Here is a 288,358-nt window from a genome sequence, read left to right as displayed (position 1 = left end):
TAACTGGTAGCAACTATTCATGAAATATTTCAATTTTCCGTCAGACCTCTAATTAAGGTTTCCTTAATTACCCTGTTTACTTTCAAGGCCTTTGCCTGCCGCCCCCCTTTCCTCCTGCCCCGTCCTCCCAAACGGTAGAGCTCTCTCTGTCACTTTGATACCCCTTTACCAATTTCTCACTCGTCTTTTGGCTATAAGAATCCGACAGATACCCATTATGCATAGTTTATAGGGAGTCTTGTTTTCCCTCCACTCAAAAATTGAACAAAAACATTTCGAGACTTATTCATACAACAAATATGTCCTCTTTTCATGCTGTCATGTGCAGAAATCCTCACATTGATATCTGAACTGTTTATGAAACATGACGAGTTTTATGACCACACAATTTGTTATGCACAGGGTGTGCTGCGTGTGACCCATTTGCCACATTTACAATCCAAAACCTCAATAACTAAGAGAGATACCAATCTGTTCTCAACTGTAAATACAGTTTCAATATCTTGACTGCATTTCATATACAGGTATTTGTGACATAAAATGAACTATATGCAAAATGTGCGCACTACATATTTTCCTCTGTAGACTCAAAAGTTATGTGCAGTCATTTACTCAGATTTGTGCAGCATAGTAACTATGACAAATAACAAAAAGTAATTCAGTTATTTATTGAGCAAAAATATCAATCTGTAAGGCGGGAAATAATCAATTTTTTTCACTTAATAATTTTCTTAAAATCAAATGATAAGTATTTCATAGCAGATAGTGCATCCGCTCTGGCACTTTGCGGAGCAGACCATATCTGTTGCTTTCACTGTCAGGTGGAGTGCAGTGACAAGATTCAACTATATTTGAATTCACACTTCGCAAGTTGTAGCAGAGTACAAGCAGCACCACGGCTGTCGCTCACCTGGGAAACCTCTATATCTATGATTGTGGTTGTGTTTCATTGCCTGAAGCAGTTGTACACTCTTGGTTGCTTCTGTCGCTTATGTAGGATGCAGCATTACAATAATCTAGAGACTACTACTCTCAAAGGTTGTAGAGGGGGAACTGCTAAGTTGAACATACTCCTCATACAGACAGATTACTATTAAAAGTTTCATTATAAGGTTGTATCATTCATTCTATTCAGATTTTTCATAAATAAAAACTGCCTTTTCTTGTGGAACTGTATTTTGGAACTGTATTTTATTTCTTCCAGATGCATTTTGCCCCCCCCCCTTTTTTTTCAGTGGGATCTAGAATAATACAATTTTGGTTTAATATGTGTTAGTTATAGATTACAAAACATTTAACAACTCATTTTATATCTAAATAAGTTATTACTTACAATTCTTTGTGTTTTTGGTTGGCATCTGCAAAGAACTGCAAGTAATTACTTATTTATGTAAAAAACAAGCCGTGATCAATTTTCTAATCTACAAATAATACATACCAAAACAAAACTGTTAGTCTAGATCCTACTGAAGATATCTTTAAGTAAAAAAAAGACGAAAAATGACTGCGAAAAATAAAATACAGTGCAGCAAGGAAAGGTGGTTTTTATTTACAAAACAAATATTTCTTTGCTTGCTGCAGAGGCTGGCCATGCAAACAAACAATTTACATTCCTCTACTCATTTCCACTGTTCGCAGGTTTGTTAACTGGTTTGCATATCACTTGAGTAACTTCCAGTTCCGATGGAGTTGGGAAGACTGGGATTCTTGTCTTCAGCTTGATCCAGAACATCCACGACCCAAATTTATTCGTGAAGTTCTGCTGAAGTGTCTCAGGTCAGTAATTACACCTATGTACTACGTTATGAGGCTACATGCTAAGTTACTATTTTTAATGACTCTTCTCTGTCTTCCTCCTTCTTCTGCCTTTTACAGATTAGACCTACCAACCTGTTCTGGGGTCAGTTCCAACTGGCCATCCTATGTTCATTTTTCCTTTGTGTTTGTATTGTAAGGGCAGGTTTGGAACCCTTGTTTCTTCGATTCATTCCAGATACTCCTTCCAGTTTTGTTTGTGTTTGTCCATTTTGTCATTTATTGCAAACATATTGAGTTCTTCTATGGTGTTTTTATTAGCAGTCGCATCCTGCTTGTAAGCTTTCCATTTCAGCTACCTCAACATGGTTAGACTCTTTTTTTCCTAACAACCCTGAGATCACTGCCAGCCAGTAGAACAGGTATATCTATAACCCATCAGCATATCATTTTTGTGTTTCTTCATGTATTTTTCAATATTCTGCTTAATCAAAAGTAATATATCTCTCTAGGTAATTTAATGCTGAACTTGTTCCAAAATCTGATCTACAATTACAATTTTGCATCACACTGTTTTTCCCATGGATTTCCATTGTCTTAGTTTTATTTGTAGCTATCCTCAAATTATAATTCTTTCCAAGTAAGTTTAAAAGTTGAATTGATTTTTGTAGTTTGAAATTAACCATTAATATGGTGTGACATCAGCATGTAATAATATGTAAATATATTTATTCTTGTTTGTTTGAATCCTTCTGGCTCTCTGCCTGTCCATGTTTGAGTGGCATCATCTGTACAAATATTAAAAAGAGTGGGTGATAAAGTTCACCCATGTCTCACACCTTAGTTTATTAGAAGCTTTTCTCCTTTGTATTTGGGGATGTCAAGTGTAATACAAGTTCCATTACACAGACGGTTAATGCAGTTTATTAAGTAATTTGGGTATCAAGTTTTTTTCCATATTTCCCAAAGGCTCTGTATTCACCCTCTCAAATGCTTTTTCAAAATCTATGAAAGCCAGATAGATTGGTAAATTAAGTTCTGTTCATTCTATATTATGTGATGCACAGTAAATATTTATTGCTTCATGACCTTCCTCTTATGGAGCCACTTTCTTCTTGTAGGAGTAACACTTATGTAATAATCTTTAATCTGTTATTTAATCCAACTGAATGTATTTTATAGACAGATGTTATTCATGCTTCTTCTAACATTTGGAAGTGAATACTCATCATTATTTGTTTGTATTTTGTTTGAATGTTCTATGTTCTTGAAATATTTTGTGTAAGTAGCCCAGTTTTATAATTTACAGATACAATGAAGCCACCAGTTCTACATCGCATAAAAAATTATAGTAGGCTGGCAGTTAACATACTTGTACCCCATGTGGTGTACAGTGTTTTTCTGTGGTTTTCCATAAGAGCTTTCTGTCCCCTCTCTTGCATATCTTATAAACTGTCTTGTTTATAGCTTTGTACATTTGTGTTATTTGTTTTCAGTGAAACTGATTACATCAAGAGGATATTGGACTGGTTTTGCTGTATAATAGATCATAAATATGTTGTAAAATCTTTTAAAAATTGTGTAGTTATTTCATTAACATTTGAACTAAACTGATGACGGATATTGTACATTGATAAGTATATGTTGCAAACATTGCTACTTTGTGAGGCACTTGTTTTTACAGTGGAGAAAAGTAAAGACTGCTTAAGCCACTCGTCAAGCAAAGTTGATCAGAATGTTCTAGAACAAGCTGATGGAATTGTCAGCACTTTTGGAAATTTGCAGCTTATAATTCTTCATTATTTTGACTGATACTGTTACAGGAATTGAATAAATGGTAGATTTTCCTGCATATAATTCTTTGTGATGTTCCTGCCAAGTGGGGAAAATGTGTGACAGCTCATTTCAACTCCTCTACGAACAGTTGAGGCAGTGAGCAATGAGTATGCAGATAGAACCATATTGACGAACTTCCAACATGCTGGAATAATTGTAGGTCAGCAACCTCTGTTAATCAGGACAAGAAGCAACGAGCCAAAGTTGCAAATTTCAATTTTTTCTTTATTTACTAGATTACCGGTTTTTTTGGGAGGAAGGCCCATTGCACTTCATAATATGTATACATTTTTTACATGGTTTTTGCATTTTCAGAAATACCATTCTGACTAGCTGTTATGATGATTTGAAAATGGGTCCTGACCTGAAATAGTCATTGAGTAAATAAAACAAGTTAAATTTGTAACTGTGGCTGGCTTTTCATTGAACAGAAAAACAGATGCCATGTTCATCTATAAATAAGCAAAGTCAGTAAGGTAAAAACAGAAGAGAGGGGTGTCACAAAAACATACACTGTGCAACACCCTCTCTGAAACCATGTAATTGTTTCCCATTGGGACACAGGAGTATGAAATTTGGCTTTGAGGTGCCTCCAACCTTCCTATGTAAAGCTGCAAAATTGTGGCCCCCTGCGGTGTTAGCCTCAGGCTCGGTGATGCTTCAGCAGTGAGGTGTCGACACAAGGGGGGGGGGGGGGGGGGCAGACCTTGGAATTTAATGTGAGCTGTAAGGTGGGTTAGTGGTGTTGCATTGGCACCAAATTTCACTACAATTCTGCCCAACACCATGGTAGATGTGTCACATGATGGGAAGCTCATCTCACACCCCATCTAACCCACATTCTACTCCTTTGTTCGACACATGAGTGATGGAGGTCAAGACTGTGGTGCCCAACATTGACATTGTGCAGGATTCTTATGAGTGGCTGAGGAAAACATTTCATACACACCACTGCTCAGAATTGAGATGAAAAGGTCTCAGGATGCAACATAAAAGGGTGCCAGTGAAACCACTCCTTCCCTAGGGACATTCATTTTCACACATTTCACACAAAAAAACAACAATTTGCAGTACAATATACAAGAGGAAGACATTATTGGCAAATTTTGCCACTTTTGACACATCCTGTATGATTCAACCTTTTTGTAATGAGATCATGGGGTGAAACCTCATTGAATGTGATCTCACCCCTTTGAAGTATTGCGTGACTGCAAGGTTTGCTTTGGTATACAGGATAACTAGGGACTGTTCAAAACCATTTGATGAAATATGAATGTGATTTGAAGCAGAAAAGGTTGTTTATGCTTGTCCATGCCTCCATTTTTAACTCTGTCTTGTGGAATTTGTACAGGGTGATGTGACATTGACACACACGTGAATGAATGAGTGAGGGATCCCTCTAAGGCCACTTAAGTGCTTTTGTTCAGCACCTTAAAAATGTCCCTGTACTGGGATACTCAGTCACCGATCCCAACCAGCAGGTGGAACAAGCAACCTGCTCCAAATTGGCACCTGCTGGTTGCATACAGAATAAGAGGGGTGTCGAAAGGGTTGCCCGTCTGTCTGGCAGGTAGAGACTGGTAGAGAGATGTCTCTGTACAGATATGTTTTTAAAGAGCCCAGCAAAGGTGCACCGGTGGTATTGTCAAATTGGGACGCTTAGAGGGATCTTTTGCTGTTATTTGTTGTCACACAACACTCCAAAGGGGTTAGGTCACATTCAATGGGGTTGCAGTCCCACAGTGTCCTTAGAAAAGGGTGAAATAATCCGTGTGGTGTGAGCAGTGGTAAAATTTGCTTAGAATGTCATCCTCTTGTACATTGCACAGTAAACTGCAGCTACTGATTGCAAAATGTGTGGAAATGAACGTCACTGAAGATGGGATAGTTTCATGGTGCCCTTTATACCACTTCCCAAAACGTTTTTGTATCAATCCTGAGCGGTGGTGAGTTCGAGATATTTGTCGACCATCCATAAGGAATCCATATGATTTCAGTGCTAGGCATCGCAGTTATGACTTCCACCACAGAGACACCAAAAAGAGGGGTGAAATGTCGATGAGGTGTGACATCATGTGTCATATCCATTGTAGCTTGGGGCAGAATTGTAGTGAAATCTGATGACTGTGACATCATTCATCATCACTACAGCTCACACAAACTTCAGAGCTCTGGGGCACCATGCTTTTGCACCATTACATAGGAAGTTTGGTTGCACCTCTGAGCTAAATTTCAAACTTCTTCATCAGAATGGGAGACAGTTTTGGGGTTCCCAAAAAGTGGTCCTCTAATTGTGTTGTGCAGTGTATATCAGAGGTGTGCCTAATGTGTTCTTTCATGAGGAAAAATGTTCAACCAACAACTTACTCTGCAAGGAAGAACTATATTACATTAGGAGGAAAACAAAATACTTGAATCTAGAGTGAAGTCACTCCTCCTCTCAACTTTACATCACTGTAAACATTAGTTACTTGTGCACATTTTTTAGAGGAAAATAAAATGCAAATGTTTGTGCCAGCTGAGTTCAATCAAAGCGTTTCTCTTTTATTCCTTAAAATTAAAGCTGACTACAACACTTCAGATGTTAGTACAAGAACACTTATCACGTTCCAGGAAATTAGTGTGCCTTCGGTATGTAAGGATCAGATCCAAGAGCAGCAAAACTTAATTAAAGTCATTCTTCTCAAGGGAATTTTCATTGCACTGTGTTGTGTTTTATATATGAATGTCACCCAGTCTCTACCCAGTACCCATTTGCTGAGCATACTATACACATGGATTCAAATGACCTGATTGCCTGCTACAACACAAAGGCTATGTGGACCCTCCCACTTGTACTAGTTTCCCTGAATGCTGGAGATGAGTACTTGCTCTCCAATTGAACCCACTTGGACTTGCCTCTGTTGACACAAATCACACCTGTCCTTTCAGTTATTAATTTTATTTATTATTTGGTATATTATTAATTTATTGACTTCATTATTGTTCCTCCCCTCCCACTCTCTCCCCCCTCCCCCTCCAACATCATCTCCCCTCTTCCCCCTCCCCCTCTCCCTCCCCCTCTCCCTCCCCCTCTCCCTCCCCCTCTCCCTCCCCCTCTCCCTCCCCCTCTCCCTCCCCCTTCCCCTCTCCCTCCCCCTCTCCCTCCCCCTTCCCCTCTCCCTCCCCCTCTCCCTCCCTTCCTCCCCCTCTCCCTCCCTCCCCCTCTCCCTCCCTTCCTCCCCCTCTCCCTCCCTCCCCCTCCCCCTCCCTTCCTCCCCCTCTCCCTCCCCCCTCCCCCTCCCTTCCTCCCCCTCTCCCTCCCCCCTCCCCCTCTCCGTACCCCTCTCCCTCCCCCCTCCCCCTCTCCGTACCCCTCTCCCTCCCTCCCCCTCTCCCCCCCTTTCCCTCCCCCTCTCCCTCTCCCTCCCCCTCTCCCTCCCCCTCTCCCTCCCCCTCTCCCTCCCCCTCTCCCTCCCCCTCTCCCTCCCCCTCTCCCTCCCCCTCTCCCTCCCCCTCTCCCTCCCCCTCCCCCTCCTCCTCTCCCTCTCCCTCCTCCTCTCCCTCCCCCTCCCCCTCTCCCTCTTCTCTCTGCTTTTCCTCATCTCATTTACGTCTTCCCTCCTAGTGCTTAATTGCACTGTTCATTTCACTTCTCATTTCTCTTTCCTCTTTCTCATCATCATCATCATCATCATCATCGTCGCCACATTAGGGTCCTTCCCCCAAGATGAGTAGGGTGCTTCTGAACAATTTACTACCATCCGTTTCTGTCTTGGCAGATTTCCCTCCTCACCACAGCATCACATGGCTCTTATTTCCTTTCAAAGTCTTCTTTATCTGGTCTAGCCACCTATTCTTCGACATCCAAGCACATTCCCTCAAGAACTGACAAGCATTTCTCAGTTCTCTCAGATTACGCCCGTTTCACATGACCGAACCACTTCAGTCTTACTGCACTCACACCTTTATCCGTGGCCACTTCAACTTTCAGTTCTCTCCATGTATGCTCATTTGTAGTCTTTTCTCTCCTTCACAAGTGTGTAGTGGACTTACATGTGTTTTACTACAATGCAGCTCTCCAGACTGTAGGACATTATGGGCAGAAGGAAAATTTTTAACCTGGACTATCTAGCTCTTAACAGAGGGACCTTGCAGATAAGGATTTGATGATTACTGCATAGAGATTAGTTCTCTAAAGCAGTGACACAATTCTCAAAAAACCCAAAAAGTAGCATTTGGTGATTGGAAGGTTTCTGGGTGCTGCTGAGGGCGAAACATTTCAGTAGCTGAATGCATACTGTAAAAGTTTTGTAATTCTGAAGTTACTGGTTGTAATCTTGCTAGCTGCAACTTTTTCTTTCTTTTTTAAATCCATATTTATTGACATGATCTCATTTTGTTCTGTCCCCTTTTTATCTGGACTTTCTGTTCTGTGTATGCCTGCTCAAATTTGGCTATTTTTAGTTCATCTTGTTTCAAAATACTTTGTGTTTTTTATGTTGTCATTTTTTCTTCTTCTCCTCCTCCTCCTCCTCCTTCTTCTTCTTCTTCTTCTTTTCTGCCATTTCTTAGTTGCTTTAAATTCATGGAGGTATTTGTTTACAATATATAAATACACACACATTCAATACACAGTGAAAAGTGCAACTGAAGTGTTGTAATAAATAGGGATTAAAAACCACATAAAATCAGCCTTCTGGAGTTGGGGGACACAGTAAATACATCTCCAGGACCACGCACATTTTGCTAACAACATTGGAAATCACCACCAAGAGTGTCTTTCCGCCGTCCACCTAACCTTCGTAACCTCTTACTTCATCCCCATGAAATTCCCAAACCACCTTCCCTACCCTCTGACTCCTACCCTTGTAACTGCCCCCGGTGTAAAACCTGTCCCTTGCACGCTCCCACCACCACCTACTCCAGTCCTGCAACCCAGAAGGTGTACACGATCAAAGGCAGAGCCACGTGTGAAAGCACCTACGTGATATACCAACTGACCTGCCTACACTGTGAAGCTTTCTCTGTGGGAATGACCAGCAACAAACTGTCCATTTGCATGAATGGGCACAGGCAGACAGTGTTTGTTGGTAATGAGGATCACCCTGTGGCTAAACATGCCTTGGTGTACGGCCAGCACATCTTGGCACAGTGTTACACCGTCCGGGTTATCTGGATACTTCCCACTAACACCAACCTGTCAGAACTCCGGAGATGGGAACTTGCCCTTCAGTATATCCTCTCTTCTTGTTATCCGCCAGGCCTCAACCTCCGCTAATTTCAAGTTGCCGCCACTCATACTTCACCTGTCTTTCAACAACATCTTTGCCTGTGTACTTCCGCCTCGACTGACATCTCTGCCGAAACTCTTTGCCTATACAAATGTCTGCTTGTGTCTGTGTATGTGCGGATTGATATGTGTGTGTGTGTGTGTGTGTGTGTGTGTGTGTGTGTGTGTGTGTGTGTGTGTGAGTGAGTGAGAGTGAGTGTGCGAGTGTATACCTATCCTTTTTTTCCCCCAAGGTAAGTCTTTCCACTCCCGGGATTGGAATGACTCCTTACCCTCTCCCTTAAAACCCACATCCTTTCATCTTTCCCTCTCCTTTCCTCTTTCCTGACGAAGCAACCACTGGGTGCGAAAGCTCAAATTTTGTGTGTATGTTTGTGTGTCTATCGACCTGCCAGCACTTTTGTTTGGTAAGTCTCATCATCTTTGTTTTTAGATATATTTTTCCCACGTGGAATGTTTTCCTTTATTTTATTCATATCATTAATTTGAACCCAACAATTACGTTTGTTATTGTCACTGTTGCATTTCGAAATCTTTTCTGTTGTCTTATTTTCTCTTTCTGTTTTTGCCAGTAGTTTCACTTTGTATTACCTTCTCATTTTTTACCGTAATCCACTATACAATTTTATCCCGCCTATATATACTCAATAATACGTTACCCACTTCCAAACCATAACCAAAAAAAAAATCGTCTTTCAACACTACCGCTACTATAAAATCAACCGTTTCTAGTCCACAAACAGTTCCTTTCACCTATGAAACAACCATTTCGGCTAGTTTTAATAACTTTCGCTTTATTTCCATTTCCGTTTTTCCCACGTCACTGATAATTTGAAGCCGCTTCTCACAGGTTTTAACGTCATTATTTCTTCCTCAGACAATTGTTAGCCTCATTTTCTTAATCTGCCACCACAAAACCACTCCTTTTAATACATTTACAAGTAGTTTTTTCGAAATTTTCCTGAATTTCTCCATCCTTTAACATGTTTTGGCAGCAACACAACCACCTAACCTTTATGCACATCGTTGTCTACCAACCCAAGTTCACCACAGGATCAACATAGCCCAGCTTTAACCAACACATTTCGCCTTTTTTCACACCAGATCACCAGTTGCTTTCTAGTTCACCTTTATCTCTTCCCATATATTTCTATTTTCATTTTCATTTCAGCCTCGTGTTACACTTTCCACCTTCTAATACCATGTCACCCCCACAACGACCCCATTAAGTTTTATTTACATTCCCTCCGCAAACATGCCTTCGCCCTAGCCAGATTACGCTCTCATATTTTATTTTCTCAGGCTTGTCTGACATTTGGTAATATCCCCAAAGGCCTCACACTTAAAGTTCCCATCTCCGGCTGCCACCCTTTTTTCCATCAGTCCCTATACCAGTTCCAAACTGAACAATCCATTGCCCTCACCCACCTAATCCTTCACCTACACATCAACTCAGCCAATGAACACACCCGTCAACACCTATCCTTAATAAAAGTCCTCAATCTTTCCTCTCCCACATCCACACCGGCTGTTTGCCAATGTAATCCCATTCCTGATGTCCAGGCGGAGCTTCAAGGAATCCTCAGAACCTTAGGGCCCCTACAAATCCTTTCACCTGACTCCATCAACCTCCGGACCCCACCGACACCCCATACCCCTACCTTCTACCTTTTTCCTAAAATTCACAAACCCAATCATCCCGGCCGCCCCATTGTAGCTGGTTACCAAGCCCCCACAGAACGTATCTCTACCTACGTAGATCAACACCTTCAACCCATAACTTGCAGTCTCCCATCCTTCATCAAAGACACCAACCACTTTCTCGAACACCTGGAATCCGTACCCAATCTGTTACCCCGGAAACCATCCTTGTAACCATTGACACCACTACCTTATACACAAATATCCCGCACGTCCAGGGCCTTGCTGCAATGGAGCACTTCCTTTCACGCCGATCACCTGCCACCCTACCTAAAAGCTCTTTCCTCATCACCTTAACCAGCTTCATCCTGACCCACAACTTCTTCACTTTTGAAGGCCAGACATACCAACAATTAAAGGGAACAGCCATGGGTACCAGGATGGCCAACCTATTTATGGGTCGCTTAGAGGAACCCTTCTTGGTTACCCAAGCCTGCCAACCCAAAGTTTGGTACAGATTTATTGATGACATCTTCATGATCTCAACTCACAGTGAAGAACAACTCCAGAATTTCCTCTCCAACCTCAACTCCTTTGGTTCCATCAGATTCACCTGGTCCTACTCCAAATCCCATGCCACTTTCCTTGACGTTGACCTCCATCTGTCCAATGGCCAGCTTCACACGTCCGTCGACATCAAACCCACCAACAAGCAACGGTACCTCCATTATGACAGCTGCCACCCATTCCACATCAAACGGTCCCTTCCCTACAGCCTAGGTCTTCGTGGCAAACAAATCTGCTCAAGTCCGGAATCCTTGAACCATTACACCAACAACCTGAAAATAGCTTTCGCATCCCGCAACTACCCTCCCGACCTGGTACAGAAGCAAATATCCAGAGCCACTTCCTCATCCCCTCAAACCCAGAACGTCCCACAGAAGAACCACAAAAGTGCCCCACTTGTGACAGGATACTGTCCGGCACTGGATCAGACTCTGAATGTGGCTCTCCAGCAGGGATACGACTTCCTCAAATCCTACCCTGAAATGAGATCCATCCTTCATGAAATCCTCCCCACTCCACCAAGAGTGTCTTTCCGCCGTCCACCTAACCTTCGTAACCTTTTGGTTCATCCCTATGAAATCCCCAAACCACCTTCCCTACCCTCTGGCTCCTACCCTTGCAACCGCCCCCGGTGTAAAACCTGTCCTATGCACCCTCCCACCACCACCTACTCCAGTCCTGTAACCCGGAAGGTGTACACAATCAAAGGCAGAGCCACGTGTGAAAGCACCTACATGATATACCAACGGACCTGCCTAAACTGTGAAGCTATCTATGTGGGAATGACCAGCAACAAACTGTCCATTTGCATGAATGGACACAGGCAGACAGTGTTTGTTGGTAATGAGGATCACCCTGTGGCTAAACATGCCTTGGTGCATGGCCAGCACATCTTGGCACAGTGTTACACCGTCCGGGTTATCTGGATACTTCCCACTAACACCAACCTGTCAGAACTCCGGAGATGGGAACTTGCCCTTCAGTATATCCTCTCTTCTCGATATCCGCCAGGCCTCAACCTCCGCTAATTTCAAGTTACCGCCACTCATACCTCACCTGTCTTTCAACAACTTCTTTGCATCTGTACTTCCACCTCGACTGACATCTCTGCCCAAACTCTTTGCCCTTACAAATGTCTTCTTGTGTCTGTGTATGTGCAGATGGATATATGTGTGTGTGTGCGACTGTATACCTATCCTTCTTTCCCCCTAAGGTAAGTCTTTCCGCTCCCGGGGTTGGAATGACTCCTTACCCTCTTCCTTAAAACCCACATCCTTTCATCTTTCCCTCTCCTTTCCTCTTTCCTGGCGAAGCAACCGCCGGTTGCGTAAGCTCGAATTTTGTGTGTATGTTTGTGTTTGTTTGTTCCAGAGTTTGATTTCGTCATTTGATATAGACATACACAATATAGATGTGCCATTGATGGTGGGCTGTATGCCTGAATACCATTCTGGTAATAAAATGTTTTTATGTGCATCTTATGGTGTGCAGCAAGATTTCTTTTAAAGAATAAATGTACTGTGTGTAGAATTATTTGTTGCTGTAAAGCCATCTTCACATTATGTTTGTCAACAGTGTGTTATGTTGGGCTAAACTTAGACTAGTGGAAGGGAATTTGGCAGCCATTGACAAAAGCTATCGTAGTACATTTTCCAGATAATACATGAACCTGTTTCAAACCATCAGAAATGTGGCATCTCTTATGGAAAATGTATGAATTACATTGGATTTGATGGGAAACTGTGGCATAAAAATACAATAACTTTGACTGATTTGGAGATGGTATCAATGTGCGTAAGGTGTATAGATCCCTCTCCTCTACCTTTTCTAACAACTTTTCATCAGACGTTTGACATGCCCATCTGCACATGTCACACTGACTCTTACATGTGGCTGTGATTTTATTTAACACAATATCTGCTTGTTTTTGGTTTTTCCTATGTTGATTTTAGCAAATAAATATTGCATAATTTCTAATTTCTCCTCCTCCACGAATGTTAAAGCTGATTCAGTAATATGTTCCCCCACAGTCTCAATTTATGGCTCTAAATAACTGTGACATTTTATCTCCAATTATGCTATGCAATATATGTTTTCTCATTTATATCTAAGAAATGTTTCTGTAACCATTTGAATATTTCCTTCAGCTGTCATGGAAGAGTACTCAAAAATTGTTCTTGTGCCGTAGTTTAAGAGATATCCGCACATGGATAAGGCACTGGCCATTTTTCTGTATTCTCGACATTAACATCTAGTTCTAAGACACTATATGTTAAAGCTCCAAGAGCAAGTCTTTTTTTAAGTACCAATATAATTTTGGAAGCAATTCACACCAGTTCCCTTACATATTTAGCCTAGGTTTTGACTTTCAGGTTGTCATATCACCAGAGAATTGTGGATATGATGCCACCCCAGTTTGAACCTCTCATACCTGCCAAACCAGAGCCGAGATTTAAGTACACAATGGATGGAGCAGGTAACTTGTTTCAGCTATACATGCAGAAAAGATTTTAAGTGAATGTTTTCATCTATCATTGATATTGTTAATGCACATGAGTTCCTTTTACATGTTTATTTGTATATTTTTGTTACTGTAAGGAGCAGCTACAGAACTCTGTGACATTTTATGTTCCTTTTCTGAGAAAAAAGGTTGACTATGTAACAATGCATTAAATAGTGTTACACCTGTGATAAAACTTTTTGTGTGCCTTGTAAGGAGTCAAACTTATTTCTGGTCGGCAGTTTATTCAACTTCTATATAAGTTATGATGTACTTCCACTTGTCACTGGTAATAGTTGCCCAGTATCATCACTAGGACTGTAATTTGTGAATCATGTTTGGGATTAATGGGGATCAATCCCTCATCTGGATATCCATATTTATGTTTGCTATGATTTTTCTGAGTCACTTTAGATGAATTTTGTGAGCGTTCCTTTGATTACGCTACAACAATTTTAATTACATCCCAATCCAGTCTGAGCTTCTACATCATCTCTAATAACCTTGTTGTCAGTGGGGTGTTAAACCTTCTCATTTCATTCCTGCTACATGTGTGAATTTGCTCTTTATCATCCCATCACTGTCTCTGACACATTTATCACTCTGTGAGTTACTGGCAGATGTACTGAAGGTATTGACATGTGCAAATTTTGACTGTTTGTGAAGAGCTGCTCCATGCTCTGTTTCACTGATTTTTTCTGTGATTTATGGGAGATGCTGCTTAGTTTTATACTGCACATCACTGCGTAGAAGCACACATTTAAAAAGGTACTTGTTTGTGCGCAAATATATATATATATATATATATATATATATATATATATATATATATATATATATATATATATATATATATATATAACAGAAAGAAACTTCCACATGGGAAAAATATATTAAAAACAAAGATTCCAAGACTTACCAAGCGGGAAAGCGCCGGCAGACAGGCACATGAACAAAACACACAAACACACACACAGAATTACGAGCTTTCGCAACTGGCAGTTGCTTCGTCAGGAAAGAGGGAAGGAGAGGGAAAAATGAAAGGATGTGGGTTTTAAGGGGGAGGGTAAGGAGTCATTCCAATCCCGGGAGCGGAAAGACTTCCCTTAGGGGAAAAAAAGGACAGGTGTACACTCGCACACACACACACACACACACACACACATATCCATCCGCACATACACAGACACAAGCAGACATATTTAAAGGCAAAGAGTAAGGGCAGAGATGTCAGTCAAGGCGGAAGTACAGAGGCAAAGAAGTTGTTGAGAGACAGGTGAGGTACGAGCGGCGGAAACTTGAAATTAGCGGAGGTTGAGGCCTGGCGGATATCGAGAAGAGAGGATATACTGAAGGGCGAGTTCCCATCTCCAGAGTTCGGATGGGTTGGTGTTGGTGGGAAGTATCCAGATAACTCCGACGGTGTAACACTGTGCCAAGATGTGCTGGCCGTCACCAAGGCATGTTTAGCCACAGGGTGATCCTCATTACCAACAAACACTGTCTGCCTGTGTCCATTCATGCGAATGGACAGTTTGTTGCTGGTCATTCCCACATAGAAAGCGTCACAGTGTAGGTAGGTCAGTTGGTAAATCACGTGGGTGCTTTCACACGTGGCTCTCCCTTTGATTGTGTATCAGGAATGGGATTACCTTGGCAAACTTTGTATGTAGAGTCGTCTGAAAGCTGACCAACACTTTTTCGACTTTTTTCACACCTTTATCTCTCCCTATATAAATTTCTATTTACTTTCACTTTAACCTCATATTACCCTTTCCACCTTCTAATACCATGTCAACCTCACAACATCCCTACAACGACCCCATTAAATTTTATTTACATTCCCTAGCCAGATTACGCTCCCATATTTTATTTACTCAGGCTTGTCTGACATTTGGCATTACCCTCAAAGGCCTCACACTTAAAGTTCCCATCTCTGGCTGCAATCCTTCTTTCCATCAGTCCCTATACCAGTTCCAAACTGAACAATCCATTGCCATCACCCACCTAATCCTTCACCTACCCATCAACTCAGCCAATGAACACACCCGTCAACTCTTATCCTTAGTAAAAGTCCTCAATCTATCCTCTCCCACATCCACACCGGCTGTTCAGAGCATCCCCCTACAGGACAACCGCAAATTAGAACAGCATGCCACCCTCCATCTCGAAAAACTATCCAATCTCCTGGTTTCCCACCTCCGGAAAGGCAACTCACTCACCCTTCACAACCTCTCCAGCAAACCCCAACCTCCTCTCATTGCACACAAACCCAGTCTCTCCCATCTACTCAATCTCCCGCTTCCAGCTCCACTTCCTCCAAAACCTCAAAATTCCAATCAACACAATCTGGAACCACAACACCCTAATTCAGTAGTTAACCTTTCCTCCAAACCCCTCTCCCAATCCGAAACCTCTGTCCTATCCAAAGGCCTCACCTTCAGCCCCACTCCCAGGTTCAACCAAACTGCCCTTGTCAAAGATTTACTGTCCTACACTCGTAGTCTCTGCTGGAAATATCACTTTGCCACGAAGAAAAATAATCCTGATCCCACTCCTAATGATCCAACTCCCCAAGACACTATCCAAATTGAACCCTGCCTGGAACAGTTCCGTCCTCCATCACAGCGGGACCCACCTCCTCAAAATCACCCTCTCCAAACCTTCCAGAAATTTCTCACTTCCAGCCTTGCCTCTCAATCTTTCTTGAAAAACCTTAATCCTACTCCCAACATCACCACAGCTGAAGCCCAGGCTATCCGTGATCTGAAAGCTGACCGATCCATCATCATTCTTCTGGCTGACAAGGGTTCCACGAACGTGGTACTTGATCGTCGGGAGTATGTGGCTGAGGGACTGCGTCAGCTTTCAGACGACTCTACATACAAAGTTTGCCAAGGTAATCCCATTCCTGATACACAATCAAAGGGAGAGCCACGTGTGAAAGCACCCACGTGATTTACCAACTGACCTACCTACACTGTGACGCTTTCTATGTGGGAATGACCAGCAACAAACTGTCCATTCGCATGAATGGACACAGGCAGACAGTGTTTGTTGGTAATGAGGATCACCCTGTGGCTAAACATGCCTTGGTGACGGCCAGCACATCTTGGCACAGTGTTACACCGTCGGAGTTATCTGGATACTTCCCACCAACACCAACCCATCCGAACTCTGGAGATGGGAACTCGCCCTTCAGTATATCCTCTCTTCTCGATATCCGCCAGGCCTCAACCTCCGCTAATTTCAAGTTTCCGCCGCTCGTACCTCACCTGTCTCTCAACAACTTCTTTGCCTCTGTACTTCCGCCTTGACTGACATCTCTGCCCTTACTCTTTGCCTTTAAATATGTCTGCTTGTGTCTGTGTATGCGCGGATGGATATGTGTGTGTGTGTGTGTGTGTGTGTGTGTGTGTGTGTGTGTGTGTGTGTGTGTGTGTGCGAGTGTACACCTGTCCTTTTTTTCCCCTAAGGGAAGTCTTTCCGCTCCCGGGATTGGAATGACTCCTTACCCTCCCCCTTAAAACCCACATCCTTTCATTTTTCCCTCTCCTTCCCTCTTTCCTGACGAAGCAACTGCCAGTTGCGAAAGCTCGTAATTCTGTGTGTGTGTTTGTGTGTTTTGTTCATGTGCCTGTCTGCCAGCGCCTTCCCGCTTGGTAAGTCTTGGAATCTTTGTTTTTAATATATTTTTCCCATGTGGAAGTTTCTTTCTATTTTATTTACATCATTATATATATATATATAGAAACTTCCACATTATATTGAAAACAAAGATTCCAAGACTTACCAAGCGGGAAAGCGCCGGCAGACAGGCACATGAACAAAACACACAAACACACAGAATTACTAGCTTTCGCAACCGATGTTTGCTTCTTCAGGAAGGAGAGGGAAAGACGAAAGGATGTGGGTTTTAAGAGAGAGGGTAAGGAGTCATTCCAATCCCGGGAGCGGAAAGACTTCCCTTAGGGGGAAAAAAAGGACAGGTGTACACTCGCTCACAAACACACACACAAAATTACTAGCTTTCGCAACCGATGTTTGCTTCTTCAGGAAGGAGAGGGAAAGATGAAAGGATGTGGGTTTTAAGGGAGAGGGTAAGGAGTCATTCCTATCCCGGGAGCGGAAAGACTTCCCTTAGGGGGAAAAAAAGGACAGGTGTACACTCGCACACACCTACATGCACACATATCCATCCGCACACATATATATATACCTGCAAGAATGATTTGTGTTGATTAAAGACACTAAATAGTACAGTAACAGTGCATTCAAAGATGTGGCTAGCAGATTGCATATCATCATTTGCTATGTGTATTTTATGCAGTGCAAACAATGTTTGTCATTGTAGAACATTTATAAAGTGTGTTTTTTTCGTAAATTAAGTCACTGCAATGCTTGGAAGATTATTGAAAGATTGAGTTTGAATTAATTTTATTTCTAACTAAAATCCGTTGTATTTCTCAGAATGGCCTTCTGTTAGCTTGATGCTCATCTTAGCAGAAGCGTTCGACAGTTATTATGCAAAACGAAAGAATATCTTGAGTGTGTGAACTGTCTGATCTTTAGAACATCTTGATTGAAGTTGTATTGAAGCTGTTTTCCAATAATATTAAGTCAGATCTGTGTTGTCCATCCTTATTACGTGTAACAAACATATTTCTGGAACAGATATCTTTGAAAGAAAGAAAAAAGGTTGGAGTTTAATTACTGTCAAAGATGAGGCAAGCTCATTAGAGACTGAACATTGTCAGATAGGACAAAAATAAGGAAGAGACTGTTCTTTTCGAAGAAACCATATGACATTTGCCTTAACTGCTTTAGGGAAACTGCAGGAAATCTAGACGTGGATTGATATTTGTGCTGACTTTTCAGAAATGTTGAATCTGCAGTATAATGAGACAACCTCTGGTTGCATTGTTTGTACAGCATCTAATGGTTAGGATGACTCCCTGTGAAAAATAGGAAATCCAGGTTCAAGTCCTAATGGGGCACAAATTAACTAGATATAGAGCCTTCCTACTCCTGAATGCAAGTCGAGTATCGTGCCACACATTTGTGAACTTTAGGCTAACATTAAGTGACGCACAGTAGAAATACACAAAGGAGATGCAATGTTAACTTCATTTTCCACACAAACACACTGGAAGTTTCTGGATTGTAAATGTTCAATTTTTCCTATATAATTTGTTTTGTGGGTGGTCTTTTGAAAACTCTCATTAGATGTAAGTCTTTGCTGACAGTGTGTGGTGTCATATTATCATATGCTTTTCCTCTGCTTTTGTTTTTTCTTCGGTGTGTGTGGGAGGCGGCGGGGGATAGGGCACAAGAGATATATCTGTCCCCCCATAGAGATTGTAGGTACACATGTCCTACTTGTTGGCAAAAGTATATCTATTTGGTATACACCTTCCACATCCCAGAAAAGTTCTCCATTCCCTTTCCAGGAGAAGACACTCAGTGCAAGTTCTCAGAACCACGTTTTCTCCATTCTTAACCTTTTTGTTGGCATGGAGAACTGATCACTTTGTCATAATCAAAAGTGACTGGCTCTTTTACTAAGTCCTACCCAAATTGACTACTCTTTATCTCCAACTAATGTTCCTTCTGTGACGAAATTAATCTGAATGGGCGGATTTTGGATACATTTTCCAGAAGAGCCAGTGCTCATCAACAGTATTAATATTCCCAACTGTTGCAGAAAAATCGCAAATCAAAAATTTCTAGGTCAAAATTTTATCCATTTCTCACATCCCCCCCCCCCCCTTTCCTTACACTGAATATTTCTTCACATTGTTGGTGAATGCAGTGTTAGAATGGGAAACGTTCGAGGCTGCCTCGTGATATCAGACAAAAACTCTTTTGCACCTACTGAAAATTTCATTTGAGAAAGTCATATCATGTGCTAACAATCTGGTTACTTACCTGCCACCTGCTAGCCATTTAAAAAAAATCTCTTTTAGCAGTTGCAATGTGTAATTAGTACAATTTCTTCCTCTATTTTTCAGTTTAGGTGTAATAGCTTGGTGGGTGTAACTGTAGCTTGCTTCCTATGGACTGTTAAACAAAAAGCATTTACAAAATTTTGTAAGCATGATTTGTGTCAGTTCAATATCTTAGTTAAAATATTGATATTGTTAATACCCCACTGTAAACCGATAATTGCAGGCTACATACGTTGTTAAGAGTACAAACATATATGCATTCATATTCATGTCGGCTGGAGAAAAAGAAAATGCACACACAGAAACAAAAAAGACCCTAGTACGTTTTTCTGTTTTTATTACTAATTTAATATCCCACATGTTTACAGGAGTTAGTGGTGTTTCATGGTAGTATAAAGATTTTTTTATTTATGACTTAACATTGTTTGTTTACTGTGTTAGCTTTACTAAAACTATTTTTTGTTATAAGGTGTATAAATACCACTTTACAGAGAAATCTTCACACATAAAATGTCAGATTATTTCTCTTCTGCATCAAGTGTTAGAATGTTTAGTATGTGATTAATTGCATCAGTTCATCTCCTGTGGAATGTCTTCATAAAGTTTAGCCTTTCCATGGACTTGATCTTCAGTTTGGTAATCTGGTATTGTTGGATGCACTGTAGTTAGATCGTCATTTGTTTCTGGTTCTTCATGTGCTATTTCCACTCCGTGTTGATATGTCATTTGTGGTGCAATGAATATGGTTTCAGCTGGTTTTCTTTTGCCCATATTTGTGTCAACATGTGAAGCACTGTTGAAATCAACTGTCACATTATGAGGTGACTCATCTTTCTGTATTATAAGAGGGATCAAATGATGTCTGCTCAGCTGTGTTTTTTCCATAGTTGCTGCATTAGACTGCATGTTAACTTTTGTGAGTATCGTAACATTATTTCCACTTTCCTTTTTGACCTTACTGAGAATTGTGATAGTGCTTTCAATTCCTTTTGGATTATCATTGTTGTCAGATTTTTGTATCACTGTTACATTGTTAGAGTTATTTGTTGAAGTATCAGATTCACTTTGTGATGAAGGTACAACTGTAGTTGGTGAGTCGGTATCATCTAGTGGTGCTGTCTCATCAGATTGTTGGATAATTTTTTGTAATTGGCTGTTCAGTTGTATTGTGCTTGATGTTACCGGCATAACCACTTGCTGTGAAGAATCTGAATTGTTAGAATGATGTTGTGACAAAGATTCTGGAGAAAGTATACTAGGTTCTTGTAACATATGTGGTTGAAACATTACCATTTGTTCCATAAAATCATTTCCAGCAGTTGTTGTCTCTGTTGCCATGTGCATTGTGGTAGATAGAGCATCTGTAATATAACTTTCTTCAGCTGATGTATAAGTTACCCTTTGAGTTGTACTGGCAGCCGATGCCTTGCTGGCAGTTGCTGCTGCTGCTGAAATGTAAGGTATAACAGTGTCAATGTGGCTTTCTGATGGTGGAAGCTGAGCGTTAATTGAATCAGGATATATACTGATCACTTTTGGTTTTTCTGTTGTACTCGTAATGCTTGCAGAAGGTTCAGTTGTCGTAGGTGTAGGATGTGTTAGAAATACTGATTTGTTAGGATGAAAAAGTGGATCAGGCTCTGAGAACTGGTGCAGCTGTGGTGAAGGTCTGAATGGTGGAATCTCTGGGGTGATGTTTGTCTTTTCCTTAGATCTTGGCATTACAGTTGCAGTTTGGAGTGCCAGATTTGAACTTTGCTGGTTGTTTTCGTGATGACTCTTACTCAACTGAAATATATGTTTGTACAAAATTTCTGGTTCTATTGGTTGGCTGAGGTTTTCTCCTCGCCCAAAATTTGTGTTCAGAGGATTAATAGATGTGTCATAATAGTGGTGATGGTGATGTAGATGATGAACAATTTGTGGATTTCCAAATCGATGCTCAGAGTTCACTAGTTGAAACATAGGATGTCTTGCATTTGTTTGCTCATATTGCTTGTATGGTAGTGATGGTGTGTTGTAGTGGTGATCCTCTTCATGTGTGGTAGTTGGATGAATTGGTCTGTTGACATCGTAGTTCCACCTGAACAGGATTCCATCATCACGGTTGTGTAGAGCATATTTGTGTGGCTCGGGCTGTTGTCTGTCTGGCCATCTAATTGGCCTGTCATCCCAGCTGTGATGTTGATTGTTGCCGTCATACGAGTTTGTTGCCACTGATCGGTACAGGACAACACGTCCAGGAGAAGCATAATGGCGACTGCCATTACACCTCGTATTGAGGAGGTGAGATGTTACCAGTGTTACCTGCATAGACATCATACCAAATTAATTCAGTCAGTGTTAAATGGATGAATAATATTTTCTTGGTATCAAGCCACATCATTTAGAATAAACAGTCGAGCTGTCTTCACCTTCGTCATCAGGAGTTGAAATCAGTGACTGCTGGGGCTGGCACAGTGTTCCTCTTATATAGATGTTATGGCAGCCTCTGGAACCTTCCACAGAGGGCCAGAGTGGCATTTGTGCGAAAGGTTAGTTGGGCATCTCCTAGCACTTCTGTCCCTCCGCTGGACCGAGTGATGTCACATGGCATGAGCATCTGGCACCACATTTAAAACTGCCACTCCCGTGTCTCTACAAGAATTAAGGAAACGTCTTTGCTTTCACTCAATGTCCAATGTCCACCCCCATCCACTACTAAGTATGTATCCCTGGTCTCTTTTGAAATTGTTGCTGTTTATTTTAATTTGGGAGCCTCTTTGATAGCTGAATCGCAGTATGATAGTATACGAGCCAAAACTCCTGTTTTATCATGTTGTATTTTGTGCCCATTTTCTAGGGGACTTTCAGCCACAGCTGCCTTCTCAAGTTTCATTTGTTTGACATGTTGTGAGTGCACAACACTCGACAAAAATGCAAGTTGTTTGACCTATGTAAATGCTACACATTCACAGGGGACACCACACACACCAGGAACTTGATTACCTATGTTGTCATTAATGGGGAGTTAGTGCAATCAGTTCACCCACCTACAAATTGGCAAAAAGATCTGACAGGTTTATTAGCACCCAAACTGGGGCACTGTGGACATCATGTTGTTAACTTGCAGTCATTTATTGAGATCTTCAGGAAAATCAAGATAGGTCAAAATAACATATCATTAATCTGGACACTGTATCACTTTTTACGAGTGTGCTGGATCTGTAGGCCCAACAGTTTCCACCTGAGATTGTCAGCCTGTTCTACCATGCCTTAACGACAACATACTTTCTGCACTGCAGGGAATATTATGAGATGACGTATGGCACAACCATGGGATACCATTGCTCCCAATGATATATTGACACCGCCTTCTAGATTTGGCCTCATGGTACAGAATTCCTCACCCTCATGAACAGTGTCCATCCAAACAAATTTATTGTATGTTGGAGAGGGATAGCAAGTTTCTGTTCTTGGATGTTTTAGTTGAATGGAAGGCGGGAGGTCATTCAGTTTACAGGAAATCTACGTACACTGACTAGTACTTAAATGACAACAGTTTTGACGATCCTGTACACAAGAAAGTGGTACTAAATATGTTAGTACGCAGTGCAAAATTATTTCTGACAATGACCATCTAGAATCTGAATTTCGGCATTTGAAGCACGTGTTCAGAGAAAATGGTTAAACTAAGGGAGAAATTGCTAAAGTTTCAAGTGCCACTGACGAAAGAAATCAGTGGAAGGGGCCAAACCAGCTGCATTCATTTCATGCTGTGGAGCAACTGTTAGCAAGGTAGGGCACATACTGAAGATACGTGAACAGAGACCAGTGTTGCGGCTTGATTCCAAGATAAAGAGAGATGCCATGCCCCCTTAAAGACTTCCTAGGTCTTCGAGTTCCTGGCATGTGTGGTGTCTCCGGATAATGTGGTAGCATTTACATAGGTCAAACTATCGATGCTGTTGTCAGGCATTGTGCATTGCATCCACGACATATCCCGCAAGCGGAACATGAGGTGCCGGCCGTGACAGAACATTGTCTAGAAAACGGGCATAAAATACAATTTGGGGGAGGAAAAAAAGAGTTTTGACTCAGTCTCCATCATACTGGGATTTTTTATCAAAATTATAATAAACAGCAACAGTTTTAGCAAAGACCAGAGGTACACATTTAGTAGGGCAGGGGTATTTGCTTTGGATATTGAGTGAAAGCAAAGCCATAGGAGTGGCTGTCTCAAATGTGTGCCGGCGACTCACACCACGTGATGTCACTCAGTTCTGCAATTGTACTTAACTGCTAAGAGCTGCCCAAATTGTCTTCCGCACATGTGCTGTTCCAGCCCTCTGTGGAAGGTTCCAGATGCTGCCATTACATTTATATAAGCAGACACCATGACTGCCTCAGCAGTCATTGATTTCAACTGCTGATGATGGTGGAGCTAGCTATTGAAATCTCAAGTGTTTTATTCAAAATGACACGGCTCATAAACCGAGAAGATTTAAAGCATGCCACAGCAAAGGACTCTGAGGACAGTGTTAAATGGAAATCTTCATTTCTCCTTGTAATGTTATTCATCTTATTTTATATGTGTTGTTGTAAATACATGTCATACTGTATCTTCACATCACTTGAAAAAAAAATGATAATGGTAAGGTGTACTATTCAATTTAAAATATTTCAGCAAAATTATTGACTAAAAAATGCAACAGATTACATGCTGTTATTTCCTTTTAGTGTTTCATTATTTATTACCTATTGTCTTTGTCAGCTACAGAACATCTTGGAGAAATCGAGGCTGATGTTTCTTTATTGAGAATAAAAGATGAAAATACTGGGTTTTATATTGTGATAGAGCTTTTCATTTAAATTAGGAAATGTTAATGTATGTTGTGTTATGGGCTGGTAGCAGGTGATGGATTTTCGGAACTATAAATCCAAAGGTTTGGAGATTATTCATGTCTTGTATAAGATTTTTCCCCGTCTCTAGTTGCCACTATCACCTGTGACATTGTTTCGTGTATGAGAAACTTCCAAGTTCCACCATGATTACAGTTCCTTGTTAAATAATAGAGCACTCAGTAACAGGTTGGAGAAAGGCAAGGACATACCAGCTCCATTATGCAAGCAGAAACATTGTAGTGTTTTGAACCAGCCTTTGGCTTGATGACCATTTTATTTAATTTGAGGCAAGAAAGTTTTTATGTATATTCTTTCAATCATTCACCGCTCATGAACCATAAACGTTGTTGTTGTTGTTGTTGTTGTTGTTGTTGTGGTCTTCAGTCCTGAGACTGGTTTGATGCATCTCTCCATGCTACTCTATCCTGTGCAAGCTTCTTCATCTCCCAGTACCTACTGCAGCCTACATCCTTCTGAATTTGCTTAATGTATTCACCTCTTGGTCTCCCTCCACGCTGGCCCCCAATACTAAAATGGTAATCCCTTGATGCCTCAGAACATGTCCTACCAACCGATCCCTTCTTCTAGTCAAGTTGTGCCACAAATTTCTCTTCTCCCCAATTCTACTCAGTACCTCCTCATTAGTTATGTGATCTACCCATCTAATCTTTAGCATTCTTCTGTAGCACCACATTTTGAAAGCTTCTATTCTCTTCTTGTCTAAGCTATTTATCGTCCGCATTTCACTTCCATACATGGCTACGCTCCATACAAATACTTTCAGAAACGACTTCCTGACATTTAAATCTGTACTCGATGTTAACAAATTTTTCTTCTTCAGAAATGCTTTCCTCACCATTGCCAGTCTACATTTTATATCCTCTCTACTTCGACCATCATCAGTTATTTCGCTCCCCAAATAGCAATACTCCTTTACTACTTTAAGTGTATCATTTCCTTATCTAATTCCCTCAGCATCACCCAACTTAATTCGACTACATTACATTATCCTCGTTTTGCTTTTGTTCATCTTATATCCTCCTTTCAAGACACTGTCCATTCCGTTCAACTGCTCTTCCAAGTCCTTTGCTGTCTCTGACAGAATTACAATGTCATCGACAAATCTCAAAGTTTTTATTTCTTCTCCATGGACTTTAATACCTACTCCGAACTTTTCTTTTGTTTCCTTTATTGCGTGCTCAATATACAGATTGAATAACATCAGAGATAGGCTACAACCTTGTCTCACTCCCTTCCCAACCACTGTTTCCCTTTCATACCCCTCAACTCTTATAACTGCCATCTGGTTTCTGTACAAATTGTAAATAGCCTTTCACTCCCTGTATTTTACCCCTGCCACCTTCAGAATTTGAAAGAGAGTATTCCAATCAACATTCTCAAAAGCTTTCTAAGTCTACAAATGCTAGAAACGTAGGTTTGCCTTTCCTTAATCTTTCTTCTAAGATAAGTTGTAGGGTCAGTATTGCCTCACGTGTTCCAACATTTCTACGGATTCCAAACTGATCTTCCCCAAGGTCAGCTTCTATCAGTTTTTCCATTAGTCTGTAAAGAATTCTTGTTAGTATTTTGCAGCTGTGACTTATTAACCTGATAGTTTGGTAATTTTCGCATCTGTCAACACCTGCTTTCTTTGGGATTGGTATTATTATATTCTTCTTGAAGTCTGGGGGTATTTTGCGTGTCTCAAACATCTTGCTCACCAGATGGTAGAGTTTTGTCAGGACTGGCTCTCCCAAGGCTGTCAGTAGTTCTAATAGGATGTTGTCTACTCCGGGGGCCTTGTTTCAATTACCGAGAGTTATTTATTTGTATATTTAACATAGCAAGATTGGGGCCATCAGCCCTTCTCTTACATCTAACTAGGCATTGTACACATCTTACAACAGTCCTATTATAGTAATGTAGTGTAACTGGACATATAAAGAAATCTACTCGCAAAGTGGCAGCTGGAGAACACACATGTAAAGATATTGGAATTTGCAAGCTTTTGGAGTCAGTGGCTCCTCGTCCTAGTAAAATGTTTGAAGGGGAATGAAGAAGGGCAAAGAAAAAGGACTGACGAGGTTTAGAAAATGGGGAGAGTTTGGAAAAGTTGCCCAGAACTAGACGGGATGAGAAGGTAGGTCTTCCCTGACCTGGGCTTCTGAGTGACTTTTCCGAGCTCTCCCCATTTCCTAAACCTCGCCAGTCCTTTTCCTTCGCCCCCTTCAACCCTTCTGCCAGAAGGAGGAGCCACTGGCTCTGAAAGCCTGCAAATTCCTGTATCCTTATATGTGTGTTCTGCTGCTGCCACTTGGTGGGTAGATTATTTTATTTTATATATCCAATTAAATTTTCAAAAATGGATTATTTTTATTTACATTATGGTAAGCATGCTATACTACATTTAGAAATTAAAAATTACAGAAGTACAGATGAAAAAAAACACACATGCTCTGTTTATATTCCTACATGATAAGTACAACAATAATTATAAATTACAGTAAGGGAGATTTTAAATTATGACTGCTATGAGAATAGGGCGTCAGATAAAGGAGTGGAGGATGGAGGGAAAGAGGAACGTGGTAAGACACAGTTAATGAATATAGGGGAAGAGAAGGTGACGTGGCTCATAGAGAAGGGCACTTAACTGGGAGAAGATAGTAGCATTGGCTTCACTATTTGACAGAGGACAAGTTGGCCATACATGTTAATTTTTGGGAAAATTGTTATGAGGGTGACAAAAGGAAATGCTCCCTGCCGCCGTTGGATAAGCAGCTGCAGCAGCAAGTCGTATAACCCTAGCTTACTTATTTGTTAGATAGTTTAATTTCTTTGCGTGTTTTTGGGTACTTGCATTGTTTAATTCATATATTTCGCGCGTATTATAGTATTTGACAGTTGTAGCATCGCGCTTTAGTGTTTACTTCGTAGATTCTTATTTAAATTGCGTGTGAGTTTCGTATAGGAGGTGCAATTTCGAGTTTTAGTTACTGTAATCGTAAATTCAGCAGATTTTAGCGCAGTCGTTAGGCATTTGTACAGGTTAGTTGATACATTCTTTGCGTGTTTCGGTAACTATTGTTAAACATCGATTAGAATGGACAGGGACTGCGATTGCTGTGTTCAGATGAGGGCTGACTTGGCATCCCTTCGCTCACAGCTGCAATCGGCGCTGACTTCGGTCGCGCAGCTTGAGGCTGTTGCCAGTGGGCACCACTGTGGGGAGCCGGACTCGGGTATCACGGGGATGTCAACCTCGTCCCGTCTGTCCCCAGATCGGTCTGCCGCTGTGGTTGCCCCGGTTGCTGCCCGCAGTGGGGCTGAGCCCTCGCCTGTGGTTGATTGGGAGGTCATTCCAAGGTGTGGCAGGCAGCGAAAGGCGTCCCCGGAGGCTGATCAGAAAGCCTCCCCGGTGCGTCTGACAAACCGGTTTCAGGCACTGTCTCTGGCTGAGCCAGATGCAGCTGCCTGCCCTGTTTCAGAGGATCATTCTCAGCCTTCAAGGTCCGGGCAATCGCAGAGGGTGGGCTTACTGGTAGTTGGGAGCTCCAATGTTAGGCGCGTAATGGGGATACGGCGGCTAAGGAGGGGAAGAAATCCAGTGTGCACTCCGTGTACATTCCGGGAGGAGTCATTCCTGATGTGGAAAGGGTCCTTCCGGATGCCATGAAGAGCACAGGGTGCAGCCAGCTGCAGGTGGTGGCACATGTCGGCACTAATGACGTGTGTCGCTTTGGATCTGAGGAAATTCTCTCTGGATTCCAGTGGCTATCTGATTTGGTGAAGGCTGCCGGTCTTGCTTACGAGATGAAGGCAGAGCTCACCATATGCAGCATCGTTGACAGAACCGACTGCGGACCTTTGGTGCAGAGCCGGGTGGAGGGTCTGAATCAGAGGCTCAGACGGTTTTGCGACCGTATTGGCTGCAGATTCCTTGACTTGCGCAATAGGGTGGTGGGGTTTCGGGTTCCGCTGAATAGGTCAGGAGTTCACTACACTCAGCTGGCGGCTACACGGGTAGCGGAGGCTGTGTGGCGTGGACTGGGCGGTTTTTTAGGTTAGAAGGCCTCGGGAAAGTGCGGGATGGGCTGCAATGTCAAAGGGTGCTTGGCAATTACAGGACGTGCTTGGATCAAGGAACAGTCGGAATTATAGTTGTAAATTGTTGTAGTTGCGCTGGAAAAGTCCCTGAGATTCAAGCGCTAATAGAAAGCACAGAAGCTGATATCGTTATAGGTACAGAAAGCTGGCTAAAGCCTGAAATAAGTTCTGCAGAAATTTTTACGAAGTCTCAGACGGTGTTCAGGAAAGATAGATTAGGCAGAATTGGTGGTGGAGTGTTTGTGTCTGTCAGTAGTGGTTTATCTTGTAGTGAAGTCGAAGTAGATACTCCGTGCGAATTGGTGTGGGTGGAGGTTATACTTAACAGCCGAATTAAGTTAATAATTGGCTCCTTCTACCGACCCCCAGACTCCGATGATACAGTTGCGGAACAGTTCAGAGAAAGTTTGAGTCTGGTAACAAATAAATACCCGACTCATACGGTTATAGTTGGTGGGGACTTCAACCTACCCTCGGTATGTTGGCAAAAATACTTGTTCAAAACCGGTGGTAGGCAGAAAACGTCTTCCGAGATTGTCCTAAATGCATTCTCCGAAAATTATTTCGAGCAGTTAGTCCACGAACCCACGCGAATTGTAAATGGTTGCGAAAACACACTTGACCTCTTGGCCACAAACAATCCAGAGCTGATAGAGAGCATCATGACTGATACAGGGATTAGTGATCACAAGGTCATTGTAGCTAGGCTCAATACCATTTCTTCCAAACACATCAGAAACAAACGCAAAATAATTTTATTTAAAAAAGCGGATAAAGTGCCACTAGAATCCTTCCTAAAAGACAATTTCCATTCCTTCCGAACTGACTATGCAAATGTAGACGAGATGTGGCTCAAATTCAAAGATATAGTAGCAACAGCAATTGAGAGATTCATACCTCATAAATTGGTAAGAGATGGAACGGATCCCCCGTGGTACACAAAAAAGTTCCGAACGCTGTTGCAGAGGCAACGGAAAAAGCATGCGAAGTTCAGAAGAACGCAAAATCCCGAAGATGGGCTAAAATTTACAGACACGCGAAATTTGGCACATACTTCGATGCGAGATGCCTTTAATAGGTTCCACAACGAAACATTGTCTCGAAATTTGGTAGAAAATCCGAAGAAATTCTGGTCGTATGTAAAGTACACAAGCGGTAAGACGCAGTCAATACCTTCGCTACGCAGTGCCGATGGTACTGTTATCGACGACTGTGCCGCTAAAGCTGAGTTATTGAATGCAGTTTTCCGAAATTCCTTCACCAGGGAAGACGAATGGAATATTCCAGAATTTGAAACACGAACATCTGCTAGCATGAGTTTCTTAGAAGTAGATACCTTAGGGGTTGCGAAGCAACTCAAATCGCTTGATACGGGCAAGTCTTCAGGTCCAGATTGTATACCGATTAGGTTCCTTTCAGATTACGCTGATACTATAGCTCCCTACTTAGCACTCATATACAACCGCTCGCTCACCGATAGAACTGTACCTACAGATTGGAAAATTGCGTAGGTCGCACCAGTGTTCAAGAAGGGTAGTAGGAGTAATCCATTTAACTACAGACCTATATCATTGACATCGGTTTGCGGTAGGGTTTTGGAGCATATACTGTATTCAAACATTATGAACCACCTCGAAGGGAACGATCTATTGACACGTAATCAGCATGGCTTCAGAAAACATCGCTCTTGTGCAACGCAGCTAGCTCTTTATTCGCACGAAGTAATGGCCGCTATCGACAGGGGATCTCAAGTTGATTCCGTATTTCTAGATTTCCGGAAAGCTTTTGACACCGTTCCTCACAAGCGACTTCTAATCAAGCTGCAGAGCTATGGGGTATCGTCTCAGTTGTGCGACTGGATTCGTGATTTCCTGTCAGGAAGGTCGCAGTTCGTAGTAATAGACGACAAATCATCGAGTAAAACTGAAGTGATATCAGGTGTTCCCCAGGGAAGTGTCATGGGACCTCTACTGTTCCTGATCTATATAAATGACCTGGGTCACAATCTGAGCAGTTCTCTTAGACTGTTCGCAGATGATGCTGTAATTTACCGTCTAGTAAGGTCATCCGAAGACCAGTATCAGCTGCAAAGCGATTTAGAAAAGATTGCTGTATGGTGTGTCAGGTGGCAGTTGACGCTAAATAACGAAAAGTGTGAGATGATCCACATGAGTTCCAAAAGAAATCCGTTGGAATTCGATTACTCAATAAATAGTACAATTCTCAAGGCTGTCAATTCAACTAAGTACCTGGGTGTTAAAATTACAAACAACTTCAGTTGGAAGGACCACATAGATAATATTGTCGGGAAGGCGAGCCAAAGGTTGCGTTTCATTGGCAGGACACTTAGAAGATGCAACAAGTCCACTAAAGAGACAGCTTACACTACACTCGTTCGTCCTCTGTTAGAATATTGCTGCGCGGTGTGGGATCCTTACCAGGTGGGATTGACGGAGGACATCGAAAGGGTGCAAAAAAGGGCAGCTCGTTTTGTATTATCGCGTTATAGGGAAGAGAGTGTGGCAGATATGATACACGAGTTGGGATGGAAGTCATTACAGCATAGACGTTTTTCGTCGCGGCGAGACCTTTTTACGAAATTTCAGTCACCAACTTTCTCTTCCGAATGCGAAAATATTTTGTTGAGCCCAACCTACATAGGTAGGAATGATCATCAAAATAAAATAAGAGAAATCAGAGCTCGAACAGAAAGGTTTAGGTGTTCGTTTTTCCCGCTCGCTGTTCGGGAGTGGAATAGTAGAGAGATAATATGATTGTGGTTCGATGAACCCTCTGCCAAGCACTTAAATGTGAATTGCAGAGTAATCATGTAGATGTAGATGTACTTCTTCTTGAAAGTAGTGGGCCATTGAATTGTGTGCAATGTGTAGTGCAACATGTTCCAGAGGCATACGGCAGTGACAGTGAAGGATTCTGCAAATGTTATGTTTTACGATGAGCACAGCTAGGATACTAGGTAAGTGGGACCTTCTGTTTCAGTTATGATGAGATGAAAGGTGTTAGACCTTGATGTGAGGTACTTGGTTGATTGTGCAATGAGGAGCCAGTGAAGTACACTTAGCATATGGTAGTCACATAACTCATCTGGCGACAGTGACCCTAACTAGGTTTATGAGATACTGACATGCTCATATGTATGAATGTTGCTGAGTAAAGCACACAAGCGTTGAAGGTGTTTTCACTACTCATGCCATGTTGCGTTACATCATGCTAGTGGAGGTTTGGTAAAATGAGTGCTTGCAAGGATTTACATTTAATATATTTTGGAAATATATTCCAAACCCTTTTAAGGGCATAAAAACAAGCAGAAAACTTCCAGCACATGGCAACAGTATTCACTGCCCAGATGAGACATTCATCCAATTTTCATTGCAGTTACATTTGTTGATCAGTCTTTCTATTGTTCTTTATTTGTATCTCAGAACTGTGCCCAGTATAAAACCGATTTATAACTGTTAATGATGTTGTTGTTGTGGTCTTCAGTCCTGAGAATGGTTTGATGCAGCTCTCCATGCTACTCTATCCTGTGCAAGCTTCTTCATCTCCCAGTACCTACTGTGACCTACATCCTTCTGAATCTGCTTAATGTATTCGTCTCTTGGTGTCCCTCTACGGTTTTTACCCGCCACGCTGCCCACCAATACTAAATTGGTGATCCCTTGATGCTTCAGAACATGTCCTACTAAACGATCCCTTCTTCTAGTCAAGTTGTACCACAAATTCCTCTTCTCCCCAATTCTATTCAATACCTCCTCATTAGTTATGTGATCTACCCACCTAATCTTGAGCATTCTTCTGTAGCACCACATTTCGAAAGCTTCTATTCTCTTCTTATCCAAACTATCTATCGTTCGTGTTTCACTTCCATACATGGCTACACCCCATACAAATACTTTCAGAAATGACTTCCTGACACTTAATCCTATACTCGATGTAAACTGATTTCTTTTCTTCAGAAACGCTTTCCTTGCCGTTGCCAGTCTACATTTTATATCCTCTCTACTTCAACCATCATCAGTTATTTTGCTCCCCAAATAGCAATACTTCTTTACTACTTATGGTGCCTCATTTCCTAATCTAATTCCCTAAGCATCATCTGACTTAATTCGACTACATTACATATCCTCGTTTTGCTTTTGTTGATGTTCATCTTATATGCTCCTTTCAAGACGCTATCCATTCCATTCAACTGCTCTTCCAAGTCCTTTGCTGTCTCTGGCAGAATTACAATGTCATCGGCGAACCTCAAAGTTTTTATTTCTTCTCCATGGATTTTAATACCTACTCTGAACTTTTATTTTGTTTCCTTTACTGCTTGCTCATTATACAAATTGAATAACATATGGGAGAGTCTACAACCCTGTCTTACTCCCTTCCCAACAACTGCTTCCCTTTCATGTCCCTCGACTCTTATAACTGCCATCTGATTTCTGTACAAATTGTAAGTAGCCTTTTGCTCCCTGTATTTTATCCCTGCCACCTTTAGAATTTGAAAGAGAGTATTCCAGTCAACATTGTCAAAAGCTTTCTCTAAGTCTACGAATGCTAGAAATGTAGATTTGCCTTTCCTTAATCTTTCTACTAAGATAAGTCGTAAGGTCACTATTGCCTCACGTGTTCCAGTAATTCTACGGAATCCAAACTGATCTACGCCGAGGTCGGCTTCTACTAGTTTTTCCATTCGTCTGTAAAGAATTCGCATTAATATTTTGCAGCTGTGGCTTATTAAACTGATTGTTCGATAATTTTCATATCTGTCAACACTTGCTTTCTTTGGGATTGGTATTATTATATTCTTCTTGAAGTCTGAGGGTATTTCGCCTGTTTCATACATCTTGCTCACCAGATGGTAAAGTTTTGTCAGGACTGGCTCTCCCAAGGCCGTCAGTAGTTCCAATGGAATGTTGTCTACTCCAGGGGCCTTGTTTCGACTCAGGTCTTTCAGTGCTCTGTCAAACTCTTCACGCAGTATCGTATTTCCCATTTCATCTTCATCTACATCCTCTTCCATTTCCATAATATTGTCCTCAAGTACATCGCCCTTGTAATAGACCCTCTATATACTCCTTCCACCTTTCTGCTTTCCCTTCTTTGCTTAGAACTGGGTTTCCATCTGAGCTCTTAATATTCATACAAGTGGTTTTCTTATCTCCGAAGGTCTCTTTAATTTTCCTGTAGGCAGTATCTATCTTACCCCTAGTGAGATAAGCCTCTACATCCTTACATTTGTCCTCTTGCCATCCCTGCTTAGCCATTTTGCACTTCATGTCGATCTCATGTTTGAGACGTTTGTATTCCTTTTTGCCTGTTTCATTTACTGCATTTTTACATTTTCTCCGTTCATTAATTAAATTCAATATTTCTTCTGTTACCCAAGGATTTCTACTAGCCCTCGTCTTTTTACCTGCTTGATCCTCTGCTGCCTTCACTACTTCATCCCTCAGAGCTACCCATTCTTGTTCACTGTATTTCTTTCTCCCATTCCTGTCAATTGTTCCCTTATGCTCTCCCTGAAACTCTGTACAACCTCTGGTTCTTTCAGTTTATCCAGGTCCCATCTCATTAAATTCCCACCTTTTTGCAGTTTCTTCTGTTTTAATCTACGGGTCATAACCAATAGATTGTGGTCAGAGTCCACATCTGCCCCTGGAAATGTCTTACAATTTAAAACCTGGATCCTAAATCTCTGTCTTACCATTATATAATCTATCTGATACCTTTTTGTATCTCCAGCGTTCTTCCATGTATACAACCTTCTTTCATGATTCATTAACCAAGTGTTAGCTATAATTAAGTTGTGCGCTGTGCAAAATTCTACCAGGTGGCTTCCTCTTTCATGTCTTAGCCCCAATCCATATTCACCTACTACGTTTTCTCCTCTCCTTTTTCCTAATACCGAATTCTAGTCACCCATGACTATTAAATTTTTGTCACCATTCACTATCTGAATTTTTTTTTATTTCATCATACTTTTCTTCAATTTCTTCGTCATCTGCAGAGCTAGTTGGCATATAAACTTGTACTATTGTAGTAGGTGTGGGCTTCGTATCTATCATGGCCACAATAATGCGCTCACTATGCTGTTTGTTGTAGCTTACCCGCATTCCTATTTTCCTATTCATTATTAAACCTACTCCTGAATTACCCCTATTTGATTTTGTGTTTATAACCCTGTAGTCACCTTACCATAAGTCTTGTTCCTCCTGCCACAGAACTTCACTAATTCTCACTATATTTAACTTTAACGTATCCGTTTCCCTTTTTAAATTTTCTAACCTACCTGCCCGATTAAGGCAACTGACATTCCACGCTCCGATCCGTAGAATGCCAGTTTTGTTTCTCCTGATAACGACATCCTCTTGAGTAGTCCCCGCCCGGTTAATGATAATGATAGGTATACTAAATTTATAACGCTGTGTTCATAAATAATTGATATGAAAATTCATTTTTATGGCATTATGTGCCTTTGGATTATTAGGCTGGTAAATCATATTTTATGTAGTTCTTTTTAAGTAAATGTAACCAAAATTAATCATTAATGCATTCAAATAACTATATAAAGTATTACATCATTTAGAAAGAAAAAAGCCATTTGCATGTAAGCAGGAGACAAGTGAATGTCATTTTTTGCTGCAGTTTTTGTTGCAACACTGTAATGACAAAAGCAAATCTTATTTTCAGTTATTCGCTTTGGAATAAAATGAAAGAAATTCTTTTTGACACATTTTCTTCTTGTAATGACCTCCATTCTGCTGCATGTCAGCTGCTCTTGCATCTTTCCACACACTGCATGCACTAATTCCATCGTGGTGGGAACAATGCTTGTTCCACTGTGCGACCATGCATTCTGTTCAGCTTTACATGTTGCTGTGTGCTTGCACACCTGAGGCCTTTCTCTTTAGTTACCTGCAGACCATGTGGAGGACTGCAGAACAATGTTTTGTGATGTACATTAAGATATTTTGAGTTTCTGTGAGCAACAACTGAAAATATTGCACCTTCATATTAAATAAGTTTACGTCTGCCAGTAAGTTACCTGGAATTCTGTCCCACAGAAATTTTCCCTCAATTCTTTGCCTAGGTATTCCATGAAGTAGTCCACAGATAATTATAATATTATTATTATTATTATTATTATTATTATTATTATTATTATTATTATTATTATTATTTTACAAAGAGCTACTTGACACTAATGTTGGAGCAACTTTTCATCGAGAAGCTGATGAATTTACTGCTAAAGTTTAAGTTGAATATGTGTCTCCTTAAGGCATGCTGTTTCAATTTAGTGTGTAATATTGCTTCTCATTGCTCCCAGTCCATGATACATGTACATGGTATTACTCTTGTTTGAGAATACAAGTTTGGATTTAAGACTCTACAGTGACTGAAAAGTCATTATGTCCCATCCAGCCTGACTATGTTTATACACTTTATATTTTTTCTTGTGAGAGTATCACTCTTCTATGGCACAGGGAAGTATGTCCTGTCCGTTTTCTTGATTTTTATTCTGCTTCAAAGCAATTATGGACACTTTGTCAGTAACTTCACACATGCTGTAACAGTTCTGTGATGAAGAGGCAAAGTGGTACATTGTAACACATGAAGACTTAAGGAAAGCAGTATCAATAATGGCATGAGGCGAATGTTGAGAGCGGGAGAATTTGGTGGTACTACAAAGTAAACCACAAAAGACTGAAAGAAGAAATTAACTTCATCCGTCTTTAAGAGTAGGCATACAGAATAATTTAAGAACTATTAAGAAAACATTCTTATGATTGAAAAATTTTTTGGAATAGTAATTCATAACAGTTAAGACAAAGACTATGATAACAATGTGTTTGTAAACCATGGAAATGTGATTATTGTCTCATATTCACAATTATGTGCTCTGGCAGGAAATAACTGAAAATGTATAGATCTTCCTGACACAGGAAAGGTGTAGTATAGTGCATGCAGCAGCAGAATCTACATCTACATCCATACTCCGCAAGCCACCTGACGTGGAAGAGACTGTGAAATAAAGAAATAAAAGATGGTGTTTTATTTATGTAGTCCATTAGGTACCTGTTTTATGTTGTGGAAAAAGATAATTACTATCCACAACAAGAAAGTATTTTCATAACCAAGGTGGTATCCAGAAGTTTGTGAAATATATTAATTAAAATTATGTCTTACTTAAGATCTTATTTTGCACCATCATCCTCAGAATAGCCACCTTGGAAGTGAATATATGCGTCCCAACATTTTACCTCTTTTGAAATGCATTCTGGACATCTTTTATTGATATGATGTTTTGAACATTTCACAATTCCACTTTAATTTCTTCCATTGTATCAAATCTTTGCCTCTTCAACTTATTTTGATATTGGATAAGAAGAAGTAGTCATCTGGTTTTTGTAAAAAAAATTCTGAATAATGTAGCTTGTATGTGGTCATGCGTTGTCATGTTGGAGTACATCATCATTCGTGTGCCACTCTGTGGAAATATTATCCTCTTTTCCTGTCTCAACATCGAGATAGAACTCTTTAGATATCATTTCATAAACCCTTTGTGAATAACCCAATGCTTGTGTGTGTGTGTGCGTGTGTGTCAACAAGGGTGTAATTTTACTCTTGACTTACTGGCTTATTGAGCTCTTTTTGACTAAGGTGAAGGATGACTATTGCAGCAACTTTTGAAAGAAAGTTTGAATTATCTTGATTTAGTTCAAGTTCCCTGTTCCCTGCAGACTTCCATGTGATGTTGCTTCTTATCATCTTGAAACAGTTATGGCAGAAATTTCACTGCAGTGCTTCTCATGGTCAATTAGTCTGACAGAATATGTTCGTATGTACCTTAACTTATTCCCAAAGTGTTGCAGAGGTCTTTGAAGGTCCGTCTATGGTTCTGGAGACTCTGATGCTTCCCTTTCTGAACATTTTCTAGTCTTCTAGTTGAAGGTCAGCTGGAATGGTAATCATAGTAAGCCAAATTTTGTCCATTTATGGAAGTTTGCTCACCGACAACTAACCAAAACTCTCATCTTACAGCCATTTGCCATACTGATTCAAGAATGATGTATGGGAAGACACCTAGCACTATTTCAGTGCATTTGTAAGCATTTGTGCACAAAATTCAAACTTCGGGTACTTTTGGATACCATTTCATATTCATACGAATACCTCCATAAGTGTCCTAATCTACTGTGTCTTCTCGTAAAATCTTTCTTTACGTTAGGTCCATCATAGAGGCATCTGAACCCTTTTCCTATCTTACCGACATACTGATAAAACCACCGGTCTTTTTACTATGGCAGTGTTTCTTGCTGTGCTCATTTAAATTCCCTGAGAATATCTGCAGCTATCTTTTGTAGGCTAAATGAACCAATACAAACCTAACCATGTCTCTAACCCTTCAAGAGCACTATATAGTAGGTTGTGTGTGACCCCTGTAAAGATTTTCATAAATCACAGATATTAATTTCTGTTCTGTTATTTTTTTGCTCTGTTACCTCTAGATATTCACTTCATGTCTGAAAATGTAATGTTCAACACTAATACTGAAATCAAATATTACACAATTTATTCTTTTAATTTTTTCATAACAGTTGTATTTCATTAGGGTGAAATGCTATTAACCAATATCCACAGTGATGACCTTGGTATAAACGACATAGACAGCAAACATTACTATCCACTTTGCATGACTGACTTATAAATTTTTTTGTATGTACTGAGAACATTCTCATATTATGCTTCATTGGACCACATCTCTCATTTCCATGGTTTTTCATGAACGTATTCAGTGAAGAATAACATGCTGGATTGTACCTGTTAAAAGTTCTCTTATTCAATCATGTGTGAGGAGATCTGAGTTATTACTTAAGTACTGCTTAGAAATGGAAAAAGGAAGGGATAATTTGTCAGACTCTGCCAACAATTTTCGTAGTGTCATATATGAAAAGATCAAAGGAGTATTGCACAAGTGTTGAGAGATCAAAATAGGAGCTGCTTCTATATCGTGTTTTGAAATTGTTGAATAAACAAACAAATATAAGTGACAGAGAAATTTGTAACAATAACGGAAATTTCTGGATGGATCAGTATGTAAACTAAAGCAAAGATACCACTCACCTTTAGCTGACTGTTGTGTGGCACATAGATACATGTTACAGAACACAGTACTAAGATTGATGTAGGGCACAAAGGCAGTCATGTGCATTCGGGTGTTTGTGTGGTTGTGTGTGTGAATCTGTGTACTTTATGCTAAAAGAACAGTCAGAGACTAAAAGCTAGTTAATACTGTGTACTGTTATGTTTGTCTATGGGCCATACACTACATCTACGCTGTTTCAAAATATATACAAATAGTATGTTAAAAGATAGCTTATATGTGTATTGTATCATGTACTTCATAAATACATAGTAACTTTGTACTTTTTGTATTATGTGTGTTGTTTATGAACAGGTTTGGCACAAAGACCCATTATAAAACAATGGAAAATTTTGTTGACAATTTTGAAAACAGTATTGAACTGAAAGCAAAGGGACGGGAGGATAAAAAAAAGTCACTATATCTTGAAACAGGAAGAAATTTAAGTTATTCATAATCTTGACTAAAGTTTGCAAGGGGAGGATGGGGTAGAGACAAGAGTCCACTAGTTGTGTTATTGTTCTGTTTAGTTTTAAGACTCTTGAAAGGGCAGTGGAATGGATTGCAGGATTGCGTTGAATCCATGAGAAAATTCAAACACTAATATTTTGAGACTTGTGATGTGATCTTTGGTAGACAGTGGAGAGCTATTAAAGACCTGGGAAAAATGTACATTGATACAACAACTTTGCTTGGATTGGGTTTATTTTGTCTCTGCAGTAAATTTTAAGTGATGTTAATATCAAAGAAAACTACTAGGTCAGAAAGAAGCTCACACTTGAAAGATAAAGACACTAGTATGTGTGGGTGAGAGGGAGGAATTACTAAATGTGCATCCTGTTGTACATTGCCAGAACAAAATTTGCAAAAATCATTCATTTCACTTCAAACTTTAATTATCTTTGGCATATTCTCACGTGTTTTAAACATGTAACTGGAACCAGAATGAGTATGCTACACATTTTATAGTCAACTTTTCTCAAGCCTCTCTGTTTCATAAACTAAATTTCCTCAAGAAGATTGAATGTGTGTTACATTGCTAGGTGTTTAATTAAATATATAATTAAGTGTTGAAGGACTAAAGAAACATTTTGTTTGTGGCACCACATGCTGCATAGAATGCATTGGTTAAGTTATTGCACACTGAGAATTAATTTCACTTGTTTTTATGATGAACTGGCCCTGCCTAGATCATATTTGAGAGACCACATAAAGATTCCTTGGACACTGCACTGAAGATACGTTTTAGAACAGCTGTCAAGTACCAGATTAATGTTACCAATTTAGTGGCTGGTATCTATTGAATAACTTATCTTGCCATACAACTATGTTATCCCCAAAATTTCATCTGCTGGCAAATTAGTTGTATACATTTTTAAAAAATCAAGATCAGTCTGAAAGTTACATAACCCATTGCTATTTGTCCCACTAACGTATTCTCAGACACAGTTTTTATGTAAGTACTTACAAATAAAAAATGCAGAAAACCTGGAACTTGTGAACTCATGATGTTTCTCTGAGGAAACTCTGTGGCCAACTGCCACACTGTGAAACTTTCACTCATCTTGATGTGATGCGCTCTGTTGCTCACTTTTCCTGTGATGTTTATCACTTAAGTGAAGTGCCAGGCTCATTTTTCTTGCTGTAAGAGCACTGACCTGAAATATTCCAAATTTGTTGACAGTAAGGAGCTTCTCCGCAGGCGCATATTTCCTTCTGTACCTCATACCATTCAGCCAGTGGTTTGGGATGCTGGGAGACAATGCATGTTTTGATGAACTACTGAGATTTATGCTGTCTAAATCTTTGTGAAAATTTCATTTTTTTAATCAGTACTTGAGTTATATGAATGCTGATTAATAATAATAATAATAATAATAATAATAAACAGGATGATAAAGTCAACTTTTTCTAGTTTTTCACAGACACATAAATAAAGCAATGGGTCGAAATGTATCGCAGAAATATTAATAAATATACAATCTCTTTAGGTATTTCCTTTTATTATGTGAAAAATATTTTGAACATGTGTACACTAATTTTGGTTGAATTGTACAGCATTGGGAAACTATTTGGAATGGAAAAGTTGCAGAGTGATATTGTAACTATGCTTTTAACACCATGAAATTTGCTTGCTACTGCAGGATGCAAGGACATGAACACTGTAGTTTCCTTTCCACTTATAGGTGTCTGTCATTTACTACTTTCGTGATTAAATTAGCTGAATGATAAGAAGAAAGAAAGGAGGTTAGTGGCAATGAGGTTATTAGAGATATATTGAATGATAAGAATTTCACAATATGTGCTTTGATCACACTCACTTTTGTGTTGTTGACAAACTCCATCCAAAGGTGGTTCTCCAGCTGAACTTTATGAATAATGCTCATATACTCCATGCTTTGCATATTTTACTATGAAGCTATAGAGAAGCAAATACAATCTGGTTATTTTGAACAGATTGAGTGATATACTTCAGAAGACTGACCAGGCTAGAAGTTGTTGAAAACTTGATATCAGTGATTTGAGTTTGCATTATTTCACAGGGTCGCTGCCTGAGACCACGACTGCTCATCAGCTGGTAGTCTCTATTCGACAGAAATGTACCCCTGAGGAGGTTCTGAATGTGCTAAAGGATCTGCCAAATCCATGCCCAGAAGAAGATAGCGAATCGAGATTTAATCCTCTGAAGATTGATGTCTTTGTGCAGACATTACTTAATCTGGGCTCGAAGAGTTTCTCACATTCGTTTGCTGCCCTATCAAAGTTTCATAATGTGTTTAAGGTAAATAATTGTTTACTGGTTCTTTTTTCTCTTTCAGAAGTATTCATGTCATATCAAAGAGGAGAAAATACACCGTGATTTATGAATGGACACATTTGCCAATGTATTTACAACTTTTTATTTGATACTATATAGTTGAAAGTATTTTCAGAAAAAAATGTTATGGAACCCAAACTTACAGATGAATTGATAAGAAATTGTTTAAAATTTGTTTGGTAAACTGCTAGAAAATTTTTTCTGCAACATGTGAATCAGCCTCATTACTCAAGCACTGCTTAATATATTCTGTTCAAAATAGCTATCAAGATTATATCAAACAATTCCTGTGTAGTAAATAATAATCTATTTTGAAATTTCAGCACAATTATCAAAAAGTAAAAGAAACTTCAGTAGCTTTCCATCCTGTTGCATCTAAATTGGCCTAGAGTGGTGTAAAATTTTATGTTTTAATCTTCTACAAGTTCTTTTTCTCTATGTATTTATTCCTCTGTTCCTGACAGTGACAAAATTCATGGCATTTTAAACTTGAAATTCTATTCTTTGTGCTGATGTTGTTGTATGTTGTAATTACCACACAACAAGTTTTCTGTGCTTACCTTTTATCTTACAAAGGTAAGACAAGCTCTCTCATAAAAGGAAGTATAATTCAGAGAACCATTTGAAATTGGAGGGAGTGAAATATTGGAGCTTAGGTAAGTTTAAGAATACTGACACTTTGAGCAGTTACTCTTGTAGAAAACATGTGATGTGTAAAAGAAGCAGTAGAGAAGTTATTGATATTGAGCAAGGCAAAAAGGAGCATCCATGGATATTGATAATAATAAACAAATAATGATAATGAAAAATATTGAAAGGAAACGTCAACATTAGAGGCACTCAAATGAAATTAACCAAAGTGTATAAAAACCAAAAAGAATTGATGTAGGATAGATGTATGTGAACATCGAAACAGGGTAATACAGCTGCTGCACATGTATTAACAAAGAGTCTTTAGGGAGCACACTGGTAAGAGTCAGAAAAATGCAATTGAGTAATGGAGACAGAAAATTAGGTGATGGGTGAGAACAATGCTTAGAGAAGCCTCGAATAAATTAGGTGAATTAAAAATGAAGACACAGTGCAAGAAGATATTAGGGAAGAGACAGTGCAAGCAGATAATAGGGAAGATCTAGCGCTGTTCTCTGAATTTCAAAATGATTTTCAGAATCTTGAAAGAATCAAATGTTCAGGTATTTGTGAACAAATAGTGAACTCTTGCAGGCATCGGACCTAAAAGCAGGGCAAAAGCTAGAAAAGCTCGTGAATAAAATTTAGGATTCTAGTGAAATTCTATTAGAATTTGAAAATAATGTAATAATTACACTTCTGAAGATGCACAAGTTGACATATATTAATATTATTGCCCACTCAGTCTAATACAGGATGGTGCAGGGAAATGGAAAATTTTGAACATTATTGTTCTCTACACTGTAGTGCCGGCAGATGTTTGGAACCAGTGTGTAGTAGTTGTCAACACATTGCCATTTAGTAACCATACAGCAGTTGAGTGATGGTTTCTGTGAGAGTGTTTTACGTGCAGAATGATGGTGTGACTGCTGTGCAAAGGGTATTTCAACAGCATTACCAGTTAGGATGTCACAGATGTGCCCATGTGCTCATGCAATTGCAACATGGGTATGTATTTTGAAGAGACTGGTTCAGCCTTGAAAAAGGAGCCACCTGGTGTGATTTGAATGATACATACCCCAGAGAACATTGCAGCTGTTCGAGTTTCCATCAAGAGGAGCCCTCACTACTCCATTCAACAATAAGCATCTGCACTAGAGACTAGATGCCATAGCATATGAAGAATACTTCACAAATTAAAGTTGCACCTGTGTAAGTTACAAATTGTACAGCAAATTAAATCCACAGGACCCTGTGTCGTATAGGGAGTTAAGCGAATGGGTGTTGGCTAAACTCAAAGAGGATGCTAATTTTCATAATCTACTGTCGTCAGATGAAGCATCCTTCCATCTTAACAGTTATGTTAACTTTAGTATTCCCACCGGCGGACATCACAATGGAGGCAGAAGAGCTGGCATTGGTAATGCAGCAGGAGACTGCAGAAACCTACCGGCTAGGACACACATGACACATAGCTTGGACAGATCTGTGGGCAAAGTATTTTATGTGCTAAACTGTGCGCGTGGAACACATTGGTTTTATGATATTCCCACAGGAAGAAATCACACGCACTAAGATCAGAGGATCTTGCAGGCCAAGTAATGTGACCATTATGTGAAATCATGCACTTACTACACAATTCGTGAACATCTTCCATGGACTGTTGAGCAATTCATGGCACAGCTCCATACATCTGAACACATGTGCTTTCAGTGTTAAGATCAAGCTGTCTCAATGTAACCAATGTTTCAAGCATATCAACATAGTGTACGGACATTACTGTTGTAGTGCCATCCTCGCATTCAAAAAAATAGCAGTACGCCATATGGGCCATTGCTTACCTGGATTTCAGCCACGGCCACCCTCACATAGTGAATCGTGCTGAGTGTTTAGCCATTAGCTGTCCATGTCAGTTGCGCTCTAGAGTTCTCCAGTGCTCATTTCGTCACAGATTCGGACACTCTGCTTCCTGTAGATCAATTCACATGGCTAGTTCATTTCCCTTGCATGGGGTTCTGTTCCCTGGCTATTATCAAATCACTGTTGGCCTGTGAAGTATCGTTGTTGTTGTTGTTGTTGTGGTCTTCAGTCCTGAGACTGGTTTGATGCAGCTCTCCATGCTACTCTATCCTGTGCAGGCTTCTTCATCTCCCAGTACCTACTGCAACCTACATCCGTCTGAATCTGCTTAGTGTAGTCATCTCTTGGTCTCCCTCTACGATTTTTACCATCCACGCTGCCATCCAACACTAAATTGGTGATCCCTTGATGCCTCAGAACATGTCCTACCAACCGATCCCTTCTTCTGGTCAAGTTGTGCCACAAACTTCTCTTCTCCCCAATCCGATTCAGTACTTCCTCATTAGTTACGTGATCTACCCATCTAATCTTCAGCATTCTTCTGTAGCACCACATTTCGAAAGCTTCTATTCTCTTCTTGTCCAAACTATTTATCGTCCATGATTCACTTCCATACATGGCTACACTCTATACAGATACTTTCAGAAATGACTTCCTGACACTTAAATCTATACTCGATGTTAACAAACTTCTCTTCTTCAGAAACGCTTTCCTTGCCATTGCCAGTCTACATTTTGTATCCTCTCTACTTCGACCATCATCAGTTATTTTGCTTCCCAAATAGCAAAACTCCTTTACTACTTTAAGTGTCTCACTTCCAAATCTCATTCCCTCAGCATCACCCGACTTAATTAGACTACATTCCATTATCCTCGTTTTGCTTTTGTTGATGGTCATCTTATATCCTCCTTTCAAGACACTATCCATTCCGTTCAACTGCTCTTCGACTGAGCGAGGTGGCACAGTGGTTAGCACACTGGACTTGCATTCGGGAGGACGACGGTTCAATCCCGTCTCCGGCCATCCTGATTTAGGTTTTCCGTGATTTCCCTAAATCATTTCGGGCAAATGCCGGGATGGTTCCTTTGAAAGGGCACGGCCGATTTCCTTCCCTATCCTTCCCCAACCCAAGCTTGCGCTCCGTCTCTAATGACCTGGTTGTCGACGGGACGTTAAACACTAACCACCTCCACCACCAACTGCTCTTCCAAGTCCTTTGCTGTCTCTGACAGAATTACGATGTCATCGGCAAACCTCAAAGTTTTTATTTCTTCTCCATGGACTTTTAATACCTACTCCGAATTTTTCTTTTGTTTCCTTCACTGCTTGCTCAATATACAGATTGAATAACATCGGGGAGAGACTGCAAACCTGTCTCACTCCCTTCCCAACCACTGCTTCCCTTTCATGTCCCTCGACTCTTATAACTGCCATCTGGTTTATGTACAAATTGTAAATAGCCTTTCGCTCCCTGTATTTTACCCCTGCCAACCTTTAGAATGTGAAAGAGAGTATTCCAGTCAACAATGTCAAAAGCTTTCTCCAAGTCTACAAATGCTAGAAACGTAGGTTGGCCTTTCCTTAATCTTTCTTCTAAGATAAGTCGTAAGGTTAGTTTTGCCTCACGTGTTCCAACATTTCTACAGAATCCAAACTGATCTTCCCCGTGGTCGGCTTCTACTAGTTTTTCCATTCGTCTGTAAAGAACTCGCACTAGTATTTTGCAGCTGTGACTTATTAAACTGATAGTTGGGGTGCAAATTTCTCGACCTCCGCTATCGGGTGGAGAAATGTAGGGTCCCCCTGAATAGGTCAGGCGTGCACTACACGCCGGAAGCGGCTACGAGGGTAGCGGAGTACGTGTGGAGTGCACATGGGGTTTTTTTAGGTTAGAGAATTCCCTCCCTAGGCCCGACAAGACGCCTCCTGAGACGCGGCAAGGCAGGAGTAGGCAAAATGCAACAAGGAATAACAATATTAATGTGCTAATAGTAAACTGCAGAAGCGTCTATAGAAAGGTCCCAGAACTGCTCTCATTAATAAACGGTCACAACGCCCATATAGTACTAGGAACAGAAAGTTGGCTGAAACCAGACGTAAACAGTAATGAAATCCTAAACTCTGATTGGAATGTATACCGCAGAGATAGGCTGGACAGTGAAGGGGGAGGCGTGTTTATAGCGATAAGAAGTGCAATAGTATCGAAGGAAATTGACGGAGATTCGAATTGTGAAATGATTTGGGTGAAGGTCACGGTTAAAGCAGGCTCAGACATGGTAATTGGATGTCTCTATAGGCCCCCGGGCTCAGCAGCTGTTGTGGCTCAGCACCTGAAGAATAATTTGGAAAATATTTCGAGTAGATTTCCCCACCATGTTATAGTTCTGGGTGGAGATTTTAATTTGCCGGATATAGACTGGGAGACTCAAACGTTCATAACGGGTGGCAGGGACAAAGAATCCAGTGAAATATTTTTAAGTGCTTTATCTGAAAACTACCTTGAGCAGTTAAACAGAAAACCGACTCGTGGCGATAATATATTAGACCTTCTGGTGACAAACAGACCCGAACTATTTGAATCAGTTAATGCAGAACAGGGAATCAGCGATCATAAAGCGGTTACTGCGTCGATGATTTCAGCCGTAAATAGAAATATTAAAAAAGGTAGGAAGATTTTTCTGTTTAGCAAAAGTGACAAAAAGCAGATTACAGAGTACCTGACGGCTCAACACAAAAGTTTTGTCTCAAGTGCAGATAGTGTTGAGGATCATTGGACAAAGTTCAAAACCATGGTACAATATGCGTTAGATGAGTATGTGCCAAGCAAGATCGTAAGAGATGGAAAAGAGCCACCGTGGTACAACAACCGAGTTAGAAAACTGCTGCGGAAGCAAAAGGAACTTCACAGCAAACATAAACATAGCCAAAGCCTTGCAGACAAACAAAAATTACGCGAAGCGTAATGTAGTGTGAGGAGGGCTATGCGAGAGGCTTTCAATGAATTCGAAAGTAACGTTCTATGTACTGACTTGGCAGAAAATCCTAAGAAATTTTGGTCCTATGTCAAAGCGGTAGGTGGATCAAAACAGAATGTCCAGACACACTGTGACCAAAATGGTACTGAAACAGAGGATGACAGACTAAAGGCCGAAATACTAAATGTCTTCTTCCAAAGCTGTTTCACAGAGGAAGACTGCACTGTGCTTCCTTCTCTAGATTGTCGCACAGATGACAAAATGGTAGATATCGAAATAGACGACAGACGGATTGAGAAACATTTAAAATCGCTCAAAAGAGGAAAGGCCGCTGGACCTGATGGGATACCAGTTCGATTTTACACAGAGTATGCGAAGGAACTTGCCCCCCTTCTTGCAGCGGTGTACCGTAGGTCTCTAGAAGAGCGAAGCGTTCCAAAGGATTGGAAAAGGGCACAGGTCATCCCCGTTCTCAAGAAGGGACGTCGAACAGATGTGCAGAACTATAGACCTATATCTCTAACGTCGATCAGTTGTAGAATTTTGGAACACGTATTATGTTCGAGTATAATGTCTTTTCTGGAGACTAGAAATCTACTCTGTAGGAATCAGCATGGGTTTCGAAAAAGACGATCGTGTGAAACCCAGCTCGCGCTATTCGTCCACGAGACTCAGAGGGCCTTAGACACGGGTTCACAGGTAGATGCCGTGTTTCTTGACTTCTGCAAGGCGTTTGACACAGTTCCCCATAGTCGTTTAATGAACAAAGTAAGAGGATACGGACTATCAGATCAATTGTGTGATTGGATTGAGGAGTTCCTAGATAACAGAACGCAGCACGTCATTCTCAATGGAGAGAAGTCTTCCGAAGTAAGAGTGATTTCAGGTGTGCCGCAGGGGAGTGTCATAGGACCGTTGCTATTCACAATATACATAAATGACCTGATGGATGACATCGGAAGTTCACTGAGGCTTTTTGCAGATGATGCTGTGGTGTATCGAGAGGTTGCAACAATGGAAAATTGTACTGAAATGCAGGAGGATCTGCAGCGAATTGACGCATGGTGCACGGAATGGCAATTGAATCTCAATGTAGCGAAGTGTAATGTGATGCGAATACATAGAAAGATAGGTCCCTTATCATTTAGCTACAAAATAGCAGGTCAGCAACTGGAAGCAGTTAATTCCATAAATTATCTGGGAGTACGCATTAGGAGTGATTTAAAATGGAATGATCATATAAAGTTGATCGTCGGTAAAGCAGATGCCAGACTGAGATTCATTGGAAGAATCCTAAGGAAATGCAATCCGACAACAAAGGAAGTAGGTTACAGTACGCTTGTTCGCCCAATGCTTGAATACTGCTCAGCAGTGTGGGATCCGCACCAGGTAGGGTTGATAGAAGAGATAGAGAAGATCCAACGGAGAGCAGCGCGCTTCGTTACAGGATCATTTAGTAATTGCGAAAGCGTTACGGAGATGATAGATAAACTCCAGTGGAAGACTCTGCAGGAGAGACGCTCAGTAGCTCGGTACGTGCTTTTGTTGAAGTTTCGAGAACATACCTTCACCGAAGAGTCAAGCAGTATATTGCTCCCTCCTACGTATATCTCGCGAAGAGACCATGAGGATAAAATCAGAGAGATTAGAGCCCACACAGAAGCATACCGACAATCCTTCTTTCCACGTACAATACGAGACTGGAATAGAAGGGAGAACCGATAGAGGTACTCAGGGTACCCTCCGCCACACACCGTCAGGTGGCTTGCGGAGTACGGATGTAGATGTAGATGTAGTTCGGTAATTTTCACATCTGTCAACACCTGCTTTCTTTGGGATTGGAATTATTATATTCTTCTTGAAGTCTGAGGGTATTTCGCCTGTTTCATACATCTTGCTCACCAGATGGTAGAGTTTTGTCAGGTCTGGCTCTCCCAAGGCCGTCAGTAGTTCCTATGGAATGTTGACTACTCCGGGGGCCTTCTTTCGACTCAGGTCTTTCAGTGCTCTGTCAAACTCTTCACGCAGTATCGTATCTCCCATTTCGTCTTCATCTACATCCTCTTCCATTTCCATAATATTGTCCTCAAGTTCATCGCCCTTGTATAGACCCTCTATATACTCCTTCCACCTTTCTGCTTTCCCTTCTTTGGTTAGAACTTGGTTTCCGTCTGAGCTCTTAATATTCATACAAGTGGTCCTCTTTTCTGCAAAGGTCTCTTTAATTTTCCTGTAGGCAGTATCTATCTTACCCCTAGTGAGATAAGCCTCTACATCCTTACATTTGTCCTCTAGCCATCCCTGCTTAGCCATTTTGCACTTCCTGTCGATGTCATTTTTAAGACATTTGTATTCCTTTTTGCCTGCTTCATTTACTGCATTTTTATATTTTATCCTTTCATCAATTAAATTCAATATTTCTTCTGTTATCCAAGGATTTCTACTAGCCCTCGTCATTTTACCTACTTGATCCTCTGCTGCCTTCACTACTTCATCCCTCAAAGCTACCCATTCTTCTTCTACTGTATTTCTTTCACCCATTCCTGTTAATTGCTCCTTTATGCTCTCCCTGAAACTCTGTACAACCTCTGGTTCTTTTAGTTTATCCGGGTCCCATCTCCTTAAATTCCCACCTTTTTGCAGTTTCTTCAGTTTTAATCTGCAATGTCATAACCAACAGATTGTGGTCAGAGTCCACATCTGCCCCTGGAAATGTCTTACAATTTAAAACCTGGTTCCTAAATCTCTGTCTTACCATTATATAACCTATCTGAAACCTGTCAGTATCTCCAGGCTTCTTCCATGTATACAGCCTTCTTTTATGATTCTTGAACCAAGTGTTACCTATGACTAAGTTGTGCTCTGTGCATAATTCTACCAGGCGGCTTCCTCTTTCATTTCTTCATTTCCATATTCACCTACTACGTTTCCTTCTCTCCCTTTTCCTACTACCGATTTCCAGTCACCCATGACTATTAAATTTTCGTCACCCTTCACTGTCTGAATAATTTCTTTTATTTGATCATACATTTCTTCAATTTCTTCATCATCTGCAGAGCTAGTTTGCATATAAACTTGTACTACTGTAGTAGGTGTGGGCTTCGTATCTATCTTGGCCACAATAATGCGTTCACTATGTTGTTTGTAGTAGCTTACCCGCACTCTTATTTTCCTATTCATTATTAAACCTACTCGTGCATTACCCCTATTTGATTTTGTGTTTATAACCCTGTAGTCACCTGACCAGAAGTCTTGTTCCTCCTGCCACCGAACTTCACTAATTCCCACTATATCTACCTTTAACCTATCCATTTCCCTTTTTAAATTTTCTAACCTACCTGGCCGATAAAGGGATCTGACATTCCACTCTCTGATCTGTAGAACGCCAGTTTTCTTTCTCCTGATAACGACATCCTCTCGAGTAGTCCCCGCCCGGAGAACCGAATGTGGGACTATTTTACCTCCGGAATAGTTTACCCAAGAGGACGCTATCATCATTTAATCATACAGTAAAGCTGCATGCCCTCGAGAAAAATTACGGCTGTAGTTTCCCTTTGCTTTCAGCCATTCGCAGTACCAGCACAGCAAGGCTGTTTTGGTTATTGTTAAAAGGCCAGATCAGTCAATCATCCAGACTGTTGCCCCTGCAACTACTGAAAAGGGTGCTGCCCCTCTTCAGGAACCACACGTTTGCCTGGCCTCTCAACAGATACCCCTCCGTTGTGGTTGCACCTACGGTACGCCCATCTGTATCGCTGAGGCACGCAAGCCTCCCCACCAACGGCAAGGTCCATGGTTCATGGGGGGATGGGGGGAAGTATCCTTACTGACTGTGTAGTGAAGAGGCAGTGTCACCCCTGTACAGATACTAAATTAATAAATCATATTTCTGCTACAGAACACAGGAAAATCCTGGTGAGTTTAATAAGCGTCCGTTACATATTGCCAAGGCGACTGTGTGGTCTGCCATATCATGTCATGATGTCATTGGCCCTTACATTTTTGAATGTGAGGATGGCAATACAATTACAGTAACATCCAGTCGCTGTTTGGTATGCTTGAAACATTCATTACACTGCTTCAGCTTAACATAAAAAACACTTGTGTTCAAATGAATGAAGCTGTGCCACGTCTTCCTCAACAGTTAATGGAAGATGTTCACTAATTGTGTGGAAAGAGCATAATTTTACATAGTGCTGACATTCCATGGCCTGCGAGATCCTCTGATCTTAGTGCGTGTGATGTCTTCCATGGGGACATTGTAAAGTACACACACCCTGCAACTGTCCGTGAACTGAAACAGAAGATTCAAGACAGAATCACTGTCATTCCCTGAGAGACGCCACACTGAGCATTCTGGAGTTTCCATAATGGGCTGTTATAAATTGAATGTCAAAAGGGAGCGTATCTTTCCAATGTCATCTTTAAGAACAAAGACAGTTTGTAATGAAAACATAAATGGCATACTTTATACATGCACTTTCATCATGCCAATTACATTACTTTAAAATTTCCACTTTCTCTGTGCCACCCTGTACCACAAGTACAAAAAATACTTAAATTCTCTTCAAAAATGGAGTAGAAAATTGAAAGTGGGTCAGGAGAGGACAGGTTTAATTTTAGAGGTAGGGGCAGTTGATGGAAAATTTTAGCCCTCCAGCTACTAGTAGATGACAGATTTAAGAAAAATAGGGAAACATAGTTTGCGAATAAATTTGGAGAACGGTTTTTATAATGGGGATTGAAGTAAAATGTTTTCCATTCTTAGGCAGTGCGCTATAAACTACAGGGATAGAATGGTAATCCATTTTCTTTTTATGTGAATCAAACTGAAATAGTCGATATTGACGGAAGTGTGAAAAAGGTCAGAATCGGGGAAGGTATAATGGAGGACTTCTCATTGTTTTGCTGATATTTAATTTTTACATTTTACAGTGAGAAAACTAATGGCTTATCGTGCAGTGCAGGAGTTGTCTGTCGTGGGCAAAAAATTGCTTGATGGTGATTGTAAACAGTGGTTGCCGAAAGTTATCAAGAATTAGCTGGCTGCTTAATGAAATAGGAAGTGTAGTAGTTGTCAGCTACAGTATGCATGTAAGCAAAAACAAAACTATGATGATGGTGTGCAGCAAGTGGACATACTCGATAGCTAAATTTTAAACTAGGAATGCAATCTCTTGAAGTGATGAATTTTGCTTTCTCAGAAATATAATATAAAGAAGGAAATGCAAGAAAAAGTAAGTAGCAATGATTTCACAAGGCAGAATGGTTGCTATAAAAATAAACAGCTGCCAACACATAAGAATATAAATTACTTAGTTTACTCGTACTGTGTGTGAAGGGGCTTTGGGAGAAGAAACACTTCTTAGCCCCAAGATTGCAATAAAACACGGTATTTAATAAGGGTAGCTTCCATGTATTTTAGTATTCATTATTTGAGCCCATGGTAGATCTCTGGGGTGTCCTGTGAGTTATTCAAAGTTCCATCCATACTGGATTGCCTTTGTGTAGGTTAATGAATGAAGACAGATAGTTGGCTACATGACAGTATTCCTGGGCATTGTTATATATTAGTTTTTAAATTATATTCATGTAATGAAATGAATGAGCTTTTGTTGGGCTGTAATACAGGATCACATTTTGTTTGTTTGTTTGTTCAGAATTATTTGGCTTCAGATGTCCATGTGCTCAATCTAAGAAGCAAACTGTAACTGCTTTTGGTTGCTTTCTGTTGGCATGCCCCAAAGTAATTATGGCCCTGATATGGGTAATCACATTGCCTAATTTTTCCGTGCTCTAAGCATGGTGTCTTGTTCTATGATAATATAATTTTAAGATTAGTTGCCCTAGCTCCAGACTTTGGGTTGAACACCACTTATTTTAATATGTTCCTAAAAGTATTTTGTCTTTCAATCTAAGTTCTTTTTATAATGTTCAATTTAAAAAAGTTTTAATTTTTTTGGTATTTATGTTGGCACTTACTTAACTATGCTGTCATGAAAGTACTTGCAGTTTTGTAATGATATAATGTGTTTATTGTAAATATGATGTATGGGATGTCTTAACTATGTTTTGTTTGGAAGAAATCATCAAGAAGTTTTTAGGCATTTCAGAACTTTTTATATTTGGAATCATACTCGATTTTAAATTACATATTTGACTTTTAATGGTAGAAACTATCCACTGCAGTGACACCTCTCATACTTGGTGGCAGTTCATCTCATACATTGGCTGTTGACAGTCAGTTCTGGTAACGCCCTAGTAGGCATGACATGTGGTCATATGGAAGCAATGTTGTGGTGATTTGTGTACATAATAATTTTAACTTTTATTTTTGACATGCGAATACATCATTCATGTCATATATTGTGCATCTGGAGATTTAATGCAAAGATTTTGTGTATATCTGGCACAAGATGTTTATAATAACCTGCATGAAGATATGTTGTCATTGATTCATCTATGGGTTAATTTGGCATTAGTTGTATAACAGGTTGTAATTCCTTTTGTAATGTTATTACGGATCTGATAATGGTAACATAGTTATACCAAAACCAGTCATCCAAAATACAGTGTTTTATTGTGATCTTGGCTAAGAAGTTTTGCTTCTCCTATGAAAAAAAACTATAAATCTTGATACCATAAAAATACTCCTAAAAGCTATGTTTGAAGCACAGATGTGTATATGTGTGAAACATGGGGAGGGCAGTAACGAAATGACTAGGTACATTTGAAATGTGGTGTTACAGGAGCCTGTTAAAAAAAAGAATGAAGTGTTTGGAAGTCAGTCAAGTAAAAAAGTTGAATGATTGAATTGAGATCAGGTTAAAAAGGTTTTGACACGCGAAGAGAATGGGAAAAACAATAGAAACCAAGTCCAAGGGCAAGAGGGAGAGACAGAGTAAGATGAATTGAATTGATCAAGACCAGTTTAACACTTTGGAGATCAGCCACTTAGAAGAATGTTGAGCATAAGAAACTGGCCATTTATGCTAATGTTTAAAGTGATATTAGCACTATGTAATTGATCAATGGAGTGAATATGCTCATCGTAAAGCCAGTTCCCCTTAGAATCACCACTGTTCACATCAGACAGTGCAACAATTTACAAAATCTTCATGAATTTTTTAGAAGATTGTAACCTGCATATGTAATTGGATGTATTATCATGAAGGCCTGTACCCTGTGCTATGTATATCCCTTCAATTTTGTTTTAGTTATCAGATTCATCACTTACGTAATGTAATGCTGGCTAAATCATACAAACACCAAATGACAATTTAAAAATGTAAGTATAGTAAATAATATAATAAATCAAAGGGAGAGAGTGGTTGGGCACAAATTGCATGATGAGTCGTTTGTTGCTGAATACTGTTGTTGAAATGGTGGGAGGAAAAAAATGACTGGGTCAGACCTAGGTATGAGTACATAGGCAAATCGTCGATGATATAGGATTCAGCAGCTATCACGAAATGAAGAGAATAGTTGGCAAGTGAATGGAATGGAAAACTGCATCAAACCAAGCTGAGGGTTGATGACCAAACCAACAACAACAACGATGTAAAGAGTAACATACAGTCATACAAACTTTTCTGTGTTTATCATCATAACAGTGATTCATTTAATTTATGTCCATTCTATGTTTTTCCAGTGCTAGCTCATTGTTTCATACATACGTACCATTAGTCTACGACGACCCTGAATGTATGAAGATCCCTTTTTAGGAGGCTCCTTGAGGAAACTGTTATTTTAACATATTCTGGCTAATCAAAATTGCAGACTGTTTTATTGATATAAAGTATCTACCTAAAAAAGTTAACATTATACCTATTCTAAACTTTTGCTGTTTATTGATTTATGCATTTTCATAAAGCAAGGAGGAATAACGTAAACAAGAAAGGTTTATGCTGATTTTTATCTTCACTTGGTTTCTGCTTACTATTGAAGTCAGTCATCTGTGGTATCACTATTTTTAATCATCGTCATCACGACTACCACGCTTCCAGATGTGTCAACCAGCTGCTGTTCTCTGATTGACTCCATAGATCCAGCACCTGACATACTGTCTTTTGTTTGTATCATGCATGTGCCACTTTCTCATACATAGACGTTTACCATCTCTTGCAGAAATGGTTATTATTGTTCAGTGTTTGTCCAGTTTTAAAGTAAGTTCAATTCAAATCACAAATGGCTTCAGGCAGACTGCAATTTAAATGTGGTAGAAGTTCATAAAAAGGCATGGTACGTGGTGTACATTCCCATGGTTGGCAGCACAGCAAAATTTGCTGACCTCTCCCCCCCCCCCCCCCCCCCCCCCCACCCACACACACACACACACACACACACACACACATTCATCCTACAAGGGGGGTATCAAATATAAACAGTTTGTTCGTTCTTGAACATCGACAGTTGGCAGGACTGGCCCCGCACTTCTGCTATCCTTAGGTGGGACCATTAGAAGTGAGAAGAGCATGCTGTTAGATATTCGCCGCTGTTTCACCAGTAACACTCATAATGTCTAAGCAACAGGTGCATGCTTATGAAGGAGTTACAGTGGTGGAAATTTGCCAAAGATTGACTGCACAGTTCGGTGATGAAACATTATTGAGGACATATGTGTTTGCCTGGCATAAAATGTTCAAGGAAGGACAAGAACACGGGAAAAATCAGCAACACGCTCACTGTTCTCAGACCAGCTTTGCAGACAAAAACATTCATGCAGTTAAAGACATTATTGACGACGATCGATGGGCGAGAATATCAGAAATTGCACAAAAAGTCGGAATCAGTTGTGGGAGCTGTCAAGCAGTCATCACATATGACCTACAGTTCCGTAAAGTGTGTTCCAGATGGGTCCTTAAACTTTTGACCGAAAATCTGAAGTTGAGACGTTTGGAGGTCTGGCAGAGGCTTACAGCGAGGTTTGCGGTTGAAGGTGATGCGTTTTTGAGTCGGATCGTCACCTGCAATGAAACATGGGTTCACCACTACATTCCAGAATCCAAACAAGCCAGTAAGGGGAGGCAGCACCAGTGAAAGCCAGGACTCGACTGTCAGCTGGCAAGGTTCTTACAACCAATCCCCCCCGATCAGTGAGGCATTTTGCTGATTGATTTTTTTGCACGAGTGACACACAATCAATACTGCTTACTACTGTGAACTGTTGAACAACCCAAGAGTTGCATATCACCACAAAAGATGAGACCAGTCGATTCGACAGGTCATCTTTGTCCTGGACTACATTTGATCATCCTTCTTACAGCCTGGAATTATCATCCTGCAATGTCCATTTATTCAGACCACTTAAAGAACCTCGAGGAGGGCAACGATTTGAAGATGACAAGAGTGTGAAAGACTTTGTGTGCAACTGGCTGGTGACATGACCCAGTTCTTTTTATGATGAGAGCATCAAAAAGATGCCCAAACGCTAGGACAAATGCTTTTCTAAAGCTGGAGACTATTTGGAAAAATAAATTATTATTGCCTTGAGTTTTTCAATAAATGAATTTAAATAAAAAATAAAATCCCGTTTATATTTGACCCGCCCTTGTACTTCTCAGACAAGCTGCTGTCACTGATTGTGTTCCAACCCTTATGAATTCCTCAAAATATTAATCTATTATACAACGTAAAAATATGAAACTCAGTAGCAATACTTTAATCTTTGAATATAAGACGACTGTATATTTTCCAGATAATTCATTTAGGAGAAAACTTCATCTCATAGTCAGGTAAATGTGGTATATTGTTTGGTGCTGCTCAATTTTTTAGTAGTATGATTTGTAGTCTTGTGGATCCTGAGAATGAAGTGTGTGTTGAGAAACAACTAATGTCTGTACAGAATTTAGACTGTTTATAAGATGATATGATTGTAATGGTGCAGTGTATATAAAAAGGACTTTAATGAACTTTGATTATTTTCTTATTTGTTTCTTGAAATATCATTTTTATGTCTCAGGACTATGAAGAACCATAACATTAATGATTTTTTACCTAGTACAAAACCTCGACTCCAGGGCCATGGCTGAAAGAAAAATAGGAGATAAAAATTCTTTATCTTTGGACATGAATAGTTCTTCTCTAATCATCAGAAAATCAAATCTCACCACCAGAATATACCTCATGCATCTCAAAGGGACAGCAGCTGGCTTCCATACCTACATGGTATTAAGGCTAGTCAGCTATTACCAGTACAATTGTGTGGCACAGAAATGGAGCCATCATATAAATTGATTACGCAGTTTTTTATGGTGTTGCTCCACCACCAATACAGTAATGAAAAACTAAAGGAATAGTTATTGTGAGGGCAAGTAATAGATGTTTGCTGTCTGAAATGTGCATAAGAATCATGTTATCAATGTGATAGACTGTCAGTTTCTGAGGTTGTATTTGGTGACAACTGTTTTCTTAACTGTATTTTCCCATACATCCACATGGTATGTTGTACATATGGAAAAATCTCAGGCAACAGTAGTTATTTGATACAGATAACACATGGCAACTGGCGATGAAAATACTGATCTGACAGTACCTAGTGGAATGTTTCATAACTATAAAACAACGTATTGTTGTATGTCACATCATGTTTGTGTACTCCCAAGTACACTGTGTACGTATTTCTCTCAATTCATTATAGAAATGGATTTTCCAGAATGGAAAAGCTAAACAGTATGATCAAAGGCAGCCATTCCCCTGTAGCTGATTGATACATAGTGAATAAACATGTAATAACATAAATTTGTTTCCAGTTCAATTCCTCCCTCCCTCCCTCTCCCCCTCCCTCAGTGTGTACATGTCAAATTAGAAAAGGCTAGTAGATTACCTAAGTTTGTGCCTTTCCTTGTTTTTGCTTGTTGTTTCTCATAGTTAAGTAGTTTAAATCACTTGTATCATTTTATACAACATATCATTTTTGTTTCAGGTTTTGGCAGACTCTGAAGCAGCACAGATATGTATTCTGCGAAATATGTTTGATTTGTGGCAGAATCACCAACAAATGATGGTGGTTTTAATAGACAAGATGTTGAAGACACAAATAATTGAGTGTTCAGCTGTTGCTAACTGGATATTTTCAAAAGAAATGACAGGAGAATTCACAAAGTAAGACGATAACACTTTTTGGAGTGGTTATAATGTGTACTGTTGTTGTTGTTGTTGTTGTTGTTTTCATTTTAAAGACTAGTTCGACACAGCTCTCCCTCCGTGTCAATTTGTCCTGTGCAAGACTTTTGATCTCTGAGTAACTATTCAGTGTACATACGTTTGAACCTGCTTACTGTAGTGAATCATTTGTCTCCCTCTACAATCACCCCCACTCCCCCCGATACACACACACACACACACACACACACACACACACACACACACACACACACACACACACTCACACTCACTCTTCCCTCCCCTCCATTATCACATTGACAATTGTTCGATATCCCAGCAAGTGTCAACAACCTATGAGTGCAATAGTGGTTTTATAGGCAGCTATCGACATGGGCAGTGCACAATCTTATATACTGGCTTGACTTGTTATCAAAGTGATTGGTTGTGTATAAATGCTTTAAAGCCTGCATATTTAATACAGAGTTAATCCTTCATGCTATTAACGAAATAGCCATGTCATGACATAATATTATGTTGCTGCTTTTGCTTTTGCTTTGGCCTTTGCCTTTGCCTCACATCTGCCTAGATTCGGAATGACTATATGATCGGAAGTGGTACAGTTAATTTAAAGTGCAGCCAGATGCCCATCCCCTCCTGGGGAGATAATATGTGTACCCCAACAGTCTGTGTGTAGTGTTTTATTCATGGGGAAGTGTGTGAACATTTTCAAAATGTTTGTGAATCATATAACTTATGTAGGACTTGGGTGCCAGCCCAATATTCACCTAGTCAGATGTGGGAAACAGTGTAAAAGTCACTTCTAGGTGGCATACAGGTTCTCATTATTAATCCACTGCATGCATTCAATCTGGAGCTGGCGCACCTACCCAAATTTCAGAAATGTAGTTCTAACATGCACGGCAGGTAGAGAAATCAGCACATAAAACATACAAATAATTTTAAAAAAGGACTGGCTAAGTCCTGTAGGATTAATGATGTTGACAAATCCTGTGTGTTTAATTTTAAATCAAATAAATATTTATTAAGTAAAGTTTGTGTAGTCGCACAAAATCAAACAACAAAAATGCAGCCAAATAATCTAAGCATAGTGAAAAGTTAAAGTATTTCTGTAATTCATGTGGCTGCACAGCCTCTCGACAAAAGCACACTCACCAACACTGATGAGAGATGAAAGACACTGACAAAACACCACACGCACTCTACCATTTGCCATTAAATATTTTCTGTGACAATCCAGACTATTGAATCCATATTAGACTCTTAAATAATGATTATAATTCCAGTTTAAAGCTAATTGCACACACGTAGAAGTTACTAGGTTAAGGTTAAAATTACCATAGTCATTTCGTGGCTTCTTACAAAAGTAATCTCACAGTTTTAAACAAGTTACCGAAGTTCACTGAGCATACCTACATCTGATTTTTCAGTGTGGCAAAGCTTACGCAAAATTTATATACATTTTAATGACGAGATTATGTAAAGGATAGTTGCTACTCGCCATATAGTAGAGACAGTGAGTCGCAGATAGGCACAACAAAAAGACTCAAAACAGTAAGCTTTTGGCCAAAAAGGTCTTCATTGGAATTAGAACACACACACACACACACACACACACACACACACACACACACACACACAAATGCAACTCATATGCACATGACAGCAGTCTCTGACTGCCGAGGCCAGTGAAATACTAAATTGTGGGTACTCCTACACTAGGAGTAAGACGTAAGGGTATGGGAAACTGATACTGTGTTTTGTATTACTTGTATCTGTAGAGGATTTATAATCTGTTGTATTTAAAACAGTTTCAACTTTCGTAATATTTATCCTAAAATCATACTTACAATTTCAATCAACTTGTCTTAGCGCCATGGTGGTGTTATTGTTGTTGGTTTTCTTTTTACACGGTTTTTCTGTATCATCTGTGAAAGGTCTGTGAAGTAAAATCTCCTTGCCAAAAAGTTCTCTTGTCTGAGTTGCGAGGCAAAAATCAAAAGAATGAGAGAACACAAGCTCCGAGAGAAGTATTGTAATATACTCAACACTGGTACAAAAAATCCTCGATGAAATCCTTATTTATGTCCTTGACAATGCCAGGATAAGTTGAATGTTTAACAATTCACAATACAGAAATGAGCACAAGTCTTGAGGCCAGTTCTGATGTACTGCTCTTGTAGAGAAAGTTGTGACTGCACTATGATGATCCTTGACTGCTGCTAATTGGAGCTGCTTGACAGTACGGTGTTGATGGTGCCTGAGCTCAGGAGGTGCGGCACTCGTGTGCCCAGCGGTCAGGTGGCACCTGACGCTGTCACACAGCAGCAGAACCTCTAGTGCCAACCTCTGAACCCTCTGCAATTGCCCCCTGTGTGTTATCCACTGGCTACGGTACCACAGTCTATAACATAGTTTCTTTGAAAATGTAGTTTTCATCTTTCATTTCATCCACTTCTGCCATTGTTTCATTACCACTCTTCAGTTGCCCTGTATGCTTGCCCCCTTCAGAATTTTGAATAATGTATTTCGTTATTAATAAATGAAATAAATTTTTTCTGAGTCTGCAATCGTGAATATTTTCTGAATAAAACTGTCAAGATTGCTTAATGTAAGCGTTATTTATAACATTGTTTCAGCTATTACCAACATCAGATCGAAATTCAGAACTTACATGACAAGAATTTGTTAATAATATCATTGAACATTCTTTCACAATCTACATGAAGTGTATTCACTGTTGTGAATATGGACAAGCATCAGCTGTGTAATGAAATGAAAACAATTGGAATTTGTGCCGGAGTGCAACTTGAACCCAGATTTCCCACTTATCGTGAGCAGTTGCTTTACCATTACGCGAACCGAGCATGTTTCATGACCAATCGTCAACCGTGTTTCTACAACCTGCACTCGTACACCCATTATGTATATTCCTGTACTTGGGAGACATTTTAATGGAAAGTCACTACTTGCCTGGTGTCCGAAAGGAACAAGCACTGCTGTGGGTACAGCCATTATGAAATATGTGAATTCTATTTGAAGTTGGAGTTGTGAATGTGGACAATCATTAGCTCTATAATGGAATGACGACAGTGAAAATTTGTGCCAGACTGGTATTTGAACCCAGAATTCTCACTTATCACAATTAGGCTATCCGAGCATGTTTCACGGGCAGACTCAAACTTCCGTATGATGTCAGCTGTGTGTCATCAAGCACCTGACTACTTCCAGACAACACAGACACTGCAATATCATATTTACCTCCAATGCTGAGCAAGTGACTGGATGTTAAAGTGCAGGTTGTAGATGTAAGGCAACCCCTTGGGATAAGTGGGAAATCCAGGTTCAAGTCTTGGTGCGGCACAAATTTTCATTGTGGTCGTTCCATTATACAGTTGATGTTTGTCCGTGTTTGCAGCTGTGAGTATATTTTGTGTATTTCACTATGGCTGTAGCTGCTGCAGTGCCTGTTCCTTCGGACATGCATGTATCATAATTCTAAAGAACACAGGCACTGCAATATTGTACTTGTTTTAAAAGTTATGAATTTTGATTTGATAGTGGCAGTTGCCAAAATGATGTTCACTCTAGATTTTTTCACAAAATAGTGCACTTTTGTCAGCATTGTCAAAACCTTTTCCTAAATCAACAAAAGCTATAAACAGAACTTTACCTTTCATCAGCCTATCTTTTAAGGTATGTCATATGATCAGTATTGGCTCTCATATTCCTGCATTTCTGTGAAACTGAAGCAGATTCTCCGCAAGATCAGCTCCTACCAGTTTTTCCATTTTTCTGTAAATAATTCATCTCAGTATTTTACAACCAGTACTTATTAAACTGGTGATTTGGTAATAGTCAGCACCTGCCTTTTTTCCAAGCTCTTAATTATTATATTCTTCTTGAAGTCTGAGAGTATTTCACCTGACTCATATGTCTTGCATACCAAGTGCAATTATTTACAGTGTAGGAAAAGATAGATTTGCTGCTTACCGTAAAGAAAACAAGATGCAGAGAGGTACAATTAAAAGCTTTCAGCCACAGCCTTCATCAGCAAAAGAGAAGTGGAGAAACACACACCATTAATGCACACGAGCAAGCACACCTCATGCACACATGCTTGCCAACCCTAGCAGATCGGACCAGAATGGAACTGTCACATGGGATGGCAGCAGTAGCCTGGAGGGGGACAGGGAAGTGGAACTGATGGTAGTGTACAGATGGGAGGGACAGAGGGATGCTGTGTGGTGGAGAGCTGGGAAAGGGGGGGGGGAAGCAGGAAAGGGTGGGCGGGTGCACTGGCAGAGGCTGGGAGACAAAAATGAGGAAGAGATGATAGGACGGAGGGGGTATGAATTGTTGTGGGGACAGTACGTTACCATAGGATGACATTGGGATAACTCAATCTACTGTAACATACTGTCCCCACACCCTCCACCCAACAGTTTACACTCCGTGTGTCCTGTCTTGTCCTTCCCATTTTTGTCTCCCAGCTTCTTTGTTTGCCGCCCTCAGACAACGCAACCGCCCATCTTTCACTGCTCATCTCCTTTTTACTCCTTTTTTCTCCACTTCCCTGCCTCACAACCTTCTGATGTTACACCTGCACACTCCCCATCTATACACTACTATCCCTTCCTCTTCTCCTTCCTCGCCCGCTCCAGATTGCTGTTGCTATCCCATGTGGTAGTTGCATTCTGTCCTGAGCTGCCAGAGTTGACTGTCATGTGTGCGTGAGTTGTGCTTGCTTGTGTGTATGATGAAGGTTGTGGCTGAAAACTTTGTGTAAGTGTCTTTTAATTGTGGCTCTTTGCAACTAAACTTGTCTTCTTTACAGCAATTAGCAATCTGTCTTTTTGTACATGGAGTTCCATTGTTTGATTCTGATGTGCAATCATTTGTTATCGCAGGCTTCCCTGAGGATCTCAGTAATAATGCAGGAATGTCGTTTGCTCCAAGGGCCTTGTGTCCTCTTAGGTTATTCAGTGCTCTCTCAAACTCTCCTTGCCGTATCATATCTCCCCCTCATCTTTACTTAATTCTTCGTCCACTTCTGTAATATTATCTCAGTGTTTGTTTCCCTCGTATAGATCTTCTATGTATATCTTCAAACTTCCCTTTTTTTGTAGTATTGCCTTGCCATCTGAACTTTTAATATTCATACAGTTTTGTTTGTTTGAAACATGTAAAATAAATATAGCTATACTTAGTGACAAAAATTAATAAAGTAAATAAAATGAGAGAATTTTTGATGACCAACTGCTGTCAGAATCATTGACTGTATCATCAGACAATATTAACTCTGTAAAGTTGCTGCTGTGACCTTTTCACTGTTATCAGATCTTTTAACTGTCTGTGCTTGTACTGAAGTCATGCACTAATCTTACCAAAATTGTATCCCAAAATGATCAGACAGTTCACAGTAATCCTGTTATTCCACAATTAAGAAAATTTGGCTGTCTGCACTCACATGGCTGACTGGCATCATAATGGAGCAACTTTTCAGAATCAAATCACATGATACTGGATTCTTTTGATTCGGAAATCAGTTACTTACTCAGAAAAGAAAAATTATTGAGAGTATGTGCATTCATTTTTGTATACTGATTTTATCTCCTGCAAGAAATAAGGAAAAAAGGTGGGGGGGAGGGGAGGGGGGAGTTGGCAACCACTCTTCTACATATTAAATGGGAGTGGCACATAAGCACACAAAGATTACATAATCGCTAGTTTTCAAGCATTTACTGATGAGTAATGCGCGCGCGCGCGCGCGCACACACACACACACACACACACACACACACACACACACACACACACACACACACACACACACACAAAATCGCTAAGGACTTAGGCAAATTAGTGAAACAGGATGACCTGAGGATTCTATCAATACATATGTAATCAAAAGTCTCAAAACCAGCTAATTGCTGCAGTGACAACGTACATAGCTACAAAACATGAGAATGGACTACCTCTTACCTTGGCCTAATAGGTTAAGTAGACAGTTGTAGAAAAGGCATGGAGATGTTTACTGAGCTGTCAACTTTGCATACTTTTTCAGCGCAATTCTGCATTGGTATAAACACGCTCTTCTTGTGCCACAAACAGGATTAGTGATAGTGCTGGTCTAAACTGGAAGTACTGGAACAGCAGGATAGGGGAAAGGGCAGAAAGCTGTGTAGTGGTAAAGTGAAAGAGAACTTATGTGAACTTCCAAGGAGAGAGAACATGGTCATCAGTCAAAACACACAGAAGTAGAAGAGCAGGGAAAAAATTAAGACAAAAATAACAAAAATGTAACAATAGTTTATATTGATCAGCTGCAATGTGTCATTTGTGCAGGAAACATAAATTGTTCTTTCATTTTTTCCCCTGATGTACTTGCTTGAACCATCACTGTAAATTTGGAACCATTACAGGTTTTCATAAATGGAGTGTTAAGTTTGTCAGGGATTCCCTTTCTTCTCTTTTAATTTGACTGCTGTGTCATGTAATTTTCATTGAGGTTAGTTCTATTAGTTTGACAAGCAGAATGCCATGTCGATTATTGAACACACATGCACAGATCATGTAATAGCTTGGTTGTTACCAACATTCCACCCATTAGTTTTCAGTATCCTGAGAGTGCTGCATTTGATATGAATAAACTCAAGACAAACGTCTCGCCACTGGCACTCTGGTTTACTTTCAGGAACCTTGAATTGCACTATGGTCTTCCTGTAAGAACAGCACTCACTGTGCATTAGATCTTTAGTTTATCTTAGATTGAATCAAGTATATCTCTTCTTTAACCATTAATATGGTAAAAATGACCACATATTTAAATAGTTGATGTGGTCTTCAGCCCAAAGACTGGTTTGATGCATCTCTCCTTTTAGTCCTTTCTGTATAAGCCCCTTCATCTCTGCATAACTACCACAACCTATATCTGTTTGAACGTGCTTGCCATATTCAAGTCTTGATTTCTCTCTACAGTTTTTACCCCCACACTTATTTCCATTACCACATTGCTGCCTCCCATTCTTTAGTCAAGTTGCAATATAAATTTCTTTTCTTTCGTGTTATTTCTGTGCCACCTAATTTGTTATTTGATCTACTCCTCTAATATTCAGCATTCTTCTTTATCATTTTCTTATTGTCTGGATTGCGTGTTGTCCATATTTCACTTCCATACGAGGCTACTCACCATATAAATACCTTCAAAAAAGACTTCCTTGCACTTACATTTGTATTACACTAGTGACCCACCCCAAGTCCACACAGGTAGCACTATGTATCTATGGGCGGAGGACTTGTCTGGCTTAACAGTAACTTTGTTTATGAACCAGTGTGTAGAGTTATGATTAGAATTCAGATAACGCCAGGTAACTGAATATCACAACTTTCATATAACTTACCACAATCTGCCGAACAATGCGTCAGTTGTTAAAGGTTTCACGCGACTGTGGCCACTCATTTTTCAGTGGGACAACTGCTGAATCCCTTTGTGCCCCATAATGTCTGTAACAGCTGCCCATTAACTAGCAGTCACCATTGGACCCTCCTCCTGCAGCTAGCATGGTAGCTCTCAGCTTTCATCATTGCCACAAGATGCCACTCCAAATGCCAGTAAATGTGGAAAAGATAACACTTGTGCCTCCTGAAAGCTCACCAAATCCAGTGCCATTCCGGCATGATTATCAAAGTCCCTAAAGTACCAGTTTACCCGATTATAAGATGACCCTGAATATGAGATGACATTTCTTTCTTTAAGAGGATCCTTGAGAAAAAAATTATTTTTTAACATATTCTGACTAATGCAAATTACAAATGCCGAAATGGTTAACATACATCTATACTAAACTTATAACACTGATTGATTGTTTACGTTTTGATAATGCAGGGAGAAATAAAATAAACACAAAGAAACAGTTTACATTAATTTTTATCTTTATTACGTTTTTTGTTTACTTAGACTGTCATCTCTGGTATCACTATTTTTCATCCTCCTCCTCCTCCTAACGGAACAACAGTGAAACTTATATCTTCATTGTCACAAATATTTGGCTGTTTCTCTTGGATAATTTGCAATTTCTGAGGTTGTGATTCATGTGGGACTTGGAAAGCAGCTGTTCACCCTGTTGGCTGTGTAGAACCAGCAGCTGACACACCCGCTACTGTTCCTGTCATACCTCATAAGTGACAACATTGATGCATGAAACACATAAGTACACCACTGGCCCTAATTTAGACTTTTAGCATATCCTGCAGAAATCTACGGTATAATTGAGTATTTGTCCAATGTTAAAGTCAGTTCAATTCCGAATGTGAGCAGTATACATTCCCATAGTTGGCAACACAACATAATTTCTGTTCACTCACTGCCAATCTTGTTTCGCTGTGCCCCATACAATGTTGTGTAGTGGTGTTCTTTGGCAACAGAGAAATGTGGGCAGCAATATCTTCAGGGTGCACATCATATGTAACAACAGCAACTAATATGTAAATAAAAGATTGCAATTACGATTCAGTCCAATTCTTGAATCTGCAGTGTAGTAATGTCTGTTGGTACTATATCCAAAACAGGTCTTTCTCTTGTAATTTATTGTTAAGATAACAACTGAAGTCAGTTTAATGTGATTTATTTTGTTTTTTAGACATTTAATTCTATATTAATTTTCTTTCTCATTTCATCTGAATGTCATCAGCTTACTCCAAAGCTGATTAAAAGCTGGTGTTGTTTTTCTGCAGTATTCTAATACAGCGAAGGAATTTCTCATTTGCAACCCAAGTGTCAAATCATTACAGTGTCTCATAAACAAATAAAATATTGACTTGGGTGCAGAATGAAGTAATGGTTTTTGAAGCAGAAGATTTTCCCCAGTGAATGTTATCTTTCCCTAAAAAGCAGCATTAATGAATGTATGCAGTATCCAGATGTATGAAAACTTTTATTACAATCCTGTTCAAATACGAGGGTCATTCCGAAAGAAATGCACACTATTTTTGTAAAAACACAGTTTTCAATCTGCATTTGTGAAAGTTTTACAGTGTGTAGATACATCCTTCCCGCTTGTTTTCGAACTTAGTGCAAGCTGTTCCCACAAGTGGCGCCGTCACAGCATGTCTTCAAGGTGGATGCTACACTTGACGTTAGTCAGAAGCAATGTGCTGTCATAGAATTCCTGTGCTGTAAAACCGAGATAGTGGGAAACATCCGCAAGAGGTTGAAAAAGGTTTATGGAGATGCTGCTATCGATTGCAGTACAGTTAGTCGGTGGGCAAGCAGGTTACGTGATGAAAGCAGGCACGGCAATATTGAGGATTGTCCTCGCAGCGGCAGGCCTCGTGCTGCACACACTCCAGGCAATGTGCAGGGAGTTAACGAATTGGTGACTGCTGACAGACGCATCACAGTGAACAAATTGTTACGCTATGTTGGGATAGGGGAAGTAAGTGTGTGCAGAATACTGAAAGTGTTGGCGTTAAAAAAAGTTTGTGCCCGGTGGGTTCCCAGCATGTTGACAGTGGCTCACAAAGAAACAAGAAAAACGGTATGCAACAAACTTTTGGAACAGTTTGAGAATGGTAGAGATGAATTTCTTGGAAGAATTGTGACAGGTGATGAAACAGGGCTCCATCATTTTCCACCAGAGATGAAGAGACAATCAATGGAGTGGCATCATGAAAATTCACCCAAGAAAAAAAATTCAAAACCACACCTTCTGCTGGAAAAGTTATGGCTACGGTGTTTTTCGATTCTGAAGGACTCTTGCTTGTGGACGTCATGCCAAGTGGAACCACCATAAATTCTTATGCATATGCGACGACACTGAAGAAACTTCAAGCTCAACTGAGTCGTGTTAGACCACATCGGCAAAAGCAGGATGTTTTGCTGTTGCCCAACAATGTACGGCAACATGTCAGTCAAAAAACCATGAAAGCGATCACAAAACTTGGATGGACAACACTGAAGCACCGGCCTTACAGTCCGGACCTGGCTCCATGTGACTATCATCTCTTTGGGAAACTGAAAGACTCTCTCTATGGAACAAGGTTTGAAGATGATGACTCCCTTGTGGACGCTGGCTCCAGCAGGTTGGTCGAAAATTTTACTGTGCGGGTATACAGGTGCTGGTTCCAAGATGGCGTAAGGCAGTTGAGAGGGATGGAAATTGTGTGGAGAAATGAAGATATTGTTCCTAAAGGATGTATCTACACACTGTAAAACTTTCAAACATGTAGAATAAAATATGGATTTTTAAAAAAATAGTGTGCATTTCTTTTGGAGTGACCCTCGTACAAAAAATAGTTCAAATACAACAAAAGTTTCTTGGGTGATAGAACTTATTATTTCCTCCAGTGATTCGCAAAATTGTCAATTTTTAAGCAGAGCATTAGATTGTTGTTGTCACGTGTCCCTTACACTAGCAACACAAGTCAGATGTCACGTGACTGGTCAAATGACGTTGATACTGTATCGTGCGCTTCAGCATATTTGGAAATCTCAAGCTTGTTTGAATGCAAGCATTGTTTGGTATGCCCTCTCCTTGTTAAAAAAAAATTGTATGAAAACTCAGTAGCCAAACCTTAATCTGTAAATGTAAGACACGGCGTAATATTAATCTACTAAACAATTTAAAAATGTTTACCTCAGCAGAACTTGCATAATCTGCAAATATAAGATGACCCCTTATTTTTCAAATGCCGAATCTGGGAAAGAAACCTTGTCGTATAATCAGGTAAATATGGTACTTCCCAAGATTAGTGTTTATGTACAAGCTGAAAAACTAGCGGGGGACTTTCATTTATTATATGTATTGATTCTGGTAATAATAATTTCATGTGGCTCAGTGTCCTAGGGTAAATGCTTCAATTGGTTGTTGCTTTGGACATTCGCTTGTCCCTAATAGCTATCTAATGGGAAAGGAGACCTACAGGTTAACATGGAATCCAAACGACGTTTCTGACAAATGTCCATGTCATAGAGAGGTGAATGGTAGGTTAAAAGGCAGAAAGACAGACTGAAAAGCCCATAGTCCAATTGGGATTTGATACCACTACCTGCCTGTTTCCATACATGCACTTTACTGACAGACCACCAGTTCCACCACTGGTTTTTGTCAGCCTTCGTTGCTCTATAGTTGCGACACCTGTACCTCTAGGTGGCAATGACATTGTTTTCACATATAAATCCATCACCACCACCTTGCTTATTTTACTACATTCCTTTATGCTTGTTTTGTTTTTATTAATGTTCATCTTATTATCTCATTTCAGGAAACCATCCATTCTGTTCAACTGTCCTTCCAAGTCCTTAATCATCCACGGTAGAATTACATTGTCATTGGTAAATCGCAAAGTTTTTATTTTTTCTCTTCAGGCGTAAATTCCCTTTTCAAATTTCTCTTTGGTCTCCTTCACAGCTTGCTCAATGCACAGACTGAATAACATCAGCAACAGACTACAACTCTTTCATACCCCTTTCTTACACTTTGGCTTCCTTTCACGCCCTTTTAACTTTTATGGCTGCAGTATGATTGGTATACAAGTTGTGAATAATTTTTCATTCCCTATATTTTATTGATGCCATCTTCGAAATTTCAAAGAGTTTTAGATCCAGTCCATGTTGTCAAAAGCTTTTTCTAAATCTGTAAATGTAACTTTTCCTTTCTTCAGGCTATCTTCTAGGATAAGTTGGAGGGTCAATATTGCATGATGTGTTTCTACATTTCTTTGGAACCTAAACTGATCTTCGGTAGTGTTGGCCTATATCATTTTTTCCAGTTGTCTGTAAATAATATGTGTCAGTATTTTGCAACCATGACTTACTAAAATGATGGTTCGGTAGTATTCAGTCCTGTCAGCACCTGCCTTCTTTGGATGTGGAATTATTACATTCTTCCTGATGTCTGAGGCTATATATTTTGCTAACAGAGTGGTTGGCTCTCCCAAGGATTTTAGTAATTGTGAGGAAATGTCATGTACTCCAGTGGCCTTGTCTTTGATCATGGGATGATATGATGTACATTCATTGAAATATTACATGACTTTATAATGTTCAAAGTGTCTAATTATACTTGTTTGTTTGTATGAAGCTTTTTGTTGATTACGCACAGCTGAAGATGGCAGCTATTTGCCAAAACCAGTAATGTGCATTTGTTTTTATATCTCTAAGCAATCATTAGCATAATAAATTATTATACAATCCTTGTTTCCTCTTAAGTCTTTCAGTGCTCTGGCAAATTCTTCATGCATTACCATATCTGTAAACGTGAAATGTAGGAAGGAAAGGAAAAGTATGGGTGGGAAACTGTGATGGCTAGCCACACTGGCATTGTGTTAATGCAATGGTGAAAATTGAGAATTTGTACCAGATTCAGACTCAAACCCAGATTTACTGCTTCTCATGAGCAGTTGCCTTAACTGCTTCGGCCACCCGGACACTTATCGTATGCTGCAATGCAGCTATGCTCGTCCATAAAACTATGTGCTCACGAATTCTAATTCACGTAGGTGTTCAGACAATATTTGTGCATTTGCACTGAAACAGAAATTGAGGAGCCATTATCCTCTTTACATATGGGTCGTGTGTGTTCTGTCCGACATCAATCAGAGGCACACTTTATCGTATCTTACCATCTCATCTTCAGTGTCTTCCTCTTCTGTTTCAATAATATTGTATTTAAGTTGTTTTCCATTATATATCCTCTGTATATACTCCTTCCACCTTTCAGTTTTCCCTTCTTTTTTTGGTCCTGTCTTGCCACCTGAGCTCTTGATATTCATACGATTTCTTCCATTTCCTTCAATGTTCTCTTTAGTTGTTTTATAAACAGTATCTCTCTCTCTCGTCCTCTACCTATTTCTGCCTATCCATTTGGTACTTTCTGTCAGACACATTCTTTAGATGTCTTTAGTCCCTTGTGCCTGCTTCATTTGCTACATTTTTATACACTGCACAAAAAGCGCAACAATTCCATTTCCTTTTTTTAAAAAAATTTTTTGTCACTTTTGTGACACTAAGCTACTATTTTTGTGATAAAATAATGTGGTACAGTCCCACCTCAGTATCACAAAAAATTATAAATAAATTAAGCCAGAGATGAGGAAGTAACACAATTGGATTCACTCTTCCTGCAAATTTTGAGGGCCCTCCTTAAGGTAATCCATCGTGATATGTGGTGGTTCAAATGACGTTGCTCATAACGAAGATTTGTATCCTGGTAATGCCTTAAAATCAAACCTAAACCACCTGAAGCATTCCAACGTAATTGTAGTTGATATTCCACACAGACACAACTTATTGCAATCCTCATGTATAAACAAGGCAGTATTTGCAACAAATAGATGTTATGCAGATATCTGCAGCAGTTTTACAAATACTCATAGGATCGAAACTCACAAATTTGGCAGAGACCTTTACACCACTCATTGTCTTCACCTTAACTGGCATGGAAAAAGTCATTTAGCTACTGTAATTTGTGACGTAGTTGCAAAGGCAAGGAACAATGTGAACACAAAAGAATCAGATTTGATTGAAGAATGTACCAGTACACAAAATAATTTCAAGAATGGATATAGGCAGACTACATTGGACAACTGGATGATAAAAAAAAAAAAAGAAAAAAGTGCGTCTTCCCAATCTCCAAGCGTGTGGAAACAGACTAATTTGGAGAGATGGGTAGTAAAAAATATATTGCCCAGACCTTCAACCGAAACTTCTTCTTTAGAGAAAGGAGTGTAACTGCTTCTGCTAAACAAAAACTTGCAATTTATCACCAGAACATTAGAGGCCTAAGTAGTAAGATCAGTGTGCATATAATCAATATGAGCCACAAGGTATAGATTATTCCCATGTTTTATGTTTTAGTGAGCACCATATTAATTCTGGTATAGAAAAACTTTTAATAAACAATTATTATTTATCAACATCATTTTGTAGGTAATGTAAAGAAAAAGGAGGTGTTGCCATTTATATTAAAAACTATATCACGTGTAGAGTAATTAATGTGCAGAATTATTGTTTAGAACAACATTTGGAAGTGTGTGCCACAGAATTGTCCTTGAATAATTCCCATATATCAATACTCAAAATATACAGAGCACCTTCAGGGAACTTTAGTCTCTTTTTGAATAAGCTAGATGCTCTCCTAGTATACATATTAAAACACAAAACAGATGTGATAGTGCTTGGGGACTTCAGTGTTAACTTTCTAACAAATTCTAGAGACAGATTGGGTCTAAAAAATCTGATGTCCACATACAATCTGGTTTCTGTGGTTAATTTCCCTACTAGAATAACTTCTTGTACAAGCACACTGATCGATAATATATTTATAGACCAGACCAAACTAGGTGATACGACTACCAGGCAAGTCATGAATGGTCTATCTGATAGACAAAGCCTCACTATAAACAGCACAAATATTTATGTGATCTATAGTTGCCCCTGTTAGAAAACAGTTAGGATAGTTAATGAAGAAACTATCCTGATTTTTAAATTGTATCTCCAAGCCACAGACTGGGCACCTTTGTATAATTTAGAAAATACGAATTCCAACTACAAACAATGAAAAATCTAGGATGGAATGTAACAATACCAGAGAAGGAGAGTTGCCCCTCACCATATAGCGTAGATGCTGAGTCGCGATAGGCACAACAAAAAGATTCACACAATTGTGCCTTTCGGCCATTAAGGCCTTTAGTGTGGTTTCAGTTCCCCGAGACTGCAGACGTGTTTGCAAGTTGCATTTGCATGAGTGTGTGTGTGTGTGTGTGTGTGTGTGTGTGTGTGTGTGTGTGTGTGTGTGTGTGTGCGTGTGCGTGTGTGTGTGTGTGTGTGTGTGTCTACTGCTGACAAAGGCCGTAATGAAGTGGCACTGAGATTTGAAAGCACCTTCCCAGAAAGTATATACAAGATCCAAATGACAGAACATACCAAAAAGCCCTGAGTAACCACTGGTATTAAGATTTCATGCAAAAGGAGACAAGAAGTGTACATTGCCACAAAAATTCAGACAACTATACCCAGCTAAATCACTATAAAAAATACTGCAAAGTACTAAGCAAAATTATTCAGAAGTCAAAAAGTTTGTAACTGTGCACCAAAATTAATAAATCTAGTAACAAAATCAAAGCCCTATGGGGAGTGATAAAGAGTGAGACAGGTACAAAATCAAAATATTGTGCCAAAAATTTTCAGTGAGCATTTTCTAGGTGTTGTTGAGAAAGCAGAACACAATGGCTGCTTAGAAGAAGCATTAAAAATACTGAAAGGTCATTTCCCAAACTCCATACAGCAGTTAGGTATAGCCCCTATAACAGTACAGGAAGTAAGAAAACCCATTATTTCTTTAAAAGCAAAAAATTCAACTGGTGTTGACGACATCTGTAGCAAATTGCTAAAAGCCTGCTGCAATGAGTTCAGTGAAGTCCTAGCTCATATATTCAATGCCTCTCTCAAACAAGGTATCTTCCCAGAAAGGATGAAATATGCTATTGTAAAGCCCCTCTACAAACGAGGCAATGACTCATTTGTTACAAACTATCGACCTATCTCTCTTTTGACTACATTTTCTAAAATTCTCCAAAAGCTAATGTATGCCAGAGTAGTTAGTCACCTAGAAAAACATGCAATAGGCTAATTAGTAAAAACCAGTTTTGATTCAGAGAAGGTATCCCCACAACCGAAGCAATATTTTCGTTTACAAATAACGTTTTGGAATGCCTCAACCAAAAACCATTGTCCGTGGACATATTTTGCGATCCGTCTAAAGCTTTTGACTGTGTTATTCATAGAATACTCATAGAGAAAGTATACCACTATGGACTCCGAGGACAAATGGGCAACTGGCTCAAATCCTACCTACAGGGCAGACAACAGAAAACAGTGGTAGATGGTAACAATAGTCACATAGGAGTAGCAGTCTGACTGGGAAACAGTAAAATGTGGAGTTCCACAAGATTCTGTCCTTGGTCGCCAGCTATTCCTCATGTATATCAATGACCTACTATTGTCTTCAAACAGAGCAAGCAATTTTACAGTGTTTGCCAATGACACAAGTATAGTGATAGACAGTAAGATACCCTCTGATCTAGAATTAAATGCCAACCATTTACTTGAGAATGTTCTGAACTGGTTCACAGTAAATTCTCCATCAATAAACCACAGGAAAACTAATTATATTAATTTCCATTCTGGTCACAAAAGTGCACAGGAAATAAACTTTTTACATGAGAGCCAGCAGATACAGAGAGCAAATTGTTTGAAATTCTTGGGCATATATATAGATAGCAGGCTCAACTGGGAACAGCACATCAACCAAACCCTGAAAAGGCTCAGCTCAGCAACATTTACCATTCAGATAATCACAAACATCCAAGATGTAAATGTCTCAAAGTTAGCTTACTTTGGCTACTTTCATTCACTTATGTGTTATTGAATAATCTTCTGTGGCAATTTACCACTATTGAAAAAGGTTTTTACAAGTCAGAAAAAAAAGGTTTTTACTAGTCAGAAAAAGGTTGTCCAATTTTGTGTGGGGTGTCTCCAAGAATCTCATGTCGTGATCTTTTTAAACAAATAAGGATCTTAACTGCTGCTTCACAATGTATCTTTTCATTCATGACATTCATACTTCACATTCCTTCTCAATATGAAACAAGTGAAATGTACCATCACCAACACAAGGAGGAAATGTGACATACACTGTGACCTGAAAAATCTGTCCCTGTTGCAAAAAGGTGTGAAATACACAAGCACAAAAATGTTCAATTCACTTCCAAGTTATATAAAGTGTCTAAGAGATAAAAAGTACTGTTTACAAATAATCTAAAGGAGTTCTTGCTTGAAAAAAGTTTCTATTCTCTAGAAGAATTCTGTAGCAGAGATAGCTAATTTTATTTCCAAAATACTGTTGTACATTCCTGCCTCAATATATCTTACTGTGTTAATCAGATTAATTGGTGACCTGTAAAAAATTGTTTGGAAAAAATCAGAATGTTGTATCTGGAACTCTGCTTGTGAGTGTAATTTCATTCTACTGATTGTGTTTCCAACTTTTATTATTAATCTTTGTTTGTTGTCCTTATGGAAACTAATGTAATAATGAAGAAATGTTTTTAACTCGGTCTACATCCATGCATTAATACGCAGAACTGGATCTACGGAATACGTATAGCAATAAATAAATAAAAAAAATCTCTGTTCTGGTTTTCTACGCTTCACGATATACTTCATTCCTCTCTTTGCATCATCAAAAACTTGCGTTATTTCCTCTTACACCAATCACGGCAACCCACCATTCGGGCATGCTCCTGGTAAATGCTGCTATGTCCTCTTGAGGAATCATCTCCCGTTCTCTCAAAAGGACCTTCATATATTTATAGGGTACTGAATACTGCTGATAGCCCTTCTTCCCACCTGATCCCACATGTGTTCAGCAGAATTCAAGTCAGGGCTGCCCATAACCAATAAATTATGCTCAGGGCCAACAGTTGTCTGAGGAATTGTCTTATGGTTAAAAATATAGTTTTGAAATCTTTGTCTTACCACTATGTAATCAATCTGAAACCTCTCACTGTCCATAGGTCTGTTCCACGTATACAAGCCTTCCTTCACTATAAGTGCTACAAAAAGTTAAATTATGCTCTCTGTAAAATTCTATTAGGCAGCCTCCTCTTTGATTCCATTCCCCCAGTTGACAGTCTACTATGTTTTCTTCAATTGCTTCTCCTACTGTTGAATTCATTATCCATGACACTTAAATTTACATCTCCTTTAACTATCTGAATAATTTTCTTTATCTCATTGTACATTCTTTCAACCTCTGTATCATCTGCAGAGCTAGTTGACTTACAAACTTGTACAATTGTTGAGATGTGGTCAGCTTCATGTCTGTCTTGGCTATGATAATGCGTTCACTATTCACTTTGTAGCACCTTACCCAACTTCATACTTTCTTATTCATTAGCAGGCCTTCTCCTGCATAGTCCTATTTCTTATCTTTGTGTTGATAGCCCTGTAGTGGCATGACCAAAAACCCTCTTCTTCCTGCCACTGCACTTCATTAATCCTCAGTATATCTAAATTCAACCCGATTAAGAGGTCTAAGATTCCACACTCGGACCTGTACAATGCTACTCTCTTTTTTTCTTGATGATGTCATCCTTCTGAGTAGTTCCTGTCTAGAGATCCAAAGGAGGGACTATTTTTACCACATTATTTTACCCAAGGGAATGTTATCATTGCTAAGCAATACGGTAGAACTGCATGCCATCAGGGTGGGGGTGGGGGAATCATGGCTGTAGTTCCCACATGTTTTCAGTCCTTTGCAGTTTCAGCACAGCAAGGCCACGTTGGCTTACGTTACAAGGCCAGATAAGTCAATCAGCCACACTGTTTCCGCAGCAACTACTGAAAATGCTGCCATTCCTCTTCGGGAACCATGGATTAGTCGGTTTCTCCACAGATACCCATCCATCGTGGAGTGCACATGGTACATTTATATGTATTATTGAAGTACCCAAGCCACTCCACCTTGTCAGGTCCATGGATCGTGGGGGGAGGGGATATTTAAATTATTCACTGATTAACTGACAATATTTGGTACCAGTGTTATGAATAGAACCAGCTGTTTGAATAGAACCAGCTGTTTGAAGCCTTCTCTGAAAATTGCCACAGTTTAACAAATATTGAGTGACTGAGTAATTTAGTAGCCTGAAACTCATCAATGATAATCACATGGTCATGAGCCAGGGAAAATGTTTCTGCAGCAGCTGTTCAAAGAGGCAATGGGAACTGGATGTATAATAAGCATGGCCGAGGACTTATAACATTTGTAATAATAATAAAGCACTTGGCCCAATGGCCAAGTGTAGGACATTCAATTGGACACCACATTGTGAACTTGCATGTCCCTAATCCACCCCTCTTATGCAACTGGGTGAAAGGGGGCCTACAGCTTAACATGTGCTCCGAACCATGCATTGTTCCTGACTGTTCATCACGCCATGGAGAGGTGAATGTAGATTAAAGACAGACTGAAACTTTGTGAGGTCTGGCCGGGATCAATCCCATAACCTCTCAGTTTGCAGGAATACGCTTTATTACCAAGGCTGACTACCACAACTGTACATCAAATAAATTCTTGTATAGTCTATCCACAAATATATCTTAAGTAGAAAGTATGAAGCCTTAGACTAGTGTGTGCCAAATGGCGTTATATTTGGTGGTACATTTGTATTGATTACCTTTCACATACTTAGGTTCACAATCAAAATTAACTTTGAAAACATTTTCCTGTGTAGGATGCATTTCCTAGTTACTTTATCGAATAGTTGACTACAACTCCATGGTCGTTATCAGGAATCATTTAGATATTGAATCGCACTCCGTAAAATAAAAACTCTATGTCTACAATGTAGAAAAAAATAGATTGCTACTTACCATAAAGATGACACATTAAGTTGCAGACAGGCAAAATTAAAATGCACTTACACATAAGCCTTCAGACGCAGTCTTTCATCAGACAAGAAAAGAGAAGCATACACCATTCATTCACACCAGCAAGCGCACCTTACACACACAACTACAAACTCCTGCAGCTCAGACCAGACTACTAACCTCTATGTCTACATCGCTACTCTACAAGTGACATCCAAGTGCTTTGCAGAGTTTCACAGAACCACTGTCACTCTATTTCTCAGCCATTCCACTCTTGAACACCAAAATCTTTCCATATAAGCTCAGATTTCTCTTGTTTTATTATGATGGTAGTTCTCACTATGTATGTGTGATTAACAAAATATTTTCTCATTCAGAGGAGAAAGCTCGTGATTGATGTTTCAAGAAAAAATCTCCACCTCCAACTTGTGTATTGTATCCTTGACTCATTCTCATCAATTTCTCAATAATACTATACAAGCTGCCCTTCTCTGAAATTTTTGAGCGTCATTGTCAATCCTATCTAGTAAAGATCCCATACAATGCAGTATTATAGCAGAGGACAGACAAGCATAATGTAGGCAGTCTTTTGAGTAGATTTGTTGCATCTTTTTTTAAGTGTTCTGCCAACACAATGCAGCCTTTGGTTTGCCTTAAACACAACATATTCTATGTGATTGTTCCAATTTAAGTTGTTCGTAATTGGTGTTTATTTGACTCAACAGTCTTTAAATTTGTGAGAGTTGCCGTGTAAATGACAGTAAGTGATCCTATTGATCCTATCATCTGTGAACACTCTACAATGTCTTTTCAGATTGTCTCCTAAATCGTTTGTATGATTAGAAACAGCAGGTGGTCTATAACACTTCCTTGGAGAATACAAGCTACCACTTCTGTTTTACTCAATGACTTCTCTTTAGCTGCTATGAACTGTATCCTTTGAGACAGCAAATTGTGAATCCAGTCGTATAACTGATATGATAATCCAAAGGCAAGGAATTCGATTAGAAGCTAGTTGTGAAGAACAGCATTGAAAGCCTCCTGGAAAACTAGAAATATAGATATCAAGACAGGATTGGTAATGAATACGACAAAAATCAGCACATTCAGTGACTGATATGACTTGTCAGTGATGTAATACCATCAAATGATATTATATCATGGACATTGTGTATTAGATACCAGATATTCTACTATTGTGATATTTGTCCTAATAAATTAACTTAGGCAAAAGCCTATTACATCACAGGTTAAAAATAAAATGTGGTTGACTCGTACCCTACTTAAAATGTTTTAACACTATCAATACCCTAGCAGAATGCAGTGACAATAACTCTTGCAACAAACAACTTTATTGATGGTATGAGCGATATAGAAATGAATGCCGAGTTACTCATTTGCCATATTGATATAAAAACAGAAGTCCATAAAATTAAATTAAATACTGCACTAAATTAGTACCATGGCTCACCTAGCTCTGTAATAATCACTATGGAAAGATTGCTGATTATCTTGAAGATTTTTTTCCATTTTACATCTTTATGCTTTCCACTATCCAGGATGTATTTATGGGAAATTCTCCACTTGACAATTCGCAAGATGAACAAGCATGTGACTCGTTTAGCTCGTGATCTAGAAGAAGCACGGGAAAACTTTCCGCGCTCGGAGAGTGATACTGACGAGTCAGATGATGGAGATGGTGGAGAAGGAGGTGGGAACAGCAGCTCTCGGAAACGAGATGAAGATGCTTCCACAGCGCTTGTTGATAGTATGGAAGAGAAGCTGGAAACGGCACAGGGAGTTCAAAAGACCCTCTTCCTTATTATTTTCCAGGTATGGACACTTAGCAATTTCATGAAATGCGTGAATTCTGCCTTAATTTTGAATGTATAGGATAACATGTGACTGAGGCATACAGTCCCCATTGTAGCATTTCTTCCATTTTTAAACAGCTTAACAGTTTCTGTGTAGTTATAAGTTTTATTAATTGTAGTTGATGAATGTTTAGAAACTGAACAATTGCTCCTCAGAAAAAAATATGAAGCATGGTATATTAAGATTACACGCTAATTCTGGTTTTCCTGATGTAAGGTACATTTGTAGAAATAAAAAAATAAATCAATGAAAAATGTTGTAAGGCCGTTTGGAATAGTATTATTTTATCAATTGAATGTCTCTAGACAAATTTATCTCCTAAACAATGACTATGAATGTGATAGAGGGAAACATTCCACGTGGGAAAAAAAAAAAAATCTAAAAACAAAGATGATGTAACTTACCAAACGAAAGTATTGGTATGTTGATAGAGACACTGACAAACAAACACAAACACAAACACACACACACACACACACACACACACACACACACACACACACAATTCAAGCTTTCGCAACCCACGATTGCTTCATCAGGAAGAAGGAAGGAGAGGGAAAGACGAAAGGATGTGGGTTTTAAGGGAGAGGGTAAGGAGTCATTCCAATCCCGGGAGCGGAAAGACTTACCTTAGGGGGGAAAAAGGGACAGGTACACACTCGCGCGCGTGCACACACACACACACACACACACACACACACACACACACACACACACACACACGTCCATCCATCCTCACATATACAGATACAAGCAGACATATGTAAAGGCAAAGAGTTTGGGCCGAGATGTCAGTCAAGGTAGACGTACAGAGGCAAATATGTTGTTGAATGACAGGTGAGGTATGAGCGGCGGCAACTTGAAATTAGCGGAGGTTAAGGCCTGGTGGGTAATGGGAAGAGAGGATATATTGAAGGGCAAGTTCCCATCTCCGGAGTTCTGATAGGTTGGTGTTAGTGGGAAGTATCCAGATAACCCGGATGGTGTAACACTGTGCCAAGATGTGCTGGCCATGCACCAAGGCATGTTTAGCCACAGGGTGATCCTCATTACTAACAAACACTGTCTGCCTGTGTCCGTTCATGAAAATGGACAGTTTGTTGCTGGTCATTCCCACAGAGAAAGCTTCACAGTGTAGGCAGGTCAGTTGGTAAATCACGTGGGTGCTTTCACACGTGGCTCTGCCTTTGATTGTGTACACCTTCCGGGTTGCAGGACTGGAGTAGGTGGTGGTGGGAGGGTGCATGGGACAGGTTTTACACAGGGGGTGGTTACAAGGGTAGCAGCCAGAGGGTAGGGAAGATGGTTTGGGGATTTCATAGGGATGAACCAGGAGGTTACGAAGGTTAGGTGAATGGCGGAAAGACACTCTTGGTGGAGTGGGGAGGATTTCATGAAGGATGGATCTCATTTCAGGGCAGAATGTGAGGAAGTCGTATCCCTGCTGGAGAGCCACGTTGAGAGTCTGATCCAGTCCCGGAAAGTATCCTGTCACAAGTGGGGCACATTTAGGGTTCTTCTGTGGGAGGTTCTGGGTTTGAGGAAGTAGCTCTGATTATTTGCTACTGTACCAGGTCGGGAGGGTAGTTGCGGGATGCGAAAACTGTTTTCAGGTTGTTGGTGTAATCGTTAAGGAATTCAGGACTGGAGCAGATTCGTTTGCCATGAAGACCTAGGCTGTAGGGAAGGGGCCGTTTGATATGGAATGGGTGGCAGTTGTCATAGTGGAGGTACTGTTGGTTGTTGGTGGGTTTTATGTGGACGGATGTGTGAAGCTGGCCATGGAACAGATCCTTACGCTCTCATATTTTATTTACTCACGCTTGTCTGACATTTGGCATTACCCCCAAAGGCCTCACACTGAAAGTTTCCATCTCTGGCTATAACCCTTCTTTCCATCAGTCGCTATACCAGTTCCAAACTGAACAATCCATAGCCCTCACCCACTTAATCCTTCACCTACACATCAATTCAGCCAATGAACACATCCATCAACTCCTAACGTTAATAGTTGTCCTCAATCTTTCCACATCCACACCGACTGTTCAGAGCATCCTCCTACAGGCCAACTGCAAATTAGAACAGCATGCCACCCTCCACCTGAAAAAACTATTCAATCTCCTAGTTTCCCACCTCCGGAAAGGCAACTTACTCACTCTCCACATCCTTTCCAGCAAACCTCAACCTCCTCTCATTGCACACAGACCCAGTCTCTCCCATCTGCACAATCTCCCACTTCCAGCTCCACTCCCCCCAAAACCTCAAAATTCTAATCAACACAGTCTGGAACCACAACACCCTAATTCAGTAGTTAACCTTTCCTCCAAACCTCTCTCCCAATCCGAAACCTCTGTCCTGTCCAAAGCCCTCACCTTCAGCCCTACTCCCAGATTCAACCAAACAGTCCTCGTCAAAGATTTACTGTCCTACACTCGTAGTCTCTGCTGGAAATATCACTTTGCCACGAAGAAAAATAATCCTAATCCTACTCCTAATGATCCAACTCCCCAAGACACTATCCAAATTGAACCCTGCCTGGAACAGTTCCGTCCTCAGTCACAGCGGGACCCACCTCCTCTTCCTCAAAATCACCCTTTCCAAACCTTCCAGGAATTTCTCACTTCCAGCTTTGCCCCTCAATCCTTCTTGAAACACCTTAATCCTACTCCCAACATCACCACAGCTGAAGCCCAAGCTATCCGTGACCTGAAGGCTGACCGATGCATCGTCATTCTTCCAGCGGACAAGGGTTCCACGACCGTGGTACTTGATTGTTGGAGTATGTGTTATTCATTTTTTGTTGTATGAGGCCGTAATACCATATGACATTGAGAACTGACTGAATGTGCTCTATGGAGACAGTTGTTCCATTAAAGGTAGTGCATTCAAATGAGTGACATGTTCCTAAAACTGAAGACACATTGTGAGCAGATTCAGTGGTAAATCAGTATGTGCATAAACTTTAAGATCAGTGAATCCATTCCTTTAGGGTTTTTAAAGTGGTTATATACAGGCAATAAATATTGCAAAAAAACCTTTTTTGTGCCAGCTGCTGTATAGTTTTATTTATTCTCTGCCCATTTGGGTACATCTTCACAGGAGATGATAATGTACATCAATTGGTCAAAAATACATTTCTGTCAAATATTGCAGCATCAAGTATAATTATAACTAATTATCGTGATAATTGTTCCAGTGAATTTCCACTGTAGTTGATTTACACAATCAAAGTGTGGTACCATTGCACACACTCAGTCTTAACATAAAATATCTAATGCAAGATCAGTCAGAAAACATCTCTTTGCTTGTTGATGAAACTGCCACTGATTCACATATACTATGATAATCTAATTGGATAGGTATAAAATCTACTCACAAGTGGCGGCAGAACACACACATAAATGAAAATTATAATTAGGCAAGCTTTCAGAGCCAGTGGCTCCTTGTGCCCGAAGGGTTGAAGAGGAAGGAAGCGTGGTGAAGGAAAAGAACTGGAAAGGTCTGGTAAAAGGGGTAGATTTCAGAAAAGTCACCCAGAACTGCAGGTGAGGGGGAGACTTACAGACAGCAAGACGTTGCGGTAAGCCTCCCCTGACCCACAGTTCTGGGTGACTTTCCCGAAATCTACTCCTTTTCCTAGACCTCATCAGTCCTTTTTCTTCACCCGTCTTCCTTTTCCTTCTGCCAGAAGAAGGAGCCACTGGCTCCAAAAGCTTGCCTAATTATAACCTCCATTTATGTGTATTTTCTGCCACTGCATGATGATTTGATTTTTTATCTATCAAATTAAATCAAAAATTGATTGTTTTTGTTGTTATATACAGTATGATCCATAATGTAGGAATATTTGAAAAGAATAGGTACTAAGGTGGCTATTCAAGTATCGCAGTTATTCAAAAATTTCTCAGTAGTACTTGGAATATAATATGTGTGATGATGACTTTTTTCCCATTCTCATTTTGCAACTGATGAATCACAGGTGCACTAGCAACTCAGACACTAAAAGACAATTAATGGAGTGGATGCATCCTTTGCTCCAGAGAAGAAAAGAATGAGTGGGATAGCCATGCTGATGATAAGTTGGGATGTCAAGAGCCTTAAGTGATACTCTTGTAGGAGAAGGACTGTGACTCGTATGTGTTATAGTGACATCTTGGCAAGAAACATGTCTCCAGTTGCTTTTCCATGTAAATTCACACAATGATGTGGCTCAACATACTAAGAATACATTACATAAATTTAAATTTGAGGTATTGAAACATCCCCTGTACAGCCCATGTTTGGTGTCATCAGATTTTTAATTGCTGGACATTTTATGGAAAAGTTAGGGTTGAAAAGCTTTCACATGCTGACAGGTCCAAGAAGGCACAGCAAAGGTGATTGTGACCTTGACCGTACGCCTTTCCCTGCAATCTCCATCCCTTGGACTTCATCTAAAAGGTTAGGGCAGTGGAACAAAGCATGTTTCAAAGCAGTGTTACTGTCACAACATTGTTGTTGTGGTCTTCAGTCCTGAGACTGGTTTCATGCACCTCTCCATTCTACTCTATCCTGTGCAAGCTTCTTCATCTCTTGATCTCCCTCTATGATTTTTACCCCCTCTCCTCCCCCCCTTCCCTCCCCCCCCCCCTCACACACACACTGCCCTCCAATACTAAATTGGTGATCCCTTGATGCCTCAGAACATTTCCTACCAACCGATCCCTTCTTCTAGTCAAGTCGTGCCACAAATTTCTCTTCTCCCCAATCCTATTCAATACCTCCTCATTAGTTATGTGATCTACCCATCTAATCTTCAGCATTCTTCTGTAGCACCACATTTCAAAAGCTTCTATTCTCTTCTTGTCTAAACTATTTATTGTCCTTGTTTCACTTCCATACATGGCTACACTCCATACAAATACTTTGAAACAACTTCCTGACACTTAAATCTACACTCGATGTTAACAAATTTCTCTTCTTCAGAAATGCTTTCCTTGCCATTGCCAATCTACATTTTATATCCTCTCTACTTCGACCATCATCAGTTATTTTGCTCCCCAAATAGCAAAACTCCTTTACTACTTTAAGTGTCTCATTTCCTAATCTAATTCCCTCAGCATCACCCGATTTAATTCTACTACATTCCATTATCCTCGTTTTGCTTTTGTTGATGGTCAGAACATTAGGCAACAACGAATTCTGAAAATGTATTTGTAGGAAAGTTATAATAGAATACAAATTATTTAATTACTTTGGTCCCACATAAAAGTGAGAGATTGAATAATTCCTCAGTGTTATTTTACCATTGGTATTTCTTTGGCACAGTTTTTCCACAGTGATCCATCACTTTGTTTTCTCACACCATCATACGTAATCCCATGTTTTCTGCAGTCTGCATACTATACTGACATGTAATACTATGCAGTCATAGTTATTTATTTCTTGTCAATGCTTAATTTCTTTAGATGTTTCTTCAGTGAGTGTTTTTTTCTGCTTCTCATAATTGAATATTCTTCAATCTCTAATACATACATTATAGCAATTTGAATTATAATAGATTGCTATTCACCAAATAGAGGAAGCATTGAGCAGCATACAAATTCATTTCAAACAAGATGTGGATGATATTTCTGTTTTCAGGCAAAGTCCTTTGTTAGATGAAAAAAACACACACACACACACACACACACACACACACACACACACACACACACACACACACACGGCCACAGTTGCCTCCAGGCACAGAGATACTTGGGTGTGTGAATCTATTTAGTCTAACTTAGTTTTAATGTTCTGTAATTGCTGTGATTCTTTTTCCTTTCTGCATTAGTGCATTTCTTTGAAATTAATATTTGTCTTTTCCTTCTTTATTTCAGAGGTTTATAATGATTTTGTCAGAACATTTGGTGCGTTGTGATACTGATGGCAAAGACTTCAATACATTCTGGTACAAATGGACAATTGGACGATTGCAGCAAGTGTTCTTGTTGGTAAGCTAACACGTTAAATACATAAATTGAATTTATTTATTTCCTTTGAGGAATTTTTCTTCATTCTCTTTCTCTTGTGTCCTATCCATCATCTGCCTCCTTGAAATGGCATGTAGTAATATATTTCGTTGTAATGCAAGAGATAAGTTGACACAGAATTCCTCAATAGACCTAAGTATTTAACTTCCGCAACAGATATTTTACAGATAATGTTATCAACAGCAAATATGATAGAAGAAAACAAATACCCGGTCTGATCATTACAAGATTTTGTCCCAATAAAGTAGAGAAATATGAGGCTGTGAACTCCATTAAATCTGTCAGCCTTTAAAAAGGAGTAATTGAAATACAGCTCACAGATATACAAATTTAAAACATGATGAAATCTCTGTCTTTCAGGTCAGGCTAGGTGAAAATATGGAACTCTGAAGTCCACAGACTCTAAGTAAGATTTCAGCCTTTAAAATGGAATAAGTGAAACATTGCTGACAGATACACAAATTTAAAACATGAAATAAATTAATGTCTTTCAAACCAAGCTAGGTGTCATAGTGGTAGGACACTGGAATCGTATCTGGGAAGATGATGGTTCAGATCATTGTTCATCCATGCTGATGGATAGTTTCATGTTTTCCCTAAATTGCAAATTGCAGGATACTTCCTTTAAGAAGACATGGCCAATTATTGTACTCACTAAAGATTAAACCCTAATCTTCATTTTTTTTCCTTTGTTTCATCCCATGACAAATTACTTCCGTGGTGTGGAGCCCAGTACAACTGGCTACTGATACTTCTGATGGAGGAATCATGTTAGCTAGAGATCCAGCAATGTTTTTAAATGTATCTAATTGTCAGTGCTGCTGCAGCTGTTCATGTTAAAATGGCTGATAAGTCAGTGTTTTTCTTGTCTCATACATTATTTGTATTTTTGTTCTTGGTGGTTGAAAATATCTGTGGTAAATACTCTTAGAGTCATGGTAAGCATGCACAATATTTGAACAATCAACTAAATACCCAGAATGAATCCTTGACTCTAAAATGGAGTGTACATTGTTTCCTAAAAGATTAAAATTGCCTGCTGGATCAGAAATCAAAATAGAAGTCTTGTCTTTTGCAAGCAGTGTTTCGATTGACCATTTTCCAACCAGTACGTGAATATTGATTGTAAGTCTGCAATCTGTACCAAATATGATTGGTAGAGGAAAGCATGAAGATCCAATGAAGAGCTGCACCTTTTGTTACAGATTCATTTAGTAAGTGGGAAATCATCAAGGAGACACTTATCCATCTTCTGTGACAGACGCTGCAAAGTAGGCATCGTGCATCACAGTGTGGTTTATTGTTATAATTCCATAAGCCTACATTCCTAGAAGAGTCAAGAAATATGTTGCTTCTTCCCACATATATCTCACAAAAAAGACCATGGAGGTAAACTGAGAGAGATTCGAGGTCACACAAAAGCTTACCAACAGTCATTCTTCCTACGGATCATTCATAACTACAACAGGAGAAGGGGACGTGTCAATAGAACAAGAAGTACCCGCCACTATCAAAACGTGGTGTACAGAGTATAGATGTAGACGTAGATTTAGATGAATATGACTAAAATGTCCAGACATAATAATGTCCTCACTGCTCAAGTTTGCCATTTTTTCCCAAACTTCACAGAAGCTGTGGTGCGAACCTTGCTGTACTAGCACTCCTGGACCAAAAGACATTCCAGACAAATAAATTAACCACAATCTAGGGGTAATTTTCACAATGAATATCTCTGTTAGCAGTGGAGTGTGCGCCATTTTGAAATTTCCTGACAGATGAAAACTTGAAGGGTCATAATAGAAAGTTGATATGAAAGCTTGATTGCCACAAGCTATATATGGTATCAAGCTAATGTTTGCCCTTTCACTCTATCCAAGGTTTTTGTGTTTTGCATGTTTGATCCCCATTGTTACAGAATTGTAAAGATAAAATTTTACTGAAACCACCCACTGTGGGAGGCAACCCCCACAATGTTGCCTCAGTTTTTGAGGTGGTGTGTTGTGCTGCAAAAGTGGCATGAGGTTGTTTGGTGTAATCTTGTTGGATAGTTTTTGTAAAAGTGTCATGAAGAATGTTTATGGAAAACAAGAGCTGGTTGTCGTATGGTACTGATGTAGTGTCTAAATAAAAAGTGCTACTTTTCCTATACAAAAATTAGACTCCAGATAACAAGCAGCTCATTTATTGCTGGAAATAGTAAAAGTGATATTCCTTTTTTGTCTATTTATAACACTTAAAGGTGACACATTTATCTGATGATGTTGCTCTTTCCTGTTAGTGATTAACGATGGAAATAAGTACACTTCATATACAAAAGGAAAATAGTCAGTTTTTGAAAATATCGTGTAATCAGATAAGTAAAAAATTACTCACCAGGTGGTGGCAGGAGAACACAGATATGAAGGCATTGAAATCTGCAAGCTATTGAAGCCAGTGGCTCCTCCTTCTGGCAGAAGGGTCGAAGAAGAAGGAAGGGGGGTGCAGGAAAAAGACTGGTGAGGTTTAGGAAATGGGGAGAGTTCGGAAAAGTTACCCAAAAACCAATGTCAGGGGAGACTTACCAGACAGGATGAGGAGGAAAGACTTCTCATACCATCCAATAAGTCTTCCCTGACCTGATGTTCTGGATGACGTATCCAAACTCTCCCAATTTCGTAAACCTCACGAGTTCTTTTCCTTTACCCCTCTTCTTTTCCCTTCAACACTTCTGCGACAAGAAGGGAGCCACTGGCTCTGAAAGCTTCAAGGTTTCAATAACTTTGTGTGTGTGTTCTCCTGCTGCTGCTTGCTGGATAGATTTTTTTGTCTATCCAATTACACTTCATATAGAATTATGTATAAGGATGAGAAAAACATTTTATTTTATGGGCCAATTTTGATAGTAGTTTTTGCCAATTTTGGTGTTATTTTCTGAGGGCTTATTTTTCAAGCTCTGCATGTTCTTTATTTTTGCCTTATGTCATTGGTTTTTAATGTTATATTGAAAAGTTCTCTTCTGAGGCATATACTGTTGATCTGTCAACATGTCAATAAAGTGCGAGAACAGTTGGAAGTCTTCTGTTTGTGCATGAGAAACAAATTGACTTCAGCACAGCAGAAGATATTTGATAATCATATATTCTGCTAACATGAAAAGTCGCTTTTCTGCTAAGACTGTCATTCCAGGCATACGTAATACACATTTTGCGGTGTCAGTATTAATTAGTTAGTTCATGTTTCATTTTGCATGATAGATTGTAATGATGTGGAATGAGTCATTTTACTTTCAGATCACAAATAAATTTGTAAATATGGCTACATGCTCAACGTTTATAGTTTTCTCTCTCTGCCCCCCTCCCTCCCTCCCTCCCCCTCCCCCCCTTCTCCCTCCCCTTTTTAAAAAAAATTTAGTGTGAGTTTGTTTTCTAATTTTACTTTGCTGTCTGTCAGACATTTTATGCCACTGGGTAAATTATCAAAAATTTAGTTGCAACATTGTGCACACCCTTTTTGGGGTAAAGACAACTTTAATCTGGAGTAATGAACATCATTTTTCCTTGTGGCATTCCAATTAATAGAGCATTGTTCCTTTTGAACTGCTGTGGATTATTTACTACAAACTTCGTGAGAAAATAATATACTGTGAAGCAGTAGTCAGAATGCCCAACTCCTTAAACATATGCCTACAAGATGATTGTGAGTGAGCACAATATATTATACTTACAACACATTTTTGAGCAATGAAGATTTTGTTTCTCTAATATGAGTTACTGCAGAACATTATTACATATGAGATTCTTGAATGCAAATGTGCAAATTATGTCTCTCTCACCAATATTTGCAATGACTCTAAGTGAAAATGTAGCTGAACGAAGTAGTTTGGGAGTTCCAAAATGTGCTTTTTTCCAGTGTAATTCTCGTCATTATGGGCACCTAAGAATTTTAAAGTTTCTCCCATATGTATTATTTGCTCACCCTCATCATTGGTGTTTTACCCCTTACTGTGCAGAACTGAATATGTTGTCTTTTTAAAACAGTATTAGACCATACTTTTAAGAACATTATTTACTATTTCTTCTGTTTCCATATGTATTTTTGGATTGATTACAATTCTAGGGTCATCTGCAAAAATAACTAATTATGCTTGTGTATGATAGACAGATGATAGAAGATGATTTGCATGTGTCAGGAACAATGGTGGAGCTAACATTGAACCTTGGGGGACCCCATACATTATTGCTCCCCCGTCAGAATTATATCCGTGGGCTATATTGGTTGGACCACTAAATACAATTTTCTACCTTGTTTTGGTGAGATATAGCATCATCCATTGGTAGGCTGCACCATTAGTCCCACGAAACTTCAATTTATGTAGGAGAATAGTGTTACTCACACAGTCAGATATCTTCCACTGAACACAAAAAATACCAACTGTCCTATTTTATTAATTAATGCTTGTAAAATCTAGTGAGTGATCATGCAAATGGCATTCTCAGTAGAACAACACTTCCAAAATCCAAACTGTGATTTGTTGGGGATATTATTGTTCCTAAGTTGAGGTACTATTCTAGTATATATCACCTTCTCAAAAATTTTGGTAAATGATGTGAGCAGTGAAACAGATCAGTAATTATTAACGTCTCTTTTATGTCTTTTTCTTAAAGAGGGATTTGACAACAGCATATTACAGTCCTCTCAAAAAAAAAAATCTGGAGTTAGTGATGCCTTGTATATTTCAGATCAGGCTTGTTATATGGGAGAAAATCTTTAGTGTTTGTGGAAAACTCCATCAAAACCAGATGATAATCATGTTCATAATTATCATCCTAGGGATGAAACAATAACCTAAGACTAGAAACTCGGGCTAACATTGGTCTATGACAATAAGAGCTTTAAGGCTAGTTTGAAAGTGAATCTCAGGATTTTTCAGTGTTTCGTTCAACTCGACCTGAAGTGTTGGTCTCTCTCTCTCTCTCTCTCTCTCTCTCTCTCTCTCTCTCTCTCTCTCTCTCTCTCTCTCTCTTTCTCCCTCTCCCTCTCTGGTATGTAATCCACATCAAACATGCCAATGAGTATTAAGATATTTAATGGATTTTAAAATATAATTATTGACAAACAAGCTCTGTTCTGCCTATGGTGTAGCAGGTTGCACCAGTAACTCCATTCTTGAACTGCCCATCCCTACAGTATTTTGGAAGATCCTCACTTTTTCATTGCTCACTATATTATAACTACTTATGAAAAAAGACTAGTGCTGTAACCTGTGTAGGTAAAATATTACCTGATTGTTATATTGAGAACATGCAGGAAGTCTGGAGATCAATGTCACTCTGTATCTTGACAGAAAACTGCAGAAGTCCCACATACATCTTTTGGAAAAAGCTAAATGAAGATTAGCCAGTTGTGAAAAGATGGTAGTTTCATTTCTGCTCAATTACCTCTAAGTGAGAAATGGATAGGCATCATTTTAATGCTATCCCAATTGGCAATTATGTGCAGCATTCCTTCTTCAGCAGATGAAAAGCAGTGTTTGGATGTTACAAATACGAAATTGTAGTTACGCTCCTGTACCTCTCTGCGGTAGATATTATAATATCTTGCCTGCTGAATTGGAGTAATTAAAAAAGGGGGTGGGGAGAACAGTGATGTTACAAAAGTAAATGTTGTTAATACCCTAAATGTTTAAACACAGCCATACAAGCTTTAAGGGAGCTGCTGGCATATAAAGACTTGTCCTCAGCACAGTTGTGGATGACACCATTATAATTAAAATTTTATCCTCTCTCTTCCATAAATATGTTAGAAGTGAACTTATTGCATCAACAAATAGAAATATGTGACTTGATATTCTTTCTGCCCTTAAGTCAGAAAATTTTGCCTATAGTCGTTTTCCAAATGGGTTTTCGCTGTCTGCTATCATTCTGTTCCCTGTTACGCATGTTCCACATTCCTCACTATAGTGGCAGTATGTGAAAATTACAACCCTATTTAATTTTTTTAAATTCTTTATTATACTTATCATCATTTTGATCGTTAACTGTAGCCATTAAATTATGTCTAACTTCAGCGCTCTACAACAAGAATTTATTGACTGTGTTTCTGGCTTTATTGTTATGATTCAGTGTTATGAGTTGTTGGAGAGGAGCCAGTGACAAATGTCTGCTTTAAATGCTCTGTATGGTCTGAGTACTATCCTGGCACACAATTTAAATCACCAGAAGCATGCCACAACTGTTATTTGCAGCTGCCACCACTTCTGACTACCCATTTTCCACCTCTCTCTATTCAGGCTGTCTTGGAGACTTGTGGCCACTGTTGCCTCATCGATACCTTCTGCTTTCTAGATGGGCATCCTCTCTTCCTTCGTCCTTGTGGAAGCCATTTCCAAATTCATTTTGGCCAATTCATCCATTCTTTCCACATGACGAAGGCACAGTAGTTGTTTCGTTTCTATTGCACCAGTTATCACCTTGCTGGCTTCCATAATTTCTCTTATTGTGTTATTCTTCCCTATGGTCCATCATTGAAATGCCACAACTTCTTCTTCAAAGCTCATTTCATGTGCCAACAGCTTCTCACTCTGTCTTATTCTGATCCCATTTCTGTGCACCATATATGTCAATACTCTCAACACTGGATTTGCTTCATTCTTTTTGTTATCATCTTTGCTGGCATATAAGACGCACCAATGCGAAAGACTCACTCCACTTTTTAAGATTTTCTTAAGGGAAAAAATTTCTCACTTAACACCTCCACTGCAATATGAACAATATGTACACACAAATCAAATATCTAGGCAATATAATTAGGAAAAAGTGCTAACTTTTTAAATTTTCGTCTGCAAATCCACATAATTGATTCTCAGAGCTGAAAGAAGAAATACTTGAAGCTGACATGTCAGAATCTGAGTCCTCAGACTATAAATTATCCTCCATACCATCCAGTGCATTCCACGCTTCTTAAAGAATTTGATCAATTGTTTCATTTTTTATAGAATCCATTGAAGACTTGACCTACTCACAACCTTCCTGACAGTGTACTTTCAGAATTTGTAGTGTGCATCCATTTGTTCCACTACTCCTTAAATGGCCCTTGATACATACATTTAATGGTTGAAGTAAACTTGTTAACCCTCCTAACTGAGTCTTCAGTTCATTGAGTCTATTTTTAATGTCTTCCATTCTGTGAGAACAAAAATGATCCAACTCTATCAGGGCTGGTGTCTTCACTATGCCTCCAGGTCACCTTAGCCAAATTTTATGTATCCACAACCAACATTCCTTCTCGTTCCATCCTTCCTTTATTGTGTACATTGACAAATACTCCATTTGGCAGTTACTCCTTAGGAAGCGCTTTTCTTTTAAAAATTAGAAGTGACAGCAATTTTGCCCCAGCAGTACAGCAGGATAACATGACTATGTAATGAATCTTTACATGCCCTAAAGTTTTAAAAATAACACTTATGTGCCCTCGGAATCCACAATTCTGTTAGAAGGCACATCAAAGATTAGCTGACTTTCATCCTTATTTCCCATTTTTTTAGGTTCAAACTTTTCTCTTTTCATTGGATTAATGACAAATCAATGAAATCGGAGACTTTGTTCTTCATTCTCGACTGGCATTTTTTGTCATATTTTTGTAGTTGTCCGCATGCAAAGTCAATACCCATTTATAAATCTCGAACCCCTGAATGTTGATCAAGTAAAGTTGGTGATCCCTTTGTGAGTGAATATTGCTTTCGCTTGATAAATGATCATTTTTGTAGAAACCGAAATTCCTGCTTGTCTGCTCTTTAAATTCCAAGTATTCAGTATTGGAGGTCGCCCAAAATGCCTATCTACAGCCCTGTTTTCATACTCTTTGTATCATATGCCATCACTTGCAGCTTAATTGCAGTTGTATAGCCGTGCTGTTTTTGAGCCATAGTTTGCAAATAAACTTCAATATAGCTACAGCACAAGTGGATCTCCACACAAAACACAATAATAACTGATGCTTGGGCAAACAATATAAAAACTGTTAACAATGGCAATTGTTCATCCATTGACCTTGGTACAGCTGGAATACTCATAATTCGCAAGGAAGCTAACAGTGAATTGCTGCAAGCAAAACATAGAAATTTTGAAGAAATGGAGCATTAAGTACCCATCTTAACTTGCGACTGGTGTTTAAGATGCATCCAGTTTCGAGACCTACTTTTGAAGGAAAAAAAAAGGGCATCTTATATGCTGGCAAATACTATATATTGCTGTTCCAAAGAACAGAGTCAAGTTATCTTATTGCTTTTCTTCCTTGGTCCATTTCGTTATGTATGTGAACTGTGTTTCTGCTGTTGAATGACAATTATACTTTCAAGTATCTGAAAGGGGCACAGTCTTTGATTTTTTTTAACTCCAGTGTCTAGACCTTTTACATTCCTTTCTGGAGTTTCCACTGATTGATTTTTTTCTTCTATTAAATATTCAGTTTTCTGCATGTTTATTGTCTTCATATTCTTTCTCAAATTTTGCAGCATGTACCTCGCATGGTTCTTACCTGCAGCTACAATAACCTGATCGCCAACAAAGAGAAGAGTGCACAAAGATCTTCTGTGGCTATTCCCATTCCACAGCACCTATTCATCTTACTATTTAGGGCTTCTTTGAAGTAGATTTTAAATAAGATCTGTACCATATAAATTCCTCACCACAGCCCTTTTATTCCAACTAGTACAGACTATATAGAAACAGTTTTAATGTGTCATAACGATTAACACAGCTTATATTCTGCCATGAGTAAAATAATTTTGTTCTCTGATTTGTGTAGTCATGTTTTTCAGTGTTGTTGTTATTATTCATACTCATTAATATTATCCTTTTTCTTGTTTATTCACAGCATAATGAACAAGTTCAGAAGTACAGCTCTACTTTAGAAACATTGCTTTTCACACAAGATCTGGATCCCCACATTCTGGAAGTGTTTCACCAGTTCACGTCATTACGGTCATGATTTGTCATTCGAGGCATGATTTTCCCATTGTTATCCATTATCATTTTGTATATTGTATTACAAAATAATATTATTTGCTGCAATTGTAAGGAAGTGGACTTTCCCACAGATTTAACGTTTGTAATCTTGAGATTCAGGCTCTGTAAATAAAATTTTATAGACTTGTATGAACTGTTCATTTTAATGACCTTCAATTTGTTCCACACATTATTTCACAATAATCCATGCAGGGAAGTTGATTAAGTTTTGTTGAAAGGAAATCCAGAATTTCATTTCAGGACTATACAGTTGGTATCTTAATGAATGGAATGCACTCCTAAAGGTGAGTTTACATCTGTGCAACTTCCAGTGTGCACTAGGCCGATGCAGCTGTTGCAAAAAGAGGCAAGGAGGTGTATGTACCAGTGCAAAGTCATGCATGCCTCTGACTTGGACACATGGGTCATTGTATGCAGGTCCAGGGGTCTCTCTGTTTCATACAGAAAGACACATGCAACAGTTGTGTGACCATTTTGATTCAGTCTGTCTGGGGCTTTGATTTACTGTGTTTCACTGTTAGAAGATTAAGTTTTCCACATGCATTCAAATTTGTCTTTGTGTTAGTGCTTTGAGTGATCTAATGATAAACACTTGGAATTTGTACATCATTATCGTCCATTTCCCTTTATATGGCTGGTTATTCTATTGATTATAAACGCAGAGTGACACTAAATAAGTGACTGCAATTTCTCGCAAATAATAAAAAGCTGGAAACAACAAAAGGCTAACCTCGATAAATAAAAAGCTTACATTCATGCTTCTGATGAACATATTGAAGAATAGGAGTGGTTCTGGGGCCCTTGATGTGCCAAAGTTGTCCTGGTTTCTGTACAAGCTGCTTTTGATTCATAAATTGTTTGTGTCAATGACAGCAAATAAAATAATACTAATACAATCAGCAAAAATGTGCAGTCATAAATTCTTTATCACTTTGCATATAAATTGGAAATCCAGCATCTAATGTTTGGTAATCGTCATTAGCCATCAGGCAATCATTATATCTTGCAGATCCACGTACTGCAGAAGCTGCTCCCCCCCCCTATACATCACAAATTTCAACTCCTAATGCATCCAGCTTAGCCGGCGAATTGAATTCATCGAAGCAACAATAAAATGTCCAGACATTTCAAACTATTTTTTAATGCTTCGGGCTATGAGTTCTCAAAGTGAAGAAAACATATGCATTCTTAACACAAATGGAAAGACTTGCCACATATGTTGATTTGATGATTATTATGTCTTTTTTTCTTTAATATGGAACTTGCATGTTTTGTGAGAGAAATAAAATACACATACTTCCATATTCTACATACCTTCACAGTAAATGTTAAGAAACTAGAAAGTGTTTTGTTACTAATAGTAATATTATTAATACACATTAAGGGCTGACCATGACTTGACTAAAATAGGTAGGACAGGCAAATCATTTGCCATATGATATAATGAACCCATCACCTTTCTTTGTAAATGAACGTTATAAATCTGCAGCAGCAGCTCACCTTTATGACAGCATTCCAGACATCAGTAAAGATCTCACAATTTGTCATAGACAACCTTCAAGCATAAAACTCAGTATACTAAAGTCATTTGAAATGCACAAATAGATTTTCCAACCTGCTGACATCATAAAAGAACAGACAGATAGTGAAAACAATAAATTACTGTGTGTATTCAGTAATGGCTAAGTCTTAACACAACAGTCTCACACAAAGCAGTTAACACAGTTTCCTTTTCCACAGCTCAAAAATATATGCACTCTATCATCTCATTCCAGCTACCACCCCCCACCCTTCTCTCTCTCTCTCTCTCTCCTCTCCCTCTCCCTCTCCCTCTCCCTCTCCCTCTCCCTCTCCCTCTCCCTCTCCCTCTCCCTCTCCCTCTCCCTCTCCCTCTCCCTCTCCCTCTCCCTCTCCCTCTCCCTCTCCCTCTCTCTCTCTCTCTCTCTCTCTCTCTCTCTCTCTCTCTCTCTCTCTCTCTCTCTCTCTCTCTCTCTCTCTCTCTCCCCCTCTCTCTCCACTCACCTTTCCTCCCCACCCCCTACCACCACCCTCCCACACAACCCCAAGACATAGTCACGGACACTTTGTAAGCAGTTTCATGTATGCATAATTGAAATACACGAAGTAACAACAATCACAAGAAATGTACATGTACATTACATACTTAGGTGTAGAACTAGTACACTGCAATGATTATTAAGTCATTCTGTAAGTAAATAAGTACATCAGATTTTATATTGAATGCGTAAGCATGTAAAAATAAAATTGTTAACTGTCAGTCCTCCAAGTAATTTTGTAATTTATTATTTTATTTTGTCAATTATGTTAAGAAATAATAGTAAATCTAACATTCCATCACATCACTGTAACATAAGTCAATATGCACCGCTTGATTCAAGTAGTACTGTGATAAACATGTTAAATAGTTCTGAATGTCAGTGCAGATGTGGAAGTTTTTCACCTATGCAAGAGACAAAAGTCTGAGGTGAAACATAAGTAATACGTTACTAGACTTTATTTCTCTCATTTTTGTAGCTTTATCTCATTAATCCCCCCTGAGGTATAGTTATATCTTGTTAAGGTGCAAAACTGAAACAGATGTAATGCTCCATACAGTCCTTGATAATGGAGTTGTAGCTCCATAATGTATTAGACAGCAATTAAAAAAAATTGAGACTGATTCTGGAATTTTATTAATTAAAAATCCCTACTCACAGTAAGCCTTATAAGTAATGCTAGGTGGTCATCATCCTGCAAGAGAGCACTTTTACGCTGTAGCTTAGCTGTTGCACATTGCCAGCACACTTGACTGGCTCTTATAAACTTATAAACAGACCCACTGCCTACTGGCCAGGCACACAGGCAGCTGCAGTATCAGCTCGATCACAGGAGAAGTGTTTGTGCTTTCCTCTAGGTGTGAATGAAATTACCCATATGCATACGTTCAGGAAGAGGCATGCTCTTACACGTGTACCTCTACTTGCCAGCATAGGCGCATAGCAACTAGGTACAAGATGCGCAGGTGTTAACGTACCTCAAAGAAGCTACAACCGCACTGCCAGTGCAAAATCTTCCCTTGAGGTAAGTGATCTGACTTTCTTAAAGATATGAGGAAGCCTCTGTTGGTAAGTAATTGGAAGGAGAAAACATTTAAAGCAAAGAATGTAACTGTGTTACTAAAGAGATAATTTTTTTTATACCTACTGTAATAATAAGACCACAGTCCTTACATATGCCACTGAACCTAAACCTACTTGCCTCACTCAGCACAGTATAACTATACATTTTTGACAGGTGAGTGTATTTGTGTGTGTTTCCAGACAAAACTGAATTATCATAATTAACAACCATGAACTATGCACCTTGCCGTTGGTGGGGAGACTTGCATGCCTCAGCGATACAGATAGCTGTACCGTAGGTGCAATGGAGGGGTATCTGTTGTGAGGCCAGACAAATGTGTGGTTCCTGAAGAGGGGTAGCAGTCTTTTCAGTAGTTGCAGGGGAAACAGTCGGGATGGTTGACTGATTAGCCTTGTAACATTAACCAAAATGGCCGTGCTGTGCTGGTACTGTGAACGGCTGAAAGCAATGGAAAAACTACAGCCATAATTTTTCCTGGGGGCATGCAGCTTTACTGTATGGTTAAATAATGATGGTGTTCTCTTGAGTCAAATATTACAGAAGTAAAATAGTCCCCCATTCGGATCTCCGGGTGGGAACTACTCAGGAAGGCATCGTTTTCAGGAAAGAGAAAAGTGGCACTCTACGTATTGCAGCACGGAATGTCAGATCCCTTAATCAGGCAGGTAGGTTAGAAAATTTAGAAAGGGGAATGGTAAAGTTAGTTATAGTAGGAATTCGTCAAGTTCAGTGACAGGAGGAACAAGACTTCTGGTCAGGTGAATACAGGTCTATAAATAGAAAATCTAATAGGGGTAATGCAGGAGTAGGATTAACAATGAATAAAAAACAGGAGTGCGGTTTAGCTACTATGAACAGCATAGTGAACACATTATTGTAGTCAATATAGACTCAAATCCCATGCCTACCATAGCAGTACAAGTTTATATACCAACTAGCTCCACAAATGATGAAGAGATTGATGAAATCTATCATGAGATAATGGAATTATTCAGATAGTGAAGGTAGATGAAATTTAATAGTCGTGGGTGACCAGAATTTGATAGTAGGAAAAGGCAGAGAGGGAAACATAAAAGGTGAATATGGAATGGGGGTACAGAATGAAAGAGGAAGCCACCTGGTAGAATTTTGCACGACGCATAACTTAATCATAGCTAACACTTGGTTCAAGAATCATGAAAGGAGGTTGTATACATGGAAGAGACCTGAAGACACTAGAAGGTTTCAGATAGATTATATAATGGTAAGACAGAGTTTTAGGAACCAGTTTTTAAATTGTAAGACATTTCCAGGGGCAGTTGTGGATTCTGACCTCAATCTATTGGTTTTGAACTGTAGATTAAAACTGAAGAAACTGCTAAAAGGTGGTAATTTAAGGAGATGGGACCTGGATAAACTGAGAGAACCAGAGGTTGTAGAGAGTTTCAGGGAGAGCATTAGCGAATGATTGACAAGAACGGGGGAAACAAATGCAGTAGAAGAAGAATGGGTAGCTTTGAGAGATCAAATGGTGACTGTGGCAGATGATCAAGTAGGTAAAAAGAATAGGGCTAACAGAAATCCTTTTCAGCTATTATAGTAGTTGCCGAGGGGACTGGCGACCGTAATTTTCCCCAAATCTCAAATATCTAATTACTGCTAGTTGATTGTTAACGTAACAGTCGCACATTTACTTTCTTTATTAACATTACCCCTTTTCAAAATTAATTTCCACAAGTTTCATTTGCATTTTTCCTTTCATTTAAATGTAACCCTTTCCTCTCTCTTTACTGACGGATTAACTTCGGTGACGATTCCTTTTCCCAAATTTTTATTAGGTACACGCGGTTTAATTTTTTCACTGTCATTAAGGTCGATAAGTGAGGGGGAGGTTACATGCTTTCATATGGCATCATGTTCTGGGGTAACTCATCATTGAGTAAAAGAGTGTTCATTGCACAAAAGCATGTAATCAGAATAATTGCTGGAGCTCATCCAAGGTCATCCTGCAGACACTTTTAAAATCTTCACCATAGCCTCACAATATATATATTCACTTATGAAATTTGTTATTAACAATCCAAATTAATTCAAAAGTAATAGCAGTGTACATGCCTACAACACTAGGAGAAAGGATGATCTTCACTACTCAAGGTTAAATCTAACTTTGGCTCAGAAGGGGATAAATCATGCTGCCACAAAAGTCTTTGGTCACTTACCTAATAGCATCAAAAGCCTAACAGATAGCCATATAGAATTTAAAAGAAAATTGAAAGAATTTCTTAATGGCAACTCCTTCTACTCATTTGACAAATTTTTTGATATAGTAAGTGGGTAATTTCCCAACCTCCACAAAAATAAAAATAAAAAATTATTGAGTGTCATGTAATATTTTGTCTAATGTAATATCTTGTATAGACACATTTTATTAACCTGACACATCCCACATCGTTACGAAGTGTCGTATTCGTGATCTATGGAACAAGTACTAATCTAATGTAAACTGGAATACTCTCTTCCTAATTCTGAAGGTGGCAGGGGTACAATATAGGGAGCGAAAGGCTATTTACAATTTGTACAGAAACCAGATGGCAGTTCAAATAGTCGAGGGGGATGAAAGGGAAGCAGTGGTTGGGAAGGGAGTGAGACAGGGTCTAGCCTATCCCCGATGTATGTATATTGAGCAAGCAGTAAAGGAAATCAAATAAAAGTGTGCAATATGAATTAAAGTCCAAGAAGAAAAAAATTAAAACTTCAGATGAACAGAGTGGACAGTACCTTGAAATAAGGCATCAATGAATGGAAAATGCGGAAGTCGAATTAAATCGGGTGATGCTGTGGGAATTGCATTAGGAAATGAGACTCTTAAAGTAGTAAATGAGGTTTGCTATTTGGGGAGCAAAATAACTGATGATGGTCGAAATAGAGAGGATATAAAATGTAGACTGGCAATGGCTAGGAAAGTGTTTCTGAGGAAGAGAAATTTTTTAACATTGAGTATAGATTTAAGTGTCAAGAAGTTGTTTCTGAAAGTATTTTTATGGAGTGTAGCCATGTATGGAAGTGAAACATGAACATTAAATAGTTTAGACAAGAAGAGAATATAAGCTCTCGAAATGTGGTGCTATAGAAGAATGCTGAACATTAGATGGGTAGATCAAATAACTAATGAGGAGATACTGAATAGAATTGGGGAGAAGAAAAATTTGTGACACAACTTGCCTAGAAGAAGAGATCGATTGGTAGGATATGTTCTGAGACATCAAGGGGTCACCAATTTGGTACTAGAGTGCAGCATGGAGGGTAAAAATGTAGAGGGAGACCAAGAGATGTACACTCTAAGCTGTTTCAAAAGGCTGTAGGTTGCAGTAGGTACTGGAAGATAAAGCAGCTTGCACAGGATAAAGTAGCATGGAGAGCTGCATCAAACCAGTCCCTGGACTCAAGACAGCCACAACAACAACAACCATTAAGTTGATTGGAATTCGAATGTAAGAACTAGTAGGCCTTTGTGTGCCCTCTGCAAGATCTGCTATTATCTACTGAATGTAATATCCTTACTGGTCACTTCTGCTGAAGAAATTCTTCATTATTTTACCTACATTTCTCCAGAAGGTAATTCCTCAAGACAATGAGAAGGAAAGTATACAAAGTATGTCAACCTATTTTAGCTTGCTATCGTGCAGGATCGCAGTATTAGTAAGTTAGTTTTAATTATTTGAAATTGTGTGTTACTTAAACTACTTCCTGAGAACAAATGGTATGTGTATCCAATTACTTTCAGTGCAGTGACTAGTTTGATCGATTAAAACCCCTGGATAGCATGCTCGTGACATTAACAAACATAACAGTTTCTGAATAGCCCTTTAATGACATTGGAGAAATTCATAGAACCCTATATCTCATCTCACCATTCTTGACTTTATCTTTATTCCTCCAGTCCACTTTCTCAATGCGACTATTTGCCATCTGATATGAAAGTAAAACTATACCCATTCAAGAGAAATGTTGTTAATTTTAGTATAACATGTAGAATCTAATGGTCTGCACAATTGGAGGCTTAACTGAGATCATTAATGTATGCCAGGATAATTTTTATAAATTAAGGGGGGAATGTAACAACTTGCTGAGTCATCAGAAGGCATAGAAACAAGTTAAAGAAATTTTCCGTATCGGAGATACTGAATGCTCTCTCTCTCTCTCTCTCTTCTCCCGCCCCCCCCCCCACCCCCCCCCCCCCCCCCCACCCCCCCTCCCGACCCCCAGATGGTACTACTACTGTTGAGAGTAGCACATTAAATCTTGTGACTGCTTTGCCTTCACTCCTCCCCAGCAAAATATGAAATAATTTAGTGATATTTTGAAGTAATTTAGTCCACAAACTGTATTTTAAAACTCACCAATTTATTCACAAGAATGCTGCAGAGTCATGAGGCCACGTTTATTTGCATCCACTCTGTTCAACAGCCACCAGGAGAAAATAAGATACAGTTGCCTCTTCCAATTGTCATTAATTTTGTGACACATGAAAATGAGCTGGCAGAAGAGATGAAAATTACTGGAGTGAGTGACAATCAAAGATAAAGAAATACTTTACAGAAGTAAGAGGAGAGAGAGAGGGAAAAAAATCTAAAACCACAAAGCTAAACAGAAAGAGTTATTCCGCAGCCAGCAGAGCTGTGTTACAAGATCCATTCAATGAATAACTGGAAAATTGTATAAAAGATGCAAAACTTTAAAGTTTGTGCTTCTTTGTTATTTTTTATTGGTGTCCTAGAACTAGGATCAAATGGGACTGGCCCACCTGCCTTGCGAACAGCATGCTGGGAATCAAGATGTTGGTACCCTTGCACGTTTGCACCAACATGGAGCAGTGGAATGTCATTATATTTCTGTTAGCTAAAGGTTTGAGACCAATTAAATTCACTGTTGGGTGGCAGTGCAATATAGTGAAAGCTAGAATGAGATTTTCACTCTACAGCGGAGTGTGCGCTGATATGAAACTTCCTGGCAGATTTAAAACTGTGTGCCGGACCAAGACTCGAACTCGGGACCTTTGCCTTCTGCGGGCAAGTGCTCTACCAACTGAGCTACCCAAGCACGACTCACGCCCCGTCCTCACAGCTTTACTTCCACCAGTATCACGTCTCCTATCTTCCAAACTTTACAGAAGCTCTCCTGCGAACCAAGCAGAACTAGCATTCCTGAAAGAAAAGATATTGCGGAGACATGGCTTAGCCATAGCATGGGGGATGTTTCCAGAATGAGATTTTCACTGTGGAGCAGAGTGTGTGCTGATATGAAACTTCCTGGCATATTAAAACTGTGTGCCGGACCGAGACTCGAACTCGGGACCTTTGCGTTTCGTGGGCAAGTGCTCTACTGGGGCTCTACACGGGGCATGAGATGTGCTTGGGTAGCTCAGTTGGTAGAGCACTTGCCTGCGAAAGGCAAAGGTCCCGAGTTCGAGTCTCAGTCCGGCACACAGTTTTAATGTGCCAGGAAGTATCATAGTGAAAGTTGTCTGAGTCAGACACAAGTGTACAGGTAAGTTCAAAAGGTGTGTAACAAGTGTTGCAGATTCGTCACACCGAGGACGCTCTGTCTGTGCAGTCGCAGAGAACAAACTTGCGAGAATTGTACGTTGATTTGGGGAGACAGCTGTGTGAAGGTGAGTGATATTGAAGCAGTGATGAACATTAGCATTGAATCAGTGCACCATATTCTTCATGATGTACTAATGTTCCAGAAACTGTGTGTGAGATAAGTTCCAAAGCATTAAATCAGAAATGAATGAAAGGAGGATGGATGTATGCAGGGAGACCTGAAGTTCATATGCTAGCCAGCCCCCCCCACCCCACCCACCCCCTCCTCCAAGAAGCCCCAGATCTGGCACCTTCAGATTATCACATTTGTAACTCAGTGAAAGAAGTTCTTAGTAGCTCAAGGTTTGCTGATAATGAGTAAGTCCAGGCAGCAGTGCATAACTGGTTACACACATGCTGGAAGTGGTATTGTAATCCATTCTCATAATAGATTCTTTTTAAAAAAATCTGTTTTTGGAATGACCCTTGTATATTATCTGTCCACACCTCAGCCATTACCTACCCTTCCCCAATCATCCCCTCTCATTCCCCCCATCCTTTCTCCCTTCATCCACTTCAGTTGACACAACCCCTCACCAAATTTGAACTGCAGAGCCAAGTTTTTAGTCTTGTTTATGTGCCTTTTGACAACTCTGCACTTCCAGTATTCATATTGTTCACATACCACCAGTACTTTCCATTACTAGGATAATTTTTCATACGCAGCTCTGCCCAGACTTCATTTGTTAGATACATTGATGCTTTCTCTGAGGAAAGTCCTTAAAGTCCTTGAGATATGACTGACAAATCCTGCTCAGAAATATGGGTCTGTATTATATCACAGGCCATTTCCTACATAAAGAGAAAGAGGCAGTGGCAGGGGAGAAATAGATCTTTAATTAGGGATTATTTTATAGTCACCATTTTTATATTGGGTGTCATTGTGGCATACTGAAATCCATCATGAAGTACACCTTGAGTTACTGACTTACTACAGACATTGGTCACTATATCAAGACAGTACAAGATGTCACTACTCTACTAGAAACCACTGTCATAGGCAAAAGATTTAACAATTTTAGCGACTCAAAGATTATAGTCCTGGGGCATGTATTTGAAACTAATTTAGGAGGGGCTGTATATTTTAAGCAAATGGTTGTCATAGTTTATACAGTGCCTGCTGAAGTAAATCTACCACACTCCCTGTTTCTGTTCAAGAAGTAATCTTTTAATGTTGTTGTTGTCTTCAGTCTGAAGACTGGTCCATTATCATATTAATGATTGAATGATTCCTTGGAGCCTCAGGATGCGTTGTATTAATTCATTTTGTCAAGTTTCTTTCTTCCCCAGTTTGATTTACTACTATCTCACTAGTTATTAGATCTACCCATCTAATCTTTAGCATTCTTCTGTTGCACCATATTTCAAAAATTTCCACCTCTTCAGATCTGAACTGTTTATTGCCCACGTTTCACCTTGAGGTGGATGCTCGAGTGAGATACACCTTATAATCAGGAGTTCATTTATTCAGCTCTTCACACAAGTAAGGCTTACAGAGAACTGGGTGCCGGAACTATACAAAGATAATGTTTTACTAGGTTGAAAGACGAAGCTCAGATCGATACTGGTGTTGATCTCATCGGCGCCACATAGCCCCTCCCCCCCCCCGCCCCCCTCCGCAGTACAGAGTACTCCTGAGAAGGCGAGGGGGGGGGGGAGGGGCACTATGGCGTCGGCAGGGGGTGGTCCGCGGGTGCCGAACCACGGTCAGCTCGACAGCGTCATCGGAGAGCTGTGTCGGTAGATGCCGTGAAGGAAGGTCCGGCCACCGAACCTGGAAGTCGTTGAAGCGCGCCGGGCGTCGTTACTGGGCGTGCTGGTCATGTGGCGACAGGTGGGCCAGCGGTTTGCGGGAGGAACGGAGCGACGACGATGGTGTCTCCGGAGGGCGTGGCGAACACACGAAGCATGTCCAGGTCGACGTCGGGCGGGAGGGGTACATAAGGGGTACACATTTCACCAGGTGGCAGGGAATGGTGGAGGTTGTGTTATGAACACCGGATGAAGGGAAACATACGACAAACAGTGTGTTTCATCGCGTAGTATTATAGAGATGTCGTGGAGTATGTCTGGGGGGACAGGCACAAACACCTCGAGCGAGGGCACGTTCGAGACGGGGGGTCGTGAGAAACCTCGACAGGGCGAGGCAGGCGACAGGGGAGAGCTCGAAGGGACCGGAGAAGGGACCAGCGGTGAGGATGTGGTCGTAGGTAAGCTCGACGTGGGGAACACGTGATCAATCGACAGAGTGCGTGAGACCGGAGTAAAGGGCGAGGTCGGTGAAGAGCTTGACGATTGGAGCTCGAAGTCACTTGACTGAGTGAGTAAGTCCGACGTGGAGGGAGTGGTCGGAGCGTCGTGAACCACGACAGTGAGTGGCGTGGTCGTGACCTGAAGGGGGGTAGAAGCGGGCTCGACATGAGCAGGCTTAAGTCTGTTGAGAGAGACTGTAACAGATGAATCTTTTATCTGGATGTCATAGGTGTTGGCTGAGCGCCGGGGAACTCGGTACGGGCCGGTACGTGGAGGTTGGATGGGAGCACGGATAGTGTCATCTCAGAGGATGACGTACTCGCAATTGTTCAAAGATTTCGAGACGTGAACCTTAGGGCGGGAATGGCTGGTGGGTGGAGGGATGTGGAGGTTCATGAAGTGGCGTCTGACGCACTCCACGAAGGAAGGTAAGTCAGACTGAGGGAGAGAAGCGGAAGGGCTCACAAGTTCTCCACGGAGAACAATGTTCTGGCCGTATATGAACTCGGCTATTGTGCCTTTGAGGTCTTCCTTATAGACCACAAGAATGCCAAGTAGCACAAGGGGAAGGGCCTCCGTCCAAAGAGAGTTGTGGCATTGAAGAGCCGCCTTGAAAGTGCGGTCCCAGCACCCAACTAGCCCGTTACATTGCAGGTGATATGCTGTGGTATGGATGCACTGGATGCCGCAAATGTTACAAATCTCATTGAACAGGGCCGACTCAAATTGTCTGCGCTGGTCAATCGTGATGATAGCTGGACATCCGAAACGTGATACCCATGACTCGTCAAAACCTCGAGCAACAGTTTCTGCCACGATATTGCGGAGGGAGACAGCCTCGACCTAGCGAGTTGTTCGGTCGATAGACAAGAGCACATAACGTTAGCTGTTAGAGGGGAGGAGAGGTCCGACAATGTCGATGTGAATATGCTGGAAATGCCCAGGAGGGATCGAAAAGGCGCTGAGGGGGGGTGAAGTGTACTTGTGTACTTTGCAGCGTTGGATAGCTGGAGCTGAGTTTCATGGAGCCAGAGGGAGAGCTCGAAGTTTTCCTTGCATAGGTGAGCGACGTTTTCAAGCTCGACAAGGCACTTGGTTGTTGTTTCTTGTAACGTCGCAGAGCCGAGCATGTACAGATGAGGTGAGCCCAGACCGACATGTCACGGGGGGGGTTCGCTCGACAGAGCACAGACAGGGGAAGTGAGTTTTGGACGAGTGATGAAACACGGTGTTTCACACTTGGTGTGGTGAACGTTTGTGGTGTCACGAGAAGTCGATGCCTAGTATAGGTTCCTCAATATTGCACACTAAAAAAGTCCACTCGAGTTTGCAGTTTGCGGAGAGTGAGACGACGTGTGAGGCTGAACCCGAGCATTGTAGTTTAGTGGAATTCACGGCTGGCAGTGAAGTACGACGAGGGCGGATGTTCAATGATACTAAGGACGTAGGCAGCAGTGAAACAACGGCGCCCGTGTCCACTAGGAAAAAGTATCCCGACGAAATGTCTTTAATATAAAGTCGTCCGTAATTATCCGGTCGTTCCCGGACAGAATGGAGCACTGGGAGGTGCCTGCCATGTTGTACACAGGAGGCGGCACACGGACCTACCTAAGATTTGCGTTTGGAAAGCAGCAGAGTGGTCTGCAGTTCCGTGCCACCTCACCAAACCATGTGTGGAAGTAACAGTATGGGTAGTGCAGCTGCATTTCCTGCGGAAAGTTCGTTGCCAGAGGCGGTGGCCAAGGTTCGGAGGCCGCAGCCATTTCAGTTGCAGGAGGAGGCATGATCGAAGGCGGAGCCCGTGACATCCCAGCTGTTTGTTTGCTGCCCCCCGGAGCGAGTGGAATGGTCAGTACAGTTCGGCCCCAGCCGCAGGGCGAAGAGCCTGAACCTGAGACTTGTCAGGTAGGCAGTGACTGGCGAAATAGAGCAGTGATGCCTCATGTCATTTCTCAGCAATTCTCATTCGTTGCTGGACAGGTTCGAGAGACCTCTGAGCCAATGCAAAGCGGATGTGGGGAGATAGTTTATCTGTCCAGATGGCGAGGAGAGCTGTGTCAGAGAGTAAATCGTCGCTGACCAGGGCCCGTAGCCGTCTCCAAAGTTGTGAAGGGTTGTCGTTGCCTAGTTTCTCGACGTGGAGCGCTTGCCGTATTGCTGTCTCAGTTGAGCGTACAAGCCGACGTAGAACTTGTAAGTTGGAAATGCATATCCTTCTATTTCCATCTATTGTACTATAATTTTTTTTCCTTATTTTGTTACATGAAGATATAACATTTCTGTGTCTTTCTATATTGTAGTTGTTTTACTATTTGTATATATATTTATGTCGATGTATAATTGGTTTGTTTTGGGAATATTATTTGTATTTTTACGCTGGGTTTTGCCTAGGGAAAACTATGCTATCAAACGAATACATCGATAGGTCGTGTGGAGAACCAAAGTGTTTAGGATCTTTGGTAGTGTGAACTCTGCCACGTGGAGCGCGGGCAGAGAGAGTCTGGCGGGAGTAGGGCAGTGGAGCAGGTGTGTTGAGTGACGCTCCCGCGAGTTGCCGCGCTTTCGGGGTTTGGCTGCATGTAATTGCGCTCGACTTGCTATTATAGTTTCTGACACGGTGTGGCGGACGGGAAGCCTTAGCTGGCGCACATCAAGAGGCCGTTTCCCCTGGGGACAGTGTCGAGAAGAAGGCGTGCCAACATCCAGCTTCTGCAGCAGCGACGGCCTACAATGAGTGACTGTCGCCACCTCCTCCATCGACGACTTCAAACCTTCAGTCAACCAAGAAGGAAGACTGGTAGCACGTAAAGTTTTAGAACTGTATGGCAGACCTCAGCTTTTCAGACTGTTAAATTTTTCTCACTAAATTACAGCAATGTAGCATGAACCTTTGTTGCTCATTGCCCCAATTGCATTACCAAGCAGGGTCCCTTCCTTTTCCGGAATGAATGCGAGTGTCATTGAAATTCAAACGCCAGCATTAAAGTAATATCATTCGATTTCACTGCTTTAATTTCAAAGTTCAGGTAAGGTATTCATAGCTGGCTTCAATATTTAGATTACACAAGCACAAATTAAGAGTGCGAGTTTTTTTACCGTATTTCAGCTTACCTGTGACTGCAGCTCAGCTTGGTACATACTAAATCTTTCTATTGTTAATTGTTCAGAATCATTTAATTCAACTTCAAAGTTAAATCTCTTATTTCTAAACTGCGTAGATTCAAGTAGCTTTTGAAATGATTGTTGAGGTAGCCCAAGACTGACCGTATTTTACTGAATTTCGACGTGCTTCAGAAACAAAGCTCACTATTAATTTCAGTCACTAAATTAACTTTCAATTTTTACGGTTTTATTAATTCTTTTGCTAAACTAAGTCAGAGTGTAGCGAAATTTATTACTTCTGACAAACTTTCAAATTTCACACTACACGTGTCAACCTCCAGTTGCCACACTTCTAGTGCTAATTATATGTGTAATGACCTTTCTTTTTCAGTTACTATAGTAATTGTCCATAGGATTGGCGACCGTAATTTCCCCCAAATCTCAAATATCTAATTACTGCTAGTTGATTGTTAATGTAACGGTCGCATATTTACTTTCTTTATTAACTTTACCCCTTTTCAAAATTAATTTCCACCAGTTTCATTTGCATTTTTGCTTTCATTTAGATGTAACCCTTTCCTCCCTCTTTACCAACAGATTAACTTCGGTGACGATTGCTCTTCCCAAATTTGTATTAGGTACACACGGTTTAATTTTTCACTGTCATTAAAGTGATGAGGAGGTTACACGTGGCAACCTGGTGACAGGACAATCTTCAGATTTGAGGTTGTTCTGGACACGAATTTTGCATTGTGCATTCTCGTAACAAAGTACTGGTTATGAACAGATAATTACGTCAGCGAGAATAAGCAGTGGGAGGAATCCTAATTGGATTTGAGATTTGGCATTTATATTGAAAATTATTAAAATGAGTGAAGGCAACAATTACCAAAATTTGGTGGACTTGGATACTGAACAATCGGTCGAACAGTGGGAAACGCGCACCGCGGAACCCATTGTTCAGGGGCAGGCGTCTAGCATGAAAGACGTGACCGCCGAAACGCAACAAAGAGCAGAAATGGAATTCCAAACTTTAGAAAATGTTTCGGAATCGAAAGCGAAAATCAAATCTGTACCCCTTGATGACGAATACGGGGGAACATATATAGAGGAACCAGCTAGGGAAGTAAAACCGGTAGTTTTCGTAATTTAACGGATTTATTGAACGTTTTGATTAATGAAATCAAGAGTCAATCGGCAGAAATTAAAGCTCAGGCTGCCAAGCAAGAAGCTCAGTCTGAAAAAATTGGACGGAAGCTAGACAATCAGAACAAAGCTATTAATGTTGTTAACAACAATGTTGGAGTTGTTAACACAAAAGTTGATAAAATCAAAGAAGATATTGTTGTGATTAATACTGAAGTCTGTAATCTTAAACAGGAAATGATAGGCGTTCAGGTGGAAATTGCGAGCATAAATACTCGTTTTTATTCCGAAATTAGCAGAATCGAGAAAAGTGTACGAGAAGCAGTTGCTCCGATCATCGAGAATAAGGTGACGGAACAAATTCAATTAGTGAAAAAAGAGGAGCAACAGAAGGTGGAAACTTTAAAGGCTTTAGTGTCCGAAGTAGATACTAAAGTGAGGAACCAGGCTAATACCTGCGAAGATAAAAAGAGGGAAGTGGAAACGCTTGCGACAACCACTTGCCAAGTAATTACGAGAGTGTTGGAATTAGAAAAGAAACTTGACTTAAAACAGAGCTATGTGTCAATTTGTGCACATAGTTCGGAATTGTTGATGAAAGAGGAGCGGTTCGACCCCTTGAAAAAAGGCGGCATACACGCAACGGATTTCATTAAAAATTGTGACAGAGTTTTACCCAGATCATGGACTAATGAGAGAAAAGTTAATGCGGTTATTGACGTGTTGGCTGGTGATGCCAAGCGTTGGGGCTTAAACCTCAACATCACGCACCTGACTTTCGACGAGTCTAAAAATTTGTTTCTGGCTGAATACTGGTCAGAGCAAAAACAACAAAGTGTTTGGTGTGAATTTGTCGTATCGAGGCCTTTCGATGCGAATTCGCGTGGCTCGATGAAGGAGTTTTGTGAGGGCTGGGTCCGCAAGTTGGAATATTTGCGTGATCGCCGCACGGAATCCGAAATAGTCTGGGAACTCTACAAGAAGCTTCCAGATGATACAAAACGCTACGTAGGAAGCAATTACAGGACAATCAATGATTTCCTGGAAAAAGTTGAGGACGAGAACAATTGGCGCAATAATCGTGATAGTGGTAGAGGCCGTGGTAACAACAATGGGTACCATAGCAATCAAAACAATGATAACTGTGGGAATAATGCATACCGCAATCTTGGCAGCAATAACAATAGTGGTTCGGGCCGTAATGACAATCGGTACAATGCAAAGAATAACAGGAATGACGTAAACCAGTATCATACGAGCGTGATACGGGCTTCGCAGAATAGTAAAAACGCCAGAGAGTGTGATAAACCGCCTCAGCAGCATCTGGGGAGCGGATCTGCTGGGACGAGACAGGGGAGACCACTAGCCGCGCCGGTGAGGGGCCGACCGGGCGTGGAGGAATTTTGGCGGCCCAATAACAGGAGAAAACCCAGGTGTCGTCGTTACGAAAATTCCGTATGGAATATTCAGCGGTGGGAGAGTGTGCCAGTGTTAGGAGAAAGCAGTGCGCCCACAAGTAGTAGATCAGCTGTAGACGAAGCTACGAACTAAGAGATTATAGGGGCCTGTATGGGAGAAGTGTTTATGGGGAGCGCGGGCAGGGTTTGCCGCGTCTCGTCCCGCAGGAAGATAGTGTTTGTGAAGCGATAGAAAGTTCTGGCCCTAACCGGCAAACTTTACCAGAAATAGTTAATGTTAATGGGGAGCACAAGCAAGATTCGCCGTGTTTCGTCCCGCAAGAGTTGGATGTTGAAGTAGTAACGGAAAGATCTGGCCCTGACCGGCAGACTTTACCGAAAGTTATAGTGTTAGAAGTGGCTCACCCATCCGACGAAAAACTCCAGTTTAAACATTTCGAAAGCATTGAGGAGAAAGTTAAGAAAATTTTAGTGATAGACGGACACGATTGGTAGAAAAGCACGTAGATTACAGCGTGCATAAGGTTAGAGCTGATGTTATACGGTCAGACGGTAGATGTGTGGGTTGCGCAGATCCAGAGGAAGTAATTTCAGATACTACAGGGCACATTCCTGCAGGTAGATTGGCAGATGAGATCAATCTGGCCAAGGAGGGACCAACGAAGGTGACAATTAGTGAATTGATAGCAATGCAACACTCACTAGTTGACGAGTTACAGGAAAAGGTTTCGGTATTGGAGGCGAAACTACGGACTAAGCCTCAGGACAAATGTGTTGAAACTAAAACTGTATGTGAACAGAGGCTGAAAAAGCCGCCAGATAAGCCGGATTTAGGATCAAAGCAGGATGTTTTTTTCTGGAATGACCTGGATATAGACGAGGATTTACTGTGGGAAAATAAAGAAACAGTCGAGGACAAATGTAGACAGATAGTAGTGTCTGTTAATATGCCCGACCTACAACTAAACGTGTTGATTGACACCGGTGCAGAATTGAGTGCTGTGTCTGGGAAAATATCTGAATTACCGAAAGACAGACCTGGCATAGTAGTTATGCCAGTAACAGGAGTGAAAATTATCGGTGCTACTGGGAAGGCCAGTAAACGAGTCACAACACAGATTTTTGTCAACTTCGAGATATGTGGGACACAATTTACTTTTAAGATGTGGAATGAAGGCACGGAAAGTAATGGGGTCGAGGTGATCCATATTTCAGCTTATTGTCCGGCTGGGAATCCCGCTGAGAGATATATGCGCGAGCTAGTCCGACTTTGCCGTACCTGTTGCCATCACAACCATAGGGCATGGGGCAAATATGTAGCAGTATTTGAGAGAATTATGAACACCTTGAGACATGGATCTACGGGATTTTCTCCAGAGGAAATCCTGTTGGATAACAGAAGTAAAAGTTTAGTGGAAGAGATAATCAAATTCCCTCCACGGATTGACACTAGTATTGGTGTGAAAGAAGATAGTTTGCGGGAAGTAATGAAGCTGAAAGCCGATGCTCGCATACGTCGTCATGACGCTAAAGCGCGTTTTGCTAAGTTTGCAATCGGAGACTTAGTACTTGTAAAAGCTCATGAGAAATCGAGCGAGATAGACAATGAAATATCTAAATTTAAGTTTGTTTATAATGGACCGTATAAAGTCATTGGTATACTTCAAACAAATGCTTATTCCTTAGAGTATCCAAGCTGTGGAAAATTATTAGGTATACGGAACATTGTAGACTTAAAATTGTACCAACCTAGGATTGATTAATATCACAGAATGGGTAATTTGTACAGTATGTAAATATAGAGTGTAATATTTAACGATTTGCTAGATTGCCATGCTTTTGCCTGACCAAGAGGACATTAAAGAAGTAATTAATAAGGAATTAATTTTGATTAACAATTGAAAAATCCAAGCTGCTATTTTAAGTTTTCAGCTGATTCACAGTAGATTAAGGAATGTAAATATGATTTTGTAACTAGCTGTAAGATTTCATGAATGTGTGTTTCACTAGTCATTGCCGATGTACTTAGACGCTGTTTTAAGTTTCAGGCTAGTACATGCGTGTGATGATGGACAGTGTCGAGTTATCCACTGTGATAGTGTTAATGGACTCCTTGAGATTAGTCGGGAGTGAGGTTTTCCGAAAGAATTCAGTGAAACGGACGTTCTGGAAATGCCGTTACACGGGCGAGTGAGATCAAACGTGCCGCACAGGCGGGCGCAACAACACTGGCGAGGCGGAGCCGCTGTCGGCTCTTGTGCCGCTGTCGGCATTCTTTGTACTTGCGGGTACGGAAGGCGGAGTTGTTTTTCTTCCCAGACAGCGGATGTGAAAGAATTCTGCTGTCAATATTTATGTTTATTTCGATTTGCTGAATATTATTTTCTTGTTTAACGTTAAGCGGTCTCTCATGGCGAGAATATTAATTATGAAAATGTTACATAAAAATGTGTATTCTATGTAATTAATTATTAATTTGCGTATTTTGATCTACCTGTTTTTATGACCATGTACTCTGATTAATTTTGTAAATACTATTCCATTTCTTGATAGTGTTACGAATTTTAATGATTTTGGAATAGCTAAACCATTTTCTATGTTTTCTATGAATTTTAATATGTTGTCAATCTGTTTTATTTTGTGCAAGATGACAGAGTGGAATAAGATTAGGAGTGTCTCCACTCAATTATTATGGTCTAAAAATTGGTTATGGTTAATTAGCCTAATGCTAAATTTTCTTGATATTTTCAGCATATGCATTTCCGTTGCTTCTTTACCTTTTTGGGACATTTTCTGAGTCTGTTTAGGTTACATGAACATCCTCAGACAATGTGGGGCACGTGTAACGCCGGAAATGCATATCCTCCTATTTCCATCTATTGTACTATAATGTTTTTCCTTATATTGTTACCTCCAGATGTGACATTTCTGTGTCTTTCTATATTGTAAGAGAGAGAGAGAGAGAGAGAGAGAGAGAGAGAGAGAGAGAGAGAGAGAGTCTGGCTGGAGGAGGGCAGTGCAGCAGGTGTGTTGTGTGACGCTCCCGCGAGTTGCCGCGCTTTCGGGGTTTGGCTGCATGTAATTGCGCTCGACTTGCTATTATAGTTTCTGACACGGTGTGGCGGACGGGAAGCCTTAGCTGGCGCACATCAAGAGGCCGTTTCCCCTGGGGACAGTGTCGAGAAGAAGGCGTGCCAACATCCAGCTTCTGCAGCAGCGACGGCCTACAATGAGTGACTGTCGCCACCTCCTCCATCGACGACTTCAAACCTTCAGTCAACCAAGAAGGAAGACTGGTAGCACGTAAAGTTTTAGAACTGTATGGCAGACCTCAGCTTTTCAGACTGTTAAATTTTTCTCACTAAATTACAGCAATGTAGCATGAACCTTTGTTGCTCATTGTCCCAATTGCATTACCAAGCAGGGTCCCTTCCTTTTCCGGAATGAATCTGAGTGTCATTGAAATTCAAACGCCAGCATTAAAGTAATATCATTCGATTTCACTGCTTTAATTTCAAAGTTCAGGTAAGGTATTCATAGCTGGCTTCAATATTTAGATTACACAAGCACAAATTAAGAGTGCGAGTTTTTTTACCGTATTTCAGCTTACCTGTGACTGCAGCTCAGCTTGGTACATACTAAATCTTTCTATTGTTAATTGTTCAGAATCATTTAATTCAACTTCAAAGTTAAATCTCTTATTTCTAAATTGCGTAGATTCAAGTAGCTTTTGAAATGATTGTTGAGGTAGCCCAAGACTGACCGTATTTTACTGAATTTCGACGTGCTTCAGAAACAAAGCTCACTATTAATTTCAGTCACTAAATTAACTTTCAATTTTTACGGTTTTATTAATTCTTTTGCTAAACTAAGTCAGAGTGTAGCGAAATTTATTACTTCTGACAAACTTTCAAATTTCACACTACACGTGTCAACCTCCAGTTGCCACACTTCTAGTGCTAATTATATGTGTAATGACCTTTCTTTTTCAGTTACTATAGTAATTGTCCATAGGATTGGCGACCGTAATTTCCCCCAAATCTCAAATATCTAATTACTGCTAGTTGATTGTTAATGTAACGGTCGCATATTTACTTTCTTTATTAACTTTAACCAGTTTCAAAATTAATTTCCACCAGTTTCATTTGCATTTTTCCTTTCATTTAGATGTAACCCTTTCCTCCCACTTTACTGACAGATTAACTTCGATGATGATTGCTTTTCCCAAATTTCCATTAGGTACACGTGGATTAATTTTTCACTGTCATTAAGGTCGATAAGTGAGTGGGAGGCTACAAACTGTCTTTTTGGCTAGATGAGTCCGGGGCGTCGACCAAGTCAGCAATCAAGTCATCCTGGTCGTGCAGGTGGGTGAGAGGCACAGAAATATGGTCGATTCATCGAGTTTGAAATGATCGAACACTTCATCCACAATTTTGAACGAGGTTGTTGCCCTGTCAGGATTGAACGGCGGCAGTGTCGGTAAGCATTTTAGTATGTTCGGACGATCAGGGTGAGTTGAATTCGTCAGGGCACTGCCTGAAACGAGCTGTAGTTGATGCAGTATTCCAGGAGAGCGTGTCTCCAGGGCATGTGGCGACAACGGCTGGTTAGGTGGCAGCGTGAAGGTGACACGTTGTGGTTGAGCACGATCCGTCATGATGCGGAAGGCCGATGCGGGTGAACAACATAGTGTGTCAATTGCAGTTGTGGAACTTCGACTGGAGCCGGTGCAGTTTGAAAACACGTGCCAGTCTGCGGAAAAGTCGACGTGCGATCGGAGTCGGAGCCACATGTGTTGCAGGGAGGCTGCGGAGGTGCAGGCTGTCCAAAAGCACAGTGAGGAAAATGATGTCGAACGTTGGGCATAATGTGTGAATGTCCACCGTTCATAGTCACTTCACTCAAAACGGAAATGGTGAATGTAGTGCCACAAAACACTGAGGAGTTCCAGCCACGTGGCAGGAATCCGCGTGGTAGTGCACGGATTGCGGCATAGCAAACTGTTGTCCTTGCAGTGGTAGGTTATCCAATGGAGCATTTGCTGAAAGCAGCATTGATCTCGCACTGCACGGAGATCCACAAGAGGAAACGGCACTGTCGATGAGGGAGGGCACTTGTGGTGGGAACAAAGGCATCTGATAGCCGGAGTCGTGCACACTCCTAACCTCACTTATTGTTACAGGCACGAAAACAACCAGCGAAATCGATGTAATCGATGAGTGAGAGTCATTGTGTTGCAGTCCTGGCAGGTGTAGATCGCCCTCAAAACGATGCATGTCGATCATAAAATCCGGCGTTAGGCGTTGGGTCGAAGCCATTGTTTGAATGTTGTGTCGATGTAATACACGTGAAAATAACCAATGAGGAGGCTGTGGACACAGTAAAACGGCAAAAATGGAAGACGTTACAACTCGGGGTCACCAGTAAGGTGGATGCTCAGCTGAGATACACCAATCAACACCTTACAATCAGGAGTTCATTTGTTCACCTCTTCAGATGAGTAAGGCTTACAGAGAACTGGATGGTGGAACTACACAAAGATAATGTTTTGCTAGGTTCAAAGATGATGCTCAGATCGATACTGGTGTCGATCTCATCGGTGCCACAACCTCTATGCAAGGCTGCACTTCACATAAATACTTTTAGTAAAGACTCCATACCATTTAAATTTACGTATGATGTTAGCAGAGTTCAGAAACACTTTTGTTGCTATTGCCTGTCCGCATTTTACATCCTCTCTACTTCAGCCATCATCATTTATTTTGCTACCTAATGTAAAAACTCTTTAACTGTATTTTGTGTTTCGTATCTGATATAATTCAGCTACATTCCATAGCCCTTGTTTTACTTTTGTTGATGTTCATCTATAGCCTATTTTCAAGATGCTCTCCATTCTGTTCCACCACATAGGTTGATACAGCTTTGTGAGAGACAGGATACTTCTGAAAGGCTGACTACAATCAACTCTTGTCAGTAAACTGTAGCAAATTATGGGTACAGAACCAACAGGTATTTGCAGGAAAGCAGCTTCAGAAGTGGAGAAGCAGAGACAGGAAACAGACCTCAGAAATCCCTTGTTTGAATTCAAGCCACAACAACCATTTCAACGTGTTGAAATATGACCTGAAATTTTTTATACAGGAACAATACATTGAAAGAAACACAATGTCAGAATTTTAGTTGCTAAGAGATATTGCAAGTATTAAAAAATAATTTTAGCTGCTAAGAGACACTACAAAAAAAAAAAAAAAAAAAAAAGTGGGTGATAGTTGGCAAATTTGCAGCTCGCCAAGGAGCTGGAGAAATGTGTACCTCTCCCGTAGCTTTAGCAGACAGCACATGTGCAACACGGCAGGTGCGTGTCTTTGGTTCACAGCACCTCATTGAACACATAAGAGGGTGCGAAGCAGCCATAATTTATAAAGCAGATTTCAGTTTCCATTGAACATTTATCTGAAACAATTGTTCGCAGTCACTAGTTGCTTGAATTTGCAACTCATTTGATATCCATCATAATTAGCAGCTGCCTTCGCAGTATCACCAAGTGTTAACAATAGAGATAACACTGAATAATTTTCTTTGTGATTTCTTTGTATATGGTTGCGAACAGCACCTGTCTTGTACAGGTTCCAAAGTTTCACTGCTAATGTGGAATTTAGTTAATGTTTTCAACCTTGCAAAGATGAAATATGAAGAATATGGTGTGCAATCAAAACCATCTACTTCTTCTGAAGACCTACATATGTTGTATTTATTACTCAACTTCTTGGACATTCGTTCAAACGATGTTGACATTTTGTCAGAAATTGTGTGGCAAATATTAGAGGAAATAGGAAATAAATCAGTCGATTCCATGAATTGTGGTTCGAAAAATGATTGTTGTGCTAATTATAGTCCAGAACAAAAATAGAGTATCTTCCAAGCCCATAGAAAAAAATGTACAGTACCAGCTTTCAGTGAGAAAGATAAGGCTATAAATTTTCAGTTGAACAAAGAAGGCAGAAAGTGCTTGTACACAAGCTGCATGCTGTGCCACAGGGTGGTCTACTTTGCTCTAGGCCAGAATTTGGCGGTGGCCGTTCATCCAGGAACTGTTGATTTTTAGTTGTATCAGCATAAGAAGCTGTGCAATGATTGCAGCAGAGCTGGTGTATGACAAGGCTGCTTTCACAGGTGACCCAGCCTCTGATGGGGTAGAATTAGCCTGTGGCAGAGCTGGAGGTGATGTATCCATTGCAGCAGACAAGAAACTCAAACCCACCAAGATAGAAATGGAAGCTACATGCGAGACTGTTTGGGCAACACTTAGTATCAGAGGTGGGAATAAAATGATAATTGGATCCTTCTATCACCCACCAAACTCATCTCCCAACGTAGCCGAAAACTTTAAAGAAACCCCCAGTTCACTGCCATATTGTAATCATTGATGGAGACTTTAGTCATCCAACAATTAATTGGGAAAAATACAGTTTTGTTAGTGGTGGGCACGATAAGACATCCTGTGAAACTGTACTACATGCCTTCTCTGAAAACTACCAAGAGCAGATAGTAAGGAACCACACTCGCGATGGGAATATATTGGATCTTGTGGCAACAAATGGACGTGACCTCTTTGAGGATGTCAGCATTGAAACTGGTATCAGTGACCAGGATGTGGTTGTAGCAACACTGATTACCAAAGTACAAAGGACAACTAAAGCAAGCTGAAAGATGTATATATGTTCAGCATATGTGATAAAAAATCAGTAGTGTCGTGTGTCAATGAGGAACTTTAAAGTTTCAGTACAGGGCAGGAGAACGTAGAGGAACACTAGCTCAGGTTTAAAGGAATACTTGACCACACACTGGATAGACAAGTGCCCAAAAGAACAGTCCGTAATGGGAGGGAACCTCCTTGGTGTAAAATCACCGTAAAGAAACATCTAGAGAAACAGCAAGTGCTTCATGTTGTTGTTGTTGTGGTCTTCAGTCCTGAGACTGGTTTGATGCAGCTCTCCATGCTACCCTATCCTGAGCAAGCTTCTTCATCTCCCAGGACCAACTGCAACCTACATTTTCTGAATCTGCTTAGTGTATTCATCTCTTGGTCTCCCTCTACGATTTTTACCCTCCACGCTGCCCTCCAATACTAAATTGGTGATCCCTTGATGCTTCAGAACATGTCCTACCAACTGATCCCTCCTTCTGGTCAAGTTGTGCCACAAACTTCTCTTCTCCCCAATCCTATTCAATACTTCCTCATTAGTTATGTGATCTACCCATCTAATCTTCACAATTCTTCTGTAGCACCACATTTTGAAAGCTTCTATTCTCTTATTGCCCAAACTATTTATCGTCCATGTTTCACTTCCATACATGGCTACACTCCATACAAATACTTTCAGAAAAGACTTCCTGACACTTAAATCTATACTCGATGTTAACAAATTTCTCTTCTTCAGAAACGCTTTCCTTCCCATTGCCAGTCTACATTTTATATCCTCTCTACTTTGACCATCATCAGTTATTTTGCTCCTCATATAGCAAAACTCCTTTACTACTTCAAGTGTCTCATTTCCTAATCTAATTCCCTCATCATCACCCGACTTAATTTGACTACATTCCATTATCCTTGTTTTGCTTTTGTTGATGTTCATCTTATATCCTCCTTTCAAGACACTGTCCATTCCATTCAACTGCTCTTCCAAGTCCTTTGCTGTCTCTGACAGAATTACAATGTCATCGGCGAATCTCAAAGTTTTTATTTCTTCTCCATGGATTTTAATACCTACTCTGAATTTTTGTTTTGTTTCCTTTACTGCTTGCTCAATATGCAGATTGAACAACATAGGGGAGAAGCTACAACCCTGTCTTACTCCCTTCCCAACCACTGCTTCCCTTTCATGTCCCTCGACTCTTATAACTGCCATCTGGTTTCTGTACAAATTGTAAATAGCCTTTCGCTCCCTGTATTTTACCCCTGCCACCTTTAGAATTTGAAAGAGAGTATTCTAGTCAACATTTTCATAAGCTTTCTCTAAGTCTACAAATGCTAGAAATGTAGATTTGCCTTTCCTTAATCTTTCTTCTAAGATAAGTCCTAAGGTCAGTATTGCCTCACGAGTTTCAACATTTATACGGAATCAAAACTGATCTTCCCAGAGGTCGGCTTCTACTAGTTTTTCCATTCATCTGTAAAGAATTCGTGGTTAGTATTTTGCAGCTGTGGCTTATTAAACTGATAGTTCGGTAATTTTCACACCTGTCAACACCTGCTTTCTTTGGGATTGGAATTATTATATTCTTCTTGAAGTCTGAGGGTATTTCACCTGTCTCATACATCTTACTCACCAGATGTTAGAGTTTTGTCAAGACTGGCTCTCCCAAGGCCATCAGTAGTTCCAATGGAATGTCATCTACTCCGGGGGTCTTGTTTCGACTCAGGTCTTTCAGTGCTCTGTCAAACTCTTCACACAGTGCTTCATAATAGGTGTAAAACCAAGTGTAGGGCTTGAGATAGAGAGATGCTGAATAAAAAGCCTTTGTCTCTCAAGATAACAATGCTTGATGCCTTTGGTGACTGCTGTAGCAGAATATTGTCAAATGTTCTTTCGCAGAATCCAAAGAAATTCTGGTTGTATGTAAAAGCTGTTAGTGGCACAGAAGTTAAGTGTCCAGTCCCTAGCGAATGAGACAGGAACTGAAATTGAGGGTAGCAAAGCAATAGCTAAAATCCTTAACTCCATTTTCAAATGTTTATTTACAAAGGAAAATCCAGTAGAACTGCCCCAGTTTGATGCTTGAACCACTGAAAAATGAATGAAATAAGTATCAGTGTCAGTCATGTTGATAAACAGCTGAAATCATTAAAATTGGACAAAGCTGCAGGTCGTGATGGAATCCCTGTCAGATTCTAAGCTGAATTTGTGGTTGAGTTAGCCCCTCTTCTAACTATAATCTATCATGGACCCCTCAAGCAAAGAACTGTGCCCAGTTCTTGGGAAAAGGCATAGGTCACATCCATTTACAAAAAGGGTAATAGAGGTGATACACAAAACTACCTTGCAGTATCCTTGACATTGATTTGTTGTAGAATCTTTGAACATATTCTGAGCTCAAAGATAATGAGGCATCTTGAACAGAATGACTACCTCAGTGCCAACTAGCATGGATTTTGAATACATAAATCATATGAAACCCAATTCCCAATTTTCTCACATGACATATTGAAAGCTTTGGAACAAGGCAACTGGATAGATGCAGTGTTTCTTGGTTTCCAAAAGTATTTGATTCAGTACCACACCTTCACTTATTGCAAAAAGTATGGTCATATGGGCTGTCAAGTGAAATTTCTGACTGGAATGAGGACTTTTTGATAGGAAGGACACAGGACATTATCTTGGATGGAGAGTCATTGCCAGATGTAGAAGTAACTTCACATGTGCCTCAGGGAAGTGTTTTGAGATGCTTGCTGTTCATGTTGTATATTAATGACCTTGCAGACAAAATTAATAATAAAATCAGGCTTTTTGCAGATGATGCAGTTATCTGTAATGAAGTACTATAAGAGAGAATCTGCATAAATATTTAGTCAGATAGTGATAACATTTCAACGTGGTGCTGAGATTGGTAACTTGCTCTAAATGCTCAGAAATGTAAAATTTTGCACTTCACAGAATGGAAAAATATAGAATCCTATGACTGTAATATAATGAGTCACTGCTGGAATTGCCCGGATCATACAAATACCTGGGTGTAACACTTTGTAGGGATATGAAATGGAATGATCACAAAGGTTCAGTTGTGGGTAAAGCAGGTGGTAGACTTTGATTTATTGGTAGAATACTGTGGAAGGGCAATCAGTCTGCAAAAGAGATTGCTTGCAAATCACTTGTTGATGTTCCACATCCATGAGGATCTCCTCAGCACGGATCTGTGGAACGAAAACTAATCTAATCTAATCTGAGTGTTCCACAGGGATATGATCCTTGCAGCAAGAGGTTGGGATTGGAAGTGGCATAGGGATGGACTAGGATGTTGAGGAGGTTAGATGGGTGTCAGAACACCATTTTAGGAGGGGTGGGAAGGATCTTGTCCGTCATTTCAGGGGATGATGTTAAGTAATCAAAGCCCTGGCAAAGGAAGTGGTTCAGTTGTCCCAGTTCAGGGTGATATTATATGACAAAGGAGGCACTCCTTTGTGGCTCACTCTCAAGGATGGTGTGATGATTAGGGGTGTTAGGGGAAATGACATGAGAGATTTGTTTGTGGACTAGGTTTGGGGGATACTGCATGTCTGTGATGGCCTTGGTGAATCTCCATTGTTAAAAACAAGTAATTACTGTGAAGTGCCTGAATGCATTATTTTTTTCTTTTGTCAGGTCTACCAAACATAAGGGAAATGTTCATTTTCATCATCGAATAGACACTTTGCATTTCTGTGGCAACTACAGGCAGTAAACAACAAGTATTTAATTTTTAGCCAAATATACGTTATTCAAGAATTGTAATAAGAACTGTGAAACAGGAATTGTTATACAATATCTAATGCTAGTAAACTAAAGTCTTGATGGATGGAAGTGGTCTTTAACATAATATCAAGCACTGCCATAATTTTCTTTCCACTACTAGTCACTTCTGTGATAATCACACCTGTAACAGTTTAGCTGATGATATGAACTGCAAGTTACTAAAAAAAATAATGATTTTAGACATTTTTGGTATGGTTCAAGTGCTTAAAATTCACAGTTTGAACTTGTCAGTATGGAGCACTACATCCTCTTGTCACAGCTGCACCTGGTTATTTGCCGACTAACGTGCTTGGTAGGAAGGGCTGTACAAACTGCTGTTATAAGCAGTACTTTGTGTGGCAAAAATGAGTAACATTTTTTAAAACATATTTGCTGTTTTCCTTAGCAGCTTAAGTTTTTGCAGCACGTTTTGGTGTATTCTTCCCATGTGAAAAATTTTAGGATAGGTTTTGACATGTTGGATTGGACCATTCTGTTGACAGATCAATAAAGATCTTCATGCAGACAGCCACAGCAATTCCTTCATCTACCATAACTTGCCTAGTGGAACGTTGACAAGATTCTTTGTCCGTCGCACACTGAACAAATGTCAAAGAGGAACTAGCCACAGGTTCACATCTGCCTTATGCAACACGGGAGATGCTGAATGGACTGAGAACTTGAGTGTCAATGAAAAATCAGCCTCAGGAATACGTTAAACACAGGTGAGTATGGTAAAAATCTATTAAAAAATTGGAGAACAAAGTTGTATCCATAAACAAGACATAAGAATTGACAAGATAACCCTGTTATGGTGAGCATCATAAAAGACCATCAATAAAAGTCAGAATAAACACAGCAAAGTACTTAAATAAATCCAAGGATAAAATACCAGTACAAATGTTGCTATAAAGTGGACAGGTGACTGTGGCTGATGAAATTTGCCATTGTGGTGAGACTTGGAGGACCAACAACATCTGCTAGTCTGCAAGAACATGCCAGACACATGTACTACGAGTGATCTTGCTGTAGAGAACAAAACAACACTCAGACCTGCAAAATACTGGGCTCTCCAAAGATACAAAGAGAATATCTTGCTTTTTTTTTGGGGGGGGGGGGGGGGGGTTACAGCTATAATCAATGTGTGATGTACGCCTGCTTTATTTCCTCATTGATGGTCCTTGGTGGATGTACTGTGTTGATATATTGGCTGAAAAACGGGGGGGGAGAATGAAGTCAAACACTGACAACTTTAAATGATGTAGCCAACAGGTGCACATTTGCACTTTACAGTTCTTTACTTTCACTGTTCACACACCCCTATAATACACCGTTATATGGCCAGTGCACTATTGCTTAACTTTCGATAAGCCTCATTAATAGTTTGCAGGCAAACATTCACATACTGCTACAATAGTTTACTGTTGAACATCTATGAGCAATAAAAGCCTAACCACACATTTCACAGTCTTTCAAATAAATTGGACAGACACTGTCATAGTTTTAACACACGGCCTAATTGTGTTACACTTATTTCACAGTTAAGTTGATGCATTATTGTTGATCTAACCATTACACATTTCTCATCTGAAATTCGACTGTGGACTGACTGTGTTGGGACCAAACATTGGGTCCTTATATATTATCACAATAATAGGCACTGAAACTATACATTGTTTGATATTTTATTTACAGAAATTTCAAATAAAACTTAACTCATTAAATTAACTGAATATGTTGAAAAATTGCGTCTTTTTAACAGTTTCTTCTACTACAAGAGTTAGGCCAAATTTTTTGTTTAAATGATGAAATTAACATGTATAGTTGCACCAACAATACTTTAGACAAAACAGTTAATTACTTTGGAATTAATTAAGGGCTGGCTTTACTAACAGTTTTGTGAATAGAGGCAAATAGATCCATTAAGAATACTATTACTTGTTCCTCTAAATGTTTACAATTATTACAGAATTTATATTTGTTTATATATCAAGAATAGAATTTAAGTTACGAAGCAATAACTGATTTCACCCTATGATGAAAGTATTAACTAGGAATACTCAAAATAAATTAGAAAATCAATTACATACATAAAACTAAGCACAAAATTAGATATGGTGCTATATTCTTTAAAACTGAGGGCCGACCTTTCTCTTTCATCAAGATGTAGATTATACTGATGTATGTTAATAGTAATTAGTTAAAAGTGAAAAAATAAATTTAAGGAAACAGATGGCAAAACAAGAGGGGAAGTAAAAATATCCCAGGTTGCTTCATCACAAATGCAATACACAGCTGTAGTGTTATATTTTACTAGAGATGACCCTTTTGGGTCTAGGAACAGACCATCATTGGGTTCATAAACCATTTCAGCCATGAATTTGCCTAATTGGAATAACAGTTATCAGATGTACATCGATGTTAACTGTTATACATAACATTATGTCCATTTAACCTCATAGACATTTTTGTGCAAAAGAAATTTTTTTCACAAAAAGTCTGTGAGGTTATATGGACATAATGTAACATATATACAGCAAATATCAATGATGGAACAATGTACATGACATACCTGACAATAGTATGATCCTAGACTGAAACAGATCGTGTCTAATAAAATATACAATTAAAGCTATGTATTGCATAACACAGTTCTTAAATTAATAAAATATTCTGGGCTATTATGCCATGGTCGAAGGAATTTCACTTTAAAACATGATGTTTTCTCTCCATCTGTAGAGGACATTTTCAAGGGGGATCGTAGCTTGTTGAATGTCCAATTCACATCATGGCTCACTAATCAGAATCGGCCATTCATCAAAGCTACGATCCCCCTTGAAAATGTCCTCTAAAACCTGACATTTCATCCCATTTTCAAAGTGAAATCCCTTAGACTGAGACATAATAGCCCAGAATATTATATTAATTGTGACTATTCCAGCTGTGAAAGTTTACATTTTAAAGTTCTTAAAATTATTTTTCTGTTTGTTCACTTTTTATCTTTCTTCTGTATTTTGTAAATTCTTGTTGTGCGTATTTATCCCTGTATTTTTATTGTTATTACTTTATTGAATTTCATGTCTAACTGATTTTTTGTATGTAATTAATCTCTGGGCATATGCTATTAGTCCTATACCAGTATTGTAATAATTTTGTGGCCTGAACATATAAAGTAAATAAAAAAATAAACTGCACTCAGAAGTTGTTTGCTGTGTCTGACGGGATTATAGTGTGATCAGCAAATCACAAACTAGTTTTTTCTTCTCCCTTTCTAAATTTCTCCTTTGTTTACTTCACAGCTTGCTCAATGTACAGATTGAACAACATCAAGGAGAGGTTGCCCTTCGAATCTTTAACTGCAGTATGTTTTGTGTACAAACTGTAGATAATTTTCTGCTCCTTGTATTTTACCCGCGTTACCTTCAGAATTTCGAAAAGTGTATTCCATTGAACATTCTCAAGAGCTTTCTCTAAATCTACTTATGTGATGTAGGTTTGTCTCTCTTCAGTGTATCTTCTAAGGAAAGCTTTGGAGTCAATTTGGTGTCGTGAGTTCCTACATTTTTCTAGAACCTACGCAGATTGTCACTGAGGTTGGCTTCTGCCAGTTTTTTTAATTATTCTGCAAATAACTTGTGTCAGTATTTTGAAACTGAATATACTGGTCAGTAGTTTCAATGTGTCATCTTTTCTTACACAGCTGTTATCTGGGAATAACATATCACCATTTTTATTTGTTTTTTGATTAGCAAGGCTCCAGATTGTTTTTATTTGTTGTTGTAGCTAAGTCTTCATTTGTTCATAAAAAGAAAATTGCTAAGTTGTAAGTAGATTACAAAGCACAAACATGCACTTCTGAAAATTTCCTTATGAATATAAGAATTTGAAATCAGTGATAGGCTGGATATCTGAATACTATTGTTTATGCTTACTGAGTACAGGTGGACTCTACGCACAATTGAGTCCTCTTTAAACTTTTGAATGATAATGTCATGCTGTCCTATTGAAGTAGACCAGGAGATGCAACAAGCCTATAAACACTGATCATTGATCTGTAAATGATTTCTGAGCAAAGTTCTCTACAGCAGTGACACAAAGTAAATGCAACAAGTAAGATTTTCTGTTTACATTGGCAACAAGAGTAGAAGAAAGTCTCATATACAGTGCCACTGACTTGTGCAAAATAATAAAAAATTATGTCAGTCACAATACCGTCCAATATCCCTGACATCAATCTGTTGTAGAAACTTATAACATATTCTGAGCTCAAACATAATAAGGTAACTTGAACAGCATGACCTAATCCATGCCAACCAGTACAGTTTCCAATAACATTGATCATGTGAAACTGAACTCGCACTTTTCTTGCATGACATACTGAAAGCTTTGGATCAAAGCAATCAGGTAGATGCAGTATTTCTTGATTTACAAAAATCATTTGACTCAGTATCAAAAGTTTGATCATATGGAGTATCAAGTAAAATTTGTGACTGGACTGAGGACTGTTTGATAGGGAGGATGCAGCATGTTATCTTGGATGGAGAGTCATCATCAGATGTAACTTCGGGTGTGCCCCAGGGAAGTGTGTGCGCTGGGACCCTTGCTGTTCATGTTGTATATTAACAGTAACCTCAGATCTTTTGCAGATGATACAGTTATCTGTAATGAAGAAATGTATGAAAGAAACTGCATAAATATTCGTACAGATCCTGATAAGATTTCAAAGTGGTGCAAAGATTGGCAACTTGCTTTAAATGTTCTGAAATGTAAAATTTTGCACTTCTGATAATTCAGTCTAAACAGCAGCAGCACAAACATGGAAATTTTGTTACAGTTTTGTTACAATTACATCACTGAGTTTCTTTTTGCCCATTTGCAATAAGGTTAAAGAAAATGCGAAGTATAGAAGACCTCCATCAAGTTCTGAACTGGAAGTTAGCACAGTCTCCACATTATGTCACAAGGGTGGTACCATTAAACCAACAAGACAATGCTGTCCGGATAACTCTGTTATTGCTATTCACATCTTTACCTGCATCTACATGACTACTTAGCAACTCACACAAATGTTTGGCAGAGGGTACATAGAACTACTTTCAGACTATTTCTTGAGTCTCGAATAGCACATTTGAAAAATTGACTTGTAAATCTTTCTGTACAAGCTCCAGTAATTGTTATTTTATAATGGTGTTCATTTCTCTTTCTGTAAGTGGGAGCCATCAAAATATTTTTGCGTTCAGAGGAGAAAGTTGGTGATTGAAATTTCAGGAAAAGAACTCGCCACAGTGGAAAACGTGTTTGTTTTGATGATTGCCACCTGAGCTTCCATGTCATATCTGTGACTCTCTCTCCCTAATTTCTCAATAATACAAAACAAGCTGCCCTTCTTTGAACTCTTCTGATGTCCTGCGTCAATCCTATCTGGTAAGGATCCCATACCACAAAGAAATACTCCAGAAGAGGACAGACAAGCATAATGCAGGCATTCTCTTTAGTAGATCTGTTGAATGTTCTAAGTGTTGTGCCAGTTAAGTGAAGTCTTTGGTTTGCCATTCCTGCTCCATTATCTACCTGATCATTCCAATCTAAGTTATTCAATATTGTAATCCCTAGGTATTTAGTTGCATCATCAATCTTTAAATCTGTATGGTTTATCATGTAACCAAAATTTGATGGATATTTTTAGTACGCATTGACAGTTTCTATTTTTAGTATGCATTGACAACTTCACACTTTTAATTGTTAAGGGAAATTGTCACTTTCTGCACTATACAGATATCTTATCTATTGGGTTGGTGCATAAGTTTGTAGCATTTTCCCCTAAGTTTAATAAACACAACAGACATACATAGCAGAGGCTTTAGTCATCATTAATATATTCTCCTTCATCATTTACAACTGTCTGCCAACACCAGGGTAAGTTTCCAATCCTGTAAAAACCACATGGTTTTGAAGAAAAGTTTTTTTTTTTTTTTTTTTTTTTTTTTTTTTTTTTTTTTTTTTTTTTTTTTTCCCCCAGGGTGTGTTTTCATCCAGAAGCAAAGTTCCATGAAGGTTGTTCAATAGGGAACGGAAAAGGTGAAAATCTGAGGGTGCAAGATCATGTGACTAAGAAGGATGCGGAATGACTTCCCAACCCAACTCTTATAGTGTATTTTGTCAGCCTACCAGAATGAGGGTGGGCAGTATCACAGAGTAGTATCACTTCCTGCAGTCTTTCTGGTCGTTGTTATTGGATTGCAGCAGCAAGACATCTCAGTTGTTGACAATAAATGTCAGCAGTGATGGTTAAGCCTCACGGAAGCAATTCGTAGTATGCCATAAGGTCTTTAATCCACAAGATGCATTATCTTTGGTGGATACATGCAGGTCTTTATATGGGGAGTTGCTGCTTTGTTTGGGCTCAACTGTTCCCTTCTTTTTCTTATCTTAGCATAAGTTATCAATTTTCCATTATAAAGAGAAATCCAGGAGTACTGCTCCAGTTTAATTCTCAGATCAGTGCAGCACAGGCGCCGACGCCACGGAGCCTCAGGGGTCCCAAGCCCCTCAAAAATTCGTTATATTATGCTTTGTAAAATCTTTGTTTAACAATAGTTACCTTTTAAAATACATTCAGCAATGAGTTAAAACAAATACTTATTATGATAGTAAGCAGGTTAGCTGAAAACGATTGGTGTGAATGATGATAGTGTTACGGTGCTGCAGGCACACTTAAAATTTGTACCGGTGTGCGTACCTTCAAGTAAAGTCTGGTGCCGGTGGGCTGGTGCTGCGGCCACAGTAACATCAAAAGGAATAGAGCAGAAGTGCCTGGAACACTCCGCCTCACGACGCCTTGATGCTTTGAGGCATTGCGATGCTGTGGCTATATAAAGTCCACCCTGCTGTGACAGTCATTCAGTGTGGATAGTTTTGTCCAGTGCATGCTGCAGACATGTTTAGTGTTCCAACTTTAGTGTCTAGTGGACTATTTTATAGGTCTATATTTTATTTGTTTATTTTAGTCTCTTAGTGTATTGTGGATTAAGTTTGCAATGGATCAATTTGTTACCAAAAAGGCGGAATTGGAAGTTGATAATACTGCAAGACACCTCTAACAATTATTGTGTCATCAGTTGCTTTGTTGTCTTCAGGCGAGAACTGTTCACAGCTGAAACCTGGACAATCTGGTAAGGGAAGGCAGATGCTAAAAATATATTACAATTTTCTTCAAAAAAAGAAGATGCATTTACTTCCTTAGGGTTTTCTAACTGGAAAAAGGCTAAGGAAAAATTCTGTCTTCATGAAAATACGTTTACACATAAAGAAGATGTTCTGAAACTAAATTCTATCACTAACTGAAGTGCGGCCTACCATTTGAATGAACAGTTAGATGGTGATATGGAGAGAGGCCGTTTAGCTCTTGAGACAATTTTTACTACCAAGCAATTTCTATGCTGACAAGGACTACAATTAGAGGGCACGAAGATGTAAACTCAATTTTTTTTCAATTGTTGTAACTCTGAAAGAATGACATGCCTGAGTTTAAAGATTGGTTATGGCATTCAGGGTATAAGTGGACATCCCACGATATTCAAAACAAGATCATTGGTCTACTAGGAAAGTCTGTGTTGAGAAAGGTATTGGCTTCAGTCAAGAAGACTGAACATTTTTCTATTATGGTTGACGCAACAAGTGATTCTTCAATTCACAAACAGGTTTCATTTTGTATTTGTACTGTTGTTGATTCCTTAATCATCAACGAAGACTTTGTTGGCTTATACTAGAACCCCAACACTTAATCATAAACTCTGTTTAGTATTTTAAAAGATGTTTTTGCTTATCTTGATTTGTCAATGGATAACTTAAGAAGGCAGTGCTATGATGGTGCCTTGAATATGAAAGGTAAGTTCAAAGGACTAAAAAAAGTTAATTTTGGATATACAACCAAAAGTACGTGATGTGTACTGCACTGCTCACAGTTTAGACTTGGCAGTTGTGAACAGTCTCTGCCATCTTATGTCTGTGAGGGATATTATGGCTTTAGCCAAGGATTTAATAAACACCATAAGGGAATTCAACAAAAGGATGGGACTTTTAGAAGCATACACTGTGAGAGCGCCAACGGCCAAGCTGGTCTACGACCCATTTGTCCGACTCAATGGACTATGCGAGCTTCTAGTATATTGAGAATAGTGAAAAACTTTGAAGAACTTCTAGAGGTTTTTTTTTGAAAAATTTTCTACAGAGGCAGGTTACAAATGTGCAGGCTATCTTGAGTCAATATTACAATTCAAGACTTATTTCTTTTTACGTCTTTATTGCTATGCACTGAACCCAGTAGAGGATGTCAATGAAAAAATTCAATGCCCTCATCTAAGTTTTGCTGCTCTGGAAAAAATATATGAGGGCTTGATTTGTACATTGAATGGAAGGTGTTTAAGTTCTGAACACTTTTGGGAACTGTGTTTAAAAGAAAAACCTTCACCAGTTGAAGATCCTTCGCTGCCTTGGAATCAAAGTATACCAAAGAAGTATGAAAACCATGAAGCCAGCTCACCGCACATTTTCAAAACCCCAAAGGAATACTACAAAGCTATTTACACTGAAGTTTGTGAAACAGTGCAGTCTTGCATTACTGAGCAGTTTGCTTCAACTGCACTCACTCAGGTCACTTCTGTTGAACAAGGGTGCTTGCTTTTATTAAAAAGAGGTGAAACAAATTTGGAAAAAAATCAACTGAGTTTTTCAAAAACGACCTAGACATTGAGAGATTGTGCTTACACTTGAATATGTTAGCGATATTGCTAATAAAAAGCAACTGGTCTTAAAAAACATGTGTGATGTAAGAAAGTACATTACACAAGAGCCTACAGTTTGAGAAATGTTATGTGAAGTAGTGAAGTGCATTAAGCTTCTCCAAGTAGTTCCAATCATGACAGCAACAGCAGAACGGTCATTTACCACCCTTAGATGTCTGAGGTCATATGCCCACCGAGATGTTTTGGATGAATTGGGTATTGCAGCAGTCATCAATGCCTTCGTGATCAGTAATCCAGTCAGACCAAAGGGCTCGGGTTCGATTCCCGGCTGGGTCGGAGATTTTCTCCGCTCAGGGACTGGGTGTTGTGTTGTCCTAATCATCACCATTTCATCCCCATCGACTTGCAAGTGCCGAAGTGCCGTCAAACTGAAAGACTTGCACCAGGCGAATGGTCTAACCGACGGGAGGCCCTCGTCACACGACATTTCATTCAGTCAGACAGTTGACATTTGCACCTTTCTAAAGAAACTCTAGCCCTAATAATGGCATTTAAAGTAATATTAAAAATCTTAATAAAATAGAGAATTAAATACATACGTAATGTTAAATATTCAGTTTCAAAATATTAGTACTAGTTTAGTGCTGTATTACTATATTACTGTATTAGTTATTTTCAAATACTTAAATATTTTTAGGGTGTAAGATCCAATTAAAACCCACTATATACATACTTTTTGACTGAAAGTATTAAGTGTACCGCATTAACTTTATTAACTGTATGAAAGCATTAACTTTGAGATATTGTTTTTATTTCATGAACCCTGAGCCTCATTTGAAGTAAGCTTAAATTAGCTATTTCACTTATTAATCAAAGTGCCATTACTGTGTGACAAAAATATTTTATGTTTTATTCTTTTGATGATAGTTTACGATTTATTTAAATATAATTTCCATCTATTCAGGGCTATATATTCACTGCTCTGTAATAGTCTAGAAGCATGATTATTACTGTAATGATGTAATGACCTGGCACACAATATGAATAACAATTTCAAATTGTTAGTAGATGAGTTGGTTATCTGTAATGAAGTACTAACTGAAAAATACTGCACAAATGCACAGCCGTCTACATCCACATCTCCCTTTACACTCTTCAAACCACCATGAAATGTATAGAATGGGGTATGTCCCATTGTACGAGTTATTAAGGTTTCCTCCTTTTCCATTCATGTATGGAGCATGGAAAGAATGGTTGTTTGAATGCATCCGTGTGTGCTTTAATTATTGTAATCTTATCCTCACAATCTCTATGTGAGCAATACATATCAGATCTTGATAACATCTTGCTTTAAATGTTCAAAACTGTGAAATTTAGATCTTAATTTTAAAAAAATAAGACCTTGGTACCCTCTGACTGCAATATCAATTAGTCACAAATGGGGTCAGTCAACTGATATGAATACCCAAATGTAGCAGTTAAGAGTGATCACATAGGCACACATTGGTTCATTAATAAATTACTGTCTTGGTCATAGGTAAAGCAGTAGCAGAATGCAGTTCATTGATTGAATGCTAGGGAAATGCAAAGGAAACTGCATACAAAACTCGTGATCCATCCTGGAATATTGCTCAAGAGTGTGGTACCTGTACCAAACAGGCCTAACAGAGAATATTGAACAGTCACTAAGAAGGACAGAACAAATGGTCACAAGTTTGTTCAAACCATGGACGAGTGTCACAAAATTGCTGAAAGAACTGAAGTGGCAGATTCCTGAAGACAGACACAAACTGTCCTGTGAAAAACTAATTGGAAAGTTTCTAAAACCCACTTTGTCATGAATCTAGGGATATATTACAACATGTTGTGTACCACTGTCATATAGATTATGAAGACAAGATTAGAATAATTACAGCGTGCACAGAAGCATTTAAGGAATCATTCTTGCCAGACTCCATACGGGAATGGAACTTACTCTCTCCCGTGCACTTCACAGTGGTTTGCAGCAGATGCAGATGAAATATGGTCACAGGCTTGTTGACTTACTGGAAAGTGTCACAAAAATGCTGAAAAACTTAAAGTGACAGGCTCTTGGATACAGACACCAACTATCCCACAAAAGACTACTTATGAAGTTTCAAGAATTGACCTCCTTACATGTCATTCTCTTAACAACTGTCAAGAAAAGATAAGACTAATAGCAGCACACACAGAGGATTTGAAAAGTATATCTTCCTGTGCTCCACATGCAAATGGACTTGAAGAAACGCTAATATTTGTTACGATGGAAAATGGCCTCTGCCATGCAATGCACAGTGGTTTGCAGGGAATGGATGTAGATCTAGATCCCCTTCAGGTTCTACAATGCATGTCCTAATTACACTACTGGCTATTAAAATTGCTACACCAAGAAGAAATGCAGATGGTAAACGGGTATTCACTGGACAAACATATTATACTAGAACTGACATGTGATTACATTTTCATGCAGTTTGAGTGCATAGATCCCGATAAATCAGTACACAGAACAACCACTTCTGGCCATAATAACGTCCTTAAGACACCTGGGCATTGAGTCAAACAGAGCTTGGATGGTGTGTACATGTACAGCTGCCCATGCAGCTTCAACATGATACCACAGTTCATCAAGAGCAGCGACTTGTGTATTGTGACGAGCCAGTTGCTCGGCCACCATTGACCAGACATTTTCAGTTGGTGAGAGATCTGGAGAATGTGCTGGCCAGGGCAGCAGCCAAACATTTTCTGTATCCAGAAAGACCCGTACAGGACCCGCAACATGCGGTCGTGCATTATCCTGCTGAAATGTAGGGTTTCACAGGGATCAAATGAAGGGTAGAGCCACGGGTCATAACACATCTGAAATGTAATGTCCACTGTTCAAAGTGTCGTCAGTTCGAACAAGAGGTGACCAAGACGTGTAACCAATAGCAGCCCATACCATCACGCCAGGAGATATGACAGTATGGCGATGAGGAATACATGCTTCCAATGTGTGTTCACTGTGATGTCGCCAAACACGGATGCGACCATCGTGATGCTGTAAACAGAACCTGGATTCATCCAAAAAAATGATGTTTTGCCATTTGTACAACCAGGTTTGTCGTTGAGTACACCATCGCAGGCGCTCCTGTCTGTGATGCAGCATCAAAGGTAACCACAGCCATGGTCTCTGAGCTGATAGTCCATGCTGCTGCAAACGTTGTCAATCTGTTTGTGTAGATGGTTGTTGTCTTGCAAACATTCCCATCTGTTGACTCAGGGATCGAGATGTGGCTGCATGATCCGTTACAGCCATGCAGATAAGATGCCTGTTATCTTGACTGCTGGTGATACGAGGCCATTGGGATCCAGCGCGGCGTTCTATATTACTCTCCTGAACCCACTGATTCCATATTCTGCTAACAGTCATTGGATCTCGACCAATGCAAGCAGCAATGTCGCGATACGATAAACTGCAATCGAGATAGGCTACAATCTGATCTTTATTTAAGTCAGAAATGTGATGGTACGCATTTCTCCTCCTTACACAAGGCATCACAACAACGTTTCACCAGGCAACACTGGTTAACTGCTGTTGTAGTATGAGAAATCGGTTGGAAACTTTCCTCATGTCAGCATATTGTAGGTGTTGCCACCAGTGTTAACCTTGTGTGAATGTTCTGAAAAGCTAATCCTTTGCATATCACAGCGTCTTCTTCCTGTCGGTCAAATTTCACATCTGTAGCACACCATCTTCATGGTGTAGCAATTTTAATGGCCAGTAGTGTAGATACAAATAATAATGTGAACTCCCTTCTCTGTTCACAGAGGCTGGGAATGGGGACACTGGGTGCTAGGGCACATAGGAATTAAGTAACCAAGATTGGTGAATAGTATGGCTCTATATGCCACTGTTGTGCATGATATCACACTTCTGCTTTAGCAAAGTCACACATTAGTAGGAAGAAGAGTGATGGGAGATGACAGACAATAAGTTGCATCTGCTGAAATTATCAGGTCAGCCGTTATATCCCACTCAGCTGAGATAAAGTCCTCCTCACATATCTATAAAAGTAGCACACAGTCCAATGATACAGATTTCCTGCGTCATTAATATGATCCATGAAAGTGCAGTCCCTGAAATCAACATATTTCAGTACAGTACCAGTGCAGCAATTTCTAAATGATTGTAGTGTGTATTAATAAGATAAAAAGATAGTCTCTTTTACCAGCTGATTTGCACTTTACTTCAGTATTTGAGAAGGGGTTAATGCACACATTTTAAGATTTTGTGAAAATTTGGATCCGCTCCATAAATTGTTGGAGGGGGGGGGGGGGGGAGATTTTAATGTGTGGTAAGGATGCTAGGTTCATCCCATTTTTTAAGTGAGCAGTCAGCCACTTTTCCCCAGGTTTTATTTTAACCTTTGTTTTGGTGAATCTGTTCATGGAACACAATGAATGACTCAATAATACACTGAAAATTAAAAAATATTTATTGTGTTTTGATGTAGTCACATAGTTTTATGCCACATATTCATTATTACAATATAGTTTTTGTCTTTTGACTGTGAAACAAGAAATTTCAAAAATAGTATTCAATGCTAGAGGCACTGATTTCACATCTGAATCCATATAAACTGTGAGTGTTTTTCCAGTTAACCCATTATGAACACAGATAGACACTCAAGATTACTTTATTATGAATGGTGGATTACCAAATATAGTTACATGCTCCAGTTTATTATTTATCATCATTTTTCATGACATATTACAAAATAATATATGTGCTTTGATTGTCAAATAAGATTTTACACAAATTTAATTTTGTACCCATGAGATTCAGGCACTGTAAATAAAGCTTCAGAGACTTCTATGACTTGTGCTTTTTAATGATTTCAAGCAGTTCCTCAACATCTTCACGAGACCCCATGAAAATGGGGCTACGTTCGTGAATCTTCGTAGGGATGATGTCCAGAATTGATTTCTCGCCATTGGATGCAAGGCCACCAGCAGTGATCATCACATGAGCCATGGGGTTGCACTCATACAAAAGCCGCAACTAGAATGTAAGAACAACTGGCATTAACATTGATTCTGTACAAAATTATTGTCTTTGTAAGCTTACTGCACATAAAATGTGGTGTCAAGACATATTTTGTTTATGAAGCAACCTTCACATTTAAAATTGTTATTTTAAACAACTGAGTATGGATTTCTGATGTAAGATGTATGACTTTCTGAAGGCACGAGAAAATGATTATGAGCAAACAACTGAAAATACTAATGAATGAGTATAAAAAAAATATAATGGTATTATTAAAAGTCAACAATATCATTTATTTCACTCATTTAAAGGAAATCACAGCAGGACTATTTTACTTTTTTATGAGTGAAACTAAAGCAGCTTGTCTCATAAACACAAAGTGTAACACTAAGTATTTGCCAGCTAAATTTATCTGCAACTAGTTTTAAGAAAGGTTAATTTCAGTCATTTGTAGTGCTAACTGACATGGCACATCATGCAGGCAGGGATAAATACTTCCTGAATAAGAGCATCTGCAGAATAAAAATGGAGGGGGAATTGGGGGGGGGGGGGGGAGTGTAAAATATTGTGAGAATGCACAGGTAACCAGGTAGAAGTAGCCATCAAAAAGAGCTAGGGATGATGGGAGAGAAGGGAGAGGTCCAGACAGCATTTTTTGTGAAATAATCCCTGAACTCCTTTGCTGTAATGTGCTGAACAAATTACTCTCCAGTGGAGGAAATTACAGTGGCCCTTTGTTTCTGTTTGTGCACAGCCATTCACCAGAACAGACAGTTGGTTAATGGTGATGTCCACCCAAAAGTCAATGTAGAGCACTCAGAAAATTATTATGTAACTGCTTCCATAGTTAGTAGTCCACATGCAGACAGATGTTTGCTTGTATTAATTACGAAAGAGAATGTTGTTCTACACCACTGAAGGACAATGTAAACCTGGTATCATGGAAATACAAGGATATTGTAGTAAGGTCCCAAAAGCACTGTCTCTTACTGATGATAATAATAACCACAAATCTTTGGTGTGAAAAGCTGAGGATTTATTAATTGCTCATACATTGTAGCCATTAGTAGCGGGATAAAAACTGATTCATTGTGTGAAATACTTTGCATGAAGATAATGTGAAATGTCGGCCAAAGATTGTAATCAGTTATTTCCATTGGCCACTTGCATAAAATATCAAAGTGACTACCTGCTACAAAAAGAGTTTCATGTAAATTCTCCAATCATGAAATAGTAATAGTGACCAGCAATGAATATAGAGATTTTCACATTCAGCAAGAGCAGTTACAACAGAGATTCTTGTAGCACAGTACTAATTTTTTTTCCCCATGAATTATACTACCATTTACATACACAACCCAGTCATTATGGAATGCCTCAACCATAAATTAAATCTAGAGAAAAGTAAACAGTTAACAAAATTGATATTTTAGTATTTATCAAAAGTATTAGACAAGCTTGATTCTAAAACCCTTCTTTTTAAAACAGAACACATTGACATCTGAAGCATCTTACAATTAAAGCAAGACACTCCTTAGCATTAAAAAACAATTAGTCTTACTTAGGTACAATGATCAAAATTGCAAAACAGGAACTGAAGTACAATTAAATAAGTGCCCAAGCCTACATTGTGACCGTGTGTTCACTGCATAATTACTTATAAATGAATGATCACCATTAAACTCACTGACTCTGTGAGCAGACCCAAAAGAACTGTCTGTCTGGAATGGTTTTCAGTACCCAGGTTTTCAGCATGCTCTACACAATAATTCAAGGGACCATATTGTTTGCTAACATCACACAAACCGCTTGGATCCTCTCACCCAGTAGTAATTTCCCTGAACTTTGGAGATGAGAAATTGCTCTCCAGCAAATCTGCACAGTCCACCAGCCTCATGGACTTAGCTTCCATTAACTACTCCCCTTCAACTCATTAGCTCCAGTTATGGCATAACGTCTGCACTTGTTTGACTTCCTTATACCATTTTTGTACAAGCTCTATGAACCACGCGTAAGCTTCTATGAGCCCTTTTTGTATTATTGAATTCATTATTGTATTACATATTGTCCTTGTGTATTTTAAGGACCACGGCAATATGCTGCATGCATCTTATTTTTAATAGTCACAAATAATATGATAGTTATAACCTTCTGAAGAAGGGCACTAAGTACCTGAAACTTGTTACAGAAATACAATTTCTTTTGTGCAGCTGGTTGCTGATTCTTTCAATAAATACAAGCACAGTTGCTGAAGATGAATAAAATACTAAATTTATGAGATTATTTAATGAATAGTGTTAAATCTAATAGTTACCTTTCCACTTGGTGCATCCTTTGTCGCTGGGTACATAAAAATACCACCATACTTCAGTGTTCGGTGAATATCTGCTACCATAGATCCTACATAACGTGCACCATACGGTTTTCCATGCTGAAAAACAAGATAATTATTTTTTAAATGAAGACATCTTGCTTTCAGCTCTTAGTGTTTTATTTTACAATTGTTATTTTGGCATTAAGCTATTTTCAAGCACCTACAAAACGTAATACAATGTAATGACAACAATGTAAAGTACAAGCAATTTAGCAGTTTGTTGACATTCATATACTTACAAGATTTTGACATACAGATAACAATGTAAGATATATGTGAAAGAGCAACTAGTCAGTGACATTAGTCAATATTCCATTTTATGTACTGCAATGATTTGTATATATCATGAGAGGTTGACACTAAGAGTGTGCACTTACAGTACGTTGGGGTAAATGTCTAAAGAAATAAAAAAAAAAAAATATTTCTGAGGTCCGTTTTTCATTGAGTATGTATTGTGCTTGTTCTTGGAAGGTGCTATAAATTTCATTTTCTTGTAGAGTGTCCATTAATCTGCCTTTCTCTACCGTATGTGGTACCTTTAAAGTTTCCTCAATGCTCCTAATGTTATGATTGTAGTTTCATAGATTTACAGTTCTTGCTTACATGTGTGTGCTCTCTAAATTGGATGAAGTGGCATCTACCTGTTTTTCCAACACAGAAATTTTCACAGTCACCACATCTGATTTTGTAAATCCTTGATTGCGTAAACAGTTTTGTTTTTTGGGTGTTGTGTCTGACTGTTGTCCCTACTTTATTGTTTGTGCAGAATCTGACTCATACATTAGTTTTACAAAAATTATTGGTTATTCTGTCTGATATGGCACCATAGCAAGGAAAAGCAACATATTTAATTGTTTCTGGTTCTGATTCTCTTATTAGTGTTATTACTTTATCTACATCACTCCTTTTCCTGTTTAATTTTGTAGTATATACTTTGTTTACCATATCAGCATTGTAGCCCTTATTTGTTGCTGTATGTTTTGGTATACATAACTCTTCAGTAATTTCATTCTGTTGTAATGGGAAATTAATGATTCTGTTGGTCATGCAGTGAAAAACTGCTTTCCTCTGAATTTCTGTGTGGCAGAAGTGTCGTAGATTATGCTGTCAATGCAGACTGGTTCCCAAAGTTTTCTGAATTTGTGGGTACCATTGTAATTCTTTATCATCAAATCTAAAAAAAAATTAATAGATTGTTGTTTTCCTAGTTCCATGGTAAAGATAATTATGTGTTCATTAACTCTGCTTCTCTAATAATATGGTGTTTTACAAACAATAAAGTTAAGCCTAAGATTAAATGAACTCAGCAATACAATATTCACTAGTGAGTACAATTTTTTAGCTAATGTCCAACACAGTGAGTGGTATGAAATACTTTTCTTTATAGAAATCCGTGATGTTTGAAGCAAGGGTTGTTGTAAGGCATAAACTATTTAAGAAGCTTTCTTGCCTTAAACAATATAATTCACATGGACAGACGGAAAAAAACCTACTCACCAAGCGGTGGCAGGGGGGAGGGGGGGGAGGGGAATAAAAAAAAATAAAAATAAACACACACACACACACATACACAAAGATTTAACTTTCACAAGCTTTCGGAGACAATGACTCCTTCTCCTGGCAGAAGAGTTGAAGGGGAAGGAAGAGGGGTGAAGGAAAAGGACTGGAGAAGTCTAGGGAAAGGGGTGCAGTCCAGAGAAGCCAGCCAGAACCCCAGGGTCAGGGGAGACTTACCAGTCAGGATGAGAAGGAGAGACTGATTGGTGGGGACTGCACAGGATGAGATTTGAAAACGTGAGGGCTTAAAGGTGGGAGACAGGGTAATGTGCAAGACAGAGATTACTACTAAAATATTGTGCATGAGTTAATAAGAGCGAAAAGCTAAGCGGATTGTATGCAACAGAGGTGGGAGGGGGAATGGTGAAAAATAGGCAAGTCAGAAAATGAAAGATGTAGAAAACTGAAATGGAGTGCAGAAGGGAGTAGTTACTGTATAAAATGCTGAGACGGAAGGAATTAACGTAAATTAAGGCCAGGTGTGTGGTGAGAACCAAGGACATGTTGTAGTGCTAGTTCCCACCTGCCGAGTTCTGAGAAACTCGAGCCTGGGGGAAGAATCCAGATGGCACGTGTGGTAGAACAGGCACCAAGGTCATGACTGTGATGTTATACACCATGCTCTGGCTGTATACACCCTCTGCCTATGCCCATTCATCCTGACTGATAACTGGGTGGTAGTCATGCTAGTGTATAAGGTTTAACAGTTCAAAGTACTTACGGGCATTCAGCCAGGTTGAATTTTCGACAATTGCCGATATTTCGGCGGATGCACACTCCGCCATTTTCAAGGCTTAACTGCAACGACCAGACGAAGTGCAGAAAACACGAGAGCTCGGTTCTGCGAGTCTAACAGAAAAGATAACACACACCTAAACAAAAGCCACCAAAGATGAACGAAGTCAGAGCTATCGATAGTAAGAAACTATGGACTGGTAGTTGAGGAAACGTTAACTCTGTCCCTATGTTTTTTAACAAGTGAAAGAGCACGATTCCAGGCCGAGTTTAAACAAAAGCCTCCATCCCTATTCACAAGGTTGCTAGCCAATTTAATTTCAACAGACTCCTTAAACACACTATCCCAATAGCCGGACGTGCATGCTAATATCTTGGTATTATTATACCACATGGTGTGACCAGTGTCCAAACAATGTTCGGCAATAGCAGATTTGCTAGGCTGCTGTAGTCGCGTGTGCCGTTTATGTTCAATACACCGGTCCTCCTCGGACCTGATGGTCTGACCAATGTATGCCATGCCACAGCTACAAGGAATGCGATAAACACCTGCCTTACGTAAACCAAGATCATCCTTAACAGACCCCAAAAGCGCTTTAATCTTAGATGGAGGTTGGAAAACACATTTCACATTGTATTTCCGTAAAATACGACCTATCTTGTTTGAAGTGCTTCCTATGTAGGGCAAAAAGGCAATAGATTTAGGAGTCAACTGAGAATTATCATCAGTCACCTGGCGCACAGTTGGTTGATATCGCAACGCCCGTTCAATCTGTCTTTCACTACACCCATTGTGGCGGAAGGTAGCCTCAAGATGGGCCAGCTCAGCAGGCAAAATCTCAACGTCGGAGATGACATGTGCCCTGTGTACCAGGGTACGAAGTACCCCTTCACGTTGGGCCTGATGATGACAACTGTCCGCCTGTAGATACAAGTCAGTGTGAGTACGCTTCCTATAAACTGAATGTCCCAACGATCCATCCATCTTCCTTCCTAACCAAAACGTCAAGAAAGGGAAGGCAACCATCCTCTTCCACCTCCATGGTAAAACGAATGTTGGGTTGGATCGAGTTTAGATGTTCCAAAAAGGCATTCAAATTCTCCCTGCCATGCGGCCAAACAACAAAAGTATCGTCAACATATCTGAAAAAACAGGCAGGCTTCAATGGCGCCGACTCCAATGCACGCTCCTCGAAGTCTTCCATGAACAGATTTGCAATCACAGGAGATAACGGGCTACCCATCGCAACTCCATCTGTCTGCTCGTAATACTGGTCATTGAATAAGAAATACGTGGACGTCAACACATGTTGAAACAAATTAGTAAGTTCCAATCCAAACTTCACTTCAATTAACCGCAACGAATCAGACAAAGGAACACGAGTAAAGAGCGAGACCACATCAAAACTTACTAACATATCAGAGTCATTCAACTGCATTCCCTCCAAACGCCGTAAGAAGTCAGCTGAGTTCTTAATGTGATGTTCACAACGTCCAACTTGTGGGCTTAACATTGAAGCAAGGTGCTTAGCCACACGATATTGCTGACTATGGGGCGGAGAGGGACCCCCTCCTTATGTAGTTTCGGAAGGCCATATAACCTGGGGGGAACAGCACTATAGGTGTTAAGACTCTTGATAGCGTCCTGTGGCAAACCACTTTTCTTCAGGAGGTTGTTGGTCTTCCTCTCAACGCTTTTCGTGGGGTCAGCATCGATCCTGCGATACGCTGAGTCAGATAATAAACAATTCATCTTTCGTACATAGCCATGTTTGTTCAAAACAACGGTGGCATTGCCCTTGTCCGCAGGTAAAATGACAATGTCCGGATCAGCTCTGAGAGAGCGTAAAGCAGCCCTCTCCACTGATGTCACATTGCTCTTGGGTGGACGAGCCCTAGTCAAAACACGACATGTCTCCCTCCTGACATCCTCTGCATCAACAGGAGGTAGTTTGTAAACTGCCTGTTCAATCGAACTGATAAAATCCACTACCGGCAAACTCTTCGGTGTTGGTGCAAAATTTAAACCCTTCCCTAGCACGGATAATGCTGCGTCGTCAAGGGATTTCTCTGTGAGATTTATCACAGAACGTCGGGAGATAGGATCAGCCTCCGAGCCACGGAAATGTTCAAACTTAGCCAGATGCCGAGCAGTGACAGAACGATATTCACAATCAGCCTGAGTCCATGAGGCACCGTCCAACCAATCCCATGTAAATTCAGACAGTTTACTAGCCATCAATAAATGGAAACGAAACAATTCTTTGGAAACAGAGTCCAACCGTCGACGAGTAAAACGAATCCTTTCACGGACAAGCGCCAAGCCAGGTGTGTGTTATCTTTTCTGTTAGACTCGCAGAACCGAGCTCTCGTGTTTTCTGCACTTTGTCTGGTCGTTGCAGTTAAGCCTTGAAAATGGCGGAGTGTACATCCGCCGAAATATCGGCAGTTGTCGAAAATTCAACCTGGCTGAATGCCCGTAAGTACTTTGAACATAGTTTACGCCAGGAGAAGCTCAGGTTTAACAGTGTTTACATAACAGCTGGTGTATGACATATGTCACTTCGCAGGTGGCTCTCCCTTTGATAGTGCATGTTTTGCCAGTTACAGTGCTGGAGTAGGTGGTGGTAGGAGGTAGTTCAAGTCTTGCACCAAGGTCTGTCACAGGGGTAGGAGCCATAGGGTAGGGAGATGGGGGCAGAAGGAGCATAGGGCCTGCCATGGAGATTGGGAGGGCGACAAAAGCTATTCTAGGTGTGGTGGGCAAAATCTCAGACAGAATGGATCTCATTTCAGGGAAGACTACTCTTTTCTTCCCTCCATTTCAGTCTTCTACATCTTTCACTTTCTGACTTGTCTGTTTTTGCCATCCCCCTACCATCTCTATTACATACAATCCACTTAGCTTTCCACTCTTATTAACCTGTGCATGATGTTTTAGTAGTAATCTCTATCTTGCATATTACCCTGTCTCCCACCTTTAAGCTCTCATGTTTTCAAATCTCATCCGGTGCAGTCCCCGACAATCAGTCTGTCCTTCTCATCCCATCAGGTAAGTCTCCCCTGACCGGGGGCTCTGGATGACTTTTATGAACTGTACCCCTTTTTCAAAACCTCTCCAGTCCTTTTCCTTCACACCTCTTCCTTCCCCTTCAACTTTTATGCCAGAAGAAGGAGACACCGGCTCCAAAACCCTGTGAAAGTTAAATCCTTTTGTGTGTGTGTTCCACTGCTGCTGCTTGGTGAGAATATTTCTTTCTTTTTTTTTTTAATCTTTCCATTTACATTATATTATCAATAACTGCTTATTTTCATTTTTAGCTTAAACAGGATATTCTTATAAGTGTCTTAAGCATATCATATACAAGTTGTTAGCTGCTTGGACACTATACAACTTCAATGAAACTTAACAAATATAATGCTCTAATATTAATAGCTGACTCATTGAATGCTCGTGTGCAGAACTTAAGCAAGAAAGTAACTTTCACGTGATGTGTCACTGCTCAATAACATAGATAGCTCAATGAAACTTGGACCATCCATGGAAAGAATTGCTACAGTAGAATACAGAAGGTAACTGAAAGATATATGCAATGAGACAAACAGAAATGACACTTTTATTCAAAGATAATAAATACACTGAAGTCACCATGGTTCATGGTGGTTCCCTGGACATTACAAGAGGTAGGACATAGTTCTCAATAGGGTGTTTGATAACCACAAATGGCAATACATGATCTGCAGAGTACTCCCATTTCCACCACATCTTGGTAAGAAGTTCTTGAGGTAGGATGTTCCATTGCTCCACCAGCATGGTTGACATTTGCTGGGTGGTCATTAGTGCATATGTCTCCACAATGCATGTCATACATGCTCAAAGGGATATAAATTTGGAGCAGGGAGACCAGTCCATTCACTGAATGTCCTCTTGTTCCGAGGGCTCCTCAACCTCTGCTGTTTGATGTGGTCATATGCAACATTATGCCTTCCCACACCATGACACCTGGAGCGTCAAAATGATCCTGTTTAACAATGTTCCTACGAGCATTATCTATTCCCAGCTCTTATCCTATCAAGTTGGGCCCAAATGCATCCCTAAAAAAATGCACATAGGAAAGGAGTACAGTGTCACAGTTATGTTGACCAGCGAGTGTATCCTGTCAAAGATTTGTAGATCGGTATACACATGCAGCATTGTGCTTCCCCATGCTGTAACCACTAAAATGATCATGTTTGACAATAGTGGACATACTCTCATATGGCAAGAGGTGGGAACATGTAATGAACCCAGGAACATTGTTGAACAGGATCATTTTGGTGCTCCAGGTGTTACGGTGTGCGGAGGCATAATGTTGCACGAACATTCTGACCTCCAAATGTTTGAGCATGGCTCACTGGGCAACATTGTTGTCATTCTGCACTCATTCCCCCTGTGCACTTTTTCAGGGGCACATTCAACCTTGACATGGATGACAATGTGTGATCACATCGAACAGCACAGGTGGAAGAGCTCTAGAAGTGAAAGAATATTTGGTGAATGGACTGGCCTGCCATTCCTCTGACTTACATCCCATTGAGCACATGTAGGATACATTCTGGAGGTGTACTGAAGCGTGTTGACATGCAGCAATGGCCAACCAGCAGTTGTTAACTGCACTGGTGGAGGGGCAGAACACCGTAGCACAGCAACTCCTCATAAACCTTGTGGCGAGTATGGAAGCATGGTACTGATCATGCATTGATGTCCATGTTGATCACACACCCCATTAATAACCATGTCTCACTTTCTTGTTGAATGGCTTGAAACTTAACACTGCAAAAACCGATATAGTACATTTCAAAACCAAACATTTGAAATGTGTGTATTTTAAAATAAATCATCACAATCATCTTACGGAACAAGTTAACACAGTCAAATTCCTAGGACTAAATGTGGACAACAACTTAAACTGGAGTACACACATTGAGTTCCTATCAAATAAACATAGCAGCTTTGCATTTGCAATGCAAATACTAGCAAACTCTACTGACATGAGTACACAAAAAATAGCATATCATAGTTATTTTGAATCTGTCATTAGGTATGGTATCATTTTCTGGGGAAATTCACGTAGTGTATCTTGAACACTGAAACTGCAAAAGAAAATTATAAGGTACATGTGTAGTGCACAACAAACAGAATCTTGTCGCCCACTATTTCGGAACCTGCAAATCCTGACAGTTCCCTCCATATACATTTATGAAATTATAATCTTTGTACACAGCAGACAAAAATTATTTGAGGAAAATCATTTTAACCACACATACAACACAAGAAATAAAAATAATTTTATGTTACCCACACACTATTTGAAATTATATGCACGAACTTCACAGTACATGGGGATGGCAATATATAACAAGCTAATGAGCAAAAATATATTTAATATGAAGCCAGAGAGTCTAAAAATAAGGCTACAGCTGATTCTGTGGGAGAAATGCTACTATTCAGTAGAAGAATTCATAGAGGATGACATGATAATTTGAGCAAGGGGTAATTAATTCTTAGTCTTTTATTGTATGTGTAACAAAATTGTATTATTATTATGGTACCATTTGTTAAAATCAGTTGTTATTAATTGTTAGTTTTTATTGTACGAGTATTTTTATACTGTATTATTGTTATGGTACCATTTGTTAAATTAGGTGTTGTATGTATATGGTAAAACTTTACCAAAATTTTGACGTGTCCTGTACCTGAATCAAATGATTTAGATTATGTACGTTATGAGACTAATAAATCACAATTCACAATTCTGTAATGTTCAGAGAGCCATATTGAATCACAATGACTTCAGTGTAATTACTCTTTTTGAACAAAAGAATCATTTCTGTTCATGTTACTATACATTTATTTCAGTTACTTCCTGTACTATGCTATAGCAGATCTTTCTTTGTGTGGTTCAAGTTTCATCAAGTTATGTTGCTTGGCAGTGACACATCAGGAAAAAACTTATTTTTGTCCTTAAGTTTTGCACATCAGTATACTTTTGTATATTGTAATACGAGATGCATGAGAGAAGTAATGAGACTTATTTTTTACCTACCAAAGTTTTTATTTATTTATTTATTTTTTCAATTAACAATATTGCCCCTTTCACACTAGTTCCCTTCAGCAGCTATAGACTTGCAGAAGCACTGTTCCCAGTCTTGTTAGCGGCACTGAAATGCTTCAACTGGTAGGGCCTTCAACAACACGGTCACATTCTTTTGAATGTTTCTCAGAGTCCCAAAATGACATCCTTGTAAGACATTTTTCAATTTTGGGAAGAGAAAAAGGTTACAAGGACTCAGATCAGATGAGCAGGGTGGCTGTGAAACAAGAGGAATGCCTTATGAGGTAAGAAATTCCATGATGGAAGTAGCCGTGTGACATGGGGTGTTGTCATGACGCAGCATCCGCTTGTTTGTAATGTCCAGTCTCATTCAATTCACCCTTTGGCTGAGCCTTTCAAGGGAATCTTTGTAAAACAGTTTGTCCTGGAGGAACAGTCTCACAAAAGCATGGACTCATTCAATGTTTTTGTCAGTTTTTCTAGTTGGTCTCCCTGAGCAAGGTTCACGTTCGGTGTGTTCTTGGCCTTCCAAAAAGGTTTTGTGCCAGGAAAAAACATATTCTATTGATAAGGAATGTTCCCCATAGGCCTCTTTCAACTTCTCAAAGGTCACATTCGCAGATTCCCCAATTTTAACACAAAACTTGATGGGTAACACGCTCTAAATTCCACTGTTCAATTTCCATAATGCACAATGAAAACACAACTTCATTGGTGGCACTCTCAGGAATCGTGACTTCTGTGCAAAGCTGACACACAGACTAAACATATGGAAAGGATGAACGCACTGGTCTGCACAAGTAGTATGACACAGTGTTGCCCAGATTGCTCTGTGTTGTCAGTCTCGTTACTTTCCTCACACTACTCATATACTTTACATACACCAAGGACCTTATCGATCATACACCTGGTCTGTGAGCCACTTCCGTTTCTTTCTGTTGAGTGCACTGTTTGTCCATTTGGTATTGATGTTCATCCTGGTTGTGTCCTCCTGAATGTTCTCTTGCCACCTAATTCTGAGTCTCTCTCTCTTCCCCTTGTTCCAGATATTGTTCTCCAGAATGTTATTATAGGTAGTCTCTCTGTCAGTCATGTTAAATGGTCTGTACCATTCATGTTTCTCTTCATTTGCACTTTGGTAATGTTACGATATTTTTCTCACAATTCTTAACTTTTTTTGATCCTGTAGTCCATGTTATTTTCATCACATACAGGTCCAAAAATTTTTATTTTAAATATCAACAATTTAGGAAAAGACAGATTGCTTATTACTTAAAAAAAAAACACATCAAGTTGCAGACAGGCAACACTTGATGTGCCTTCTTTTCTTCATAAACTTGCAATGCTGTTTTCTCAGTGATTTTGTAATAATTTTGAATCAGTCTGATTAATGCTGCATTGGCTGCATAGGCAAGTCTAGCAACATTCACCCCCTGCAGTTGGATCCATTGTGAATTAGTTTCAGTAAATTCTCTATTGATCTCTGAGATGAGGTTAAATGAAATATATGAAATAGCATCCCTTGTCCCAGTCCATTGTTCACTTTAACATTTTCAGTTCTCCTACAGGCACCCTTATAGAATTCCCACACCTTCCCAGTTATCTGTCTTAGACTAATTAAATGAACTAATTTTGACCTATTTCTGCAGAAACCACATTGCTCGATCCTGGTTAGTTCTTCAGTTATGTGGATAGCCTGTTTAATGGGCAAAACTGATAGGATTTTATAAGAGACAACCAGTTAGCTTTATCAGCTGAATTTGACCTTGACGTTGAACATATGGATGTTCAAACTGTGTTCCCATATGGTGATCTCGATGAAGAAGTTTACATTTGTCAAGCTGAAGGCTACGTGAAGAAGGGAAGAAGATGAAAGTTTGCAAGCTGAAGAAGGCAATTTATGGTCTGAAACAGGTGTCATGCATTTGGAATATGAAATTAGATGTGACATTACATAAAATGAACCTAAAGAAGTCAGAATTTGATTCTTGCATTTACTTAAGAATTGAGAAACAAAATACACGCATTATAGCTGTTTATGTAGACAACTTGATCATTTTCTCTAGTAGAAATAATAAGTGGAAGAAAGAATTGAAGAAGGGATTAATGAATCAGTTTAAGACGAGAGATCTTGGTGAACTTAGTTGGTGTCTTGGCATGAGAATAAAACGAAACAGGAAACAAGGGACAGTTAGTATTGATCAAAGCAAATATGCAGCAAACATACTCAAGAAATTTGGTATGGAACATTGTAATCTAGTTCCATATCCATTTGAACCTTGTTCAAAGCTGCAAAAATGTGAAAATAGATTGACAGATGAGGAAAACCTTGTGTTACATCGCATTCCTTATCAGCAAGCCGTAAGATCACTATTGTATTTAGCTCAAAGTACAAGACTGGACATTGCATATGCTGTGGAGGTTCTAAGCAGATTCAGTTCTAATTATCGGAAAATCCACTGGGAAGTAGTCAAACGAATTATGCGATACATTAAAGGCACAGTCAATGTAGAACTAATTTACTGAAAAAGTGGAACAACTGAAATTGAAGGTTTATGTGACGGTGATTACACATCAGACCTCCATCAGCAGCTATCAATGACCAGCTATATCTTCAAGTTAGCTGGGACAGCAGTTTCCTGGACTTCAAAACGACAACAAACCCTCGTTCTATCAACTACAGAAGCTAAGTATATGGCTCTATCAGCAGCAGCGCAAGAAGCGGTATACCTCCAAGGATTGCTTTGTGAATTGTGTGTTATGCATAGTAAAAACCAGTAAGTGTATGCTGTGATAATAGAGGTGCCATTGCACTGAGTCAGACTGGTGTGCATCACGCTCGAACAAAACACATTGATGTGAGGCACCACTATATTTGTGATTTAATTAAAACAGGAAAATTCAGTGTGAAACCTGTAAGTACCGATAAGCAGCAAGCAGATTTTTTGACAAAGGCACTGCCTAAAGGTAAACATCAGTGGTGCTGTCAAGCTGTGGGACTTTCAGAGTTCACGAATTGACATCTCGAGAACTTGTGGGGGTGTTGGGAACCATCAAATTTTACTCTTTGATGTGTTATATGTATGGTAGTTTATGTTTTCTCTTTGATCTTCATTATGTAACATCGCTGAATAAATAGTCTCTAAAAATGTGTGTTCCTGGCAATATGGTGTATTGTGTATTTGATTAAAAGGTCAACTTCATAATCTCACAGAGGACTAATTACAGTCAATCTCTCATAAGGACAAACAGGAAATTAGAGCTGGATATAAAGTGTTACACATTCCAGGAAATATCCTTATAATGTTATTATTTATTGTAGTGCTATTATTTATTAATGTAAAAATCTTTGTAACTGTATTATAAATTTTTGACGTGTCTCCTGTATACCAACCAAATGGATTGCAAATGAATGTTATGAGATGAATAAAACACAATACACAATTCACTGTGTGTAAACTCTTTCTACATCTGCCTTCATGAGACTTTCAGATATTTGCAGAAAGTACTAACAAGGAACTATCAGACAGTAACTATCTGCAAAACTTTGCCTCTAGTGTAAACAATTCTGTGAGTATCATCTGAGAGTACCAAACTGTCAGAGGGGAAAAAGCTTTCATGTGTCTCCAAGCCCTTACTCTAATTTTTTTCATGGAGCAAATAAATGTCCAACAAAAAGTATTATTTCAGATGTTTTTGTCATTCATGCAGGAGCTTTGTGAATATTTAGCCTTCATTATAAATCTGGAAATGTAGTAATTACAATAATATATGTAAAAACTGTTTGTTTAAGGGCCATTGCCTGGCCAGCTCAAGTTACCCATTGTCTGTGACTTTCTTGTCAAGCAGTGGATGTCACTCACAATCAGTACTGAAAATATATGCTCATGTGACAAAACAGACAATGTTTCATTACATAGCTTGTATAATTATCCCTTTCCTCATGTGGCATGATAATATACCAACAATGTCAGATTAAGGTCTTTTTCTCATAGTCTTCTTGTCTTAATATGATATGTAAAATATGTTTTCCTTAATTAAAAACACTATTCAGCTGCAAGTTTTGTTTAGACGGAAAGGCAGGATGGAATTTCAATATGGCACTCAAATCACTTGAACAGTGGGTACTTCCAGTCTTTATCACATGATTTCTGCACTAGTCTTGTCTGTTGAAAGATAGTGAGTTCCATGCACCAAGCTTTTACCTTTGGTGATGCATCACTACCATAAAAGGTGCCATCAGAGTCTTAATGCTTGTGGGAATTTGACTCAAATGGTTAAAGTTGAGAGCAATACGAACAAACTGAATTGTGAGATAAACAAGTACAAAGTGAGCTGTTGAATCTAAGAAAGAATTAATAATGACAACAGCAAAACTTCTGCATATCATATAAAGAATAAGAATGGGCATTACTATTTGGGACACTTACCTTTGGATCCTTTTTCTTATTGACATATTCAAGAATGGCAGGATCCCAGCTATGAGCATAGCCTTCATTTATACTGTAGATTTTACCTCTTTTAGGAATTGTCATATTACGATCAGTCAAAATGAACTCTCCTATAGCCTGAAAAGTAAATAAAAATTATATTTCAATGCCCAAATACATTTTAAAATGGTAATGTTATTTATGAAATGTGGATTCATTTGTAGCTTTTATCACAAAAACTTTTGAGAAATACGGTAGCTGTTTATTCAACATGCAACCTATCTGAACTATTAGTAGCAATGATGAATATTATGCTTCAGATTCATAGAGAAATTAGTTATACAATTTGTAAATGCACATAGGAGAAGGAAATACAGCTAATTTCCTGATTCATTGAATGAAACTTGCACAGAATTGTATCATAGTGATAATGCGTTGATCATAAATAAGGATAAAACAGCATTGATGAATTTCAGTAATATTAAAAGTAAAACTAGAAGAACAGTAAAAGCTGAGCTAGGGAGCTATGTTATTGCACAAGCTCCACATACAAAATTCCTAGGTATATGGATGGATGAGCACTTGAGATGGGAAAAGCATCTAGAAGCTTTGAGTAAAAAACTAAGTAAATGCTGCTATGTGCTTAGAATGCTTCGGGACTGTTGCAACACTGAATCATTGCTGTGTGCCTATTATGCTTATATGAACAGTTTGCTTAGATATGGTGTGATCTTCTGGGGAAATACAGGTATGGCAAAACAAGCTTTCAAACTTCAAAAAAGGGCTATTAGAATAATGAAAGGGGTTCCCCATAGAATGTCATGCAGGGAAATATTTAAAGAATTTAAAATAATGACTCTTCCTAGCTTATACATATATGAATGTGTCTGCTTTCTGAAAACTCACCAGGAATTTTCAACAGTAAATAATCAGATTCATAAACACGAAACAAGAAATAGAGATGATTTTCACAGAGAGGTCCACAAAGGAGCACTATACCAAAAAAGTGTCAACTACCAGCCTAAAATACTTTTTAATGCATTGCCTGCTGCAATAAAGAAAATTAAAGAATGTCATAAATTCAAAGTAGATCTTAAACAATTTTTAATAAGAAACAGTTTTTACAACATTGAAGAATATCTAAATATGGGAAAGTAACATTATTTATATAAAGTGAAGTAAAATACTTGTATTTATTATGCAAATTTTTGTAACACATTAAATAACAGAAATTATATTGTAATTGTCTAATAGGGGAAAGTAAGATTATTTATATAAAGTGATGTAAAATATTTGGATTTATTATGCAAGTTTTTGCAACACATAAAATATCAGAAACTATATTGTAATTGACTACATCCATACAATGTATATTGTTAACGGATGAATAAAGAGATTGATTGATTGATACACAATGTTCATACAAATTGCAGTACCTATAAAGAATTATCCCAATGATTTTGAACTGAGTACAAATTAAGTGACTCATGTTGCAGAGCTGATCTGCATGTACTTAGTTATTCCCAGGAGCCCACTCTCTTTTAAGACTTATCTTTCTAGTGTCACACAAATCTGATACTGATGTACAATCACACAGAATCAAAACATCAAAGCAACTGAAAAGAAGCCTCATTGACATCATGTTACCAAGTTCAGCAGCCTTGGAATCTGGTTTTTCATAGACAGACAGTTTTGTTGTTCACTGCATCCTGCTATGACGTAAAACAAGTGGATTGAAGAGGCTTGTAGAAAGTCACTACAAGAAATGACCACCTCCTGTGTGCATGGCTGTAACAGACCGTAAGATTCATCCACAGTATAGACTCAATGGTGGATGAACAGTTGCAGATTTCCCTGTGTTGGTGCATGTATGTCATTTTGATGGCTTCCATTTCCAACAAAGAAGGAAGAGTAGGGTATAGTGCACTCACAAAGCCAGAAGACACAAAGCGAAACAGATAAGGCAGGGATCCTGAAGGATAGTGACCATATTTTTCTAGTATAAGCTTCTTAATATTCACCTGGTTCAAATCAGGGAGAACATGGAAAACCTACATCAAAATGTCTGTTTGGTGCTATCAATATGTATACACCTGGAGGCCAGTGTGACAGCCACTGAGCCACCTTGTTCTCATCACTGTCTACAAACCACAAACACCTCTCAGAATACAGTTGACACACAAAATGTAGTGTTTTTAGATGTGTTACATTTCCAACTTTGTCCTAGGATGACGAATCAATGTATGTTGGACACAACTGTGAAACACTAAATGTAGTGGTAATGGGTGAAAGTAGGTGGAATGTGCGATCTTACCTTCCTTACCTTCGAAGTATATATCAATAGGCAATTTAAAAAGCAACCACTTCATACAGAAGGTGTACATACATACATTAATACTTGTTCCATAGATTACGGATACAACATTTCGTAATGACGTGGAACGTGAGGATTTGTCAGTCAGAAATTCTTTTAATTTTCGTTTAAATGTTGGTTGGCTATCTATCAGACTTTTAATGGTATTTGGCAAATGACCAAAGATTTTTGTGGTAGCAAACCATTTGTGCACTGTCTTGCTCATACCACAATACTTAAGCTTTTCTATAAGAATTAGAACTCAAAGTTCTGTTATCTTTCCATGCAACGGTACATGCTGTATATCAGCATGCCAGTATTTAGAGACATATAACAAAATAGTGCCAGCCTTAACAGAAGAACAGTGGACACCCCTGGCCTGCACATCTGCATGACATTTCACTAGTTGAATATATCTTCAATGCAACAGAACACTAATTTACTTGTCATAGCCCTTCAGCAACCATAGCTCACTCTTTGTGGAGTCACATACAACTCATGTGGACTTTCTTCATTAACATACTAATGCCTCCTCCAATTCAATGTGAAAGTATGTAACATTGAGAGGCTCTGACTCCAGAATGTGGGTATTTTTGCACCTTAGCAAGAAATCAGAGTTAGTAATCATGTACAATTCTGTAATCTTAATCATTTATGTATTGTCAAGCACCAGATTTTTAAAATAATGTTCACTTCAGTCTTATGTAGTCATTTTTGTGTTACACTGTTCAGAAATACTAATGGAGATTCTCTTTAATCCTAGCACAATAGATGGAAAGCCCCAGAAATTACAGAAACATAATTGCTTATCTTACGAAATCACATAAAGTGACCCTGTTACAGTCCACTGTAGTTTCTCTGCTACGTATGTAACCTTTCTAGGATTACGCTGAATCTCTGTGTGAGCAGGAGTGGTAGTCATGATGGAGGTCTCACTGATGAAGCTGCCAACTGTGAAGATTTGCTGGGAAATATACAAAATGAAATTCATGGCCCACTGCCATGTCACTTCTAACTAATGTGTGGTACTGAACTTTGTGGCACAGTTTGTCAGAGTCATTGAATGGCACGTGAGTAAAATGTCCATCATAATCACAGAAAAACCAAGAAAAGAGGCTGTCAGACATTGTGGGAGGTGTTTGTACACAACTCCATGAAACTACTAGCAGCCATCCATCTAGGACAATTATTGTACAAGCGGCTCCTCATAAGCCACACATTTCTGTAGTCTACACTGCTTGGTCCAGAACAATGCCCCTGGACAGTGGATGACTGGAAACAAGTGAGTTGGAGTGGCAAATCATGCTATACTCTGAGGAAATCTGATGGAAGAGAGTGGTTTTTGTGAATGCATGGAGAATGTTACATGCCATCATGTGTATTGCTAACAGTGGCGAAGGATGAAGCAGTTGGTGTTACAGTATAGGAGTGTCCTTCATGAATTGTGTGTGGCTCCCTTATAGTGTTTAAGGCAATAATAAATGCAGAAGGATATTAAAAAAAGTTTACAGAATTGTGTACTGTGTAGAGCAGAGGTACAGTTCAGAAATAATGATTATAACAGTCAGACAATGCTTGGTGCCAATTGGGAGACAATAGTTTGTGGACAATAACATGTCTAAAGTCAGCATTACAGCAATTTCTTGTGTGGTAATGACACTACTGCATTCAAATTGTACAACAATGGAAATAACCAGCATTGTTATGAGAAAAATGTACAGAAGAGAAAAGGTATAAGAAAAGAAATTACAGAGAATGAGTGAATGTGGGAGAGGAAAGGGAAGACTAAAAAAGGTGCAATTGTAGAGACAACAGTCATCAGTAGTGGCAAAAAAGGTTTAAAACAGTGACAAATGGCAGGTACAGTGAAGTCACCATTGAAGTCATCAGCGTTGTTTGCGAAATGTTTATCGATTATTATATAGTCAAATTAGCAGCTAGATACAGTTTTTTTACAGTCCATTCATGTGAATATGCATATAGTTAGAAATTATCTCCATGTAGAAAACTTTGCAGTATTTGCAACAAGGCCGTTGTGTGATGTGGGCCTTCCTGACATCGGGTAGGAAATGCCTGTGACCAGACTACTATAGAAGAAAGTGGGTGTATGTTTATGGGAAAGCAAGTTTTTGAACAGTTCCATTTAGTGTCTTGGTCTGTTAATATTACAGAGAGAAAACACAGTTGAGATGGGATACCTGCCTGGTTCTATAAAGGTTATGCAAAAGCTCATTGGAGAAGTGAAGTATTTGAAAAAAAAAGTGAAGGCCATTTCTGTTTTCAAGAGAGGTTGCCAACCAGATATTCAAAACTATAGGCCTATATTGATGATGTCAGTACACTGTAAAATTCTGGAATGTGTTTTCACTTCTGTATTATATGATCTTATTGGAGACAGGAAATCTCCTCTAAGAGGATCAGCATGGATGCTATAAATAATGAGCATGTAAAATGTAGACTGCTCTGTTTCTTCACAAGTCCCAGAAGGCAAGTGATACTGATGCATAGGTTGATGCCATGCTCCTTATCTTCTGGAAGGTGTCCAGTGCTGTTTTCTACTGTTGCATAATGAATAAAATACACAAGTATGGACTATCAGACCAACTTTGTGACAGGATTGTAGAGTTACTTGCAAACAGAACACAGCAAGACACTCTCATTGGAGGGAAATGTAAAAGTAACTTCAGCTGTACACCACAGAAGTTTTCTAGGACCATTACTGTTCACAATATGTATAAGTGACCTAGTAGATGTCATCAGAAGCTCCATGAGGCTATTTGCAGATGATGCTGTAGTATATAGAGTAGATGCAACTGTAAATTGTTGCAAAATTCAGCAAGACTTCTAAAGGATCGACCCTTGGTGCAGTGATTGGCAGTTGACCCTCAACATAAACCAGTTGTGATGTATAGTGGATGAATGGGCAGAAACACTTGATATTGTGTGAGTAATAATCATTAATATGGAACCCTTACCAGATAAGACTAATAGACGAGATAGAGAATATCCAAGTAAAAGTAACTATTTCATCACAACTTCATTTTGTAACTGTGGAAGCATCGTAGAGATGCTCAGCTACTGTAGTGACAGACTTTATAAGCGAGGAATTATATAGCACAATATGGTTTACTGTTAAAATTCCAAAAGCATATGTTGCTAGAAGAATCAACAAATATATTGCTTCTTCTTGAATACATTCAAAAAAGGCCAAGAAGGCAAGATTAAAGAGATCTGCGTTTTCAACCTACTGCAAGTGGGAAATGACTTTGGTACATAAAGTACCCTTCACCACATACTATACAATCAATTATGGAGTTGAGATGTAGATGGAAGTGTAGATAAGCAGCCAACCTCATTTCACATAGTCCCCTGACATATGCTAGGTTTTTCCTTTAAGACTGAGACATTCACCTCAGTATCTGACAGGTGTGAGTATTGCCAAACTACCAGTTTAATAAGTCATGATTGCATTATACTGACACAAATTATTTGCAGGAGAATGGAAAAATTGACAGAAATCAATGTCGGGCAAGATCAGTTTGGGTTCCGGGGAATGTTGGAACATGCAATGCAATCCTGACCTTAAGACTTATCTTAGCACGTAAGGAAATGCAAAACTACGTTTATAGTATTCATAGATTTGGAGAAAGCTTTTGACAATGTTGAATGGAATAAATTCTTTAAATTTATGGAGGTACCAGGGGTAGGCTGTGCACATTGATATTCAATCTGTACATTGTTTAAGATGTGAAGGAAAACAAAGAGGAAATTTGAAAAGGGAATTAAAGTTCAGGGAGAAGAAATAAAACTTTGAAATTTGCAGATGACATTGTAATTCTGTCAGAAACAGCAAAGGATTTGGAAGTGCAGTACAATGGAATGGACAGTGTCTTGAAAGGAGGATATAAAATGAACATAGACAAAAGCAAAACAAGGTTGATGGAATGTTGTTAAATTACATCAGGTGATACTGAGGGAAATGAGACGCAAAGTAGTAGGTGATTTTTGCTATTTGAGAAGCAAAATTACTGCTGAACATCAAAGTAGAGAGGATATAAAATGTAGACTGGTAGTGGACAGGAAAGCATTTCCAAAGAAGAGAAATGTGTTAACATCAAATATAGATTTAAGTGTTAGGAAGTCCTTTCTAAAGGTATTTGTATGGAGTGTAGCTTTGTAAAGAACTGAAACATGGACAATAAGTAGTTCAGACAAGAAAAGAGTAGATGGCTTTGAAATGTGGTGCTACAAAAGAATGCTCAAGATTTGGTAGGTTTATTGCGTACCTAATGAGGAGTTACTGACTAGAATTGAGGAGAAAAAATGTGGCATAACTTTACTAACAGAAGAGATTGTTTGATGGAACACATTCTGAGACATCAGGGGGGGGGGGGTTAAAAATTGCAGGGGAAGACCAAGACACAATTACAGTAAACAGGTTCAAATGAATGTGGATTTTGGTTGTTATTCAGAGATGAAGAAGGTTGCATAAGATAGAGTAGTGTGGAGAGCTGCATCAAACCAGTCTTGGGACTGAAGACCACAACAACAACATCTTGAACCTTTTTTCAGGTGAAATCTGTTTATGAGCATGAGAGGAATGAAGAGATTTGTGTGACCATTTATGGAAAACTGTTTAAAGTCTGTGCTCTTTGAGTCGTTCCTGATGAAATAGTGGCTTGTAATCTATAAACTATTGTCCAAGTATAATATTATGGCTGCAAATGAATTTTACCTTCCAATTGGGTTAATTTTTTTCCAGTCATGGTTGTTATAAGCTAAAGCACTTGTTCATACTGCTTTACCTTACTGAAAGTAATTACAGTCCCAAATTTCTTTATAAGTATTTGGAGTTGTTCTGTTTGCCTGGTAAGGGAGAGCAGCTTAGGTATTGGCATATTCTGTTTCTATAATGTATAAAATAAACAATAATCCATTTCATCATCATCATCTTTACATTTACGATGGAACTTCAGTACTTTTCTTGTGCTTGTCTGCAGTCCAACATCTCTGCCATATAGTGAGCAGCAGTCTATCCCTTTTACAATAGTGATATTATTCCATCCTTTTCAATTGTTTTAAGAATTCCATCTAGTCATTTATTGAACTCTTCATCTCTCATGTGCTTTATGCCTCCACCCGTACCTCCCTCCCTGTGTCTTATGGTTAAAATCTGGCATTAAAATTCAGTTATTGAATGTTCTGCATTTCATGTTTGTTGCACACAAGAACTAACTTATTTTATGCTTACAGTAGCATTACTGACTTTTGAGTCCTATAACAATAATATGGAACTTCATGGATTGAAAATGACAAAGTAAGGGAAAGGCAACCACTTATGTATAGAGGACTGGCACATAGTGCATAGAGACATGTAATAGGAAACAGTTAACAATGTTTTTAAAATACAGCTCATTTTGTAGTAAGAGTACACAAATTCACACACAACCATACTGACACCCAAATGTACACACTCACACACTGTTTTCTATTCCTGTGCTCTACACATCAGTCGTCTATAGGTGAGTAGTTTACTTTTCTTTATTCTACGACTTTTGATTTGGTTAAGTTTTGGAACAAGTTATGTGCAAAGGCATGCAGAAAAGTAATACTTCTGAATATTTTATGTGAAAACTCATACATTTTTAAATACAACAAGTTTATTAACATTACGTGTCTTTATTCTTCATATCTACATATTTATTTCTCACTGTAGTCATCTAGTGACTAACACATTTGTCCCAATGTGAGACTAGTTTGTTGATACCATCACTGTAGAATATTTGACTTCTTCATCAGAGTCACAACCTCACCTCCTCTTGCACTACTTCATCACTAATAAAGTGAAGCCCTGGAAGGTGTACTTTAAATTTTGGGAACACATGAAAATCTGATGCGGCCAAGTCAGAACTGTATGGAGGGCAAACGGTGGTAGTGAACCTGTCGGACTTTTGTAGTTGTCGTAGTACTCATGTGTGGTCTGGCATTGTCACAATGAAGGAGAAGGTACATTATGTGTGGATGAAGTCTTAAAATTTGAAACCCCATTACAGCATGCTGTTCCTTATGCACCAACACAGTAAAAATCACACACCACTATATTACATGCAGAATGAAGAGCTCTGTAAAAGCAGAGGGCTGCTAATATGTAGATATGAAGAATAAAGATATAGAATGTTAATAATGTTTGTTTTATTTAAAAAGCTTTAAGAGTTTTCACATTAAAAATTTGAAGGCATTACTTTTCAGCAATCCCTCTAACTTCAGTATTTTGGCTGAGCTGGACTACTACAAGCATATATGAAGACAAACTTGCATAATTTTGAAATTAATAATGTGAATTAAATACATAAATAAACCACATGAATGGATAATCCAATAACAGTATATTAATGAAACACAACTGAATGCCCTTAAGGTTCTATCCATGAAGAGATTCATCTGAAAATATGATCTGACACATCAACCTTTCTTCAGTCACAAAGTAATGCCTCTTATTTTTATTTTTGAAGAATTTCAATGCAACTACAGAGATTGAAAACCACAATATTGAAGTTTATTTATCACTTTTCAATATAATCTCTGTCCATATCCACAATTTTGGCCCATCTTTTAACATGGGAATGTATTCAGTCTGAAGTCTGTTAATGCCAGGTCAAGGCTGCATGGCAGTTGACACAAGGCTTCTCATCAAATTTTCACAATACCTTCAGTGGTGTGGTGACTGGTGTCATGCAAAAGAAGAACATCTACCATTGCTTTGGTGGGGCAAACCCATTGGATATGGCTGTAAGCTGTTTTATGGCTCTAATGCACTGGACAGAATTTATTGTGCATCCTTGGTTCAAAAAATCAACCATAATCACATCATCGGCATCCCAGCATATTGTAGCCATAACTTATCCTGCCAGTCACACAGTTCTGAACTTTTTCTCCTTCAGTGAGTTGCTGTGATGCCATTCCACTGACTGCCTCTTTGATTCTGATTCAAAAAAATGAATTCATGTTTTGTCACTGGACACTGTTTTCTTCCAGAAGCTCCTCTTCCTCCAAACAGAAGTGCTGCAAGAGTTGGGAGGCAACTGTTTTTCTTGTCTCTTTATTCTGGTCAGTTAACAGTATTGGTACTCAAGTTGCACAAACCTTTGATATCCCAGTTGTTGAATAATCATTATCACACTGCCTTTACTGAGGGAGGTAATGCAACACAAATCATCTGCAGTCACCCAGCAGTTACCACAAATGATGTCATCAACTCGCTGAATATTGTGTGGCTCACTGCATTCTCTGGCCTGCTGCTCCATGTTTTGTCAGCCAGTGGTGTTTGCCCTTCAGTTTCATTACAGTAATGAACACATTGTCTAACAGAGTTGCATCACCATACACATTTTTCAGTCTTTGATCAATGTGAGTGAGCATTTCACCTTCTGCATTCGAGAACTCTATCACAGAATGCTGTCTTATATGAACATCGATGTCTGCCATATTGCAAGTGACTGCAGAAATGGCATCCACTGATGCAAAAAGTTGCTCCTACAGTGGACAAGAGAATAAGCTTTTCAGGATAGTGCAAAATTCAAAATTTTCACTTAAACTTCATATAAAGAGAAAAAAATAGGTAGGATTACTTTTTGGCTGACCCTTATAATATATCAAATATATGTGCTATAGTGTGTATTGCATTCCTGTTAGAAGGCCTTTCCTGAAACTCTAGCATTAGCAACAACAATCATGAAAATTTATGTAGTAGATCATGCTTACAGGATCGAGCATGAAGCCGTTAACACTACCGGCAAGAGCTAACACAACCATGGTGGCACTTCCATACAGAGCATATCCTGCTGTGACAAGCTGCTTGCCTGGCTGTAGGGCATCTGCCACACTAGGTGGGCCACTAGTTACTTTCCTGAAAGTTAAAAATTATAAAGTTTAATATAAATGTCATGTAAGAAACAAAGTACTAAGTTTCAAAATTAAGTTGGGAATGAATGGAAACAGCACCAGTTTCACCTCTCTTTCCATAGAACAAGATACTAAATGAAAGAGCAACTCTCATTCATTTATTTATGTATCCTGTTATTTACATCCCATAATGAAGGAGAACCTTGAGGCACACAGAACAAGACAAGGTATACATTAAACAAAAGATAAGCAGCAATTAGGAACCAAACATATATAATATATAAACAATGAAATGTTAGTTCTTAAACAAGTTGAATTTAACATGTGCTTCCTAAGTCACACATACTAGATACTGTTTATAAGGTTCTGGGGCCTAATGTTGGATGTTGTTTGTTCATCATCTTCCTCCTTTACAGAGAGTAAATGGCCAACAATATCCATAAGTTTAATAAACTCTGAAAAGTTCATAAGATTATGAGCAGTTGCCTTACAGAAATATTGTGTCATTTCTACACATGTGACGGTGCCCCAGAGAACATTATAAATGGTTGCAGTGAATGCCCTAGAAAACAAACAGTTCAGTTTGTACACAACTGCAAGATCAATATTTGAATGACCACAATGTTTTATCTGGGCAACGGCCTTGCCGCAGTGGATACACTGGTTCCCGTGAGATCACCGAAGTTAAGTGTTGTCAGGTGTGGTCGACACTTGGACGGGTGACCATCCAGGCCGCCATGCGCTGTTACCATTTTTAGGTGTGCACTCAGTCTTGTGATGCCAACTGAGGAGCTACTTGACCAAATAGTAGCTGCTCTGGTCAAAGAAAACCATCATAACGACCGGGAGAGAGGTGTGCTGACCACACGGCCCTCCTAACTGCAACCTCCACTGAGGATGACACAGCGGTCGGATGGTCCTGGTAGGCCACTTGTGGCCTGAAGATGGAGTACACACACACTGTTTTATCTGTATATGTTTCAATGGTATATCTGTATATAACATTGTGGTCATTCCCTATTTACCATGAACATTGCTACTTGTCATGAAACTAAAAGGAGTTATCCCCTCTAATCTACTTAATTGTTTAACTTGTAGGACTTGCTAATATGCTACCAGTATGTTTTTAAGTTTCTTTTGAAACTGTGGCAAATCCTAATCTTTTGCTATATGTTTTTGAGCACTTATGAAGACCTTTGCACCACTCAAGGAATTGCTTTAATATACTCCCTCTCTCTTTCATTTGTACACCACCATAACAGTTCATGTTTAAATGATTATAATGTAGAAATTATTCTACTTCTCAAATGTAGTTAACATTAATTTTTAATCTGCAGTAGGATCATAAAAGCTAATAATATAGGTTGACAACTGTGTTTGCTTACTGGTTTAGTTATAGTTCCATTGAAATGGCCCACTCTATACAATGTATTCTCTAAACTGACTATGACTACCTAAGTAAAGTGGAAGGAGAGGAAGGAGACAGTCACTTAATAGTAAAAGTGTTGAATCATCAACAGGCAAACAAAAAAGAATAAAAACTTTGCTAGCTTTTGGACAAATCTTTTAATGTGATAGTGTGCACTATAGCCCATTGAAGGATTTGTCTGAAAGCTGGCAAAGTTTCCATTCTTTTATGTGTGCCTGTTGATGATTCAGTGTTTCTACTATTAAGCGAATAGTCTCCATTACTCTTAAATTATTTGCATTCTGCCAGAACTTTCCTTGCCACATTTAATTGATGTGTCATTGCTATTTGTATCAATAAGTTCACTGTTGCTGCCCTGTGTCTTATTCCATGACCTCCCCCAGTTTCATTTTTTTACACTAGAGAATCATCTCCCTTCTTTAAGCACACTGTACCAAAATTCCACAATTAAATTTTTTTCTTTGCAAATTTATGTGAGAATGTCTTATCTCCCCCCCCCCTCCCCCCCAGTTGTCTTTATTACAAATCTCACACATCTATAAATTATATAATCTGATGTTTTAAGACTGAGATTGACAATATCATTTTTCAAATAATTACAAGTACTGATCTTTCTGTCAGAGATGAATTTAGTTACTAGATCTTGTAGTAAACATTTCTGTACGTACCTGTAGATAGCAAAGATTGAACCAATTGAAACAAGACAGTCAATATTGGAGGAACCGTCTAGAGGGTCAAAGCACACCACATATTTTCCTTGTTTGTCAGTTTCCACCTACAAATTCACCACATTCATACAAATAATGCATCAACAAAATTACTTATTACCTAAGTATATAAATAACAATAAACAAAATATCAAACAATGGAAAATCTAGGATGGAATAATGACAATATTGTGAAACAGGTAGGTGTTACTCACCATATTGTGAACATGCTGAGTCACAGACAGGCACAACAAAAAGACTACCAACCAAGTAAGCTTTAACTGGAATTCTGATCAAGGACCTTTCTGTCAAAAGCTTACTTGATGGGCAGAGTTTTTATTGTGCTTATTTTCCACTCAGCATCTTCGCTAAATGGAGAATAGCAACAATTGTTCTCATAATTTGTTAATGATTGAAGTAGCCTATACAAACTTAGGAAAGAACTCTTACACTGCTAAAAGTTTCAACTGTTGACAAACTTTGAATGTGTTAAGAACTCTTGTCTATGTGCTTTGTATGTACTACAGGGAACTACTGTCAGGAAATCAAATACACACATACACAACTATGTAATCAAATCAATAACAACAGTTGCTGATGTGCTGTGTCCAAGGTTGGGAACATATTGAATGAAACAAAAAAACTTCTACATCCCTCCAATCCTCTTGTTGATGAAAAATTTAGTTGGTACATCTTGTGCAAAAATAATTATATAATGTCTACAAAATTCTGTTTTCTATAAGTTATTTCTTCACATAAAACAAGTCTGTCTGTGCTTTGCCTTGCTTGACCCATCATTACCTAATTATTCTCGCAAATTCATGAATAATTTATTGTGTGATCCTCTTGAGTAGTCTGTTTCTGCTAGTATTAGATTCCTTGTCAAACACAGACACACTCACAAAAACATTAATTACATGGAGGGAATGGACTAAATTAATACCATGCATTTTCAAAACTAGAAGTCACTTTTCTGAGGTGTTTTAAATAATTCCAATGGGGAACTATGAACTGCTTAATTACTCAATGAAGAAAGTGATAGCACAATTTAACATTTTCTGATGGCTGCTGCAGTGCTTGACCAACATTATTTGTTTGCTAACATTTACTGGAAATGAAGCATTCAGGGACTTTAAGTGCTTCAGTTTATCAATTCAGAACTGGGGAGTCAAGCCCTAAGGAAAAAGTTTGCAGATGACACATTATAATTCTCCATGTCACCTGGCAACATTGGCTGTTAACTAGCAGAAATCATATTATAGTTTCAGTGTTTCCCACATAGCTTGCTATTAGCAACAAAGGTAGAATTCAAGGTCCCATTAGATTAGATTAGATTAGATTAATACTTGTTCCACGGATCATGAATACGACACTTCGTAATGATGTGGAACGTATCAGGTTAATGAAAGATGTCTGTACACGATATTACATTACACAAAATATTGTATGACACTAATGTTTAAGTTAGTTTTTTTTTTCCCTCCCTTAATTTACATCTCAAAATTCAGCCAATGAGTAGAAGGAGTTGTCATCTAGAAATTCTTTTCATTTATTTTTAAATGTCGGTTGACTATCTTTCAGGCTTTTGATGCTGTTTGGTAGGTGACCAAAGACTTTTGTGGCAGCAAAATTTACCCCTTTCTGTGCCTAAGTCAGATTTAAACCTGCATAGTGAAGATCATCCTTTCTCCTGGTGTTATAGCCATGCACACTGGTATTACTTTTGAACTGGCTTGGATTATTAACAACAAATTTCATAAGTGAATATATATACTGTGAGGTTACTGTGAGGATCCCTAGATCCTTAAATAGATGTCTGCAGGATGACCGTGGGTGGGCTCCAGCAATTATTCTGATTACACGTTTTTGAGCAATGAATACTTTTCTACTCAATGATAAATTACCCCAGAATATGATGCCATATGAAAGCAGTGAATGAAAGTAGGCATAGTAAACTAATTTACTGAGATTCTTATCACCAAAATTTGCAATAACCCTAATAGCATACGTAGCTGAACTCAGACATTTCAGCAGACCATCAATGTGTTGCTTCCAGTTTAACCTCTCATCAATGGACACACCTAAAAATTTTGAAAATTCTACCTCAGATACAGACTTCTGTTCAAAGTCTATATTTATTACTGGAGTTGTGCCATTTACTATACAGAACTGTATATACTGTGTTTTATCAAAATTTAAAGGCAGTCCGTTTGCTGAGAACCACTTAATAATTTTGTGAAAAACATCATTTACAATTACATCACTTAGTTCTTGGTTTTTGGATGTTATTACTATACTTGTATCATCAGCAGAAAGAACTAACTTTGCATCTTCATCAATATGGAATGGTAAGTCATTAATGTATATCAAGAACAGTAAAAGACCTAAGACCAAACCCTGTGGGACCCCGTACTTGATAGCCCCCCAGTTTGAGGAATCAATGTTTTAACATTACATGAACCACTTATTTCAACTTTCTGCATTCTTCCAGTTAAGTATGAATTAAACCATTTGTGCACTGCCGCCCTCAAACCATAATGATTTAGCTTATGTAAAAGAATTCCATGATTTACGCAATCAAAGGCCTTTGAGAGATCACAAAAAATACCAATGGGTGATGTCCGGTTATTCAGGGCATTTAATATTTGATCAGTGAAAGCATATATAGCATTTTCTGTTGAAAAGCCTTTCTGAAAACCAAACTGACATTTTGTTAGTACTTTATTTTTACAAATATGGGAGGCTACTCTTGAATACATTACTTTCTCAAAAATTTTTGATAGAGCTGTCAGAAGAGAGATTGGGCGATAGTTGTTGACATCCGACGTATCCCCCTTTTTATGCAATGGTTTTACAATGGCATATTTCAGTATATCGGGGTAAAACATCCTGCTCCAAAGAGCTATTACATACATGACTGAGAATCCTATTTATCTGTGGGGAACAAGCTTTAAGTATCTTGCTGGAAATGCCATCAATGCCGTAAGAGCTTTTACTTTTCAGTGAGTTTATTATTTTACTGATTTCAGAGGGAGAGGTTGGTGGAAATACAGTTGTTTCAAACTGCACAGGTATGGCCTCTTCTATTAGAAGCCTTGCCTCTTCTAGTGAAGATCTAGATCCTATTTTCTCCACAACATTTAAAAAATGATTATTGAAAATATTTCCAATTTCTGATCGTTTGTTAGTACACTTGTCATTCAGTTTTATGGCACTAAAGTCTTCCTGTGCTCTTGGTTGCCCTGTTTCCCTTTCAATAATATTCCAAATTGCTTTAATTTTATTATCAGAGTTAGTGATCTCAGACATGATACACATGCTTCTGCACTTTTTAATAATTTTTCTTAGTACTGCACAATAGTTTTTATAATATTGAACAATTTTGGGATCAGTACTCCCTCTTGCTGTTAGATACAGTTCTCTTTTACAGTTGCAAGATATTCTTATTCCTTTAGTTAGCCAAAGTTTTTTATATGTTTTCTTGGAATTATGTTTAACTATTTTCTTGGGAAAACAATTTTTAAATACCCTTAAAAATTTATCATGAAATAAGTTATATTTCAAGTTTGCATCGGGTTTCATATACACTTCATCCCAGTCTAGCTGCTTTAGGCTTTCCCTAAAGTTTGCAGTATTTATTTTGTTAGTTGAAGGCACTGCTTTGAAAATCTGATTTGATATACTGTATGGAGCTATGTCATGTACTGTAACTAACTGTGCACCATGATCTGAAAGACCATTCTCAACAGGATAAGCTTTATGTCCTTAAACTTATCTTCGTCTATAAAAAAGTTATCTATCAATGTCCTGCTGTTCTTTGTTATCCGAGTAGGAAAATCAATGACAGAGCTCAAATTGAAATACTACAAGGTCATTCTTCCTATTACACTCTTTCAGGGAATCAACACTGAAATCCCCACAAATGATAATTTGCTTCCCCCTGTCTGACAGATAGCACAACAAAGCATCCAAGTTTTCTAGAAATAGCTGGAAATTCCCTGATGGGGACCTATACACTGTTACAATTATGAAAGTGACATCATTTAGTTTTAGTTCAGTGGCACATGCTTCCATATGTTGCTCTACACAAAATTTTTTAGTTTCTAAATTTTTTGCGCTGTGGAAGCTTTTGACATATATGGCAACTCCTCCTCTCATCATATTATCTCTACTTACATGTGCAGCTAATTTGTACCCATTGATGCTAACCTTTTGCCTATCAGTGACAATGTGATGCTCAGACAGGCATAGTACATCTATTACATTCGCAGTTTCTATATCTTCCAAACAAAGCAGAAGCTCATCAATTTTATTCTTCAATCCCCCAATATTTTGATGAAATATACTAACATTATTTTTCATTTTATTTTTGTGAGTATTTTGAACTTTTTTAACATCTTTAGTACTTTCCTGGCTGAGTTTCCCACTGGACACTGATCTTACACTAAAAAAAGAGTTGGATCAATTGCTCTGTTTAAGAAGGATGGAGGAGATAACTGTCCATGACCTTTATTATATGAGGTGTCCTGGAATTCAACTGAAATGAATTAGGAAACGCAAATTAGCTGGGATGGGAATTTACAAACCTCCTGACTGGAATCATACCATGATGTCTTTACCACAGTTCTGTTTAGTACACTTTCTTAATGTTAGATCACAAAATGTCTGAGAGATAAAAATTTCTGACAACTGTCATTTCGTCCTCTGTTTGTGGAAGTAACTTTGATTTAATTGTGTTGTTAGCTTAGCTTTTTACAATTTTTAGAACCACCAGATTGTTGTTTTCCAGTTTACACAACTTTTTTCTACTTCAAATAACATCTCTAGATGGTGTATATTCATTTTGTTTATGCTCATATCAGTATTTCTATCACAAAATGTGGAATTCACCAATTATATTGTGCTCCATGTATCTACTAGCAAGTTATAGATCAGGAAGCAGACAATGGAAGGGGGCAGATCAACTCTTATTTTAGTTACAAGTTCACACAGGATTACTATTCAGCTTTATAAAACTGACATGTTAGAAATACTTACCTCAATTACATTTTCATTTTCCTCACTTACAAGCAGACATGTTGTGAATGAGGATCTTAACATATTAATAAACAGCTCATTGGATAACACATCAAGTTTCTTCACATCTTCACCCTGGACATTTGTTGTTCCAGCTATACCATACCTACAAACAGAAATAAGGAATTAAAAGCTATAAGAAAGGAGACAGAATTTAACATTTGATACTGAGCACGAGAAGAGTATCAGTTTAGCTGAAATGATCCATTCATTACAAGCTCAGATTCTGAATACATAGTGAAGAAAACAGATAGTTGATACCTCCATCCACAAATGTAATAAAGAAAATTGCTTCCCAGAAAATGGTGAGGCCCTAAGCACTGATCCGTGTGTCTGGAAGCACTAATAGGAAAACTTTTGGTAAACATTTAGAGCACAGCTGTCATTGTATCTTTCTTAACCCTCTAGGAGTGTGAGGGATAATGTTTATCATTCAGCTACAAGGTCATAAATTTATCATCACTGACTTTGGTAGGACTCCATCCAGTGAATTAGCTACACCAGTTTTCACATTTCACTAGCGAGAGCCTTCATATTTCATTTTCCATTTAGAACTATGGGCACAAAAAGAGCCTTCATTAAAAAAAAGATGAGACATAGCTTTCTCTGTGTTGTTTGAAGGAATAATACTGACCTTTACAATACAGTGGAGATGCTGAGTCACAGATAGGCACAGCAAAAAGACTCTCACAATTAAAAGTTTTTGGCCATTAAGGCGTCCATCAACAACAGACACACACACACACACACACACACACACACACACACGCGCGTGCACACCCAAATCAACTCTCACACACACACGCCTGCAGTCTCAGGCAACTGAAACTGAAAAGTGATTTCCATTGCCTGAGACTGCAGTCGTGTGTGTGAGGTGTGTTTGTGGTTTGCGTGTGTGTGTGTGTGTGTGTGTGTGTGTGTGAGGCATAATGTGACTGCTTAGAAGCAAGAGAAGAAGTCTACTTCAGGATTTTGTTTTGTACCTTCTGTCCTCTCGTGACGCTTCTATCTACATCTTCATCTACATGGATACTCTGCAAATCACATTTAAGTGCCTGGCAGAGGGTTCATCGAACCACCTTCACAATTCTCTATTATTCCAATCTCATATAGCACGCGGAAAGCATGAACACCTATATCTTTCCCTACGAGCTCTGATTTCCCTTATTTTATCGTGGTGATAGTTCCTCCCTATGTAGATCAGTGTCAACAATATATTTTCGCATTCGGAGGTGAAAGTTGGTTACTGGAATTTCGTGAGAAGATTCCGTCGCAACTAAACACACCTTTCTTTTAATGATGTCCAGCCCAAATCCTGTATCATTTCTGTGACTCTCTCTTCCATATTTTGTGATAATAAAAAACACACTGCCTGTCTTTGAACTTTTTTGATGTACTCCACCTATCCTACCTGGTAAGGATCCCACACCACACAGAAGTATTCTAAAAGAGGACGGAAAAGCGTAGTAGGTCTGTTACATTTTCTAAGTGTCCTGCCAATAAAACACAGTCTTTGGTTAGCCTTCCCCACAATATTTTCTATGTGTTCCTTCAAATTTAAGTTGTTCATAAATATAATACCTAGATATTTGGTTGAATTTATGGCTTTTAGATTAGACTGATTTATAATGTAACCAAAGTTTAACGAGTTCCTTTTAGCACTCATGTGGATGATGTCACACTTTTTGTTATTTAGGGTCAACTGTCACTTTTTGCACCATTCAGATATCTTTTCTAAATCATTTTGCAGTTTGTTTTGATCTTCTGATGGAAACATTATTAGTTGATAAACAACAGCATCATCTGCAAACAACCAAAGATGGCTGCTCAGATTGTCTCCCAAATCATTTATATAGATAAGGAACAGCAAAGGGCCTATAACACTACCTTGGGGAATGCCAGAAATCACTTCTGTTTTACTCGATGACACATGTACCTCTTCACTATTTTCTGATTGATTTCCTATTATAATGAATAAAATACCGGAACTGAGCAAAAAGTCCTGACTTTGTTTTTCTAATTTTACTTGTACGGCCCTTTTCTGTGATAGCCTAACTATATAATTCTAAAGTAAGTACTTATTCAGCTACAGTAGCATGCATCTTACTTTACTGGTCATCATCCAGCATTAGAAAGCATCCTTCATCAATGACACCTGAAAGAATCTTCCAAGTGAGGCAACATTTCTTCCATGCCAACTAGCTCTGCAGATGATGAAGAAATTGATGAAATGTATGATGAGATAAAAGAAATTATTCAGGTAATGAAGGGAGACGAAAATTTAACAGTCATGGGTGACTGGAATTCGAGAGTAGGAAAAGGGAGGGAAGGAAACATAGTGAGTGAATATGGATTGGGGGAGAGAAACGAAAGAGGAAACCGTCTGGTAGAATTTTGCACAGAGCATACCTTAATCATAGCTAACACTTGGTTCAGGAATCATAAAAGAAGGTTGTATACATGGAAGAATCCTGGAGATACTAAAAGGTATCAGACAGATTACATAATGGTAAGACAGAGATTTAGGAACCAGGTGGACTCTGTCCACAATCTATTGGTTATGAACTGTAGATTAAAACTGAAGAAACTGCCAAAAGGTGGGAATTTAAGGAGATAGGACCTGGATAAACTGACTAAACCAGAGGTTGTACAGAGTTTCAGTGAGAGCATAAGCGAACAATTGACAGGAAAAGGGGAAATAAATACAGTAGAAGAAGAATGGGTAGCTCTGAGGGATGTAGTAGTGAAGGCAGCAGAGGATAAAGTAGGTACAAAGATGAGGGCTGCTAGAAATCCTTGGGTAACAGAAGAAATATTGAATTTAATTGATGAAAGGAGAAAATATAAAAATGCAGTAAATGAAGCAGGCAAAAAGGAATACAAACGTCTCAAAAATGAGATCGACAGGAAGTGCAAAATGGCTAAACAGGGATGGCTAGAGGACAAATGTAAGGATGTAGAAGCTTATCTCACTAGGGGTAAGATAGATACTGCCTACAGGAAAATTAAAGAGACCTTTGGAGTGAAGAGAACCAAGTGTATGAATATCAAGACCTCAGATGGCAGCCCAGTTCTAAGCAAAGAAGGGAAGGCACAAAGGTGGAAGGAGTATATAGAAGGTTTATACAAGGGCGATGTACTTTAGGGCAATATTATGGAAATGGAAGAGGATGTAGATGAAGACGAAATGGGAGATACGATACTGCGTGAAGAGTTTGACAGAGCACTGAAAGACCTGAGTCGAAACAAGGCCCCCGGAGTAGACAACATTCCATTAGAACTACTGACGGCCTTGGGACAGCCAGTCCTGACAAAACTCTACCAGCTGGTGAGCAAGATGTATGAGACAAGCAAAATTGCCTCAGACTTCAAGAAGAATATAATAATTCCAATCCCAAAGAAAGCAGGTGTTGACAGATGTGAAAATTACCGAACTATCAGTTTAATAAGTCACAGTTGCAAAATACTTAAGCGAATTCTTGACAGACGAATGGGAAAACTGGTAGAAGCCGACCTCGGCAAGGATCAGTTAGGATTTCGAAGAAATGTCGGAACACGTGAGGCAATACTGACCCTACGTCTTATCTTAGAAAATAGATTAAGGAAAGACAAACCTACATTTCTAGCATTTGTAGACTTAGAGAAAGCTTTTGAAAATGTTTACTGGAATACGCTCTTTCAAATCCTGAAGGTTCAAAAATGGCTCTGAGGACTATGCTACTTAACATCTGCGGTCATCAGTCCCCTAGAACGTAGAACTACTTGTACCTAACTAACCTAAGGACAGCACACAAATCCACGCCCAAGGCAGGATTCGAACCTGCGACCTTGGCGGTCGTTCGGTTCCAAACTGTAGCGCCTAGAACCGCACGGCCACACTGGCCTGCTCAAACTCTGAAGCTGGCAGGGATAAAATACAGGGAGCGAAAGGCTATTTACAATTTGTACAGAAACCAAATGGCAGTTATAAGAGTCGAGAGGCATGAAAGGGAAGCAGTTGTGATGAAGGGAGTGAGACAGGGTTGTAGACTCTCCCCTATGTTATTCAATCTGTATATTGAGCAAGCAGTAAAGGAAACAGAAGAAAAATTTGGGGTAAGTATTAAAGTCCATGAAGAAGAAATAAAAAGTTGTAATTCTGTCAGAGACAGCAAAGGACTTGGAAGAGCAGTTGAACGGAATGGACAGTGTCTTGAAAGGAGGATATAAGATGAACATAAACAAAAGCAAAACGAGGATAGTGGAATGTAGTCGAATTAAGTCTGGTGATGCTGAGGGAATTAGATTAGGAGATGACACACTTAAAGTAGTAAAGAAGTTTTGCTATTTGGGGAGCAAAATAACTGATGATGGTCGAAGTAGAGAGGATATAAAATATAGAATAGCAATGGCAAGGAAAGCGTTCCTGAAGAAGAGAAATTTGTTAATATCGAGTATAGATTTAAGTGTCAGGAAGTTGTTTCTGAAAGTATTTGTACGGAGTGTAGCCATGTATGGAAGTGAAACATGGATGATAAATAGTTTGGACAAGAAGAGAATAGAAGCTTTTGAAATGTGGTGCTACAGATGAATGCTGAAGATTAGATGATTAGATCATATAACTAATGAGGTATTGAATAGAATTGGGGAGAAGAGAAGTTTGTGGCACAACTTGTCAAGAAGAAGGGACCGGTTGGTAGGACATGTTCTGAGGCATCAAGGGATCACTAATTTAGCGTGGTAGGGCAGTGTGGAGGGTAAAAATCGTAGAGGGAGACCAAGAGATGAATACACTAAGCAGATACAGAAGGATGTAGGTTGCAGTAAGTACTGGGAGATGAAGCAACTTGCACAGGATAGAGTAGCATGGAGCGCTCCATCAAACCAGTCTCAGGACTGAAGACAACAACACGTATTTTGGTGTTGACCAGAAAATAAAATGCATGCTCCAGAAATATGGGGTTTATTATATTCTGTTAAAAGATATCATAGGTCTTTGAGCACCTGTGAATGAGCCCTTTGCTGAGCATGGCTTGTCTGACATTTGGAATTACACTCAAAGGCCTCACACTTAAAGTTCCCATCTCTGGCTGCAACCCTTCTTTCCATCAGTCCCTATACCAGTTCCAAACTGAACAATCCATTGCCGTCACCCACCTAATCCTTCACCTACCCATCAACTCAGCCAATGAACACACCCGTCAACTCTTATCCTTAGTAAAAGTCCTCAATCTTTCCTCTCCCACATCCACACCGGCTGTTCAGAGCATCCCCCTACAGGACAACCGCAAATTAGAACAGCATGCCACCCTCCATCTCGAAAAACTATCCAATCTCCTGGTTTCCCACCTCCGGAAAGGCAACTCACTCACCCTTCACAACCTCTCCAGCAAACCCCAACCTCCTCTCATAGCACACAAACCCAGTCTCTCCCATCTACTCAATCTCCCGCTTCCAGCTCCACTTCCTCCAAAACCTCAAAATTCCAGTCAACACAATCTGGAACCACAACACCCTAATTCAGTAGTTAACCTTTCCTCCAAACCTCTCTCCCAATCCAAAACCTCAGTCCTATCCAAAGGCCTCACCTTCAGCCCCACTCCCAGATTCAACCAAACAGTCCTCGTCAAAGATTTACTGTCCTACACTCATACTCTCTGCTGGAAATATCACTTTGCCACGAAGAAAAATGATCCTAAATCTACTCCTATTGATCCAACTCCCAACACACTATACAAATTGAACCCTGCCTGGAACAGTTACGACCTCCGTCACAGTGGGACCCACCTCCTCTTCCTCAAAATCACCCTCTCCAAACCTTCCAGGAATTTCTGACTTCCAGCTTTGCCTCTCAATCCTTCTTAAAGAAACCTTAATCCTACTACCAACATCATGACTTCTGAAGCCCAGGCTATCCGTGATCTGAAGGCTGACCAATCCATCGTCATTCTTCCGGCAGACAAGGGTTCCACGACTGTGGTACTTGATCGTCGGGAGTATGTGGCTGAGGGACTGCGTCAGCTTTCAGACAATACCACATACAAAGTTTGCCAAGGTAATCCCATTCATGATGGCCAGGTGGAGCTTCAAGGAATCCTCAGAACCTTAGGCCCCTACAAAACCTTTCACCTGACTCCATCAACCTCCTGACCCTACCGACACCCCGCACCCCTACCTTCTACCTCCTTCCTAAAATTCACAAACCCAATCATCCCGGCCACCCCATTTTAGCTCGTTACCAAGCCCCCACAGAACGTATCTCTGCCTACGTAGATCAACACCTTCAACCCATTACATGCAGTCTCCCATCCTTCATCAAAGACACCAACCAGTTTCTCGAACGCCTGGAATCCTTACCCATCTGTTACCCCCGGAAACCATCCTTGTAACCATTGATACCACTTCCCTATACACAAATATCCCGCACGTCCAGGGCCTCGCTGCAATGGAGCACTTCCTTTCACGCCGATCACCTGCCACCCTACCTAAAACCTCTTTCCTCATTACCTTAGCCAGCTTCATCCTGACCCACTACTTCTTCACTTTTGAAGGCCAGACATACCAACAATTAAAGGGAACAGCCATGGGTACCAGGATGGCCCCCTCGTATACCAACCTATTTATGGGTCGCTTAGAGGAAGCCTTCTTGGTTACCCAAGCCTGCCAACCCAAAGTTTGGTACAGATTTATTGATGACATCTTCATGATCTGGACTCACAGTGAAGAAGAACTCCAGAATTTCCTCACCAACCTCAACTCCTTTGGTTCCATCAGATTCACCTGGTCCTACTCCAAATCCCGTGCCACTTTCCTTGACGTTGACCTCCATCTGTCCAATGGCCAGCTTCACACATCCGTCCACATCAAACCCACCAACAAGCAACAGTACCTCCATTGTGACAGCTGCCACCCATTCCACATCAAACGGTCCCTTCCCTACAGCCTAGGTCTTCGTGGCAAACGAATCTGCTCCAGTCCGGAATCCCTGAACCATTACACCAACAACCTGAAAATAGCTTTCGCGTCCCACAACTACCCTCCTGACCTGGTAAAGAAGCAAATAACCAGAGCCACTTCCTCATCCCTTCAAACCCGGAACCTCCCACAGAAGAACCCCAAAAGTGCCCCACTTGTGACAGGATACTTTCTGGGACTGGATCAGACTCTGAATGTGGCTCTCCAGCAGGGATACAACTTCCTCAAATCCTGCCCTTAAATGAGATCCATCCTTCATGAAATCCTCCCCACTCCACCAAGAGTGTCTTTCCGCCATCCACCTAACGTTCGTAACCTCAGTTCATCCCTATGAAATCCCCAAACCACCTTCCCTACCCTCTGGCTTCTATCCTTGTAACTGCCCCCGGTGTAAAACCTGCCCCATGCACCCTCCCACCACCTCCTACTCCAGTCCTGTAACCCGGAAGATGTACATGATCAAAGGCATAGCCACGTGTGAAAGCATCCACATGATTTACCAACTGACTTGCCTACTCTGTGACGCTTTCTATGTGGGAATGACACAGGCACACAGGCAGACAGTGTTTGTTGGTAATGAGGATCACCCTGTGGCTAAACATGCCTTGGTGCACAGCCAGCACATCTTGGCACAGTGTTATACCGCCCGGGTTATCTCGATACTTCCCACTAACACCAACCTGTCAGAACTCCGGAGATGGGAACTTGCCCTTCAGTATATCCTCTCTTCTCGTTATCCGCCTGGCCTCAGCCTCCACTAATTTCAAGTTGCCGCCACTCATATCTCACCTGTCTTTCAACAACATCTTTGCCTCTGTACTTCCTCCTCGACAGAAATCTCTGCCCAAACTCTTTGCTTTACATATGACTGCTTGAGTCTGTTATGTGCAGATGGACATGTGTGTGTGTGTGTGTGCGCGAGTGTATACCTGTCCTTTTTTCCCCCTAAGGTAAATCTTTCCGCTCCCGAGATTGGAATGACTCCTTACCCTCTCCCTTAAAACCCACATCCTTTCGTCTTTCCCTCTCCTTCCCTCTTTCCTGATGAAGCAACCGTTGGTTGCAAAAGCTTGAATTTTGTGTGTATTTTTGTGTTTGTTTGTGTGTCTATCGACCTGCCAGCACTTTCGTTTGGTAAGTCACATCATCTTTGTTTTTAGATATATTTTTCCCACGTGGAATGTTTCCCTCTAATAGTTTTAACTGAGTTTAGTGCTTTAGGACACCACACAAAGAGTTCAACAATTCATCAAGATCACAGAATTTATCGACAGGGCAATTTTTCTTGCTCAGTGCTGCAAGATCTTCATTTGATAGGTCATATTTGATGTCCTCTTTAGAGAATCCTTCATGGAAGTTTAACTGAGACTGTTAACTAACAATACACAGAAAAAATGGGTTAGTATTGTATTGTCAAGCAGTCTGGAACATATATCAGCTTGAGTGTAGGATGCAACAGATTTCAAACTTCTAGTGTTCCCCCATGAACCATGGACCTTGCCGTTGGTGGGGAGGCTTGCGTGCCTCAGCGATACAGATGGCCGTACCGTAGGTGCAACCACAACGGAGGGGTATCTGTTGAGAGGCCACACAAACGTGTGGTTCCTGAAGAGGGGCAGCAGCCTTTTCAGTAGTTGCAGGGGCAACAGTCTGGATGATTGACTGATCTGGCCTTGCAACATTAACCAAAACGGCCTTGCTGTGCTGGTACTGCGAACAGCTGAAAGCAAGGGGAAACTACAGCCGTAATTTTTCCCGAGGACATGCAGCTTTACTGTATGATTAAATGATGATGGCAACCTCTTGGGTAAAATATTCCGGAGGTAAAAGAGTCCCCCATTCGGATCTCCGGGCGGGGACTACTCAGGAGGATGTCGTTATCAGGAGAAAGAAAACTGGCGTTCTACGGATCGGAGCGTGGAATGTCAGATCCCTTAATCGGGCAGGTAGGTTAGAAAATTTAAAAAGGGAAATGGATAGGTTAAAGTTAGATATAGTGGGAATTAGTGAAGTTCGGTGGCAGGAGGAACAAGACTTCTGGTCAGGTGACTACAGGGTTATAAACACAAAATCAAATAGGGGTAATGCAGGAGTAGGTTTAATAATGAATAGGAAAATAGGAATGCGGGTAAGCTACTACAAACAGCATAGTGAACGCATTATTGGGGCAAGATAGATACGAAGCCCACACCTACTACAGTAGTACAAGTTTATATGCCAACTAGCTCTGCAGATGATGAAGAAATTGAAGAAATGTACGATGAAATAAAAGAAAGAATTCAGATAGTGAAGGGAGACGAAAATTTAATAGTATTGGGTGACTGGAATTCGAGTGTAGTAAAAGGGAGAGAAGGAAACATAGTAGGTGAATATGGATTGGGGCTAAGAAATGAAAGAGTAAGCCGCCTAGTAGAATTTTGCACAGAGCACAACTTGGTTTAAGATTCACGAAAGAAGGTTGTATACGTGGAAGAACCCTGGAGATACTAAAAGGTATCAGATAGATTATATAATGGTAAGACAGAGATTTAGGAACCAGGTTTTAAGTTGTAAGACATTTCCAGGGCAGATGTGGACTCTGACCACAATCTATTGGTTATGACCTGTAGATTAAAACTGAAAAAAATGCAAAAATGTGGGAAATTAAGGAGATGGGACCTCGATAAACTGAAAGAACCAGAGGTTGTACAGAGTTTCAGGGAGAGCATAAGGGAACAATTGACAGGAAAAGGGGAAATAAATACAGTAGAAGAAGAATGGGTAGCTCTGAGCGATGTAGTAGTGAAGGCAGCAGAGGATAAAGTAGGTACAAAGACGAGGGCTGCTAGAAATCCTTGGGTAACAGAAGAAATATTGAATTTAATTGATGAAAGGAGAAAATATAAAAATGCAGTAAATGAAGCAGGCAAAAAGGAATACAAACGTCTCAAAAATGAAATCGACAGGAAGTGCAAAATGGCTAAACAGGGATGGCTAGAGGACAAATGTAAGGATGTAGAAGCTTATCTCACTAGGGGTAAGATAGATACTGCCTACAGGAAAATTAAAGAGACCTTTGGAGTGAAGAGAACCACGTGTATGAATATCAAGACCTCAGATGGCAGCCCAGTTCTAAGCAAAGAAGGGAAGGCACAAAGGTGGAAGGAGTATATAGAAGGTTTATACAAGGGCGATGTACTTTAGGACAATATTATGGAAATGGAAGAGGATGTAGATGAAGACGAAATGGGAGATACGATACTGCGTGAAGAGTTTGACAGAGCACTGAAAGACCTGAGTCGAAACAAGGCCCCTGGAGTAGACAACATTCCATTAGAACTACTGACGGCCTTGGGACAGCCAGTCCTGACAAAACTCTACCAGCTGGTGAGCAAGATGTATGAGACAGGCGAAATACCCTCAGACTTCAAGAAGAATATAATAATTCCAATCCCAAAGAAAGCAGGTGCTGACAGATGTGAAAATTACCGAACTATCAGTTTAATAAGCCACGGCTGCAAAATACTAACGTGAATTCTTTACAGACGAATGGAAAAACTGGTAGATGCAGACCTCGGGGAGGATCAGTTTGGATTCCGGGGAAATGTTGGACCACGTGAGGCAAAACTGACCTTACGACTTATCTTATAAGAAAGATTAAGAAAAGGCAAACCTACGTTTCTAGCATTTGTAGACTTAGAGAAAGCTTTTGACAATGTTGACTGGAATACTCTTTTTCAAATTCTAAAGGTGGCAGGGGTAAAATACAGGGAGCGAAAGGCTATTTATAATTTGTACAGAAACCAGATGGCAGTCATAAGAGTCGAGGGGCATGAAAGGGAAGCAGTGGTTGGGAAAGGAGTGAGACAGGGTTGTAGCCTCTCCCCGATGTTATTCAATCTGTATATTGAGCAAGCAGTAAAGGAAACAAAAGAAAAATTTGGAGTAGGTATTAAAATTCATGGAGACGAAGTAAAAACTTTGAGGTTCGCCGATGACATTGTAATTCTGTCAGAGACGGCAAAGGACTTGGAAGAGCAGTTGAACAGAATGGACAGTGTCTTGAAAGGAGGATATAAGATGAACATCAACAAAAGCAAAGCGACGACAATGGAATGTAGTCAAATTAAATCGGGTGATGCTGAGGGAATTAGATTAGGAAATGAGACACTTAAAGTAGTAAAGGAGATTTGCTATTTAGGAAGTAAAATAACTGATGATGGTCGAAGTAGAGAGGATATAAAATGTAGACTGGCAATGGCAAGGAAAGCGTTTCTGAAGAAGAGAAAGTTGTTAACATCAAATATAGATTTATGTATCAGGAAGTAGTTTCTGAAAGTATTTGTTTGGAGTGTAGCCATGTATGGAAGTGAAACATGGACGATAACTAGTTTGGACAAGAAGAGAATAGAAGCTTTTGAAATGTGGTGCTACAGAAGAATACTGAAGATAAGGTGGACAGATCACGTAACTAATCAGGAGGTATTGAATAGGATTGGGGAGAAGAGAAGTTTGTGTCACAACTTGACTAGAAGAAGGGATCGGTTGGTAGGACATGTTTTGAGGCATCAAGGGATCACAAATTTAGCATTGGAGGGCAGCGTGGAGGGTAAAAATCGTAGAGGGAGACCGAGAGATGAGTACACTAAGCAGATTCAGAAGGATGTAGGTTGCAGTAGGTACTGGGAGATGAAGCAGCTTGCACAGGATAGAGTAGCATGGAGAGCTGCATCAAACCAGTCTCAGGACTGAAGACAACAACAACAACAGTGTTCTGATACACCAAGATATAACTTGAGCTCTGAGGTCTCATCATAACTCTCTTGTGATTGGTCTGAGGTCATAATATACCTTCATAGTGTTGCTGTACTGTCATTATGCAGATTGTTGTTGTTGTCTTCAGTCCTGAGACTGGTTTGATGCAGCTCTCCATGCTACTCTATCCTGTGCAAGCTGCTTCATCTCCCAGTACCTACTGCAACCTACATCCTTCTGAATCTGATTTAGTGTATTCGTCTCTTGGTCTCCCTCTACGATTTTTACCCTCCACGCTGCCCTCCAATACTAAACTGGTGATCCCTTGATGCCTCAGAACATGCCCTACCAACCGATCCCTTCTTCTGGCCAAGTTGTGCCACAAACTTCTCTTTTCCCCAATTCTATTCAATACTTCCTCATTAGTTATGTGATCAACCCATCTAATCTTCAGCAGCATTCTTCTGTAGCACCACATTTCGAAAGCTTCTATCCTCTTCTTGTCCAAACTAGTTATCGTCCATGTTTCACTTCCATACATGGCTACACTCCAAACAAATACTTTCAGAAACGACTTCCTGATACATAAATCTATATTCGATGTTAACAAATTTCTCTTCTTCAGAAACGCTTTCCTTGCCATTGCCAGTCTACATTTTATATCCTCTCTACTTCGACCATCATCAGTTATTTTACATCCTAAATAGCAAAACTCCTTTACTACTTTAAGTGTCTCATTTCCTAATCTAATTCCCTCAGCATCACCCGATTTAATTTGACTACATTCCATTATCCTCGTTTTGCTTTTGTTAATGTTCATCTTATATCCTCCTTTCAAGACACTGTCCATTCCGTTCAACTGCTCTTCCAAGTCCTTTGCCGTCTCTGACAGAATTACAATGTCATCGGCGAACCTCAAAGTTTTTACTTCGTCTCCATGAATTTTAATACCTACTCCAAATTTTTCTTTTGTTTCCTTTACTGCTTGCTCAATATACAGATTGAATAACATCGGGGAGAGGCTACAACCCTGTCTCACTCCTTTCCCAACCACTGCTTCCCTTTCATGCCCCTCGACTCTTATTACTGCCATCTGGTTTCTGTACAAATTATAAATTGCCTTTCGCTCCCTGTATTTTACCCCTGCCACCTTTAGAATTTGAAAAAGAGTATTCCAGTCAACATTGTCAAAAGCTTTCTCTAAGTCTACAAATGCTAGAAACGTAGGTTTGCCTTTTCTTAATCTTTCTTCTAAGATAAGTCGTAAGGTCAGTATTGCCTCACGTGTTCCAACATTTCGACGGAATCCAAACTGATCCTCCCCGAGGTCTGCATCTACCAGTTTTTCCATTCGTCTGTAAAGAATTCGCGTTAGTATTTTGCAGCCGTGGCTTATTAAACTGATAGTTCGGTAATTTTCACATCTGTCAGCACCTGCTTTCTTTGGGATTGGAATTATTATATTCTTCTTGAAGTCTGAGGGTATTTCGCCTGTCTCATACATCTTGCTCACCAGCTGGTAGAGTTTTGTCATGACTGGCTCTCCCAAGGCCGTCAGTAGTTCTAATGGAATGTTGTCTACTCCGGGGGCCTTGTTTCGACTCAGGTCTTTCAGTGCTTTGTCAAACTCTTCACGCAGTATCGTATCTCCCATTTCGTCTTCATCTACATCCTCTTCTATTTCCATAATATTGTCCTCAAGTACATCGCCCTTGTATAAGCCTTCTATATACTCCTTCCACCTTTCTGCCTTCCCTTCTTTGCTTAGAACTGGGCTGCCATCTGAGCTCTTGATATTCATACACGTGGTTCTCTTCTCTCCAAAGGTCTCTCTAATTTTCCTGTAGGCAGTATCTATCTTACCCCTAGTGAGATAAGCTTCTACATCCTTACATTTGTCCTCTAGCCATCCCTGTTTAGCCATTTTGCACTTCCTGTCGATCTCATTTTTGAGACGTTTGTATTCCTTTTTGCCTGCTTCATTTACTGCATTTTTATATTTTCTCCTTTCATCAATTAAATTCAATATTTCTTCTGTTACCCAAGGATTTCTAGCAGCCCTCGTCTTTGTACCTACTTTATCCTCTGCTGCCTTCACTACTACATCGCTCAGAGCTACCCATTCTTCTTCTACTGTATTTCTTTCCCCTATTCCTGTCAATTGTTCCCTTATGCTCTCTCTGAAACTCTGTACAACCTCTGGTTCTTTCAGTTTATCCAGGTCCCAACTCCTTAATTTCTCACATTTTTGCAGTTTCTTCAGTTTTAATCTACAGGTCATAACCAATAGATTGTGGTCAGAGTCCACATCTGCCCCTGGAAATGTCTTACAACTTAAAACCTGGTTCCTAAATCTCTGTCTTACCATTATATAATCTATCTGATACCTTTTAGTATCTCCAGGGTTCTTCCACGTATACAACCTTCTTTCATGATTCTTAAACCAAGTGTTAGCTATGATCAAGTTGTGCTCTGTGCAAAATTCTACTAGGCGGCTTCCTCTTTCATTTCTTAGCCCCAATCCATATTCACCTACTATGTTTCCTTCTCTCCGTTTTCCTACACTCGAATTCCAGTCACCCATTACTATTAAATTTTCGTCTCCCTTCACTATCTGAATAATTTCTTTTATTTCATCGTACATTTCTTCAATTTCTTCATCATCTGCAGAGCTAGTTGGCATATAAACTTGTACTACTGTAGTAGGTGTGGGCTTCGTATCTATCTTGGCCACAATAATGCGTTCACTATGCTGTTTGTAGTAGCTAACCCGCATTCCTATTTTCCTATTCATTATTAAACCTACTCCGGCATTACCCCTATTTGATTTTGTGTTTATAACCCTGTAGTCACCTGACCAGAAGTCTTGTTCCTCCTGCCACCGAACCTCACTAATTCCCACTATATCTAACTTTAACCTATCCATTTCCCTTTTTAAATTTTCTAACCTACCTGCCCGATTAAGGGATCTGACATTCCACGCTCCGATCCGTAGAATGCCAGTTTTCTTTCTCCTGATAACGACATCCTCCTGAGTAGTCCCCGCCCGGAGATCCGAATGGGGGACTATTTTACCTCCGGAATATTTTACCCAAGAGGATGCCATCATCATTTAATCATACAGTAAAGCTGCATGTCCTCGGGAAAAATTACGGCTGTAGTTTCCCCTTGCTTTCAGCCGTTCGCAGTACCAGCACAGCAAGGCCGTTTTGGTTAATGTTGCAAGGCCAGATCAGTCAATCATCCAGACTGTTGCCCCTGCAACTACTGAAAAGGCTGCTGCCCCTCTTCAGGAACCACACGTTTGTCTGGCCTCTCAACAGATACCCCTCCGTTGTGGTTGCACCTACGGTACGGCCATCTGTATCGCTGAGGCACGCAAGCCTCCCCACCAACGGCAAGGTCCATGGTTCATGGGGGGATTATGCAGATTAGATGGACGAATTTTTGTTACTTCATTTAACTGAATATTGCTGCACTTATTTCATATTATTGGATATATGCTCATCTAGTTCTAAAGAGGCTGACTAAAGGAAAAAAAGTCACGCTTTACACAGACATTATCTTTTAAAATAACAAGAATATATTGTCATAGGTAAGTCCAAGAAGATATCGTACTTTATTATGTATTATACTGACCAAATAATACTTTCATAAGATTTAAGTGACTAGGGCACACCGTTTGTGAATAGCATCCATGGATGAAATGATAAGATAAGCATGTAAGATTAAACACCATTCAGTGGCCTTCAAAGTATGGATCTTGATGGATTTATTAAAACAATTCCTTTTAAAGTTAGATCTTTGGCTTCTTTGTGCAATCTATGCGAGGATTTCAGGAAGTGCTAACATTCTTACTTACTACATTTCGCATGTGACTTGATACTTGCTAAGAGCATTTCAACTCTATGCTCTTTTTATGACTTTAGTATCTGACACTATAGATATGTATCCGTGAAATATTAACTTTGGTAAGAGTGTGTAGAGTATACCGTTGTGGCGATCACTGAATGCCAATGACTCTGGAATGAGAAGTGCTCTTTCTTCGGATGCAGTGAGCTTTGTAAAATGTTGAGACTATTCATTTTCACATGATGTGCTATATGTTTGTGTAATCATGCATGAATAAAGAGTGTTTGATTGTAAATGTTGGTCATTTTTATCTGAGAACTCATCAGCATTGACAGAAAACTCACATTATGACGCTGTTGTGATATGAACACACAACAAATGCAGGTTTTCTATCAAGGCCAGTGAGATCCCAGACAGAAATAACCAACATTTATAATCAAACACTCTTTATTCACATATGATCACAAAAAAAATATAGCACAGCATGTGAAAACAAACAAAGTCTCAACGTTTTCCAAAGCGCACTGCATCCAAAGATAGAGCACCACTCGTTTCTGAGTCATTGACATTCAATGGTCACCACAAAGTCCTCCCTTCTTCCCCCTCCCTCTTCTCCCCCTGGGAAATGCAAAGCACTGGAGAAAGTAAGTGGCTATTGTTGAACACAGGGGTGTTATAGGCTGCTTGACGGGTGCTGGTTGATCATGCAAGGTAGTATTACCACCCATGTCGTGGCTCGTCTCGTCTGAATGGAGGGCATGGGTGGACTATTTTTTGTAGTCGGGAAGGTTCATGCAGGGTGGACTAGAGGAGGCATAGTCTGCCATGCAGTAAGGCAGGTGGACTGATTGTCCTGCACATGTGAATGGTCCAGCACAGGAGGTGTCGGTGTCGTGGGGGCAGTGAAGAGAGGACACATATTTTGAACATGCCATTGGTTCTGAGTGTTGCTGTTATTTCAGCTATATCCACCTCATCTGGAACAGGGTCTGTACACAGGATGGTCACATGTGAAATGGGTGTGGCCTCGTGCAAAGCACCCCTCACACGAAGGATGAAGAGTGAAAGTTTGTTGCGCAGACACCCAGAAATGTTGGTAGAAAATCAAATCTCACCAGAGTTAATCACATGGGGTGCTGAAGGAGAAGGGAGGGGTGAAATATTGTAGCTCGTGTGGAACACTAGAACACTATGGGGGAACAGCATGTGACATCACTTGCTATGTTTTAATGTCACATGCAGTGTGTGGTTGAACTTGAGGGAGCAGATCATCATATACAAAGTGTGAGTGAGGAAAGAGAGGGAGATCATCACATGCAACCTCTGAGCAACTGACAGGCATAGGCTCAATGCATGCAAGGTCTGGTTGGTGCGCTGGCAGAGGGATGCTATGTGCAGGTTCTGAGCCATCCTGCGATGCTGGAGAAGCTGACTCTAGAGGTTGTGGGATGGATTCTTCAATCATCCAAACTGGTTTAACCTACTGAAGTGAAAACATCTGATGCCGGTTGTTGATATCCAAAGTATTAGCCATGTATATCAATACCCAATGCAGGCCAGTGTAAAGTGGCAGTAGTGCTGGTTTAACTGTGTCATCCTGTAAAATAATAAACTCACATAAGTTGAGAGACAAATGCATGAAAACTGGAGGATGGTACACGATTGTGGAGGAAGTATACGGAAAGCAGCTATATGCAGTCGAAGATGATCGACAATAGTGGGGAAGTCTGATAGGTCGACGGTTGCAGCATCGTCGATAAAATCAGCTGGGAGGACTAATGTCTCACCGTACAGGACCTCAGCAGGTGACAATTGGAGGTCTGCCTTACAAGCCATACGGGTCCCTAACGTGACCCAGGGAAGGGCGTCGAACCACCCATCACAATGGCACATGAGGGCTGCTTTCAGAGTCCTGTTCCAACACTTGATGAGCCTGTTGCTCTGAAGGTGTTATGCTGTAGTCTAAAATTTATTCACACCACAGAGCGTGCAGAGTTTGTTAAATAACAGTGATTCAAACTGCCTACACTGATTGGTGGTGATGGAAGTAGGGCACCTTAATCTAGCTATCCAGGAAGATACAAATGCTCATGTTATCAAATCTGCCATTATGTCCACATGACAGATCGCCTCTACCCATAATGTAACACAGTCAATGATAGACAAGATATATCTGAAACCATCAGACACGTCTAATGGCCCGATTAGGTCTAGGTGCACTTGTCTGGATGACACTGTAAAACTGGCACTACAGCTGCCTTACTGTGGCCTGCATCAGGTATTGGCATGCATGAACAATACTATGAACATCCTCATCAATGGTAAGTGTCAGAGAGTTTAACATTCATAGGTTAAACCAGCTCGGATGATTAAGGAACCCATCCCACAGCCTCTCGAGTCAACTTCTCCGCTGTCCCATAGTGGCCCTGAACCAACACATACCACCCCTCGAGCCTATGCCCATCGGTCGCTCATTGGTGTCATGTGATGATCCTCCTTCCTTGCCTCACTCAGACTCTGCATGTGACGGTGCACTGCCTCATATTCATCCACACACTGCTGGTGACATTAAATCATCTCAAGTTCTGTTACCTGCTGTTCCCTCAATGTGCTCTCATGTTTCACCAGAGCTTCAACACCCCCCCCCCCCCTTTCTCCCATAGCACCCCCTATGACTACCATTGACGAGATTTGCTTTTCTGTCAAACACTTTTAGGTTTCCTTACAGCTCCAAGGTGGATCACTCTTTGTCATTCTTGTGAGAGGCACTTTGCATGAGGCCACACCAACTTCACATGTAATTATCCTGTGCACAGTCCCCACTCCAGATGAGGTAGATGTGGCTGGAATAACAGTGACACTCAGCACCAACGGGATGCTCAAGGTACGTGTCCTCCTCTTTAGCATTCCCCTGACACTGCCACATCCTGTGCTGGTCCAGTTCACACGTGCAAGTCGACCAGTCTGCCCTCCTTATTGGATGGTGGACTACACCTTCTCTATTCCACCCAGTATGGATCTCCCAAAATCCATGAGAAATGGTCCACCCATATCCTCCATTCAGATCAGCTATGGCCTGGGTAGCCATTTTACTTGCACAATTAACCGACACACATTGTGCAGCCTACAACACCCCTGTATTTGACAATGCCCATTTTACTGCCCAGTTACTCACACTTCCAAGTGGGGGTCTCTGGAGTGCCCATCAATTGTCAATGACTCTGTAATGTTGGAAAGTGCAGAAATTGAATGTGTGACAGAGGATGTGGACCTGGATACCCACTAGGAGACTCTGTGCTCCAGCACACACCTGTGCTGTGAGCCTCGCCGTGCGAATGTGCCACTCTCCGATACCATGTGAAGTCCACGGCCAATCACGTATCCAACGGTCATGTATTTAGGCTGCTGCGTGGCGGTACTCTGGCAGTCTGGTACCCAACGTAGTTCGCCTGTGCATCTTGGCCATACTGCATTCCAGTTCTGTGTGTTGAGATACATACTGTCGGTGTATGGAGTGTTCCTGTGTTGTGTTGTCTCACCGTGTTTATCACCTCAGTTCTTGCTCGATTGCCTCGCGTTGTATCCTGGTCAGTTCTAGCATTTGTCATTCCCTATTTGTTCATCTGTCCTGTCTGTTCATTGTTAATGATACCTCCATTGGCTTCACCAGCTGACAGCTTTGCATCTCGCTTCTCTGCTGTACACTGCTTGTCAATCACCCACGGCTATAACAGACTCTGGAATGAAGATTACTCTTCTTTGATGTAGTGAGCTTTGGAAAACATTGGGATTTCATTTGTTTTCATATCCTGCGCTATATTTTCATGTGCATGACTAAAGAGTGTTTGATTGTAAATGTTGGTTATTTCTATCCGTGGACTCATCAGCATCAATAGAAAACCCACCCTGTGTTGCTTCTGTTGTTGATAATGATCATACAAGAAAGAGGGCGAGACCTGATGGTTAATATGTAGCCTACCATTCTCAAATAATACTAAGGACTCTACATGCAGTCTGATTAAAATTACTTGTTGACACTTCACTCCCTGGTACTTAGTTCCTCCAATCAGAATCCTCAGTATCTTGCACCACCTGTCCATCATTGTCTTTGCACAACGAAGCATCAGTTCACTTCCAGTTTTTGAGTAGTGTGGTGTACACATGTAATCTCTTATCCAGGATAGTTGGCAGTCAATTTAACTTGTCTAGTTAAAGTCACAAGTTATCTCACATTTTAAAAGTTAGTGGAAATGTAAAAATCTCCAGCCTCCTCTTCCAACTTAGCAAGAACCCTTAAAAAATTTAAACCCATGTGTTATTGTTCCATGGTACCAACTGCCTGTTGAACTAAGTGACAGCATTCATTTCAACATTTCTCTCTTGGCACCAAGTATTTTGTTGTATTTGTTGCCACTACAGAAAACCCAAAGTGTCTGCATGTTCAGTGTTCTCAACAATGAAGAGTAGGTTTATTTATTTATGTCCTGAATCTTTGAGGTACATATACCATACCTTAGATGTTGGACAAAATGACATTACATTAATATACTGTTACATTGATTGTATACATTACATTTATAAATTGTTAGATTGCTATATTGTTACATTACATTTTTATATTGTTACAATCAAAATTAACTTATTTTTCAAGGTACTGTGTTACTGAGTAAAAACAGTTTTCCAAGAGATATGAAGTTACAGATTTTTTAAAGCTATGGATTTTGTTTATGGCCTTTAGGTTAGTTGGCAGCTTATTAAACAAATGTGAACCTGAGTGATATACACCTTTCTTGCACAGTGTGGTATAACAATGATGTCTGTGTATGTCACTATTTGCCCTTGTATGGTGTTCATGTACAGATTTATTTTGAACAAATACATTTCCATTTTTTTGGCATGCTTTTTTTAGGAACATTACAACTTCTAGTATATAGATACCTGGTAGGGGTAGAATCCCCAGTTCTTTAAAGAATGGTTTGCATGATTTTCGGCTGTTAGCCCTTTTCATTATCCTCACATTTTTTTTTTTTTTTTTTGGGGGGGGGGGGGGGGGGGATGTGGTTATGCTATGAGGATAATTTACCCAGAATATGATGCCATATCTCAATAGGGAGTGTATGCAAGTGTAATACACCGCTCTAACTGTTTCAGGACTTGTGTTGTTCCATATAATCCTCATTGCATAAGTCATTTTTGATAGTTTAGAATTTAATGATGTGATGTGGGAATTCCATCTAAGATTGTCTTGTAAGTAGATGCCAAGAAATTTTGTTTCAGTGACACTGTTAATTCTTTGGTTTTCCATGGACATGTTTGGTTTTAATGGGCTTTTATTTTGTTCTGTATGGAAGTGTAAGATGAGAGTTTTTTGAGGGTTTATCAGTAATTTATTCCTCATAAATCACTCTGTGACATTTTCACTTGTGACTTTAGCATTTACACTTAGAGTCATTTTATTTTCACCTTCAAATAATATGCTTGTGTCATCTGCAAATAGCACTGGTTCGGAGTGTTGACCGTGTAGGGGGAAGTCATTTATGAAAATTAAGTCTTGCATGGGTGATTACACTGTACATTTGAAAATGGAAAACAACAAAAAGTTTGAAGTAGTATTTAGTGGCTCAAACAGTGGTAAAGGCTGTAATTTTACATCACTGATTAGTAAAAGTTGTGACAGTTTACTATGTGATTGACTGGAACATGCTCATCACTACTATATGGAATGCACAGATATGCTGTGCCACCAGCAGATCCAAGATTTCCACTCACAGGTGACAGATGTGTATAGTGTTGCAGAACTTTTTAACAAACATTTTATAACTGTTACTGAAAATATGGGGTGGTCAGGTTCGGTAGATGCTGCTATGGAATACCTCAGACCAGAAATTTCAAGTAACTTCCATAATATGAATTTGACCCTCACTACCCCAACAGAAATAATGTCCATCATAAAATCTTTAAAATCAAAAACATCTTGTGGGTATGATGAAATATCAACAAAGTTAATTAAAGAATGTGATTCTGAGCTAAGTAACATATTAAGCTATCTGTGTAACCAGTCGTTTATCGATGGAATATTTTCTGAATGGTTGAAATATGTTGAACTTAAGCCACTGTTTAAGAAGGGAGATAAAGAAATAGCATCAAATTTCCATCCAATTTCACTGTTGCCAGCATTCTCAAAAATTTTCGAAAAAGTAATGTACAGTCGGCTTTATAAACATCTCATCTCAAATAACATACTGTCAAAGTCGTAGTTTGCATTTCTAAAAGGTTGTGATATTTAGAAGGCTATCTACACTTACAGTGAAAATGTGCTTAATTCATTAGACAAAAAATTGCAGGCAACTGGTATATTTTGTGATTTGTCAAAGGCATTTGACTGTGTAAATCACAATATCCTTTTAAGTAAATTAGAATATTATAGTGTAACAGGAAATGCTGCAAAATGGTTCAAATCTTATATCTCTGGCCGGAAACAAAGGGTGTTATTAGGAAAGAGACATGTATCAAGCTATCAGGCATCATCCAAGTGGGAACTAATTACATGTGAGGTCCCGCAAGGTTCCATTTCGGGGCCCTTACTTTTTTCTGTGTATATCAATGACCTTTCATCAGTAACATTACCAGATGCCAAGTTCGTTTTGTTTGCCGATGATACAAACATTGCAATAAATAGCAAATCAAGTGTAGTCTTAGAAAGATCAGCCAATAAAATATTTGTGGACATTAATCACTGGTTCCTAGCCAATTCTTTGTCACTAAACTTTGAAAAAACACACTACATGCAGTTCAGAACTTGTAAGGGGTGTCCCACGAGTATATGTCTAACATACGATGACAAGAAGATAGAAGAAGTGGACAGTGTTAAATTCTTGGGATTACAGCGTGATAATAAATTCAATGGGAGGAGCACACCACAGAACTGCTGAAGCGTCTTAACAAATCTCTGTTTGCAATGCAAATTTTGTCAGACATAGGGGATATAAAAATGAAAAAGCTGGCATACTATGCTTACTTTCATTCCATAATGTCATATGGGATTATTTTTTGGGATAATTCATCAAGCCAAGCTAAAGTTTTCCTGGCACAAAAACGTGCAGTAAGAGTTATATGTGGTGTGAACTCAAGAACATCCTGCAGAAGCCTGTTTAGAGAACTAGAGATACTAACTACTGCTTACCAATATACTTATTCCTTAATGAAATTTGTCATTAAAAATATACCACTTTTTCAAACCAACAGCTCAATTCATGGAATCAATACAAGAAATAAGAATAATCTTCACAGTGATTTAAAGTCACTTAGTCTTGTACAAAAAGGTGTGCATTATTCAGGAACACACATTTTCAATAAGTTGCCAGCAGCCATAAAAAGCTTAACAACCAATGAAATTCAGTTTAAGAGAAGCCTAAAGGATTTATTGGTGGCCAACTCCTTCTACTCCATTGATGAATTTCTCAGTAAAACCAACTGATTTGTATATAAGTACAATATAACTTCTGCACCATTTCAGTGCAGTAATGTGTTCATTGTAAATAAGTATTATAGTAGTTGTTTTACATGTTTATTACCTTATAAATAAAGAAAAAACCTTTTTATTTTAAATTCAGTGAATTAGTATTTGTAAAATGACTCTTTCATATAATGTTCATTAAAAAATGACGATCACTCCACTTGGGACCTGTGGAATGGTACATTAGCTTATTTGTTTTAGTTCTAAATATCTGTCATGTATTGTTGTTTTTCTGACATGTTTCACATCCTGGAGGACCTCCTCACTGCGGATCAATTGGAATGAAAGTAAATCTGATCTAATCTAACAGGAAAACTTGCAGTTCTTCTAGATGATGTCATGCAGTACACTGACCATTTATTTGACAATGATTTGATGGACATCATCATCACAGAGACAAAGAAGTATTCTAAAGAGAAACATATTTCTCATGGATATTGTACATGGAAAGAAACTACCAGTAATGAAACACAGGTGTTTAATGCTGTTAGTTACTTCAAATCATTTGGGAGGAAGCCAGAATGTCAAATGTACTGGAAAAAACTTCTAATGCTGTCTGTATCAGTATTCTTACACAAAATACTTTTTATTATTGCACCAAGTTACTTCCATTCCAGCATAATACCAAAAGTTTTTATAGTTCAATCCATGAATGATGGCAGTTTGTGCAGCTCAAGACACAGTTGGTGACTGCATTACTGCTGGCTCCAGTAATGATTTTGGTAAGTACATACACATGCTCTGCACTTGAAGAATGTGTGTATACTACAAATTATGTCTCTGTCTTTTTTGTGCAAAATTTGTTGCTTACCACCACCATCACCTGGACAACTCACAACAAATGGAATAAAAATTCACTAAACAATGTTACAATCACATTTAATGCTCACAATGGCTAAGACATTTACAACAGTGCACGGAGAACAGTACAGAACACTCTTTGGGTGTTGGAGAATGCATAAAGTAGATACACAGAACAAGCCTAAACACAATCGCCATATTTAATGACTACAACTATAGTATTCTGATAGATTTTAAGTTTTTCCTGTTTTTTTTTGTATTAAAAAGAACTGCCTTTTCTGTCAGTTTTACTTACAATCCTGTAAACCATCTACAACCAGAATCAACAGGACCAGTGTTGGAACAGTTCATCAAGGAATTCAGTCATTTGTATGCTCCAGACAGAGGCATAATTGTTGTTGAATGTTTGATGTCATCCAAAGGCAGATTAGATTTGGTACAGTATCAACCATTAAGAAGAGCAAGGTTCAGAAGCAAGATGTCTGTGCTTTGAGAGACATAAAGTGGCTAAGTGGAGCATCACGATATGAGGGTTGAATTAAAAATAATGCCTCCACCTTCATTAATTGTGTTTGGATGGGAATATTTTAAGGAATCAAACACAGAAATAGTACATGAGTAAAGGTACCAAGTTTGCTGAAGTGTACAAAAATTGCCTCAGTCAACTCAGATCGTAATGACTCAAGTTTATGGAGCCAATTCCTAACAGTGGATAGTTACTACAATTCTCCTATGTGATCTACTTGTTTCTCACAGGATTAATGTGTAAAGAAATTTGAGGCCATCTCAAAGGGACATACCTCCACTACTTCATAATACACACATCAAAAGAAGTTTTGCATCACCATAGTTCCCAGAACTCCTGAAGATAGATGTAGACTGTGGATATTGTATCACAGTCACAGTCCCTTTGACTGTTCAGAGATGTCACTAAACCCACCCAAAGATGTAAGCAACCATGCATGAGCAGTGCCTATTAGATGGAAGGGGTCTGACAGCCGATCAGTTACAATCATTCCACCAGGAAAAAGGTACACGGCTCGTGTTACCTGTAGTTCACCCATGCCTAGATGGTCAATACCGTGATTTGATCATGTCCGCATTGTGGCTCGGAGGAATCCTGACAGCAACACTACCATGTTGAATAATGCTTTTCGTACAGCCACAGGATGTCATCTTACAACTCAAACTGTGTGCAATAGGTTGCATGATGCGCAACTTCACTCACGATGTCCATGGAGTGGTCAATCTTTGCAACCATGACACCACGCAGTGCGGTACAAATGGGCCCAACAACATGCCGAGAGGACTACTCAGAATTAGCATTACTTTCTCTTCACCAATGAGTTTCACATCTGCTTTCAACCAGACAATTGCCGGAGACATGTTTGGAGGTAGCCCAGTCAGGCTGAACACCTTAGACACACTGTACAGTGAGTTCGGCAAGATGGAGGTTCCCAGATATTTTGGGGTGGCATTATGTGGGGCCGATGTATGCCACTGGTGGTCATAGAAGGTGCCATAATGTCTGTACAATATGTGAATGCCATCCTCCGACCAATAGTGCAACCATATCGGCAGCATATTGGTGATTGGTGAGGCATTCGTCTTCATGGATGCAATTCACACCCCCATTGTGCACATCTTGTGAATGACTTCCTTCAGAATAACGACATCGCTTGACTAGAGTGGCCAGCATGTTCCCCAGACATGAAACCTATCGAACATGCCTGGGATAGATTGAAAAGGGATATTTATGGATGATGTGACCCACCAACCACTATGAGGGATCAATGCTGAACTTCCATTGAGGAGTGGGACAATCTGGACCTACAGTGTCTTGATGAACTTGTGGATAGCATGCCATGATGAATACAGGCATGCATCAATGCAAGAGGACGTGCTACTGGGTATTAGAGGAACTGGTGTATATAGAAATCTGGACCACCACCTCTGAAGGTCTCACTGTATGATGGTACAACATGCGATGTGTGGTTTTTATGAGCAATAAAAAGGGTGAAAATGGTGTTTACGTTGATCTCTATTTCAATTTTCTGTACAGGTTCCGCGACTCTCAGAAATGAGGGATGCAAAACTTTTTTGATGCATGTAGAAGGCTGCCCTTCATAGAAGGAGAGTAACAGCAATTCCAGAATGAATATTTCACTCTGCAGCAGAGTATGAGCTCCTGGCAGATTAAAACTGGGGACCTGAATTCAGAAACTTGCCTTTCACATGCAAATCATGACAGACTAAAATTAGAAGAAATTCATGCATCTGTTAAAACATTGATGCACAAAGTATACAAGAACTATGCTGTCATACCTTAGCAAATGATCTTGCTGAGAACCCAAGAAAATTCTGTTCCTATATGAAACTGCTGTGTGGGCCTAAGACTTCTATTCCATCACTCACTGAACTCTGGTGTGGTGATAGAAGATGGCAAAAGAAAAGAAATAGAAGATGTTAAATTTTGAGTTTAAGAAATTGTTCATGCAGGAGAATCTTACAAACATACCATCACAGGGACTCCCATATCAAGAGCGTAGTAATAGGTATTCCGGGCATAGTCAAACAACTGAAAAAGTTGAAAACAGATAAATTACCAGGTTTGGATGGAATCTCCATTCGGTTTATGGCACTTTAATTTATCATAAATCTCTCACTCAGTGCCAAGTCTCAACAGGAAAGAGATAGAGAAAAAAAAGAAAAAAAAAACATTGGTTTCCTCCAGAATTCTTGAACATATTTTCTGTTTGAATATAATAAATTTCCTTGAGAGGGAAAAGCTTCTGTCCACAAATCAGCACAGTTTTAGGACGTATTGCTCATACAATACTCGGTTTCCCCTCTTCTCACAAGCTATCTTGTGAACTATGGAGGAAGGGCAACAGGTAGATTCAATTTCCTAGATTTCCAAAAAGCATTTGACACTGTGCTCCACTGTAGACTGTTAATGAAGGTATGAGCATATGGAACAAGTTCCCAGATATGTGAGTGGCTTGAAGATTTCCTAAGAAAAGGAACCCAATATATTATCCTCAATGATGATATTCATCAGAGACAAGGAAGTGTGCCCAAAGGAAGTGTGATAGCACTGCTGTTATTTTCTGTATACATAAATGATCTGGCAGATAGTGTGAACAGCAATTTGCAACTGTTTGCTGATGATGCTGTGATGTATGGAGAGTGTCAAAGTTGAGTGACTGTTGGGGGATACAAGATGACTTAGACAAAATTTATAGTTTGTATGATGAATGGTAGCCACCACTAAATGTAAAAAAGTGTAAGATAATACAAATAAGTAAGATAAACAAACCTATAATGTTTGAATTCGGCTTTAGTAGTGTACTACTTGATAGGGTTACATTGATTAAATATCTAGACATGATGCTGCAAAGCAATATGAAATTGCATGAGAATATAAGGATTACAGTAGGGAAGGCGAATAGCTGACTTCAGTTTATTCGGAAAATTTTAGGAAAGTGTGGTTCATCTGTAAATGAGACCATATTTAGGACACTTGTATGATCCATTCTTGAGTATTGGTTGACTGTTTAGCATCTGCATAAGGTGTGATTGAAATAATTCATAGGAAGGCTGCTAGATTTGTTATCAGTAGGTTTGAACAACATGCAAGTATTACCGAGATGCTTTGGGAACTCAAATGACAATCCCTGGAGGGAAGGTGCTGCATTCTTTCCAAGGAACAGTATTGAGAAAATTTAGAGAACCATCATTGAAGCTACTGCAGAATGAGTCTATTGCCGCCATTGTACATTTCACATAAGGGTGATGAAGATAAGATAAGGGAAATAAGGGCTCATACAGAGGCATACAGATGGATGTTTCCCCCTTGCACTATTTGCAAGTGGAACAGGAAAGGAAATGACTAGTAGAGGTACAGGTTACATTCTACTGTGCACTGCAGTATGGCTGGCAGATTATGTATGCAGATCGAGACACACAAATGTTCTTGACAATTGAGCTAGCCAATCACAATTCTCACAACCTTACTTCCACCTTACATCTCTCCTATTTTTCAAACTTCACCAGCAGCAAAAACTAAGGTTCTGTGATCGAATCCTCATACTGCAAAGTTTTAATCAGCCAAGAAGTTTCATAACAGCCATCTATGTATAGAATAATGTTAGCACAATGTGGAGAGTTGTCAAAGTTAATACCATATGATAACACAGTGGATGGAGGCGATAAAGCAGACCAGCAGTTAGTAAAACAATGCAGCAGCTCAGAAAAGTGGGAGAAGTACCTCAACACAGCACTTTTACAACTTTTAGAAGTTGCTCTCAGAAATGTGTTTATGCTCTGCAACAAAGAAGGTGTTGATAAGAATCCACTTGAGGTCAAAATTGCTACTATCAAGAAGATAATTTCAAAACATCACAAAGATGAGCTTGCCTCAAAATAAGCTGGTCATCCACCTTCAAACAATACTTAAACACTGGTCATTTTGGAACACTGCAGGCAGTGCAGAATTCATTCCAGGCAGTCACGTGACCCTCTCCACCACTGACGTAAGTCACGGCAACGAAGTGGTGTGTATGAACCAGTCAGTTGTATGGAATCAGCGCAGTAAGATGGGTTGCCGTGACTGAATGGCAGAAAGTAACTATTGCATAGGGACATGTCTATCACTAAATGTGCATGACAGTGCCCAATTGTTTGGTGTAGCAACATGGATTGTCCAACCTATCTACAAGGAATAGCATACCACTCCCAGCCACGTAATATGGGATGAGAACAGCGATCATAAAAAAGATCCTAACCAACAGGGTCCAGATACAAGTGTCACACCTTTGTCAATGACAATTGGTTTCAGACCTGGAAATGCTGCTGTCGGTGAAGCAGATATATTTAAACCAGTTTCCAGGCGAACAGTGTGAAGGGGACTGCATGCAATTATTTTTTTCAACACTCTCCATGGCTAAGTATTTCCCTTTCTTCTACAGCATCCTCAGAGGTACTGTTAACATCTTGTTGTCTAGCAAGATGTTAACAGTCATGTAGGGCTGCACACATTCATTCCTGATTCACAAAAACATTCCTGATTTGACTGTGATTCTCATGGTGCTATTAAGCGCCAAACATTTTTCTATCAGAACACACATATATGTGGGGGAGAGCAAGAGAGGGCATTTACATTTTTCTAGAATCTGGGTAAAACATTTTCCTTCACTATAGAATTCCATTAGATTTGTAGCAATCATTGTCTGCAACTGCCTTAAATTGTAGATTTAACATTGTGGATTGTGACAAGAAATTCTTCAGGCTTAGCAACTGCCATATAACTTTGGTTTTCTTAACTGCCACTCTATTCATGAGAAATTATGCCAATTCCTTAACGTGACTGTGGTTTCAGTTTCACCACTGATTTGCAAATGAGATGGACACAGACTTTTAAAGAATTGTGCCAAAATAAAATATTCAGTCTTTTTTGGCCAATTCCTCATTGGGGTCTGTAGAAAGGAGCTGGTGTGACACACTGGCACATGGATTCCATCATTGATTCCCCAACAGATAAACATATGTGAAAGTCATGTGCCTTCCCCCCCCCCCCCTTCCCCCCCTCCCCCCCCCCCCCACACACACAACAGTACTACTTAACAGTACAACTTCAGTACACTTGGAAGAACATAGCCATGCTATATTGTCGGTGTCTGTACCCGTACTTAATTCCCAACACACGAGACAAAAATGGAAAATATCACTTTCTACACTAGAAGAGAGAGGGAAAATGGGAAATTTGAACCAAAAAAAGGAAAAAAAAACTGCTCGTCAGGATTGGGATCTTCTCAAAATCCATGGGTACAACACTGCACCACATGAATTGTCAGAGGTACGAATTCTGCATTCCAGTTGACATGCTGCACAATAACATGAGAGTGGAAAGAGATGAGCATTAACTAGGTGCAGTCCCAGGCTGCTAAAAGTTAATTCTACTAGCAGTCTGAGGATGGTTTTCAGAGGTACACTTCACCTAACTGGCTCAAAATTATATAGCCTTCAAAACACATTCTGTTTAACTTCAGTAATGCCAGTTGACATGGGCGTAACCAGCGAGGGGCGAGGGGAGGGGGGCGGGGTGCAGCTCCCCCCCCCCCCCCCCCCCAGAAGATATTCACAGTTTCTCACTGGTTTACTGTTTTATTTAATAAGAAGTGCTGTATGTTGTCTCGAGTCCTTGTTTCCTGAGGCTAGTATGACCTGCCGCCCCTTTCCCCCACCCCCAGTTTAGATCCTGGGTACGCCCTTGCCAGTTGACACTAAAAAATAGAACTCATCAAAAGTAAGGCAACAACACAATTGAAGTGAATAGATGTTAAGTTTTATAAGCAAATGAAGTGTTATATGAGGTCTGATTAAAAAGTATCTGACCTTTGGCCAGAAAAAAATATTTCGAGTACCTGATGGGGTTGGGATCCTAATCCCCTTCAAAGTAGGCCCCTTGTGCCTGTACACACTTAGCCCACAGATCCTTCCACCCCTGGAAGTCTTCCTTGTTGTTCAGCTCTGTCGTCGTGTTCTGCGTTATCTCTTCTCTAATCTCAAAATGAGACCCTTTCAATGGCGTCTTCAATTTTGGAAACAACCAGAAATTGCAAGGAGTCATGTCTGGAGAGTAGGGAGGTTGGCAAATGGCTGTAATTCCATGTTTGGCCAAGAAATTTTGAATCAAGTGGGATGAATGTGCGAGGGCATTGTCATGATAGTTGCCAGTTGTTCGCCATCCACAAGTCTGGTCTTTTGCACTGAACGGCATCACGGAGTCACTGGAGAACATCTTAATATTACTCCTTTGTTACTGTTGTCCTTCCGTTCCATATTCATCATGCACAATTCCACAGACATCAAAGAATACAGTCAGAATGACCTTGATTTTCACTTCACACCTGCTGCACTTTCTTTGGCCTTGGAGACTCGGGATGCTTCCATTGCGACAATTGTCTTTTTGTGTCTGGGTCATACCCATACACCCATGACCCATATCTGGTTATCACGATGTTCAGAAACCTAAGATTAGTGTTGGTGGCATCCAGAAGGTCCTGTGCAATGTCGAACCGGAGGTCCTTTTGTTCCGGCGACAACAACTTGGGCACGAATTTCACAGCCACTCAGTGCATGTTCAAATCATCATGCAAAATTGCACATGCAGGATCTTTACTCACTGCTACCTCTAGGGCGATCTCCTGCACAGTCAAAAGATGATCTGCCATCACCAAATTTTGTACCCTCTTATCAGCAGCTGCACTTCAAGCAGTTTGGGGCCTGCCGGAATGCTGGTCACTCTCCACTGATGTGTGGCCATTTTTGAATCGGTTGAACCACTTCTTAATTTGTGTTAGACCCATTGCATCATCTCCAAACACCTGCTGAATCTTAAAAATTGTTTTGCTTTGAGAATCACCAAGCTTTTGACAAAATTTGATGCAGTACTTTGCTCAACACGTCCAGTCAGCTCGGAAAAATCAGTAATCCGATGAACACGTTGTGTAGCACCTCACTCAGTGACCGACAGGCAGCAACTGACGCGCTGGAAGGTGGGGACAAAATTCACGTATGAGCACAAAGGTCTCTTCCATTACTGTGTACAGTGGCACCACGCTATCGTCTCTATTTTGCGTGGGAAAATTAAAGGTAGGATACTTTTTAGACAGACCTCAGAGATGTTATCAAAGCTGAATAATTCTTCAAATATATTAGTGTGGCATTTTTGTTGGTGTCCAGGGGGTCTTCTCTATTACTCTGACGATTATTTTCCATTTCATACTTTTAGTTTGCCATTTTAACCTAACATTACAGAGTATGAATAATTATTTTTGTAATTTTTTGCAAGATTTATTTCATAAGTCATTGGATATCCTGGATTTAATCATGAGGATTTGATAAGAGATCACTCATCATCATCATTTAAGACTGATTATGCCTTACAGCATTCAGTCTGGAGCATAGTCCCCCTTATAAAATTCCTCCATGATCCCCTATTCAGTGCTAACATTGGTGCCTCTTCTGATGTTAAGCCTATTACTTCAAAATCATTCTTAACCGAATCCAGATACCTTCTCCTTGGTCTGCCCCAACTCCTCCTACCCTCTACTGCTGAACCCATGAGTCTCTTGGGTAACGTTGCTTCTCCCATGCGCGTAATATGACCCCACCATCTAAGCCTGTTCGCCCTGACTGCAAGCCTGTTCGCCCTGACTGCTACATCTATAGAGTTCATTCCCAGGTTTTCTTTGATTTCCTCATTGTGGACACCCTCCTGCCATTGTTCCCATCTACTAGTACCTGCAATCGGAGCTACTTTCATATCCGTAACCTCAACCTTGTTGATAAGGTAACCTGAATCCACCCAGCTTTCGCTCCCATACAACAAAGTTGGTCGAAAGATTGAACGGTGCACAGATAACTTAGTCTTCCTACTGACTTCCTTCTTGCAGAAGAGAATAGATCATAGCTGAGCACTCACTGCATTAGCTTTGCTACACCTCGCTTCCAGTTCTTTCACTATGTTGCCATCCTGTGAGAATATGCATCCTAAGTACTTGAAACCATCCACCTGTTCTAACTTTGTTCCTCCTATTTGGCACTCAATCCGTTTATATCTCTTTCCCACTGACATTACTTTTGTTTTGGAGATGCTAATCTTCATACCATAGTCCTTACATTTGTGATCTAGCTCAGAAATATTACTTTGCAAACTTTCAATCGAATCTGCCATCACAACTAAGTCATCCGCACATGCAAGACTGCTTATTTTGTGTTCACATATCTTAATCTCACCCAGCCAGTTTATTGTTTTCAACATATGATCCATAAATAATATGAACAACAGTGGAGACAGGTTGCAGTCTTGTCTTACCCCTGAAACTACTTTGAACCATGAACTCAATTTACCATCAACTCTAACTGCTGCCTGACTCCTATTCCATAATCTCGTAGAACAGACAATAACTTCCTCCTAGGAACCCGGTCATATGCCTTTTCTAGATCTATAAAGCATAGATACAATTCCCTGTTCCACTCATAACACTTCTCCATTATTTGCTGTAAGCTAAAGATCTGGTCCTGACAACCTCTAAGAGGCCTAAACCCACACTGATTTTCATCCAATTGGTCCTCAACTAATACTCGCACTTTCCTTTCAACAATACCTGAGAAGATTTTATCCACAACGCTGATTAAAGAGATACCTCTGTAGTTGTTACAATCTTTTCTGTTTCCATGTTTAAAGATTGGTGTGATTACTGCTTTTGTCCAGTCTGATGGAACCTGTCCCAACTCCCATGCCATTTCATTTATCCTATGTAGCCATGTAAGACCTGACATTCCACTGTATTTGATGAGTTCCTACTTAATTTCATCCACCCCAGCTGCTTTATTGTGCTGCAATCTATTGACCATTTTCTCCACTTCCTCAAATGTGATCCTATTTCCATCATCATTCCTATCCCATTGTACCTCGAAAGCTGAAACATTACTGGTCGTATTTTCACCTACATTGAGCAACTCTTCAAAATATTCCCTCCATCTGCCCAAGGAATCCACAGGATTCACCAGCAGTTTTCCTGACCTGTCCAATATACTTGTCATTTCCTTCTTACCTCCCTTTCGAAGACTGCTAATTACACTCCAGAATGGTTTTCCAGAAGCTTGACCCAAACTCTCCAACTTGTTTCCAAAGTCTTCCCAAGATTTCTTCTTGGATGCTGCAATTATCTGTTTGGCTTTGTTTCTTTCTTCAGCATAACTTTCTCTGTCTACCTGAGTTCTAGTATGTAGCCATTTTTGATATGCCTTCTTTTTACTTTTACAGGCTGCCTTGACTGTGTCATTCCACCAAGATGTTTGTTTCATCCTACCTTTACACACTACTGTTCCAAGACATTCTTTAGCCACTTCTAGTATTGTGTCCCTGTATCTTGTCCATTCCTTTTCCAATGACTGTAATTGACAAAATTCAACTAACTGGTACCTTTCTGAGATCATTGTTATGTACTTGTGCCTGATTTCCTTATGCTGAAGTTTCTCCACTCTTATCCTCCTACATATGGACCTGACCTCCTGCACTTTTGGCCTCACAATCCCAATTTCACTGCAGATTAAATAATGATCAGTGTCATCAAAGAATCCCCTGAATACACGTGTGTCCCTCACAGCCTTCCTGAATTCCTGATCTGTTATTATATAGTCAATGACAGATTTGGTTCCCCTGCCTTCCCAAGTATACTGGTGAATGTTCTTATGTTTAAAAAAGGAGTTTGTGATTACTAAGCCCATACTGGCACAGAAATCCAAGAGATGTTTCCCGTTCTTGTTGGCCTTCATATCCTCTCCAAATTTACCCATAACCTTTTCATACCCTTCTGTTCGATTTCCAATCCTGGCATTAAAATCACCCATGAGCAGAACACCATCCTTGTCCTTTACTTTAACAACTACATCACTGAGTGCCTCATAACAACTATCCATCTTATCTTGATCTGTCCCTTCACAATGCGAATATACTGACACAACCCTAATTTTCTTGCTAGACACTGTCAAATCTATCCACATCAGTCGTTCGTTTACATACTTTATTGCAATTACGCTGGGTTCCATTTCTTTCCTGATGTAAAGCCCTACACCCCATTGTGCTATTCCTGCTTTAACTCCTGACAGGTAGACCTTGTATTCTCCCAGTTCCTCTTCTTTCTCACACCTTACGCGAATGTCACTAACAGCTAAAATGTCCAACGCCATCTTACTTGCAGCTTCTGCCAGTTCTACCTTCTTCCCAGAGTAGCCCCCATTGATATTAATAGCTCCCCATCTCATTACCATTTGTTTGCTAAGTCGTATCTTAGAAGTCCCTGGTTTGTCAGTTAGAGGTGGGACTCCGTCACCTCCGAAGGTCCGAGGCATTTTGCTCTGATTGTTGCCAGCATCATATTTAAAGTACCAGGGAAGCAGGTTGCTAGCCTTACTTGCCCTGATTCCCATTGAGTTTTACCCCTAATGGTTGAGGGACTAACCGGTGGATTTGGTAGTCTTTGCCGTATGAGCACAAAGGTGACCACGACTCAGAATATGTCTGAGATGCCCAGCCTTATTCCAAAGTAACTGGTATCCCGACTGTCGGGACCACTTACTTGGCCACTCACACGTTGCCCGTAGTTCATAAACTAGGACATGACTACAGGAACCCACACCATGAACCACTATCACTTTACTAAGAAAATGACGTCCACATTCCTATTAATAATGTACAAATATATACCTTGCTTATACTATTGAAATATTCTTATTGTTGTGTTACCAAAATACAAATCTTGAAATAGTATGTAGTTAACCATGTAGTTAAGTTTTGTGTATGTATTGTTACTTTTAGTTCTTTGGGTGTGAGATGTTTTCACTCTCACTACATAAGTTTCATAAAAATTGGCAAGTTTTGAATTTTGTCCTTGTTTGGAAAGATTTCTGTGGATGCCTATGCACCAGGGTAATGATTATCAGATATTGCCTGTATTTGATGAGTGAAACCAGAAATAGTGAATCAAATGATAAACCAGTTAAAAGAAATGGATTGGACTCATGTAATGGATAACAAGAAAATAATTAATAAATGTTTTTCATTTTCCTGACAGAGATCAAGCATATAGTAGAAAAGACATGCCCCTTGGTAACCAAAAGGTACCAGAGTAATATTACTCATAAGCAACAAAATACTAACAAATGGTACACCCCACAACTTAACAAACTCAGAATACTACTGATGATTATGAAAGACAAATCTCATAACAGTTATAGGGACAAGGAAAATCACACTAAAATGAGAAACCTTTACAGATTAGAAATAAAAAATGTTAAGTGCTGTACAAGTGATGAATATATTTTTAATTCTAAAAATAAATGTAAAGCTGCCTGGCCTGTCATTGAAAGGGAAATAAATAATACCAATAAAGAAAGGAGTATCCCTATTGACTGCAATATTCTCAATGAATATTTTGTAAATAGCGTCACCACCCCACCAATCAATTCTGCCTCTGATGCAGAAGCATTGCTCACATTGTGCAAAACAGACAAGAAGTGAGAAGTTCACTTGGACCCGAATGACATTAAATGATATTCATAAGTCAATAAACAAATTAAGTAATTCCAAAACAGAAGATTATTATGGACTCAGTAATCTCATCATTAAATGTATAGCAAAAGAAATTGAAAAGCTACTTCTCTCACTATCAAACAGAGTACTTGATGAAGGAATATTCCACGATTGTCTTAAGCTCACAGTTACATTGCCTGTGTATAAAAAAGGTGAAAGAAACCTCCCAAATAACTACAGACCCATTTCAATAGTACCAATCATATCCAAGTTAGTAGAAAATTGTGTGCATAAGCAGATATACAGGTATTTTGAAACCAACAATATTTTAAATGAACAACAGTTTGGCTTCAGGTCACACCTATCAACTGCAAAAGCAGTAAAGCTTTGGTAAGTAATGTTTATGAAGGGTATGAAAAAAGGGTATCAATGTCTGGAACACTTATTGACCTAAGTAAAGCTTTTGACTCGATGTCACATGACATACTCATCAAAAAGTTAAAATACTATGGCACTGAAGATGACACACTCCGACTATTCAGATCTTATCTAAGCAATAGGTTACAACTTGTATATGCAAATAGGCAGAGGCCAGAAATACTTCCTATAAAAAGAGGAATACCCCAAGGCTCTGTTCTTGGACCTTTTCTGTTCATTGTCTATGTTAATGACTTCTCGAATTGCATACCATGTAAGAACATACTATATGCTGACAATATGACGTTAATAAGTACAGGAGAGAACTTACAGAGTGTACTGGACAAAAATAGAGAAATGATGCAGATTGCTGATTACTTGTGTCAGACTAACCAGCTGTGCATAAATCTAACAAAAACAGAAGAAATAATATTTAATCTCAAAGTAACTAAAAATGAAAACAAAAAAGTGAAATTACTTGGGCTAGTCATAGACCAAAAGCTCTCTTGGGAAGGACACACTAATTATCTATGTAGTAAATTAGCACGAGTACTTTTCTTATTGTATAAATTAAGAAACAGTGTGAGCAAGCAATTGCTACTCCACTCGTACTATGCTTTTTTTCATTCCCAACTGCAATATGGAATACTGCTTTGGTGTAACTCCCCAGGGACTGAATGTATTTTCAGATGGCAGAAGAAAGCAATCAGGTGCATGGAGGGGTTAGCACCCAGAGAGTCCTGCAGAAATTATTTTAAATCTCTTGGAGTAATGACAGTGCCAAGCATGTACATATTTAACTGTCTAATATATGCCAGAGAAAATCTGAAAAAAAAATTGAGCATGAGATGTGATGTGCATGCACACAGTGCAAGAAACAGTCACCTGCTGGACTTGCCTTCCACAAGACTTGCTGTAATCCATAATAACTATAAGTATTTAAGCATACAATTTTTCAATATGTTACCATGCTCAGCTCATACAGTACCACTAAATAAATATAAGAATACATTGCAAACCTGGCTCAAAAACAACGAATTCTATACAACTGAAAAATTCTTAGAAACTAATCATCATAATATATGTTTTACCTAAGTTATGAAGAAAATGTTTTGATATTATATAAGCTAGTTATTTACTGTGATTCTTTTCTTATGTGTGTATTTAATTACTGTATAAAACATTGTTTTACATAATGCTGAAGAAAAGGTTCCTTTTCTCCCCTTTCTGTAACTATTTGAATATCGTACTGAAAGTAAAACCCTCTGTAAACTTTGACGAAGCCAATTGTATGAAAAATACCGAAAGGCTAATAAAAATATTCTATTCTATTCTAAAAATTTCGCCTGGCCTGTGGTTGTTTCATCTGCATTCTGAGTACTATAGTTACCATGGCCCCAGCAAGTGATATCTGCATTTGCTAACCCAAGTACTAGGTTTTGTGAGTGACATGGATCATTAATTGTATGGCAAAGGAGTGGTAGCTCTCCACTCAGTAGTTGTATATTTCATTAACATACGCCAAGTAGATATTTTCATGTATTAACATGATTATCAATGATGTCTTTCTTGAGTCAATAATCCTGAATTACATTCTTATATAATTATGAGGGTATGCTGGAAAGTACAGCATCTGAAATTTTTATGTAAAAACTCTTAAAGCCTTTTAAATAAAACATAGGTTATTAACATTATACATCTTTATTCTTTGTGTCTACATATTTACTTCTTACTGTAGTCACCCTGATGATGAACACACTTCTCCCAAGGAGAAACCAGTTTGTTGATGCTGTCACTGTAGAATGTCTTTGTTCATGGAGCCACAACCTCACCTCTGCTTGCACCAATTCATCACTATCAAAGTGAAGTCCTCAAAGGTGTTCTTTAAGTTTTGGAAAGAGATGGAAATTGGATGGGGGCCAACTTGGACTACATGGAAGATGATCAATAACACTCTACCTGAGGTGTCAAATAATTGACAGATGTCACAGAGCTTGTGTGTGGTCTGGCACTGTCATGCTCAAGGAGAAGGTGCTCCATGTGTGGACGAATCCTTTGAATTCCTACTTTTAGTTTTCTGAGCATCTCACAGTACCCCGCAGAGTTTATGGTAGTGCTTTTAAGGATGAATTCCAAATGCACCCCACCTTGAACATTCCAGAACACTGATAGCATAACTTTGCCTGCTGATTGCATAGTCTTGAGCTATTTTGGCATTGCTGATCAATTGTGGTGAAACTCCATTGAAGCTCTCTTATTTTAGGAGTCAGAATGGTGAACTCAGCTTTCATTACCTATCATCATGTTGCTAAGGAACCCATGAATCTCATGCTCAAAACACGAAAGGAATTATTGACAGATGTCCAATCTCCTCAGTTTCATGTCAAGTGTGAGCATTCAAGGAATTCACCATGCACACAGTTACCTGTACTGCAGTTCTGCAATGATGTTCTGTAGATATCTGGAGAACTTGCTGGCCACGGCAACATTCAAACACCCTCTGTACAGAGGTAGTAGGTCAGAGCAGCATGAGCAACAGGCAGTCTTGCATTACCTTGTTGAAAGATAGGGTACAGCTTGTGGCCCCAGCATGTTGTAAGTTTAACACCTGCTCTCCAGATTACTGGCTATGTGAACTAGTGGTTATCATGTTGTGTACCTAGTGGTACATTATACCCACACAACTCCAGGTACTAGATCTGTATGACAATGACAAACGAATTTTGCCAACATCACAAGTCTTACTCAGAGCCTCCACACACAGATATATCCTTCATGACACTGTAAGTAGAACTGGGATGAAGTTGTGCCACAACCTGTGTCCAGTGTTGTTGAAGTGTTTCTCTCCATTGTCCTCTCAAGAGAATGTGTATGAAAATAAAAAAAAATTAAAAAAAAAGAAGAAGGAGAAGGGGAGAGAGAGAGAGAGAGAGAGAGAGAGAGAGAGAGAGAGAGAGAGAGAGAGAGAGAGAGAGAGTTGGAAAGAATTCGATGATTCATCCAAGAAAAATAGCTTCACAAATCGAGCAAGTCAATAATGCATTGGTTCACCTCTGGCCCTAATGCAAGCAATTATTTGGGTTGGCATTGATTGACAGAGTTGCTGGATGTTCTCCTGAGGGACATCATGCCAAATTCTGTCTACTTGGTGTGTTAGATCGTCAAAATTCCAAGCTGGTTGGAGGACCCTACACACAATGCTCCTAGCATTCTCAACTGGGGCGAGACCCGGCGACTTTGCTGACCTGGGAAGTGTTTGGCAAGCACGAAGACAAGCAGTAGAAGCTCTCACCGAGTGCGGGTGGGCGTTATCTTGCTGAAATGTGATGGCTTGCCATGAAAGGCAACAAAATGGTGCGTACCATATCGTCCACGTACTGCTGTGCTGTAAGGGTGCCATGAATGACAACCAAAGGGTCCTGCTATGAAATGATGTGATGGATGACAGTCAGGTTGGCACATCACTGCTGTCCAGCGCACCTCCAGACACATCTTCTCTGGCCATTGGGGTTCAATTCGTAGCAGGACTTACCACCAAAGACAACACTGCTCCAGTTACTGAGGTTCCAGGCCCTTATGACTGACAAACACGTGTCTGGAGATGTTGCGGACTGTGGTGGGATACCAATCTAATTGTCACCCATTATATGGCCCAACAACCAGGAGTGATGGTCTGGGGCGCCATTGCATTACATAGCAGGACCTCTTTGGCTGTCATCCTTGGCACCCTTACAGCACAGTGGTACATTTACGATATTGTACATCCCATTTTGTTGCCCTTCATGGCAAGCCATCATGGGCTTACATTTCAGCCAGATAATGCACACCATACACGGCAAGACTTTCTAGCGCTTGTCTCTGGACTTTCCAAACCCTACCTTGGCCAGCAAATTCGCCAGTTACCTCCACAATTAAGAAAGACGATCCAACGCACCAACTGGACAAAATTTGGCACGGTATCCCTCAGAGGGACTTTCAACAACTCCATCAATCAAGGCGGGGCCAGAAAACAGCTTGAATGAGGCCAGAGGCTGACCGATGCTTTACTGGCTTGCTCATTTTATGAAGCTCTTTCTTTTGAATAAATCATCCATTTTTTTTGCAACTGTAATAGTTTTTTGTCTGTACATGTACATCACATCTACCGATTTCTGTCCCATTCGTGGTGCGTGTTTTTCTTTTATCTTTGTGTGTGGGGGGGGGGGGGGGGAGGGCGGGGGGAGGGAGGGAGGGGAGGTGTGGGGTGGTTGGGCTCATCCTAAGGATTGTTGTTCCATTTATTTTACTTATTTGGATTAGTTCAGAATGGGCTTGTGCAATCGGAGTCAACTTCAGTAAAATCCTTATTGGTCTATGACCAGGTCAAGAGGAAAATACCACTACCAAATTTTCGTATATACTAAGTATTACATGACGCGGTCACAGGCTCAAAATAACTTAATTTCCGCTATCCTCGGTTTACCTCTTTAATTCCTTGGAACCGCTCAAAATACCATTTTTTCCATGCGACATCTGTTAGCTATGGGCAGATTGATCGTTCCGCCTCTCTATCTCCAACACATTTGCATATCCAGCTGCTCTTAGAAATGAAATGGTTGTTCTTTCAGGTAGAGTTTGCGAAAGCAAATAAAAGCCACAAGCAGAAAGGCAGGCGCTCTAAGGAAGCTGCTGAAGAGTCACTACACAATGTGGTCCGGGTGCAAGAGCGATAATAATCAAACGTAGTCGTCTTTCTATGCTGAAAAGATACTTTTTAAACACCTTAAGACTTGAGGTTGGCACTCTTAGCTTGTGTTCTTATAATTTTTATGGTTTAAACAATACACTAAAAATAATAAAAACATAGTGATTCAATTACTTAATCTCCATGGACAGTGCATTTCTTTTTTTTTAAGTTGTTGCCAGCCGCGGTGGTCTCGCGGTTCCAAGCGCGCATTCCGGAACCGTGCGACTGTTACGGTCGCAGGTTCGAATCCTGTCTCGGGCATGGATGTGTGTGATGTCCTTAGGTTAGTTAGGTTTAAGTAGTTCTAAGTTCTAGGGGACTGATGACCACAGCAGTTGAGTCCCATAGTGCTCAGAGCCATTTGAACCATTTTTTTAAAAGTTGTTACGCTTCCCAGAACAATTTCAGCGATTTGTTTATGGTATGTGTGTGTGTTTTGAGACAGTGTGAGAGTGAGAGTGAGTGAGAGAGAGAGAGAGAGAGAGAGAGAGAGAGTGAGTGATACTTCATCCATGAGTCGGGTGACTGAATATAATGTGGTGTCCGCCCCCGGTAGCTGCGTGATCAGCGCGACAGACTGTCAATCATAAGGGCCCGGTTCGACTCACGCCTGGGTCGGAGATTTTCTCCACTCAGGGACTGGGTGTTGTGTTGTCCTAATCATCATCATTTCATCCCCATCAACGCGGAGGTCGCCGAAGTGGCGTCAAATCGAAAGACTTGCACTAGGTGAACGGTCTACCCGACGGGAGGCTCTCGTTACACGACATTATTATTATTATAACGTGGATAGGGGTAATGCAGAAGTAGGTTTAAAAAGGAATAAAAAAATAGGAATGCGGGTAAGCTACAACAAACAGCACAGTGAACGCATTATTGTAGCCAAGATAGACACAAAGCCCATGCCTACTACAGTAGTACAAGTTTATATGCCAACTAGCTCTGCAGATGATGATGAAATTGAGGAAATGTATGATGAGATGAAAGAAATTATTCGGGTAGTGAAGGGAGACGAAAATTTAATAGTCATGGGTGACTGGAATTCATCAGTAGGAAAAGGGAGAGAAGGAAATATAGTGGGTGAATATGGATGGGGGCTAAGAAATGAAAGAGCAAGCCGTCTGGTAGAATTTTGCACAGAGCATAACTTAATCATAGCTAACATTTGGTTCAAGAATCATAAAAGAAGGTTGTATACATGGAAGAATCCTGAAGATACTAAAAGGTATCAGATAGATTATATAATGGTAAGACAGAGATTTAGGAATCAGGTTTTAAATTGTAGGACATTTCCAGGGGCAGATGTGGACTCTGACCACAATCTATTGGTTATGACCTGTAGATTAAAACTGAAGAAACTGCAAAAAGGTGGCAATTTAAGGACATGGGATCTAGACAAGCTGAAAGAACCAGAGGTTGTACAGAGTTTCAAGGAGAGTATAAGGGAACAATTGACAGGAATGGGGGAAAGAAACACAGTAGAAGAAGAATGGGTAGCTCTGAGGGATGAAGTAGTGAAGGCAGCAGAGGATAAAGTAGGTAAAAAGACGAGGGCTGCTAGAAATCCTTGGGTAACAGAAGAAATATTGAATTTGATTGATGAAAGGAGAAAATATAAAAATGCAGTAAATGAAGCAGGCAAAAAGGAATACAAACGTCTCAAAAATGAGATCGACAGGAAGTGCAACATGGCTAAGCAGGGATGGCTAGAGGACAAATGTAAGGATATAGAAGCTTATCTCACTAGGGGTAAGATAGATACTGCCTACAGGAAAATTAAAGAGACCTTTAGAGAGAAGAGAACCACTTGTATGAATATCAAGAGCTTAGATGGCAACCCAGTTCTAAGCAAAGAAGGGAAAGCAGAAAGGTGGAAGGAGGATATAGAGGGTTTATACAAGGGCGATGTACTTGAGGACAATATTATTGAAAGGGAAGAGGATGTAGATGAAGACGAAATGGGAGATAAGATACTGCGTGAAGCATTTGACAGAGCACTGAAAGACCTGAGTCGAAACAAGGCTCCGGGAGTAGACAACATTGCGTTAGAACTACTGACGGCCTTGGGCTAGCCAGTCATGACAAAACTCTACCATCTGGTGAGCAAGATGTATGAGACAGGCGAAATACCCTCAGACTTCAAGAAGAATATAATAATTCCAATCCCAAAGAAAACAGGTGCTGACAGATGTGAAAATTACCGAACTATCAGTTTAATAAGTCTTAGCTGCAAAATACTAAAGCGAATTCTTTACAGACGAATGGAAAAACTGGTAGATGCGGACCTCGGGGAGGATCAGTTTGGATTCCGTAGAAATGTTGGAACACGTGAGGCAATACTGACCTTACAACTTGTCTTAGAAGAAAGATTAAGAAAAGGAAAATCTACGTTTCTAACATTTGTAGACGTGGAGAAAGCTTTTGACAATGTTGACTGGAATACTCTCTTTCAGATTCTGAAGGTGGCAGGGGTAAAATACAGGGAACCAAAGGCTATTTACAATTTGTACAGAAACAAAATGGCAGTTATAACAGTTGAGGGGCATGAAAGGGAAGCAGTGGTTGGGAAGGGAGTGAGACAGTGTTGTAGCCTCTCCCCAATGTTATTCAATCTGTATATTGAGCAAGCAGTGAAGGAAACAAAAGAAAAATTCGGAGTAGGTATTAAAATCCATGGAGAAGAAATAAAAACCTTGAGGTTCGCCGGTGACATTGTAATTGTCTCAGAGACAGCAAAGGACTTGGAAGAGCAGTTGCAAGGAATGGATAGCGTCTTGAAAGGAGGATATAAGATGAACATTAACAAAAGCAAAACGAGGATAATGTAATGTAGTCAAATCGGGTGATGCTGAGGGAATTAGATTAGGAAATGAGAGACTTAAAGTAGTAAAGGAGTTTTGCTGTTTGGGAGCAAAATGACTAATGATGGTCGAAGTAGAGAGGATATAAAAAGTAGATTGGCAATGGCAAGGAAAGCGTTTCTGAAGAAGAGAAATTTGTTAACATCGAGTATAGATTTATGTATCAGGAAGTCGTTTCTGAAAGTATTTGTATGGATCATAGCGTGTAGGCTTTCACGGCCGGCATCGTCAGTAGTTAAAACTTCCGGGCTGAGAGGCCGTGGTCGAACAGTAGAACTTCTTCTCCCTATTTGTATGGAGTGTAGCCATGTATGGAAGTGAAACATGGACGATAACTAGTTTGGACAAGAAGAGAATAGAAGCTTTCGAAATGTGGTGTTACAGAAGAATGCTGAAGATAAGGTGGATAGATCACGTAACTAATGAGGAGGTATTGAATAGGATTGGGGTGAAGAGAAGTTTGTGGCACAACTTGACTAGAAGAAGGTATCGGTTGCTAGGACATGTTTTGAGGCATCAAGGGATCACAAATTTAGCATTGGAGGGCAGCGTGGAGGGTAAAAATAGTAGAGGGAGACCAAGAGATGAATACACGAAGCAGATTCAGAAGGATGTAAGTTGCAGTACGTACTGGGAGATGAAGAAGCTTGCACGGGATAGAGTAGCATGGAGAGCTGCATCAAACCAGTCTCAGGACTGAAGACCACAACAACAACAACAACAACAACAACGTGGATGTGCCACCGAATATGTAAACTCAGGCGAGCAGATTGCGTGACGAAGTACATCACCATCCTGGTGCAAAAAAAGTGAAAGTCCTTATCGCTAGTAGACGGAAAAAAGTATCAACGTTTTCGAAGCGAGACGTACAGTTCCGTGCAAGGAGGTATATAAACAAGATAGGTCGTCTGTTCCGTGCGGTTCCTCATCAAAGAAAAAATGGGAAGAGATCTAGATGCGGCAGAAGGAAGTCTGGTGATTGCTGAATCTTGGACAGTAATTCACCTTCAAAAGTACTGACACGCGACTACGATAACAGGTTTTTCCACTAAGGTTGGCAAAATTCTGGGAGATTGTGGCACTCGAAGAACAAGGTTTCATGTTCTCACAAAACTGTCGTCATAAAATTTTCGTAAATATTATTCAGCTTCTGTCCCTCATTTCTAGAGCACAAAATGCCTTTGACTCTGTGGATACAAATCCAAAGATTTGTTATTTTATCTACAGCTGATTCAAAGGAAAAAATTTCTGGCAATTTGCGAGACTTTCATCTTTGCCAGCCGTATTCCCAGTAAAGTAATGCGTGTTTTCCTGAATGCAAGGAAGTATTTCGCGACGTGCAAATGTTTTACGAAATGTGAACGTCGATAAAACTAAGATAAGTGCCAATAAAAAAGGGCTTCTTATTATCTGAGTGCTTTTATGAACCTGTAAACTGCAGTGTGATCGCTAAAAGTGTTTTCCGTGGGACGTATCATCTAGCATTGCGCTAGTGTTGCTGATGCAAATACAAGTGCTTCATCGGTGGCAAAACACCTGAGGATGGAACAAGCTGTACCGCGGTGGCCACGAAAATAAGTTGACCAGAGGTCCGATTCATAAATAACTCTTCTATTCTGCGTGGACTCGGCTTGCAAGGAGAAAGGCACACTTAGTGGAAGTGCCTAGGCACTAGCTACGAATGTGTAAAACGAAAGACTTTAGATAATGTTGGCCCAAATACCCATCTAAATCTACAAATCACGTTAAGGTACGTATCGATATATAGCATATATATTCATAGTTTAGTTAAAGCGATTCTCCCTGCGCACCGAAACTTCTGATTGCTGTCGGCCGCATTCTCTTGACAGGTTTCGTAAACAGTTACTCAAGCAACTGTTAACATATACATGAACTAGTTAATTCTTTGATATTGATGCGACTGTATGGAATTTTCTTGCAACAATTTTAAATTGAGTGAGTGTAACGCAGGTAGAAATCCCCGGAGGAGAGAACTGACGACAAGAAGCTGGCGCTCATCCGACCTGCAGATAACACTGAACTTTGCCTGAGGGACCACACTGGTGAATTATCTCCCAGTTCCCCAGTGTACATCGGTTAACGTCAGCGTGTGACGTGCTATGATAGTTACTCGCTGTCCGGAGTAACGGTTTTCGAAACTTGTGTCCAGCCATGCCGATTTAGGTCTCCAGCGTGTTGGTCAGACAATGCAGGTTTCACGGCCGGTATTTGTAGGCCTTTCGTTGAGCAAAGTAATTTTCCTGCGCTAGGCTGTTAAAGAGCCTTGCGTAGACTTGTATTAACAGTTTGGCTTGCTGAGCTTCAAACTACTGCCTGAGTGTTTATAGCCTCCGATGGTATCTCCTCCATTAGGAGAAGAAGCGTTAGAACCAGAAACAAGAGTTACCCCACGGTCTAATGCCCTTACAACTACAATCACCAGAGAGATCAGCGGCTTCGACATAGTTCTGCACTGATGCCTAATGAACAAAATACGAGCGTAGGAATATGTACATCTACATTCTCCTCACACCACCGTCCGGTGCATGGCGGAGGGTATCTTGTACTAGTCATTTCCTCTTCTGATCCACTCGGAAACAGAGCGAGGGAAAAAAGACGATCTAAGACCCTCCGTAGGGGCCCTAATTTCTCACATCTTATCTCAGTGTTTCTTACGCGAAATGTACGTTGCCGGCAGTAGAATAGTTAAGCAGTCGGCTTCAAAAACCAGTTCTGAAATTTGTGCAATAGTGTCCTGCGGAAAGAGCATCGTCTTCCCTCCAGAGATTCCCGTTTGAGTTCACAAAACATCTCCGTAATACTTGATCGAACCTACTGGTAACAAATCTAGACAGCACGCCTCAGAATTGCTTCGATGTATTTCTTTAATCAGAAGTTGAGGGGACCCCAAATAGTCAAACAATACTCAAAAATGGGTCGCACTAGCGTTCTATACGCCGTCTCCTTTATGGATGAGCTACACTTTTCTAAAAATCTCCAAATAAAACGAAGCCGAACATTCGCCGTCCCTACTGCCAACCTGAAGTGCTCATTCCATTTCATGTGCAACGTTAGGCCTGGATGTTTAATTGAACTGTCTGTGTAAAGCTTCAGATTACCAGTATTATGAGAAGGGAAGTTGCTACTCACAATATAGTGGAGATTCTGAGTCGCAGATAGGCACAACAACAAGATTCTCACAAATAAAGCTTTCGGCCATTGGCCTTTCGAACAATAGACACACACACACACACACACACACACACACACACACACACACACACACACACATGCAAACGCAACTCACACATGCGACTGCAGTTTCAGGCAACTGAAACCATACTGCGAGCAGCAGTCTGTTGTGCCTGTCTGCGACGTAGTATCTTCGCTATAAGGTGAGTAGCAACTTTCCTTCTCATAATATTGTTGCATTCCATCCTGGATTTTCCACTGTTTGATTGCAACTTATCAGTGTTGTATTCCAACGTTACAGGATTGTTTTCCCATTCATACGCGCTAACTTACATTTCTCTACATTTAGTGCAAGCTACCATTCACCACAGCAACTAAAAACTTTGTCTAAGTCAGTTTGTATCCTCCTACACTAAATCAACTTAGACGCTTTCCTGTACTTCACAGCGTCATCAGCAAACAACTATAAACTGCCGATCAGCTGTCCGTCAAGTCATTTATGTATATAAAGAACCAAAGCGGTCCTGTCACACTTCCGTGGTACACTACTGACGATATCGCTGTATCTGATGAACACCCGTCGTTGAAGACAGCAGCCGGAAGTCGAAACGTCGTTGGGAGCGGTGTATCAACTGTGGAGAAGAGTATTTCGGAGTAGACCATGCACAACAGTAAAAGGTAAGCGAAGAAAAACCGTGTGGACAAAGTTTCTGAATTTCTTGAGCAGACCTCTTACACTATGTGATCAAAAGTATCCGGACACCCGGCTGAAAATGACTTACAAGTTAGTGGTGGCTGTAACGTTCTCTGGCAGCACACACAATATTAATAAAATGAAATGACATTTAATTGTACTATGTACGCCGCTATGAAGCAATTCGAATGTAATGTAATTGTTTAACAAAAATGTTATTTAATTTTGTGTAAAGGACGTTGGTTATTATTGTAATATTTTCTGTAATAATATTCTCGATGTATTTACGATTGTAATATTTCTATACTCATAATGTAATTATGTTAATATCTGCGATGAAAAAATGTAAAATATAGCCACAGATGAAAATAATATTGTAAGATTACAAAGAGATATTCAAAATCAGGAGTAGTATAAAAAGCGCTACATAATGTGTATTCTTTGTCGTCTTCCTCTAGAGCTGAGAAAGAGGAATCCGTGACGTAGCATTATATGAATGAGTAGACTTCTTGTGTCTGTATCTATCTTTAGCAGCCATTAGAGGAGAAATTGTAGAGGTGTGTAATTGCAATAATTGTTATGGTCTAAATACATTATAATTTATCAAAATTGTGTATTACTAATGTAAATTAGCTTGCCCATGTCATCTATAATATTTCTTTAAAGAATTTTCAGCACTTTTAGTGATTATCGTTGCTGTTGCTGGGCTGTGCCGCGACCGAACGATTTGCAGCGGCGGCACATTTAAAAAATAGTTCCGCTATAAAATTAACTAAACCCGTAAATCGGGAGCAGGTAAAATTAGCAGTGAATTACGAAATATTTTTCTTTTACAGCGATCCTGAGGCTGACTGAATTTATTACTGGTTTTACATTTGTGCATTCATAGGCGGATAATTAACGTTGAAGTTGTTAATCTGTTGGTTCTTTCCATTTCTAAAGCAAATAACTTAAACGTATAGTGAAGTGTGTTTTGTCAATGATAATTAAACGTTCAGGTCGGCTTGGCAATATTTAACCATTTTATGCTAACAGAGACAGTCTTGTGTTCCATAGCTAACGCCGGCAAGAATTCAGTAAATATTTAAAAACCCACTGCATCTAGAAAATGTGTGCCAAGGCCGAACTACGTAAAAAAATTAATTTAAATAATTTTCAAAGTCATAAATGTTATTAATCAGTTAGTTTGAATTTATCAGCATGAGAGAGTTGTTAAAGTTCACGTAATTTTAAATGTGCTTAATTCTGTCTAAGAGAATTTTTATTACCACACGTAAATAAGGGGTTCTACAACAAAGTTCGTACTGAAAGAGTAAATAACATAAATATTTAAAGTCATTTCTCCCCCATTTTCATTTTTTACATAATAAAAATATTTCTTTTATTTTTTCGTTAAACACCTGGCTGAAAATGACTTACAAGTTAGTGGCGGCCCCCATCGGTAATGTTGGAATTCGATATGGTGCTTTCCCACCCTTAGCCTTGATAACAGCTTCTACTCTCGCAGGCATACGTTCAGTCAAGTTCTGGAAGGTTTCTTGGGGAATGGCAGCCCGTACTTCATGGAGGGCTGCACTGAGGAGAGTTATCGATGTCGGTCGGTGAGGCCTGGCACGAAGTCGGCGTTCCAAAACATCGCAAAGGTGTTCTGTAGGATTCAGGTTAGGACTCTGTGCAGGCCAGTCCATTACCGGGATGTTACTGTCGTGTAACCACTCCGCTACAGACCGTGCATTATGAACAGGTGCTCGATCGTGTTAAAAGATGCAATCGCCACCTCCGAATTGCTCTTCAACAGTGGGAAGCAAGAAGGTGCTTAAAAATCAGTGTAGGCCTGTGGTGTGATAGTGTTACGCAAAACAACAACGGGTGCTAGCCCCCTCCATGAAAAACACGACCACACCATACCACCACCACCTCCGAATTTTACTGTCGGCACTACTTATGCTGGCAGATGACGTTCACCAGGATTCGCCATACCCACACTTTGCCATCGGATCGCCATATTGTGTACCGTGATTCGTCATTCCACACAACGTTTTTCCACTGTTCAATCGTCCAATGTTTATTATCCTTACACCAAGCGAGGCATCATTTGACATTTACTAGCGTATTGTGTGGCTTATGAGCAGCCAACTTTTCTCACCTCCTGCCTAATTATCATAGTACTTGCAGTGGATCCTGATTCAGTTTGGAATACCTGTGTGATGGCCCGGATAGATGTCTGCCCATTACACAATACGACATTCTTCAACTCTCGGCGGTCTCTGTAAGTCAACAGAAGAGGTCGGCTTGTACGCTTTTGTGCTGTACAAGTCCCTTCACGTTTCCACATCACTATCACATCGGAAACAGTAGACTTAGGGATGTTGAAGGGCGTGGAAATCTCGCGCACATACATATGACACAAGTAACGCCCAATCACATGATCACGATCGAAGTTCGTGAGTTCTGCGGAGCGCCCCATTCTACTCTCTCACGACGTCTAATGACTACTGCGGTCGCTGATATGGAGTACCTGGCAGTAGGCGGCAGCACAATACACCTAATATGAAAAACGTATGTTTTTGGGAGTGTCCGGATACTTTTGATCACACTGTGTATACATCTCGCACGAAGTGTTTAGGAGGGTCCATAGCGTACATGATTCGTCCCCCCTTCCCCTCGTCAATGCCTTCCCTCCCTTGAAAATAAAGCTCTGTGCGATGAAAAAAGCGTCTCCTAGAGGAATCTATTCAAGATTTCTGTTATGCTCCCGTACAGACTAAAAAGCCGCTATAGCGTGCGCAACTCTTCGTTGGACCTTGTCTGTCTCCTTTGTTTAGATAATTTGGCTAATGGCCAGACCTACTAACAGTAATGAAGAATTGGTGTTATGAAGGTTTTATCAAATGGCTCAAATGGTTCTGAGCACTATGGGACTTAACTTCTGAGGTCATCAGTCCCCTAGAAATTAGAACTACTTAAACCTAACAAACCTAAGGACATTACACACATCCATGCCCGAGGCAGGATTTGAACCTGCGACTGTTGCGGTCGCACGGTTCCGGACTGAAGCGCCTAGAACCGCTCGGCCACCCCGGCCGGCAAGGTTTTATCAGCGAGTTCGTTCGTGGATGTACTACACTTCCCTAGTATTTTTCTGGTGAAAATCACTCGCGCACATGATGGCGTCACCATTCATTACGATGTCGTCATACCTGCTGGAGACCTTCATTTGTAGGAAACCTCAGTCGATTCAGACGACTATTTGAACTTGGAAACAATGCTAAGTCACTTGGGAGGGATGTGGGGACAATCCGTCATCTAGAGAGAGTAATGAAGGACTTAGAACCAATGGTCAACGATTGGGTCTCTGTTAAAATGTGTGTGAAATCTTATTGGACTTAACTGCTAAGGTTATCAGTCCCTAAGCTTACACACTACTTAACCTAAATTACCCTAAGGGCAAACACACACATGCATGCCCGAGGGAGGACTCTAATAATCCGCCGGGAACAGCCGCACAGTAAAGAGTCTCTGTCTTGGAGAGATAGTTCTGAACGTCTCTACGACGAGAAGCAAGATTGTTCCACGTACCACCTCGCACTAACCTTTTCTGTCAGTCCAACACTATGTATGCAGTACTTCCTTTACTGCAGAGACAAGCAATAGTCATTCTGCTCTCGAGACAGTATTTTTCACAATGCAACGGGCTAACTTTTATCTTACAAAACACTTGCTGTTTTATGACTCAGCAGGAGCAGTATCTTAAGAGAGTCATGTTTTTAAATATGGTAACAGAGCTGTTTTCAGAACGAGATGAGTATCTTTCGAAATTTTTGAGAGTCGCTTATAAAAAATCATTTGTGAGCCTTGAGTGAATGAGTTCGTAGTACGGAATGTATCATTCCAGAGTTTCTTTTTTCTTGTGAGGGAGGGAAAGGGGAGGAGGGGGGACGTCCCGTTACGTACACTAAGGTTCGTACACGAGATTGCCAGGGCATGAGCTTCATTTCTTGTCATGGAGACTATTAGGCGTTCACTAGCTCATCCATGCAAGATGGATCTACTAGTATGCTCCAAGGCTCTGGTGGATTAACCCTCAGCGCTCATAAACAGTTAGTGATTTCATTTGATCCGAAAGCTAACTGCCTTTTACGAAGACTTCCAAGGCACACAGAAGTTTCTTTCAGATGATTTTGGTTTGTCCTAAGCATCAAAGAATATTCCGTGACAGCAATGCACACATTTCTACAAGAACTTCCAGAAAGCAAGAATGACTAGTGGAAGAGGGGACCACGTTAATTACTAAAATAAATGAGTATTCCGCAACAAAAACAGTGTTGATAGTCTGAAATGCCAAAATCAAACATTTTTTAAACATAATTTTAGCTAGGTCTGTGACGGTTTCTTCCTCTTTCGGTTTCTAACTACTGCATCTCTGCTGATGTGAACGTAGACTGGATTTTGAGCTGTGGTCTACTGTCTCCTTTTGGCACAGATTTTCTTACGACTACACGACATTATTTCCTCCGTTGCTCCGTCTAGTAGCCGGATGTCTGAAAAAGCGGTATGTCTGTAGATTTTAAAACCTTGATTGTCTTTTGTTTGACACTGCCTAACAATTTTCTCTAGGGCCTGCTACTTTCATTTAAGAAATGAGGGGTGGTTATAATTAAACTATCAGAAAACTACCTGTATTTACCGTATGGAAACCCACCTTTATAGGAATTATGCTCATGCATGATACTGGTACGGCGACACAGCGTTCGAACACGAGCAATCAGAGTGCTACAGCTGCAGTCAGTCAACACTGGTCTAGACAAGATGGGCAGGTAAAGCTGTGTTTACCAAAACAACAGTGCCGCCGCTCTTAGCGAGTATCGACGCGTTAGAGGAATACGGAGAGGTCCTCTTACCGCATCGGGGTCGAAGAACACGATTCGGAAGTTGGAAATAACCGGCGATTTGGGAATTGCTTCCGGGAGGGTCCGAGGGATCATTGCGCCATACATTGTTGTAGAAATTATTGTTGCTGTGTCACAACTGGACATTCCTCTGTCCGTCCCACCTGAGATGTTTCGGGCAGCATAAAGCAATCTCTAGTGCTTGTCCAGGCTGTCGTGGATGCAAGCAGTCGTAACACTGAGCGACGTTTGTAATCTAGATCGTAAACATGGTAAGCAGTTTTACAAATGTTACCCTGTCAATATGGGCAGTAAAGTGTGTTTCATTCAATGGTTTATTCATTATTTCTCTTCCGCATGTCCTTGCAAATGTTTCCATGAAGTTGCATTGTCCTACGGTCGTTTATTTTTCATGGGGGCCCTCTAAAGTAGCTAAAGTTTAATTGTAACCCTCCTGTACTTGCCACTGTGCTTGTACGTAGGCGCAACAGACCTTTGCATTCGCGCATGGGCCGCGAGAAGAATGGCTGTTCACATGCTTCTGAAGTGCGCTGCATTTATCTGGCCCGCGAGAAATTTTATCAGGAGTTTTAAGTTATGGCAGTATTTGGAATAAATATAGTGGTTGGGATAAGGATGGTTATGGGAATGAAGAGAGAATATCTTTAAAAATGTACCGAGCGATGTGAAAATAATTATCATGAATTTATGATACAATCATCTATAAACATATCCAAGCACACAATTTTGAGCCGGCCGCTGTGGCGGAGTGGTTCTAGGCGCTTCAGTCCGGAACCGCACTGCTGCTGCGGCCACTGGTTCGAATCCTGCCTCGGGCACGGATGCGTGTCATGTCCTTAGGTTAGTTAGGTTCAAGTACTTCTAAGTCCAGGGGACTTGGTGCTTAGAACCATTTGAACCATTTTGAACAAAATTCTTTACAGAGCGTTGCATTATCTCGGTGTAAACGATATTTGACGCAAGAATGTAATCTTCGTACACTTTTTGATTTAGTTATTATGAATAGGGTACATAAAATTATCCGTGAAGAAGGACGGTTTTTGGAAGCGTTAGTTTCTGCGGAATGTGTAGATTAGAAGGTAGTGTTCACTTCTTACCTGGTATATCACTAACGCCACAATAACCTCTCACTATATTTTGAGATCTTAATTGCACTTCATTCTTTTTCTTGTAGTTGCAATACTTAAGTTCATTAGAGAAGCAACAATTACGGATATACATATTCGTGTCAAAAAATTTGTTCAGTAATGTGTTTTGCGTTCGGAATTTTTGTCCCGGTTTGTACGATGGACGGAGACCAGGGACTGTCAGTTGAGCCACATAACCATAACTTTATATCTAAACATCTTCAGTTATGGTAAGTACGTTAGGCTGCAGTAAGAATAGGTAAATCACAATTCCAGGCGACAATGACAGAAATTTTTGTCGTTACGGACAGTATATTTCTTTAAAAAAAATCAACTTGTACAATAGGCAAAGTTCCTGGACTATAGCAGTGGTCACCATTATTATCTTTGGCAATCCTGTATACAAATTATCCAGTTAATGTATACTTTAAAACAAATAAAATGGTATTTGTAATAAGATAATATGAAAATGGAACCTATTATTTGCGATTAATGAATGTTCAAATGTGTGTGAAATCTTATGGGACTTAACTGCTAAGATAGTCAGTCCTTAAGCTTACACACTACTTAACCGAAGGACAAACACACACTCCCACGCCCGAGGGAGGACTCGAACCTCCGCCGGGACCAGCCGCACAGTCCATGACTGCAGCGCCTTAGACCGCGCGATTAATAAGTTAGCTTCATAAAATACAGATATGAAGCTGGGTATCCTTGGTGCCCATTCGCCTAGGGTAGTTAGAAGTAGGTTTTATGTTAAAGTTTGCCACATATAGTAAGTGTTAGCGCAAAATTGGTATTCAATGTCAGAAGCCGATTAAAAAACGTTTCTAGCAATACCTTGCTCATGGCTGTACGATTAGATGTGTTGAGTAAAATGGATGTTGATCTTAGAAAGTATACACAGGGCGAAGAAAAATTCGCACACTCGGGCTTCGCAGCGCAATTCCTCACATACTGACAACACAAAAACGTCTGTCACAAAATTTCGTCCTGCGCTTATTTTGGGCAGTAAATGGACGTTTAAGATTAGCAATTTGGCAACTACCTCTGTCAGTATATAGCAGGGTTCGATTCTTGGTCATGTATTATTTGTTTTTATTTGTTAAAAGTAGTCTGCATGGTACAGTATCTGGCTTCTTGATCGTCATACAGCGATTACAATAGGTCTTTTACAAAACATTTGCAGTTACATATTACGAACACAGAAATGGAAATACAACCGTTTTTATTGGGCAGCTTTTAAAGAAACCTTTTACTTGTTGTGGACGCGAATTGTTTCGCACCACTGCATATACTAGATAGTAAACCTGTTTTCTGTGTCCCCTTGTGGGGCGGCGAAGAAGTTGTCGAATGAGTTGTTTGAATGTTCATTTCACGTAACAGACTATCGCCGATGCAACATATGTGGGACGGCGAAGAAGTCGTTGTTTAATGTTGAATGAAAGTTGAACATTGCCACCTTAAATCACGCGAGCCTGGCAACTAATTTGGTGGCCAGTCAGAAAGCGAAGGGAAACTTACTGACCTTAGTTCCCAGTCTGCACGGCCACATTCCTGTACAGCCCAGCTAAACGAAAAATATCCATAGTTCTTCACGGGATTAGGGCTGCTTCAATAAAATTTAAAGTTCCAAACAAGATTTTATTATCTTAAAGGCTCACACAAATTACTCGAAACTTCTGAAAATGCTAAAGACATTAAATATTGTTAATTCAGCCAATCGTTTAATAGTTCAGAGGCGACTTCTACAGCAAGTTCCTCCCGAATAGTTCATTACTCTAACTAACGGTGCTCTATTAATAGTTCGCAATAATGTTAAAAAAAAGATTAATGCTCGCCTTAAAAGTGGAGTTAGTCACCACTTGCCACGCGGAATTATACTTCACACGGACGGCACAATAACAGTTTGTTACCGAAGTCTAAACGATCCAGGACGGTGTACAGTCCTCGCGATTTTCAATGTCCGTTTACATTGCTAAGTACGCGCATGTCACAGCCCGCTATGACGTCAGCCGAGGCGAGGCGCGATCGGACGTTAAGCTCGCGTGGACTAGGCGTTGGTCTAATGCGGAGTGAGCTTACTACTGCCTCTGCCGCTCTTTTTATATAGCTCCGGCGCGTACCGCCAAGAGAGCATCTGTTCTTTCCGTTCATATGCAGATGCCTGCGGTCTCCAAATGACCGCTATCTCAGACACATAATCTTAAATATCACATTTAATAATAGCTTTACAAACTTCTCAATTTTTGTATACATACATCTGAGCAGTACAGAAGCACGTAGAAAATCTCAGCCCACTGAAATTAAAACTTTACTCTCTAGAATTTTTACAATGGAACTAACGGTAGATTGTTACCTCTGAACCATAGCTTTATCAAGACTTGTATCAGCTGTTAATTATGCTACAAGACTAAAAATTGGTGTAGCTTTGTTAATTGTCCTATCTGATCATTGGTCTTAAAGAATTTGTTTTATCATTAAAATTTAAAGTACTTAATCTATAATGCTTATGTACATTTTACTCACAAAAGTAGTTTTTACTAAATTACTAAAAAACTAGAAGAGGTAACTGATTGTGGTATTTCCATTATTATTATTAGGGTGAACTGAAGCATCCTACCAATTTTCAATATTGTAGCTCTATTATTTCGCGCCTCTGATTTTTCCGAAAAACGCGGATTCTGGAGTCAATTTTAGTTTTATGGTTTTGGAAACCAGCACCATTCATTAATGACTTCTTACTGCACCTTCTCACCAAATTTTGGCTTCCTAGCGTCATTATTTAGCGCCTCCTATTTTTCTTTCAAAACGTGAATTTTACGTAAACTACTAATTTTATAACATTAAGATTTGTTACCTGAAACATTATTACATAGAACTATACTTTAACAAAGTTTTACACACAAATCTTAATTTTTACTTTTATGTTAAATGTGGTGCAATACTATATGCAGGCGCGTTACGATGACGTGACGCTACTAGCAGTGAACTAGGGTAAGTCCCGTGCACTCGCTCGCCTCTGTATCTTATACATGATACAGCGCTTGCTTTGCTTCATCACCCCCTTTTTAATTTTCGTGAAAATCTATTTTTGAACAAAATTAAATTTCTAAAAGAACAAACAAGCGATGGATTACTTTAGTATACCTCTTTCAACTTAAGTTGCTTCTTCTTAGGAAATTCCTTATTACTACATACACAAAATAATCATATTCATATACACAAAGAAAACCTAGTACAGAAGATATTCACAAATTATTTACATACATTTACATGGAAATATAAATTTTTCAATGGTTACAAAATAGTTATTTTTTTTTTTAAATCAGTCTCTTCCTGAAAAAGAAAATACACACGACTTTTATCACAGCAACGCACTCACATTTTTCTTTTACTATAATACTCGGCACTGTGGTGGGTGTCCTATTGTAACACTCATTTAATTTCACTGATTGACAAAATTGTGGGAGGAAATTGTATTCACTGTGGTTTGCGTCTCTACTTCCAATCTCCCTACCGCTTGTGGTCAGTCATTCATGCAGCCTGCATGTCCCTGAGAAACAGACAATACAGTCTAAGTTTCTGTTTTCAACTTATATCTAAGGTAGGACAAAGTACATTTTATAGTTTATATTCTGGCACTATTTTACTAATTGTGAAGTTGTCAGAAAGACATTTAGCACTAAGTCGTATCTGATACAATAGCTCCTACTTTCTTCTTTCATAAATAATCTTTTAGGTTCCTAAATAGTGAAAATTCTTTTAGCAAATTAATGTATTAAGATCTTGCTTCAACTTAGAAAATTGAGTAACCTTTTAGTTTTAATGTACTCTGGCTTAATTATCGTATGGATTAGTTCATCAAAGAAGTCATTTGCTGACCAGCACTTTGCTTTATTGTATGAATTACTAAAGAAATTAGTTATTTTCAGTATACCGATTCCAAATTTCTGCATTTTCCAATATTTGTGTGTTTCTGTTGTCTGTTTAACTATTTATTTGCCTCAAGCAAGATTTAGCGTTTTTCACCATTTCACGAGACGTGAGGGAATTATTCTTTAATCCTACATCATTTACTTCAATTTACTTACTTCACTTCTTCACCTTATTCATTTTCTCCCTTTTCTTCCAGATTCAAAATACTTCATTTCTCCACTTCTTTCTCCCTTTTCCTTTTGTCAGCCTATTGACGTCCTGTTTCTATATATTTGGTGCGATCCTCACACCACTTCCACACATCTCCATTTATTTAATTCTAAAACGCCATTGCTTGCCTCTATGAGCATTACCTTCTTACGCTGTTTTCCTTCAGACAACCTGATTTCTAGCAACATACTACCTTCTGCATAATCTTATGGATTATTCATATTCATACCGTACTTCGTATACTGCAAAGTGTCTCTCTTAGTTGTAGTTTCTAACCCTTTACAATTACATGAAATATTTTAATTTATTTATTTTAGCCATGTTTGCCTCTTATTGGTACTCAGACTTTTGTTTTGCCATTCACTAGGTAGATCCTTACTAAGAATACTTAAAACCTAATAGCATATATACAACATGAAGACATATGTGATTCTTACCTGTTATGATAGACCAGAAGAAGGGAATGAAACTTGAAAAGGAAATAAAGTTTCACCCAGCTGGGACTGCACGGTACGCCAAACCGTGTATCCGCCAAAGAGTGGCAGACTCCCTACAGTAATTAATTACTGTTAATTTTAAATTCCTTTAGATCCACAATATTTCTTAGACCTAGTTCTCTCTTACTCTTTGGATACTCCAAACGATAGGCATTTGCATGAGGTTTACTTACTATTCTAAATGGTCCATGATATACATGCATAAACTTTTTAGTTTCTGCAGAAATTTTCTTTGATTTTTCTTTTGTTTTGACCAGCACTAGCTAACCAATTTTAAAACTAGTGGGGGAAGCCCTTGCATCATGCCTCTTTTTCCTATCTAAAGCTCTTTTGCGTATATTTGCCCTGGCCTGTGCTTTCTTCTCATCCAATGTACTCTGACTTAGAACTGGAAAGTCAATCATACTCGGAATGATATTATGTGGTTCCTGATTGAACATCAGCTCACATGGAGCAAAACCTGTGGCATCGTGTTTCAGATTATTAATTATCTCTTCAAAATACTTAATATGATCAGCCCATGTTGAATGCTTCCTAGCACAGTAGGTTCTACATAGTCTATTCAGTTCTCGCATAACCCTTTCACTCATATTTCCTTGCGGATGTGTCCCTCTTCAACCTTAGCACTTTCCTCATTCTCACTGAAAACCAAATTTTCCTGCAAGTATCCTTTATTCTTTATTACTCTAATAGGCAGTTCCCAAGTTTCATTACTACCGCCTATATGACTTCCTATAAAAGACTCTCTTATCACTTTAGAGTCAGGTAAAGTTAAAATTAAGTTGTTCTGATCAAAATTGATCTTTCCCTGGTACTTTGATAAGAAATCAGTACCAATCAACATATCAACACTTAAGCCTAGCACAATCAAACAAGGATGATCTATTACTACGTCATTTATACCAATGGGTATCAAAGCTTCGTGTTGAACTGGTCTAGAGACTTTTCCAGTAGCACCTATAATCTTTAAGCCATTTACTTTCATAACTGTTAACTTCTCTTTATTGGGTATGGTGTCAAAAAATGTTTGTGATAAAGCACTTGCTTCACTGCCACTGTCAAGCAGACAACGCACAGTGACTCCTGATATGTTTACTTTGATAACAGGGTGAGTTATTTTACATTGAACAGGTTGCTCACACACCTCGTCTAATAAATCTCGTTCTATGTTCTTCCAGCTAAAGTAATTCTGATCAGTTGCAATTACATTTACATTTACATCCTGGGGCTCATCATGCTCTATAATCTTAGCTGCTTTCTCTAATCTGTCCACTAACTTTAAATCGAAGCATCTGACGACTTTTTCTACTTTTGTTTGCTGCACATCAGCCAAACTATCCTCTACCTCTGAGCAACTGCGTCCCTGCGCAATATTGCTGTTCATAAGAATGTCGTCACCTTCAACCATTTGTGGCACGTTTACACAGCTACTAGATTCTTTCACCTCGTTACTATTTCTACCCCCTTCATTCATCATTTCCTCCTCTCTAAAGTTTTGCAGTACTGATTCTACTTCTGCTACTTCTACTTCAGCTTTTAGATTGCCATTTTCATCGAAGATGTAAGCTTTTACTTCATCATTATTCCCTTCAGACTCAAACCCATTATCTATTTCTTCCCCATTATCTACCTTGAGTTCCTGTTCTTCCTTGACCCATTTTTCTAGTGTATCCAAAATACTATCCACTATTTTGTGAGAGTGGCTTAACACATCACTGGTATTATCTGTATTTATTTCGTCATCCATGTTGTCTGTCTGTGTATGTTGGCTGATTGTCTGTGTTTCCGTTACTGGCTGTGGTACTGTTACCGCCTGGTGAGCGCCAGTTTTCTCATAGACGGGATTTAGTTTCCCACACGCGGCCTGTTGTGTTCATCTGTGACACCACTAGATATAGTAGCATCATGACTCCCTTCTTGTCTTAATGGCATAGGATTTACTTCTCCACTTTCGTCATAGTAGTTGTTACGAAAGCGTGGTGAGTATCTACCCCCTCTTCCTCTGCCACGGCTTTGGTTTCGATAGTTTGTTTTGGTGTGCCTAACTTCCATATTTCTAACGTTCACGTTTTCATTATTTTGTACGTGATTGTTAGATTTGTTATTCTGCTGCACCTGCTCCTCAGCAGCAGCTACTCTTTCCAGATATTCAATAAATTTGTCTATATTATCTCTAGGGGCGGAAATGATCCTCTTCTGCCAGTACCACGGCAGCTTACCTTCTAAACCCATAATGATCATATCTGGCTTCATCTTTTCTGTCAAATGTGACAGTCTTGAAACCCACTTCCTAGCGAAATCCTTTACTGATTCACGCCCTGGGAAAAACTTCTTACCACTCCAGAATTCCCTTAACACATCATTTTGTTTGTTATGTGACCAGTATTCGTTGAGAAATGCAGACTTAAATTCAGATAAAGTTTTACATTTGATCATTACATCCGCTGACCATCGCAAAGCATCACCTGACAAATGACTTCTTATAAATGAAATTTTTTCTCTTTCTGACCAAGTGTTGGGGAGAACATCCTCAAAGTCATTCCAAAATTCAAGAGGGTGAATGTACTTATCAGGATCAAAGCGCAAAAACTGTCGACACCCTATAAAAGCGGCGTCAACTGAAGTCACATGCTGTACAGTAGAATGACTAGAATTAACAGAGGTTACTCTATTTTCTAGGTTAGCAATGTTAGTATTTAATTCCTCTACTTGTGACTCTACTGCTTCTATCCTGGCAGAACATCTTTGTTCCACTGCACCACGAATTTCGGTACAGGTTTCTTTTACTTTCTCAATGTTTTTCTGACAAGTATCTACTTTAATTTGTACCTCTTTAACTTTGTCAGAGCAAAGTTTGGACTCGTTGCTCAATCTTTCGGACAACCTCTCTTCCAAAAGTTCATCTGCCTCTTGATATTTTTTTTGAATTTGATCTATTTCACATTTGAAAGTACTATGCATTTTAGTTAACTGTTGCCCTACTTTTACTTGAATGTCATGATGAATAGCATCTATCTTATAATTCAAACTATTCCATTTTGATTGCAGTTCTTCTTTTACTTCTTTATTACTATCCTCAATTTTAGCCTCAATTTTATTTTCCAACCCTTTATTACTAACCTCAATTTTATTCTCCAACTCTTTATTACTATTTTCAATTTTATTCTCCAACTCTTTATTACTATTTTCAATTTTAGCCTCAATTTTATTTTGGTTTGATTCGAGTTTGGCAAACAGTATTTGCATCCAATCCGGAGCTTCTACCTTGATACTTTGTATCTCTTGACTTGACTGAGCTGGAGATATATTGAGCTCAGTTTCACTACCTGACAAAGTTAGCAACTCTACTGGCTCCCTTTTGACTTCTATTTCACTTATTGATTGCATCCCTGCACTCTCATTTAAATTAAAGTCATAATTTACTGGTGACAAATTACGTTCTAGTTCAATATTTGAGGGATTAATGGAACCATCCTCATTAAACTCAATTCCTGATCCTGAGGATTCTTGGTCAGAGACCGCTTCCCTTCTGAAATGTACACTACTCTCCATATCTTTTAGTTTGTTAGCAGCAGTTAATAAATATTTTAAAAGTCTTTGACTTAACTTAAATGCTTGATTTCGACGAATGATGTCGTCGCGGTATACCAGCAATCGTGATGCGACGCGTCGCGACGTATTGAAGGCAGCAGCAGCAGCTGTAGCGTCGAGTACCGCCACAGGAATCGCCTACTGCAATAGCTCCAGGGGGGGGCAGCAAGGCACCGTTGACCGCTCGGCGCAGCCGGCAGCTGTCTCGCAGATCAGCGCAGCTCCGCGATGACGCACCGTCTTCCTTTAGTCTCAGCGCCGTCGGCAGCCGCGATCCAGCATCGTCGCCTTCCTCACCATCGTCACTAACCAACGTACAGCGGTAGACACTTATTGTTTATACACTACACCCGCCTTTACTGGTAACACTGTTCCCACACTAGTTCAATTCAGTGTCCTGTTATTGCCTACCGAGTTCGTTAATTTATACCAATCGCTTTCACACATCGAGCACTTTTATTTGCTTTTAATTCAGTTTTCCCGGCCGATAAGCACCATATGTGGGGCGGCGAAGAAGTTGTCGAATGAGTTGTTTGAATGTTCATTTCACGTAACAGACTATCGCCGATGCAACATATGTGGGACGGCGAAGAAGTCGTTGTTTAATGTTGAATGAAAGTTGAACATTGCCACCTTAAATCACGCGAGCCTGGCAACTAATTTGGTGGCCAGTCAGAAAGCGAAGGGAAACTTACTGACCTTAGTTCCCAGTCTGCACGGCCACATTCCTGTACAGCCCAGCTAAACGAAAAATATCCATAGTTCTTCACGGGATTAGGGCTGCTTCAATAAAATTTAAAGTTCCAAACAAGATTTTATTATCTTAAAGGCTCACACAAATTACTCGAAACTTCTGAAAATGCTAAAGACATTAAATATTGTTAATTCAGCCAATCGTTTAATAGTTCAGAGGCGACTTCTACAGCAAGTTCCTCCCGAATAGTTCATTACTCTAACTAACGGTGCTCTATTAATAGTTCGCAATAATGTTAAAAAAAAGATTAATGCTCGCCTTAAAAGTGGAGTTAGTCACCACTTGCCACGCGGAATTATACTTCACACGGACGGCACAATAACAGTTTGTTACCGAAGTCTAAACGATCCAGGACGGTGTACAGTCCTCGCGATTTTCAATGTCCGTTTACATTGCTTTAAGTACGCGCATGTCACAGCCCGCTATGACGTCAGCCGAGGCGAGGCGCGATCGGACGTTAAGCTCGCGTGGACTAGGCGTTGGTCTAATGCGGAGTGAGCTTACTACTGCCTCTGCCGCTCTTTTTATATAGCTCCGGCGCGTACCGCCAAGAGAGCATCTGTTCTTTCCGTTCATATGCAGATGCCTGCGGTCTCCAAATGACCGCTATCTCAGACACATAATCTTAAATATCACATTTAATAATAGCTTTACAAACTTTCAATTTTTGTATACATACATCTGAGCAGTACAGAAGCACGTAGAAAATCTCAGCCCACTAAAATTAAAACTTTACTCTCTAGAATTTTTACAATGGAACTAACGGTAGATTGTTACCTCTGAACCATAGCTTTATCAAGACTTGTATCAGCTGTTAATTATGCTACAAGACTAAAACTTGGTGTAGCTTTGTTAATTGTCCTATCTGATCATTGGTCTTAAAGAATTTGTTTTATCATTAAAATTTAAAGTACTTAATCTATAATGCTTATGTACATTTTACTCACAAAAGTAGTTTTTACTAAATTACTAAAAAACTAGAAGAGGTAACTGATTGTGGTATTTCCATTATTATTATTAGGGTGAACTGAAGCATCCTACCAATTTTCAATATTGTAGCTCTATTATTTCGCGCCTCTGATTTTTCCGAAAAACGCGGATTCTGGAGTCAATTTTAGTTTTATGGTTTTGGAAACCAGCACCACTCATTAATGACTTCTTACTGCACCTTCTCACCAAATTTTGGCTTCCTAGCGTCATTATTTAGCGCCTCCTATTTTTCTTTCAAAACGTGAATTTTACGTAAACTACTAATTTTATAACATTAAGATTTGTTACCTGAAACATTATTACATAGAACTATACTTTAACAAAGTTTTACACACAAATCTTAATTTTTACTTTTATGTTAAATGTGGTGCAATACTATATGCAGGCGCGTTACGATGACGTGACGCTACTAGCAGTGAACTAGGGTAAGTCCCGTGCACTCGCTCGCCTCTGTATCTTATACATGATACAGCGCTTGCTTTGCTTCACCCTCCCCCAACTGTCCCATCGATAAGTAATAACTATTATTCTTGCCAAGTTGAGGCCCATTACAGTGTGACATCACCAGTAGGGCTATCAACCTGGGGGGGAGGGGGGGGGGGTACACAGGAAACAGGTTTGGAACCTAGTAGATGCAGTGGTATGAAACAACTCGCGTCCACGACGTGCAAAAGCCTTCTTTAAAAGCTGACCACTGAAAGCAATTGTTCTTCCATTTCCGCGTTCGTAGTACGCAATTGCAAATGTTTTCTACAAGACCCACTGTAATCGCTGTATGACGATTAAGACGTCAGATACCGCACCAAGCAGACTCTCTTTTAGCAAATAACGAACAAATATGCCTAAACCCAGAATTGAAACATTGGCCTCCTGCATGCCAACCCAAAACACTGTCCACTGCACCAACTGCGCAGCACTTTTGTATCTGCTGACAAGAGGTAGTTGTCTTATAGCTATTACAGTGATGCAGATTGCCAGTCTTTAACGTCCATTTACTGCCCGAAATATGCAAAAGACGAAATTCTGAGAGAGACATTTTTGTACTGCCAATGCTAGGAATCGCGCTCCGAAGTCCAAGTACGCGAATTTTTCTACACCCTGCACGTATGATTTTGTCTCACAATTTGGGAGAGAAACCTAGGTGATTGTGGTACATTCCTATATTCCTGGCTTAATGCTTTTCTTGATTGTAAATTTGGTTTAGACGGATAGTTGGAGTCTAGCTGTCCCATTCTGCAGCATCCCCATGAGCTATTATCACCCCTCCTTCAAGGGCCAAACACACCTTTGACGATGCACGTTGCTTCTCGCCTGTGCCCAGCCCCTCCAGTCCGCAGCGTGCTTGCTGCCTCTGGATCAGGGGGTCCCGGGTTCCATTCCCGGCCTGGTTGGGGGTTTTCTCTGCCCGGGGACTGGATGTCTGTGTTGTCATCATTCCACCGTCGTCGTCATTCGTGAGAGCGGCTCGATTGGACTGTGTAAGAACTGGGACTTTGTATGGGCGCTGACGGCCGCGCAGTGTAGCGGCCCACCAACCAAACATCATCATCATCAGTCCGTCCAGGGAGTCCGGGATGGGTTCTCAGACTCGAACAACGCTCTAAGATGGGAAGCAGCCTCCTTTGTAGATTGACTGCGTCGAGTCTGCCACCTGCCTCGTCTAAGGCTGGGTCCATGTGATCAATACACTTCATATCCCAACAAACTGTTATGCCAACATATACTGCGCAACGCAGTTAAAGGGTCACTGTTTTCAAATGCCGCCTTTTTCTTCCATTGCGATGCACAAGTTTGAAACCTCGCTCAAAGGTGCCTGCAGCCTCCTTCGATAACAATGACGCTTCAAACACCATCGGGTTCACAAGGCAGGAGCTCGGAAGTGCATGTGAGGTTAAAGGTGGGCTAATGATGTCAAAATGGCACAAAATTTCACCACAATTCCGCCAAACGCCATCGTCAACCTGTCGCACTGCCTCTTACTCTCATTTCGTCTCTGTTTGAAGATCAGAACTGCGACGCCTAACGTTGAAATCACATCCTTGTCTTACGGGTGGCCGAGGAAAATTTGACACATTGCTGCTCTGAATCGACACGACTAGGCCTCAGGAGGTGGCATAAAGGCCGTCAATGAAAGCACACCTCCCTTTGAGGCATTCTTTTCCACACATTTCACAGTCGAAAACGCCAGTTTGTAGTGCGCAGAGCAACAGGAGGACATTCTTGACAACCTTAGACAGCGCTGACACCTCCAGACTAACCAGCCCTCCTCCAAGGACATCATGGGGCTGCATCTCCATTCAACGTGACCTCAGCCCAACGAAGCGTGCCACAATTTTTGCTCTGGTGTACAGGGTGGAACCACTATGGACCATTCAAGACCATCCGTCTAAATTTGGACATGATCTGCAGTAACAAAGGATGTTCATGATTTTTTCAACCTACTGTTTCGCACCCTCCTGTGCCGTGAGCATGACGGGGTGGGGGGTAGGGGGGTGCGACATTGACACGTTAACACAAGTGTAAATAAAACGGCTATCAGTCTCTCTAATACCCCTCCAATCCGTTACCATCCTCGGTGCCGCCCGTGCACCTTTTTTCGCACTTTAAGAATGTGACAGTACAGAGACTGATTCTTAGGTGCCTGTCAGATAGGCAACTCCTTCCACACCCCTTCAGATTTCGGACGCGTGCATGCAGACACCAGAGAAGCGGTATACTGGCACTCAGCTGGTAGGGGGTTTTATGGGTTGATTCATTCTTACTCTGACTTATTGACGTTGTAATCACTGCATACTACGTTTTTCCATTTTTATGAAGTGCACAGTTCCGCATTTATGAATATTTAACGCAACTTGCCAGTTTTTGCACTAATTTGAAATCTTACCAGGACCTGACTGAACACTTGTGCAGTTTTCTTTCAGAATGTACTTCATTTTACATAGTCCAGTCATATTAATAACGACGCCTACGTTCGACGTAAAGGTGCAGTCGGCGAGTGGCTGCACTAGCTGTGCAGGGTATATGTGTGTGTCAGGGGACGCAAGAAACAGGGCAGCTGTTGTAATGCGGAAACGGGTTTATCGGACGTCCAAAAGGGTATGACCATCGCCTTTCACGCAAAATGTGGAAGCATTTATGAAGCGGCTAGGTTTGCAAACTGTTCGCGTGCTGCCATGGTTGAAAGTATACTGGGCATGACAAAGTGGCTTTATCCAAAACTGGCGTTGAGGCAACCGTAGAGCAGCAAGGGCCACAGATGAGAGGGCTGCGTGACGGCTGCAAAGGTGTGTGGGCCAACAGACGCGCAACTGTGTAGCAAGTGACCTCCCAGATGAGTCAAGACTGAACAGCAATTACGCGTATCACTTCTCCTAACCTTCTTGTAGACAGGCCATGTTATGCTGTGGGACTTTTGGTTCCACTAAGTACTGCCCTTTCCGTGTTCCACTTGCAAATGGTGCGTGGCAGAAACCTCTACATGAGATTGCCAAGCATATCACCAACGTTCTCGTGCCAGCTAAAAGATGCTGTGACGAAAGACACTGTTTTTCTTAGGATCGCATCTACGTTCACTATTAATTCCTCCCGATAACGGTTCCTGACTGATGAACTGTACTCTAGAATCGGTCGAACAAATGTTTTGTAAGCCTCTAACTTTGGTGTATGAATTGCTTTTCCTTAAGATCCCTTTAATGTACATTCTGTCGTCTGATGTTCCTGCAATGAGTTTTATATGGTCATTGCTTTTTGTTCTTGCTCGTAAATATTTTAGGGCAATGAATATTTCCAGTGATTTGTAGCTGATAGTGTAATCAAACAGTATTGGAATTCTTCACTTGCTTATGTGCAAATTCCGGGTCAGCCACCGAGCGAGGTGACACAGTGGCTAGCACACTGGACTCGCATTCGGGAGGACGACGGTTCAATCAATATGCCGGGATAGTTCCTTTGAAACGCCACGGCCGACTTCCTTCCCCGTCCTTCCCTAATACGATGAGACCTCCCACAAAACAACCCAACCAACCGGGTCAGTTGTCAATACCTGTATTAATCATCCATCCTTTTCACTCAACCTGTAATTCACTACAGTCGTTTGCCTTTTCTACCTTCCTATAGACAACTACGTCATCGTCGAATAATAGCATGGAGCTTTCGGGGTTATTCGCTAAATCATTTAAATACAATGACTGACAAAAAATTAAGCCCGTAGATGGGCAGGAACAAACGAAGTTTCTTAAGTTAAAATCATCTGGGTTATTAGGCCGCGTCATATTTCACTAAAATGATCAGCGTTTCTACCCCTCTGCTGGGATCTTCTTCAGGATCTTCTGGTGTCCACTACTACTTGAACACTGTCAGAGACGAGTGTCGCGTGCTCTTATAAAGGGGAGTTTTCTCGCGTTCTTGCTGGAGAAGTGATAGTATTGCTTAATATTCATATGGCTACCATTGGGCCATAGTCATAGGCTAATACTCCCGCCCTGATGCAGAAGAAGGGGCGTTGTTGACTAATCTCCTGTGGATGCCATGAATTTTAAACAATACTATCACTTCTCCAGCACGAACGCTGGAAAACTCCCCGTTATAAGAGGACGCGACACTCGTCTCTGACAGTTCTCTAGCACACTCGACACCAGAAGATCCCGAGGATGATCCCAGCAGAGGCGTCGAAACGTCGACCATTTTAGTAAAAATATGACGCGGCCTAATAACCCAGAAGATTTTAAGTTCAGTGGCAACGGCCACGGAAGCCGGCAGACTTACCTGAAATTGAGTTTCAGAGGTGTGATGTTGTTTCAGAGATACAAAACCGAGTCAAATTTAGAAAGAAGTTGGGAATACGAGCTCAGTTATCAGTATGACGTTTCATGCTCTTTGGCCTGAATGCATGTACTGATTCCGTTGGGAAGGATGCCATAAAGCCTTTGTATTTTCGTCTGAGGCAAGCTGGCCCACAACTGTTATCTCCAGTTCTTGATATCCTGAATAGTGGCAGTGGGACGGAGTTGACGCCTGAAATGGTCCACACAGGTTCTATTGTGGACAATCTGGGGACTTTGCTGGCCACGGAAGTACTTCAGCACCACACATGCCGGGTGGACGAGCATTTTCGTGTTGAAAAATAGCACCACGATACTGTCACATGATAAGAAACTCACGAGAACGCAGGAAGTGCGAGACGTGCGAAGCGTCCGAGACGTGCTGTTGTGCTGCCACAGTTTCCTCAACCACTACTAGCCATGGCGTGATGTCATACCTGATGTCTCCCCACAGCGTGGTACCAGGAGTAACATCGCTGTGCTGTAATCTCAACAACATGGAAGAATTGAGCCTCTCCGTAGGTCAGCACAGTACTTGCTCATGATGGTCATCTGGGGCAGTGAAGAACAGCTATTGACTTTTGAACAAAGTGCGGCGCCATTGGTCAGCAGACCACGCTTCCTGGTCACGACACCACGCCAATCACAGTACGCAGCATCCAAGTGTCCTTCACAGCGATTACTCAACGTCTGATGCTGTCCACGTCCATTATTTATCGTACCAGGTGTGGAAACAACACTAATGTACTCTGGTGGCTGTTCTACCTGTCACAGTCTGAGGCCACGGTTCCCCGCGTCGAAGGGTCAAGTCCTTCCTCGGGCATGGGTGTGTGTGTGTTGTCGTTAGTGTAAGTTAGTTTAAGTTACATTAAGTAGTGTGTGAGCCTAGGGACCGATGACCTCAGCAGTTTGGTCCCACAGGAATTTACCACAAATTTCCAATTTATGCCTGTCACTAATCATTTCCATGCCCTTCGATGGTGTGTATGGTACTACGAAGACACTGGCAGCTGACTATGTCTTTTGGGTGTTCCATTTTTCTATTATCAGGCGATGCATATGGCAAACAGAATGGCAAACTTGGGCCACTCCTAAATCACCTTTACATGTGAGCTGAGTTTCATTTGATATGTGTTTGGCGAATCCAAACTGATATATGGGGGGTGATGTTTGAATTGCAAAAACGCATAATACGTGAGCATATAACATGTTTCATAATTGTACAATAAACACGATACATTTCATTGTTTGTCTGTGCCCTGTGTGTTTATATTCAACAAGCATTTGAATTACAGCAACGAAAAATCCGTGAGCCTTAAATATGTTCCACAATTGTTCTATAAACACAATACATTTCATTGCGGAAATTTGGAAATTTGTGATAAGTTCCTATGGGACCAAACTGCTGAGGTCATCGGTCCCTAGCCTTACACACTACTTTAACTTAGACTAATAGACTAACTTACGCTAAGGACAACATACACACACACACACAACACACACACATGCCCGACGGAGGATTCGACCCTCCGAGGGGGGGGGGGGGGGGGGTGCCGTGGGAACCGTGGCAAGGCGCCCATGGCCAGCGGCAACCCCGCGCGTAATTTCATTTGTCCGTGTGCGGTGCACGTATGTTCAGTGACGTAGTGTTCATATAGCAGCTTGCGCTTTTCATTTGCGACATTGCTTAGTTACAGCGCCTGCAGCACTGCCTAAAAGACGCCAAAGCATTTATTTATTTATTTATTTATTTATTATTTTTTAGTTCTCTTCTTTACCATTCACAAATGTATCGGGGCTGTGATTGTTGTGCGCGAACGCTATGTGACTTGGCAGCTGTCCGGAGACATCTCGAATCTGTACTGATCACGGTCGACAAGCTTCAGACTGCTGCTCTTAGCTGTAGCGACGTTAGGGCACCATAAGCAAAGGCTGTGTCACCTCTGGTGCCATTGGAACCTCCTAAAAATCTCAATGTCACTCCGTTTTCTGATGCGCAACACCCGACTGGGCTACCGTAACTGCAGGGTCAGTGGCAGAAGGAGGTCGGTTTGTGTACTTCTGGGTGGAAGACGAATGTAGGAAGTGGTCGGAGGGCAGCCTCTTCACACGTCAACGCCACGTGTGAGGTGCTGCCCAGTGCTGGTAACACATCTGTGCCAGCAGGGGATGCCTCTTCTGTTTGGTGAGTGACCGATTTTTCTGCTGAGTCAAGGGAATGGCAGAGAGTGGGTTTGTTGGTCATTGGGAGCTCCATCGTTAGGCGAGTAATAGAGCACCGCAGCAAAATAGCAGGGAGGTAGGGAACGAAAGACAGCGTGCACCCGATATCTTTGCCTGGATGTCTCGACCGAGATATGGAGGAGGTTCTATCGGCGGCTGTTGAGTTCACAAATTGCAGCCTGTTGCGAATTATGGCTCGCGTCGGCACGGATGACGCATTTCGCCTAGATCCTGAGGCCACTGTCGGTGCCTTTGCCTGTTGGCTGAATTAGTGAAGACAGCTAGCATCATCCACACGGTAGAAGAACAGCTGTCTATTTGAAGCATCGTACTCACAGATGATCACGAATCTTTCGTTTGGAACCGAGTGGGTTTCGTTTGGAACCAGAGTCTCAGATGATTCTGCATGGGTCTCGGAGGCGAATTTCACAGTCTCCACGCGGCTTCAGACCAGAAGATAGTGATCGGCGCTAGATACGATGATACAAGAATTGAAGAGTTCTTGCGAGGCGTGAGCAATTCTTGCTGCCGATCCAACCATGTAAAGCAGTGGTGGTCATCCTGGTCCCTGGCGCACACTGCTGGGCGTCCCAGCTTTCGCAGTGGGCCATAGGCGGTAAGGGTTTAAAAAATTCACGTTAGATTTTCAAAAAAATTTGACAAAATACACTCTAAGACAAAAAAGAAGAAACGTGCCCCACAAAGGAATTATCTGAATGGTACGGAAATCGGTAATGTGATGTACATATACAGACGAACAAATATTTACAATTTCAGAAAGAGAACGAGTTTCACAAATTGAGAAAGTCAATAACGCGTTGGTCCTCTAGCGATTATGCAAGCGGTTATTGGGCTTCCCGTTGACTGTTAAAGAGTTGTTGGATGTCCTCCTAAGCGGTACCGTGCCAATTGGCGCGTTAGATCGTCGTTCTCAATTCGGGAGAGATCCGGCGACCTTACTGGCCAACCTAGGGCTTGGCAAGCACCGAGAAAATCAATAGAAACTCTCACCGCCCGCGGGCGGACATTATCTAGCTGAAATGAAGGGAAACAAAGACGCATAGAATATCGTCGACGTACCGCAATGCTGTAAGGATGTCGCGGATGACAACCGAATGGATCCTGCTATGAAGTGAAGTGGCACCCCAGACCATCAGTCCTCGATGTCGGGTCATATGGCAAGGGACCTTCAGGTTGGTATCCCACAGCTGTCTGGGGCGTCTCCAGACGCGCCTTCGCTGATTATTGGGGCTCAGTTCGAAACGAGACTCATCACAGAAGACATTTCTACTCCAGGCAATGAGAGTCCAGGCCTCAACGACCAGCCAAGACGTGTCTGCACACGCTCTGGACAGTGGTGGATACGAGCTTGAGTGTCGCACACCATGTGGTCTGACAACCAGGAGTGATGATGTGAGGTGCCATTTCAAAGAAGGACCCATTTGGTTGTCATCCACGGCACCCTTCAGCACATCACTATGTCGACGATATTCTACACCCCGTTTTGTTACCCTTCATGACAAGCCATCCTGGGCTTACAATTCAGCAAGATAACGCCCGCCCGCACAATATGAGTTTCTACTGCTTGTCTTGGTGCTTCTCAAACCCTACATTGGGCAGCAATGCAGCCGAATTTCTTCAACCAGCTCCTGATTTTCACGCTCTGTCGTGGCTATTGGACAGAATCTGCATGTTCCTCAGGAGGACATCCAACAACTCTTATCAGTCAACGGCAAACCGAACAACTCCTTGCATAAGGGCCGGAGGTGGCCCAACGCGTTATTGACTTGCTCAATTTGTGAAGCTCGTTCTCTGAATAATTCATCCAATTTTTTAAAATTGCAGTCATTTATTTGTCTGTACATGTAAATCATATCTACAGATTCCCGCCCCATTCGGGTAATTCCTTCGTGGTGCGCTTTTCTTCTACTTTTTTTGGTCTTAAAACACTTCCCAACTTACCTTTTGTGTGTCCACTTCCAGCGATTCTACCCCAGATGGTAATTCAGTCTATCTGTACTTCCAAAACAATTGCTGATTTCGCGTGCTCGCTACTGCAAAACATTATCAGTGCGACGAGACGGTGCCCCAACAAACAGAAAAGACGCGTGGCAACGAGAAACACTAGAAAGTTAAGGCTTACTGGTTACTGCATGCTAACTAAGCCAAAGGCTACATGTTTCAAAGCTACAGCGGTATTACATCCGGAACATAGATTCCCAATCTTTAACGTCCATTTGTGATACGGCGAACACACACAACGGACGGCCTTAGCAGTGAACGACTAGGTAGTAGCCTCACTGCGTTCCACAGTTGGCTGACGTAAACATGTTGACTGCTCTTTGGGACAGGTGTTATGTAACATGTCGTGAGCGCCGAGCTATCTCCAGCTGCGACCGCTGACCTGTCGATACGATAAGCCGGATGCGTCGCCGCTTCGTCTGCGAAAACACTCGGAGCTTGGAGGTAGTGGCCGTGTAGTGGCACCGCAGCAGTTAAATTTGTTTTCAAAATTTGGCTTCTGTATAGCTCTAAGTTAACAAATATAAGCGTGGCTAAATTGTGTGTGTGTGTGTAATCCATGTGACAGCTTCCATTGGACTTCATCAGAACAGTGGGACAGTTCGAGCATATCGGGGTGTTAAACGAAAATTTTGATTGGGGTTTTCTGGTACAGAGGACACAGCACATACATTATATTCGACTGAGAGTTATCGGCGTATGGTGTAACTTATAAAGTGCCCTGATGAGATGTGTTGGGAGCTGGGATCATTACTGTTCACGTCGCATATTAATTTCCCTGACAGTAGTAACCTCAGACTTCTCGTAGGTTATGCATTTATCTGTATCGAATTACTGTCTGAAAAATCTGCACAAACATTTAGTCAGATTTTGACGAGATTTCAAACTGGTGCAAAGATTGACAAATTGCTTTAAATCCTCAAAGATATACCTCTGAACACTCAGTTCACAAAGCGAAAAAAAAGTATTACCCAATGACTACAATATCAATGAGCCACGATTGGGATCAGCCAACTCATACAAATTTGTGGGTAATTATTCGTTGAGATGTGAAATGGAATGTTTCCAAAAGCCGAGTCGCAGGTAATGTGGTTTCTTTCACAGGATACTGCGAAAATTCAGGCAGTCTGCAAAGGTGATTGCTTATAAGACACTCGTGCGACCCATCCTGGGATACTGCTCAAGTGTGTACTACCATACCATACAGGATTAACGACTCGTGCGCACCTAGCGACGAAAGTCGCCCAACACACGATCCCTGGGACAAGTTTCAGGGCTGTTCCGCGACATCTTTCTGATGTTCCACGACCGTCGCGATACAAAACTCGCAAGTCTCACATTCCCCATTGAAAATGGGAGTTTGCCACTATGTTAAATGACTTTTTATACTTTGTATATGGTAACTGTGGTGTCAGCATTCCAGGTGGCAGTTGATGGTTGCAGTGCTGACACCATAGGTACAGATAATCTGCGTGAACGAGTTACGTTGGCCACTGATGCAGTGTATATATGGATCGTGATAACCCCTTCAGCACAAACTACGGCCTGACGCGCCGGAGCTGGTGGCTTCACAATAAATAAGATCATAAGGACGGCTGTAGCCTTCTCGTTTTCTTACAGTATTGAACGGTCGTGGTTCCCAAGATCTCCTGTCAATGGGATGGATATACAAAAACGTTTCGACAAGTTTCCTACCTGTCATCTTCAGGTGAAGCGCCGGGTTCATGTCAAGCTCGCATCTGGACATGAACCCGATCCTTCGACTGAAGATGACGAGTACGAAACTTGCCGAAACTTTGCCGTACAATGACGCCTTCACTCGGCTGATCACCCGAGAAGAGTTCATCATTGGAATTCGCCGAGAAACCCTGCATTGCCGGCCTGGGTGGCCGAGCGGTTCTAGGCGCTCCAGTCTGGAACCGCGGACCGCTACGTTCGCAGGTTCGAATCCTGCCTCGGGCATGGATGTGTGTGAAGTCCTTAGGTTAGTTAGGTTTAAGTAGTTCTATGTTCTAGGGGACTGATGACCTCAGAAGTTAAGTCCCATAGTGCTCAGAGCCATTTGAACCATTTGAAACCCTGTATTCCCATATATATTTGCAATTTATTGATTAAGGTTCCGGTGAGTTGCAAATAATATTTTTACTAGTCAGTAATTTCAAACATTTTCGTTCATTCTCAAAACATTACCTATACTAGAAGCTACAATGTTATAAACAAAAAATGAAGTACAACATTTTCAAACATTTCGTGTGCAAGGAATACAGCAGTGCAATAGATTTTTTATGACATACCAGCATTTTTAATGTTTCACTGTACACAATATTTCTCTTTTTATATCAAATCAATATAACAAATGTTACTTGGCTTGATACATTCAAAATTCGATAGGCGTCGTTAGTTGTTTGTACACAAAAGTTTGACAGGCGCCTTGAGATGTTTGTTATGCGTAATGTTACCACTAAATACACAGATGTTGTACTTATAAAGGTCACAGACATTATCGCACTATTTTATAAATTACTGATATGTCATAAGGTAAGTGCTTTACTGAATCATGAATTATTTTTGAAAACAGCAAAAAAATTGTATTTAAAGTCGAACTTTTCGTTAGTCAATTTGTCCGGCTCATTTATATTATGTTTATATGTTATTTGCCATTCTTCAAGTATGTATAACTTCATTCCGTTAGGTGCCACATGCAACATTTTCACAGTACTCTCAGAAAGACCTACTGTATGTTCTGTGCTTCGCAAATATTGGCCAAAGGCGGTCTCGTTGTTAATAACATTGTACCTTCTAGTACAGACAATGGTTTGAGAATGAACGAAAACGTTATTTGCAGCTCTGACGGGAACCTTATTTAATAAATTACAAATGCTTTTACGTTTTCTTATGATTTCCCCACATCAGTACGTGTGACCGTTGGGGTGTCTTCAACAAAGTCACGTCTGGTAGATCGTCCCCTCCCGTTAGATTACCTTGAAGGTGCGTTGAACAATAACCGTTCTTTCGTCCGATTTCCCTGCACACCTCGAAATGCTGCTAAATGTTTTCGAATACCTGCTGGCTTATACACACTGACGAAGCGTCCAGTGGACCCCGGTTTGCGGACTTGGCCCGTGTTATCAGAGCTGGCGCAGGCAACATTCCCAGCCCTCTTTGACTTCTCGACAGCGACTGGAGACCGGTTCCGTAGAGAAGCCTCGAAAGCGCTCACCGCGACGCTCGAAAATCGCTGCCTCGACCTGCGTGCGTCTTTTGAGCGAGGTGCGTTCTTTGGGTACCATCAGCACCTTCACCAATAGGCAGAAAATACCTTATAAGAAAAGCTTTTGTAAAAAGTAGCAAAGCTTTGGGGGTTGAGCTCGCGCCTAAAATTTCCGATCTTACCGTAAGATACCACTACACGAACCCCTATTGGATGAATGAATCACAACCGCCACAGGTGGTGAGATTTTGAATGATAAGATAATTTCAGAAAGTCATTTAAAAAACGCGACTGCTGGTCTGTTTTAAACAACAGCGCGAAGTTCTTCTCGGGCACTGGTCGTTCGTATATATTGAATCTCCTGAGTGAAAGTGAAAGAAGAAAGTGCAAAGGCTAGATAAATGTTTAATTTCAACCAAGCGAAAATTATGGCAACTGCACGTATCACTTCATCGCATGTAGGAGGAAAAACAATCAAGGAAGTTTCTATTTTTGACCACGTCACCTCTCAGTTTTTTGCTCATGGTGACTGAGCCACGAAATCAACAGACGCTTGTTACATGGCTGAAGGACAATGTCCTACCTAGATAATGTTACAAGGAATAGTGACGTAGGTTAAATAACAAGGCTTCGAACAGTAAGGACTGCGGTCTTTCCACTTGTCATGTATGGATTTGAAATTTGGCAGAACGTTGTAGCATACACTTTTTTGAATTATAGTGTTGCAGGAAACACCTTAAGAGATTAGTGTTTAACGACCCATCGACAACGAGGTCATTGGAGATGGAGCACAAGCTCGGATTAGGGAAGCATGGGGAAGGAAGTCGATAGTGCGCTTTCGAAGGAACCATCCTGGCGTTTGCCTTCAGCGATTTAGGGAAATCATGAAAGACGTAGATCAAGGTGGCCGGATGAGGATTTGGACCGTCCCCTCTGCCCTCCCCTGAATGAGGGTCTATTGTGCTAACGACTGCGCTATCCCTCTTGGTTTGAATGTGGTAATGATGACACCAAAAACAAAAAGAGCGAACTATTTCGTCTATCGAAAGTGGAGTTATAGCGGAACTTTTACCTACTGAATGAGGCCTAGTATGACGATCTAAGCTGGCATATTCTAATAATAACGGACTCGCTGTCCACGTTATAAATCTGTCATAAGTTGGTATGACTGAAGTTTAGTTGCTACTTGCCGTACCGAATGGCTGTTACTGTAACAAAACGACGAAGGAGTGCTACAAAAGTGTCTCTGAAATTGACGAAGAGGTTTGTCGGAACTGTGCAATACGAGGACCACCAAGTGGCAAAGAATAGAATAGAATGAAATAAGAGAGAGAGGAAGTTCTGATGGGGAACTACTGCTGTAGTCAGACACACGGCCAGAAGCGGGCAGAGCACGGAGTGGAACATAGGGGGACCAGATACAGACAAATTGACTCGCGTTCACCGAAAGCATATCCTAGTGTGATATTTAGGGGCGAATCCAATGTCAATTTTGATAGTTCCCGTACCCAGCAACAGATGGCAACACTTATCTCTAAGCGATTACATTTGAAGGTTAGCCCGTTTTTCCGCGCATGTCTTCAATTGTATGCTGACAAGCGGGATATGAAACGTTACTCTAGCGGCAGAGGGAACAATAGGCAATTCGTGTAGGCCACTGCCAGGCTGTAATTCAACGACGGCCACTACCGACATTTCCATGGAAGTCAGTCATACCACCGCCAACAAATTGCGACTGTTGGGAGATGTAGGACGGTGACCACATATTCTCCGGTTGCTCTTGGCACAGAAAAGAATCTTACAGTGCTAAAATACATATTCTATCAGTATCTTGAAGACTTTCTGGCGTTTTTTCAGATACTTTTGCGGCTTATCTCCACTAAGCTCGAGTTTCCATACTAAAAATATGGGGAGTATTGGACTTTCGAAACATCGTTGGTAGGTCTAACAAACGTGTGCGTGAAAAGCAGGAGCAGAATAATCTACATCTACATCTACATGACTACTCTGCAATTCACATTTAAGTGCTTGGCAGAGGGTTCATCGAACCACAACAATACTATCTCTCTACTATTCCACTCCCGAACAGCGAGCGGGAAAAACGAACACCTAAACCTTTCTGTTCGAGCTCTGATTTCTCTTATTTTATTTTGATGATCATTCCTACCTATGTAGGTTGGGCTCAACAAAATATTTTCGCATTCGGAAGAGAAAGTTGGTGACTGAAATTTCGTAAAAATGTCTCGCCGCGACGAAAAACGTCTATGCTGTAATGACTTCCATCCCAACTCGTGTATCATATCTGCCACACTCTCTCCCCTATAACGTGATAATACAAAACGAGCTGCCCTTTTTTGCACCCTTTCGATGTCCTCCGTCAATCCCACCTGGTAAGGATCCCACACCGCGCAGCAATATGCTAACAGAGGACGAACGAGTGTAGTGTAAGCTGTCTCTTTAGTGGACTTGTTGCATCTTCTAAGTGTCCTGCCAATGAAACGCAACCTTTGGCTCGCCTTCCCGACAATATTATCTATGTGGTCCTTCCAACTGAAGTTGTTCGTAATTTTAACACCCAGGTACTTAGTTGAACAGCGTCGCCGACAACTACAAAAAATACTCAGCAAGCTCCACATTTCACAAGCAATGTATGAACATCCTTTTCATACAGTATTGTTTGACAAACGATTGAGTTGCAGTGCACAAGCTTGGATAAGTTGTGATTGGGGCTAGTTCTGAAAACGTCATTTGACTCTATGTTAAATCTTTGTGGGAGTTAAATGCGTTTAGAAACTGTTCAAGTTAATGTATTCCGTCTGAAAGTGTCAATTTTACTTTATTTGTTGTACTGCTGTACAGTTTCTGTCTTACTCCATTCTCAAGTGTCTGGACATTTGCAGACAATGCATTTCTATGTAAGTCCACCTTTACGGTTGAGGGATTTCAGTTGTTCAGTATAAAACGTCAAATCGAAAACACCTTAGGCCGTCTATATTTCAAATGTTATTTTACTTATGCGACCAGTTTCGCCTTCACTACGCCGACGTCAAGCCCCCTGATCAACGTATGGGGAAAATCCAGTCTCACGTGTAGTCGAAATAGCGGCCACCGTAATTAAATAGTATCCGTAGACTACTTTCTTCTTTGGACGAACGAAGGGGTCGCGTTGTTAGTGTTTTGGTACAAGGGACTCTACGGTGGACGGTGGCTCGTTGCAGAGTTACAGCATTTCGTTAGGACGCCAGTGAATTGGTTGCGATGGTTCAGATGAGTCGACAGTCATGACACCAAGGGACACTTCCATCGGGGGCACGTGAAGAGCCTGGTTTATGAGGCTCCGACTGCCAGCAGAAGTAATGACCGGGACTCCTGGAACTGCGAAACCGTGCACTGTGCAGTGGTCACGCTGGACGAAATTTTGGAGAATACACAATTCTGCGTTTTTTACGCGCTGTACCGCACACTGAAAAACCAGACTGAACACTCTGTGGTACAAGGGCAAGTGTTACGTCTCAGGGTTGTTGCATTACTCTGTGTTGCACGTCGTACCTTTTGGTCACTGCATACGACAGGCTCTCTCACTGTTGTGAACGTATTTTCACAGAAATATGGGTGACTGCGGTAACAAACCAAATAAATCATAAATACATCTTTACTCTGTAGTGAGCTGCCGGAGACTGTGTCACTCAAGTACTCAGAGGGTATGAGGAATACCCACGAAAGTTTGTTGATGGAGTTCTGATAAACACTATAATCGAACTATGATCTGGAAGAATGTGTTAACACGGTCCCTGATTGCTTCCTTTCTTGGCCACATGAATCACAAGGACGAAAACAAGTCCACTATCTAATATGACTAGTAACCATTTACCATTGTTGCTAGTTAGTTCTAGAGTGCCGCTCTGTAAATCTCAATTTGTATTGAGGCTAGATGCTTTGTCTCGATATAGCAGACTTTTCTTTCTGTTCCACTCAAAATGAGAACAAGGAACGAGGTCTTATGTACTGCCACAAGTCACTTTCTCTGATCTAATCGCCGCGATATTTACGCAATGCATTACTATTCTATTAGCTATGACCGTGAACGACTTTTTAAGATGCGGTCTTTACAAACCGCTGTAATCAACAGGTGTCTTGTGAGTCCTTCGTTTAAGTGTGTCGTGATTGCCTGGTAGACCGGACGAACTGACCACGCAGCGCAGAGTGGAGTTTCAATGACGGCTGGAACTGCCTTCATTGATGATTCCCGCTTCCAACCGAGTCCCGACGACTAGCGAAGACTTGTATGGAGACGCCACGGACAGCGGTGGGGTACCAACCTGTCAGCCGCCGTGCGGCCGGCAGACAGATGTGATGGTCTGGAGTGACATTCCGATTCATAGCAGAACCCCATCTACAACTCTTTCAATAACTGCTTGCGTAAAGCCACAGCAGAACCAAAGCGTTACTGACTTGGTCAGTTTGAGAAGCTCTTTCTCTTGAATAAATCCTCCAAGTTTTCTGAATCTGTAGTCATTTTTTCGTCTGTACATGTGCTTCACGTCTACCATAATTCTTTAGTGGTGCGCCTTTTTTTTGTCTTAGAGTACACAAGTATGTGGTGTAACGAAAAGTACTCTCGGCCATGCACTACACAGTAGTCTGCAGTGTCCGGATGTTGATATTTCTCCCGGGTTCGATTCCCGGCGGGGTCAGATATTTTCTCTGCCTCGTGATGGCTGGGTGTTGTGTGATGTCCTTAGGTTAGTTAGGTTTAAGTAGTTCTAAGTTCTAGGGGACTGATGACCATAGATGTTAAGTCCCATAGTGCTCAGAGCCATTTGAACCATTTTTTGTTTGTTGATATTTCGAAATGCTATTGATGAATTCTTCTGGCGAAGATGATGGGTACGAAACTCATTGAAACTTTGCGACAAGACGACGCCACCACTCAGCTGATAAGCCGAGAAGAACTAATCAGTGGAACACGCCGAGAAAGACTGAAGTCGCATATACTTTTGCTATTCTTTCAGTTGCCAGCAGTGTGGAAAATTTATGTCGCGACCTTAGTTACAAAGGAGCGACACTTCTGGTCAAAACCGGCTACTCGTCGTGGGCGCGCATCACATGCCAGTGTATCAATCACCCGCCAGACACGTCACAAGTGGCTCGGTGACGTCAATGGTCGATTGATTGTGCGTAATGGAGGATTCTACAATTCGCATTACTCGTATTTTGCGTAATATCTCCGTATGTGGAGATCCACCTCTGTAGATGCGAGGTCAGTGCGGCGGATGGCTAACAGAAAGGACCCGGGTTCGATTCCCAGTCCAGTCGGAGATTTTCTCCACCCGGGGACTGGATATCGTGGTTTATTGACATTAGTGCCGTCATAATTGACATTCCACTGTTGAGATGGCTGTATGGTCAGGTCCCGGAAGCCAATTTTTTTTTAAAAAAAAAAAGTCTTTGCGGAGAAGCAGACGACTGCGATGACGTTTGCTAACATAGGAAGTTATCACCAATTCTCGCCGCTGTGCCTCTTGTTACAGTAATGGATTCTGTGTCTTCTTGATCTTTATTTCGTTGTTAGCTTGATAATAGCCGCATGTTGCAAACTTTATGTGAGGACTTAACCCATTAAGTGCTATGATCCCCATTTGGGGATTTGTCTTTGTAACGGAAATTTTGCAATTCTAGTAATGCTGGCAGCGAATGCTACCATTTCCCATTGTTGTCCAGACCTTTGTCGAACGCTTGCATTGAAATTTCGTCAGTTGTTAAACGATTGAGTTGTACACTTTTATTTCTGTGAAGAACCTACGTTTTTCAGAGTTACAGGAGTTGCACATTTTAAAAACAGCGTAAGTTTTGTTATTATGTATATAACGTCCGACTTTCGTGTACAGGCATGTTCTCTAATGGTTTGAGAAGATGATTATCGATCATTTATTTCAAAGACCTATTTCATTTCTGTATGACACCTGTCTGACCTTCTATCCCCATTTGAGGCTCCACGTAAAACTTTATTTTCCTTTTATTTGCTCCTCAGGCACAGTGACTCACTATGAAGCGCTTTCTATGGGGGAAATTGAAGAAATTGTAAATGACCCGAAATTCATGGCTTCTTTTGGTGATGATGGTGATGTGCATGAGACCACTGACATTGTCGAGATCGTGTACATGAGATGTCTGACTGTGAAGATATCGACGAAAAACTGTCCCATCTGATGTGCCAGGTTCCTTGGAAATTCATGCCAGTAGAGAAAAGGAAAATGAGGAACATGCAGACCAACGAAAGAAGAAAGTGAAAGCTATCATCACTTCTAATTGGAAGATGCGATTTACTCTCAAACCTATCCTGATACAGCAGAAATTGAACAGTAAAAATCCATTTTAAAGGAAAATCTGCTGTTGAGTGCTTTGAAGAATTTTTTGATGAACAGTTATCGAACTTGATTGTCAGTAAAAAGTGTCCGATATGCTACACGGAACAATAATTACAGCTATGAGTTATCTAATGGATGCATAAAAAAGTCCATAGGTATACTAATCTTCAATGGATACCATGCTGTTCCATAGGAAAAGCTATTGTGGAATGAAGATGAAGACATTGATATATGGTGTGTGTACGACAGTGCATGAGTCGCAACAGATATCTGGAAATAAAGCGTCACCTTCATTTCAGTGATAACACGTGTCTGAACAGGAACCTGACGAAACGGATAGACTTTATAAAATTCGTCCGTTGATAGTTTTACTGAATAATAATTTCATGAAATTTCAAGTTTTTTCCGACAGCCTGAACATTGATGAGCAAATGGTACGACATTATGGACACCATTACACAAAACAGTTCATTCGCAGGAAACCAGTGAGATTTGGATTCAAATAGTGGGCCATGTGCTGTTCTCAAAGCGATTTCTGTTAATGTATGAAGGAAAATCGAAGGATACGAGTGATGTTTCAATTCTGGAACTTGGCGGACCAGTTGTGTAGAATATGATTTCTTTTCTACAGACTCCTGAACTTCACAAAATATGTTTTGATAACTTTTTCACGAGCTTACGTTCAAAGAAAGAGCTCTCAGAAATGAGAGTAAGGGCAACTGGAGCTGCCCGTATGAACTGAATGAATCCAATAGAATCTGAGAACTACATGAAGAAGAAACGAAGAGGACCGTATGACTTTAGATTTGACAAGAACACAGAGAAAATGGCAGTAATGTCGAAGGATAACAACTGTGTAAAGTTATTGTCAAACCATGAGAGAGTGGATCCAGTAAGCCAAGTAAAGAGATGGAGCAGAGCTGAGAACAGTCAAGAATGATTTCAGAATAAAACAGTCATATGCGAGGTGTGGACAAACTGGACTGGAATGTGCACAATATCGTGTGAGAGTTCTAGGTAAGAAATAGTTCTTCCAATTGTTCACCAATGCTTTTGTCATAGCGTTGATCAACGCGCACGTCAACTACCGCCTCTCGACTGAAAATATTCTACTGCTTCAATCCCGGAGGACGGTGGCAAGGGCATATCTTGTTCAATCATCTGCTGCTTCTGATCCGACAAGGGCAGGAGGTCCATCGTACCCAAAATACCTTTCACGTGTTCTAATTGAACTAAGGACTTATGGAAACGGACATATAATTGAATGAACAACACTGGAGAAACAAAGAGAACGTGTAATTTGTAAGAGAAATATGAGGAAACAGTGTTCTGTGTGCAATGGGGGACTCTACATTGATTGTTTTGTTGTCTGGCACAAAAAATAAAAGGAAATGTAAAAAGAGAGTGGCATGTGCCATATTCCCCATTTAGGGATAGATTAAAATAAATAATTTATTTCAAGGTTATTGCATTTTGTTGTTTTATATTCCTTTTCCTCATTTTTATGTAAATGAGGTAGCACAAAAATAAAAGTGAATTGAAGAAAAAAATTTGGTAGTTAATGATTAATTGCTTTTACTACGAGTGGTCTCTGAAAGAAAAACGTTACTATGTTTTTACAATGTCTGAACAAAGAAGCAAGCCTCAATAGTGTATAAATAGATGAAAACCGGTTCTTATGAATCTTGTTTCAATAGTGAAAAATATTTGTCTATTGTAGTAGAAAGAAATGTTTTGGTATTTAGAAGAAAAACAAGATGCAAAGGATAAACTAGAAAGATGCATCAAACCAGTCTCAGGACTGTTAAAACCACAACAACAACATACCTATGTAAATACTTATTATGATATTTTCCTTGCATTACACAACTATCAAGCGTTGTGTTGCTCTATTAATACTGTACTTTGTATTTAGACGATGATAAATTTTTGTTTAGGAAGATGGTGGTGTTGGTATTATGAGCCCCTTTGGCGCAGACAATATAAGCTCCCAATACAGGGTGTCCCAGGAATTATGGTCAGTATTGAAGAATATGACAGGCATGCTCATTCGAAGGAAAGATGTCTAGTAAAAATGGGCTCGAAAATGCATTTGTTCATCTTCGCTGCTGTGAAACATATCTTCTACCCAATAAGTGTTGATATCTCTTAAGATATGCAATTTAGAGCCATTGTTTACAGACGACTTTGTCTTGTTTTGATCCAATTCCTCCCAAACTTTGGAAACAAAAGAGATCGCAGCAGCAGGGATTTGTTTCACAGTATCGAAGATGAATAAGTGCTCATAACCCTTTGGGTATGCATTTTAGAGCCATAGTCTACTAGACAATTGTTTCTTGTTTTGATCCATGCTACCTCCTCACAAAATTTGGAAAGGAAAGCGATTGCAGTGAAGAGCTCTGTTTCACAGTATCGAAGCTACAGATGTGCTCGTAGCACTTAAGGTATTAGAGTCCTAGTTTCCTAGACAAGTTTTCTTGTTTTGATTCACACTGCCTCCTCCAAAAATTTGGAAACCAAAGAGCCTACAGTAGACGAGGTTTGTTTCATAATATCGAAGATGAAGAAATGCTTGTAGTTCTCAAGGTATGCAAGTTTACAAGACGTTTTTGCTTCAAACGGCTCTTGCCTCTGTATACTGACCATTCCTCTTGGGACAACCTATACGAAATAATACAAATTGTAATCACCACAGAACTGCAATTTTGTGATGCAGAAGCCACCTAAAGAGTTAACGACTAAGAGAAAACAAGAAAATGAAGGACTTGAGATAAACGACACATGGTAATGGGTTTAAAGTTACTATCAAGCAAAGAATGCGCCTAAAAAATGCAGAAAAATTTGGAGTCGGCCTTCAAGAAGATTTCTACATTGTAGAATAACAATACTTGACGTAATGAAAGTGCATTTCTTGTTTAATTTTTTGAATTTATCCCATGGGGGCGCATACTCGAAGCACAATTTTTCTTTCGCACTTTGTGTATAGTTCCATGAAACAAGTTACTTTTTTTGTGGCATACATAACAGCCACGCGGTCTCGGGTACCTTGTCACGGTTCCCGGAGCGCCTCCCGTCGGAGGTTCGAGTCCTCCCTCGGCCATGGGTGAGTATGTTGTCTTTAGCGTAAGTTAGTTAGATTAATTACGGTAGTGTGTAAGCCTAGGGACCGATGACCTCAGCAGTTTGGTCCCACAGGACCTTAACCACCACCGCGCACTTAATAACACAAAAATTGTATGATAAATAAGTTCAAGCCGTGTCGTCTGAGCTAAAACCGTGTGGTAGAATGTGCTCGTAGAGTATGAAGTAGTTAGTAAAGCAGATGCGGCAGTAACGACAAAATAACAAAATGGGGTTAAGTATATGACCTCTTCCTATGCAGGAATGCAGCGAGCGGGCAGGTGACGGGGGAGGGCACTCACATCTTGGCGATGCCCGCCTTTCGGACGGCCGAGCTGCAGGCCTTGACGGCCGTCTGTAAGCAGGTGAGCAGCTGCGTCAGGTCGCCCGTGGCGCCGGGCACAAGCCGCTGCTGCGCCAGCACGAACCGCGGCAGCGTCATCGAGTCCACGTCGAAGCCCCCGTGCGACGTCATCGTCAGCTGCTGCGTCGTTCTCTACTTGCTTCCTCGCGAACGCCCGCCACGCTACTGCAGCGTCGGTTGCTGGCGAGTCGCGGCGAGGCACGCCGGGGGCCGCCAGCCAGGGCTGCCAACATTTGTCGCCGCCCAAGCGGCCTTCGCAACTAACAAAGTCAAGGTCTGCTACCTGTTTCACGCTCCACTTTACGGCGCCGCGCATACACGCGTAACGTGAAAAGCTATTTTCGGAAACCGATTTACGCTCGGCTGTTTACATGTTAAACCTGACTCGATTATCATAGTCTGATGGAATATCAGTTTCCCGAGAGTTAGTTGTTTTACGTGAGTGATAATCTGTCTATAAATCAACTGTTCCGATTACGTCAGCACGATCAACTTACGTTGAATATACTTTCGTAATGTATTTCAATGTATAGAGAATGAGATATCCTTTTGATTGTCTGTGAGCTCGTAAGGAGCAGGAAACTGTATAAGAAGAGATTTTTTAAAAATGAGTTGATGATTTGAACGCTTCAAATGGCTAGAAAATTTTATAAGTGGAAAGAATTAACGGATTTTTTGTCAGCAGCCGCTGGTTGTTTTAGAGTCAGCGTTTTAGAAATTAAACAGCCACACAGAATTTTTGTTGTTGTCGTCTTCGGTCCACAGACTGATTAGATGCAGCTCTCCATGCTGCTCTATCCTGTGCTAGCCTCTCCATCTCCGAGTAACTATTGCAACCTACTTCCTCTGAATCTGTTTAGTGTATTCATGCCTTGGTCTCCCTCTAAAATTTTTACCTTACGCGCTTCCCTCCAATACTAAATTGATGATCCCTTGATGTCTCAGAACGTGTCCCACCAACCAATACCTTCTTCTAGTCAAGTTGTGTCACAAATTCCTCCTCTCTTCAATTCTGTTCTGTACCTCTTCATTAGTTACGTGATCTACCCATTTAATCTTCAGCATTCTTCTGTAACACATTTCGAAAGCTTTTATTCTCTTCTTGTCTAAACTATTTATCGCCCATGTTTCACTTCCACACACAGCTACACTAGATACAAATACTTTCAGAAAAGACTTACTGACATTTAAATTTATACTCAATGTTAACAAGTTTCTCTTCTTCAGAAAGGCTTTCCTTTCCATTCCCAGCCTCTCCTTCCTACTTCGACCATCATCACTTATTTTGCTCCCCAAATAGCATAACTCATCTACTGTTTTAAGTGTCTCACCTGATTCTATTCGACTCCATTCCATTATTCTCGTTTTGCTTTTGTTGCTGTTCATATTATATCCTCTTTTCAAGACGCTGTCTATTCTGTTCAATTGCGCTTCCAGGTCTTTTGCTGTCTCTGACAAAATTACAATGTTGTCGACAAACCTCAACGTTTCTATTTCTTCTCCAAGGATTTTAATTCCTACTCCGAATTTTTATTTTGTTTCCTTTACTGATTGCTCAGTATACAGATTGAATAACATCGGGGAGATGCTACAACCCTGTCTCACTGCCTTCTCAACCACTGCTTCCCTTTCATTCCCCTTGACTCTTATAACTGCCATCTAATTTATGTACAAATTGTAAATAGCCTTTCGATTCCAGTATTTGACTCCTGCCACCTTCAAAATTTGAAAGAAAGTGCTCCAGTTAACTTTGTCAAAATGCTCCTCTAAGTCTACAATTGCAAAAAATGTAGGTTTGCCTTTCATTAAGCTATCTTCTAAGATACGTCGTAGCATCAGTATTGCCTCACGTCTTCCAACATTTCTACGGAATACAAACTGATGTTCCCCGAGGTCGGCTTCTACCAGTTTTTTCATTCGTCTGTAAGGAATTCGTGTTAGTATTTTGTAACTGAGACTTATTAAAGTGATAATTCGGTAATTTTTACACCTGTCAACATCTGCTTTCTTTGGGATTGGAATAATTATTCGTGACTTCTTGAAGTCTGAGGCTATTTCGCCTGTCTCATACACCTTGCTCACCAGGTACTAGAGTTTCGTCAGGACTGGCTCTCCCAAGGCTGGCAGTAGTTCTAATGGAATGTTGTCTACTCCGGGGGCCTTGTTTCGACTTAGGTCTTTCAGTGCTCTTCACACAGTATCGTATCTCCCATCTCATCTTCATCTACATCTGCTTCCATTTCAATAATATTGCCCTCACGTACATCGCCCTTGTATAGACTCTCCATATACTCCATCCACTTTTGTGCTTTCCCTTCTTTGCTTAGGACTGGTTTTCCATCTGAGCTCTTGATGTTAATGCAACTGGTTCTTTTTTCTCCAAAGGTCTCTTTAATTATCCTGTAGGCAGTATCTATCTTACCCCTAGTGAGATAAGGCTCTACATCCTTACATTTGTCCTCTAGCCATCCCTGCTTAGCCATTTTGCACTTCCTGTCGATCTCATTTTTGAGACGTTTGTATCCCTTTTCGCCTGCTTCATTTGCTGCATTTTTATATTTTCTCCTTTCATCCCTCGTCTTTTTACCTACTTGATCCTCTGCTACCTTCGTTATTTCATCTCTCAAAGCTACCGATTCTTCTTCTACTGTATTTCTTTCCCCCGTTCTTGTGAATCGTTCTCTAATGCTCTCTCTGAAACTCTCTACAACCTCTGGTTCTTTCGGTTTATCCAGATCCCATTTCCTTAAATTCCCACCTTTTTGAAATTTCTTCAGTATTAATCTAAAGTTCATTACTAGCAATTGTGGTCAGAGTCCACATCTGCCTCTGGAAATGTCTTACAATTTAAAACCTGGTTCCTAAATCTCTGAACCATGATATAATCTATCCGAAACCTTCCAGTATCTCCAGTCCTCTTCCACCCAGAATATAGGGTTATTATCAAGCACATCGATTCTGATAATGCAGTATGTGTGTACTGTGGCTCAACAGGAGAGTGGCAGACTACAAAGGATGTATCAGCTTTTATACACTCCTGGAAATGGAAAAAAGAACACATTGACACCGGTTTGTCAGACCCACCATACTTGCTCCGGACACTGCGAGAGGGCTGTACAAGCAATGATCACACGCACGGCACAGCGGACACACCAGGAACCGCGGTGTTGGCCGTCGAATGGCGCTAGCTGCGCAGCATTTGTGCACCGCCGCCGTCAGTGTCAGCCAGTTTGCCGTGGCATACGGAGCTCCATCGCAGTCTTTAACACTGGTAGCATGCCGCGACAGCGTGGACGTGAACCGAATGTGCAGTTGACGGACTTTGAGCGAGGGCGTATAGTGGGCATGCGGGAGGCCGGGTGGACGTACCGCCGAATTGCTCAACACGTGGGGCGTGACGTCTCCACAGTACATCGATGTTGTCGCCAGTGGTCGGCGGAAGGTGCACGTGCCCGTCGACCTGGGACCGGACCGCAGCGACGCACGGATGCACGCCAAGACCGTAGGATCCTACGCAGTGCCGTAGGGGACCGCACCGCCACTTCCCAGCAAATTAGGGACACAGTTGCTCCTGGGGTATCGGCGAGGACCATTCGCAACCGTCTCCATGAAGCTGGGCTACGGTCCCGCATACCGTTAGGCCGTCTTCCGCTCACGCCCCTACATCGTGCAGCCCGCCTCCAGTGGTGTCGCGACAGGCGTGAATGGAGGGACGAATGGAGACGTGTCGTCTTCAGCGATGAGAGTCGCTTCTGCCTTGGTGCCAATGATGGTCGTATGCGTGTTTGGCGCCGTGCAGGTGAGCGCCACAATCAGGACTGCATACGACCGAGGCACACAGGGCCAACACCCGGCATCATGGTGTGGGGAGCGATCTCCTACACTGGCCGTACACCTCTGGTGATCGTCGAGGGGACACTGAATAGTGCACAGTGCATCCAAACCGTCATCGAACTCATCGTTCTACCATTCCTAGACCGGCAAGGGAACTTGCTGTTCCAACAGTACAATGCACGTCCGCATGTATCCCGTGCCACCCAACGTGCTCTAGAAGGTGTAAGTCAACTACCCTGGCCAGCAAGATCTCCGGATCTGTCCCCCATTGAGCATGTTTGGGACTGGATGAAGCGTCGTCTCACGCGGTCTGCACGTCCAGCACGAACGCTGGTCCAACTGAGGCGCCAGGTGGAAATGGCATGGCAAGCCGTTCCACAGGACTAGATCTAGCATCTCTACGATCGTCTCCATGGCAGAATAGCAGCCTGCATTGCTGCGAAAGGTGGATATACACTGTACTAGTGCCGACATTGTGCATGCTCTGTTGCCTGTGTCTATGTGCCAGTGGTTCTGTCAGTGTGATCATGTGATGTATCTGACCCCAGGTATGTGTCAATAAAGTTTCCCCTTCCTGGGACAATGAATTCACGGTGTTCTTATTTCAATTTCCAGGAGTGTATATCTCTCTACATATAATATATATAATACGTTCTTCTCGTCAGTTGAATTAAAGAAATGAATAACTTCCTGGGCAGATCAATTCTTCTTCTTTCCATCTCTACACACGAATGCACTTCGTCTGTATAAAGCAACATTTTAGGAAGTAAGCAACAACATGCCAGTCGTGACTCAGATGCGCTAGCGCTTTTTCATGGAGCCGAAAATCGATTGTGAAGCTAAATTCCGGGAGACAGAGACGCATTTACAAAATCGACATTAGGGTGAATGGCTTAATTGTTTGTTTACTGCTATTGCAACGTTTGTACTGACCTGTACACGGATGGTTCAGTATATTTTCTGCTCAAGTGATATGGTGGATATGATTCTCTGCAACGGGTTAGCAAATGGAAGTTATCTGCGAGCCCGTGCCATCATCGTGGAAAAATATCCACGCCGCATATTACCACCGGATAATCTGTGCGGGCTACTTTTTCAGCGTCTCAGGGACACAGGTGGATGGCCTCAATTAGTCGAACACGTCAGATTGAGGAGCATGGGCGCCATTCACTGGACGAAAGGCCTAAAACCAGTGTTCTGCGACTGACAGCAGTAGAAGGTGGTGCTACGGGAACAACTGTTCTATCCATAGGATCTTCCGCGGGTGTAGAAACTAAGGTCAGAGAACCACCGTAGCAGACTGCAGTTCTGCAAATGGCTCTTGCAGAAGGGTGTCACAGATCCGCTGCTTTCCTTGAAGATTTTATTTACTGACGAGGTCGAGTTCACAAGAAGTAGTTTTGTGAACTTTCATAACCAGCGTGTGTACGCTGACGAAAATCGCTATTCAGTTGCAGAAAGAGGGCATTAACACGGTTTCTCCATCGTCATACGGCCAGATGTCGTCGTTGTTCTTGTTGTGGCCTTCAGTCCTGAGACTGGTTTGATGCGGCTCTCCATGCTACTCTATCCTGTGCAAGCTTCTTCATCTCCCAGTACCTACTGTGACCTACATCCTTCTGAATCTGCTTAGTGTATTCATCTCTTGGTCTCCCTCTACGATTTTTACCCTCCACGCTGCCCTCCAATGCCAAACCTGTGATCCCTTGATGCCTCAACACAGGTCCTACCAACCGATCCCTTCCTCTAGTCAAGTTGTGACATAAACTCCTCTTCTCCCCAATTCTCTTCAATACCTCCTCATTAGTTATGTGATCTACCTAGCTAATCTTCAGCATTCCTCTGTAGCACCACATTTCGAGAGATTCTATTCTCTTCTTGCCCAAACTAGTTTTCGTCCATGTTTCACTTACATGCATGGCTACACTCCACACAAATACTTTCAGAAACGACTTCCTGACACTTAAATCTATACTCTATGTCAACAACTTTCTCTTCTTCAGAAACGCTTTCGTTGCCATTGCCAGTCTGCATTTTATATCCTCTCTACTTCGACCATCATTAGTTATTTTGCTCCCAAACAGCAAAACTCCTTTACTACTTTAAGTGTCTCATTTCCTAATCTAATTGCCTCCGCATCACCAGACTTAATTCAACTACATTCCATTATCCTCGTTTTGTTTTTGTTGATGTTCATCTTATATCCTCCTTTCAAGACACTGTCCATTCCGTTCAACTCCTTTGCTGTCTCTGACAGAATTACAATGTCATCGGCGAACGTCAAAGTTTCTATTTCTTCTCCATGGATTTTAATACCTACTCCGAATTTTTCTTTTGTTTTCGTTGCTGCTTGCTCAATATACAGATTGAAGAACATCGGGTATAGGCTACAACCCTGTCTCACTACCTTCCCAACAACTGCTTCCCTTTCATGCCCCTCGACTCTTATAACTGCAATCTGGTTCCTGTACAAATTGTAAATAGCCTTTCGCTCGCTGTATTTTACCCCTGCCACCTTCAGGATTTGAAAGAGAGTATTCCAGTCAACATTGTCAAAAGCTTTCTCTAAGTCTACAAATGCTAGAAACGTAGGTTTGCCTTTCCTTAATCTTTCTTCTAAGATAAGTCGTAGCATCAGTATTGCCTCACGTGTTCCAAGATTTCTACGGAATCCAAACTGATCTTCCCCGAGGTCGGTTTCTACCAGTTTTTCCATTCGTCTGTAAAGAATTTGCGTAGGTATTTTGAAGCTGTGACTTTCGTGATAAATTACTAGGGCTATACATCCTACCATCAAGAAAAAATGTGGTTCATTAGTAGCAACCGGGTGTATTTCAAAGAGTGTGTGATCCCTTACGCCAAAGGGAAGAGGTATGTACTGCCATGGACATTAAGTCACGTTGAGCACCTCCTATAGCAAGTGCCACGAATGGATGCCACCTTAGACCTCACCAATCAACAAGTGAATAGGTAGCAAGGATGTAAGCGTTTCGGCACCCATGGGCGATGGTCACTTTTTCATCTTCTGTACTACCACCTCTCACAATAATGGACACTTTTGTTGTCAGCAAGTATGCAGAAGTGTGCAGATCCCAGAAAGTATGCGTTTCCGGCCCATTTTTATTGGACTATTTTTTCTTGTTTTTTTTTCCAACATCCTGAATAATTTATTGCCTCCACGCCACATATGTCGTCCGCCTGTATATATTTAGTGTTAGCCGTGCGGCGCCGAGGGGCGTCGTTAGTTCAGTATAGTTCTTTCACTTTACGGGATCCGTTCTCGAAGCCGCAGCCATATGCTCTGTGTAATACCAATTTGTAATGGTTCAAATGGCTCTGAGCACTATGGGACTCAATTGCTGTGGTCATCAGTCCCCTAGAACTTAGAACTACTTAAACCTAATTAACCTAAGGACATCATAAACATCCATGCCCGAGGCAGGAGTCGAACCTGCGACCGTAGCAGTCGCACGGTTCCGGACTGCGCGCCTAGAACCGCAAGACCACCGCGGCCGGCACAATTTGTAATAATTGAACCAAAAGTTTTTGTCCCAATGGACGTTAAGAAATGTCATAAAACGACACGGTAAAACATTGCACGATATATTTTACATAGTTTCATTCACTACAGCTACAGACACACCAATAAAACAAGTCACGCCAATGTCACATCACGTCACGTATTCTCTGCAGAAATGTTGGGCCGTTACGCTGGCGGTGCACTGATATCATTTCACTGTCTGATATCGTCTACAAATATCTGATTTTTAGCTAATGCAGATAAAACAGTGGAAATCCAAAAAGAGAAAAAGACCTTTTAAAAACTAACTTCACAATAGCGGGAATAAAAATTAATCAAAAAACATAAAATATTTCGTGATTATGCTTCAGGACAAGTTAACCTACAAGAACCACATTGAGAAGAAATCACAAATTACACAGCCTCTTGCCCTTCTTACTCGGAAAAGACTTAAATCGGCGTACCAAACTGAGAAGATACAAAGCAACAGCACTTTCGCTACGCTCTATGAATCTATAACTTGTGACACGACATGCAAAACCCACACATTCACAATGCCTAAAATTGATTCGCGGAGCTCTGCAATGGACAAGAACCACGGTTGTAAAAGGGGATGCCGAAAATTAAAGCCCCAGAAATTTTTATTCTGTTCTCAGTATCGGTGGATGTGGTACATGTCGACTTTCCCGCTTCGCTGACGCTGGTTTCAACCCTATGCCATTAAAGAGCTACGAACTGTAGCGTGTAACACGGTGGTTTGTAACGTAACTGTCGGTGTGACAGAAACAGCGTGCTGTCATTGAGTTTCGAATTGCGCTCACCCACCCTCTCGTTCCGTACGGCATGGCCAGGCCACGCAAGAGAGCTTTGACCTCTGCAACAATCCGACGCCATGGGTTCGCAGTCATCAATCGTACTCCATATGGTTCTGACTTGGTCCCATCCCATTACATCTGTCTCCTGGCCATGGATTTTGCTAATATCTGTAATCAAACATTATCTGAGAGAAGCCACATGAACTTGCAAACAGATTCTGATAATTTTTCAAAGTGGTGCTTAGACTGGCAGCTTCCCAAAACTCCGTTGCAAAGTATCAACTGAACGTCGGTCTCTATCGCCCGCTAGAGCTTTTTCCTAGCTTCTGATAATACAGTACAGGGTGTTTGTAATATTTATTATATTTGTTGTTGTTGTGGTCTTCAGTTCTGAGACTGGTTTGATGCAGCTCTCCATGCTACTCTATCCTGTGCAAGCTGCTTCATCTCCCAGTACTTACAGCAGCCTACATCCTTCTGAATCTGCTTAGTATATTCATTCCTTGGTCTCGCTCGACGGTTTTTACCCTCCACGCTGCCCTCCAGTACTAAATTAGTGATCCCTTGATGCCTCAGTACATGTCCTACCAACTGATCTCTTCTTCTAGTCAAGTTGTGCCACAAACTCCTTTTCTCCCCAATTCTATTCAATACCTCCTCATCAGTTATGTGATCTACCCATCTAATCTTCAGCATTCCTCTGTAGCACCACATTTCGAAAGATTCTATTCTCTTCTTGCCCAAACTATTTATCGTCGATGTTTCACTTCCATACATGGCTACACTCCATAAAAAAACTTTCAGAAACGACTTCCTGACTCTTAAATCTATACTCGATGTTATCAAATTTCTCTTCTTCAGAAACGCTTCCCTTGCCATTGCCAGTGTACGTTTTACATTCCTTCTACTTCGACAATCATTAGTTATTTTGCTCCCCAAATAGCAAAATACCTTTACTATTTTAAGTGTCTCCATTTCCTAATCTAATTCCCTCAGCATCACCTGAGTTAACTAGACTACATTCAATTAGCTTCGTTTTGCTTTTGTTGATGTTCATCTTATATCCTCCTTTCAAGAAACGGTCCATTCCGTTCAGCTGCTCTTCCAAGTCCTTTGCTGTCTCTGACAGAATTACAATGCCATCGGCGAACCTTAAAGTTTTTATTTGTTCTCCATGGATTTTAATACCTCCTCCAAAATTTTCTTTTGTTTCCTTTACTGCTTGCTCAGTATACAGATTGAATATCATCGGGGAGAGGCTACAACCCTGTCTCACTGCCTTCCCAACCACTGCCTTCCTTACATGCCCCTTATAACTGCCACCTGGTTTCTGTATAATTTGTAAATAGCCTTTCGCTCCCCGTATTTTACCCCTGCCACCTTCAGAATTTGAAAGAGTCAACATTGTCAAAAGTTTTTTCTAAGTCTACTAATACTAGAAACGTAGGTTTGCCCTTTCTTAATCTAGCTTCTATGATAAGCCATAGGGTCAGTATTGCCTCACGTGTTCCAACATTTCTACAGAACCCAAACTGATCTTCCCCGAGGTCGACTTCTACCAGTTTTTCCACTCGTCTGTAAAGATTTCGCGTTAATATTTAGCAGACGTAACTTATTAAACTGACAGTTCGGTAATTTTCACATCTCTCAACACTTGCTTTCTTTGGGATTGGAATTATTATATTCTTCTTGAAGTCTGAGGGTATTTCGCCTGTCTCATACATTTTGCTCACCAGATGGTAGAGTTTTGTCAGGACTGGCTCTCCCTGGCTGTCAGTAGTGCTAATGGAGTGTTGTCTATTCCCAGGGCCTTGTTTCGACTTAGGTCATTAAACTTACAGTTATAAATGATATGTGGAACGTAAGAGCAACTCAAACAGTTTTACCAAGAACCTTATAAATGTTCAGTGTGAGCACCATTTGTCACATGGCACACATCAAGTCTATAGCCGAGTTCTTCCCAAATGTTGATAAGTGTGTGTTCAATCCAGTTTCTTAATTCAGGGAAATCTGCTGGTAGCGGAGGCACATACACACGATCATTGAAGAAGCCCCAAAGGAAAAAAATCGCATGGCGTTAGGTCGGTGAACGTGGGGGCCATGCAAGGCAAGCGCTGCCATTGTGCCCCTTTCGGCGTACCCAGCATTCGGGTGCAGTGAAGTTCAGCCAATCGTGTATGTAGCTACGCCAGTGAGGTGGCGCGCCACCTTGCTGGAAAATGAAGTTCTCTGGCTCATCTTCTTCCAACTGAGGGAAGAGCCGTTGCTCTAGTGTATCAAGGTAAGAAGTGCCAGGTGCAGTAGGTTCACCAAAAAAGAAAGGCCCATAAACTTTCTGTCGGAATACAGGACAAAAAACAGTCACTTTAGGGGAATCTCGTTCCATTTGTTCCACCTTGTGAGGATTTTCTGAGCCCCAGATGCGCACATTGTGATATTAACATGCCCGCTAAGGTGAAAGGTCGATTCATCACTGAAGCAACTCAAATCGCTTGATACGGGCAAGTCTTCAAGTCCAGATTCTATACCGATTAGGTTCCTTTCAGATTACGCTGATACTATAGCTCCCTACTTAGCACTCATATACAACCGCTCGCTCACCGATAGATCTGTACCTACAGATTGGAAAATTGCGCAGGTCGCACCAGTGTTCAAGAAGGGTAGTAGGAGTAATCCATTTAACTACAGACCTATATCATTGACGTCGGTTTGCAGTAGGGTTTTGGAGCATATACTGTATTCAAACATTATGAATCACCTCGAAGGGAACGATCTATTGACATGTAATCAGCATGGCTTCAGAAAACATCGCTCTTGTGCAACGCAGCTAGCTCTTTATTCGCACGAAGTAATGGCCACTATCAACAGGGGATCTCAAGTTGATTTCATATTTCTAGATTTCCGGAAAGCTTTTGACACCGTTCCTCACAAGCGACTTCTAATCAAGCTGCGGAGCTATGGGGTATCATCTCAGTTGTGCGACTGGATTCGTGATTTCCTGTCAGGAAGGTCGCAGTTCGTAGTAATAGACGGCAAATCATCGAGTAAAGCAGAAGTGATATCAGGTGTTCCCCAGGGAAACGTCCTGGGACCTCTACTGTTCCTGATCTATATAAATGACCTGGGTGACAATCTGAGCAGTTCTCTTAGACTGTTCGCAGATGATGCTGTAATTTACCGTCTAGTAAGGTCATGCGAAGACCAGTATCAGTTGCAAAGCGATTTAGAAAAGATTGCCGTATGGTGTGTCAGGTGGCAGTTGACGCTAAATAACGAAAAGTGTGAGATGATCCACATGAGTTCCAAAACAAATCCGTTGGAATTCGATTACTCGATAAATAGTACAATTCTCAAGGCTGTCAATTCATCTAAGTACCTGGGTGTTAAAATTACGAACAACTTCAGTTGGAAGGACCACATAGATAATATTGTCGGGAAGGCGAGCCAAAGGTTGCGTTTCATTGGCAGGACACTTAGAAGATGCAACAGGTCCACTAAAGAGACAGCTTACACTACACTCGTTCGTCCTCTGTTAGAATATTGCTGCGCGGTGTGGGATCCTTACCAGGTGGGATTGATGGAGGACATCGAAAGGGTGCAAAAAAGGGCAGCTCGTTTTGTATTATCGCGTTATAGGGGGGAGAGTGTGGCAGATATGATACACGAGTTGGGATGGAAGTTATTACAGCATAGACGTTTTTCGTCGCGGCGAGACATTTTAACGAAATTTCAGTCACCAACTTTCTCTTCCGAATGCGAAAATATTTTGTTGAGCCCAACCTACATAGGTAGGAATGATCATCAAAATAAAATAAGAGAAATCAGAGCTCGAACAGAAAGGTTTAGGTGTTCGTTTTTCCCGCTCGCTGTTCGGGAGTGGAATAGTAGAGAGATAGTATGAATGTGGTTCGATGAACCCTCTGCCAAGCACTTAAATGTGAATTGCAGAGTAGTCATGTAGATGTAGAAGACAGCATGATCCAGAAAATCTTCGTCATCATGAAACAACATTTCGTTTCATGTGTGAATGTTATTATCACTTGGAGGATCACAACCAAACTTCAGCTGGAATGCTTGTTGCACAGTAGTTACACATTCCGTCTTTGCAAACTGCAAAACACAAACGCTTTCTGTTCACTGGTCGCCATCTTCGGTACTACCGCTGTCTAGCGGACTGCGGCGGAAACATTGAGCGCTGAATATGGGCACTGGTGCCAAACACAGCTGTATGAGTTGCTCTTTCAGTTGACATATCATTTACAACTGTAAGTTTAATGTACTAAATATTATAAAGCATTAAAACCCCGATATTCATTTATAAACACCCTGTATATTGATATTCCCTCGATTATTTTCTTCAGTTGAGGCATTTTTGCCTCTAGATTCCCATTAATATTTACTGCATCTCTGTTGAAAATGCCTATTATCAGTTTTCGCTTGCCATTTATTTTTTGTCTTGACCACAGGTAAACTAGGCTGGTCACGCAGTGTGACGAAACCAAAATCGAGGTTAAGTCGATGTCTGAAAACGGAGGATAGAGCGAACGTTATCATTGCATTAACGTCTGTCCAGACCAGAGCCTACATCGACATCCGTATCTGTACTCGGAAGGCACTGTCACGGTGTGTGGCGGAGGGTGCTTTGTGTACCCCCTTTCCTGTTCCAGGGGTTCGCAGAAAGAACGGTTGTTGGCAACTCGAACCTCTCTAATTTTACCATCACGGCCTTTCCACTACACATACATAGGAGGAAGAAATATATGCTGAAACGTCCCCTTAGAAGAATTTATGAATTACTGTGCTGATAAACTTCTTACATTCTTTGATTTTCAAACAGCTGAGCAGAACTGAACGTACTCAGACATTTCGCTCTTTACTTATTCTGACTAACAATAACCTATACCTTTCATGAAACACTTACCGCACAAAAATCTTCGTTACTCGAACTACTGCAATACAGCGAGCTAAATAAAAGATTCTAACTACTGAAGGCACTAACTACTGATAGGCATAGTTAGCAAATGAAAGATTTTGTTAGAGAACGAACAATGTATGTAACTTTATAGTGTTCAAAAGTCATTATATATATATATATATATATATATATATATATATATATATATATATATATATATATATATGTGTGTGTGTGTGTGTGTGCATGCATGGAGAGCTGCATCAAACCAGTCTCAGGACTGAAGACCACAACAAATATATATATAGTTCGCGACATCCAGTCTTACAAATTTACTGTCTCTGACGAACACACGTCCACATCATCCGCTCTCAAAACTCCGCCATCCCGCTCCCCACATGCACCCCTGCTGGCGGCTCACCTCACACTGTTCACATCCAACTGCCCAACACTACAATTGCGAATATTCCAATAATGCTAACCAGCCACAGACTGCACACAGCACAGCCAGTGATTTTCATACAGAGCGCTACGTGATGTTACCAACATCAAAACCCAAACAGCCTACTTACAACTCGCTCGAAATTTTAATAGCAAAAAACACTGCGATGCAGAACGCCTTTCTTGCAGTGTCTCGCACTGGAGTTCGGTGAGAATCTCCACGACTCTTTCGTGCTTAATAAATGAATCTGCTGCTCTTCTTGCAGTCTCTCCTGTCCCGTCAGGCGCGGATCCAAGACTTACGAGCAACATTCAAGTAGTGCTGGTACGATCGTTTTGGAGACTACCTACTTCATGGGTGGTCTTTACCTCGTGAGGGCTCTTACAATGAATCTCCGTCTGGCATCTGCCTTACCTATGAATCCACTTTATATCGCTCTGTACACATGTTCATAGGCATTTAATGGATGTGACTCGTTCCAGTGAGTGCTCTGTAATCGTCCAGTCACACAGTACTGGGCCTTACCGCCTATTGTTTTGCGGAATGTAACAGTCGTTTATGTTGAGGGCCCATTCCCGCACGAAGCGACGAGCCTCTGAAGGTACTCCTGTATTTCATCATATTTTTCAAGCGTTGCGGCTTCCTTGTGTACAACAGAATTATCCGTAAAGCCCTCAAGGAGCCTCCAACGTGACCCACCAGATTATACGGGGTGTAATAGATATAATTGCAGATATTTCTATTGGTGACTGGGGCTGGTGTACTGAACAACATTGCATCAGTGTTTATGTCATTTGAGGACTCATAATTACAGCTATTACAAGTCGAATGTTTTTAAATTGTCTAGTACCTCCAAATACACATGGAAACAGAAAGCGATTAATGCTTACTTTCGCCTGGGCAGCACATCAGGTGTTGAAGTGTGGATACATTGATGCAAAATGGTTATTCTATAGTAACAGCATAGTCCACATAGTGGTGCAGTTAAACCTGTGCAAGAAACATCAGGTAATAAAATTTGTAACATGAGTACATATGAAGGTACCGAACATAAAGATATCTGTACTTATATCCTTTACACCTCCGAGGGGAAATGGTCAATATTCGGTGATGTGACAGGAACAACAATTCGAAGCAAAAGAGGCTAGTAAATATTGGCTCTAAAATGCATGCCTAAAGATCTATGAACATTTCTTCAGTAGAAGAGATGTGTTTCACAATAGCGAAGGTTAACAAATGCTCATAGCTCTTTTGATTGTGTGAATCGCAGCTTTTGATTGTGTGAATCATGAAATTCTACTGGATAAGCTTAAGTGTTGTGGTATTAGTGGGACACTGTACAAATGGTTTAATTCATACTTAACTGGAAGAATGCAGAAGGCTGAAATGAACAGTACAGATAGTCTGCAAATAGAAGCAGAGTCCTCTAACTGGGGGCGTATCCAAGAATGGTGTCCCACAGGGCTCAGTCTAGGATCCCTTATTGTTCGTAATATATATTAGCGACTTGACACTATATTCATGAAGATGCAAAGCTAGTTCTTTTTTCTGATGATGCAAGTATAGTTATCACATCCAAGAAGCAAGAATCACCTGAGGAAATTGCAAATAATGTCTTCCAGGAAATTATTAAGTGGTTATCTGCAAATGGACTCTCACTAAATTTTGGGAAAACACAGTTTATACAATTCTGTACAGTAAATGGTACAACACTATTGATAAATATAGACTATGAACGGAAGTCTGTTGCTAAGGCAGAATACTCAAAATTTCTGTGTGTGTGCATTGATGAGAAATTGAATTGGAAGAAACACATCGATGATCTGCTGAAACAGTTAGGTTCATCTACTTATACTATTAGGGTTATTGCAAATTTGGGTGATAAACATTTTCATTCACTACTTTCATATGGCATCATATTTTGGGGCAACTCGTCATTCAGAGAGAAAGTATTCATTTACACAAAAACGAGTAATCAGAATAATAGCTGGAGTCCACCCAAAATCACTTTGCAGACATTTATTTGAGGAACTCGGGATATTCACAGTACCTTCGCAATACATATATTCACTTATGACATTTGTCATTAATAACCCATCTCAATTAAAAAATAACAACAAAGTGCACAGCTACAAACTGAAGAAAGGATGATATTCACTATTCTGGATTAAATCGCACTTTAGCACAGAAAGAGGTGAATTATGCTGCCACAAAAATCTTTGGTCATTTTCAAATAGTATTAAAAGTCTGACAGATAGCCAACCAACATTTAAAAGAAAATTATAAGAATTTCTGAATGACAACTCCTACTCAATAGATGAATTCTTAGATATTAAGTAGAGACTGTACAAAAATTAATTAAGTAATTAATTATTTTGTTTGAAGAAAACTTATCTTAAAGTGACACCTTCCACATCATTAGGAAATGTCGTATTAATGATCTATGGAAAAAGGGTTAATGTATGTATGTATGTAAGGTGTGCACTGGACATTTTGTTCATGCTTTGGTCGATGCCTCCACCTGTCAAAATATGGAAAGCCAAGAGCTTGCAGAAGAAGAGATTTGTTTCACAGGGTCAAAGATGAAGAGGTGCTCATAGCACATGTTAGAGCCCATGTTTAGTGACCTTTTCTGCTTTGTACCTTTACCTGAATATTGACCACTCCCTCAAGGAGACATATATTATCAAAAATAATGGTCTTACAGGACTCGCTTGGAGTAGGCCCAAACTGATTTTTATGCCTGGAGATTTGTCTCATGTTACAAAACAACATACAATTAGAGTTCGAAGTCAAAGTCCAGGTCCAGAAATGCAAAATAACAGCTGTATTTGAGAATCGGCGCTACGAACTGCTGGGATGGGTATGTACTTTCCATAAAGGATCAACGCCGGTCTCCATATAACGTCAGCTGATGGCAGAACAAAGTGCCATACAGGACGATATCACAGACAACCCCTACCTCTGTCTCCATCCCCTCGGAGTGGCGGGTTATTTGGTAGGAAACAGCAGCCGAGGCATATCGAAGGTGTTGCCTAACGCTCAGGTGCTATAGCAGCCGTCAGCCACATTTGGTGTCGAAAGTTTCGACTACTACGTGATCAATACAGTTGCGTAGGTGACACCGAGAGTGTTGTCGAACTGGGAGGGTCTTAGAGGGATCCTTTGGTGTTTTATTCACGCAGATGTTAATGTTGCACTCCGGTGTGGTAATGCCATAAGAGGGCGGTCACAGGAGGGCTCAAAAATCTAAGTACCCTCTCCTGCTACGGATCACGTTCATGTTTTGTCGAAGGGTTTTCATCGGATGCTAGTGGCTGTAGCCTATAAACGACAGCAAAAACTGCGGTCTTGCGGTCGCGCTGCCCTCCAAAAGTGGTGTGGTCACGTACAAAGGGGATGCAGCCCCACAACGTCCTTAGAAAAGAGATGAGTTGTCCGTGGATGTCAGCAGTGGCCAAGGCTGTCAAGAACATCTTCTTGTTGCCCATCAAAGTGCGAATTGTCGTTTTCGAGCGCGGAATGTGTGGAAATCAACGCCTCACGGGAAGAGGTGATTTCATTGACGCCCTTTATGACACCTCCTGATGGCTTTACGTATCGATACCGAGCGGCGGTGTGTCTGACATGTTTTCCTCGGCCACCCTAGGAAAAAAGCGTGACTTCAACGATGGAAATGCCGGTTCTGACCTCCGTCGCAGAGGCGTCAAAAGAAGGGGCGGAATGCGGATAAGAGGGGATGTGAAGACCTTCTTCTCATTGTGTGACAGAAATTTGGTGGCAATGTGACGACATTACAGCTCGACGCTGTCTGAAGCGTCCCCGAATGGTTCAAATGGCTCTGAGCACTATGGGACTCAACTGCTGTGGTCATCAGTCCCCTAGAACTTAGAACTACTTAAACCTAACTAACCTAAGGACATCACACACATCCATGCCCGAGGCAGGATTCGAACCTGCGATCGTAGCAGTCGCACGGTTCCGGACTGCGCGCCTAGAACCGTGAGACCACCGCGGCCGGCAAGCGTCCCCGAGCCTAAGGGTGAGGTTACAGGGCGCCACGCTTTTGCACCATTACAGAGCAAGCTTGTAGGCACCTTTGAAGCAAATTTCAAATTTTATGCATAACAATGGGAGACAATTACGGGGTTTCGAAAAAGTGTTTCTTTAACTTTGTCACGCAGTGTATATTCTACGAAGCACCGACGCACATCGTACTACAAAAACTTAACACGATACAATAGGAGCAGCAGAGGTTGAAAATACCGCTTCAGTTGTAAATTACTTTATTTTCACACGACCGGTTTCGGACTGTTATAAGCCCATCCTCAGGTGTCGCACTGGAAATAGTAAAAGATGGAAGATAATTTTCACACGCCGCAATACACATAAAAAGCTAAAAACAATTTTTTTCTAAAAAGTTTTAAAAACTTTTAAAAAACATTTGAAAACCTCCGGTCGGGCTAGGTGCTGTGAAACCTATGTCAATGCGCAAGTGGCGCCAGACAGCACTACGGACGACTGCATTCTTCTCTCCGTCAATAGATGGCAACACTTTTGCCACTCTAGTTTACCAATTTGCCTCCTCGTTCGCAATCCGCTACTCCCTGTTCTGCGCTCGTAGCGAGCACACCGCGCCTGGTACACGCCGTGCTCGGGGACCACAGCACAGCGTTAAGTGTCGTGATACCATTTGTACGTATTCCTTACCCAGGCAGTTATCCGTGGTACTGTCTGGCGCCACTTGCGCGTTGACACAGGCATCACAGCACCTAGCCCGACCGGCGGTTAAGAAATGTTTTTAAAACTTCTGAGAAAAAAATTGTTTTTAGCTTTTTATGTGTACTGCAGCGTGTGAAACTTATCTCCCGTCTTTTGCTATTTCCAGTACGACACCTGAGGATGGGCTTATAACAGTGCGAAACCGGTCGTGTGAAAATAAAGTAATTTACAACTGAAGCGGTATTTTCAACCTCTTCTATAATGCTCATTTGCGGATGTTCTTCCAACAGGATTGCTTGTACAGTTAAAGCACTTGGAATATGTCTTGTTGTCATGAAGTCAAACCAAACAAACGCCCTACCTGTGGAAAGTAACGAACATGACCTACACTTGCAGCCCACATATGTAAGCATAAAATTCCTACTGAAGAGGGCTTTTTTCAGAGGACGCCCCGTTACTTTACATCGGAACACGTTTAATTATTATTGGTCGTGTAAGCACCTGCCTCCACGAACAAGGGAATGTATAGAGGCAGCACCGGACATCTGTACGAGGACTGCTCGTATTTGCAGGAAGTTACTCATGCAGTGTTCTGAACCTGACGTGCGGTTTCCCCTGCCAGTTTCTTCAACTTTCTCAAATGATGCCCGGCTCGAACTCTGAACCAAATGTTGACAAGCGAGGATACTCTGCGTAGGCGGCTCGGAGAACCACGAGGGAACAGGCTGAGCCTTCTGGGAGAGTTGCGCGTTAACTACGATTTAAACACGACTGTCAAAGGAGATGACAATAATGACGGCAAAGCTTACGACGATCTAGGAAGCCCCAAGTACTGCTGTGCGGCCCCGGGAGAAAACATTGTTACCTTTTTGGGCTATCAATCTGCACTCACTCTCCTCAAATATTTTCAGCGAAGCCATGCAAACCACACGACAGCCCACGGGTTAACAGCGTACGTAGACAAACTGGAAGGGAATGCTCGCCGTATCTCCATATATTGGGTTGAAGCACATAGCGCCTCTTGCTGCGAAAGCGTTGATCTCAGGTATAGTAGAATATATAGACATTTCAGCGGAAGATCTCTTACCTATTTGCAGGAGGAATGTTAGGGCCGAATGGGACGAAGAATGGCAAAACTTCTTAGGCAACTAAAGGAAAATACGATACGTAGATAACTCCAGTCCTACCAAACAGGCATTGATAGCACAGACTTTACGTATTCACGGAAATTTGCAGTTACCATAGCACGGCTGAAGTCCAAAATTTCAAACACTGTCGATATGCACAGCACCCACACCGCATAAGCGTGGTATCAAAATTGTCACTGCTAACAAGTGGAAACTAGGAATCACATATTTCTGGACGCATTAATCGCTGGGATCTCACATCAATTTTGCTAAGAAATCTTGCTAGCAAGAAATAACAGTTACTAACATCTGTGCCAACATTATAGGAAAACAAACACTTTGTAGCGTACGAAGAACTTTACTTCTTTCTAACGGATGCGAAAAGAGAGATAGGAACTAACTCACGTAAACTACATAACTCTGTTTAATTTCAGTATGTTGCTTCGAGTTTCTTTTGACTTTGTTTCGAGTCATCATAATTAGTGTATGTTTTTATCGAAGTGCTTTTGTATATTTATCGGTTGTATATGCTCATAAATTCCTTACGTAGATGGCTGTCTGGGAAATACTCAAACGCCAGAAAAACATTTTTTTTTCTTTTACTTACTATTGGTCAGCCTGTGCGAAGTACAGAAACCGAATGCTAAACTACAGTAGAAAAGCTCAGGCCACTGAAATAAAGTTTCTGAGAGGAATCAATGGTTGCAGCAAATTGTATCACATTAAGAACGACGACGTTAAAGGAGAAAACTAAACGTATGTACTCCATACTGCTGCATAAAGGTAAGTCGTTATTTAATGTTGTTAGCAAAAATCTCGAAAAGTTCTTGACCGATTTAATTTCCATTTTGACACGAGGCTGTAATGAACTTTTGGACGGACATAGGCTATATATACACTACTGGCCATTAAAATTGCTACACCACGAAGATGACGTGCTACAGACGCGAAATTTAACCGACAGGAAGAAGATGCTTTTCAGAGCATTCGCACAAGGTTGGCGCCTGTGGCGACTTCTACAACGTGCTGACATGAGGAAAGTTTCCAATCGATAACTCATATACAAACAGCAGTTGACCGGCGTTGCCTGGTGAAACGTTGTTGTGGTGCCTCGTGTAAGGAGCAGAAACGCGTTTCCGACTTTGATAAAGGTCGTATTGTAGCCTATCGCGATTGCGGTTTATCGTACCGCTACATTGCTGCTCGCGTTGGTCGAGATCCAGTGACTGCTAGTAGAATATGGAATCGGTGGGTTCAGGAGGGTAATACGGAACGCCGTGCTGGATCCCAACGGCCTCGTGTGACTAGCAGTCGAGATGACAGGCATCTTATCCGCATGGCTGTAACGGATCGTGCAGCCACGTCTCGATCCCTGAGTCAACAGATGGGGACGTTTGCAACACAACAACCATCTGCACGAACAGTTCGACGACGTTTGCAGCAGCACGGACTATCAGCTCCGAGACCATGGCTGCGGTTACCCTTGACGCCGCATCACAGACAGCAGGGCCTGTGATAGTGTACTCAACGACGAACCTCGGTGCTCGAATGCCCAAATGCCATTTTTTTCGGATGAATCCAGGTTCTGTTTGCAGCATCATGAAGGTCGCATCCGCGTTTGGCACATTGGAAGCGTGTATTTGTCATCGCAATACTGGCGTATCACCCGGCGTGATGTTATTGGGTGGCATTGGTTACACGTCTCGGTCACCTCTTGTTCGCATTGACGGCACTTTGAACAGTGGACGTTACATTTCAGATGTGTTACCAACTGTGGCTCTACCCTTCATTCGATCACTGCGAAACCCTACATTTCAGCAGGCTCCGCTACATGTTGCAGGTCCTGTACGGGTCTTTCTGGACACAGAAAATGTTCGACTGCTGCCCTGGCTAGCACATTCTCTAGATCTCTCAACAACTGAAAACGTCTGGTCAATGGTGGCCGAGCAACTGGCTTGTCACATACGGCAGGCACTACTCTTCATGAACTGTGATATCGTGATGAAGCTGCATGGGCAGCTGTACCTGTACACGCCAGCCAAGCTTTGTTTGACTCAATGCCGACGCGTATCAAGGCCGTTATTACGGTCAGAGGTGATTGTCGTCGGTATTGATTTCCCAAGATCTATGCACCCAAATTGCGTGAAAATGCAATCACCTGTCAGTTCTAGTATAGTATATGAGTCCAATGAATACCCGTTTATCATCTGGATTTCTTCTTGGTGTAGCAATTTAAATGGCCAGTAGTGTAAATGAGTTGGTCAGTTTCGAGACTTGGCACGCCACATGAACTAAACGTTAATGTTGTTACCAAAATACTCGAAAAGTCCTTGATCGATTTGCTTCCAATTTTTACATGTTCCTCTAAATGAATCTTCAGACGGACTTGGGCTATACAAGCTGTGCTGAAGGAGAGTACGAAGCTTTAAGACTAAGAATTGGAAGAGAAAAACTATAAATGATAGATGAATTTATTGATTCTTCCTGGTAGATTATAACTGTGCACCGGACCGAGCCTCGAGCTTTTTAACTGGCGATGTGAGGGACAATGAAGTTTCTGTCCACTGTCACAGGAAAACACCGTCGTAAAGCCGGAAGCAGACTCGGCATAGGCTCCGAGGTATCTCCACCAGCTGTGTGCCAGCGTGGCCTATCTCGAGACTTTGCCTGCGGGTGACTTAAGCCCACATCAGTAGGACGTCGGCCAAGAATCACAAACTGTCGGCTGGATAGGTATCAGCCCAAGCTGCTACCGGAGGCAGAACAATACCTGCCTGCAGGCTCCGCTATTTTAAAGGACTGCGTATACCAACACATTCAGTTTTGGAAGCATGAGTGTAATTATTAGTGGGAATAGCACTTACTAAAAATCGTTGCTTTCCATGTTTCTATACAGTGATGAAAGTATTATGTTTCTCTATACTGTATTTTTTTCTTTTTACTATAATGATGGTGCCCAGTGCGACGTATTTTTCACCTCAGTGTATGAAATCAATTAGGGTGCTACCTTGTTAGATCCTGTGGTATTTTGATTCACTGGATCAAACCCATGTGACAAGCAGTTGTCCAGTAGTTGTTCCTATCGCAAAATCAGAGTCTCATAATTGTGGAACGTGGGCAAAAGTCTATTTTGTGGTGTTATTATCTGTTTAAGGAATAAGAGTACTTCTACCGTTATTAGATTGATTACTCAGTTACATGTTTTATAGATCATTTGAACGATCCTTTTATCATATTGTTGTGGAATGAGATAGATGTCCCTGTGATACTGGAAGGAGTGCCAAACTACACTTACGTTCAAAGTATATCGTACCAACGATTAGAATTGTGCAAATGATTCAAATGGCTCTGAGCACTATGGGACTTAACATCTGAGGTCATCAGTCTCCTAGAACTTAGAACTACTTAAACCTAACTAAGGACATCACACACATCCATGCCCGAGGCAGGATTCGAACCTGAGACCGTAGCAGTCGCCCGGTTCCGGACCGAAGCGCCTAGAGCCGCTAGGCCACCAGGGCTGGCAGAAATGTACAATAAATTTACCAAGTGCAATAAAGATATCTAAGAAACCACTAAAGATACTTACGGTATACCTTTTAAACAATGCGTATTATATAGTCGTTGATTATTTCAACAGTTAAGAGTGGGGGCTGGTAAAAATATAACTCAAATTAAGAATTGAAAGGCTCTAAACTTAAAAAATATCTTTCATAATACAACGCAAATTGTGAGAGACCCTAGTGCTCGCGATCTCTCATAAATAATGATAATACCCAGTTGTCACTCTGAGCTGCACATTCATTCATGATCGATGCTGATCAGTTTCTTCTTCTTTTTTTTTTTTTTTTTTTTTTTTTTTTTTTTTTTTTTTTCCAAGCAGACAAGCGGGTCAACAAGAAGGATGTAATGGAAGTGTAGCACTATCAACACGGCCTGATGTCAGCGGATGTCTCTCTCTGTTTCTGTGTGCCTGTGTGTGTGTGTGTGTGTGTGTTTGTGTGCAATGTTTGCAGGAGGTTCTACAGCTAGTGATGAGATATGGAGATATGAAAGAACACCATAATATCACTCTTGATATCAGGAAAATTCTTTTCCAGAATGTATATACAAAGTTTGTGTGTGTGTGCGCGCGCGCAATGTTTACAGGAGGTGCTACAACTAGTGATGAGATATGGCGATATGAAAGAATACCATAATATCACTCTTGATATTATCAGGCAACTTCTTTTCGAGAATGTATATACAAAATATCTTTGTACACAAGATATAAATCGTTATCAAAGTAAATTAACAAGTAATTACATACCAGTATCTATGTGTTATTCAACTTTGTAATGCAGCACTCGACGCTTTACGTCTCTGAGTTTCTCAATGCATAAAAACATTTAATTTTAGGATAGTTCATTTGTATAGGGTTAGTGGTGGGCGGGGAAGGGGCGGGAGGGGGGGGGGGGAGGGAGCGGTCGAGAGGGAGCACCTGCCCCCTCTTGCAGTCTGAATACAGACTTGAATTACATTACAAAGTTTCTCTCTAATTTAAAGTAACCATTGTCCGCCTCTCCGCCGAATCGCTGATTGAACATTGCCAACAGCGGCGAAAATACTGCAGCGTTAGCAACAGTTGTACAGGCTGAAGAAAAAAAAAATGTCGCACTTAGCGGTGTCCATACGATTCCTCATCCAAATTCAAGACAAAAGTGTATGGAGCAAAACCCAGTTCCGCCAACAGGTTTTAACAGAAATGCGATTTAGAAAACGACGCTCTGGCAATGCTGTAAATGTGTGCAGCGTGGCCAAGAACAGGTAGCATGAACCCTGTACTGTGCCGGAGCTATCCCGTTAGCTCGGCGAGACGAGGCAATGTGGTGAGGAACGCACACGCAGATTCGCCGATATTCCAATCGCATTCGCTTAAAATATTTTTTTAAAGGTTAAAGCACCAAACTGTATTCAGCATGCACCTCCACAATGCAATATTTCGTGTATTTCTTTCTATTACTGTTAACTTTATTCAGACATGAAGATATAAACGACCGCTTTCTTTCGTCCATGACACAAATTTTGGACCCTATGCAACACACCTCATCCTCCGTTGCCGAAGTGGTATGCACGCGAGCTATTGAGTCGTGAACATCCATGGGCGGAGTACCATAAACTTCTTCCTTTAAGTGTCTCCACAAAGAAAAATCTAGGGGACTGAGGTCCTGGGAACATGGAGGCCAGAACAGTGGACTCCACGACCAACCCATAACCCTGGGAACGATTTATTTAAATAGTTACGCACACTCATATGAAAGTGTGGCGATGCACCGTCTTGCTCAAATCATAGCTGCTGCCGAACACCAAGTATAAAGTTTTCTAATGTGTCAGGCAAAGTATTGCAAGGAAACGTACGATACAGGGGAGCAGTAAATTTGTCCGGCAACAGGCAAGGGCCAAAAAGCATTCCTCCCACGATGCCAGCCCACAGGTTTATGCGCAAGCGCGCCTGAAAGCCACGTTCACAGATAACATGGGGCTTGTGTTCCAACCAATAATGGCTGTTGTGGAGGTCGAAAATACCTTAACGAGTGAAGTAAGATTTGTCAGTCCGTGTCACGTTGTTTATAAAATGTTCTCTGTCTTCCACTTGGTGCAAAAGCCATTCGTAAAACTGTACTCGTCGAATGCGGTCTTCTGGCCGCTGGCGCTGAGTTAACGGGCAGTGATAGGAATGCAGTTGTTCATCATGTCTTCCTTCCACTTCACTCCACTGACCCCTACTATATCTAGATTGAGCCTTTGCATTTCTCTTTTCAGATTTTCTAGTTTCCCTACCACGTTCAAGCTTCTGACATTCCACCCCCCGACTCGTAGAACATTATCCTTTCGTTGATTATTCAATCTTTTTCTCATAGTAACCTCCCCCTTGGCAGTCCCCTCCCGGAGATCCGAATGGGGGACTATTCCGGAATCTTTTGACAATAGAGAGATCATCATGATACTTCTTCAACTACAGGCCACATGTCATGTGGATACACGTTACGTGTCTTTAATGCACTGGTTTCCATTGACTTCTGCATCCTCATGTCGTTGATCATTGCTGATTCTTCCGCCTTTAGGGGCAATTTCCCACCCCTAGGACAAGAGAGTGCCCTGAACCTCTATCCGCTCCTCCGCCCTCTTTGACAAGGCCGTTGGCAGAATGAGGTTGACTTCCTATGCCGGAAGTCTTCGGCCGCCAATGGTTATTATGTATCAAAATTTAGGCAGTGGCAGGGATCGAACCCAGGACCGAAGACGTTTCTGATTATGAATCAAAGACGCTACCCGTAGACCACAGGTACTCCCTAGTGAATCATACCTGTGGTTTAATGGAATCCACTGTCATTTGATAGGCTATTTTCATGTGACAAAATGGTGTCCTGTTTATATAAGACGAAAACTAGGGAACGCAAGTCTAAAAGATGAAAGAAATCATGTAAAGCATAGCTCCATGGTGGATGTGGGTTTGATGTCCCAGCAGTCTACTCAGTCAGGTACGACGGTTGGTACCGTAGTGTTGGGTGAAACGTGTATCTCTGCACATTCCGATGCGCTGGACGATGCGACAGTGTTGCCAACTCCTCAAACTCGGGACCTTTATTTTTTGCAGGCAAGTGCTCTACCATCTGAGCCACCCATGCATGACTCACGGTCTGCCCTCACAGCCTTAATTCCTCCAGTAACTCATTTCGTACCTTTCAAACTTTGCACAAGCTTTCCTGTAGACCTCAGATGGTAGAGCTCTTGCCCGTGAAAGGCAAAGGGCCTGAGTTCGAATCTCGGTCTGGCATACAGTTTTAATCTACCAGGAAGTTTCGTATCAGTACACACTCTGCTGCAGAGTGAAAATTTCATTCTGGAGTAGTGTATGTGAGAAGTCATCTGTCTCCCTATTAAGCTGCCTTCAACTTTATTTCCAGGTGTATCAGTGCTTTCGAGTCTCGAGAGAAGGATTAACAATAGAGTGTTTCATCAGACAGCCACAGGGGCACTTTAGTAATCATATACTGCATTCTCTAAATTAATATTTTACGATTCACACAGCTATCGTTATATTATCTAAATATTATCTGTTCCTGTAACCATGTTTAGTATGTATTAGTGGTGGAACAAAGTTCGTTCTGGTCCATTTTGTTAGTGCAGGTTGCCTACATCAGGGGCAGGTATGCACTCAGGGGCAAACCTGTTGTTCTCCTTCGATTGACAGATACTTAACCTATTGTTCTCCTTTGACTCATAGGTCCTTAACCTATTGCTCTGCTAAAAGGATCCTTCCTTTTGACTGAGAGGTACTTAATCTTTTGTTCTCCTTTGATTCACATGTCCTTAACCAATTGTTCTGATAAAAGGATCCTTCCTTTTGATTGACAGGTACTTAATCTATTGTTCACCTTTGATTCACATGTCCTTAACCCATTGTTCTGCTAAAAGGATCCTTCCTTTTGATTGACAGCCACTTAACCTATGTTCCCCCATCCCCACTCTTTTCCCCTTCAGGGAACTTCCCCCCTCGCTGCTGCAGGTACACTTTCAGGTCTCAGTTATTGAAATAGCCCCTCTCGCTCTTATCAATTTGATTGACTGCTTAATTAAATTCATCAGTTATTTAACCTCTCCCCTTCTGGTAAATCCCCTCCACTCCCATCCTCCCTTCCGGAAATTGGCGGGAAAAAGACTCAGTTGTTCGGTCATTTTGAGGGAATTCGATTTTAGTGTATGGAATATTGTTTAAACAATTTAGACAATATGTGGAATATTGTTTATTTAAACAATTTATGGGATTCAAGGCAATGTACGGAATATATGGAAACTTGTGGCTCTGTGATGGAGAGGCAGGATCTCGTTACAGGAAATTCAAGGATATATTGTTTATTTATAAAAGATTCAGTTTGCATGGGCTGGAAACCTCTTGCTCATCATTCTTAGCTGTCTGGAAAGATGCAGTCTTGTAAGAAGTAATTACATGGGGTAAACATGTTGCATAACTTAATGTTCGGCACTGTAGTCCGGTTGTCTTAACCAAATGTTGGGCCCTTTGTCGGCAATTAACCTATTGTTCTGTTAAGTGGATTTCCATGTCACCTCCATCCCCTTAATCTATTGTACTGCCTTTGATACCATATTGAGTTATTAGTTGTGTTCTCCCACCATTTTCGAATTACACACACTTTTGAACGCCATTTCTGGTGCAGTCTCCTTTCTCACCCATGCCCATCCTCTTAACTATTGTAACACAATTTACATAAAACTATGCACATTAATTATCCAAATTAACCTTGTGTTCTGCACTTAACCTGCTGCTCTGCCCCCATGTCATCCCCCCACCCACACCCTCAGCTTAACTTTTGTACTGCTAACACAACGCTGATACAAAAAAATTTATGCAAATTAATTAAATCGATATCCTTCACATGTGTAGGGCAGTTTTTTAAATTCCCAGCATCGTATTGGTAGGGGAAATGGATGGTTCAAATGGTTCTGAACACTATGGAACTTAACTGCTGTGGTCATGAGTCCACTAGAACTTGGAACTACTTAAACCTAACTAACCTAAGGTCATCACACACATCCATGCCCAAGGCAGGATTCGAACCTGCGACCGTTCCAGATTGTAGCGCCTAGAACCGCTCTGACACTCTTGCCGGTGGAATGGATGTAATATAGTTTAAACAAAAGATAGCTAGTAAAAAATACATCCCACCAGCCAGCTCCCTCGTCAGTGCTGTCAACTCCGCACACACTGCCAGGAGTCGGGAAGCACTGGCGACCCCGTGAAGTGACGAGCGCTGGGGTGCGAGTAACAACCCTCACGCAACTAGCCTATAGCCAGTAGGTGAAAGTCGCGTCTATTTTCAGGTATACAATTATAGTTCTTCGAGTGTTTACTGGTGTCACATGTCCATGTAAATGAGAGCCAAGTCACCTTCTGGACTGCGTGTGTGTGTTTACCATTGCTGGTGCGAAACTGACGTAATGGGTCGTGCTATTGAAATCTGTTCCAATGCTTCCGAGAATAGCACAGTCTGGATTGTTCGTAGTGATCCTAATGGGACATGCGAGCTGCCTCTAGCCGTGCATGCGTGTATACCTGCCCAGCGTTACTGACACATTGCCACAAAATGTTCGAGTGCCGACTCACCATCTAAAAGGTTCTCAATGTTATACGAACATCACATGACTATGTAAAATAAGAGCTAAGTCGACCTCTCGGAAATTGTCAAGTGCTGCAGAAATAGTTAACAACTGCTTTTGTAAGAGCTTTGTGATTTTTCGTCCTCCACCCAAGACAGCTGCACTCGTGGGCTCCATCAACGATCATTTGCTGCTCCGCAAATCTGGAGTTTACAAAATTCCATGTGAATGTGGCCTTTCTTACATCGGACAAACAACTCGTACTGTCCAAGAAAGATGTACAGAACACCGGAGGTACACACCGGTTTTACAACCTAACAAGTCGGCAGTGGCAGAGCACTGTATTGACAATGGTCACAGTATGTTGTATGGCAACGTCGAAATTTTGGCAACTACATCATCCTTTTGGGACTAGATAGTGAAGGAGGCAATTGAAATTCACTTGACGAAGAATTTAATTAATAGAGATAGTGATTTCAATCTTGATAAATCATGGAATCCGGTACTTGTTATAATAAAATCACGAAGACGTCGTCACAGTGCAGCCTACAATGATACATCGATATGCCAACACAGATCGACTGCGGAGTCATAGATACAGCTCGCGCATTATGCACGTCTCTGGCGCCGACCAACGTCTCTGGCGCATTTGCATCTGTGGCCGCATGCGCAGTCGCGCGGTACAACAGTATAAAGGGGCGAAGCGAGCACTGAAGCGGCAGTCTGAAGATGGCTGGATGGTATACAGCCGAAATATTAGAAGACGAAGAAGATTTCTTGCGGCTGCACACCCGAAACTTAATCGAACCGTCTTCGCGCCGCCAAACCCTGAAGGTTCACAACAATTGAACTGTATGTCAGTCGCAAGATGGCCGTAGCGGGTACTAGGCCCGCTGTCGCAGCTTCTAGTGTTCACCTGTGCCTGAGCTGCCCTTCCAAGTGAATTAACTTCGACTGCGTTCAATTAAATTTCCCACCGAACATGTCTGTGGCACCTCTTGCGTAAAGCGCCATATTATTGGACTCGATCATCTTTGATTTATCTTCATCTATGTTCCCTCGGCGCGCTACGTTTGTACTGTCATGTTGTATTGGCTTACATCTGTGCTAAATAAATGTATATTCGACATATAAAGTGCGTTTTTACCGCCCTACGACACGAAATAGCTACATGTCCATAAATTATGCGACGAAGATGGGAGGGGGGTGTGGGGTAGGGGAGTAGTGGAAGCTTACAAATACTGTAATATTTTATAATGTGTAGTTATTTCACTGTCTTACACTGAAATAAAATAAATGTACATGCTTGTTTACATTTCACATTTTAGTGATCCAGGAGGTCCCTGGTACACGACTGATGTAATAACACTGGGCGCCAACAATTTTGCTGCACAGGGTGGAACGGTGTTATTTGCTAAGTGGTGGGTTGTGAATTCTGCAATAAAATCAATTTTTAGCTATTAGGCTCAGTATTCTGGGAATAGGCTAGCATCTATTGATTGAAATCCTTGAAAACATGTGTAGTGTTTATTCTTTTGACTTATATTAAACATTCTGCAGATTTAATTGTTGAAATATAATTGAAATATGTACGAGGAATTACTACATAAGACTGTCAGTTCAGAATCTACTTCCAGGAAAAGAAAGCTACATATGAGTACTATTATGTGCCACTCGCATTCTTCCAGGACGAGAAATACAAATGCCTTGTATGTGAAGATTTCAAGGTGACTGCAACAATACTGCTCGGCGCTTGAATTGTGTACGCAAACTATTGCTTTATATTCAAGTGGGACAGCAGAGACAGAGAGAGAGAGAGAGAGAGAGAGAGAGAGAGAGAGAGAGAGAGAGAGAGACGCTCTTTGTGAAAAAAATGGCTTGCTTAGATGAATTACTGCCTCACGGAAGAATATGGTCAACATTCCTCTTGTTGACCACGAAAATGTGTATCAAACTCTGCTCTACATTAGACTTGGTCGCGTCAAAAACTACGTTAAAGCCACAGGCGAAACTTCACGTGGATCCATGTATTTGCGAAAGAAGTATCCAGGGATTAGTGAACCAAAATTAAAAGGAATATTTGTAAGACTGGAAATTAGGGAATTAATGTCTGATGAACATTTCTTTATTTGTCGAGTAATTTCGAAACAATGGCGTGGCTGCATTTCACGTGTATGCAAGAACTTTTTAGGCAACCGTACGGTAGAACTACCGATGTTATACCACTTTTGCGATGTCGCTTGGTACTTAAACCTTCGTTTCTCGAATAACCATTTGGACTTCTTTCCGGATGAACTTGGCACCTTAGTGAGGAATATCGAAAACGGTACCAGCTCGACCTTTCAAAAAGCAAATGGCGTACGGTAATGTAGTCTGAGTACTGATGGTCCTTGCATGCGATGTTCCTATGGCAAAGTATTGCAGAAAATAGCAAGCGAAATGTTTTTAGGTGTGAGTCCTTATTTTTTCACTTATGTTATTCATTTCTCTGATTCCTTTGTGTATTGACAGATTTTTTTGCTGTTTGGATGTGGAAGTCTTGCTGGAAGACTGCGTCATTTTTCCAGGTAAATATGATACTCAGGCTGCCAAAGACATGTACGAGTACAAAAACGATTATTACATGAAAACTGAGGTCGATGCGAACATTTTGAAAAAAACTGCTACTGCTACTAGATGTGGATCCAGGGAGTGAATTATTTTCCGGTGTGGAATGTATCAACATGATCAACTTCCTTCTTGTCCTTGTCCCATCAGGACTTTAACTTTCTCTCTAATGGTCGAAGTGCAGTTAAAATCCAATCTTTCTTGTTTGACTCTCTGCCGTGTCGTCAACAGCCTGTTTTGCGCACATGCTGCCCACCGAACAGGTACGGACAATGCCTCACGCAACAACCGTTCAGATTCCTCGAGATATGATATCACACGCGGTGGTCATGTTTGCTTGTGTTATCTCATCTGAAATAACAGACTGCATTGCCCATTGGCAAATCGACTCCGCCGTTTGACGCATCGTTCACGCTCTTTCCGTGTGTTCCCACAAGCAAAACTGGCAACTCAACAGTGACTATCGAGTAATTACGCAACGTCAACAATGCGAAACAACAGCAGAATTTATTTCGTTGAGCATCTGGGAACCCCAGGTGCTAACACATCGAACGATTTGTTGAGAGGAACTCCTACAATCTCCTAGACCAGCGTGAAGCGCGTGGCAGAGGCATGGTCGCCCCTGGAAGTTTTACCAGAGACAGATTGCGGGGGGGGGGGGAATGTTCTAAAATTGACATTTTTCATATACGCTACTGGCCATTAAAATTGTTACACCACGAAGATGACGTGCTACAGACGCGAAATTTAACCGACAGGAAGAAGATGCTGTGACATGCAAATGATGAGCTTTTCAGAGCACTCACACAAGGTTGGCGCCGATGGCAACACCTACAACGTGCTGATATGAGGAAAGTTTCCAACCGATTTCTCATACACAAACAGCATTTGACCGGCGTTGCCTGGTGAAACGTTGTTGTGATGCCTCGTCTAAGGAGGAGAAATGCGTACCGTCACGTTTCCGACTTTGATAATGGTCGGATTGTAGCCTATCGCGATTGTGGTTTATCGTATCGCGACATTGCTGCTCGCGTTGGTCGAGATCCAATGCCTGTTAGCAGAATATGGAATCGGTAGGCTAAGGAGGGTAATACGGAACGCCGTGCTGGATACCAACGGCCTCGTATCACTAGCAGTCGAGATGACAGGCATCTTATCCGCACGTCTCGATCGATATAGTCAACAGATGGGGACGTTTGCAAGACAACAACCATCTGCACGAACAATTCGACGACGCTTGCAGCAGCGTGGACTATCAGCTCGGAGACCGTGACTGCGGTTCCCCTTGACGCTGCATCACAGACAGGAGTGCCTGTGATGGTGTACTCAACGACGAACCTGGGTGCACGAATGGCAAAACGTCATTTTTTCGGATGAATCCAGGTTCTTTTTACAGCATCATGATGGTCGCATCCGTGTTTGGCGACATCGCGGTGAACGCACATTGGAAGCGTGTATTCATCATCGCCATACTGGTGTATCACCTGGCGCGATGGTATTGGGTGCCGTTGGTTACACGTCTCGGTCACCTCTTGTTCGCAATGACGGCACTTTGAACACTGGGTGTTACATTTCAGATGTGTTACGACTCGTGGCTCTACCCTTCATTCAATTCCTGGGAAACCCTACATTTCAGCAGGATAATGCACGACCGCATGTTGCAGGTCCTGTACGGGCCTTTCTGGATACAGAAAATGCTCGACTCCTGCCATGGGCAGCACATTCTCCAGATCTCTCACCAACTGAAAACTTCTGGTAAATGGTGGCCTAGCAACTGGCTCGTCACAATACGTCACTACTCTTGATGAACTGTGGTATCGTGTTGAAGCTGCATGGGCAGCTGTACATGTACACGCCATCCAAGCTCTGTTTGACTCAATGCCCAGGCGTATCAAGACTATTATTACGGCCAGAGGTTGTTGTTCTGGGTACCGATTTCTCAGGATCTATGCACCCAAATTGCGTGAAAATGTAATCACATGTCAGGTCTAGTATAATATGTTTGTCCAATGAATACCCGTTTATTATCTGCATTTCTTCGTGGTATAATCTGTAATGACGTAAAAACACAAATTTGTGAGCATTTCCAAAATGCATTACAGAATCATGAAGCAGCCATAAAAGAACTGCAAACTATTGTTCGTGAAAATCACGGCACCTTGCAAGCTAAAATGGACTCAGTTGCATCCACCGATTCCGT

At 40.5% G+C, this 288,358-nt stretch overlaps 3 protein-coding genes across 3 annotated transcripts in view; 1 reads left to right on the top strand and 2 right to left on the bottom strand.

Moving 5' to 3' along the window:
• LOC126281956 (nuclear cap-binding protein subunit 1) overlaps positions 1-94,525 on the top strand; it is a 186,743-nt gene extending 92,218 nt beyond the window's left edge. Inside the window, exons 10-16 of the mRNA XM_049981328.1 lie at positions 1,639-1,776; positions 13,444-13,547; positions 41,207-41,445; positions 57,871-58,049; positions 79,062-79,335; positions 85,239-85,352; positions 94,245-94,525. Coding sequence (XP_049837285.1) covers positions 1,639-1,776; positions 13,444-13,547; positions 41,207-41,445; positions 57,871-58,049; positions 79,062-79,335; positions 85,239-85,352; positions 94,245-94,358 — 1,162 coding nt within the window. The 3' untranslated portion in view covers positions 94,359-94,525. The remainder of the gene's footprint in view (positions 1-1,638; positions 1,777-13,443; positions 13,548-41,206; positions 41,446-57,870; positions 58,050-79,061; positions 79,336-85,238; positions 85,353-94,244) is intronic.
• On the bottom strand, positions 19,840-40,187 carry LOC126281957 (uncharacterized). Its single transcript, XM_049981329.1, has 2 exons — positions 40,132-40,187; positions 19,840-21,826 (listed from the first exon to the last, which is right to left on the bottom strand). The coding sequence occupies exons 1-2, from the start codon at positions 40,168-40,170 to the stop codon at positions 20,090-20,092; spliced, it is 1,776 nt and encodes a 591-aa protein (XP_049837286.1). The 5' UTR covers positions 40,171-40,187; the 3' UTR covers positions 19,840-20,089.
• A 41,272-nt stretch (positions 94,526-135,797) lies between the features above and the next one.
• LOC126281958 (fructose-1,6-bisphosphatase 1) lies at positions 135,798-255,204 on the bottom strand. The gene is made up of 7 exons (XM_049981330.1): positions 254,956-255,204; positions 168,983-169,127; positions 163,907-164,013; positions 161,669-161,813; positions 151,555-151,692; positions 138,678-138,794; positions 135,798-136,378 (listed from the first exon to the last, which is right to left on the bottom strand). Exons 1-7 carry the CDS (start codon positions 255,126-255,128, stop codon positions 136,190-136,192), a joined length of 1,014 nt encoding a protein of 337 aa, XP_049837287.1. The 5' UTR covers positions 255,129-255,204; the 3' UTR covers positions 135,798-136,189.
• Positions 255,205-288,358: the final 33,154 nt, after the last annotated feature.

This window comes from Schistocerca gregaria, chromosome 7 (assembly GCF_023897955.1).
Source record: "Schistocerca gregaria isolate iqSchGreg1 chromosome 7, iqSchGreg1.2, whole genome shotgun sequence".
Lineage (NCBI taxonomy): Eukaryota > Metazoa > Arthropoda > Insecta > Orthoptera > Acrididae > Schistocerca > Schistocerca gregaria.
This window is presented reverse-complemented; position numbering and strand designations above follow the sequence as displayed.

What these genes read in the sequence shown, in the direction of transcription:
- LOC126281957 (XM_049981329.1), bottom strand. Translation starts at nt 40,170, where the DNA reads ATGAGTTCACAAGTTCCAGGTTTTCTGCATTTTTTATTT. An exon ending in GTTTTCTGCATTTTTTATTT is followed by an intron (nt 21,827 to 40,131) that starts GTAAGTACTTAC and finishes ATGTCTATGCAG; the next exon opens with GTAACACTGGTAACATCTCA.
- LOC126281958 (XM_049981330.1), bottom strand. Translation starts at nt 255,128, where the DNA reads ATGACGTCGCACGGGGGCTTCGACGTGGACTCGATGACGCTGCCGCGG. An exon ending in TCAATCTTTGCTATCTACAG is followed by an intron (nt 161,814 to 163,906) that starts GTACGTACAGAA and finishes TTTAACTTTCAG; the next exon opens with GAAAGTAACTAGTGGCCCAC. An exon ending in ACGGCTTCATGCTCGATCCT is followed by an intron (nt 151,693 to 161,668) that starts GTAAGCATGATC and finishes TTTACTTTTCAG; the next exon opens with GCTATAGGAGAGTTCATTTT.